Raw genomic sequence first — 288,358 nt, forward strand, 5'->3', positions numbered from 1 at the left:
GATTATGACAGGATATATTTTATTATATTGAAATGTCCCCCTTACTTTTTAAAAATCATGATCGTAACCTTGATGTGAGGTCAAAATCACTTCAGAAAATATATTTTCCTGTCAGAAACCCTCCTCTGAAAACAGATTCTGACAGGATATATTTTATTATATTGAAATGTCCCCCTTACTTTTTAAAAATCATGATTGTAACCTTGATTTGAGGTCAAAATAACTTCAGAAAGTAAATTAAACTGTCAGAAACCCTCCTCGGAAAAACAGATTATGACAGGATATATTTTATTATATTGAAATGTCCCCCTTACTTTTTAAAAATCATGATCGTAACCTTGATGTGAGGTCAAAATCACTTCAGAAAATATATTTTCCTGTCAGAAACCCTCCTCTGAAAACAGATTCTGACAGGATATATTTTATTATATTGAAATGTCCCCCTTACTTTTTAAAAATCATGAATGTAACCTTGATGTGAGGTCAAAATCACTTCAGAAAATAAATTTTGCTGTCAGAAACCCTCCTCTGAAAACAGATTCTGTCAGGATATATTTTATTATATTGAAATGTCCCCCTTATTTTTTAAAAATCATGAATGTAACCTTCATTTGAGGTCAAAATAACTTCAGAAAATAAATTTTACTGTCAGAAACCCTCCTCTGAAAACAGATTCTGACAGGATATATTTTATTATATTGAAATGTCCCCCTTATTTTTTTAAAAATCATGATCGTAACCCTGATATGAGGACAAAATCACTTCAGAAAATAAATTTTCCTGTCAGAAACCCTCCTCTGAAAACAGATTCTGACAGGATATATTTTATTATATTTTTAATGTCCCCCTTACTTTTTAGAAATCATGATCGTAACCTTGATGTGAGGTCAAAATAACTTCAGAAAATATATTAAACTGTCAGAAACCCTCCTCTGAAAACAGATTCTGTCAGGATATATTTTATTATATTGAAATGTCCCCCTTACTTTTTAAAAATCATGATCGTAACCTTGATTTGAGGTCAAAATAACTTCAGAAAATATATTTTCCTGTCAGAAACCCTCCTCTGAAAACAGATTCTGACAGGATATATTTTATTATATTGAAATGTCCCCCTTATTTTTAAAAAATCATGAATGTCACCTTGATTTGAGGTCAAAATAACTTCAGAAAGTAAATTAAACTGTCAGAAACCCTCCTCTGAAAACACATTCTGACAGGATATATTTTATTATATTGAAATGTCCCCCTTACTTTTTAAAAATCATGATCGTAACCTTGATGTGAGGTCAAAATCACTTCAGAAAATAAATTTTACTGTCAAAAACCCTCCTCTGAAAACAGATTCTGTCAGGATATATTTTATTATATTGAAATGTCCCCCTTATTTTTTATAAATCATGATCGTAACCTTCATTTGAGGTCAAAATCACTTCAGAAAATAAGTTTTCCTGTCAGAAACCCTCCTCTGAAAACACATTCTGACAGGATATATTTTATTATATTGAAATGTCCCCCTTACTTTTTAAAAATCATGAATATATGTTCTCAGAGGAGGGTTTCTGACAGGAAAATATATTTTCTGAAGTGATTTTGACCTCAAATCAAGGTTACGATCATGATTTTTAAAAAGTAAGGGGGACATTTTCCTGTCAGAAACCCTCCTGAGAACAGATTTTTTTCAGGATATATTTTATTATATTGAAATGTCCCCCTTACTTTTAAAAAATCTAAATTGTAACCTTGATTTGAGGTCAAAATCACTTCAGAAAATACATTTTACTGTCAGAAACCGTCGTCTGAGAACAGATTCTGGCAGTTTATATTTTAACTTTAAAAAACAACAACAATTAATACACCTTGATTTGAGGTCAAAATCACTTCAGAAAATATATTTTCCTGTCAGAAACCCTCCTCTGAGAACAGATTATGACAGGATATATTTTATTATATTGAAATGTCCCCCTAACTTTTTAAAAATCATGATCGTAACCTTGATGTGAGGTCAAAATCACTTCAGAAAATATATTTTCCTGTCAGAAACCCTCCTCTGAAAACACATTCTGTCAGGATATATTTTATTATATTGAAATGTCCCCCTTACTTTTTAAAAATCATGATCGTAACCTTGATTTGAGATCAAAATCACTTCAGAAAATAAATTAAACTGTCAGAAACCCTCCTCTGAAAACAGATTCTAACAGGATATATTTTAATATATTTTTAATGTCCCCCTTACTTTTTAAAAATCATGATCGTAACCTTGATGTGAGGTCAAAATCACTTCAGAAAATAAATTTTCCTGTCAGAAACCCTCCTCTGAAAACACATTCTGTCAGGATATATTTTATTATATTGAAATGTCCCCCTTACTTTTTAAAAATCATGATCGTAACCTTGATTTGAGATCAAAATCACTTCAGAAAATAAATTTTCCTGTCAGAAACCCTCCTCTGAAAACAGATTCTGACAGGATATATTTTATCATATTGAAATGTCCCCCTTATTTTTTAAAAATCATGATCGTAACCTTGATGTGAGGTCAAAATCACTTCAGAAAATAAGTTTTCCTGTCAGAAACCCTCCTCTGAAAACACATTCTGACAGGATATATTTTATTATGTTGAAATGTCCCCCTTACTTTTTAAAAATCATGATCGTAACCTTGATTTGAGATCAAAATCACTTCAGAAAATAAATTAAACTGTCAGAAACCCTCCTCTGAAAACACATTCTGACAGGATATATTTTAATATATTTTTAATGTCCCCCTTACTTTTTAAAAATCATGATCGTAACCTTGATGTGAGGTCAAAATCACTTCAGAAAATAAATTTTCCTGTCAGAAACCCTCCTCTGAAAACAGATTCTGACAGGATATATTTTATTATATTGAAATGTCCCCCTTACTTTTTAAAAATCATGATCGTAACCTTGATGTGAGGTCAAAATCACTTCAGAAAATATATATTTTCCTGTCAGAAACCCTCCTCTGAAAACAGATTCTGTCAGGATATGTTTTATTATATTGAAATGTCCCCCTTACTTTTTAAAAATCATGATCGTAACCTTGATGTGAGGTCAAAATAACTTCAGAAAATATATTAAACTGTCAGAAACCCTCCTCTGAAAACAGATTCTGACAGGATATATTTTATTATATTGAAATGTCCCCCTTATTTTTTTAAAAATCATGATCGTAACCTTGATGTGAGGACAAAATCACTTCAGAAAATAAATTTTCCTGTCAGAAACCCTCCTCTGAAAACACATTCTGACAGGATATATTTTATTATGTTGAAATGTCCCCCTTACTTTTTAAAAATCATGATCGTAACCTTGATTTGAGGTCAAAATCACTTCAGAAAATATATTTTCCTGTCAGAAACCCTCCTCTGAGAACAGATTATGACAGGATATATTTTATTATATTGAAATGTCCCCCTAACTTTTTAAAAATCATGATCGTAACCTTGATGTGAGGTCAAAATCACTTCAGAAAATATATTTTCCTGTCAGAAACCCTCCTCTGAAAACACATTCTGTCAGGATATATTTTATTATATTGAAATGTCCCCCTTACTTTTTAAAAATCATGATCGTAACCTTGATTTGAGATCAAAATCACTTCAGAAAATAAATTAAACTGTCAGAAACCCTCCTCTGAAAACAGATTCTAACAGGATATATTTTAATATATTTTTAATGTCCCCCTTACTTTTTAAAAATCATGATCGTAACCTTGATGTGAGGTCAAAATCACTTCAGAAAATAAATTTTCCTGTCAGAAACCCTCCTCTGAAAACACATTCTGTCAGGATATATTTTATTATATTGAAATGTCCCCCTTACTTTTTAAAAATCATGATCGTAACCTTGATTTGAGATCAAAATCACTTCAGAAAATAAATTTTCCTGTCAGAAACCCTCCTCTGAAAACAGATTCTGACAGGATATATTTTATCATATTGAAATGTCCCCCTTACTTTTTAAAAATCATGATCGTAACCTTGATTTGAGATCAAAATCACTTCAGAAAATAAATTTTCCTGTCAGAAACCCTCCTCTGAAAACAGATTCTGACAGGATATATTTTATCATATTGAAATGTCCCCCTTATTTTTTTAAAAATCATGATCGTAACCTTGATGTGAGGACAAAATCACTTCAGAAAATAAATTTTCCTGTCAGAAACCCTCCTCTGAAAACACATTCTGACAGGATATATTTTATTATATTGAAATGTCCCCCTTATTTTTTTAAAAATCATGATCGTAACCTTGATGTGAGGTCAAAATCACTTCAGAAAATAAATTTTACTGTCAGAAACCCTCCTCTGAAAACAGATTCTGTCAGGATATATTTTATTATATTGAAATGTCCCCCTTATTTTTTAAAAATCATGAATATAACCTTGATTTGAGGTCAAAATCACATCAGAAAATAAATTTTACTGTCAGAAACCCTCCTCTGAAAACAGATTCTGTCAGGATATATTTTATTATATTGAAATGTCCCCCTTATTTTTTATAAATCATGATCGTAACCTTCATTTGAGGTCAAAATCACTTCAGAAAATATGTTTTCCTGTCAGAAACCCTCCTCTGAAAACAGATTCTGTCAGGATATATTTTATTATATTGAAATGTCCCCCTTATTTTTTATAAATCATGATCGTAACCTTCATTTGAGGTCAAAATCACTTCAGAAAATATATTTTACTGTCAGAAACCCTCCTCTGAAAACAGATTCTGACAGGATATATTTTATTATATTGAAATGTCCCCCTTACTTTTTAAAAATCATGATCGTAACCTTGATTTGAGATCAAAATCACTTCAGAAAATAAATTAAACTGTCAGAAACCCTCCTCTGAAAACAGATTCTAACAGGATATATTTTAATATATTTTTAATGTCCCCCTTACTTTTTAAAAATCATGATCGTAACCTTGATGTGAGGTCAAAATCACTTCAGAAAATAAGTTTTCCTGTCAGAAACCCTCCTCTGAAAACACATTCTGACAGGATATATTTTATTATATTGAAATGTCCCCCTTATTTTATAAAAATCATGATCGTAACCTTGATGTGAGGTCAAAATCACTTCAGAAAATAAGTTTTCCTGTCAGAAACCCTCCTCTGAAAACACATTCTGACAGGATATATTTTATTATATTGAAATGTCCCCCTTACTTTTTAAAAATCATGATTGTAACCTTGATTTGAGGTCAAAATAACTTCAGAAAGTAAATTAAACTGTCAGAAACCCTCCTCGGAAAAACAGATTATGACAGGATATATTTTATTATATTGAAATGTCCCCCTTACTTTTTAAAAATCATGATCGTAACCTTGATGTGAGGTCAAAATCACTTCAGAAAATATATTTTCCTGTCAGAAACCCTCCTCTGAAAACAGATTCTGACAGGATATATTTTATTATATTGAAATGTCCCCCTTACTTTTTAAAAATCATGATTGTAACCTTGATTTGAGGTCAAAATAACTTCAGAAAGTAAATTAAACTGTCAGAAACCCTCCTCGGAAAAACAGATTATGACAGGATATATTTTATTATATTGAAATGTCCCCCTTACTTTTTAAAAATCATGATCGTAACCTTGATGTGAGGTCAAAATCACTTCAGAAAATATATTTTCCTGTCAGAAACCCTCCTCTGAAAACAGATTCTGACAGGATATATTTTATTATATTGAAATGTCCCCCTTACTTTTTAAAAATCATGAATGTAACCTTGATGTGAGGTCAAAATCACTTCAGAAAATAAATTTTGCTGTCAGAAACCCGCCTCTGAAAACAGATTCTGACAGGATATATTTTATCATATTGAAATGTCCCCCTTACTTTTTAAAAATCATGATCGTAACCTTGATTTGAGATCAAAATCACTTCAGAAAATAAATTTTCCTGTCAGAAACCCTCCTCTGAAAACATATTCTGACAGGATATATTTTATTATGTTGAAATGTCCCCCTTACTTTTTAAAAATCATGATCGTAACCTTGATTTGAGGTCAAAATCACTTCAGAAAATATATTTTCCTGTCAGAAACCCTCCTCTGAGAACAGATTATGACAGGATATATTTTATTATATTGAAATGTCCCCCTAACTTTTTAAAAATCATGATCGTAACCTTGATGTGAGGTCAAAATCACTTCAGAAAATATATTTTCCTGTCAGAAACCCTCCTCTGAAAACACATTCTGTCAGGATATATTTTATTATATTGAAATGTCCCCCTTACTTTTTAAAAATCATGATCGTAACCTTGATTTGAGATCAAAATCACTTCAGAAAATAAATTAAACTGTCAGAAACCCTCCTCTGAAAACAGATTCTAACAGGATATATTTTAATATATTTTTAATGTCCCCCTTACTTTTTAAAAATCATGATCGTAACCTTGATTTGAGATCAAAATCACTTCAGAAAATAAATTTTCCTGTCAGAAACCCTCCTCTGATCACAGATTCTGACAGGATATATTTTATCATATTGAAATGTCCCCCTTATTTTTTTAAAAATCATGATCGTAACCTTGATGTGAGGTCAAAATCACTTCAGAAAATAAGTTTTCCTGTCAGAAACCCTCCTCTGAAAACACATTCTGACAGGATATATTTTATTATGTTGAAATGTCCCCCTTACTTTTTAAAAATCATGATTGTAACCTTGATTTGAGGTCAAAATAACTTCAGAAAGTAAATTAAACTGTCAGAAACCCTCCTCTGAAAACAGATTCTGACAGGATATATTTTATTATATTGAAATGTCCCCCTTACTTTTTAAAAATCATGATCGTAACCTTGATGTGAGGTCAAAATCACTTCAGAAAATATATTTTCCTGTCAGAAACCCTCCTCTGAAAACAGATTCTGTCAGGATATATTTTATTATATTGAAATGTCCCCCTTACTTTTTAAAAATCATGATCGTAACCTTGATGTGAGGTCAAAATAACTTCAGAAAATATATTAAACTGTCAGAAACCCTCCTCTGAAAACAGATTCTGACAGGATATATTTTATTATATTGAAATGTCCCCCTTATTTTTTTAAAAATCATGATCGTAACCTTGATGTGAGGACAAAATCACTTCAGAAAATAAATTTTCCTGTCAGAAACCCTCCTCTGAAAACACATTCTGACAGGATATATTTTATTATATTGAAATGTCCCCCTTATTTTTTTAAAAATCATGATCGTAACCTTGATGTGAGGACAAAATCACTTCAGAAAATAAATTTTACTGTCAGAAACCCTCCTCTGAAAACAGATTCTGTCAGGATATATTTTATTATATTGAAATGTCCCCCTTACTTTTTAAAAATCATGATCGTAACCTTGATGTGAGGTCAAAATCACTTCAGAAAATAAATTAAACTGTCATAAACCCTCCTCTGAAAACACATTCTGACAGGATATATTTTATTATATTGAAATGTCCCCCTTACTTTTTAAAAATCATGATTGTAACCTTGATTTGAGGTCAAAATAACTTCAGAAAGTAAATTAAACTGTCAGAAACCCTCCTCTGAAAACAGATTCTGACAGGATATATTTTATTATATTGAAATGTCCCCCTTACTTTTTAAAAATCATGATCGTAACCTTGATGTGAGGTCAAAATCACTTCAGAAAATATATTTTCCTGTCAGAAACCCTCCTCTGAAAACACATTCTGACAGGATATATTTTATTATATTGAAATGTCCCCCTTACTTTTTAAAAATCATGATTGTAACCTTGATTTGAGGTCAAAATAACTTCAGAAAGTAAATTAAACTGTCAGAAACCCTCCTCTGAAAACAGATTCTGACAGGATATATTTTATTATATTGAAATGTCCCCCTTACTTTTTAAAAATCATGATCGTAACCTTGATTTGAGGTCAAAATAATTTCAGAAAATATATTTTCCTGTCAGAAACCCTCCTCTGAAAACACATTCTGACAGGATATATTTTATTATATTGAAATGTCCCCCTTACTTTTTAAAAATCATGAATGTAACCTTGATGTGAAGTCAAAATGACTTCAGAAAATAAATTAAACTGTCAGAAACCCTCCTCTGAAAACACATTCTGACAGGATATATTTTATTATATTGAAATGTCCCCCTTACTTTTTAAAAATCATGATTGTAACCTTGATTTGAGGTCAAAATAACTTCAGAAAGTAAATTAAACTGTCAGAAACCCTCCTCTGAAAACAGATTCTGACAGGATATATTTTATTATATTGAAATGTCCCCCTTACTTTTTAAAAATCATGAATGTAACCTTGATGTGAAGTCAAAATGACTTCAGAAAATATATTTTACTGTCAGAAACCCTCCTCTGAAAACACATTCTGACAGGATATATTTTATTATATTGAAATGTCCCCCTTACTTTTTAAAAATCATGATCGTAACCTTGATTTGAGATCAAAATCACTTCAGAAAATAAATTAAACTGTCAGAAACCCTCCTCTGAAAACAGATTCTAACAGGATATATTTTAATATATTTTTAATGTCCCCCTTACTTTTTAAAAATCATGATCGTAACCTTGATGTGAGGTCAAAATCACTTCAGAAAATAAATTTTCCTGTCAGAAACCCTCCTCTGAAAACAGATTCTGACAGGATATATTTTATCATATTGAAATGTCCCCCTTATTTTTTAAAAATCATGATCGTAACCTTGATGTGAGGTCAAAATCACTTCAGAAAATAAGTTTTCCTGTCAGAAACCCTCCTCTGAAAACACATTCTGACAGGATATATTTTATTATATTGAAATGTCCCCCTTATTTTATAAAAATCATGATCGTAACCTTGATGTGAGGTCAAAATCACTTCAGAAAATAAGTTTTCCTGTCAGAAACCCTCCTCTGAAAACACATTCTGACAGGATATATTTTATTATATTGAAATGTCCCCCTTACTTTTTAAAAATCATGATTGTAACCTTGATTTGAGGTCAAAATAACTTCAGAAAGTAAATTAAACTGTCAGAAACCCTCCTCGGAAAAACAGATTCTGTCAGGATATATTTTATTATATTGAAATGTCCCCCTTACTTTTTAAAAATCATGATTGTAACCTTGATTTGAGGTCAAAATAACTTCAGAAAGTAAATTAAACTGTCAGAAACCCTCCTCGGAAAAACAGATTATGACAGGATATATTTTATTATATTGAAATGTCCCCCTTACTTTTTAAAAATCATGATCGTAACCTTGATGTGAGGTCAAAATCACTTCAGAAAATATATTTTCCTGTCAGAAACCCTCCTCTGAAAACAGATTCTGACAGGATATATTTTATTATATTGAAATGTCCCCCTTACTTTTTAAAAATCATGATTGTAACCTTGATTTGAGGTCAAAATAACTTCAGAAAGTAAATTAAACTGTCAGAAACCCTCCTCGGAAAAACAGATTATGACAGGATATATTTTATTATATTGAAATGTCCCCCTTACTTTTTAAAAATCATGATCGTAACCTTGATGTGAGGTCAAAATCACTTCAGAAAATATATTTTCCTGTCAGAAACCCTCCTCTGAAAACAGATTCTGACAGGATATATTTTATTATATTGAAATGTCCCCCTTACTTTTTAAAAATCATGAATGTAACCTTGATGTGAGGTCAAAATCACTTCAGAAAATAAATTTTGCTGTCAGAAACCCTCCTCTGAAAACAGATTCTGTCAGGATATATTTTATTATATTGAAATGTCCCCCTTATTTTTTAAAAATCATGAATGTAACCTTCATTTGAGGTCAAAATAACTTCAGAAAATAAATTTTACTGTCAGAAACCCTCCTCTGAAAACAGATTCTGACAGGATATATTTTATTATATTGAAATGTCCCCCTTATTTTTTTAAAAATCATGATCGTAACCCTGATATGAGGACAAAATCACTTCAGAAAATAAATTTTCCTGTCAGAAACCCTCCTCTGAAAACAGATTCTGACAGGATATATTTTATTATATTTTTAATGTCCCCCTTACTTTTTAGAAATCATGATCGTAACCTTGATGTGAGGTCAAAATAACTTCAGAAAATATATTAAACTGTCAGAAACCCTCCTCTGAAAACAGATTCTGTCAGGATATATTTTATTATATTGAAATGTCCCCCTTACTTTTTAAAAATCATGATCGTAACCTTGATTTGAGGTCAAAATAACTTCAGAAAATATATTTTCCTGTCAGAAACCCTCCTCTGAAAACAGATTCTGACAGGATATATTTTATTATATTGAAATGTCCCCCTTATTTTTAAAAAATCATGAATGTCACCTTGATTTGAGGTCAAAATAACTTCAGAAAGTAAATTAAACTGTCAGAAACCCTCCTCTGAAAACACATTCTGACAGGATATATTTTATTATATTGAAATGTCCCCCTTACTTTTTAAAAATCATGATCGTAACCTTGATGTGAGGTCAAAATCACTTCAGAAAATAAATTTTACTGTCAAAAACCCTCCTCTGAAAACAGATTCTGTCAGGATATATTTTATTATATTGAAATGTCCCCCTTATTTTTTATAAATCATGATCGTAACCTTCATTTGAGGTCAAAATCACTTCAGAAAATAAGTTTTCCTGTCAGAAACCCTCCTCTGAAAACACATTCTGACAGGATATATTTTATTATATTGAAATGTCCCCCTTACTTTTTAAAAATCATGAATATATGTTCTCAGAGGAGGGTTTCTGACAGGAAAATATATTTTCTGAAGTGATTTTGACCTCAAATCAAGGTTACGATCATGATTTTTAAAAAGTAAGGGGGACATTTTCCTGTCAGAAACCCTCCTGAGAACAGATTTTTTTCAGGATATATTTTATTATATTGAAATGTCCCCCTTACTTTTAAAAAATCTAAATTGTAACCTTGATTTGAGGTCAAAATCACTTCAGAAAATACATTTTACTGTCAGAAACCGTCGTCTGAGAACAGATTCTGGCAGTTTATATTTTAACTTTAAAAAACAACAACAATTAATACACCTTGATTTGAGGTCAAAATCACTTCAGAAAATATATTTTCCTGTCAGAAACCCTCCTCTGAGAACAGATTATGACAGGATATATTTTATTATATTGAAATGTCCCCCTAACTTTTTAAAAATCATGATCGTAACCTTGATGTGAGGTCAAAATCACTTCAGAAAATATATTTTCCTGTCAGAAACCCTCCTCTGAAAACACATTCTGTCAGGATATATTTTATTATATTGAAATGTCCCCCTTACTTTTTAAAAATCATGATCGTAACCTTGATTTGAGATCAAAATCACTTCAGAAAATAAATTAAACTGTCAGAAACCCTCCTCTGAAAACAGATTCTAACAGGATATATTTTAATATATTTTTAATGTCCCCCTTACTTTTTAAAAATCATGATCGTAACCTTGATGTGAGGTCAAAATCACTTCAGAAAATAAATTTTCCTGTCAGAAACCCTCCTCTGAAAACACATTCTGTCAGGATATATTTTATTATATTGAAATGTCCCCCTTACTTTTTAAAAATCATGATCGTAACCTTGATTTGAGATCAAAATCACTTCAGAAAATAAATTTTCCTGTCAGAAACCCTCCTCTGAAAACAGATTCTGACAGGATATATTTTATCATATTGAAATGTCCCCCTTATTTTTTAAAAATCATGATCGTAACCTTGATGTGAGGTCAAAATCACTTCAGAAAATAAGTTTTCCTGTCAGAAACCCTCCTCTGAAAACACATTCTGACAGGATATATTTTATTATGTTGAAATGTCCCCCTTACTTTTTAAAAATCATGATCGTAACCTTGATTTGAGATCAAAATCACTTCAGAAAATAAATTAAACTGTCAGAAACCCTCCTCTGAAAACAGATTCTGACAGGATATATTTTAATATATTTTTAATGTCCCCCTTACTTTTTAAAAATCATGATCGTAACCTTGATGTGAGGTCAAAATCACTTCAGAAAATAAATTTTCCTGTCAGAAACCCTCCTCTGAAAACAGATTCTGACAGGATATATTTTATTATATTGAAATGTCCCCCTTACTTTTTAAAAATCATGATCGTAACCTTGATGTGAGGTCAAAATCACTTCAGAAAATATATATTTTCCTGTCAGAAACCCTCCTCTGAAAACAGATTCTGTCAGGATATGTTTTATTATATTGAAATGTCCCCCTTACTTTTTAAAAATCATGATCGTAACCTTGATGTGAGGTCAAAATAACTTCAGAAAATATATTAAACTGTCAGAAACCCTCCTCTGAAAACAGATTCTGACAGGATATATTTTATTATATTGAAATGTCCCCCTTATTTTTTTAAAAATCATGATCGTAACCTTGATGTGAGGACAAAATCACTTCAGAAAATAAATTTTCCTGTCAGAAACCCTCCTCTGAAAACACATTCTGACAGGATATATTTTATTATATTGAAATGTCCCCCTTATTTTTTTAAAAATCATGATCGTAACCTTGATGTGAGGTCAAAATCACTTCAGAAAATAAATTTTACTGTCAAAAACCCTCCTCTGAAAACAGATTCTGTCAGGATATATTTTATTATATTGAAATGTCCCCCTTATTTTTTAAAAATCATGAATATAACCTTGATTTGAGGTCAAAATCACATCAGAAAATAAATTTTACTGTCAGAAACCCTCCTCTGAAAACAGATTCTGTCAGGATATATTTTATTATATTGAAATGTCCCCCTTATTTTTTAAAAATCATGAATATAACCTTGATTTGAGGTCAAAATCACATCAGAAAATAAATTTTACTGTCAGAAACCCTCCTCTGAAAACAGATTCTGTCAGGATATATTTTATTATATTGAAATGTCCCCCTTATTTTTTAAAAATCATGAATATAACCTTGATTTGAGGTCAAAATCACATCAGAAAATAAATTAAACTGTCAGAAACCCTCCTCGGAAAAACAGATTATGACAGGATATATTTTATTATATTGAAATGTCCCCCTTACTTTTTAAAAATCATGATCGTAACCTTGATGTGAGGTCAAAATCACTTCAGAAAATATATTTTCCTGTCAGAAACCCTCCTCTGAAAACAGATTCTGACAGGATATATTTTATTATATTGAAATGTCCCCCTTACTTTTTAAAAATCATGATCGTAACCTTGATGTGAGGTCAAAATAACTTCAGAAAATATATTAAACTGTCAGAAACCCTCCTCTGAAAACAGATTCTGACAGGATATATTTTATTATATTGAAATGTCCCCCTTATTTTTTTAAAAATCATGATCGTAACCTTGATGTGAGGTCAAAATCACTTCAGAAAATATATTTTCCTGTCAGAAACCCTCCTCTGAAAACAGATTCTGACAGGATATATTTTATTATATTGAAATGTCCCCCTTACTTTTTAAAAATCATGATCGTAACCTTGATGTGAGGTCAAAATAACTTCAGAAAATATATTAAACTGTCAGAAACCCTCCTCTGAAAACAGATTCTGACAGGATATATTTTATTATATTGAAATGTCCCCCTTATTTTTTTAAAAATCATGATCGTAACCTTGATGTGAGGTCAAAATCACTTCAGAAAATATATTTTCCTGTCAGAAACCCTCCTCTGAAAACAGATTCTGACAGGATATATTTTATTATATTGAAATGTCCCCCTTACTTTTTAAAAATCATGATCGTAACCTTGATGTGAGGTCAAAATAACTTCAGAAAATATATTAAACTGTCAGAAACCCTCCTCTGAAAACAGATTCTGACAGGATATATTTTATTATATTGAAATGTCCCCCTTACTTTTTAAAAATCATGATCGTAACCTTGATGTGAGGTCAAAATCACTTCAGAAAATATATTTTCCTGTCAGAAACCCTCCTCTGAAAACAGATTCTGACAGGATATATTTTATTATATTGAAATGTCCCCCTTATTTTTAAAAAATCATGAATGTCACCTTGATTTGAGGTCAAAATAACTTCAGAAAATATATTTTCCTGTCAGAAACCCTCCTCTGAAAACAGATTCTGACAGGATATATTTTATTATATTGAAATGTCCCCCTTACTTTTTAAAAATCATGAATATATGTTCTCAGAGGAGGGTTTCTGACAGGAAAATATATTTTCTGAAGTGATTTTGACCTCAAATCAAGGTTACGATCATGATTTTTAAAAAGTAAGGGGGACATTTTCCTGTCAGAAACCCTCCTGAGAACAGATTTTTTTCAGGATATATTTTATTATATTGAAATGTCCCCCTTACTTTTAAAAAATCTAAATTGTAACCTTGATTTGAGGTCAAAATCACTTCAGAAAATACATTTTACTGTCAGAAACCGTCGTCTGAGAACAGATTCTGGCAGTTTATATTTTAACTTTAAAAAACAACAACAATTAATACACCTTGATTTGAGGTCAAAATCACTTCAGAAAATATATTTTCCTGTCAGAAACCCTCCTCTGAGAACAGATTATGACAGGATATATTTTATTATATTGAAATGTCCCCCTAACTTTTTAAAAATCATGATCGTAACCTTGATGTGAGGTCAAAATCACTTCAGAAAATATATTTTCCTGTCAGAAACCCTCCTCTGAAAACACATTCTGTCAGGATATATTTTATTATATTGAAATGTCCCCCTTACTTTTTAAAAATCATGATCGTAACCTTGATTTGAGATCAAAATCACTTCAGAAAATAAATTAAACTGTCAGAAACCCTCCTCTGAAAACAGATTCTAACAGGATATATTTTAATATATTTTTAATGTCCCCCTTACTTTTTAAAAATCATGATCGTAACCTTGATGTGAGGTCAAAATCACTTCCGAAAATAAATTTTCCTGTCAGAAACCCTCCTCTGAAAACACATTCTGTCAGGATATATTTTATTATATTGAAATGTCCCCCTTACTTTTTAAAAATCATGATCGTAACCTTGATTTGAGATCAAAATCACTTCAGAAAATAAATTTTGCTGTCAGAAACCCGCCTCTGAAAACAGATTCTGACAGGATATATTTTATCATATTGAAATGTCCCCCTTACTTTTTAAAAATCATGATCGTAACCTTGATTTGAGATCAAAATCACTTCAGAAAATAAATTTTCCTGTCAGAAACCCTCCTCTGAAAACATATTCTGACAGGATATATTTTATTATGTTGAAATGTCCCCCTTACTTTTTAAAAATCATGATCGTAACCTTGATTTGAGATCAAAATCACTTCAGAAAATAAATTTTGCTGTCAGAAACCCGCCTCTGAAAACAGATTATGACAGGATATATTTTATTATATTGAAATGTCCCCCTAACTTTTTAAAAATCATGATCGTAACCTTGATGTGAGGTCAAAATCACTTCAGAAAATATATTTTCCTGTCAGAAACCCTCCTCTGAAAACACATTCTGTCAGGATATATTTTATTATATTGAAATGTCCCCCTTACTTTTTAAAAATCATGATCGTAACCTTGATTTGAGATCAAAATCACTTCAGAAAATAAATTAAACTGTCAGAAACCCTCCTCTGAAAACAGATTCTGACAGGATATATTTTATCATATTGAAATGTCCCCCTTACTTTTTAAAAATCATGATCGTAACCTTGATTTGAGATCAAAATCACTTCAGAAAATAAATTTTCCTGTCAGAAACCCTCCTCTGAAAACAGATTCTGACAGGATATATTTTATCATATTGAAATGTCCCCCTTATTTTTTTAAAAATCATGATCGTAACCTTGATGTGAGGACAAAATCACTTCAGAAAATAAATTTTCCTGTCAGAAACCCTCCTCTGAAAACACATTCTGACAGGATATATTTTATTATATTGAAATGTCCCCCTTATTGTTTTAAAAATCATGATCGTAACCTTGATGTGAGGTCAAAATCACTTCAGAAAATAAATTTTACTGTCAGAAACCCTCCTCTGAAAACAGATTCTGTCAGGATATATTTTATTATATTGAAATGTCCCCCTTATTTTTTAAAAATCATGAATATAACCTTGATTTGAGGTCAAAATCACATCAGAAAATAAATTTTACTGTCAGAAACCCTCCTCTGAAAACAGATTCTGTCAGGATATATTTTATTATATTGAAATGTCCCCCTTATTTTTTATAAATCATGATCGTAACCTTCATTTGAGGTCAAAATCACTTCAGAAAATATGTTTTCCTGTCAGAAACCCTCCTCTGAAAACAGATTCTGTCAGGATATATTTTATTATATTGAAATGTCCCCCTTATTTTTTATAAATCATGATCGTAACCTTCATTTGAGGTCAAAATCACTTCAGAAAATATATTTTACTGTCAGAAACCCTCCTCTGAAAACAGATTCTGACAGGATATATTTTATTATATTGAAATGTCCCCCTTACTTTTTAAAAATCATGATCGTAACCTTGATTTGAGATCAAAATCACTTCAGAAAATAAATTAAACTGTCAGAAACCCTCCTCTGAAAACAGATTCTAACAGGATATATTTTAATATATTTTTAATGTCCCCCTTACTTTTTAAAAATCATGATCGTAACCTTGATGTGAGGTCAAAATCACTTCAGAAAATAAATTTTCCTGTCAGAAACCCTCCTCTGAAAACAGATTCTGACAGGATATATTTTATCATATTGAAATGTCCCCCTTATTTTTTAAAAATCATGATCGTAACCTTGATGTGAGGTCAAAATCACTTCAGAAAATAAGTTTTCCTGTCAGAAACCCTCCTCTGAAAACACATTCTGACAGGATATATTTTATTATATTGAAATGTCCCCCTTATTTTATAAAAATCATGATCGTAACCTTGATGTGAGGTCAAAATCACTTCAGAAAATAAGTTTTCCTGTCAGAAACCCTCCTCTGAAAACACATTCTGACAGGATATATTTTATTATATTGAAATGTCCCCCTTACTTTTTAAAAATCATGATTGTAACCTTGATTTGAGGTCAAAATAACTTCAGAAAGTAAATTAAACTGTCAGAAACCCTCCTCGGAAAAACAGATTCTGTCAGGACATATTTTATTATATTGAAATGTCCCCCTTACTTTTTAAAAATCATGATTGTAACCTTGATTTGAGGTCAAAATAACTTCAGAAAGTAAATTAAACTGTCAGAAACCCTCCTCGGAAAAACAGATTATGACAGGATATATTTTATTATATTGAAATGTCCCCCTTACTTTTTAAAAATCATGATCGTAACCTTGATGTGAGGTCAAAATCACTTCAGAAAATATATTTTCCTGTCAGAAACCCTCCTCTGAAAACACATTCTGACAGGATATATTTTATTATATTGAAATGTCCCCCTTACTTTTTAAAAATCATGAATGTAACCTTGATGTGAGGTCAAAATCACTTCAGAAAATAAATTTTGCTGTCAGAAACCCGCCTCTGAAAACAGATTCTGACAGGATATATTTTATCATATTGAAATGTCCCCCTTACTTTTTAAAAATCATGATCGTAACCTTGATTTGAGATCAAAATCACTTCAGAAAATAAATTTTCCTGTCAGAAACCCTCCTCTGAAAACATATTCTGACAGGATATATTTTATTATGTTGAAATGTCCCCCTTACTTTTTAAAAATCATGATCGTAACCTTGATTTGAGGTCAAAATCACTTCAGAAAATATATTTTCCTGTCAGAAACCCTCCTCTGAGAACAGATTATGACAGGATATATTTTATTATATTGAAATGTCCCCCTAACTTTTTAAAAATCATGATCGTAACCTTGATGTGAGGTCAAAATCACTTCAGAAAATATATTTTCCTGTCAGAAACCCTCCTCTGAAAACACATTCTGTCAGGATATATTTTATTATATTGAAATGTCCCCCTTACTTTTTAAAAATCATGATCGTAACCTTGATTTGAGATCAAAATCACTTCAGAAAATAAATTAAACTGTCAGAAACCCTCCTCTGAAAACAGATTCTAACAGGATATATTTTAATATATTTTTAATGTCCCCCTTACTTTTTAAAAATCATGATCGTAACCTTGATGTGAGGTCAAAATCACTTCAGAAAATAAATTTTCCTGTCAGAAACCCTCCTCTGAAAACACATTCTGTCAGGATATATTTTATTATATTGAAATGTCCCCCTTACTTTTTAAAAATCATGATCGTAACCTTGATTTGAGATCAAAATCACTTCAGAAAATAAATTTTCCTGTCAGAAACCCTCCTCTGAAAACAGATTCTGACAGGATATATTTTATCATATTGAAATGTCCCCCTTACTTTTTAAAAATCATGATCGTAACCTTGATTTGAGATCAAAATCACTTCAGAAAATAAATTTTCCTGTCAGAAACCCTCCTCTGAAAACAGATTCTGACAGGATATATTTTATCATATTGAAATGTCCCCCTTATTTTTTTAAAAATCATGATCGTAACCTTGATGTGAGGACAAAATCACTTCAGAAAATAAATTTTCCTGTCAGAAACCCTCCTCTGAAAACACATTCTGACAGGATATATTTTATTATATTGAAATGTCCCCCTTATTTTTTTAAAAATCATGATCGTAACCTTGATGTGAGGTCAAAATCACTTCAGAAAATAAATTTTACTGTCAGAAACCCTCCTCTGAAAACAGATTCTGTCAGGATATATTTTATTATATTGAAATGTCCCCCTTATTTTTTAAAAATCATGAATATAACCTTGATTTGAGGTCAAAATCACATCAGAAAATAAATTTTACTGTCAGAAACCCTCCTCTGAAAACAGATTCTGTCAGGATATATTTTATTATATTGAAATGTCCCCCTTATTTTTTATAAATCATGATCGTAACCTTCATTTGAGGTCAAAATCACTTCAGAAAATATGTTTTCCTGTCAGAAACCCTCCTCTGAAAACAGATTCTGTCAGGATATATTTTATTATATTGAAATGTCCCCCTTATTTTTTATAAATCATGATCGTAACCTTCATTTGAGGTCAAAATCACTTCAGAAAATATATTTTACTGTCAGAAACCCTCCTCTGAAAACAGATTCTGACAGGATATATTTTATTATATTGAAATGTCCCCCTTACTTTTTAAAAATCATGATCGTAACCTTGATTTGAGATCAAAATCACTTCAGAAAATAAATTAAACTGTCAGAAACCCTCCTCTGAAAACAGATTCTAACAGGATATATTTTAATATATTTTTAATGTCCCCCTTACTTTTTAAAAATCATGATCGTAACCTTGATGTGAGGTCAAAATCACTTCAGAAAATAAATTTTCCTGTCAGAAACCCTCCTCTGAAAACAGATTCTGACAGGATATATTTTATCATATTGAAATGTCCCCCTTATTTTTTAAAAATCATGATCGTAACCTTGATGTGAGGTCAAAATCACTTCAGAAAATAAGTTTTCCTGTCAGAAACCCTCCTCTGAAAACACATTCTGACAGGATATATTTTATTATATTGAAATGTCCCCCTTATTTTATAAAAATCATGATCGTAACCTTGATGTGAGGTCAAAATCACTTCAGAAAATAAGTTTTCCTGTCAGAAACCCTCCTCTGAAAACACATTCTGACAGGATATATTTTATTATATTGAAATGTCCCCCTTACTTTTTAAAAATCATGATTGTAACCTTGATTTGAGGTCAAAATAACTTCAGAAAGTAAATTAAACTGTCAGAAACCCTCCTCGGAAAAACAGATTCTGTCAGGACATATTTTATTATATTGAAATGTCCCCCTTACTTTTTAAAAATCATGATTGTAACCTTGATTTGAGGTCAAAATAACTTCAGAAAGTAAATTAAACTGTCAGAAACCCTCCTCGGAAAAACAGATTATGACAGGATATATTTTATTATATTGAAATGTCCCCCTTACTTTTTAAAAATCATGATCGTAACCTTGATGTGAGGTCAAAATCACTTCAGAAAATATATTTTCCTGTCAGAAACCCTCCTCTGAAAACAGATTCTGACAGGATATATTTTATTATATTGAAATGTCCCCCTTACTTTTTAAAAATCATGATTGTAACCTTGATTTGAGGTCAAAATAACTTCAGAAAGTAAATTAAACTGTCAGAAACCCTCCTCGGAAAAACAGATTATGACAGGATATATTTTATTATATTGAAATGTCCCCCTTACTTTTTAAAAATCATGATCGTAACCTTGATGTGAGGTCAAAATCACTTCAGAAAATATATTTTCCTGTCAGAAACCCTCCTCTGAAAACAGATTCTGACAGGATATATTTTATTATATTGAAATGTCCCCCTTACTTTTTAAAAATCATGAATGTAACCTTGATGTGAGGTCAAAATCACTTCAGAAAATAAATTTTGCTGTCAGAAACCCGCCTCTGAAAACAGATTCTGACAGGATATATTTTATCATATTAAAATGTCCCCCTTACTTTTTAAAAATCATGATCGTAACCTTGATTTGAGATCAAAATCACTTCAGAAAATAAATTTTCCTGTCAGAAACCCTCCTCTGAAAACATATTCTGACAGGATATATTTTATTATGTTGAAATGTCCCCCTTACTTTTTAAAAATCATGATCGTAACCTTGATTTGAGGTCAAAATCACTTCAGAAAATATATTTTCCTGTCAGAAACCCTCCTCTGAGAACAGATTATGACAGGATATATTTTATTATATTGAAATGTCCCCCTAACTTTTTAAAAATCATGATCGTAACCTTGATGTGAGGTCAAAATCACTTCAGAAAATATATTTTCCTGTCAGAAACCCTCCTCTGAAAACACATTCTGTCAGGATATATTTTATTATATTGAAATGTCCCCCTTACTTTTTAAAAATCATGATCGTAACCTTGATTTGAGATCAAAATCACTTCAGAAAATAAATTAAACTGTCAGAAACCCTCCTCTGAAAACAGATTCTAACAGGATATATTTTAATATATTTTTAATGTCCCCCTTACTTTTTAAAAATCATGATCGTAACCTTGATTTGAGATCAAAATCACTTCAGAAAATAAATTTTCCTGTCAGAAACCCTCCTCTGATCACAGATTCTGACAGGATATATTTTATCATATTGAAATGTCCCCCTTATTTTTTTAAAAATCATGATCGTAACCTTGATGTGAGGTCAAAATCACTTCAGAAAATAAGTTTTCCTGTCAGAAACCCTCCTCTGAAAACACATTCTGACAGGATATATTTTATTATGTTGAAATGTCCCCCTTACTTTTTAAAAATCATGATTGTAACCTTGATTTGAGGTCAAAATAACTTCAGAAAGTAAATTAAACTGTCAGAAACCCTCCTCTGAAAACAGATTCTGACAGGATATATTTTATTATATTGAAATGTCCCCCTTACTTTTTAAAAATCATGATCGTAACCTTGATGTGAGGTCAAAATCACTTCAGAAAATATATTTTCCTGTCAGAAACCCTCCTCTGAAAACAGATTCTGTCAGGATATATTTTATTATATTGAAATGTCCCCCTTACTTTTTAAAAATCATGATCGTAACCTTGATGTGAGGTCAAAATAACTTCAGAAAATATATTAAACTGTCAGAAACCCTCCTCTGAAAACAGATTCTGACAGGATATATTTTATTATATTGAAATGTCCCCCTTATTTTTTTTAAAAATCATGATCGTAACCTTGATGTGAGGACAAAATCACTTCAGAAAATAAATTTTCCTGTCAGAAACCCTCCTCTGAAAACAGATTCTGACAGGATATATTTTATCATATTGAAATGTCCCCCTTATTTTTTTAAAAATCATGATCGTAACCTTGATGTGAGGACAAAATCACTTCAGAAAATAAATTTTCCTGTCAGAAACCCTCCTCTGAAAACACATTCTGACAGGATATATTTTATTATATTGAAATGTCCCCCTTATTTTTTTAAAAATCATGATCGTAACCTTGATGTGAGGTCAAAATCACTTCAGAAAATAAATTTTACTGTCAGAAACCCTCCTCTGAAAACAGATTCTGTCAGGATATATTTTATTATATTGAAATGTCCCCCTTATTTTTTAAAAATCATGAATATAACCTTGATTTGAGGTCAAAATCACATCAGAAAATAAATTTTACTGTCAGAAACCCTCCTCTGAAAACAGATTCTGTCAGGATATATTTTATTATATTGAAATGTCCCCCTTATTTTTTATAAATCATGATCGTAACCTTCATTTGAGGTCAAAATCACTTCAGAAAATATGTTTTCCTGTCAGAAACCCTCCTCTGAAAACAGATTCTGTCAGGATATATTTTATTATATTGAAATGTCCCCCTTATTTTTTATAAATCATGATCGTAACCTTCATTTGAGGTCAAAATCACTTCAGAAAATATATTTTACTGTCAGAAACCCTCCTCTGAAAACAGATTCTGACAGGATATATTTTATTATATTGAAATGTCCCCCTTACTTTTTAAAAATCATGATCGTAACCTTGATTTGAGATCAAAATCACTTCAGAAAATAAATTAAACTGTCAGAAACCCTCCTCTGAAAACAGATTCTAACAGGATATATTTTAATATATTTTTAATGTCCCCCTTACTTTTTAAAAATCATGATCGTAACCTTGATGTGAGGTCAAAATCACTTCAGAAAATAAATTTTCCTGTCAGAAACCCTCCTCTGAAAACAGATTCTGACAGGATATATTTTATCATATTGAAATGTCCCCCTTATTTTTTAAAAATCATGATCGTAACCTTGATGTGAGGTCAAAATCACTTCAGAAAATAAGTTTTCCTGTCAGAAACCCTCCTCTGAAAACACATTCTGACAGGATATATTTTATTATATTGAAATGTCCCCCTTATTTTATAAAAATCATGATCGTAACCTTGATGTGAGGTCAAAATCACTTCAGAAAATAAGTTTTCCTGTCAGAAACCCTCCTCTGAAAACACATTCTGACAGGATATATTTTATTATATTGAAATGTCCCCCTTACTTTTTAAAAATCATGATTGTAACCTTGATTTGAGGTCAAAATAACTTCAGAAAGTAAATTAAACTGTCAGAAACCCTCCTCGGAAAAACAGATTCTGTCAGGACATATTTTATTATATTGAAATGTCCCCCTTACTTTTTAAAAATCATGATTGTAACCTTGATTTGAGGTCAAAATAACTTCAGAAAGTAAATTAAACTGTCAGAAACCCTCCTCGGAAAAACAGATTATGACAGGATATATTTTATTATATTGAAATGTCCCCCTTACTTTTTAAAAATCATGATCGTAACCTTGATGTGAGGTCAAAATCACTTCAGAAAATATATTTTCCTGTCAGAAACCCTCCTCTGAAAACAGATTCTGACAGGATATATTTTATTATATTGAAATGTCCCCCTTACTTTTTAAAAATCATGATTGTAACCTTGATTTGAGGTCAAAATAACTTCAGAAAGTAAATTAAACTGTCAGAAACCCTCCTCGGAAAAACAGATTATGACAGGATATATTTTATTATATTGAAATGTCCCCCTTACTTTTTAAAAATCATGATCGTAACCTTGATGTGAGGTCAAAATCACTTCAGAAAATATATTTTCCTGTCAGAAACCCTCCTCTGAAAACAGATTCTGACAGGATATATTTTATTATATTGAAATGTCCCCCTTACTTTTTAAAAATCATGAATGTAACCTTGATGTGAGGTCAAAATCACTTCAGAAAATAAATTTTGCTGTCAGAAACCCGCCTCTGAAAACAGATTCTGACAGGATATATTTTATCATATTAAAATGTCCCCCTTACTTTTTAAAAATCATGATCGTAACCTTGATTTGAGATCAAAATCACTTCAGAAAATAAATTTTCCTGTCAGAAACCCTCCTCTGAAAACATATTCTGACAGGATATATTTTATTATGTTGAAATGTCCCCCTTACTTTTTAAAAATCATGATCGTAACCTTGATTTGAGGTCAAAATCACTTCAGAAAATATATTTTCCTGTCAGAAACCCTCCTCTGAGAACAGATTATGACAGGATATATTTTATTATATTGAAATGTCCCCCTAACTTTTTAAAAATCATGATCGTAACCTTGATGTGAGGTCAAAATCACTTCAGAAAATATATTTTCCTGTCAGAAACCCTCCTCTGAAAACACATTCTGTCAGGATATATTTTATTATATTGAAATGTCCCCCTTACTTTTTAAAAATCATGATCGTAACCTTGATTTGAGATCAAAATCACTTCAGAAAATAAATTAAACTGTCAGAAACCCTCCTCTGAAAACAGATTCTAACAGGATATATTTTAATATATTTTTAATGTCCCCCTTACTTTTTAAAAATCATGATCGTAACCTTGATTTGAGATCAAAATCACTTCAGAAAATAAATTTTCCTGTCAGAAACCCTCCTCTGATCACAGATTCTGACAGGATATATTTTATCATATTGAAATGTCCCCCTTATTTTTTTAAAAATCATGATCGTAACCTTGATGTGAGGTCAAAATCACTTCAGAAAATAAGTTTTCCTGTCAGAAACCCTCCTCTGAAAACACATTCTGACAGGATATATTTTATTATGTTGAAATGTCCCCCTTACTTTTTAAAAATCATGATTGTAACCTTGATTTGAGGTCAAAATAACTTCAGAAAGTAAATTAAACTGTCAGAAACCCTCCTCTGAAAACAGATTCTGACAGGATATATTTTATTATATTGAAATGTCCCCCTTACTTTTTAAAAATCATGATCGTAACCTTGATGTGAGGTCAAAATCACTTCAGAAAATATATTTTCCTGTCAGAAACCCTCCTCTGAAAACAGATTCTGTCAGGATATATTTTATTATATTGAAATGTCCCCCTTACTTTTTAAAAATCATGATCGTAACCTTGATGTGAGGTCAAAATAACTTCAGAAAATATATTAAACTGTCAGAAACCCTCCTCTGAAAACAGATTCTGACAGGATATATTTTATTATATTGAAATGTCCCCCTTATTTTTTTTAAAAATCATGATCGTAACCTTGATGTGAGGACAAAATCACTTCAGAAAATAAATTTTCCTGTCAGAAACCCTCCTCTGAAAACACATTCTGACAGGATATATTTTATTATATTGAAATGTCCCCCTTATTTTTTTAAAAATCATGATCGTAACCTTGATGTGAGGACAAAATCACTTCAGAAAATAAATTTTACTGTCATAAACCCTCCTCTGAAAACACATTCTGACAGGATATATTTTATTATATTGAAATGTCCCCCTTACTTTTTAAAAATCATGATTGTAACCTTGATTTGAGGTCAAAATAACTTCAGAAAGTAAATTAAACTGTCAGAAACCCTCCTCTGAAAACAGATTCTGACAGGATATATTTTATTATATTGAAATGTCCCCCTTACTTTTTAAAAATCATGATCGTAACCTTGATGTGAGGTCAAAATCACTTCAGAAAATATATTTTCCTGTCAGAAACCCTCCTCTGAAAACACATTCTGACAGGATATATTTTATTATATTGAAATGTCCCCCTTACTTTTTAAAAATCATGATTGTAACCTTGATTTGAGGTCAAAATAACTTCAGAAAGTAAATTAAACTGTCAGAAACCCTCCTCTGAAAACAGATTCTGACAGGATATATTTTATTATATTGAAATGTCCCCCTTACTTTTTAAAAATCATGATCGTAACCTTGATTTGAGGTCAAAATAATTTCAGAAAATATATTTTCCTGTCAGAAACCCTCCTCTGAAAACACATTCTGACAGGATATATTTTATTATATTGAAATGTCCCCCTTACTTTTTAAAAATCATGAATGTAACCTTGATGTGAAGTCAAAATGACTTCAGAAAATAAATTAAACTGTCAGAAACCCTCCTCTGAAAACACATTCTGACAGGATATATTTTATTATATTGAAATGTCCCCCTTACTTTTTAAAAATCATGATTGTAACCTTGATTTGAGGTCAAAATAACTTCAGAAAGTAAATTAAACTGTCAGAAACCCTCCTCTGAAAACAGATTCTGACAGGATATATTTTATTATATTGAAATGTCCCCCTTACTTTTTAAAAATCATGAATGTAACCTTGATGTGAAGTCAAAATGACTTCAGAAAATAAATTAAACTGTCAGAAACCCTCCTCTGAAAACACATTCTGACAGGATATATTTTATTATATTGAAATGTCCCCCTTACTTTTTAAAAATCATGATTGTAACCTTGATTTGAGGTCAAAATAACTTCAGAAAGTAAATTAAACTGTCAGAAACCCTCCTCTGAAAACAGATTCTGACAGGATATATTTTATTATATTGAAATGTCCCCCTTACTTTTTAAAAATCATGATCGTAACCTTGATGTGAGGTCAAAATCACTTCAGAAAATAAATTTTACTGTCAAAAACCCTCCTCTGAAAACAGATTCTGTCAGGATATATTTTATTATATTGAAATGTCCCCCTTACTTTTTAAAAATCATGATCGTAACCTTGATTTGAGGTCAAAATCACTTCAGAAAATAAATTTTCCTGTCAGAAACCCTCCTCTGAAAACACATTCTGTCAGGATATATTTTATTATATTGAAATGTCCCCCTTATTTTTTTAAAAATCATGATCGTAACCTTGATGTGAGGTCAAAATCACTTCAGAAAATATATTTTCCTGTCAGAAACCCTCCTCTGAAAACAGATTCTGACAGGATATATTTTATTATATTGAAATGTCCCCCTTACTTTTTAAAAATCATGATCGTAACCTTGATGTGAGGTCAAAATAACTTCAGAAAATATATTAAACTGTCAGAAACCCTCCTCTGAAAACAGATTCTGACAGGATATATTTTATTATATTGAAATGTCCCCCTTACTTTTTAAAAATCATGATCGTAACCTTGATGTGAGGTCAAAATCACTTCAGAAAATATATTTTCCTGTCAGAAACCCTCCTCTGAAAACAGATTCTGACAGGATATATTTTATTATATTGAAATGTCCCCCTTATTTTTAAAAAATCATGAATGTCACCTTGATTTGAGGTCAAAATAACTTCAGAAAATATATTTTCCTGTCAGAAACCCTCCTCTGAAAACAGATTCTGACAGGATATATTTTATTATATTGAAATGTCCCCCTTACTTTTTAAAAATCATGAATATATGTTCTCAGAGGAGGGTTTCTGACAGGAAAATATATTTTCTGAAGTGATTTTGACCTCAAATCAAGGTTACGATCATGATTTTTAAAAAGTAAGGGGGACATTTTCCTGTCAGAAACCCTCCTGAGAACAGATTTTTTTCAGGATATATTTTATTATATTGAAATGTCCCCCTTACTTTTAAAAAATCTAAATTGTAACCTTGATTTGAGGTCAAAATCACTTCAGAAAATACATTTTACTGTCAGAAACCGTCGTCTGAGAACAGATTCTGGCAGTTTATATTTTAACTTTAAAAAACAACAACAATTAATACACCTTGATTTGAGGTCAAAATCACTTCAGAAAATATATTTTCCTGTCAGAAACCCTCCTCTGAGAACAGATTATGACAGGATATATTTTATTATATTGAAATGTCCCCCTAACTTTTTAAAAATCATGATCGTAACCTTGATGTGAGGTCAAAATCACTTCAGAAAATATATTTTCCTGTCAGAAACCCTCCTCTGAAAACACATTCTGTCAGGATATATTTTATTATATTGAAATGTCCCCCTTACTTTTTAAAAATCATGATCGTAACCTTGATTTGAGATCAAAATCACTTCAGAAAATAAATTAAACTGTCAGAAACCCTCCTCTGAAAACAGATTCTAACAGGATATATTTTAATATATTTTTAATGTCCCCCTTACTTTTTAAAAATCATGATCGTAACCTTGATGTGAGGTCAAAATCACTTCCGAAAATAAATTTTCCTGTCAGAAACCCTCCTCTGAAAACACATTCTGTCAGGATATATTTTATTATATTGAAATGTCCCCCTTACTTTTTAAAAATCATGATCGTAACCTTGATTTGAGATCAAAATCACTTCAGAAAATAAATTTTGCTGTCAGAAACCCGCCTCTGAAAACAGATTCTGACAGGATATATTTTATCATATTGAAATGTCCCCCTTATTTTTTAAAAATCATGAATATAACCTTGATTTGAGGTCAAAATCACATCAGAAAATAAATTTTACTGTCAGAAACCCTCCTCTGAAAACAGATTCTGTCAGGATATATTTTATTATATTGAAATGTCCCCCTTATTTTTTATAAATCATGATCGTAACCTTCATTTGAGGTCAAAATCACTTCAGAAAATATGTTTTCCTGTCAGAAACCCTCCTCTGAAAACAGATTCTGTCAGGATATATTTTATTATATTGAAATGTCCCCCTTATTTTTTATAAATCATGATCGTAACCTTCATTTGAGGTCAAAATCACTTCAGAAAATATATTTTACTGTCAGAAACCCTCCTCTGAAAACAGATTCTGACAGGATATATTTTATTATATTGAAATGTCCCCCTTACTTTTTAAAAATCATGATCGTAACCTTGATTTGAGATCAAAATCACTTCAGAAAATAAATTAAACTGTCAGAAACCCTCCTCTGAAAACAGATTCTAACAGGATATATTTTAATATATTTTTAATGTCCCCCTTACTTTTTAAAAATCATGATCGTAACCTTGATGTGAGGTCAAAATCACTTCAGAAAATAAATTTTCCTGTCAGAAACCCTCCTCTGAAAACAGATTCTGACAGGATATATTTTATCATATTGAAATGTCCCCCTTATTTTTTAAAAATCATGATCGTAACCTTGATGTGAGGTCAAAATCACTTCAGAAAATAAGTTTTCCTGTCAGAAACCCTCCTCTGAAAACACATTCTGACAGGATATATTTTATTATATTGAAATGTCCCCCTTATTTTATAAAAATCATGATCGTAACCTTGATGTGAGGTCAAAATCACTTCAGAAAATAAGTTTTCCTGTCAGAAACCCTCCTCTGAAAACACATTCTGACAGGATATATTTTATTATATTGAAATGTCCCCCTTACTTTTTAAAAATCATGATTGTAACCTTGATTTGAGGTCAAAATAACTTCAGAAAGTAAATTAAACTGTCAGAAACCCTCCTCGGAAAAACAGATTCTGTCAGGACATATTTTATTATATTGAAATGTCCCCCTTACTTTTTAAAAATCATGATTGTAACCTTGATTTGAGGTCAAAATAACTTCAGAAAGTAAATTAAACTGTCAGAAACCCTCCTCGGAAAAACAGATTATGACAGGATATATTTTATTATATTGAAATGTCCCCCTTACTTTTTAAAAATCATGATCGTAACCTTGATGTGAGGTCAAAATCACTTCAGAAAATATATTTTCCTGTCAGAAACCCTCCTCTGAAAACAGATTCTGACAGGATATATTTTATTATATTGAAATGTCCCCCTTACTTTTTAAAAATCATGATTGTAACCTTGATTTGAGGTCAAAATAACTTCAGAAAGTAAATTAAACTGTCAGAAACCCTCCTCGGAAAAACAGATTATGACAGGATATATTTTATTATATTGAAATGTCCCCCTTACTTTTTAAAAATCATGATCGTAACCTTGATGTGAGGTCAAAATCACTTCAGAAAATATATTTTCCTGTCAGAAACCCTCCTCTGAAAACAGATTCTGACAGGATATATTTTATTATATTGAAATGTCCCCCTTACTTTTTAAAAATCATGAATGTAACCTTGATGTGAGGTCAAAATCACTTCAGAAAATAAATTTTGCTGTCAGAAACCCGCCTCTGAAAACAGATTCTGACAGGATATATTTTATCATATTAAAATGTCCCCCTTACTTTTTAAAAATCATGATCGTAACCTTGATTTGAGATCAAAATCACTTCAGAAAATAAATTTTCCTGTCAGAAACCCTCCTCTGAAAACATATTCTGACAGGATATATTTTATTATGTTGAAATGTCCCCCTTACTTTTTAAAAATCATGATCGTAACCTTGATTTGAGGTCAAAATCACTTCAGAAAATATATTTTCCTGTCAGAAACCCTCCTCTGAGAACAGATTATGACAGGATATATTTTATTATATTGAAATGTCCCCCTAACTTTTTAAAAATCATGATCGTAACCTTGATGTGAGGTCAAAATCACTTCAGAAAATATATTTTCCTGTCAGAAACCCTCCTCTGAAAACACATTCTGTCAGGATATATTTTATTATATTGAAATGTCCCCCTTACTTTTTAAAAATCATGATCGTAACCTTGATTTGAGATCAAAATCACTTCAGAAAATAAATTAAACTGTCAGAAACCCTCCTCTGAAAACAGATTCTAACAGGATATATTTTAATATATTTTTAATGTCCCCCTTACTTTTTAAAAATCATGATCGTAACCTTGATTTGAGATCAAAATCACTTCAGAAAATAAATTTTCCTGTCAGAAACCCTCCTCTGATCACAGATTCTGACAGGATATATTTTATCATATTGAAATGTCCCCCTTATTTTTTTAAAAATCATGATCGTAACCTTGATGTGAGGTCAAAATCACTTCAGAAAATAAGTTTTCCTGTCAGAAACCCTCCTCTGAAAACACATTCTGACAGGATATATTTTATTATGTTGAAATGTCCCCCTTACTTTTTAAAAATCATGATTGTAACCTTGATTTGAGGTCAAAATAACTTCAGAAAGTAAATTAAACTGTCAGAAACCCTCCTCTGAAAACAGATTCTGACAGGATATATTTTATTATATTGAAATGTCCCCCTTACTTTTTAAAAATCATGATCGTAACCTTGATGTGAGGTCAAAATCACTTCAGAAAATATATTTTCCTGTCAGAAACCCTCCTCTGAAAACAGATTCTGTCAGGATATATTTTATTATATTGAAATGTCCCCCTTACTTTTTAAAAATCATGATCGTAACCTTGATGTGAGGTCAAAATAACTTCAGAAAATATATTAAACTGTCAGAAACCCTCCTCTGAAAACAGATTCTGACAGGATATATTTTATTATATTGAAATGTCCCCCTTATTTTTTTTAAAAATCATGATCGTAACCTTGATGTGAGGACAAAATCACTTCAGAAAATAAATTTTCCTGTCAGAAACCCTCCTCTGAAAACACATTCTGACAGGATATATTTTATTATATTGAAATGTCCCCCTTATTTTTTTAAAAATCATGATCGTAACCTTGATGTGAGGACAAAATCACTTCAGAAAATAAATTTTACTGTCATAAACCCTCCTCTGAAAACACATTCTGACAGGATATATTTTATTATATTGAAATGTCCCCCTTACTTTTTAAAAATCATGATTGTAACCTTGATTTGAGGTCAAAATAACTTCAGAAAGTAAATTAAACTGTCAGAAACCCTCCTCTGAAAACAGATTCTGACAGGATATATTTTATTATATTGAAATGTCCCCCTTACTTTTTAAAAATCATGATCGTAACCTTGATGTGAGGTCAAAATCACTTCAGAAAATATATTTTCCTGTCAGAAACCCTCCTCTGAAAACACATTCTGACAGGATATATTTTATTATATTGAAATGTCCCCCTTACTTTTTAAAAATCATGATTGTAACCTTGATTTGAGGTCAAAATAACTTCAGAAAGTAAATTAAACTGTCAGAAACCCTCCTCTGAAAACAGATTCTGACAGGATATATTTTATTATATTGAAATGTCCCCCTTACTTTTTAAAAATCATGATCGTAACCTTGATTTGAGGTCAAAATAATTTCAGAAAATATATTTTCCTGTCAGAAACCCTCCTCTGAAAACACATTCTGACAGGATATATTTTATTATATTGAAATGTCCCCCTTACTTTTTAAAAATCATGAATGTAACCTTGATGTGAAGTCAAAATGACTTCAGAAAATAAATTAAACTGTCAGAAACCCTCCTCTGAAAACACATTCTGACAGGATATATTTTATTATATTGAAATGTCCCCCTTACTTTTTAAAAATCATGATTGTAACCTTGATTTGAGGTCAAAATAACTTCAGAAAGTAAATTAAACTGTCAGAAACCCTCCTCTGAAAACAGATTCTGACAGGATATATTTTATTATATTGAAATGTCCCCCTTACTTTTTAAAAATCATGAATGTAACCTTGATGTGAAGTCAAAATGACTTCAGAAAATAAATTAAACTGTCAGAAACCCTCCTCTGAAAACACATTCTGACAGGATATATTTTATTATATTGAAATGTCCCCCTTACTTTTTAAAAATCATGATTGTAACCTTGATTTGAGGTCAAAATAACTTCAGAAAGTAAATTAAACTGTCAGAAACCCTCCTCTGAAAACAGATTCTGACAGGATATATTTTATTATATTGAAATGTCCCCCTTACTTTTTAAAAATCATGATCGTAACCTTGATGTGAGGTCAAAATCACTTCAGAAAATAAATTTTACTGTCAAAAACCCTCCTCTGAAAACAGATTCTGTCAGGATATATTTTATTATATTGAAATGTCCCCCTTACTTTTTAAAAATCATGATCGTAACCTTGATTTGAGGTCAAAATCACTTCAGAAAATAAATTTTCCTGTCAGAAACCCTCCTCTGAAAACACATTCTGTCAGGATATATTTTATTATATTGAAATGTCCCCCTTATTTTTTTAAAAATCATGATCGTAACCTTGATGTGAGGTCAAAATCACTTCAGAAAATATATTTTCCTGTCAGAAACCCTCCTCTGAAAACAGATTCTGACAGGATATATTTTATTATATTGAAATGTCCCCCTTACTTTTTAAAAATCATGATCGTAACCTTGATGTGAGGTCAAAATAACTTCAGAAAATATATTAAACTGTCAGAAACCCTCCTCTGAAAACAGATTCTGACAGGATATATTTTATTATATTGAAATGTCCCCCTTACTTTTTAAAAATCATGATCGTAACCTTGATGTGAGGTCAAAATCACTTCAGAAAATATATTTTCCTGTCAGAAACCCTCCTCTGAAAACAGATTCTGACAGGATATATTTTATTATATTGAAATGTCCCCCTTATTTTTAAAAAATCATGAATGTCACCTTGATTTGAGGTCAAAATAACTTCAGAAAATATATTTTCCTGTCAGAAACCCTCCTCTGAAAACAGATTCTGACAGGATATATTTTATTATATTGAAATGTCCCCCTTACTTTTTAAAAATCATGAATATATGTTCTCAGAGGAGGGTTTCTGACAGGAAAATATATTTTCTGAAGTGATTTTGACCTCAAATCAAGGTTACGATCATGATTTTTAAAAAGTAAGGGGGACATTTTCCTGTCAGAAACCCTCCTGAGAACAGATTTTTTTCAGGATATATTTTATTATATTGAAATGTCCCCCTTACTTTTAAAAAATCTAAATTGTAACCTTGATTTGAGGTCAAAATCACTTCAGAAAATACATTTTACTGTCAGAAACCGTCGTCTGAGAACAGATTCTGGCAGTTTATATTTTAACTTTAAAAAACAACAACAATTAATACACCTTGATTTGAGGTCAAAATCACTTCAGAAAATATATTTTCCTGTCAGAAACCCTCCTCTGAGAACAGATTATGACAGGATATATTTTATTATATTGAAATGTCCCCCTAACTTTTTAAAAATCATGATCGTAACCTTGATGTGAGGTCAAAATCACTTCAGAAAATATATTTTCCTGTCAGAAACCCTCCTCTGAAAACACATTCTGTCAGGATATATTTTATTATATTGAAATGTCCCCCTTACTTTTTAAAAATCATGATCGTAACCTTGATTTGAGATCAAAATCACTTCAGAAAATAAATTAAACTGTCAGAAACCCTCCTCTGAAAACAGATTCTAACAGGATATATTTTAATATATTTTTAATGTCCCCCTTACTTTTTAAAAATCATGATCGTAACCTTGATGTGAGGTCAAAATCACTTCCGAAAATAAATTTTCCTGTCAGAAACCCTCCTCTGAAAACACATTCTGTCAGGATATATTTTATTATATTGAAATGTCCCCCTTACTTTTTAAAAATCATGATCGTAACCTTGATTTGAGATCAAAATCACTTCAGAAAATAAATTTTGCTGTCAGAAACCCGCCTCTGAAAACAGATTCTGACAGGATATATTTTATCATATTGAAATGTCCCCCTTACTTTTTAAAAATCATGATCGTAACCTTGATTTGAGATCAAAATCACTTCAGAAAATAAATTTTCCTGTCAGAAACCCTCCTCTGAAAACATATTCTGACAGGATATATTTTATTATGTTGAAATGTCCCCCTTACTTTTTAAAAATCATGATCGTAACCTTGATTTGAGATCAAAATCACTTCAGAAAATAAATTTTGCTGTCAGAAACCCGCCTCTGAAAACAGATTATGACAGGATATATTTTATTATATTGAAATGTCCCCCTAACTTTTTAAAAATCATGATCGTAACCTTGATGTGAGGTCAAAATCACTTCAGAAAATATATTTTCCTGTCAGAAACCCTCCTCTGAAAACACATTCTGTCAGGATATATTTTATTATATTGAAATGTCCCCCTTACTTTTTAAAAATCATGATCGTAACCTTGATTTGAGATCAAAATCACTTCAGAAAATAAATTAAACTGTCAGAAACCCTCCTCTGAAAACAGATTCTGACAGGATATATTTTAATATATTTTTAATGTCCCCCTTACTTTTTAAAAATCATGATCGTAACCTTGATGTGAGGTCAAAATCACTTCAGAAAATAAATTTTCCTGTCAGAAACCCTCCTCTGAAAACACATTCTGTCAGGATATATTTTATTATATTGAAATGTCCCCCTTACTTTTTAAAAATCATGATCGTAACCTTGATTTGAGATCAAAATCACTTCAGAAAATAAATTTTCCTGTCAGAAACCCTCCTCTGAAAACAGATTCTGACAGGATATATTTTATCATATTGAAATGTCCCCCTTACTTTTTAAAAATCATGATCGTAACCTTGATTTGAGATCAAAATCACTTCAGAAAATAAATTTTCCTGTCAGAAACCCTCCTCTGAAAACAGATTCTGACAGGATATATTTTATCATATTGAAATGTCCCCCTTATTTTTTTAAAAATCATGATCGTAACCTTGATGTGAGGACAAAATCACTTCAGAAAATAAATTTTCCTGTCAGAAACCCTCCTCTGAAAACACATTCTGACAGGATATATTTTATTATATTGAAATGTCCCCCTTATTTTTTTTAAAAATCATGATCGTAACCTTGATGTGAGGTCAAAATCACTTCAGAAAATAAATTTTACTGTCAGAAACCCTCCTCTGAAAACAGATTCTGTCAGGATATATTTTATTATATTGAAATGTCCCCCTTATTTTTTAAAAATCATGAATATAACCTTGATTTGAGGTCAAAATCACATCAGAAAATAAATTTTACTGTCAGAAACCCTCCTCTGAAAACAGATTCTGTCAGGATATATTTTATTATATTGAAATGTCCCCCTTATTTTTTATAAATCATGATCGTAACCTTCATTTGAGGTCAAAATCACTTCAGAAAATATGTTTTCCTGTCAGAAACCCTCCTCTGAAAACAGATTCTGTCAGGATATATTTTATTATATTGAAATGTCCCCCTTATTTTTTATAAATCATGATCGTAACCTTCATTTGAGGTCAAAATCACTTCAGAAAATATATTTTACTGTCAGAAACCCTCCTCTGAAAACAGATTCTGACAGGATATATTTTATTATATTGAAATGTCCCCCTTACTTTTTAAAAATCATGATCGTAACCTTGATTTGAGATCAAAATCACTTCAGAAAATAAATTAAACTGTCAGAAACCCTCCTCTGAAAACAGATTCTAACAGGATATATTTTAATATATTTTTAATGTCCCCCTTACTTTTTAAAAATCATGATCGTAACCTTGATGTGAGGTCAAAATCACTTCAGAAAATAAATTTTCCTGTCAGAAACCCTCCTCTGAAAACAGATTCTGACAGGATATATTTTATCATATTGAAATGTCCCCCTTATTTTTTAAAAATCATGATCGTAACCTTGATGTGAGGTCAAAATCACTTCAGAAAATATATTTTCCTGTCAGAAACCCTCCTCTGAAAACACATTCTGTCAGGATATATTTTATTATATTGAAATGTCCCCCTTACTTTTTAAAAATCATGATCGTAACCTTGATTTGAGATCAAAATCACTTCAGAAAATAAATTAAACTGTCAGAAACCCTCCTCTGAAAACAGATTCTAACAGGATATATTTTAATATATTTTTAATGTCCCCCTTACTTTTTAAAAATCATGATCGTAACCTTGATGTGAGGTCAAAATCACTTCAGAAAATTAATTTTACTGTCAGAAACCCTCCTCTGAAAACAGATTCTGTCAGGATATATTTTATTATATTGAAATGTCCCCCTTACTTTTTAAAAATCATGATCGTAACCTTGATGTGAGGTCAAAATCACTTCAGAAAATAAATTTTACTGTCAAAAACCCTCCTCTGAAAACAGATTCTGTCAGGATATATTTTATTATATTGAAATGTCCCCCTTACTTTTTAAAAATCATGATCGTAACCTTGATTTGAGGTCAAAATCACTTCAGAAAATAAATTTTCCTGTCAGAAACCCTCCTCTGAAAACACATTCTGTCAGGATATATTTTATTATATTGAAATGTCCCCCTTATTTTTTTAAAAATCATGATCGTAACCTTGATGTGAGGTCAAAATCACTTCAGAAAATATATTTTCCTGTCAGAAACCCTCCTCTGAAAACAGATTCTGACAGGATATATTTTATTATATTGAAATGTCCCCCTTACTTTTTAAAAATCATGATCGTAACCTTGATGTGAGGTCAAAATAACTTCAGAAAATATATTAAACTGTCAGAAACCCTCCTCTGAAAACAGATTCTGACAGGATATATTTTATTATATTGAAATGTCCCCCTTACTTTTTAAAAATCATGATCGTAACCTTGATGTGAGGTCAAAATCACTTCAGAAAATATATTTTCCTGTCAGAAACCCTCCTCTGAAAACAGATTCTGACAGGATATATTTTATTATATTGAAATGTCCCCCTTATTTTTAAAAAATCATGAATGTCACCTTGATTTGAGGTCAAAATAACTTCAGAAAATATATTTTCCTGTCAGAAACCCTCCTCTGAAAACAGATTCTGACAGGATATATTTTATTATATTGAAATGTCCCCCTTACTTTTTAAAAATCATGAATATATGTTCTCAGAGGAGGGTTTCTGACAGGAAAATATATTTTCTGAAGTGATTTTGACCTCAAATCAAGGTTACGATCATGATTTTTAAAAAGTAAGGGGGACATTTTCCTGTCAGAAACCCTCCTGAGAACAGATTTTTTTCAGGATATATTTTATTATATTGAAATGTCCCCCTTACTTTTAAAAAATCTAAATTGTAACCTTGATTTGAGGTCAAAATCACTTCAGAAAATACATTTTACTGTCAGAAACCGTCGTCTGAGAACAGATTCTGGCAGTTTATATTTTAACTTTAAAAAACAACAACAATTAATACACCTTGATTTGAGGTCAAAATCACTTCAGAAAATATATTTTCCTGTCAGAAACCCTCCTCTGAGAACAGATTATGACAGGATATATTTTATTATATTGAAATGTCCCCCTAACTTTTTAAAAATCATGATCGTAACCTTGATGTGAGGTCAAAATCACTTCAGAAAATATATTTTCCTGTCAGAAACCCTCCTCTGAAAACACATTCTGTCAGGATATATTTTATTATATTGAAATGTCCCCCTTACTTTTTAAAAATCATGATCGTAACCTTGATTTGAGATCAAAATCACTTCAGAAAATAAATTAAACTGTCAGAAACCCTCCTCTGAAAACAGATTCTAACAGGATATATTTTAATATATTTTTAATGTCCCCCTTACTTTTTAAAAATCATGATCGTAACCTTGATGTGAGGTCAAAATCACTTCCGAAAATAAATTTTCCTGTCAGAAACCCTCCTCTGAAAACACATTCTGTCAGGATATATTTTATTATATTGAAATGTCCCCCTTACTTTTTAAAAATCATGATCGTAACCTTGATTTGAGATCAAAATCACTTCAGAAAATAAATTTTGCTGTCAGAAACCCGCCTCTGAAAACAGATTCTGACAGGATATATTTTATCATATTGAAATGTCCCCCTTACTTTTTAAAAATCATGATCGTAACCTTGATTTGAGATCAAAATCACTTCAGAAAATAAATTTTCCTGTCAGAAACCCTCCTCTGAAAACATATTCTGACAGGATATATTTTATTATGTTGAAATGTCCCCCTTACTTTTTAAAAATCATGATCGTAACCTTGATTTGAGATCAAAATCACTTCAGAAAATAAATTTTGCTGTCAGAAACCCGCCTCTGAAAACAGATTATGACAGGATATATTTTATTATATTGAAATGTCCCCCTAACTTTTTAAAAATCATGATCGTAACCTTGATGTGAGGTCAAAATCACTTCAGAAAATATATTTTCCTGTCAGAAACCCTCCTCTGAAAACAGATTCTGACAGGATATATTTTATTATATTGAAATGTCCCCCTTATTTTTAAAAAATCATGAATGTCACCTTGATTTGAGGTCAAAATAACTTCAGAAAATATATTTTCCTGTCAGAAACCCTCCTCTGAAAACAGATTCTGACAGGATATATTTTATTATATTGAAATGTCCCCCTTACTTTTTAAAAATCATGAATATATGTTCTCAGAGGAGGGTTTCTGACAGGAAAATATATTTTCTGAAGTGATTTTGACCTCAAATCAAGGTTACGATCATGATTTTTAAAAAGTAAGGGGGACATTTTCCTGTCAGAAACCCTCCTGAGAACAGATTTTTTTCAGGATATATTTTATTATATTGAAATGTCCCCCTTACTTTTAAAAAATCTAAATTGTAACCTTGATTTGAGGTCAAAATCACTTCAGAAAATACATTTTACTGTCAGAAACCGTCGTCTGAGAACAGATTCTGGCAGTTTATATTTTAACTTTAAAAAACAACAACAATTAATACACCTTGATTTGAGGTCAAAATCACTTCAGAAAATATATTTTCCTGTCAGAAACCCTCCTCTGAGAACAGATTATGACAGGATATATTTTATTATATTGAAATGTCCCCCTAACTTTTTAAAAATCATGATCGTAACCTTGATGTGAGGTCAAAATCACTTCAGAAAATATATTTTCCTGTCAGAAACCCTCCTCTGAAAACACATTCTGTCAGGATATATTTTATTATATTGAAATGTCCCCCTTACTTTTTAAAAATCATGATCGTAACCTTGATTTGAGATCAAAATCACTTCAGAAAATAAATTAAACTGTCAGAAACCCTCCTCTGAAAACAGATTCTAACAGGATATATTTTAATATATTTTTAATGTCCCCCTTACTTTTTAAAAATCATGATCGTAACCTTGATGTGAGGTCAAAATCACTTCCGAAAATAAATTTTCCTGTCAGAAACCCTCCTCTGAAAACACATTCTGTCAGGATATATTTTATTATATTGAAATGTCCCCCTTACTTTTTAAAAATCATGATCGTAACCTTGATTTGAGATCAAAATCACTTCAGAAAATAAATTTTGCTGTCAGAAACCCGCCTCTGAAAACAGATTCTGACAGGATATATTTTATCATATTGAAATGTCCCCCTTACTTTTTAAAAATCATGATCGTAACCTTGATTTGAGATCAAAATCACTTCAGAAAATAAATTTTCCTGTCAGAAACCCTCCTCTGAAAACATATTCTGACAGGATATATTTTATTATGTTGAAATGTCCCCCTTACTTTTTAAAAATCATGATCGTAACCTTGATTTGAGATCAAAATCACTTCAGAAAATAAATTTTGCTGTCAGAAACCCGCCTCTGAAAACAGATTATGACAGGATATATTTTATTATATTGAAATGTCCCCCTAACTTTTTAAAAATCATGATCGTAACCTTGATGTGAGGTCAAAATCACTTCAGAAAATATATTTTCCTGTCAGAAACCCTCCTCTGAAAACACATTCTGTCAGGATATATTTTATTATATTGAAATGTCCCCCTTACTTTTTAAAAATCATGATCGTAACCTTGATTTGAGATCAAAATCACTTCAGAAAATAAATTAAACTGTCAGAAACCCTCCTCTGAAAACAGATTCTGACAGGATATATTTTAATATATTTTTAATGTCCCCCTTACTTTTTAAAAATCATGATCGTAACCTTGATGTGAGGTCAAAATCACTTCAGAAAATAAATTTTCCTGTCAGAAACCCTCCTCTGAAAACACATTCTGTCAGGATATATTTTATTATATTGAAATGTCCCCCTTACTTTTTAAAAATCATGATCGTAACCTTGATTTGAGATCAAAATCACTTCAGAAAATAAATTTTCCTGTCAGAAACCCTCCTCTGAAAACAGATTCTGACAGGATATATTTTATCATATTGAAATGTCCCCCTTACTTTTTAAAAATCATGATCGTAACCTTGATTTGAGATCAAAATCACTTCAGAAAATAAATTTTCCTGTCAGAAACCCTCCTCTGAAAACAGATTCTGACAGGATATATTTTATCATATTGAAATGTCCCCCTTATTTTTTTAAAAATCATGATCGTAACCTTGATGTGAGGACAAAATCACTTCAGAAAATAAATTTTCCTGTCAGAAACCCTCCTCTGAAAACACATTCTGACAGGATATATTTTATTATATTGAAATGTCCCCCTTATTTTTTTTAAAAATCATGATCGTAACCTTGATGTGAGGTCAAAATCACTTCAGAAAATAAATTTTACTGTCAGAAACCCTCCTCTGAAAACAGATTCTGTCAGGATATATTTTATTATATTGAAATGTCCCCCTTATTTTTTAAAAATCATGAATATAACCTTGATTTGAGGTCAAAATCACATCAGAAAATAAATTTTACTGTCAGAAACCCTCCTCTGAAAACAGATTCTGTCAGGATATATTTTATTATATTGAAATGTCCCCCTTATTTTTTATAAATCATGATCGTAACCTTCATTTGAGGTCAAAATCACTTCAGAAAATATGTTTTCCTGTCAGAAACCCTCCTCTGAAAACAGATTCTGTCAGGATATATTTTATTATATTGAAATGTCCCCCTTATTTTTTATAAATCATGATCGTAACCTTCATTTGAGGTCAAAATCACTTCAGAAAATATATTTTACTGTCAGAAACCCTCCTCTGAAAACAGATTCTGACAGGATATATTTTATTATATTGAAATGTCCCCCTTACTTTTTAAAAATCATGATCGTAACCTTGATTTGAGATCAAAATCACTTCAGAAAATAAATTAAACTGTCAGAAACCCTCCTCTGAAAACAGATTCTAACAGGATATATTTTAATATATTTTTAATGTCCCCCTTACTTTTTAAAAATCATGATCGTAACCTTGATGTGAGGTCAAAATCACTTCAGAAAATAAATTTTCCTGTCAGAAACCCTCCTCTGAAAACAGATTCTGACAGGATATATTTTATCATATTGAAATGTCCCCCTTATTTTTTAAAAATCATGATCGTAACCTTGATGTGAGGTCAAAATCACTTCAGAAAATAAGTTTTCCTGTCAGAAACCCTCCTCTGAAAACACATTCTGACAGGATATATTTTATTATATTGAAATGTCCCCCTTATTTTATAAAAATCATGATCGTAACCTTGATGTGAGGTCAAAATCACTTCAGAAAATAAGTTTTCCTGTCAGAAACCCTCCTCTGAAAACACATTCTGACAGGATATATTTTATTATATTGAAATGTCCCCCTTACTTTTTAAAAATCATGATTGTAACCTTGATTTGAGGTCAAAATAACTTCAGAAAGTAAATTAAACTGTCAGAAACCCTCCTCGGAAAAACAGATTCTGTCAGGACATATTTTATTATATTGAAATGTCCCCCTTACTTTTTAAAAATCATGATTGTAACCTTGATTTGAGGTCAAAATAACTTCAGAAAGTAAATTAAACTGTCAGAAACCCTCCTCGGAAAAACAGATTATGACAGGATATATTTTATTATATTGAAATGTCCCCCTTACTTTTTAAAAATCATGATCGTAACCTTGATGTGAGGTCAAAATCACTTCAGAAAATATATTTTCCTGTCAGAAACCCTCCTCTGAAAACACATTCTGACAGGATATATTTTATTATATTGAAATGTCCCCCTTACTTTTTAAAAATCATGAATGTAACCTTGATGTGAGGTCAAAATCACTTCAGAAAATAAATTTTGCTGTCAGAAACCCGCCTCTGAAAACAGATTCTGACAGGATATATTTTATCATATTGAAATGTCCCCCTTACTTTTTAAAAATCATGATCGTAACCTTGATTTGAGATCAAAATCACTTCAGAAAATAAATTTTCCTGTCAGAAACCCTCCTCTGAAAACATATTCTGACAGGATATATTTTATTATGTTGAAATGTCCCCCTTACTTTTTAAAAATCATGATCGTAACCTTGATTTGAGGTCAAAATCACTTCAGAAAATATATTTTCCTGTCAGAAACCCTCCTCTGAGAACAGATTATGACAGGATATATTTTATTATATTGAAATGTCCCCCTAACTTTTTAAAAATCATGATCGTAACCTTGATGTGAGGTCAAAATCACTTCAGAAAATATATTTTCCTGTCAGAAACCCTCCTCTGAAAACACATTCTGTCAGGATATATTTTATTATATTGAAATGTCCCCCTTACTTTTTAAAAATCATGATCGTAACCTTGATGTGAGGTCAAAATCACTTCAGAAAATAAATTTTCCTGTCAGAAACCCTCCTCTGAAAACACATTCTGTCAGGATATATTTTATTATATTGAAATGTCCCCCTTACTTTTTAAAAATCATGATCGTAACCTTGATTTGAGATCAAAATCACTTCAGAAAATAAATTTTCCTGTCAGAAACCCTCCTCTGAAAACAGATTCTGTCAGGATATATTTTATTATATTGAAATGTCCCCCTTACTTTTTAAAAATCATGATCGTAACCTTGATGTGAGGTCAAAATCACTTCAGAAAATATATTTTCCTGTCAGAAACCCTCCTCTGAAAACACATTCTGACAGGATATATTTTATTATATTGAAATGTCCCCCTTACTTTTTAAAAATCATGAATGTAACCTTGATGTGAGGTCAAAATCACTTCAGAAAATAAATTTTGCTGTCAGAAACCCGCCTCTGAAAACAGATTCTGACAGGATATATTTTATCATATTGAAATGTCCCCCTTACTTTTTAAAAATCATGATCGTAACCTTGATTTGAGATCAAAATCACTTCAGAAAATAAATTTTCCTGTCAGAAACCCTCCTCTGAAAACATATTCTGACAGGATATATTTTATTATGTTGAAATGTCCCCCTTACTTTTTAAAAATCATGATCGTAACCTTGATTTGAGGTCAAAATCACTTCAGAAAATATATTTTCCTGTCAGAAACCCTCCTCTGAGAACAGATTATGACAGGATATATTTTATTATATTGAAATGTCCCCCTAACTTTTTAAAAATCATGATCGTAACCTTGATGTGAGGTCAAAATCACTTCAGAAAATATATTTTCCTGTCAGAAACCCTCCTCTGAAAACACATTCTGTCAGGATATATTTTATTATATTGAAATGTCCCCCTTACTTTTTAAAAATCATGATCGTAACCTTGATTTGAGATCAAAATCACTTCAGAAAATAAATTAAACTGTCAGAAACCCTCCTCTGAAAACAGATTCTAACAGGATATATTTTAATATATTTTTAATGTCCCCCTTACTTTTTAAAAATCATGATCGTAACCTTGATGTGAGGTCAAAATCACTTCAGAAAATAAATTTTCCTGTCAGAAACCCTCCTCTGAAAACACATTCTGTCAGGATATATTTTATTATATTGAAATGTCCCCCTTACTTTTTAAAAATCATGATCGTAACCTTGATTTGAGATCAAAATCACTTCAGAAAATAAATTTTCCTGTCAGAAACCCTCCTCTGAAAACAGATTCTGACAGGATATATTTTATCATATTGAAATGTCCCCCTTACTTTTTAAAAATCATGATCGTAACCTTGATTTGAGATCAAAATCACTTCAGAAAATAAATTTTCCTGTCAGAAACCCTCCTCTGAAAACAGATTCTGACAGGATATATTTTATCATATTGAAATGTCCCCCTTATTTTTTTAAAAATCATGATCGTAACCTTGATGTGAGGACAAAATCACTTCAGAAAATAAATTTTCCTGTCAGAAACCCTCCTCTGAAAACACATTCTGACAGGATATATTTTATTATATTGAAATGTCCCCCTTATTTTTTTAAAAATCATGATCGTAACCTTGATGTGAGGTCAAAATCACTTCAGAAAATAAATTTTACTGTCAGAAACCCTCCTCTGAAAACAGATTCTGTCAGGATATATTTTATTATATTGAAATGTCCCCCTTATTTTTTAAAAATCATGAATATAACCTTGATTTGAGGTCAAAATCACATCAGAAAATAAATTTTACTGTCAGAAACCCTCCTCTGAAAACAGATTCTGTCAGGATATATTTTATTATATTGAAATGTCCCCCTTATTTTTTATAAATCATGATCGTAACCTTCATTTGAGGTCAAAATCACTTCAGAAAATATGTTTTCCTGTCAGAAACCCTCCTCTGAAAACAGATTCTGTCAGGATATATTTTATTATATTGAAATGTCCCCCTTATTTTTTATAAATCATGATCGTAACCTTCATTTGAGGTCAAAATCACTTCAGAAAATATATTTTACTGTCAGAAACCCTCCTCTGAAAACAGATTCTGACAGGATATATTTTATTATATTGAAATGTCCCCCTTACTTTTTAAAAATCATGATCGTAACCTTGATTTGAGATCAAAATCACTTCAGAAAATAAATTAAACTGTCAGAAACCCTCCTCTGAAAACAGATTCTAACAGGATATATTTTAATATATTTTTAATGTCCCCCTTACTTTTTAAAAATCATGATCGTAACCTTGATGTGAGGTCAAAATCACTTCAGAAAATAAATTTTCCTGTCAGAAACCCTCCTCTGAAAACAGATTCTGACAGGATATATTTTATCATATTGAAATGTCCCCCTTATTTTTTAAAAATCATGATCGTAACCTTGATGTGAGGTCAAAATCACTTCAGAAAATAAGTTTTCCTGTCAGAAACCCTCCTCTGAAAACACATTCTGACAGGATATATTTTATTATATTGAAATGTCCCCCTTATTTTATAAAAATCATGATCGTAACCTTGATGTGAGGTCAAAATCACTTCAGAAAATAAGTTTTCCTGTCAGAAACCCTCCTCTGAAAACACATTCTGACAGGATATATTTTATTATATTGAAATGTCCCCCTTACTTTTTAAAAATCATGATTGTAACCTTGATTTGAGGTCAAAATAACTTCAGAAAGTAAATTAAACTGTCAGAAACCCTCCTCGGAAAAACAGATTCTGTCAGGACATATTTTATTATATTGAAATGTCCCCCTTACTTTTTAAAAATCATGATTGTAACCTTGATTTGAGGTCAAAATAACTTCAGAAAGTAAATTAAACTGTCAGAAACCCTCCTCGGAAAAACAGATTATGACAGGATATATTTTATTATATTGAAATGTCCCCCTTACTTTTTAAAAATCATGATCGTAACCTTGATGTGAGGTCAAAATCACTTCAGAAAATATATTTTCCTGTCAGAAACCCTCCTCTGAAAACAGATTCTGACAGGATATATTTTATTATATTGAAATGTCCCCCTTACTTTTTAAAAATCATGATTGTAACCTTGATTTGAGGTCAAAATAACTTCAGAAAGTAAATTAAACTGTCAGAAACCCTCCTCGGAAAAACAGATTATGACAGGATATATTTTATTATATTGAAATGTCCCCCTTACTTTTTAAAAATCATGATCGTAACCTTGATGTGAGGTCAAAATCACTTCAGAAAATATATTTTCCTGTCAGAAACCCTCCTCTGAAAACAGATTCTGACAGGATATATTTTATTATATTGAAATGTCCCCCTTACTTTTTAAAAATCATGAATGTAACCTTGATGTGAGGTCAAAATCACTTCAGAAAATAAATTTTGCTGTCAGAAACCCGCCTCTGAAAACAGATTCTGACAGGATATATTTTATCATATTAAAATGTCCCCCTTACTTTTTAAAAATCATGATCGTAACCTTGATTTGAGATCAAAATCACTTCAGAAAATAAATTTTCCTGTCAGAAACCCTCCTCTGAAAACATATTCTGACAGGATATATTTTATTATGTTGAAATGTCCCCCTTACTTTTTAAAAATCATGATCGTAACCTTGATTTGAGGTCAAAATCACTTCAGAAAATATATTTTCCTGTCAGAAACCCTCCTCTGAGAACAGATTATGACAGGATATATTTTATTATATTGAAATGTCCCCCTAACTTTTTAAAAATCATGATCGTAACCTTGATGTGAGGTCAAAATCACTTCAGAAAATATATTTTCCTGTCAGAAACCCTCCTCTGAAAACACATTCTGTCAGGATATATTTTATTATATTGAAATGTCCCCCTTACTTTTTAAAAATCATGATCGTAACCTTGATTTGAGATCAAAATCACTTCAGAAAATAAATTAAACTGTCAGAAACCCTCCTCTGAAAACAGATTCTAACAGGATATATTTTAATATATTTTTAATGTCCCCCTTACTTTTTAAAAATCATGATCGTAACCTTGATTTGAGATCAAAATCACTTCAGAAAATAAATTTTCCTGTCAGAAACCCTCCTCTGATCACAGATTCTGACAGGATATATTTTATCATATTGAAATGTCCCCCTTATTTTTTTAAAAATCATGATCGTAACCTTGATGTGAGGTCAAAATCACTTCAGAAAATAAGTTTTCCTGTCAGAAACCCTCCTCTGAAAACACATTCTGACAGGATATATTTTATTATGTTGAAATGTCCCCCTTACTTTTTAAAAATCATGATTGTAACCTTGATTTGAGGTCAAAATAACTTCAGAAAGTAAATTAAACTGTCAGAAACCCTCCTCTGAAAACAGATTCTGACAGGATATATTTTATTATATTGAAATGTCCCCCTTACTTTTTAAAAATCATGATCGTAACCTTGATGTGAGGTCAAAATCACTTCAGAAAATATATTTTCCTGTCAGAAACCCTCCTCTGAAAACAGATTCTGTCAGGATATATTTTATTATATTGAAATGTCCCCCTTACTTTTTAAAAATCATGATCGTAACCTTGATGTGAGGTCAAAATAACTTCAGAAAATATATTAAACTGTCAGAAACCCTCCTCTGAAAACAGATTCTGACAGGATATATTTTATTATATTGAAATGTCCCCCTTATTTTTTTTAAAAATCATGATCGTAACCTTGATGTGAGGACAAAATCACTTCAGAAAATAAATTTTCCTGTCAGAAACCCTCCTCTGAAAACAGATTCTGACAGGATATATTTTATCATATTGAAATGTCCCCCTTATTTTTTTAAAAATCATGATCGTAACCTTGATGTGAGGACAAAATCACTTCAGAAAATAAATTTTCCTGTCAGAAACCCTCCTCTGAAAACACATTCTGACAGGATATATTTTATTATATTGAAATGTCCCCCTTATTTTTTTAAAAATCATGATCGTAACCTTGATGTGAGGTCAAAATCACTTCAGAAAATAAATTTTACTGTCAGAAACCCTCCTCTGAAAACAGATTCTGTCAGGATATATTTTATTATATTGAAATGTCCCCCTTATTTTTTAAAAATCATGAATATAACCTTGATTTGAGGTCAAAATCACATCAGAAAATAAATTTTACTGTCAGAAACCCTCCTCTGAAAACAGATTCTGTCAGGATATATTTTATTATATTGAAATGTCCCCCTTATTTTTTATAAATCATGATCGTAACCTTCATTTGAGGTCAAAATCACTTCAGAAAATATATTTTACTGTCAGAAACCCTCCTCTGAAAACAGATTCTGACAGGATATATTTTATTATATTGAAATGTCCCCCTTACTTTTTAAAAATCATGATCGTAACCTTGATTTGAGATCAAAATCACTTCAGAAAATAAATTAAACTGTCAGAAACCCTCCTCTGAAAACAGATTCTAACAGGATATATTTTAATATATTTTTAATGTCCCCCTTACTTTTTAAAAATCATGATCGTAACCTTGATGTGAGGTCAAAATCACTTCAGAAAATAAATTTTCCTGTCAGAAACCCTCCTCTGAAAACAGATTCTGACAGGATATATTTTATCATATTGAAATGTCCCCCTTATTTTTTAAAAATCATGATCGTAACCTTGATGTGAGGTCAAAATCACTTCAGAAAATAAGTTTTCCTGTCAGAAACCCTCCTCTGAAAACACATTCTGACAGGATATATTTTATTATATTGAAATGTCCCCCTTATTTTATAAAAATCATGATCGTAACCTTGATGTGAGGTCAAAATCACTTCAGAAAATAAGTTTTCCTGTCAGAAACCCTCCTCTGAAAACACATTCTGACAGGATATATTTTATTATATTGAAATGTCCCCCTTACTTTTTAAAAATCATGATTGTAACCTTGATTTGAGGTCAAAATAACTTCAGAAAGTAAATTAAACTGTCAGAAACCCTCCTCGGAAAAACAGATTCTGTCAGGACATATTTTATTATATTGAAATGTCCCCCTTACTTTTTAAAAATCATGATTGTAACCTTGATTTGAGGTCAAAATAACTTCAGAAAGTAAATTAAACTGTCAGAAACCCTCCTCGGAAAAACAGATTATGACAGGATATATTTTATTATATTGAAATGTCCCCCTTACTTTTTAAAAATCATGATCGTAACCTTGATGTGAGGTCAAAATCACTTCAGAAAATATATTTTCCTGTCAGAAACCCTCCTCTGAAAACAGATTCTGACAGGATATATTTTATTATATTGAAATGTCCCCCTTACTTTTTAAAAATCATGATTGTAACCTTGATTTGAGGTCAAAATAACTTCAGAAAGTAAATTAAACTGTCAGAAACCCTCCTCGGAAAAACAGATTATGACAGGATATATTTTATTATATTGAAATGTCCCCCTTACTTTTTAAAAATCATGATCGTAACCTTGATGTGAGGTCAAAATCACTTCAGAAAATATATTTTCCTGTCAGAAACCCTCCTCTGAAAACAGATTCTGACAGGATATATTTTATTATATTGAAATGTCCCCCTTACTTTTTAAAAATCATGAATGTAACCTTGATGTGAGGTCAAAATCACTTCAGAAAATAAATTTTGCTGTCAGAAACCCGCCTCTGAAAACAGATTCTGACAGGATATATTTTATCATATTAAAATGTCCCCCTTACTTTTTAAAAATCATGATCGTAACCTTGATTTGAGATCAAAATCACTTCAGAAAATAAATTTTCCTGTCAGAAACCCTCCTCTGAAAACATATTCTGACAGGATATATTTTATTATGTTGAAATGTCCCCCTTACTTTTTAAAAATCATGATCGTAACCTTGATTTGAGGTCAAAATCACTTCAGAAAATATATTTTCCTGTCAGAAACCCTCCTCTGAGAACAGATTATGACAGGATATATTTTATTATATTGAAATGTCCCCCTAACTTTTTAAAAATCATGATCGTAACCTTGATGTGAGGTCAAAATCACTTCAGAAAATATATTTTCCTGTCAGAAACCCTCCTCTGAAAACACATTCTGTCAGGATATATTTTATTATATTGAAATGTCCCCCTTACTTTTTAAAAATCATGATCGTAACCTTGATTTGAGATCAAAATCACTTCAGAAAATAAATTAAACTGTCAGAAACCCTCCTCTGAAAACAGATTCTAACAGGATATATTTTAATATATTTTTAATGTCCCCCTTACTTTTTAAAAATCATGATCGTAACCTTGATTTGAGATCAAAATCACTTCAGAAAATAAATTTTCCTGTCAGAAACCCTCCTCTGATCACAGATTCTGACAGGATATATTTTATCATATTGAAATGTCCCCCTTATTTTTTTAAAAATCATGATCGTAACCTTGATGTGAGGTCAAAATCACTTCAGAAAATAAGTTTTCCTGTCAGAAACCCTCCTCTGAAAACACATTCTGACAGGATATATTTTATTATGTTGAAATGTCCCCCTTACTTTTTAAAAATCATGATTGTAACCTTGATTTGAGGTCAAAATAACTTCAGAAAGTAAATTAAACTGTCAGAAACCCTCCTCTGAAAACAGATTCTGACAGGATATATTTTATTATATTGAAATGTCCCCCTTACTTTTTAAAAATCATGATCGTAACCTTGATGTGAGGTCAAAATCACTTCAGAAAATATATTTTCCTGTCAGAAACCCTCCTCTGAAAACAGATTCTGTCAGGATATATTTTATTATATTGAAATGTCCCCCTTACTTTTTAAAAATCATGATCGTAACCTTGATGTGAGGTCAAAATAACTTCAGAAAATATATTAAACTGTCAGAAACCCTCCTCTGAAAACAGATTCTGACAGGATATATTTTATTATATTGAAATGTCCCCCTTATTTTTTTTAAAAATCATGATCGTAACCTTGATGTGAGGACAAAATCACTTCAGAAAATAAATTTTCCTGTCAGAAACCCTCCTCTGAAAACACATTCTGACAGGATATATTTTATTATATTGAAATGTCCCCCTTATTTTTTTAAAAATCATGATCGTAACCTTGATGTGAGGACAAAATCACTTCAGAAAATAAATTTTACTGTCATAAACCCTCCTCTGAAAACACATTCTGACAGGATATATTTTATTATATTGAAATGTCCCCCTTACTTTTTAAAAATCATGATTGTAACCTTGATTTGAGGTCAAAATAACTTCAGAAAGTAAATTAAACTGTCAGAAACCCTCCTCTGAAAACAGATTCTGACAGGATATATTTTATTATATTGAAATGTCCCCCTTACTTTTTAAAAATCATGATCGTAACCTTGATGTGAGGTCAAAATCACTTCAGAAAATATATTTTCCTGTCAGAAACCCTCCTCTGAAAACACATTCTGACAGGATATATTTTATTATATTGAAATGTCCCCCTTACTTTTTAAAAATCATGATTGTAACCTTGATTTGAGGTCAAAATAACTTCAGAAAGTAAATTAAACTGTCAGAAACCCTCCTCTGAAAACAGATTCTGACAGGATATATTTTATTATATTGAAATGTCCCCCTTACTTTTTAAAAATCATGATCGTAACCTTGATTTGAGGTCAAAATAATTTCAGAAAATATATTTTCCTGTCAGAAACCCTCCTCTGAAAACACATTCTGACAGGATATATTTTATTATATTGAAATGTCCCCCTTACTTTTTAAAAATCATGAATGTAACCTTGATGTGAAGTCAAAATGACTTCAGAAAATAAATTAAACTGTCAGAAACCCTCCTCTGAAAACACATTCTGACAGGATATATTTTATTATATTGAAATGTCCCCCTTACTTTTTAAAAATCATGATTGTAACCTTGATTTGAGGTCAAAATAACTTCAGAAAGTAAATTAAACTGTCAGAAACCCTCCTCTGAAAACAGATTCTGACAGGATATATTTTATTATATTGAAATGTCCCCCTTACTTTTTAAAAATCATGAATGTAACCTTGATGTGAAGTCAAAATGACTTCAGAAAATAAATTAAACTGTCAGAAACCCTCCTCTGAAAACACATTCTGACAGGATATATTTTATTATATTGAAATGTCCCCCTTACTTTTTAAAAATCATGATTGTAACCTTGATTTGAGGTCAAAATAACTTCAGAAAGTAAATTAAACTGTCAGAAACCCTCCTCTGAAAACAGATTCTGACAGGATATATTTTATTATATTGAAATGTCCCCCTTACTTTTTAAAAATCATGATCGTAACCTTGATGTGAGGTCAAAATCACTTCAGAAAATATATTTTCCTGTCAGAAACCCTCCTCTGAAAACACATTCTGTCAGGATATATTTTATTATATTGAAATGTCCCCCTTACTTTTTAAAAATCATGATCGTAACCTTGATGTGAGGTCAAAATAACTTCAGAAAATTAATTTTACTGTCAGAAACCCTCCTCTGAAAACAGATTCTGTCAGGATATATTTTATTATATTGAAATGTCCCCCTTACTTTTTAAAAATCATGATCGTAACCTTGATGTGAGGTCAAAATCACTTCAGAAAATAAATTTTACTGTCAAAAACCCTCCTCTGAAAACAGATTCTGTCAGGATATATTTTATTATATTGAAATGTCCCCCTTACTTTTTAAAAATCATGATCGTAACCTTGATTTGAGGTCAAAATCACTTCAGAAAATAAATTTTCCTGTCAGAAACCCTCCTCTGAAAACACATTCTGTCAGGATATATTTTATTATATTGAAATGTCCCCCTTATTTTTTTAAAAATCATGATCGTAACCTTGATGTGAGGTCAAAATCACTTCAGAAAATATATTTTCCTGTCAGAAACCCTCCTCTGAAAACAGATTCTGACAGGATATATTTTATTATATTGAAATGTCCCCCTTACTTTTTAAAAATCATGATCGTAACCTTGATGTGAGGTCAAAATAACTTCAGAAAATATATTAAACTGTCAGAAACCCTCCTCTGAAAACAGATTCTGACAGGATATATTTTATTATATTGAAATGTCCCCCTTACTTTTTAAAAATCATGATCGTAACCTTGATGTGAGGTCAAAATCACTTCAGAAAATATATTTTCCTGTCAGAAACCCTCCTCTGAAAACAGATTCTGACAGGATATATTTTATTATATTGAAATGTCCCCCTTATTTTTAAAAAATCATGAATGTCACCTTGATTTGAGGTCAAAATAACTTCAGAAAATATATTTTCCTGTCAGAAACCCTCCTCTGAAAACAGATTCTGACAGGATATATTTTATTATATTGAAATGTCCCCCTTACTTTTTAAAAATCATGAATATATGTTCTCAGAGGAGGGTTTCTGACAGGAAAATATATTTTCTGAAGTGATTTTGACCTCAAATCAAGGTTACGATCATGATTTTTAAAAAGTAAGGGGGACATTTTCCTGTCAGAAACCCTCCTGAGAACAGATTTTTTTCAGGATATATTTTATTATATTGAAATGTCCCCCTTACTTTTAAAAAATCTAAATTGTAACCTTGATTTGAGGTCAAAATCACTTCAGAAAATACATTTTACTGTCAGAAACCGTCGTCTGAGAACAGATTCTGGCAGTTTATATTTTAACTTTAAAAAACAACAACAATTAATACACCTTGATTTGAGGTCAAAATCACTTCAGAAAATATATTTTCCTGTCAGAAACCCTCCTCTGAGAACAGATTATGACAGGATATATTTTATTATATTGAAATGTCCCCCTAACTTTTTAAAAATCATGATCGTAACCTTGATGTGAGGTCAAAATCACTTCAGAAAATATATTTTCCTGTCAGAAACCCTCCTCTGAAAACACATTCTGTCAGGATATATTTTATTATATTGAAATGTCCCCCTTACTTTTTAAAAATCATGATCGTAACCTTGATTTGAGATCAAAATCACTTCAGAAAATAAATTAAACTGTCAGAAACCCTCCTCTGAAAACAGATTCTAACAGGATATATTTTAATATATTTTTAATGTCCCCCTTACTTTTTAAAAATCATGATCGTAACCTTGATGTGAGGTCAAAATCACTTCCGAAAATAAATTTTCCTGTCAGAAACCCTCCTCTGAAAACACATTCTGTCAGGATATATTTTATTATATTGAAATGTCCCCCTTACTTTTTAAAAATCATGATCGTAACCTTGATTTGAGATCAAAATCACTTCAGAAAATAAATTTTGCTGTCAGAAACCCGCCTCTGAAAACAGATTCTGACAGGATATATTTTATCATATTGAAATGTCCCCCTTACTTTTTAAAAATCATGATCGTAACCTTGATTTGAGATCAAAATCACTTCAGAAAATAAATTTTCCTGTCAGAAACCCTCCTCTGAAAACATATTCTGACAGGATATATTTTATTATGTTGAAATGTCCCCCTTACTTTTTAAAAATCATGATCGTAACCTTGATTTGAGATCAAAATCACTTCAGAAAATAAATTTTGCTGTCAGAAACCCGCCTCTGAAAACAGATTATGACAGGATATATTTTATTATATTGAAATGTCCCCCTAACTTTTTAAAAATCATGATCGTAACCTTGATGTGAGGTCAAAATCACTTCAGAAAATATATTTTCCTGTCAGAAACCCTCCTCTGAAAACACATTCTGTCAGGATATATTTTATTATATTGAAATGTCCCCCTTACTTTTTAAAAATCATGATCGTAACCTTGATTTGAGATCAAAATCACTTCAGAAAATAAATTAAACTGTCAGAAACCCTCCTCTGAAAACAGATTCTGACAGGATATATTTTAATATATTTTTAATGTCCCCCTTACTTTTTAAAAATCATGATCGTAACCTTGATGTGAGGTCAAAATCACTTCAGAAAATAAATTTTCCTGTCAGAAACCCTCCTCTGAAAACACATTCTGTCAGGATATATTTTATTATATTGAAATGTCCCCCTTACTTTTTAAAAATCATGATCGTAACCTTGATTTGAGATCAAAATCACTTCAGAAAATAAATTTTCCTGTCAGAAACCCTCCTCTGAAAACAGATTCTGACAGGATATATTTTATCATATTGAAATGTCCCCCTTACTTTTTAAAAATCATGATCGTAACCTTGATTTGAGATCAAAATCACTTCAGAAAATAAATTTTCCTGTCAGAAACCCTCCTCTGAAAACAGATTCTGACAGGATATATTTTATCATATTGAAATGTCCCCCTTATTTTTTTAAAAATCATGATCGTAACCTTGATGTGAGGACAAAATCACTTCAGAAAATAAATTTTCCTGTCAGAAACCCTCCTCTGAAAACACATTCTGACAGGATATATTTTATTATATTGAAATGTCCCCCTTATTTTTTTTAAAAATCATGATCGTAACCTTGATGTGAGGTCAAAATCACTTCAGAAAATAAATTTTACTGTCAGAAACCCTCCTCTGAAAACAGATTCTGTCAGGATATATTTTATTATATTGAAATGTCCCCCTTATTTTTTAAAAATCATGAATATAACCTTGATTTGAGGTCAAAATCACATCAGAAAATAAATTTTACTGTCAGAAACCCTCCTCTGAAAACAGATTCTGTCAGGATATATTTTATTATATTGAAATGTCCCCCTTATTTTTTATAAATCATGATCGTAACCTTCATTTGAGGTCAAAATCACTTCAGAAAATATGTTTTCCTGTCAGAAACCCTCCTCTGAAAACAGATTCTGTCAGGATATATTTTATTATATTGAAATGTCCCCCTTATTTTTTATAAATCATGATCGTAACCTTCATTTGAGGTCAAAATCACTTCAGAAAATATATTTTACTGTCAGAAACCCTCCTCTGAAAACAGATTCTGACAGGATATATTTTATTATATTGAAATGTCCCCCTTACTTTTTAAAAATCATGATCGTAACCTTGATTTGAGATCAAAATCACTTCAGAAAATAAATTAAACTGTCAGAAACCCTCCTCTGAAAACAGATTCTAACAGGATATATTTTAATATATTTTTAATGTCCCCCTTACTTTTTAAAAATCATGATCGTAACCTTGATGTGAGGTCAAAATCACTTCAGAAAATAAATTTTCCTGTCAGAAACCCTCCTCTGAAAACAGATTCTGACAGGATATATTTTATCATATTGAAATGTCCCCCTTATTTTTTAAAAATCATGATCGTAACCTTGATGTGAGGTCAAAATCACTTCAGAAAATATATTTTCCTGTCAGAAACCCTCCTCTGAAAACACATTCTGTCAGGATATATTTTATTATATTGAAATGTCCCCCTTACTTTTTAAAAATCATGATCGTAACCTTGATTTGAGATCAAAATCACTTCAGAAAATAAATTAAACTGTCAGAAACCCTCCTCTGAAAACAGATTCTAACAGGATATATTTTAATATATTTTTAATGTCCCCCTTACTTTTTAAAAATCATGATCGTAACCTTGATGTGAGGTCAAAATCACTTCAGAAAATATATTTTCCTGTCAGAAACCCTCCTCTGAAAACACATTCTGTCAGGATATATTTTATTATATTGAAATGTCCCCCTTACTTTTTAAAAATCATGATCGTAACCTTGATGTGAGGTCAAAATAACTTCAGAAAATTAATTTTACTGTCAGAAACCCTCCTCTGAAAACAGATTCTGTCAGGATATATTTTATTATATTGAAATGTCCCCCTTACTTTTTAAAAATCATGATCGTAACCTTGATGTGAGGTCAAAATCACTTCAGAAAATAAATTTTACTGTCAAAAACCCTCCTCTGAAAACAGATTCTGTCAGGATATATTTTATTATATTGAAATGTCCCCCTTACTTTTTAAAAATCATGATCGTAACCTTGATTTGAGGTCAAAATCACTTCAGAAAATAAATTTTCCTGTCAGAAACCCTCCTCTGAAAACACATTCTGTCAGGATATATTTTATTATATTGAAATGTCCCCCTTATTTTTTTAAAAATCATGATCGTAACCTTGATGTGAGGTCAAAATCACTTCAGAAAATATATTTTCCTGTCAGAAACCCTCCTCTGAAAACAGATTCTGACAGGATATATTTTATTATATTGAAATGTCCCCCTTACTTTTTAAAAATCATGATCGTAACCTTGATGTGAGGTCAAAATAACTTCAGAAAATATATTAAACTGTCAGAAACCCTCCTCTGAAAACAGATTCTGACAGGATATATTTTATTATATTGAAATGTCCCCCTTACTTTTTAAAAATCATGATCGTAACCTTGATGTGAGGTCAAAATCACTTCAGAAAATATATTTTCCTGTCAGAAACCCTCCTCTGAAAACAGATTCTGACAGGATATATTTTATTATATTGAAATGTCCCCCTTATTTTTAAAAAATCATGAATGTCACCTTGATTTGAGGTCAAAATAACTTCAGAAAATATATTTTCCTGTCAGAAACCCTCCTCTGAAAACAGATTCTGACAGGATATATTTTATTATATTGAAATGTCCCCCTTACTTTTTAAAAATCATGAATATATGTTCTCAGAGGAGGGTTTCTGACAGGAAAATATATTTTCTGAAGTGATTTTGACCTCAAATCAAGGTTACGATCATGATTTTTAAAAAGTAAGGGGGACATTTTCCTGTCAGAAACCCTCCTGAGAACAGATTTTTTTCAGGATATATTTTATTATATTGAAATGTCCCCCTTACTTTTAAAAAATCTAAATTGTAACCTTGATTTGAGGTCAAAATCACTTCAGAAAATACATTTTACTGTCAGAAACCGTCGTCTGAGAACAGATTCTGGCAGTTTATATTTTAACTTTAAAAAACAACAACAATTAATACACCTTGATTTGAGGTCAAAATCACTTCAGAAAATATATTTTCCTGTCAGAAACCCTCCTCTGAGAACAGATTATGACAGGATATATTTTATTATATTGAAATGTCCCCCTAACTTTTTAAAAATCATGATCGTAACCTTGATGTGAGGTCAAAATCACTTCAGAAAATATATTTTCCTGTCAGAAACCCTCCTCTGAAAACACATTCTGTCAGGATATATTTTATTATATTGAAATGTCCCCCTTACTTTTTAAAAATCATGATCGTAACCTTGATTTGAGATCAAAATCACTTCAGAAAATAAATTAAACTGTCAGAAACCCTCCTCTGAAAACAGATTCTAACAGGATATATTTTAATATATTTTTAATGTCCCCCTTACTTTTTAAAAATCATGATCGTAACCTTGATGTGAGGTCAAAATCACTTCCGAAAATAAATTTTCCTGTCAGAAACCCTCCTCTGAAAACACATTCTGTCAGGATATATTTTATTATATTGAAATGTCCCCCTTACTTTTTAAAAATCATGATCGTAACCTTGATTTGAGATCAAAATCACTTCAGAAAATAAATTTTGCTGTCAGAAACCCGCCTCTGAAAACAGATTCTGACAGGATATATTTTATCATATTGAAATGTCCCCCTTACTTTTTAAAAATCATGATCGTAACCTTGATTTGAGATCAAAATCACTTCAGAAAATAAATTTTCCTGTCAGAAACCCTCCTCTGAAAACATATTCTGACAGGATATATTTTATTATGTTGAAATGTCCCCCTTACTTTTTAAAAATCATGATCGTAACCTTGATTTGAGATCAAAATCACTTCAGAAAATAAATTTTGCTGTCAGAAACCCGCCTCTGAAAACAGATTATGACAGGATATATTTTATTATATTGAAATGTCCCCCTAACTTTTTAAAAATCATGATCGTAACCTTGATGTGAGGTCAAAATCACTTCAGAAAATATATTTTCCTGTCAGAAACCCTCCTCTGAAAACACATTCTGTCAGGATATATTTTATTATATTGAAATGTCCCCCTTACTTTTTAAAAATCATGATCGTAACCTTGATTTGAGATCAAAATCACTTCAGAAAATAAATTAAACTGTCAGAAACCCTCCTCTGAAAACAGATTCTGACAGGATATATTTTAATATATTTTTAATGTCCCCCTTACTTTTTAAAAATCATGATCGTAACCTTGATGTGAGGTCAAAATCACTTCAGAAAATAAATTTTCCTGTCAGAAACCCTCCTCTGAAAACACATTCTGTCAGGATATATTTTATTATATTGAAATGTCCCCCTTACTTTTTAAAAATCATGATCGTAACCTTGATTTGAGATCAAAATCACTTCAGAAAATAAATTTTCCTGTCAGAAACCCTCCTCTGAAAACAGATTCTGACAGGATATATTTTATCATATTGAAATGTCCCCCTTACTTTTTAAAAATCATGATCGTAACCTTGATTTGAGATCAAAATCACTTCAGAAAATAAATTTTCCTGTCAGAAACCCTCCTCTGAAAACAGATTCTGACAGGATATATTTTATCATATTGAAATGTCCCCCTTATTTTTTTAAAAATCATGATCGTAACCTTGATGTGAGGACAAAATCACTTCAGAAAATAAATTTTCCTGTCAGAAACCCTCCTCTGAAAACACATTCTGACAGGATATATTTTATTATATTGAAATGTCCCCCTTATTTTTTTTAAAAATCATGATCGTAACCTTGATGTGAGGTCAAAATCACTTCAGAAAATAAATTTTACTGTCAGAAACCCTCCTCTGAAAACAGATTCTGTCAGGATATATTTTATTATATTGAAATGTCCCCCTTATTTTTTAAAAATCATGAATATAACCTTGATTTGAGGTCAAAATCACATCAGAAAATAAATTTTACTGTCAGAAACCCTCCTCTGAAAACAGATTCTGTCAGGATATATTTTATTATATTGAAATGTCCCCCTTATTTTTTATAAATCATGATCGTAACCTTCATTTGAGGTCAAAATCACTTCAGAAAATATGTTTTCCTGTCAGAAACCCTCCTCTGAAAACAGATTCTGTCAGGATATATTTTATTATATTGAAATGTCCCCCTTATTTTTTATAAATCATGATCGTAACCTTCATTTGAGGTCAAAATCACTTCAGAAAATATATTTTACTGTCAGAAACCCTCCTCTGAAAACAGATTCTGACAGGATATATTTTATTATATTGAAATGTCCCCCTTACTTTTTAAAAATCATGATCGTAACCTTGATTTGAGATCAAAATCACTTCAGAAAATAAATTAAACTGTCAGAAACCCTCCTCTGAAAACAGATTCTAACAGGATATATTTTAATATATTTTTAATGTCCCCCTTACTTTTTAAAAATCATGATCGTAACCTTGATGTGAGGTCAAAATCACTTCAGAAAATAAATTTTCCTGTCAGAAACCCTCCTCTGAAAACAGATTCTGACAGGATATATTTTATCATATTGAAATGTCCCCCTTATTTTTTAAAAATCATGATCGTAACCTTGATGTGAGGTCAAAATCACTTCAGAAAATATATTTTCCTGTCAGAAACCCTCCTCTGAAAACACATTCTGTCAGGATATATTTTATTATATTGAAATGTCCCCCTTACTTTTTAAAAATCATGATCGTAACCTTGATTTGAGATCAAAATCACTTCAGAAAATAAATTAAACTGTCAGAAACCCTCCTCTGAAAACAGATTCTAACAGGATATATTTTAATATATTTTTAATGTCCCCCTTACTTTTTAAAAATCATGATCGTAACCTTGATGTGAGGTCAAAATCACTTCAGAAAATATATTTTCCTGTCAGAAACCCTCCTCTGAAAACACATTCTGTCAGGATATATTTTATTATATTGAAATGTCCCCCTTACTTTTTAAAAATCATGATCGTAACCTTGATGTGAGGTCAAAATAACTTCAGAAAATTAATTTTACTGTCAGAAACCCTCCTCTGAAAACAGATTCTGTCAGGATATATTTTATTATATTGAAATGTCCCCCTTACTTTTTAAAAATCATGATCGTAACCTTGATGTGAGGTCAAAATCACTTCAGAAAATAAATTTTACTGTCAAAAACCCTCCTCTGAAAACAGATTCTGTCAGGATATATTTTATTATATTGAAATGTCCCCCTTACTTTTTAAAAATCATGATCGTAACCTTGATTTGAGGTCAAAATCACTTCAGAAAATAAATTTTCCTGTCAGAAACCCTCCTCTGAAAACACATTCTGTCAGGATATATTTTATTATATTGAAATGTCCCCCTTATTTTTTTAAAAATCATGATCGTAACCTTGATGTGAGGTCAAAATCACTTCAGAAAATATATTTTCCTGTCAGAAACCCTCCTCTGAAAACAGATTCTGACAGGATATATTTTATTATATTGAAATGTCCCCCTTACTTTTTAAAAATCATGATCGTAACCTTGATGTGAGGTCAAAATAACTTCAGAAAATATATTAAACTGTCAGAAACCCTCCTCTGAAAACAGATTCTGACAGGATATATTTTATTATATTGAAATGTCCCCCTTACTTTTTAAAAATCATGATCGTAACCTTGATGTGAGGTCAAAATCACTTCAGAAAATATATTTTCCTGTCAGAAACCCTCCTCTGAAAACAGATTCTGACAGGATATATTTTATTATATTGAAATGTCCCCCTTATTTTTAAAAAATCATGAATGTCACCTTGATTTGAGGTCAAAATAACTTCAGAAAATATATTTTCCTGTCAGAAACCCTCCTCTGAAAACAGATTCTGACAGGATATATTTTATTATATTGAAATGTCCCCCTTACTTTTTAAAAATCATGAATATATGTTCTCAGAGGAGGGTTTCTGACAGGAAAATATATTTTCTGAAGTGATTTTGACCTCAAATCAAGGTTACGATCATGATTTTTAAAAAGTAAGGGGGACATTTTCCTGTCAGAAACCCTCCTGAGAACAGATTTTTTTCAGGATATATTTTATTATATTGAAATGTCCCCCTTACTTTTAAAAAATCTAAATTGTAACCTTGATTTGAGGTCAAAATCACTTCAGAAAATACATTTTACTGTCAGAAACCGTCGTCTGAGAACAGATTCTGGCAGTTTATATTTTAACTTTAAAAAACAACAACAATTAATACACCTTGATTTGAGGTCAAAATCACTTCAGAAAATATATTTTCCTGTCAGAAACCCTCCTCTGAGAACAGATTATGACAGGATATATTTTATTATATTGAAATGTCCCCCTAACTTTTTAAAAATCATGATCGTAACCTTGATGTGAGGTCAAAATCACTTCAGAAAATATATTTTCCTGTCAGAAACCCTCCTCTGAAAACACATTCTGTCAGGATATATTTTATTATATTGAAATGTCCCCCTTACTTTTTAAAAATCATGATCGTAACCTTGATTTGAGATCAAAATCACTTCAGAAAATAAATTAAACTGTCAGAAACCCTCCTCTGAAAACAGATTCTAACAGGATATATTTTAATATATTTTTAATGTCCCCCTTACTTTTTAAAAATCATGATCGTAACCTTGATGTGAGGTCAAAATCACTTCCGAAAATAAATTTTCCTGTCAGAAACCCTCCTCTGAAAACACATTCTGTCAGGATATATTTTATTATATTGAAATGTCCCCCTTACTTTTTAAAAATCATGATCGTAACCTTGATTTGAGATCAAAATCACTTCAGAAAATAAATTTTGCTGTCAGAAACCCGCCTCTGAAAACAGATTCTGACAGGATATATTTTATCATATTGAAATGTCCCCCTTACTTTTTAAAAATCATGATCGTAACCTTGATTTGAGATCAAAATCACTTCAGAAAATAAATTTTCCTGTCAGAAACCCTCCTCTGAAAACATATTCTGACAGGATATATTTTATTATGTTGAAATGTCCCCCTTACTTTTTAAAAATCATGATCGTAACCTTGATTTGAGATCAAAATCACTTCAGAAAATAAATTTTGCTGTCAGAAACCCGCCTCTGAAAACAGATTATGACAGGATATATTTTATTATATTGAAATGTCCCCCTAACTTTTTAAAAATCATGATCGTAACCTTGATGTGAGGTCAAAATCACTTCAGAAAATATATTTTCCTGTCAGAAACCCTCCTCTGAAAACAGATTCTGACAGGATATATTTTATTATATTGAAATGTCCCCCTTATTTTTAAAAAATCATGAATGTCACCTTGATTTGAGGTCAAAATAACTTCAGAAAATATATTTTCCTGTCAGAAACCCTCCTCTGAAAACAGATTCTGACAGGATATATTTTATTATATTGAAATGTCCCCCTTACTTTTTAAAAATCATGAATATATGTTCTCAGAGGAGGGTTTCTGACAGGAAAATATATTTTCTGAAGTGATTTTGACCTCAAATCAAGGTTACGATCATGATTTTTAAAAAGTAAGGGGGACATTTTCCTGTCAGAAACCCTCCTGAGAACAGATTTTTTTCAGGATATATTTTATTATATTGAAATGTCCCCCTTACTTTTAAAAAATCTAAATTGTAACCTTGATTTGAGGTCAAAATCACTTCAGAAAATACATTTTACTGTCAGAAACCGTCGTCTGAGAACAGATTCTGGCAGTTTATATTTTAACTTTAAAAAACAACAACAATTAATACACCTTGATTTGAGGTCAAAATCACTTCAGAAAATATATTTTCCTGTCAGAAACCCTCCTCTGAGAACAGATTATGACAGGATATATTTTATTATATTGAAATGTCCCCCTAACTTTTTAAAAATCATGATCGTAACCTTGATGTGAGGTCAAAATCACTTCAGAAAATATATTTTCCTGTCAGAAACCCTCCTCTGAAAACACATTCTGTCAGGATATATTTTATTATATTGAAATGTCCCCCTTACTTTTTAAAAATCATGATCGTAACCTTGATTTGAGATCAAAATCACTTCAGAAAATAAATTAAACTGTCAGAAACCCTCCTCTGAAAACAGATTCTAACAGGATATATTTTAATATATTTTTAATGTCCCCCTTACTTTTTAAAAATCATGATCGTAACCTTGATGTGAGGTCAAAATCACTTCCGAAAATAAATTTTCCTGTCAGAAACCCTCCTCTGAAAACACATTCTGTCAGGATATATTTTATTATATTGAAATGTCCCCCTTACTTTTTAAAAATCATGATCGTAACCTTGATTTGAGATCAAAATCACTTCAGAAAATAAATTTTGCTGTCAGAAACCCGCCTCTGAAAACAGATTCTGACAGGATATATTTTATCATATTGAAATGTCCCCCTTACTTTTTAAAAATCATGATCGTAACCTTGATTTGAGATCAAAATCACTTCAGAAAATAAATTTTCCTGTCAGAAACCCTCCTCTGAAAACATATTCTGACAGGATATATTTTATTATGTTGAAATGTCCCCCTTACTTTTTAAAAATCATGATCGTAACCTTGATTTGAGATCAAAATCACTTCAGAAAATAAATTTTGCTGTCAGAAACCCGCCTCTGAAAACAGATTATGACAGGATATATTTTATTATATTGAAATGTCCCCCTAACTTTTTAAAAATCATGATCGTAACCTTGATGTGAGGTCAAAATCACTTCAGAAAATATATTTTCCTGTCAGAAACCCTCCTCTGAAAACACATTCTGTCAGGATATATTTTATTATATTGAAATGTCCCCCTTACTTTTTAAAAATCATGATCGTAACCTTGATTTGAGATCAAAATCACTTCAGAAAATAAATTAAACTGTCAGAAACCCTCCTCTGAAAACAGATTCTGACAGGATATATTTTAATATATTTTTAATGTCCCCCTTACTTTTTAAAAATCATGATCGTAACCTTGATGTGAGGTCAAAATCACTTCAGAAAATAAATTTTCCTGTCAGAAACCCTCCTCTGAAAACACATTCTGTCAGGATATATTTTATTATATTGAAATGTCCCCCTTACTTTTTAAAAATCATGATCGTAACCTTGATTTGAGATCAAAATCACTTCAGAAAATAAATTTTCCTGTCAGAAACCCTCCTCTGAAAACAGATTCTGACAGGATATATTTTATCATATTGAAATGTCCCCCTTATTTTTTTAAAAATCATGATCGTAACCTTGATGTGAGGACAAAATCACTTCAGAAAATAAATTTTCCTGTCAGAAACCCTCCTCTGAAAACACATTCTGACAGGATATATTTTATTATATTGAAATGTCCCCCTTATTTTTTTTAAAAATCATGATCGTAACCTTGATGTGAGGTCAAAATCACTTCAGAAAATAAATTTTACTGTCAGAAACCCTCCTCTGAAAACAGATTCTGTCAGGATATATTTTATTATATTGAAATGTCCCCCTTATTTTTTAAAAATCATGAATATAACCTTGATTTGAGGTCAAAATCACATCAGAAAATAAATTTTACTGTCAGAAACCCTCCTCTGAAAACAGATTCTGTCAGGATATATTTTATTATATTGAAATGTCCCCCTTATTTTTTATAAATCATGATCGTAACCTTCATTTGAGGTCAAAATCACTTCAGAAAATATGTTTTCCTGTCAGAAACCCTCCTCTGAAAACAGATTCTGTCAGGATATATTTTATTATATTGAAATGTCCCCCTTATTTTTTATAAATCATGATCGTAACCTTCATTTGAGGTCAAAATCACTTCAGAAAATATATTTTACTGTCAGAAACCCTCCTCTGAAAACAGATTCTGACAGGATATATTTTATTATATTGAAATGTCCCCCTTACTTTTTAAAAATCATGATCGTAACCTTGATTTGAGATCAAAATCACTTCAGAAAATAAATTAAACTGTCAGAAACCCTCCTCTGAAAACAGATTCTAACAGGATATATTTTAATATATTTTTAATGTCCCCCTTACTTTTTAAAAATCATGATCGTAACCTTGATGTGAGGTCAAAATCACTTCAGAAAATAAATTTTCCTGTCAGAAACCCTCCTCTGAAAACAGATTCTGACAGGATATATTTTATCATATTGAAATGTCCCCCTTATTTTTTAAAAATCATGATCGTAACCTTGATGTGAGGTCAAAATCACTTCAGAAAATAAGTTTTCCTGTCAGAAACCCTCCTCTGAAAACACATTCTGACAGGATATATTTTATTATATTGAAATGTCCCCCTTATTTTATAAAAATCATGATCGTAACCTTGATGTGAGGTCAAAATCACTTCAGAAAATAAGTTTTCCTGTCAGAAACCCTCCTCTGAAAACACATTCTGACAGGATATATTTTATTATATTGAAATGTCCCCCTTACTTTTTAAAAATCATGATTGTAACCTTGATTTGAGGTCAAAATAACTTCAGAAAGTAAATTAAACTGTCAGAAACCCTCCTCGGAAAAACAGATTCTGTCAGGACATATTTTATTATATTGAAATGTCCCCCTTACTTTTTAAAAATCATGATTGTAACCTTGATTTGAGGTCAAAATAACTTCAGAAAGTAAATTAAACTGTCAGAAACCCTCCTCGGAAAAACAGATTATGACAGGATATATTTTATTATATTGAAATGTCCCCCTTACTTTTTAAAAATCATGATCGTAACCTTGATGTGAGGTCAAAATCACTTCAGAAAATATATTTTCCTGTCAGAAACCCTCCTCTGAAAACACATTCTGACAGGATATATTTTATTATATTGAAATGTCCCCCTTACTTTTTAAAAATCATGAATGTAACCTTGATGTGAGGTCAAAATCACTTCAGAAAATAAATTTTGCTGTCAGAAACCCGCCTCTGAAAACAGATTCTGACAGGATATATTTTATCATATTGAAATGTCCCCCTTACTTTTTAAAAATCATGATCGTAACCTTGATTTGAGATCAAAATCACTTCAGAAAATAAATTTTCCTGTCAGAAACCCTCCTCTGAAAACATATTCTGACAGGATATATTTTATTATGTTGAAATGTCCCCCTTACTTTTTAAAAATCATGATCGTAACCTTGATTTGAGGTCAAAATCACTTCAGAAAATATATTTTCCTGTCAGAAACCCTCCTCTGAGAACAGATTATGACAGGATATATTTTATTATATTGAAATGTCCCCCTAACTTTTTAAAAATCATGATCGTAACCTTGATGTGAGGTCAAAATCACTTCAGAAAATATATTTTCCTGTCAGAAACCCTCCTCTGAAAACACATTCTGTCAGGATATATTTTATTATATTGAAATGTCCCCCTTACTTTTTAAAAATCATGATCGTAACCTTGATGTGAGGTCAAAATCACTTCAGAAAATAAATTTTCCTGTCAGAAACCCTCCTCTGAAAACACATTCTGTCAGGATATATTTTATTATATTGAAATGTCCCCCTTACTTTTTAAAAATCATGATCGTAACCTTGATTTGAGATCAAAATCACTTCAGAAAATAAATTTTCCTGTCAGAAACCCTCCTCTGAAAACAGATTCTGTCAGGATATATTTTATTATATTGAAATGTCCCCCTTACTTTTTAAAAATCATGATCGTAACCTTGATGTGAGGTCAAAATCACTTCAGAAAATAAATTTTCCTGTCAGAAACCCTCCTCTGAAAACACATTCTGTCAGGATATATTTTATTATATTGAAATGTCCCCCTTATTTTTTTAAAAATCATGATCGTAACCTTGATGTGAGGTCAAAATCACTTCAGAAAATATATTTTCCTGTCAGAAACCCTCCTCTGAAAACAGATTCTGTCAGGATATATTTTATTATATTGAAATGTCCCCCTTATTTTTTAAAAATCATGATCGTAACCTTGATGTGAGGTCAAAATCACTTCAGAAAATATATTTTCCTGTCAGAAACCCTCCTCTGAAAACAGATTCTGACAGGATATATTTTATTATATTGAAATGTCCCCCTTACTTTTTAAAAATCATGATCGTAACCTTGATTTGAGGTCAAAATCACTTCAGAAAATAAATTTTCCTGTCAGAAACCCTCCTCTGAAAACACATTCTGTCAGGATATATTTTATTATATTGAAATGTCCCCCTTATTTTTTTAAAAATCATGATCGTAACCTTGATGTGAGGTCAAAATCACTTCAGAAAATATATTTTCCTGTCAGAAACCCTCCTCTGAAAACAGATTCTGACAGGATATATTTTATTATATTGAAATGTCCCCCTTACTTTTTAAAAATCATGATCGTAACCTTGATGTGAGGTCAAAATAACTTCAGAAAATATATTAAACTGTCAGAAACCCTCCTCTGAAAACAGATTCTGACAGGATATATTTTATTATATTGAAATGTCCCCCTTACTTTTTAAAAATCATGATCGTAACCTTGATGTGAGGTCAAAATCACTTCAGAAAATATATTTTCCTGTCAGAAACCCTCCTCTGAAAACAGATTCTGACAGGATATATTTTATTATATTGAAATGTCCCCCTTATTTTTAAAAAATCATGAATGTCACCTTGATTTGAGGTCAAAATAACTTCAGAAAATATATTTTCCTGTCAGAAACCCTCCTCTGAAAACAGATTCTGACAGGATATATTTTATTATATTGAAATGTCCCCCTTACTTTTTAAAAATCATGAATATATGTTCTCAGAGGAGGGTTTCTGACAGGAAAATATATTTTCTGAAGTGATTTTGACCTCAAATCAAGGTTACGATCATGATTTTTAAAAAGTAAGGGGGACATTTTCCTGTCAGAAACCCTCCTGAGAACAGATTTTTTTCAGGATATATTTTATTATATTGAAATGTCCCCCTTACTTTTAAAAAATCTAAATTGTAACCTTGATTTGAGGTCAAAATCACTTCAGAAAATACATTTTACTGTCAGAAACCGTCGTCTGAGAACAGATTCTGGCAGTTTATATTTTAACTTTAAAAAACAACAACAATTAATACACCTTGATTTGAGGTCAAAATCACTTCAGAAAATATATTTTCCTGTCAGAAACCCTCCTCTGAGAACAGATTATGACAGGATATATTTTATTATATTGAAATGTCCCCCTAACTTTTTAAAAATCATGATCGTAACCTTGATGTGAGGTCAAAATCACTTCAGAAAATATATTTTCCTGTCAGAAACCCTCCTCTGAAAACACATTCTGTCAGGATATATTTTATTATATTGAAATGTCCCCCTTACTTTTTAAAAATCATGATCGTAACCTTGATTTGAGATCAAAATCACTTCAGAAAATAAATTAAACTGTCAGAAACCCTCCTCTGAAAACAGATTCTAACAGGATATATTTTAATATATTTTTAATGTCCCCCTTACTTTTTAAAAATCATGATCGTAACCTTGATGTGAGGTCAAAATCACTTCCGAAAATAAATTTTCCTGTCAGAAACCCTCCTCTGAAAACACATTCTGTCAGGATATATTTTATTATATTGAAATGTCCCCCTTACTTTTTAAAAATCATGATCGTAACCTTGATGTGAGGTCAAAATCACTTCAGAAAATATATTTTCCTGTCAGAAACCCTCCTCTGAAAACAGATTCTGACAGGATATATTTTATTATATTGAAATGTCCCCCTTACTTTTTAAAAATCATGATTGTAACCTTGATTTGAGGTCAAAATAACTTCAGAAAGTAAATTAAACTGTCAGAAACCCTCCTCGGAAAAACAGATTATGACAGGATATATTTTATTATATTGAAATGTCCCCCTTACTTTTTAAAAATCATGATCGTAACCTTGATGTGAGGTCAAAATCACTTCAGAAAATATATTTTCCTGTCAGAAACCCTCCTCTGAAAACAGATTCTGACAGGATATATTTTATTATATTGAAATGTCCCCCTTACTTTTTAAAAATCATGAATGTAACCTTGATGTGAGGTCAAAATCACTTCAGAAAATAAATTTTGCTGTCAGAAACCCTCCTCTGAAAACAGATTCTGTCAGGATATATTTTATTATATTGAAATGTCCCCCTTATTTTTTAAAAATCATGAATGTAACCTTCATTTGAGGTCAAAATAACTTCAGAAAATAAATTTTACTGTCAGAAACCCTCCTCTGAAAACACATTCTGACAGGATATATTTTATTATATTGAAATGTCCCCCTTATTTTTTTAAAAATCATGATCGTAACCCTGATATGAGGACAAAATCACTTCAGAAAATAAATTTTCCTGTCAGAAACCCTCCTCTGAAAACAGATTCTGACAGGATATATTTTATTATATTGAAATGTCCCCCTTATTTTTAAAAAATCATGAATGTCACCTTGATTTGAGGTCAAAATAACTTCAGAAAGTAAATTAAACTGTCAGAAACCCTCCTCTGAAAACACATTCTGACAGGATATATTTTATTATATTGAAATGTCCCCCTTACTTTTTAAAAATCATGATCGTAACCTTGATGTGAGGTCAAAATCACTTCAGAAAATAAATTTTACTGTCAAAAACCCTCCTCTGAAAACAGATTCTGTCAGGATATATTTTATTATATTGAAATGTCCCCCTTATTTTTTATAAATCATGATCGTAACCTTCATTTGAGGTCAAAATCACTTCAGAAAATAAGTTTTCCTGTCAGAAACCCTCCTCTGAAAACACATTCTGACAGGATATATTTTATTATATTGAAATGTCCCCCTTACTTTTTAAAAATCATGAATATATGTTCTCAGAGGAGGGTTTCTGACAGGAAAATATATTTTCTGAAGTGATTTTGACCTCAAATCAAGGTTACGATCATGATTTTTAAAAAGTAAGGGGGACATTTTCCTGTCAGAAACCCTCCTGAGAACAGATTTTTTTCAGGATATATTTTATTATATTGAAATGTCCCCCTTACTTTTAAAAAATCTAAATTGTAACCTTGATTTGAGGTCAAAATCACTTCAGAAAATACATTTTACTGTCAGAAACCGTCGTCTGAGAACAGATTCTGGCAGTTTATATTTTAACTTTAAAAAACAACAACAATTAATACACCTTGATTTGAGGTCAAAATCACTTCAGAAAATATATTTTCCTGTCAGAAACCCTCCTCTGAGAACAGATTATGACAGGATATATTTTATTATATTGAAATGTCCCCCTAACTTTTTAAAAATCATGATCGTAACCTTGATTTGAGATCAAAATCACTTCAGAAAATAAATTTTCCTGTCAGAAACCCTCCTCTGAAAACAGATTCTGACAGGATATATTTTATCATATTGAAATGTCCCCCTTATTTTTTAAAAATCATGATCGTAACCTTGATGTGAGGTCAAAATCACTTCAGAAAATATATTTTCCTGTCAGAAACCCTCCTCTGAAAACAGATTCTGTCAGGATATATTTTATTATATTGAAATGTCCCCCTTACTTTTTAAAAATCATGATCGTAACCTTGATGTGAGGTCAAAATAACTTCAGAAAATATATTAAACTGTCAGAAACCCTCCTCTGAAAACAGATTCTGACAGGATATATTTTATTATATTGAAATGTCCCCCTTACTTTTTAAAAATCATGATCGTAACCTTGATGTGAGGTCAAAATCACTTCAGAAAATATATTTTCCTGTCAGAAACCCTCCTCTGAAAACAGATTCTGACAGGATATATTTTATTATATTGAAATGTCCCCCTTACTTTTTAAAAATCATGATCGTAACCTTGATGTGAGGTCAAAATAACTTCAGAAAATATATTAAACTGTCAGAAACCCTCCTCTGAAAACAGATTCTGACAGGATATATTTTATTATATTGAAATGTCCCCCTTATTTTTTTAAAAATCATGATCGTAACCTTGATGTGAGGACAAAATCACTTCAGAAAATAAATTTTCCTGTCAGAAACCCTCCTCTGAAAACACATTCTGACAGGATATATTTTATTATATTGAAATGTCCCCCTTATTTTTTTTAAAAAATCATGATCGTAACCTTGATGTGAGGACAAAATCACTTCAGAAAATAAATTTTCCTGTCAGAAACCCTCCTCTGAAAACACATTCTGACAGGATATATTTTATTATATTGAAATGTCCCCCTTATTTTTTTAAAAAAATCATGATCGTAACCTTGATGTGAGGACAAAATCACTTCAGAAAATAAATTTTCCTGTCAGAAACCCTCCTCTGAAAACACATTCTGACAGGATATATTTTATTATATTGAAATGTCCCCCTTATTTTTTTAAAAATCATGATCGTAACCTTGATGTGAGGACAAAATCACTTCAGAAAATAAATTTTACTGTCAGAAACCCTCCTCTGAAAACAGATTCTGTCAGGATATATTTTATTATATTGAAATGTCCCCCTTACTTTTTAAAAATCATGATCGTAACCTTGATGTGAGGTCAAAATCACTTCAGAAAATAAATTTTACTGTCAAAAACCCTCCTCTGAAAACAGATTCTGTCAGGATATATTTTATTATATTGAAATGTCCCCCTTACTTTTTAAAAATCATGAATATAACCTTGATTTGAGGTCAAAATCACATCAGAAAATAAATTTTACTGTCAGAAACCCTCCTCTGAAAACAGATTCTGTCAGGATATATTTTATTATATTGAAATGTCCCCCTTATTTTTTTATAAATCATGATCGTAACCTTCATTTGAGGTCAAAATCACTTCAAAAAATATGTTTTCCTGTCAGAAACCCTCCTCTGAAAACAGATTCTGTCAGGATATATTTTATTATATTGAAATGTCCCCCTTATTTTTTATAAATCATGATCGTAACCTTCATTTGAGGTCAAAATCACTTCAGAAAATATATTTTACTGTCAGAAACCCTCCTCTGAAAACAGATTCTGACAGGATATATTTTATTATATTGAAATGTCCCCCTTACTTTTTAAAAATCATGATCGTAACCTTGATTTGAGATCAAAATCACTTCAGAAAATAAATTAAACTGTCAGAAACCCTCCTCTGAAAACAGATTCTGACAGGATATATTTTATTATATTGAAATGTCCCCCTTATTTTTTTAAAAATCATGATCGTAACCTTGATGTGAGGTCAAAATCACTTCAGAAAATAAATTTTACTGTCAGAAACCCTCCTCTGAAAACAGATTCTGTCAGGATATATTTTATTATATTGAAATGTCCCCCTTATTTTTTAAAAATCATGAATATAACCTTGATTTGAGGTCAAAATCACATCAGAAAATAAATTTTACTGTCAGAAACCCTCCTCTGAAAACAGATTCTGTCAGGATATATTTTATTATATTGAAATGTCCCCCTTATTTTTTATAAATCATGATCGTAACCTTCATTTGAGGTCAAAATCACTTCAGAAAATATATTTGACTGTCAGAAACCCTCCTCTGAAAACAGATTCTGACAGGATATATTTTATTATATTGAAATGTCCCCCTTACTTTTTAAAAATCATGATCGTAACCTTGATGTGAGGTCAAAATCACTTCAGAAAATAAGTTTTCCTGTCAGAAACCCTCCTCTGAAAACACATTCTGACAGGATATATTTTATTATATTGAAATGTCCCCCTTACTTTTTAAAAATCATGATTGTAACCTTGATTTGAGGTCAAAATAACTTCAGAAAGTAAATTAAACTGTCAGAAACCCTCCTCGGAAAAACAGATTCTGACAGGATATATTTTATTGTATTGAAATGTCCCCCTTACTTTTTAAAAATCATGATCGTAACCTTGATGTGAGGTCAAAATCACTTCAGAAAATATATTTTCCTGTCAGAAACCCTCCTCTGAAAACAGATTCTGACAGGATATATTTTATTATATTGAAATGTCCCCCTTACTTTTTAAAAATCATGATCGTAACCTTGATGTGAGGTCAAAATCACTTCAGAAAATATATTAAACTGTCAGAAACCCTCCTCTGAAAACAGATTCTGTCAGGATATATTTTATTATATTGAAATGTCCCCCTTATTTTTTAAAAATCATGAATGTAACCTTCATTTGAGGTCAAAATAACTTCAGAAAATAAATTTTACTGTCAGAAACCCTCCTCTGAAAACAGATTCTGACAGGATATATTTTATTATATTGAAATGTCCCCCTTATTTTTTAAAAAATCATGATCGTAACCCTGATATGAGGACAAAATCACTTCAGAAAATAAATTTTCCTGTCAGAAACCCTCCTCTGAAAACAGATTCTGACAGGATATATTTTATTATATTTTTAATGTCCCCCTTACTTTTTAGAAATCATGATCGTAACCTTGATGTGAGGTCAAAATAACTTCAGAAAATATATTAAACTGTCAGAAACCCTCCTCTGAAAACACATTCTGTCAGGATATATTTTATTATATTGAAATGTCCCCCTTACTTTTTAAAAATCATGATCGTAACCTTGATTTGAGGTCAAAATAACTTCAGAAAATATATTTTCCTGTCAGAAACCCTCCTCTGAAAACAGATTCTGACAGGATATATTTTATTATATTGAAATGTCCCCCTTATTTTTAAAAAATCATGAATGTCACCTTGATTTGAGGTCAAAATAACTTCAGAAAATATATTTTCCTGTCAGAAACCCTCCTCTGAAAACAGATTCTGACAGGATATATTTTATTATATTGAAATGTCCCCCTTACTTTTTAAAAATCATGATCGTAACCTTGATGTGAGGTCAAAATCACTTCAGAAAATAAATTTTACTGTCAAAAACCCTCCTCTGAAAACAGATTCTGTCAGGATATATTTTATTATATTGAAATGTCCCCCTTATTTTTTATAAATCATGATCGTAACCTTCATTTGAGGTCAAAATCACTTCAGAAAATAAGTTTTCCTGTCAGAAACCCTCCTCTGAAAACACATTCTGACAGGATATATTTTATTATATTGAAATGTCCCCCTTACTTTTTAAAAATCATGAATATATGTTCTCAGAGGAGGGTTTCTGACAGGAAAATATATTTTCTGAAGTGATTTTGACCTCAAATCAAGGTTACGATCATGATTTTTAAAAAGTAAGGGGGACATTTTCCTGTCAGAAACCCTCCTGAGAACAGATTTTTTTCAGGATATATTTTATTATATTGAAATGTCCCCCTTACTTTTAAAAAATCTAAATTGTAACCTTGATTTGAGGTCAAAATCACTTCAGAAAATACATTTTACTGTCAGAAACCGTCGTCTGAGAACAGATTCTGGCAGTTTATATTTTAACTTTAAAAAACAACAACAATTAATACACCTTGATTTGAGGTCAAAATCACTTCAGAAAATATATTTTCCTGTCAGAAACCCTCCTCTGAGAACAGATTATGACAGGATATATTTTATTATATTGAAATGTCCCCCTAACTTTTTAAAAATCATGATCGTAACCTTGATGTGAGGTCAAAATCACTTCAGAAAATATATTTTCCTGTCAGAAACCCTCCTCTGAAAACACATTCTGTCAGGATATATTTTATTATATTGAAATGTCCCCCTTACTTTTTAAAAATCATGATCGTAACCTTGATTTGAGATCAAAATCACTTCAGAAAATAAATTAAACTGTCAGAAACCCTCCTCTGAAAACAGATTCTAACAGGATATATTTTAATATATTTTTAATGTCCCCCTTACTTTTTAAAAATCATGATCGTAACCTTGATGTGAGGTCAAAATCACTTCAGAAAATAAATTTTCCTGTCAGAAACCCTCCTCTGAAAACACATTCTGTCAGGATATATTTTATTATATTGAAATGTCCCCCTTACTTTTTAAAAATCATGATCGTAACCTTGATTTGAGATCAAAATCACTTCAGAAAATAAATTTTCCTGTCAGAAACCCTCCTCTGAAAACAGATTCTGACAGGATATATTTTATTATATTGAAATGTCCCCCTTATTTTTAAAAAATCATGAATGTCACCTTGATTTGAGGTCAAAATAACTTCAGAAAATATATTTTCCTGTCAGAAACCCTCCTCTGAAAACAGATTCTGACAGGATATATTTTATTATATTGAAATGTCCCCCTTACTTTTTAAAAATCATGAATATATGTTCTCAGAGGAGGGTTTCTGACAGGAAAATATATTTTCTGAAGTGATTTTGACCTCAAATCAAGGTTACGATCATGATTTTTAAAAAGTAAGGGGGACATTTTCCTGTCAGAAACCCTCCTGAGAACAGATTTTTTTCAGGATATATTTTATTATATTGAAATGTCCCCCTTACTTTTAAAAAATCTAAATTGTAACCTTGATTTGAGGTCAAAATCACTTCAGAAAATACATTTTACTGTCAGAAACCGTCGTCTGAGAACAGATTCTGGCAGTTTATATTTTAACTTTAAAAAACAACAACAATTAATACACCTTGATTTGAGGTCAAAATCACTTCAGAAAATATATTTTCCTGTCAGAAACCCTCCTCTGAGAACAGATTATGACAGGATATATTTTATTATATTGAAATGTCCCCCTAACTTTTTAAAAATCATGATCGTAACCTTGATGTGAGGTCAAAATCACTTCAGAAAATATATTTTCCTGTCAGAAACCCTCCTCTGAAAACACATTCTGTCAGGATATATTTTATTATATTGAAATGTCCCCCTTACTTTTTAAAAATCATGATCGTAACCTTGATTTGAGATCAAAATCACTTCAGAAAATAAATTAAACTGTCAGAAACCCTCCTCTGAAAACAGATTCTAACAGGATATATTTTAATATATTTTTAATGTCCCCCTTACTTTTTAAAAATCATGATCGTAACCTTGATGTGAGGTCAAAATCACTTCAGAAAATAAATTTTCCTGTCAGAAACCCTCCTCTGAAAACACATTCTGTCAGGATATATTTTATTATATTGAAATGTCCCCCTTACTTTTTAAAAATCATGATCGTAACCTTGATTTGAGATCAAAATCACTTCAGAAAATAAATTTTGCTGTCAGAAACCCGCCTCTGAAAACAGATTCTGACAGGATATATTTTATCATATTGAAATGTCCCCCTTACTTTTTAAAAATCATGATCGTAACCTTGATTTGAGATCAAAATCACTTCAGAAAATAAATTTTCCTGTCAGAAACCCTCCTCTGAAAACATATTCTGACAGGATATATTTTATTATGTTGAAATGTCCCCCTTACTTTTTAAAAATCATGATCGTAACCTTGATTTGAGGTCAAAATCACTTCAGAAAATATATTTTCCTGTCAGAAACCCTCCTCTGAGAACAGATTATGACAGGATATATTTTATTATATTGAAATGTCCCCCTAACTTTTTAAAAATCATGATCGTAACCTTGATGTGAGGTCAAAATCACTTCAGAAAATATATTTTCCTGTCAGAAACCCTCCTCTGAAAACACATTCTGTCAGGATATATTTTATTATATTGAAATGTCCCCCTTACTTTTTAAAAATCATGATCGTAACCTTGATTTGAGATCAAAATCACTTCAGAAAATAAATTTTCCTGTCAGAAACCCTCCTCTGAAAACAGATTCTGACAGGATATATTTTATTATATTGAAATGTCCCCCTTACTTTTTAAAAATCATGATCGTAACCTTGATTTGAGATCAAAATCACTTCAGAAAATAAATTTTCCTGTCAGAAACCCTCCTCTGAAAACAGATTCTGACAGGATATATTTTATCATATTGAAATGTCCCCCTTATTTTTTTAAAAATCATGATCGTAACCTTGATGTGAGGACAAAATCACTTCAGAAAATAAATTTTCCTGTCAGAAACCCTCCTCTGAAAACACATTCTGACAGGATATATTTTATTATATTGAAATGTCCCCCTTATTTTTTTAAAAATCATGATCGTAACCTTGATGTGAGGTCAAAATCACTTCAGAAAATAAATTTTACTGTCAGAAACCCTCCTCTGAAAACAGATTCTGTCAGGATATATTTTATTATATTGAAATGTCCCCCTTATTTTTTAAAAATCATGAATATAACCTTGATTTGAGGTCAAAATCACATCAGAAAATAAATTTTACTGTCAGAAACCCTCCTCTGAAAACAGATTCTGTCAGGATATATTTTATTATATTGAAATGTCCCCCTTATTTTTTATAAATCATGATCGTAACCTTCATTTGAGGTCAAAATCACTTCAGAAAATATGTTTTCCTGTCAGAAACCCTCCTCTGAAAACAGATTCTGTCAGGATATATTTTATTATATTGAAATGTCCCCCTTATTTTTTATAAATCATGATCGTAACCTTCATTTGAGGTCAAAATCACTTCAGAAAATATATTTTACTGTCAGAAACCCTCCTCTGAAAACAGATTCTGACAGGATATATTTTATTATATTGAAATGTCCCCCTTACTTTTTAAAAATCATGATCGTAACCTTGATTTGAGATCAAAATCACTTCAGAAAATAAATTAAACTGTCAGAAACCCTCCTCTGAAAACAGATTCTAACAGGATATATTTTAATATATTTTTAATGTCCCCCTTACTTTTTAAAAATCATGATCGTAACCTTGATGTGAGGTCAAAATCACTTCAGAAAATAAATTTTCCTGTCAGAAACCCTCCTCTGAAAACAGATTCTGACAGGATATATTTTATCATATTGAAATGTCCCCCTTATTTTTTAAAAATCATGATCGTAACCTTGATGTGAGGTCAAAATCACTTCAGAAAATAAGTTTTCCTGTCAGAAACCCTCCTCTGAAAACACATTCTGACAGGATATATTTTATTATATTGAAATGTCCCCCTTATTTTATAAAAATCATGATCGTAACCTTGATGTGAGGTCAAAATCACTTCAGAAAATAAGTTTTCCTGTCAGAAACCCTCCTCTGAAAACACATTCTGACAGGATATATTTTATTATATTGAAATGTCCCCCTTACTTTTTAAAAATCATGATTGTAACCTTGATTTGAGGTCAAAATAACTTCAGAAAGTAAATTAAACTGTCAGAAACCCTCCTCGGAAAAACAGATTCTGTCAGGATATATTTTATTATATTGAAATGTCCCCCTTACTTTTTAAAAATCATGATTGTAACCTTGATTTGAGGTCAAAATAACTTCAGAAAGTAAATTAAACTGTCAGAAACCCTCCTCGGAAAAACAGATTATGACAGGATATATTTTATTATATTGAAATGTCCCCCTTACTTTTTAAAAATCATGATCGTAACCTTGATGTGAGGTCAAAATCACTTCAGAAAATATATTTTCCTGTCAGAAACCCTCCTCTGAAAACAGATTCTGACAGGATATATTTTATTATATTGAAATGTCCCCCTTACTTTTTAAAAATCATGATTGTAACCTTGATTTGAGGTCAAAATAACTTCAGAAAGTAAATTAAACTGTCAGAAACCCTCCTCGGAAAAACAGATTATGACAGGATATATTTTATTATATTGAAATGTCCCCCTTACTTTTTAAAAATCATGATCGTAACCTTGATGTGAGGTCAAAATCACTTCAGAAAATATATTTTCCTGTCAGAAACCCTCCTCTGAAAACAGATTCTGACAGGATATATTTTATTATATTGAAATGTCCCCCTTACTTTTTAAAAATCATGAATGTAACCTTGATGTGAGGTCAAAATCACTTCAGAAAATAAATTTTGCTGTCAGAAACCCTCCTCTGAAAACAGATTCTGTCAGGATATATTTTATTATATTGAAATGTCCCCCTTATTTTTTAAAAATCATGAATGTAACCTTCATTTGAGGTCAAAATAACTTCAGAAAATAAATTTTACTGTCAGAAACCCTCCTCTGAAAACAGATTCTGACAGGATATATTTTATTATATTGAAATGTCCCCCTTATTTTTTTAAAAATCATGATCGTAACCCTGATATGAGGACAAAATCACTTCAGAAAATAAATTTTCCTGTCAGAAACCCTCCTCTGAAAACAGATTCTGACAGGATATATTTTATTATATTTTTAATGTCCCCCTTACTTTTTAGAAATCATGATCGTAACCTTGATGTGAGGTCAAAATAACTTCAGAAAATATATTAAACTGTCAGAAACCCTCCTCTGAAAACAGATTCTGTCAGGATATATTTTATTATATTGAAATGTCCCCCTTACTTTTTAAAAATCATGATCGTAACCTTGATTTGAGGTCAAAATAACTTCAGAAAATATATTTTCCTGTCAGAAACCCTCCTCTGAAAACAGATTCTGACAGGATATATTTTATTATATTGAAATGTCCCCCTTATTTTTAAAAAATCATGAATGTCACCTTGATTTGAGGTCAAAATAACTTCAGAAAGTAAATTAAACTGTCAGAAACCCTCCTCTGAAAACACATTCTGACAGGATATATTTTATTATATTGAAATGTCCCCCTTACTTTTTAAAAATCATGATCGTAACCTTGATGTGAGGTCAAAATCACTTCAGAAAATAAATTTTACTGTCAAAAACCCTCCTCTGAAAACAGATTCTGTCAGGATATATTTTATTATATTGAAATGTCCCCCTTATTTTTTATAAATCATGATCGTAACCTTCATTTGAGGTCAAAATCACTTCAGAAAATAAGTTTTCCTGTCAGAAACCCTCCTCTGAAAACACATTCTGACAGGATATATTTTATTATATTGAAATGTCCCCCTTACTTTTTAAAAATCATGAATATATGTTCTCAGAGGAGGGTTTCTGACAGGAAAATATATTTTCTGAAGTGATTTTGACCTCAAATCAAGGTTACGATCATGATTTTTAAAAAGTAAGGGGGACATTTTCCTGTCAGAAACCCTCCTGAGAACAGATTTTTTTCAGGATATATTTTATTATATTGAAATGTCCCCCTTACTTTTAAAAAATCTAAATTGTAACCTTGATTTGAGGTCAAAATCACTTCAGAAAATACATTTTACTGTCAGAAACCGTCGTCTGAGAACAGATTCTGGCAGTTTATATTTTAACTTTAAAAAACAACAACAATTAATACACCTTGATTTGAGGTCAAAATCACTTCAGAAAATATATTTTCCTGTCAGAAACCCTCCTCTGAGAACAGATTATGACAGGATATATTTTATTATATTGAAATGTCCCCCTAACTTTTTAAAAATCATGATCGTAACCTTGATGTGAGGTCAAAATCACTTCAGAAAATATATTTTCCTGTCAGAAACCCTCCTCTGAAAACACATTCTGTCAGGATATATTTTATTATATTGAAATGTCCCCCTTACTTTTTAAAAATCATGATCGTAACCTTGATTTGAGATCAAAATCACTTCAGAAAATAAATTAAACTGTCAGAAACCCTCCTCTGAAAACAGATTCTAACAGGATATATTTTAATATATTTTTAATGTCCCCCTTACTTTTTAAAAATCATGATCGTAACCTTGATGTGAGGTCAAAATCACTTCAGAAAATAAATTTTCCTGTCAGAAACCCTCCTCTGAAAACACATTCTGTCAGGATATATTTTATTATATTGAAATGTCCCCCTTACTTTTTAAAAATCATGATCGTAACCTTGATTTGAGATCAAAATCACTTCAGAAAATAAATTTTCCTGTCAGAAACCCTCCTCTGAAAACAGATTCTGACAGGATATATTTTATCATATTGAAATGTCCCCCTTATTTTTTAAAAATCATGATCGTAACCTTGATGTGAGGTCAAAATCACTTCAGAAAATAAGTTTTCCTGTCAGAAACCCTCCTCTGAAAACACATTCTGACAGGATATATTTTATTATGTTGAAATGTCCCCCTTACTTTTTAAAAATCATGATCGTAACCTTGATTTGAGATCAAAATCACTTCAGAAAATAAATTAAACTGTCAGAAACCCTCCTCTGAAAACAGATTCTGACAGGATATATTTTAATATATTTTTAATGTCCCCCTTACTTTTTAAAAATCATGATCGTAACCTTGATGTGAGGTCAAAATCACTTCAGAAAATAAATTTTCCTGTCAGAAACCCTCCTCTGAAAACAGATTCTGACAGGATATATTTTATTATATTGAAATGTCCCCCTTACTTTTTAAAAATCATGATCGTAACCTTGATGTGAGGTCAAAATAACTTCAGAAAATATATTAAACTGTCAGAAACCCTCCTCTGAAAACAGATTCTGACAGGATATATTTTATTATATTGAAATGTCCCCCTTATTTTTTTAAAAATCATGATCGTAACCTTGATGTGAGGACAAAATCACTTCAGAAAATAAATTTTCCTGTCAGAAACCCTCCTCTGAAAACACATTCTGACAGGATATATTTTATTATATTGAAATGTCCCCCTTATTTTTTTAAAAATCATGATCGTAACCTTGATGTGAGGTCAAAATCACTTCAGAAAATAAATTTTACTGTCAGAAACCCTCCTCTGAAAACAGATTCTGTCAGGATATATTTTATTATATTGAAATGTCCCCCTTATTTTTAAAAAATCATGAATATAACCTTGATTTGAGGTCAAAATCACATCAGAAAATAAATTTTACTGTCAGAAACCCTCCTCTGAAAACAGATTCTGTCAGGATATATTTTATTATATTGAAATGTCCCCCTTATTTTTTAAAAATCATGAATATAACCTTGATTTGAGGTCAAAATCACATCAGAAAATAAATTTTACTGTCAGAAACCCTCCTCTGAAAACAGATTCTGTCAGGATATATTTTATTATATTGAAATGTCCCCCTTACTTTTTAAAAATCATGAATGTAACCTTGATGTGAGGTCAAAATCACTTCAGAAAATAAATTTTGCTGTCAGAAACCCGCCTCTGAAAACAGATTCTGACAGGATATATTTTATCATATTGAAATGTCCCCCTTACTTTTTAAAAATCATGATCGTAACCTTGATTTGAGATCAAAATCACTTCAGAAAATAAATTTTCCTGTCAGAAACCCTCCTCTGAAAACATATTCTGACAGGATATATTTTATTATGTTGAAATGTCCCCCTTACTTTTTAAAAATCATGATCGTAACCTTGATTTGAGGTCAAAATCACTTCAGAAAATATATTTTCCTGTCAGAAACCCTCCTCTGAGAACAGATTATGACAGGATATATTTTATTATATTGAAATGTCCCCCTAACTTTTTAAAAATCATGATCGTAACCTTGATGTGAGGTCAAAATCACTTCAGAAAATATATTTTCCTGTCAGAAACCCTCCTCTGAAAACACATTCTGTCAGGATATATTTTATTATATTGAAATGTCCCCCTTACTTTTTAAAAATCATGATCGTAACCTTGATTTGAGATCAAAATCACTTCAGAAAATAAATTAAACTGTCAGAAACCCTCCTCTGAAAACAGATTCTAACAGGATATATTTTAATATATTTTTAATGTCCCCCTTACTTTTTAAAAATCATGATCGTAACCTTGATTTGAGATCAAAATCACTTCAGAAAATAAATTTTCCTGTCAGAAACCCTCCTCTGATCACAGATTCTGACAGGATATATTTTATCATATTGAAATGTCCCCCTTATTTTTTTAAAAATCATGATCGTAACCTTGATGTGAGGTCAAAATCACTTCAGAAAATAAGTTTTCCTGTCAGAAACCCTCCTCTGAAAACACATTCTGACAGGATATATTTTATTATGTTGAAATGTCCCCCTTACTTTTTAAAAATCATGATTGTAACCTTGATTTGAGGTCAAAATAACTTCAGAAAGTAAATTAAACTGTCAGAAACCCTCCTCTGAAAACAGATTCTGACAGGATATATTTTATTATATTGAAATGTCCCCCTTACTTTTTAAAAATCATGATCGTAACCTTGATGTGAGGTCAAAATCACTTCAGAAAATATATTTTCCTGTCAGAAACCCTCCTCTGAAAACAGATTCTGTCAGGATATATTTTATTATATTGAAATGTCCCCCTTACTTTTTAAAAATCATGATCGTAACCTTGATGTGAGGTCAAAATAACTTCAGAAAATATATTAAACTGTCAGAAACCCTCCTCTGAAAACAGATTCTGACAGGATATATTTTATTATATTGAAATGTCCCCCTTATTTTTTTAAAAATCATGATCGTAACCTTGATGTGAGGACAAAATCACTTCAGAAAATAAATTTTCCTGTCAGAAACCCTCCTCTGAAAACACATTCTGTCAGGATATATTTTATTATATTGAAATGTCCCCCTTACTTTTTAAAAATCATGATCGTAACCTTGATGTGAGGTCAAAATCACTTCAGAAAATAAATTAAACTGTCATAAACCCTCCTCTGAAAACACATTCTGACAGGATATATTTTATTATATTGAAATGTCCCCCTTACTTTTTAAAAATCATGATCGTAACCTTGATGTGAGGACAAAATCACTTCAGAAAATAAATTTTACTGTCAGAAACCCTCCTCTGAAAACAGATTCTGTCAGGATATATTTTATTATATTGAAATGTCCCCCTTACTTTTTAAAAATCATGATCGTAACCTTGATGTGAGGTCAAAATCACTTCAGAAAATAAATTAAACTGTCATAAACCCTCCTCTGAAAACACATTCTGACAGGATATATTTTATTATATTGAAATGTCCCCCTTACTTTTTAAAAATCATGATTGTAACCTTGATTTGAGGTCAAAATAACTTCAGAAAGTAAATTAAACTGTCAGAAACCCTCCTCTGAAAACAGATTCTGACAGGATATATTTTATTATATTGAAATGTCCCCCTTACTTTTTAAAAATCATGATCGTAACCTTGATGTGAGGTCAAAATCACTTCAGAAAATATATTTTCCTGTCAGAAACCCTCCTCTGAAAACACATTCTGACAGGATATATTTTATTATATTGAAATGTCCCCCTTACTTTTTAAAAATCATGATTGTAACCTTGATTTGAGGTCAAAATAACTTCAGAAAGTAAATTAAACTGTCAGAAACCCTCCTCTGAAAACAGATTCTGACAGGATATATTTTATTATATTGAAATGTCCCCCTTACTTTTTAAAAATCATGATCGTAACCTTGATTTGAGGTCAAAATAATTTCAGAAAATATATTTTCCTGTCAGAAACCCTCCTCTGAAAACACATTCTGACAGGATATATTTTATTATATTGAAATGTCCCCCTTACTTTTTAAAAATCATGAATGTAACCTTGATGTGAAGTCAAAATGACTTCAGAAAATAAATTAAACTGTCAGAAACCCTCCTCTGAAAACACATTCTGACAGGATATATTTTATTATATTGAAATGTCCCCCTTACTTTTTAAAAATCATGATTGTAACCTTGATTTGAGGTCAAAATAACTTCAGAAAGTAAATTAAACTGTCAGAAACCCTCCTCTGAAAACAGATTCTGACAGGATATATTTTATTATATTGAAATGTCCCCCTTACTTTTTAAAAATCATGAATGTAACCTTGATGTGAAGTCAAAATGACTTCAGAAAATAAATTAAACTGTCAGAAACCCTCCTCTGAAAACACATTCTGACAGGATATATTTTATTATATTGAAATGTCCCCCTTACTTTTTAAAAATCATGATCGTAACCTTGATTTGAGATCAAAATCACTTCAGAAAGTAAATTAAACTGTCAGAAACCCTCCTCTGAAAACACATTCTGACAGGATATATTTTATTATATTGAAATGTCCCCCTTACTTTTTAAAAATCATGATTGTAACCTTGATTTGAGGTCAAAATAACTTCAGAAAGTAAATTAAACTGTCAGAAACCCTCCTCTGAAAACAGATTCTGACAGGATATATTTTATTATATTGAAATGTCCCCCTTACTTTTTAAAAATCATGAATGTAACCTTGATGTGAAGTCAAAATGACTTCAGAAAATAAATTAAACTGTCAGAAACCCTCCTCTGAAAACACATTCTGACAGGATATATTTTATTATATTGAAATGTCCCCCTTACTTTTTAAAAATCATGATTGTAACCTTGATTTGAGGTCAAAATAACTTCAGAAAGTAAATTAAACTGTCAGAAACCCTCCTCTGAAAACAGATTCTGACAGGATATATTTTATTATATTGAAATGTCCCCCTTACTTTTTAAAAATCATGATCGTAACCTTGATGTGAGGTCAAAATAACTTCAGAAAATTAATTTTACTGTCAGAAACCCTCCTCTGAAAACAGATTCTGTCAGGATATATTTTATTATATTGAAATGTCCCCCTTATTTTTTTAAAAATCATGATCGTAACCTTGATGTGAGGTCAAAATCACTTCAGAAAATAAATTTTACTGTCAAAAACCCTCCTCTGAAAACAGATTCTGTCAGGATATATTTTATTATATTGAAATGTCCCCCTTACTTTTTAAAAATCATGATCGTAACCTTGATGTGAGGTCAAAATCACTTCAGAAAATAAATTTTACTGTCAAAAACCCTCCTCTGAAAACAGATTCTGTCAGGATATATTTTATTATATTGAAATGTCCCCCTTACTTTTTAAAAATCATGATCGTAACCTTGATTTGAGGTCAAAATCACTTCAGAAAATAAATTTTCCTGTCAGAAACCCTCCTCTGAAAACACATTCTGTCAGGATATATTTTATTATATTGAAATGTCCCCCTTATTTTTAAAAATCATGATCGTAACCTTGATGTGAGGTCAAAATCACTTCAGAAAATATATTTTCCTGTCAGAAACCCTCCTCTGAAAACAGATTCTGACAGGATATATTTTATTATATTGAAATGTCCCCCTTATTTTTAAAAAATCATGAATGTCACCTTGATTTGAGGTCAAAATAACTTCAGAAAATATATTAAACTGTCAGAAACCCTTCTCTGAAAACAGATTCTGACAGGATATATTTTATTATATTGAAATGTCCCCCTTATTTTTTTTAAAAATCATGATCGTAACCTTGATGTGAGGACAAAATCACTTCAGAAAATAAATTTTCCTGTCAGAAACCCTCCTCTGAAAACACATTCTGACAGGATATATTTTATTATATTGAAATGTCCCCCTTACTTTTTAAAAATCATGAATGTAACCTTGATTTGAGGTCAAAAGAACTTCAGAAAATATATTAAACTGTCAGAAACCCTCCTCTGAAAACAGATTCTGACAGGATATATTTTATTATATTGAAATGTCCCCCTTACTTTTTAAAAATCATGAATGTAACCTTGATTTGAGGTCAAAATAATTTCAGAAAATATATTTTCCTGTCAGAAACCCTCCTCTGAAAACAGATTCTGACAGGATATATTTTATTATATTGAAATGTCCCCCTTACTTTTTAAAAATCATGATCGTAACCTTGATGTGAGGTCAAAATCACTTCAGAAAATAAATTTTACTGTCAAAAACCCTCCTCTGAAAACAGATTCTGTCAGGATATATTTTATTATATTGAAATGTCCCCCTTACTTTTTAAAAATCATGAATATAACCTTGATTTGAGGTCAAAATCACATCAGAAAATAAATTTTACTGTCAGAAACCCTCCTCTGAAAACAGATTCTGTCAGGATATATTTTATTATATTGAAATGTCCCCCTTATTTTTTATAAATCATGATCGTAACCTTCATTTGAGGTCAAAATCACTTCAGAAAATATATTTTACTGTCAGAAACCCTCCTCTGAAAACAGATTCTGACAGGATATATTTTATTATATTGAAATGTCCCCCTTATTTTTTAAAAATCATGATCGTAACCTTGATGTGAGGTCAAAATCACTTCAGAAAATATGTTTTCCTGTCAGAAACCCTCCTCTGAAAACACATTCTGACAGGATATATTTTATTATATTGAAATGTCCCCCTTACTTTTTAAAAATCATGAATGTAACCTTGATTTGAGGTCAAAATCACATCAGAAAATAAATTTTACTGTCAGAAACCCTCCTCTGAAAACAGATTCTGTCAGGATATATTTTATTATATTGAAATGTCCCCCTTATTTTTTATAAATCATGATCGTAACCTTCATTTGAGGTCAAAATCACTTCAGAAAATATGTTTTCCTGTCAGAAACCCTCCTCTGAAAACAGATTCTGTCAGGATATATTTTATTATATTGAAATGTCCCCCTTACTTTTTAAAAATCATGAATATAACCTTGATTTGAGGTCAAAATCACATCAGAAAATAAATTTTACTGTCAGAAACCCTCCTCTGAAAACAGATTCTGTCAGGATATATTTTATTATATTGAAATGTCCCCCTTATTTTTTATAAATCATGATCGTAACCTTCATTTGAGGTCAAAATCACTTCAGAAAATATGTTTTCCTGTCAGAAACCCTCCTCTGAAAACAGATTCTGTCAGGATATATTTTATTATATTGAAATGTCCCCCTTATTTTTTATAAATCATGATCGTAACCTTCATTTGAGGTCAAAATCACTTCAGAAAATATATTTTACTGTCAGAAACCCTCCTCTGAAAACAGATTCTGACAGGATATATTTTATTATATTGAAATGTCCCCCTTACTTTTTAAAAATCATGAATGTAACCTTGATTTGAGGTCAAAAGAACTTCAGAAAATATATTAAACTGTCAGAAACCCTCCTCTGAAAACAGATTCTGACAGGATATATTTTATTATATTGAAATGTCCCCCTTATTTTTTAAAAATCATGATCGTAACCTTGATGTGAGGTCAAAATCACTTCAGAAAATATGTTTTCCTGTCAGAAACCCTCCTCTGAAAACACATTCTGACAGGATATATTTTATTATATTGAAATGTCCCCCTTATTTTTTAAAAATCATGATCGTAACCTTGATGTGAGGTCAAAATCACTTCAGAAAATATATTTTCCTGTCAGAAACCCTCCTCTGAAAACACATTCTGACAGGATATATTTTATTATATTGAAATGTCCCCCTTACTTTTAAAAAATCATTATCGTAACCTTGATGTGAGGTCAAAATAATTTCAGAAAATATATTTTCCTGTCAGAAACCCTCCTCTGAAAACACATTCTGACAGGATATATTTTATTATATTGAAATGTCCCCCTTACTTTTTAAAAATCATGATCGTAACCTTGATTTGAGATCAAAATCACTTCAGAAAATAAATTAAACTGTCAGAAACCCTCCTCTGAGAACAGATTCTGTCAGGATATATTTTATTATATTGAAATGTCCCCCTTACTTTTTAAAAATCATGATCGTAACCTTGATGTGAGGTCAAAATAATTTCAGAAAATATATTTTCCTGTCAGAAACCCTCCTCTGAAAACAGATTCTGTCAGGATATATTTTATTATATTGAAATGTCCCCCTTAATTTTTATAAATCATGATCGTAACCTTGATTTGAGGTCAAAATCACTTCAGAAAATATATTTTCGTGTAGGAAACCCTCCTCTGAGAACAGATTCTGACAGGATATATTTTATTATATTGAAATGTCCCCCTTATTTTTTAAAAATCATGAATGTAACCTTGATTTGAGGTCAAAATAACTTCAGAAAATAAATTAAACTGTCAGAAACCCTCCTCTGAGAACAGATTCTGTCAGGATATATTTTATTATATTGAAATGTCCCCCTGACTTTTTAAAAATCATGAATGTAACCTTGATTTGAGGTCAAAATAACTTCAGAAAATAAATTAAACTGTCAGAAACCCTCCTCTGAAAACAGATTCTGACAGGATATATTTTATTATATTGAAATGTCCCCCTTAATTTTTATAAATCATGATCGTAACCTTGATTTGAGGTCAAAATAATTTCAGAAAATATATTTTCCTGTCAGAAACCCTCCTCTGAAAACAGATTCTGACAGGATATATTTTATTATATTGAAATGTCCCCCTGACTTTTTAAAAATCATGATCGTAACCTTGATGTGAGGTCAAAATAATTTCAGAAAATAAATTTTCCTGTCAGAAACCCTCCTCTGAAAACAGATTCTGTCAGGATATATTTTATTATATTGAAATGTCCCCCTTACTTTTTAAAAATCATGATCGTAACCTTGATGTGAGGTCAAAATAATTTCAGAAAATATATTTTCCTGTCAGAAACCCTCCTCTGAAAACAGATTCTGACAGGATATATTTTATTATATTGAAATGTCCCCCTGACTTTTTAAAAATCATGATCGTAACCTTGATGTGAGGTCAAAATAATTTCAGAAAATAAATTTTCCTGTCAGAAACCCTCCTCTGAAAACAGATTCTGTCAGGATATATTTTATTATATTGAAATGTCCCCCTTACTTTTTAAAAATCATGATCGTAACCTTGATGTGAGGTCAAAATAATTTCAGAAAATATATTTTCCTGTCAGAAACCCTCCTCTGAAAACACATTCTGTCAGGATATATTTTATTATATTGAAATGTCCCCCTTACTTTTTAAAAATCATGATCGTAACCTTGATGTGAGGTCAAAATAATTTCGGAAAATATATTTTCCTGTCAGAAACCCTCCTCTGAAAACAGATTCTGTCAGGATATATTTTATTATATTGAAATGTCCCCCTTAATTTTTATAAATCATGATCGTAACCTTGATTTGAGGTCAAAATCACTTCAGAAAATAAATTAAACTGTCAGAAACCCTCCTCTGAAAACACATTCTGTCAGGATATATTTTATTATATTGAAATGTCCCCCTTATTTTTTAAAAATCATGATCGTAACCTTGATGTGAGGTCAAAATCACTTCAGAAAATACATTTTCCTGTCAGAAACCCTCCTCTGAAAACAGATTCTGACAGGATATATTTTATTATATTGAAATGTCCCCCTTACTTTTTAAAAATCATGATCGTAACCTTGATTTGAGGTCAAAATCACTTCAGAAAATAAATTTTCCTGTCAGAAACCCTCCTCTGAAAACACATTCTGTCAGGATATATTTTATTATATTGAAATGTCCCCCTTATTTTTTTAAAAATCATGATCGTAACCTTGATGTGAGGTCAAAATCACTTCAGAAAATATATTTTCCTGTCAGAAACCCTCCTCTGAAAACAGATTCTGACAGGATATATTTTATTATATTGAAATGTCCCCCTTACTTTTTAAAAATCATGATCGTAACCTTGATGTGAGGTCAAAATAACTTCAGAAAATATATTAAACTGTCAGAAACCCTCCTCTGAAAACAGATTCTGACAGGATATATTTTATTATATTGAAATGTCCCCCTTATTTTTTTAAAAATCATGATCGTAACCTTGATGTGAGGACAAAATCACTTCAGAAAATAAATTTTCCTGTCAGAAACCCTCCTCTGAAAACACATTCTGACAGGATATATTTTATTATATTGAAATGTCCCCCTTACTTTTTAAAAATCATGATCGTAACCTTGATGTGAGGTCAAAATAACTTCAGAAAATATATTAAACTGTCAGAAACCCTCCTCTGAAAACAGATTCTGACAGGATATATTTTATTATATTGAAATGTCCCCCTTATTTTTTAAAAATCATGATCGTAACCTTGATGTGAGGTCAAAATCACTTCAGAAAATACATTTTCCTGTCAGAAACCCTCCTCTGAAAACAGATTCTGACAGGATATATTTTATTATATTGAAATGTCCCCCTTACTTTTTAAAAATCATGATCGTAACCTTGATGTGAGGTCAAAATCACTTCAGAAAATACATTTTCCTGTCAGAAACCCTCCTCTGAAAACAGATTCTGACAGGATTGAAACACCTGTTCAATTTCTCATTGATGCAATTATCTAATCAACCAATCACATGGCAGTTGCTTCAATGCATTTAGGGGTGTGGTCCTGGTCAAGACAATCTCCTGAACTACAAACTGAAAGCCTATAAAAAAACCTTCTTCATGTATTTTACAACACTTCAGCTTGTGATTCTTATCTAGTGGGGGTCATTTTTTAGGATTCTTTACCTAACTGAAGTCTCTGAGATCCTGACACCTTGCACTTCTGGAGACTCCAGGTAGGTTGCAGCTCTGGAAAATGGTGGCGCTGGAGACTAAAGGGTTCCTGATGGTTTCACCCTTAATTCTTCACCTTAATTCTTAATTCTTTTGCAGTTAACAGGTGTCTTTTCTTCACCACCTGTTTTTGTCTGACCCTGCTGACCCAACGAGCATTTCACTGTCCAATGGTCATGCCTTAACTGCAATGTCTATTATTGCATTAGTATTGCATCCTTCTCATGGGCATTTAATACTTTTTGACTTTCAGTCTGAGTTAAATCTCTTTTTGGCTCAATTTATCTGTAAAAGAAAACATGCCTAATAATTCTGCACACCTGAATATAAGGTGATTTTCATTTCCAGCCTTCATGAACAATTATATATCACTTATACATTATTAAATACTAAATCAATAGTAGTTATTAGGATTACTGTGGTTTGGAATTGGTCAAATGTGCCTGGAAAAAAAATATGATCAGAAAATCAACGTGCCTAATAATTCTGCACTCCCTGTATGATGGCGTCAGCGTGCTTGGGCTATATGCATTTTGTACCTGTTAAGCTCTTGGTCTGTTCTTGGTGCTGTTTTGCCAAATGGTAACTCCATGTTCTGTTACGATTGTCAAACTCGTATTAGCATTCAGATGTCTTTATTGGCGTTGGGACCCAGGACTCTGGTCATGGCTTTGTTCATCCTGTGTCTAACGAGGAGTTTTGATTTAATCTAAGGCCATGTTTACACCTGGTATTAAAGGGATAGTTCACCCAAAAATGAAAATGTGATGTTTTTCTGCTTACCCCTAAGGCATCCAAGATGTAGGTGTCTTTGTTTCTTCAGTAGAACACAAATGAAGATTTTTAACTCCAACCGTTGCTGTGTGTCACTCATATAATGCTTGTCAATGGGGTCGAATTCTATTAGAGTAAAAAAAACATGGACAGACAACTTCAAATTAAACCCCGCGGCTCGTGACGACACATTGATGTCTTAAGACACGAAACGATCGGTTTCTGAGAGAAATCCAACGGTATTTATGCAAATATGGTAAATGGACTGCATTTATATAGCGCTTTTAACAGACCAATGGCCTTCCAAAGCGCTTTACATATTGCTTCACATTCACTCAATCACTCACCAACGGCGGTGTCAGCCATGCAAGGCGCCATCCAGCTCGTCGGGAGCAGCTGGGGTTAGGTGTCTTGCTCATGGACACCTCGACACTTGGTCAGGTGGAACCGGGGATCGAACCACCAACCTTCCGGTTTGTAGACAACCTACATGAACCACTGAGCCACTGCCGCCCAAATGTATCTATATATATACTCTAAAGCTGATCCCAAACATTTTTTTACACCTTCTTCATACTGGTACTATGAAAAAAACACAAACATTATAAAGGAACTTTTACTGAAACAATGTAATTGTTATAAAATGCACGATAAAACAACAATGCCCACAATTTAATAATAAACACCTTAAAATAAAATATGTTAAACACTATATTGAGCTATAAATAATGTATCTTCAAAAGTTTGTCATACTAAAAATCAGTGTCCTTCTAAACTTTTTTTTTTCCCCAAAAAAATCTGGACACATTGTCCATGTTAAACGCAAAACGTTTGCATAAAAAATAAAATAAAATTCACCTAAAAAAAGGAGGCATTACAATTACCACAAAATAAATATATTTTAACTTAATTGTAACCCATTTTAAACTAATTTGAAAACACCATTAACATCAAACCTTTAACTATTACTTAGGAAACGCTTTTATGAAAATAGACCGCATAAATAAAAAATAAATGGTTTAAAACATTGAACTTAAAATATCAATAATAGCTATAACTTAATAAATAATAAGTTATAAATCAGCATGTTCAAAATAAACTTTACAAATATTCCCCCCACCCCCCTAAAAAATAGTTGACCCAAAAAACTCATCTTTAAAATGTTCAACTGGGGAGTTGCTTTACCCAATATGCTTTCTCCCTGTTTTAATGCATTATACTTTCAGTTGGCAGGGTTATCATTCACACTGTCAGCTTCACTTGAAACAGGTTCATCCAACAAATTCTTATGTTCAGCTGGCAGAGTCTCAGCCAACAAAACCTCACTTCCTGTTTCAGCACATTCATCGGACCAACTATCCATCTCACCTTCTCCAAGCAGATCGTCATCTTTAGGTTCACCAGGCTTTTCATCAGGCTTCACCTTGCTGAATTCAATCACTGCACTCTTCTGCATTTTGAATGAACACATCCCCATTTCCAGCAAATACTCCTCAACATTCTGTGCATCCAGAAGCAAGATGCCCAGTCCCTCTTTCTGTACGTGGTTCTTTAAAACTGCATTGGACAGTTTAAGTTCCTCCTCTCCACAGTATGTACCTTTCGAAGGCAAAAACCTTTGCTGACTAAATTGTACTTTATAGTGCAATGGTACTATAATGTACCTTTAAATAAGGTACAAATTTGTCCTTTTAAGGGTACTGCCCCAGTGACAAGCATTGTGTACCTTGTGATGGCAAATTTGTACTCTATTTAGCACATTAAAAAGGCCAGAATAATGTTAATCACATTTATTAAACAATTAAATTCTCAAATTTTTCAGAGGATTTAAGCTATCACAATGTAATAACAGGATGCATATATTGCACACAAAAAAAGAAAAAAAATCTTTCCAACAGCACACATTTCATTAATTGCAACTTTATACCCTTAACATTTTATCACAAACGCACATTAAACATTCAAAACTATTACATTCTCACATTGTTTCTCAATTTCATAACAGGATATATATTGAGCCATTTTAATTTTTACAAAAACAGTTTGGTTTATACTAACTTTTGAATTGCAAAAAGCAAGAATATTAAGCTTTCAAAATCAGTACATACCATTTTAATAACCTTGTTTAACCATAATAAATAAACATACAACATTAACAAAGTAATTTCACTTTTTAAAACAGCACTAGATCTCATTTTAAGTAAATTTTTCTATTACAGTCTACATGTTCTAAAAAGTTTTGAACATCAAGAAATCACAAAGCAATTTTTTTCCAAAAGTAAATAATTAATTCATTGTAACTTTATACCCTTAAAACATTTTATCACAAACTCACATTTCACTAAATGCAGTACTACACATTTCATTTGAACTTAAACATTCTTGAGGATCACAAACAATTTATCATGAGCAGAGTACGTGTCAAGGGCCTGAAAGTCCACCTTTGTCCTGGTTTTATAACACTCCATTCAAAGTCAATTTTACAGCGTACGCATGGAAGTGTGAATCAAATGACACTGGTATTAAAATCTTGCCACACAGAAACCATACAGTATTGACATTTAAAATGTTTTTAATTTGGAAAAATAGAGAAATTTCCTCTGCGTGGACATAGTCAACGACGAATACATCTTTTAAAACTTTGTCAACAGTCACATTTGAAACACGCTGAATGTCAAAATCTTAATTTCCATGTATATCTGTAAGAATTTTCTGTAGGTCTAATGGAAGCGAAGACAACGGAGTCTCTATACTCCTACCTAATACCACCTTAAACTCATCAAGAATATTGGGCAGGGAAAATTCCCAGCATTGTTTCATCTGGTATCTCTCACTTTAAGTTTTGGCAATCTTAATGAAATTTCTACAGCTGCTAGCAACAGTCTTGAAATACTGATGCTTTGCCTCGAAACGCATGCACCAAAGTAAACAAAACGGTCCAAACATTAATGTTAGTCTTGAGTAGTGTGTCAAAAAAATGACACTTGGGTGTTATAACGTCCCCAAAAACATCACTTAGCTGTGTCAGAAACTCAAAAACAAGTGTATCTAACATTGATAGATTTTCCTTTTTCACTCTTGGAGCCATTACAATGTCAACGATGTCACGACAAAACGGGTAAACCTTCCAATGTTTGCTATTGGGAGGAATACGGTGTGCCACTAAAAACGGCAAAATCCGAAACAAAAAACACTTTTAATAAAAGTGTCGTAATTCTCTTTAAAATAACAAAATAAAAAATGTATGTCATTCACTATTTCCTGCTGGACAGTTTGTGGAATGTGATTTTTTCCTCTACATTTAAGAATGAAGCTGAAGAGATTTTTTCTTTAAAGTTTGTCAAAAGCTCATTCCTACTAGGTGGATGCATTTCGTCTGTCCTAGGCTGTAAGCTCATTGTAGGGCTGTAACGATTTGACCAAAAATAAAAACCTCGATTAATTGAACATTTGGCCTCGATTACGATTAATGAACGAATTTTTTTTTTTTTTTTTTTTTTTTTTTTTTTTTTTTGCCCTCATAAGGTTTTTGAGTAAGTTCCTGATAAGGTTTGTACTGTAAATATTTTCTTCTATTAAAAGGTGGAATTTTTTTTTCCTAATGAGAAAGTGCATTTCTTTGTGATTTTAAAATACTTGAAGGAAACGGTTCACTTTCAGCAGTTATTGTCTATGGGGCAGATTTCTGTTTGTTGTACATCAGATACAGATAAATTAACACTGTAGGCCTACATTACATTCATCTGAATGCATCAATGAGAGAGTGATTATGTGTGTGAATTACTCATACCGTCTCTATTCATTATGAAGCTGCGGTTTGTAGTTACTGCAAAGGTATTAAAATGTATGCCTATAAAGGTTGAGTTTCTAAGCTACTTTAGTGACTTTACTTTAGTCACAGGACAGCGTTTACACTGCATTTCTGCGCTCCTCTGTGCGCGATCTTCACGTGATGTGCAAGCTAGATCTGAGTGTTTGTTTGTCACAATATATCAGGCATTAGTTCAACATAATACACATCTGATGGTCGAAACTGGCTTTAATGTTCAAACTGGCAGGGCTTAAACCACATACAAATGACAAGCTTTGTGAGGACGCAGGTGAGAGAGAGGTCTGGCTTCAGGGCGCGCGTGTTGTCAGAGACGTGACACGGCTCGGCTCTCTGTGTCACAGAAAGAAGCTGAGCACTGAACGGATACGTATTGTTGTTTTTGAATAGTGCACAATCGCTTTAAATGTTGAAACTGGCAAGCCTTAAACGCATACTTGATAAACTTTATGAGCACGAAAGTGAAAGCGGCTTCGGGGCTTGCGCGCGCCGTCTGTGTGTGTCGGTGGCAGCGCGTATAGGCTATAAGAACAGCAATTAACTGACCTGTTGTATAAACTGTGTAAAACATGCAGTTACTATAGTGATTCTGGGCATCTATAAACACAGATAACTGCTCCTGCATCTCTCTGTGTACCTGCAAACTGCACTTGATGTGACTGACGGGGCGGAGTCACGTGAAAACCGAAATAACCGACATGGGAAAAATACGTCGGTTAGGGGTTCTGAATGTCGGTTTCGGGTATTTTTCGATTAATCGTACAGCCCTAGCTCATTGGTAGTCTCCATATCACTGTGACAGTCCATGTTATCAAAACCATTGTCCGTGTATTCAGTAGCATCCATATCATCATGAGGTAGAACAAGCTTCCTATGCTTTGTATAGACATGACACCTGAAAGACTGGTAAACTGTGAAAGATGACTTGCAGTTATTTAGTCCACAAGTGATGCTGAAATTGGGTTCATGGTTGTGAACCAGCCCAACATGTTAATAATAATAATAATAAATTACATTTATATAGCGCTTTTCTAGGCTCTCACTCAAAGCGCTTTTACATAGAAGGGGGGAATCTCCTCAACCACCACCAATGTGCAGCACCACCTGGATGATGCGACGGCAGCCATATTGCGCCAGTACGCCCACCACACACCAGCTGATTGGTGGAGAGGAGACTGAGGGATGATAACAATCATATATATATATGGGGATGATTAGGAGGCCATGATGGACAGGGGCCAATGGGCAAATTTGGCCAGGATGCCGGGGTTACACCCCTACTCTTTATTGAAGGACATCCTGGGATTTTTAATGACCACAGAGAGTCAGGACCTCGGTTTAACGTCTCATCCGAAGGAAGGTGCTTGTTACAGTATAGTGTCCCCATCACTATACTGGGGTGTTAGGACCCACACAGACCACTGCATGAAAAGTGAGATTTTCGACCCCGTAAACGCCTGTATACTCCCGGAAATCTCCCTAATTTTCGGCAGTTTTCGACAATTTAGAGGCAGCGAACGTCGCGTTTGTCTGTGCCACAAATTGTCGTAAACGAACCATGACGTAGGTGGAGAGCCCCCCGCTGAGAGACCGCGCGGAGGTGCGACGCCTCTAATTAGCATATGAATAGCAGCGAAACCAGAGAGTCAACGGCCAGACTTGAATTTACTCACTCACTATTGGCTGAAGCCACTACATTTAAAAAAGAAAAATCCCTCGTGATTGGTTGGCAGATCACTGCAAACCAATCATTATTGGTCCCCCTGGGTCATTATAAATGTAAACCCCAATAATATTAATATATAATTTATGTTGTAATAATTTGTTTTATATTATAATAATTTGTTTTATATTAATGTTATTGTGCTATGAAGTATTCATACCATCAAGGAATATATGGGAAAATTATACGGACCGTGCCGTTTATTCAAAGAAAGAGCATTTATAAGCATACAGCTGTTCATTCAAAGAAAGGGCTTCATTTATAAAACACAGCTGTGTATTCAAAGAAAGAGCTTTATTGTTAAACACACAACTATGTACAGTGCAGCAGTAATGTAATGTAAAGTTTGGCGTGCTCCAGGCTGCACAATCCATCCAGACACCCCGTCAACAATGCGTCCTCGTCAAACATGAGTTCAATGGTCGCGGACTTCCAATCCAAATGTCCTCCTCATCCAGCACACTCTCGCTTCCAGCAACTGTAATACAATCCATAAAGACAATAAGCAACCTGAAAAATACTCACATTGACAAAAAACGGATCTAATATAATAAATCTTACCCTTTTTCTTCTTGATCGACTCCGAGCTAAACTTCGCAGTTTCCGTCTGCTATGTAACTTAAGTTCAGGTTGTTTGTTTCTGAAGCTGCGGCGTGTCGACTCATAATACGTCTTACAGGCAGCTGGAAAACAATTACATGAGACTGGTATTAATAAAAACAGTCACGGTAAAATTAAACTAGGAATGAGAAACACATTAGAAGTTACTTACAGAAGTTCTGGACTCTTGGAAACCGCTCCAAGCAGAATCGCTCTCACGGCTTCATTATGAGGCGAGGATAGTCTGTGTAAACAAAATGTGCAGTTTTAAGCTCGGATCTATTAACGCACCCATTTCCTTATACAGCTGAATAAAAGCATATTCTTTAAATCGTAACGTTACATTACCCATGCTCTGGTTCTTAGCGCTTGCAGTTGTGAAGACGAAGACAGCCTCCTGAAAATTAGTCGAAAAAGTTGGTCGCGTCCAGGAGTTGAAGACGGCGTCCTGTCATTGTTGATCACGAAAAAGGAAAGCAGCAAAAAAAATAGGTTTAAAGCTCGTCTTCTACGCGTCATGGCCATGACCTCGACCTCACACGTCATTGGACAAGGGCTCTACTATGGAACGCGCCCGGGGCCAAATCTCTTTATACGAAACGCGTGACTTATGACTGTTTTAACACGCACTGTTTGTCCGCGTCAACACAGCAATTTTTTACGTGTTTCTTTTGTATGTGTAGACACGCACATTCTGGTCGTGTAACAGGCATACACACACAGTCGACGCACAGTTTTAACATGTTAAGAAGACACATTTGAACGTGTTTCTTAACGCGCACATTCTGTACATGTCGAAGTGTAATATATATATATATATTTTAAAGCAGACTTACCTTTAGATGTAGCCTAGGCTACATACATATTAATATAAGATATTAATTAATTGCTTAACTGACTACTGTGCTAGAGTAAAGTAGCCTAATGTTACAATGTATATTAAGTAAATGCTTAATATTATACAATTATTATAATTTATCTATATGGGTTATTGTTTGTTTTTTAAAGTTAGGCTATATATCATTTCTAAAAGTATATATAGGCTAATTTACACAGCACATATTTATAACTGAAAACACACACACACACACACACACAACTTTATTCACTTTCACATAATAATGTTTTTGTAATTTGGTGTTTAGTTTGTTTATACTGTTCTGTCTCTGTTTTGTTTCCAGGAACATCTGATGAGTGCTATAATAAAATGACTTCATTATATTTAAAATATGTTTTGATATACATTTTATTTATATTATTTATATTTTAATAGCCATTTAAAAAATCATTCACAGTGCAGGGTGGAAAAATTAATTTTGGTATGTAAACTGTATGCTTTACTTGATTTATTTGTGTGCTTTGGTTCATTGTCTTGTTGCATCACATAACCTCTCTAAAGGTTGAAGACATGAACTGCTGTCCTGTATATATATTTTTTTACATAACATTGGTTATTGCTAATGACATACAGAGTAATAAATCTACACTGTGAGCCCGGACAAGTTGAATCTACTTAAAAAATTGGAGCAAACTGGTTGCCCTAAAAATTTAGTAATGTGCACTAAAACGAGTACATTTAACTTAAATTTAAGTTAACATTTTAACTTAAACTTTAAACTTGTTTTAGTTAAAAAAATTCAGAACCTAGATAAAACTCCCCCTGCTGCTACTCTGATTTGCATTTGTGTAGCTCACAGCATGTTCATTTACATGATAAAGCCTCCCCTAGAATTAAGGGGAGGGGGGGGGTCATGGGGGGACAACTGCCAAGCAAGGCCCACGTCAACGGCAGTTTTCGGTGTTGCCTGCAAATTGCTGTGCACAGTCGTAAACCTGAAGTTCCACGGCAATCTACAGTGCCACATACTGACGAAAATCCCACTTTTCATGCAGTGGACCACAGGGTGAGCACCCCCTGCTGGCCTCACTAACACCTCTACCAGCAGCTACCTGGTTTTCCCAGTTTGGTCTCCCATCCAGGTACTAACCAGGCTCAGCCCTGCTTAGCTTCAGTGGGAAACCAGTCTTGGGCTGCAGGGTGATATGGCTGCTGGCCATGTTGAATTAGTTTCATTAAGGTGAAGGTTTTCCTTCTACACCTTGTGCATCAATATGTTTGTGACATTTTTAACACAGGATATTAATTATTCTAGTGACAGTTATTGGAAGGGGCTTGCCACCCACCTCACTAATCTTTGCTATGGCATTCTGCAGGAAGGTCAGTGTATTCTTCATGTAGGGTGGATAAGCCAAGTTGAAAACATAGTAGGCACTGAAGGCTGCAATTATCCCTTCTTTAACTCCTATTCCCCTGCACACCCCCACACCATCCACTTTGACAAGGACTTGAACCCTCTTGGAGAAAGCCATTTTCCAGTCAGTATCTACCAGATGTATGGTTGGGTATGGAGTATCAGCATCACACTGTGAGAATAAAAGAAAGTGTTAAACATCAGCTAAACAATGCAACAACTATTGTAACTGCATAAACGGACCTGTATCAGAGTATTACAAAGTGAGAGTTTAACAAATAGTTCCATACCTCTCCCAATGCGATTAGACGCTCAGCTTTCTATTTTTTTAGCAGAATCAGTGCTGCACGAAAGTCAGAATCTATAGTAAAAATAAATAGATAATGTAATATTATAAACTTCCTGCTTTCATATTCATTTATACCCTCCAAAAGTGGTTTCCTTTATTCATTGCAAGTCATATTTCAGAAATGTGATAAAAATCTCATTAACTGGAAATATCAACAAAAGTAACATTTAATACAGTTCACTTTTTTTTCTTTTTTTTACTAACCCTATAAAGTGATGGCAGCCTAATAATCCACAGCAATCACACTAGTGCTGGGCGGTATGACCAAAAATGTATATCACTGTATTTTTCAATTATAGCGTATAATGACGTATAATGGTATATGACGGTATTTTTCCCCCTATGCATGACTGGGTGTTAACCACATTTTCTACTAATTGAGTGATGCACCGAAATGAAAATTCTGGGCAGAAACCGAAACTTTATGATGCACTTGGCCGAAAACCAAAACAGTTTTTTTTATTTCGGCCCGAAACACCCGCTTCGAATGTTATCACTCGATTGAATGGGCGTTATCACCAAACGCTGCAGAGGTAGAGCTACTAAAATCATCAGAGACATTAATCACCCTGCAAACTCTCACTTCACCCTGCTGCCATCTGGTAAGCGCTTCCGTAGCCTGATGGCAAAGACTGAAAGACTCAGGAGGAGTTTCTTCCCCCAGGCCATCAGACTCCTGAACTCAGTCACGTGACTCACTTCACCCCCGCACACACATAAACATCCAGTCTTTTAACATTAACATCCACATACTGCAATTGCACTGCACTTTACGTCCCTATTGTTACTGCGTAACAACCTGTAATAAACCTTGCACATTATACTTCTTTATATATACATATTATATATTTTATGTTAACCACTTATTTTTAAGTCTACAGTTTATCTCACTTATCATATCCACATATTTTTTATATTTTTATTTTTATCTTATTTCCTATTTTTATCTTAACTTGATTTATTTATAATTCTACTTATGTTAATACTTTTTATTCTAATTTTATTCTATTTCTATTTAATTTCTTGTAACTGTTATTTGCACTGTCCATGGAGCGGACCTGTTTACATTTCACTGCCAGTTGTATATTGTGTATATAACTGTGTATGTGACAAATAAAACTCTTGAATCTTGAATCTTGAATCTTGAATCTATCAGTGGTTATCAGCCCATAGGAATGGGCTAGAACAGTGGTTCTCAAATGGGGGTACGCGTACCCCTGGGGGTACGTGAAGGCACTCCAGGGGGTACGTGAGATTTTAAAATATTCATATATTTAAAAAGTAGCATGCAAAAATCCTTTAAAATAATTTATTTATAAATATTTCAGGAAAATATAAGTATAAGTTCATAAAATGAATTTTATATTCAGTAGGCTATTCAATTTCATTATCCTAAAAACCCATGAGTCACCCCCATACCAGGATGGTTTGACCCAACCTGTCAAATGCCGCCTGGCATCACCTGTCAATCACTTGGATCAAACATGAAGTCGTGGTTGAAGCGTAGCAGCAATTCTTTTGAAAACACGGAGGGACAAGTGGCAAAGAAGGCCAAACCAGAGCCGTCAAAATTCCGGCTGTATCTTGAAGAATATGTTTTAATTGGATTTACGTCCACAAGTTGCATCCCACCCAAGGCACTGTGTTTTTTCTGTGGGGAGAAATTAGCTAACAGTAGCATGAAGCCAGCACATCTGCAGCGGCATCTTAAGACAAAACATGGATGTCACGTTGGTAAGCCACCTGACTTTTTTAAGAGGAAGCTGTCTGAATTCAGATCATCTCAAGACACGATGCTGAAGGCCTCCACAACATCAGCCAAAGCCCTGGAGGCCTCTTATGCAGTGTCTTTGCTCGTAGCTAAAGCCAAGAAGCCATTCACTATCGCTGAAGACCTGCTCCTTCCAGCGGCTGTAGTGCTGGCTGAGACTATGCTGGACAAAAACGCAGCGGAGAAATTAAAGACTGTGCCTTTGTCAAATGACACTATTTGCCGCAGAGTAGATACAATGGGAACAGACATTGTCGAGCAAGTTGTGGGAAAACTTAGCGACTCCTTTTCACTCCAGCTGGATGAATCCACAGATGTCAGCGGAAATGCACAACTTGTTGCTTTTGTGATGTATGTTGATACTGACGACATTTATGAGCACATACTATTCTGCAAAAGTTTGGAGGGGAAAACAACAGGAGAGGATATATTTAATGTTGTCAATGCCGCTTTCTGTGAAAGCGGTTTGAGCTGGAAATCCTGCAGCAGCATCTGTACAGACGCGGCAGCATCAATGACAGGCAGCGCGAAAGGACTAATAGCGCGCATTAAAAAAGAAAACCCCGACGTGATGTGGACTCACTGTGTCATACACAGAGAGGCATTGGCGTCCAAGAAAATGAGCCCTGTATTGCATGACGTATTGAACAGCAGCATCAAAGTGATCAACTTCATTAAGTCAAGGCCACTTAATGCACGCCTGTTTCGCCGCCTCTGTGAAAATATGGGAGCAGAACACACACAACTGCTGCTGCACACAGAAGTACGCTGGCTCTCTCGAGGGAGAATACTCAACCGGCTGTTGGAATTAAGATCCGAAGTACACACCTTTCTGATTGAGCACAGATCTCCCCATGCCACCTTGTTCCAGGACACAGACTGGCTTGCAAAGCTGTGCTATCTGGCAGATATATTCAGCAAACTGAACGAACTGAATATGTCTCTGCAGGGCAAGGACACCAGCATTTTAAACCTGTATGACAAGGTGGGTGGTTTCCTGAAGAAAACAGAGCTGTGGAGAATGGCCTGTGAACAGGAGGATTTTACCTGCTTTCCTCAGCTGGATGATTTTCTCTCTAGTGAGGATGTGGACAGAGCTCCAGTCAAGTTGGTCATAGTGGGACATTTGACCAAGTTGATTCAGGATTTTCATTCCTACTTTCCTGACATGGAGGAGAAATCTGCACAGCTGGATTGGGTGAGAAACCCATTTCTCTTGTCCGAAGCAAACCGAAGCAAGCTCCCGGTCACCTATCAGGAAAAACTCTTGGAAGTGTCATCTGATCGTGGCCTCCAGATGAAGTTTGCCATGTCCACAGCAGGAGCACCCTGACCTGGGACAGAAAGCTTTGGAGCAGCTACTACCCTTTGCCTCCACATATTTATGTGAGGCCTCCTTCTCTGCAATGACTGTGATCAAAACAAAGCAGAGAAACAGACTGTGCCTGGAGAAGAGCTTGATCACAGCAATTGCCTCCCTGCCACCAAGAATGAAAAAGATCCTCAGTGAAGCACAAGCCCAAGTGTCTCACTAAAAGTGCAAAAACACTCAGTTAAGATGTCAGTCTTCTTTTTGATTCTTAAAAAGATATTTTAAGATGGATATTTTATTTATTTTTTAGCAATTTCTGCTTTTATTAAAAAATTTAAATTAATTAATTAACATTAAGTTAATTAATTAATTTAAAATTTTATTTAAGTTAATAATTTATTTTTGAGAACAGATCTTTACTATGATACCAAAAGAGGACACTTTATGTTGATAATTATTTTTAGGTGCACAAATCTTTATTTATTTTAATTAAGTTAATTATTTCTTTCTTTTTTTTAGTTATATCTGTTTATTTTCAAATAGTTCAATTGAGACCACTACAAATGAGAAGTGTTTTGCACATTTATGGAGTTTTAAATGGTTATATGGTCACTGTTTTCACTACATTAGTTTGAATCACTACATTTTAGTGATGATACATTTTTGCAATAAATTTAGTCATGGATTATTATCATTTAAAATGTTCAAAATAGTTTTTTTTTTTTTAAATGTTTGAATTTTGTATGTGTTTATCTGTTCCAAAGTTGAATAAATCAGACACCGATGGCACAGTGCTCTGTTTTAAGTCTTTTTTTTAATTTGCGCTGGTTAGGGGGTACTTGGCTGAAAAAATATGTCACAGGGGGTACATCACTGAAAAAAGGTTGAGAACCACTGGGCTAGAAGGTGCCTACTGTGCCTACTGGTAGGCTCAGAAGGCTGTTATCATCCATCCACATGGTTAATCAGCGATACAAATACAAGCGAAGACTCCAGATCCAATCCTGGAGGATTCCAGCTCGCCGGTTGTTGGAAATCTATTGGATGACGCGGCAACTTTGCGATATTTCCCGCTTGATATTTTCAGGTAAGACCATTCATACAACCGAGCATTTATACTGTAAATAATTAAAACAATACATTAAGTTTCTTTACTTGAGAGAACCGTATTGCAATTGTATTTGTTAACGCGTACAATATCACAAACTCCATTCATAAAAGTGTAATATCACGGAATGAATGGGGCAGACGCGCCTGTACAATTAATTCACACAGAGACAAAACATGCAGGATTCATATTTAAATTGTATTTTTGCCATTTAATATTGCCAATATAATCCATATCGCGATTTGATTGAAGTGTGCTGACTTGCATTGGATTTATTCATCCAGAATTTGACAAATTCCGTGACATAGGCCTACCATAAACAGGAAATTCCATTTTCACTTTGAAAGTACAAAAATTAAAGGCTTGATATTTTCAGGTAAGACCATTCTTACAACCGAGCATTTATACTGTAAATAATTACACAATAAGGGAAAACAATTCATAAAAGTTGTTTTAGTGTTGCGTGACATGAGAGAACCGTATTGCAATTGTGTTTGTAAACGTTATTGCGTTATTAGCCTATAGTTGGCATTAACGTTGCTAATAAGCATGTTTTACGTCTGAAGCTAATGGGGAAATTTAGTTTACTAGTTAAACGCAAAGTTCTACACTGTAAGACTATCTATCTATCATCTGACTATATATATATATATATATATATATATATATATATATATATATATATATATATATATATATATATATATATATATATATATATATATATATATATATATATATATGATTCCGACCCTCATCTGCATCCCATGTTCACTGATGTGTTTCTGTCTTTTAGGCTGTGATAATAAGTACGGCTTGCACTTTGCTTTATTTAATAATTGCCAAATATTTTGATTTCAGATATGGGAAAAGCAGTTAAAACCACACGTTTCAGGAGCGTTAAGATTAAGGTGGTGAGGAGGTCTATCGCTGGCCCTGCAAAGGTTTCTTACCTTAGTCAAGGTCTTCCCCAGCCCGACTCCGAACAGACCCACCCTTCCGACCCTTACATGTCTATTACTGCTCAACAGTCTGAACCTGATGATGTGGCACCGAGCTGTAGTTCATGTTCTGAGACTGCATACAGTAAGGCAAAGAAGAGAGAGCTTCATGCTTGGGGTGCAGTCAAGGATGACATGCTTAAGGTGTCGTTTGAATGTTCAGCACCAGTCACTGCCCAGTGTGTTGTCTGCCTTAAACATGCTGATTATAGCTGCATTGAGTGCAGCACCACTGCAGTGTTTTGTGAGGCTTGTTTGAAGAGGACTCACAGAAATTCACTCCATCTTTCTGATAAGTGGAATGTAAGAACAATAGCATGCAGTCATATATATATATATATATATATATATATATATATATATATATATATATATATATATATATATATATATATATATATATATATATATATATATATATATATATATATATATATGTATATATATATATATAAACAGCAAATTTACAGTAATTTCAACAGATTCATTAGATACTTCAAATTGTTTTAGCATTATGTGATATCAACTGTCACTAAGTTAAAAACATGGTAAGAGCTATCAATATGTCTTACAGAATGACCACTATGAACCATCCTCCCTGGGGTTATTCCTATATTTACCCGAAGGCCATGGCACCCATGCTGTGTACATGAAGGACAAGGTCATTGTCAGCACAGGTTTGTCATTTTACATGATACAAAATCTTATAGTTTTTCTCAGAAACTTTGGTACATTTCTCGATTCATCCTTGACATTTGCAAAACAGTAAGTGCATTTCTCAAAACAATTCGTAAAAATAGCAAAACACAATTGATTACCTGCAAAAGCCAGTCTCTTGCTCAAAATCCTTAGTTCATCTCTCAAAAGTAAATATCTCTGTCAATGAACATGTCAGTGCCATCAGAATGACAAGTCCTTGTGTCATTGTGTACGGATAAGACAGTCAAATTGCTTAGTCATGTTGTCAATAACACAGTGTACTCTTATGTACAATTATTGTAAATTGTAGGTTACACCTTATTCATGGGTTTCAGTCACGTGACTTTTTTGTCGCCATCTTTAGGACCTGCTTGATGAGCGGAAAGATGTCACACACCAAAATAGCGCACCTCACCACCGTCGAAAAGCAACGATATGTAAATAAAATTGATACTTTAGGATTAGATCCTTATTTACTGCCAAGTGACTCCACTGAAGTCTAGTAAAACCTTGCCAAATTTGGCGTTTGCTGATATTTATATCTACCTCGTCCACAATCCCTCCCTGTACACCGGCGAAGCGCTCAAGGCATTTAAAAGCACTGAAGCCTACCACTACTTCACTTCAGGATGGGTTAACGATGCCAAAATGTATCATCTGGAGATGAAGAAAATGTTCTTGATCACTGAAAGGGTAAGTGGAAGTCTGTTATTCAAACGATTATAACATTACACAAATAGCATCAGCATCACTGAACTTAATTGCTCATTAATGATGGTAAAGCACATCGCTTGTATTATCACCTGTATAATGAAACGTAATTTAGCATACTAACTCTATTGAAGTAGGTAACGTTAGCAACATAATATAATTCAGCCATATAAATAAAGTTACTCATGTAAGTATAGTTAGCTAATGCTACTTAGATTTTTTTACTGAAAACAAGAGAACATTATTACGCAAGGTAAACCTTTTTTTCCAGTGTAAACTGCATGTTTTAATTTAGCTATTTTGCCTGTAGTTTGCTAACATTATCTTTATTGAAATTGCAGGTGAAGCATTCACAGAGCCTCAGTGTAACCCCAACTCACCCCTGGATAACAGTACAGGAAGATGGGACCGTTCTCATGGCTCATTGCACCTGTAAGGCAGGTTTGGGAGAGGTATGCTCTCATGCAGCAGCTCTAATGTACAGTGTTTTGGCGGCTGTTGATATCAAGAATGGGCAGGCTTGCACACAGAAGCCCTGTGCATGGGCCCAGCCAAGTATGGAGTCTGTCAGATGTCCAATATGCAGAGATTCGTAACATCAGTTTCTGTCATAAACAACACGAGCCCCGTCACGTTCAAGGCCCTGGCTTTCCTGACATTACACCATCAGATGAAGAGTGCCGGACGTTTTTTGAGATGCTTCATCACAGTGAAATGCAAGAGTGCAATCCAAAGAAAAGCGCCATCCTTTCTGTCATAGAGGGCCACTCTCACAGGTACACAGTGGTGAAATGTGCATCCAATAACATAATGTATATGATACTTTATACTTTATGAGACTACATCTTCTCCACTGCAGGTACACACCAAAGATGATGCAGCTGGACTTGCCCACTCCTTTGTCAACCTTGTATTCAAGCGCCTGGCTAGAGATGGACTTGCCCACGCTACTGGTTGAGAGTACCAAGGTCTTTGATAACCTACATCTGACACAGGAACAGGTAAGTGTTAAAACATTTTCAACTAATTACTACTAGTATTCCTACCTGTGCAGTTTAATTTCACAACAAATTAGCTGACATTTTTCAAGTATATACTTTATCATTGTTTTTCTTAGGAAAACGTTTTAATGTAATTAAGTATTGCATGCTATTTAATATGAACGTAGTGCAGTAAAAAGTACAGCTTTATGCTTTGGAATATTGTGAAGTTAAAGTTCAGAAGAAAAACACACAGATAGACACTTGAAAATGTACTTAAGCAGAGTAAAAAAATCCTCCACTACTGTCTGCCTTTGAGCACAATTAAACATGGTGAAGATTTTGGTATGTGTCGTTACTTGACATGAGGTTGTTTGGCCATTCAATACAAGTAAATCAAGAGAAGCAGATCACAAGCAAATTATAAACCAGGACATTTATGACAGTTTTGTGGTCAGAGTGCAGCACCTTAAGGTAAATGTTGATAGGTCGTGAATGTCATTCAGTCAAATACATTTTAATTAACAGTTTGTATTTTGATTGTCAGATGGGGACAGGTGAATGAGGAAAGAGCAAGGGCAAACTATTTATCTATTATGCAAGATCACCATGAAGACTTCAAGGTTTTAATAATTAATTGATCAATGAATATATATATATACAGTGATGCTGTATACTTAGTAACGCGTTACTCTAATTTGACCACTTTTTCCAGTAACGAGTAATCTAACGCGTTACTATTTCCAAACCAGTAATCAGATTAAAGTAACTTATCCAAGTCACTGTGAGTTACTTTTTTTGTCATTTTCCTTAGTAAAAATATATATTTTTGCTTTCTTGTTTAGTCTCAGCAGGGTTTTTCCTGCATAGAGAATTACGAGGCGGCCGCTCCGTCTGTCGACAAAACTCAAGACAGGCAGTCACTTGTTCAGATTAGGCATGTCGTGATAATTAAATAATCATCAGAAATATATATTGTCACATTATCCTTCAGCAATCATTATTAGTATATTATTATTTGCTAGTAGCCTACAAAGTCATCTAAAGCCATAGCTGAATGTCTTTCCTCCGCTGCTCTGTCATTCTCCGTTCAGCAAAACTGCGCGTCGCGTTCGGTTCCAGTCAGCAGCAGCACGGTAAAGCTCACTCCATATGATATATTCCCGTTATAATACTTGATATGTTGATAAAATGATGTATCTTCCTGGAGTTTATCTTGCGGTTTCTGAAAGATGTTGTGCGCTACTCAGGTGACAACACAAGGACTATTAATTAGCATCACACGCACAATAACTGGAATTTAAAACTGTGAAGAAACAAATAATCAGTGAATGTTTGGACCGATAGGCTACATAGTAGACTAGGATTTGTGGGCTCGACGCTCATCTTCTCTTTATGCCGTGGACTTTTCAATGTGCACTCGCGCTGCACTGCACACACTGACTCCATGTTGCTTTAAGCGCATCATTCTGCACCCGGGATGCGCATAAGCGCTTTGTTGCCGCTCTGTTTTGAAGCGTTTCATATATTTTCATAGTTTTGTGCACTTAAAGATTATTAAAAAATATATTGTTCTCACGGATCGATCATATATTTGTTGTCCCTTTACAGAGCTGCACATTACGTTTACAATAAAATATAAATCTTGTAATTTTATATTATTTGTGTAGGCCCATATAATTATTTACATTCATATATAAATATAAATTAAAAATTAAATATAAATTGTTTTTCATAAATGTATTTAATAAAAACAAAGTAATTTGTACCTTTTCATTAACATGTTTAGGGTTTTATGTTTAGTGTTTTATGTTTAGTATAGTGTAACATGTTTTATGTTTAGTGTTGGCAAAAACGGTTGTCATTTTTATGTTGAGGCTGCAGAGGTGTTGTCGGCAACTGATGAATGTAACTAATAAAGTAACTTGTAATCTAACTTAGTTACTTTTAAAATCAAGTAATCTGTAAAGTAACTTAGTTACTTTTAAAATCAAGTAATCTGTAAAGTAACTAAGTTACTTTTTCAAAGTAACTGTGGCAACACTGTATATATATTAATCACATCCAAAATAAAAGTTTGTGTTTACATAATATATTTGTGTGTACTCTGTATAATTATTATGTATATATATAAATACAAACACATTCATGTATATATTTAAGAAATATTTCCATGTATATACTGTATATACATTTATATAATTTATATTATATATAAATATAAATATTTTATATATAAATACATTTTTCTTAAATATATACATGCTTGTGTGTGTTTTTATATATAAATAATCTTTTGACAGCCCTAATATATATATATATATATATATAATACTGAATATACTTTCCAGGTTCATGCATCAGGGTTCATCATCAACTCAGACCTCCCCTGGATTGGAGCAACACCTGATGGAGTGGTAACATGCACTTGCCATGGTGACGGAGTACTGGAGATAAAATGCCCTTTCAACAGCAGGGACTGTTCACTCACTGAAAGCTGCAAAGGTCTGTCATTCTGTTTAGGCATAGGAGAGGATGGGACAATGGCACTTAAGACTGGTCACAAGTACATGTATCAAGTGCAAGCTCAAATGCATGTTGCCACAGTGAGTTACTGTGATTTTATTGTATGGACACCACAGGAGTTTTTCATCCAGCGGATCAAGTATGATCCTGTTTTTTTCCACAATGCATACCTCAAAGTGTCTGAATTTATCAAGACCGGAGTACTACCAGAGCTGCTGGGGAAATGGTATACAGCACCACGCCGTACTCTCACAGATACTGCAACCCCTGAACAGCCCCCTGAGATGGGATGCTACTGTGGTAAACCTTGCGACACAGATGACATCACCTGCACATCTGGACATTGTAGGAGGAAGTACTTTCACAAGTCTTGCCTTAAATTGAGCAGGGTACCGAAGACATGGAAAAAGTGTCCTTTCAACATAACTTCCATGGATCACGGATGCATTAGACTAAAATCATATTTTACTTTTACTATAAGTATATACAAAAAATCTAGGGATGGGCATTTTTGTCAATTTCTCATTTCGATCATCGATAGGTCTCAAAAACGAGTACTCAAGTTCTCGGGGGCGGGGCATGTGCAGGGGGCGGGGCTTGTCCGTCATTGAGATAATGAAAACTGTTATGAAAATGGTTGTTGACAAATACAAACGTGACATGAAAACAGGTATATGAAAACAAGAACATATAAAACAAAAAATAACTGCTAGATTATGATGCATAATTGTCTTTGAAAAAGAAACATCTTTATAAAATGACCGTCTCAAATAACCAAGTCAGTAATATCGAGCATTGCATTTGAGCTGAAACTGTGAAATAACACCACCCTGCAGAGCTTGCTAGCTGGTTAATAAACTCAACCAAACGCACCCTAATACAATATTAATATGAAGATTATTATGAACCTATTACGACATAAATCAACACAAACGGACGTGAATGCGCACGTGAACTTCAGCGTGCTAGATTTTACAGGCTATGGTTTGAAACGGAACATTTTGAATGCGCTCTTCCCTTAACAACGCTGATACACGGACAACGAAAGCACACAGACACAACATTTTATTAAAATCCTGTTCTCATTATAATGCTTTGACAGATTGACTCTGCACATCATGCACTTAATTTTATTATTCATGATCGTAGCGTTTACAGACATCACTGCGCGTTTTCGAACTCATAGCGAAAAACCAACTTTAAATAAACTAGGTCTACTGTTAAAAAATACGAGAACAGTATAGCACTGCTGCATTACTAATGCAAATGATTCTGAGAAAGAAATAGCCTATCTGAAAAGAATATGACTGTCTCTAAACCATGTCGAGCTCGAGCATTAATGCATATGAGCTGAAACTGAAGAGAATGAACAGCCGGTATAACGGCAGCGCTTTGCTAGCTTATTAAACTCAACCAAACGCGTTTTATATTAGATTAATCAGATATAGACAACATAAAAGTAATCGTACAACGTGCATCTGCAGAAAAGGACGCGAATGCGCACACGAACTTCACGCGCTAGTCTGAGTGTTCTCGCGAGTTTCTCTGTGGATCAGCTGATACACGGGGAACTAAGCACAGATCATTTACAGCATTCTAATTTCCATCGTGTTCTCATTATAATGCTATGTAGGCTATGACAGATTGGCGCTGCACATCTTGCACTAACATTTAATGATCAGTGATTCCAGACATCACTGCAGTGCACGCCTCAGTTTCACTTTATTTCGCCGCGGTCTGGAGACGTGCTGTATAACGCTAACCAATCAGACCTCTGGTACCGCACAAAATGACGCAATAACCAATAAAAAAGAGACAAATTTTTTTTTTTCAAGGCGATCATCGTTCTCATGATCGATGATTGCTGTCACGTTCGAGTACTCGATTACTCGACCACTGTTGCCCATCCCTATTTACAATGTAGTTTAAAATGCCTTCTTTGTGTTATTCAATTACTCTTGTTACATTCAGTTAAGTTGCTATATGTGAGCAGGATAGCAGGGCACAGTGGAAAAGCACATGGGTTTAATTTACACAACCTAAATACTCATGTGGTTTAGAATGTATATGGGTTTTTTTAATGGTCTATTATGATTTTTAAAAAATTAGCAGAATAAGAGCAATGCAGTTTACTGACACTTTTTTATTGCAAAAAGTTACAAAGTATTTACATTTATGCATTTGTCAGACGCTTTTATCCATTGCGACTTACATTACATTCAAGGTTCATATTTTCATTTAAAAAAAAAAAACTACACTAACTATAAGAAAGGACAATATGAACTTGTTACACTGGGAACACAATGCTACTTATAGTCTCTATTCTGAGGGCACAACAGATGGGCACATGTTACACAAAGCACAGCAAACTCTGACCATCTTGTCAGGAGTTGAGAGAGATGGGTATGGTGCTTTGTAGAATTGTGTACTTGTTCCTTTTTCGAATTGTGTGGATCCGAACAGCTGCTAGTCCCCTCGTAGATTCGAGTTCACTTGGATGCAGTTGCTGTTTCCCTTTGGTGAAGGCAGGTAATTTGAGATGTGCACTGTACAAGCCCACAGAATCTCCTATGGTAAACCCACGATCTGCCAAGACCACATCACCAGGTGACAGATTTTCCAGGTAGCCACAGTTTTTAGTCAGGTGCTTATTTATCACTTGCCAAACTAGGGCTAAATATACAGTACAACTGAGGGAAATACACAGCCGAACTAGGGCTAAATATACATGTACAGTACAACTGAGGGAAATATACAGCCAAACTAGGGCTAAATATACAGTACAACTGAGGGAAATATACAGCCGAACTAGGGCTAAATATACATGTACAGTACAACTGAGGGAAATATACAGCCAAACTAGGGCTAAATATACAGTACAACTGAGGGGAATATACAGCCAAACTAGGGCTAAATATACAGTACAACTGAGGGAAATATACAGCCGAACTAGGGCTAAATATACAGTACAACTGAGGGAAATATACAGCCGAACTAGGGCTAAATATACAGTACAACTGAGGGAAATACACAGCCGAACTAGGGCTAAATATACAGTACAACTGAGGGAAATACACAGCCGAACTAGGGCTAAATATACAGTACAACTGAGGGAAATACACAGTCGAACTAGGGCTAAATATACAGTACAACTGAGGGAAATATACAGCCGAACTAGGGCTAAATATACAGTACAACTGACGGAAATATACAGCCGAACTAGGGCTAAATATACAGTACAACTGAGGGAAATATACAGCCGAACTAGGGCTAAATATACAGTACAACTGAGGGAAATACACAGCCGAACTAGGGCTAAATATACAGTACAACTGAGGGAAATACACAGCCGAACTAGGGCTAAATATACAGTACAACTGAGGGAAATATACAGCCGAACTAGGGCTAAATATACAGTACAACTGAGGGAAATACACAGCCGAACTAGGGCTAAATATACATGTACAGTACAACTGAGGGAAATATACAGCCGAACTAGGGCTAAATATACATGTACAGTACAACTGAGGGAAATACACAGCCGAACTAGGGCTAAATATACATGTACAGTACAACTGAGGGAAATACACAGCCGAACTAGGGCTAAATATACATGTACAGTACAACTGAGGGAAATACACAGCCGAACTAGGGCTAAATATACATGTACAGTACAACTGAGGGAAATATACAGCCAAACTACATTTGTTTTATCTGTCTATCAAATTGTATACAGTAATGTGTTGTTGCTCAAGTCACTAACATCTGATCTTTGCAGGAGATGGCAGCAACAAGGCCACAGAGGGCTAAAAGAAATCCCAAACAAGATGCTTCTTATTATTGCTCCTTAGGTGATTCATTTAAAGGTGAGTTGCCAGAATATATTATGCAAAGGTTTCTTCTTCTTTTTTTTAACTGCACTTTAGGAACATAGATCATGTTCTATGACCATTATCATATATCATTTTATTGATCCCAAAGGTGCCCAAAATAGAAGCTGTTATGTTGGATCATTAATTTTTACAGGGAGGATAATTAATTGTATATCAAGCTAGATACTTTAATTATAATAGAAAATGTTCATGGATTAATCTATAGAAATAATTTTGTAGTGAAGAAACCATTCCACCACTCAAATGACAATTTTTTTTTAAATAACCACAAAAACGTCAAATCAAATTAATTAACAGATCCAAAAAAGTTAATAATTTCAATTTCTACTATTTGACAGCTCTGCATTGTTTAAAGTTTATTACACTCCTTTGCTTATCATGTGTGTCTTTAGGTCGGGTGTGTTCAGCTGCCGGCCCTTTGAAAAAAGAGATTTCCTCATTGAGTACAGAGGGGAAGTCATTTCTAAAAAGGAACAAGAAAACCGAGTGAAAGTTTACCATGACACACTCAAAGTTTTTATGTTTGATTTCCAGTTCAATGGACAACAGTTATGGTATGTAACTGTTTTAAGGTGTATTTATTTTCTAAATGTGTATTTAAACACAGAGATGCAGACTCTGCTACCTCATCCTCAGTTAAAGTAGTTTCAATCATGAAATACAGTGCCAGACAAGTATTGCAATTTTTACTGTTCGATTAATATTTTGAATTGTTGGAGGGATATTCTTCCGACATGCTAACACTAAATATGCTAAATCCGTTCCCTTACAGTACAAGGTATCATTGTTATTATGTACATAATAACAATGATAACCCCCCCCCCCCCTTCAACCCCAACCCCCCCTAAATATTTAAACATTCTTAAATCAAGATGCATAGATGCATTAGAAAATTACATTCTAATTTTCCTATGAAAGCCCTGAGCGTTATATGTTGTTTCTATTGAGCTCCATTTGTCTGTACCATAATTAACATTTGCCTATACCATAATTAACTTTAACCCTATTTACTTTCCTGTCATCATCATGCCAGACAGATGCTAGATGCTATTTTGTTGTTATGAAATAAGATGTGATAGTTTTTTTTTCTGCTGCTAAGAAGAAACATTTTAAGCCTAAATGTTTATCTCTGAAACATAACTCTTACCTGTGTGCACGGTGACCAGAGCACACCTTTAGGAGGCTTGGCACACACCGAAAAGCCTGGGTGTCCTCGGGGTCCTGGGGGTCTTCAGGGTCTTGTGCGCCCTGGGGATCTAGTTTGGGGTCTTGTGCAACCTGGGGATCTAGTTTGGAGTCTTGTGCAACCTGGAGATGTAGTTCGATGTATTGTGCGCCCTGGGGTTCTGGTTCGGGGTCTTGTGCAACCTGGGGATCTGGTTCAGGGTCTTGTGCGCCCTGGTTCGGGGTCTTGTGCAACCTGGGGATCTGGTTCGGGGTCTTGTGCAACCTGGGGATCTGGTTCAGGGTCTTGTGCGCCCTGGTTCGGGGTCTTGTGCGCCCTGGTTCGGGGTCTTGTGCAACCTGGAGATCTGGTTCGGGGTCTTGTGCGTCCTGGGGATCTAGTTTGGGGTCTTGTGCAACCTGAAGATGTAGTTCGATGTATTGTGCGTCCTGGGGTTCTGGTTCAGGTTCTTGTGCATCCTGGGGATCTGGTTCGGGGTCTTGTGCGTCCTGGGGATCTGGTTTAGGGTCTTGTGCGCCCTCGGAATCTAGTTTGGGGTCTACTAGATCCCGAGGGCGCACAAGAGCCTAAACCAGATCCCCAGGACGCACAATACATCGAACTACATCTTCAGGTTGCACAAGACCCCAAACTAGATTCCCCAGGGTGCACAAGACCCTGAAGACCCCCAGGACCCCGAGGACACCCAGGCTTTTCGGTGTGTGCCAAGCTCTTAAGTGAGGGGCTCTGTCATATATTTCCTGTGTGTTTGTGGACCCTTTTTGTTATTTCCTGTCTTGTGCCATGTTGTAGTCCTTTGTAGTTTTTCATGTAGTATTAGTTCTCCCAGGTGTTTTCCATTTAGCCACTCCCTCGTTATCTATTTATACCCCACTGCTTCAGTTGTTGTTTGTCAGCCATTGCTTCCGCATGTGTTCCTGGTCTTGTGCTCCTGCCTGTTTGCCTTCTTGGATTTCCTGTGTTTAAGCCTTTAATAAATGTTCAAGCTGCATTTGGATTCTCATCCCTGCCCCAACGTAACAGTATTACTCATGGTTAGTTCCATAGACCGTAAAAAAATATGGACGACGCGACTTCATTGACTTCCGCTGACCAGAGTTGAAACTTTCGTAGGCCGCACACGGCGCTGACATCTTGGGACCGAGTCTGCGCAGTAGCGATCTCGGGACCGGAGTTGCGCAGTAGAAGAGCAGGAAGTAGAGGCGCGATTATCAAAAGCCCGCCCACACTCTCGCAGATGAAGAACAATTAATTATGTTGGTGTGAAATAAACAGATAAAAATGTAGAAATTAAAGCTAAAGCTCCAATCTCCTCCCCAAAAAAGTCTGTTAGTGCCTCAGTGACAACTTCACTCATTCTCAATGTGACGTCAATCTCAGCTGTCAATCATGACGTCACACCCCCCGTTTTTATAGCATCAAATAACTCAAACTAAACTTCTTTAAAAAATGAACACTTGAAATTAAATCATCGTAATAAAAACTGCCTAAAATGACAGAAACCATCTTTAGGAAACAATTATTTGAAGTGTAATTGAATTGTTTAGTGTGTCTCGTGCCCATTCGAATACATGGAGGGTTGGGGTTTAGGAGCTATACTGGGACCGGCCACCAGGGGGCGATCGAGGCGCGGAAGCTTCAGTTTCTGACAGGAGTGTTGCAGGCTTGGTTAGTTCATGTTAGTTAATATGTTAAAGGTCCCGTTCTTCGTGTTTTTTTGAAGCTTTGATTGTGTTTACAGTGTGCAATATAACATGTGTTCATGTTTCGCGTGTAAAAAACCACAGTATTTTTCACACAATTTACTTATCTGTATACTGCTGTTCTCACCGTCCTAAAGACGGCTGGTGATTTCCTTGTGCTATGAAGTCCCTCCTTCAGAAATACGTAACGAGTTCTGATTGTGCAAGCGGTTCCCGTGCTGTGATTCGACCACAGCTTAGCGCACGTGAAAGCGGTTCCTGCGTTGTAATTCGACAGCAGCTTAGCGCACGTTGTAAAGGTCACGCCTCTTAACGGGGAGATGTATGCGTTCAATAATCTCTACAGCGTCCCTGGGAAAGCCAAACAAAGGTGATTTGACTCCTGGATGAAAATAACAGCGTCTCGATGACATGGCGATAAACACACTCAACGCAACAGTTCCTTTTCTCCACGCGACCGTCCGCTTCTCCACGTGGGACAGCAACAAGACCGCGCCCCCTTTTTCGCGTTTCTTTGTGGGCGGAGGTTAGTCTGTTCTACTGCTCTACTGACGTAATTAAAGAAGGAAGTACCAGGATGTAGTCCAAGCCGGCCGTTCGCTGTAGGCTTTGAAAGGGAACTTCTGTTAAATAAAATATCTCGCTTGGCATTGAACTTTGAGCTTTATAATTTTACAGGTATTATTTATGCTCTAACAGCAACATTACACACTAACTAAAGTTTGAACAATGGAATCGCGAAGAAGGGGACCTTTAACTAATGAACTGTATTATTAAGTCTGAAGAATCATTAATAACAATTAGTTAGTTTATATATATATATATATATATATATATATATATATATATATATATATATATATATATATATATATATATATAGAGAGAGAGAGAGAGAGAGAGAGAGAGAGAGAGAGAGAGAGAATCTGATATCAACTATACAATGAATAAATAGAAAATACAAACTGTAATAAATCAAATGTGATCATATACAGGGCCATCGCTAGTGGGGTGAAAGGTGGTGACAATTATAGGGGCCCCCACTAAATTCAGTAGATTTTTTTGTGATTTTAATATGCAAATTACACATTTCGGAGCGTGAAAGAGAATGACACATTTAATATTTTAATAATTATTTTATTTACAACACGGAAACGCCTGGAACTCAAGGAAGTGTTGTGACGCATTAAGTTAAACAAAGACAAAACTGAAATCACTACATTAGGAAACAAAGATGAAATTCTCAAGGTGAACGCATATCTTGAGGCTAAAGGTCTAAAATAAAAAAATCAGGAAAAGTCAGGAATCTTGGTGTGATTTTGGAGTCAGACCTGAGTTTCAGTAGCCATGTCAAAGCAATAACTAAATCAGCTTACTATCATCTGAAAAATATTGCAAGAATTAGAAGCTTTATTTCCAGGCAAGACTTAGAGAAACTCGTTCATGCTTTTATCACCAGCAGGGTGGACTATTGTAATGGTCTTCTCACTGGCCTTCCCAAAAAGACCATTAGACAGCTGCAGCTCATACAGAACGCTGCTGCCAGGATTCTGACCAGAACCAGAAAATATGACCATATCACACCAGTCCTCAGATCTTTACACTGGCTTCCAGTTACATTTAGGATCGATTTTAAAGTGCTATTACTTGTATATAAATCACTAAATGACCTAGGACCTCAATACATTGCAGATATGCTGATTAAATACAAACCCAACAGATCACTCAGATCATCAGGATCAAGTCCGTTAGAAATACCAAGGGTTCACTCAAAGCAAGGAGAGTCTGCTTTTAGCTATTTTGCCAGCCGTAGCTGGAACCAGCTTCCTGAACAGATCAGATGTGCTCCAACAGTAGCCACTTTCAAATCCAGACTCAAAACACATCTGTTTAGCTGTGCATTTACTGAATGAGCTGTGCCACTGTACGTCCGACTGATTGCACCTTATCTTATGCATTTACTCAATGAGCTCTGTGCTTTGTCCGAACTGCTTGCTCTTTAATTATGTGTTTCAATTTAACCCTGTTTTATTTTTAGTTTTTAATTATACTTTTTATTTTTTATTATTTTTTATTTTGTTAAGGCTGTCTGGGTGGAAGAGGTTGAGAGACGGGGGAGCGATAAATCGAAATCCCTTCGGTGCGAGGACGATCCGTTTAGATCTGCTCTGACGGATAGATCTGTATAGCCTTGGTGGTAAGAGGAAGGACCGTGTAGATCCGCTCTGACGGTTGAACAAAGTAGAGATAGCCCTGGTGTTCCTGTCCAGGAAGATTTGTCTGTAAGGGTAATGTTTAAATGCACAGTTACCTGACAAATATTTTTTGAGTACTCCCTCCGGTGCGAGTAAGACCCGTTTAGATCTGCTCTGGCGGGTAAAACATCTAGAGAACGCCCTCAAGTTAGGCCAAGAAGATTTGTCTGTAAGGGTACTGTCTAAACGCACAGTTACCTGACAAATATTTTTAAAGTAAACCATTTTCTTCCACCCCAGATAGGGGATTTCATCTTTATTTTTATTTCCTTTTAATTCCATATTATAATATCCTATTATACTATATATATTTTTATTTTATTCACTTATGACTATTTTAACTTCATTTCTGTGTAAAGCACTTTGAATTGCCACTGTGTATGAAATGTGCTATACAAATAAACTTGCCTTGCATGACACAAATAAAAAATAAAAGACTGATAGTAGGGGTGTAACGGTACAGAAAAATGGCGGTTCGGTATGTACCTCGGTTTTGAAATCACGGTTCGGTACAGCAGTTTTACAAAATTGCTTTTTATTTATTTTTATATTTAACAGTGGTTTACTGAAGAAGAAAAAAAGTGTCTGTCCTTGAATGAATTAAATTATATCTAAAAGTTTATTGAAGATATTTCTGTAAATTATATAGGGAGCCCTTACTTGCACATTAATATTAAAGGTTAACAACAGAGCCCAAACTATTAGCCCAAATTCAGTTGCTATTTCTTTTTAGGTATAATAATCAACACTCAAATAACACATTGTATGCAAACATGTAAACTTCACATAAGGCAGTTATTTGCATTAACTTCTAAATCTAATTATAAAATAGTTTTTACTCCAATTCATTGTTGAAATATAATAATTTATACACAGTGTCTGTCATTTTCATGACAGGTTTATTTAACATGCATGAAATAATCAAGACATCATCACTAACAGGTTCAGTAGAATATAATGAATATAACGGCTAATATAGAGCATATATTTAGTGAAAGAGTTGATTTCTCTAGTGAATATAATTCTGTGGACACTGAATGACTGCCTGAGGTAAATGTGATGCTAACGTTACATGACATTGTTTAGTTTACAAACGGTTATATTGACGTCTTTCTGCCGTTGAAACACTGATTTAGCGATTACACCACTTATACATGATAGTAAGTTGTAATGTATCCTCAGCATACCTTAAGATGGTCATTCATGTTTATTCTTTAAGAAGAGATGATCGATCGCCTTCACAGATGATCGCGTTCACGCGCGTGAACTGTGATCAGTGACCAGTCATGCCACATAGAGCGTCAAAACAGCATTTATCGTTTAAATTCCGTGATAAAATGGCCTGAATACTTAATATGTTTGTGTGGGATCTCGGATTGAAGTGTGTTCCGCGCTTAAAACAAGCCGAATGTGAACTGTTAAAGATTGCACTCGGAAACCGGTTCGGTAACGTTACACGCGTGCACCAAACCAAACCTACCCGTCCCCCCCACCCCCCCCTAAAAAACTCTCCGGTTCTACGTGATTCACGTAAATGACCCAATTGACCAAGAAAACGGCAATTGTCGCCGAAAAGCGACAAGTTTGCAGGTGTGAATATTATCATTGATTATTTTTGTGCATTTCAACATTGTTTCAACTGTAACTGAGGGTGATTCATCACTTTGCAACGTTAATTCAATGCAATTAGCCTTGACGCATCAACACTGACTCAACATTGTTTTAGAGATTACATGCTTTCTGGGTATAGCAGCAGATTTGAAGGCACAATATTTAAATTTGAAATCAATGTTACAAATGGCACTGAATGATTGAAATCGTTGTGGGGACATTGAAAACCTGACGTGATGCCTTAAGACAGTGTTTTTGAAAGACCAAACTTGGTAAAGTCAATATCAATAAAGCATACAATGTACAGAGAAGCGACTGAGTCTTGAATACGAACGCAACGCGTTTAATTATGCGTTAAGCATTTTTCTTCCTTTTTAGAAAACCATTAAAGGAAAGCGCTTAATGTGGCTCAATGACTTAAGACCATGTTTCTAAAATACCAAAGTTAGCAAAAAAACATTATTAATAAATCGTAGTAGGCAAACATATGAGCACATAATATGAGTGCAACGCGCTAAATGATGCTTTAAGCATTTTTCTCAGAAAGGTTGTGTATATGGAAGCAAAACACTTAATGCCTTATTATTAAATGTGTTGTATCTGTAATTTGGATTCAGCTGCCTGTCTGTACATTGTGTGCTTTATGTGTTTACCAATTAGTACGTTAGGTAATTTGTGAATGCACCTGGTTGGGGCACAGGCCAATCCATGATCTGCCCTTAATTGACATATCTGAGGTATAAATAGGTTTTCGAATATGTTGTCATTTGCTCAAGACAACCATCTTGAAGTGCCAAAAAAAGACTACATCTGCAGAAGAATGGCCAGTCCAGCCAAAGTGCAGAAAGAGGGCGAGGATGCGGTGGAAGGCTTTATCCATAATGTGTCAGCCAGAAAACAATCAAGGAACAACTCATCGTTTTTCACCGCCGTTCTACAAAGCACCAGACAGGAATACCACAGAGTGGTGGTGTTCTCGATGGACAAGCAAGCCACTTTCAGCCAGGCTAAAAAGAACGGCAATGCTGTTAAGCTGCTGAATGTCAGGCGCAGCTTAAGTAAGTAGTCTAAGTGATTTTAGAGCTCGGCCTTGTGTGTTGTGCTGTATCGTTGGTGGGCTTGGATTTAATTGGGGACTTTTGCTTGTTTCTTGTAGGCTTCTCTGATCCAGACGGCTACGATGTGCTATGCTCCTGTTCGACCAGAGTGGAGGTGACCAGGCTGCCGTTTCTACGTCACTCGCCACCGGGCTGCAAAACGATGAGTGTAGCGGAGGTGAAGGCTCTCGGTCCAAAGCAGAAGGTGCGAATTGCAGAGCTGACATTTCAGAGCCCAGCCTGGGTGCTGGCGTTCTTCTGTAGGTGACCGAACTGGATAGAAAAGTAACGTTTTCTTTGTGGTTGGTTTCTGTAGGTGGGAGAGGTCCGTGGGAAGGTTCGAGTACACGGATCCTTAAACAGAATGGTCACAGTCAACGGCTCGGACGTTGAGCTCAAAGAGGTGCTAATTTGTGATGGGACGGGCGAGATCAGCGTGACGTTGTGGGACTGCTACGTTAACCAGGCAGAGGGCGGCCACTCGTATGCTTTCAAAAACCTCTCTACGAGAGAGAGGGATGGGAGCATCCATCTGTGTACCGGTCCAGAAAGCCCCATTGAGCAGATAGCAGATTTGGAAGTGCCAGAGGGAGAAGGCAGCGAAGAGGACAGATCAAGGGCGCTTTTCAACGCTACTCTAAAGGGCATCGAAGTCACAATTCAGCGTAAGTGTTCCAGCTGCCAGTTTAAACAGACTGAGTTCGTGGAGAAGTCCATGACGCACAGGTGTGAGCGATGCAACCTGAAGCAGGCGTCACTAACTTTTTCGACCTGTTTTGGAGGGAAAGCCACCTTCTTGACTGCCGATGGCGATGAGAGAGTGCTGCTGACCAACTCTGCGCTGATGACCTACCTGCGCTGCCGGACTCAGCAGTGCGTTTAACGATGCGGAGGCCATCGAAGATCACCTTCTACTGTCAGCAGTTCTTAACGTAAAGGTTAACACTGATGGCTTCCTTCTATCGATCCAACCTGCTGATGCGTCTGGCGGGGGATAGCTATAATGTGGTAATGCTTTTCTGAAGAGCTTTTTCGAATTGAACATGTGGTTCATTATGAGGTTGAAAAGATCTACGGTGAACAACATTTCTTGTGCCCAGCTTGTTCCCCTCTAATGCTGGCAGTTGCTGTGGACGGCAACAGAAAACTCCATCGGTTCAAAAAGGCAGGGTGTTAAGTGTTTAGTTGGTGTTGTTATTGGTTGAATTTTACTTATTGTATGGCAATAAACATTTTTGTACTATGACTTAAAGTCTTATGTCAGTTATACACAGACCATGGAGAAGAATGTGTCATACTCTTAAGACTCTTTTTTTATTATTGTCACAACCATTAATTGAATGACCCTGAAATTGTAATGAGATGGTATGGAGAAGAGAGAGCGAGGACTCAAACGCAGGAGAAAGTGATTTATTGTTAATAATAAATAAACATAACCACAAAACAAAACCCACGAGGGGGAAAATCAAACTTGAAATAACATACTGACTGGAACAGAACATTAAAGGTCCCATTCCGCATGATCCCATTGTTCAAACTTTAGTTAGTGTGTAATGTTGCTGTTAGAGAATAAATAATACCTGTAAAATTATAAAGCTCAAAGTTCAATGCCAAGCGAGATATTTTATTTAACAGAAGTTCCCTTTCAAAGCCTACAGCGAACGGCCGGCTTGAACTACATCCTGGTACTTCCTTCTTTAATTACGTCAGTAGAGCAGTAGAACAGACTAACCTCCGCCCACAAAGAAACGCGAAAAAGGGGGCGCGGTCTTGTTGCTGTCCCACGTGGAGAAGCGGACGGTCGCGTGGAGAAAAGGAAGTGTTGTGTTGAGTGTGTTTATCGCCATGTCATCGAGACGCTGTTATTTTCATCCAGGAGTCAAATCACCTTTGTTTGGCTTTCCCAGGGACGCTGTAGAGATTATTGAACGCATACATCTCTCCGTTAAGAGGCGTGACCTTTCCAACGTGCGCTAAGCTGCTGTAGAATCACAACACAGGACCCGCTGGCACGTGCGCTAAGCTGCGGTCGAATCACAACACGGTAAACGCTGGCACAATCAGAACTCGTTACGTATTTCTGAAGGAGGGACTTCATAGAAAGAGGAAGTCACCAGCCGTTTTTAGGACAGTGGAAACAGCGGTACACAGATAAGTACATTGTGTGAAAAATACTGTGTTTTTTTACACGCGAAACATGAACACATGTTATATTGCACACTGTAAACACAATCAAAGCTTCAAAAAAACACGAAGAACGGGACCTTTAAGCACAACGGGGGAACAGGTGATACATGACAACGATCCGACACAAGACTGCAAACAAGAGGAGACTAGAAAGGGTAACAAATCAAGAGAGCAACAGGTGGGTCCAATCAAACAATTATCAGATAACAAGAGGGGTGGGGTCCAAACAGAGACAAGAGCACATGGCCCAGAAATAAACCAAAACACCACATGTGCTACACAAGAAAAGACAGAAATGTGACAGATATTGTTCTTTCTTAAGTTTGTGTTCATTGTTGCTTAAAAATCTGATTTAAAAAAAAATCCATCTAATTTGTTTTATTAGTTCAGAGGGCTCTGGCTACTTTGAAGGGTTGTTTCTTTGCAAAGATGATGAGAAAAAGTGCAACATGTAAGTTTACTACACTGCCTCAGATTGTGTGCATGTACACATTATGATTCATGATTTGTTTGTGAAAAGTTCTATACACTTATGCTGCCTTCACGTGCTATCGGAAATTTCCTAATTCCCACTTTAGAAGTCGTGATTACGAGCTTCTTGCATGCAAGTGCTTTGTTGTCGGAGTGAACAGGAATCATGGTGGACACCAGGTTATTCTTGCCTATTTATTGGGAAAATCTTATTAACACCAACATCATATGTAATCTCCCATGCACAGACAACCATATAAACATTCCAGATAGTCCGCTTTCTGCTGATTCTGTAATTTCAGTCAAATGCAGGCTATTTTCGCTGTGTACCAAACATACATTAATCTTCATATGATTACTCTTACATGTAAATATGTACTGCATTAATGTCAAGACAAGACGACCTAGCTGTTGGGGGGGGAGATAAAACCACACCTGCCACAGCAGTAGTTCTCCCCGCCACCATGTTTAAAGCTTATGACACGCCCATCTCGGAAATTGGGGTAAAAACATGACATCAGAGGGCGTTCATGTGCAGTTTTTACCTAGGAAACTCGTATTTACGATAATTCCGATAGCAAGTGAAGGCAGCATTATTTCACATACAAAGTCATATGTACACAGTTCATGAATCAGGCATATCGGCTTGTTTTTTCTGTCTATCCCAAATGCCAGATTTTCCTTTTATTATCTTGTATTTCATGTAGGTGGGAGGCAAAGGTGTGGAGCTGCAGAGTTTGCAGCTGTAAAAGAGTTTTCCAGAAAGACCAGCAGTAAACTGGATGAGGAATTGAAGTCGCTGTCTGTTGGCATGGTGTTCTTTTGAGGGAACTCAATATGTTCAGAGAGATCTATGCATATTCCTTGTACTTGCAGAAAGAGCGATGCACAGAAAATGCAACTTTCTTTTGTGATGACATCATGTGCAAATACTGGCCATACCTAATCAAGTTTGCCAGGCCTGCCCAGAACTGAGAAATCTTCTGAACATGAAGCCATTCCTCTCAGTAATGCATGCGCAAGTACATGGCATAAAATGTGAGGTATTTCACACCAATGTGTTCATATTGCCTCTTTTAAATGTTAATGTTATATATTCTGATAAAACCTGCATGTAATACACTTTCTCACTCAATTGATCAAATGGAGTGGAAGCTTTCAAACTGGTGCTGCATATACCATGGGGGAAGAAGTGGAACAAGCGAATAGATTTTTATCAAGGATTGGTATAAGCACACACACAAGTTCATGTCCAAAGCAGGTTAATATGCCTAACTTGTATTGTGGCCCTCAATTAACTATTTTCCAAATATTTAAATTTTCAAGTAACATTTACCAACAAAAAAAAAGTGAAACTTTGTTGTCAAGTGTACGTGTGAAATTAGTTTGCTTTGATTGACAGGACACACAGATTTGCTCACATTGCAGTGTAGGGGGTGGAGCAAAATTAAGGTTCAAAATATGTGCCCAAGTCTTTGCACATGATCAATCTTTATTTATATTATTCCTTATTACCTATTTCCCCTAGGAGTCTGAGCTGTTTTGAGGCCCTTGAGAAGTTTTGACATGCTCTGACATTTGTGCTTTTTTCAGTTGCTTATAAACACGTTAATGGCAAAAGTGTAATTACAGTGTATTCAGCACAAACGACCCGCTCGTTTCGAGTCGCAACATAAAAGGGGGATCGGACAACAAGGTCTAATCAAAGAAAAGTGTTTTATTAAACGGTGCATAAAGACACCACAAACAGAGAACAACAACAACCAAAAGTCTAGGGGTGAACAATGAATGAATGAACTTATACAAAATATACATATATGCTACATGACTAAAGAAATACAAACAAATGAGAAAGTAATCAGAAACTTACATCCAGCATGGATACGCCTCTGGGAATGTCTATCCCACAGAGAGCGCCACCTCTAATGAGACACACACACTTATATACACACTCAAGTTAATTGTCAATTAACAGGAGACCCAATCGGAAGCTCTCCCATTCTGCCCAATAGGAAGACTCAGGGTCGTCACACTGGGCTACCATAATATTTAAGCAACATGTATGTGTTTATGCATGGTTTTTGAAAAAACAAAAACAAAATTTTTTAAATTAAGGCCTCAAAACACACAATAGATACAGTCATGGCCAACAGTGTTGGCACCCCTGGTAAATATGACCAAAGATGGCTGTAAAAAAATAAATTAAAAAAATCAGCATGTTTATCCTTTTGATCTATCATTAAAAATTTTTCGCAAAAATCTAACCTTTCCTTGAAGTAAAATAATTGGAAGTGGGGGGTAAATCACATTACGAAATAAATGCTTTTCTCCAGAACACGTCGGCCATAATTATTGGCACCCTTTTATTAAATACATTTTGCAACCTCCTTTTCCCAAGATAACAGCTCTGAGTCTTCTCCTATAATGCCTGATGAGTTTGGAGAACACCTGACAAGAGATAACAGAGCCCATTCCTCCATTCATAATCTCTCCAGATCCTTCAGATTCCCAGCTCCATGTTGGTGCTTCTTCTCTTCAGTTCACCCCACTCATTTTCTATTGGGTTCATGTCAGAGAACAGGGATGACTATGGCAGAAGCTTCATTTTGTGCTTAGTGACACATTTTTGTGTTGATTTTGATGTTTGTTTTGGATCCTTGTCCTGAGGGAAGATTCAGCTACGGCCCATTATAAGATTTCTAGCAAAGGCCGTCAGGTTTAGATTTTTTATCTGTTGGTATTTGCTAAAATCCATGAAACCATGTATCTGAACAAGATGTCCAGGACCTCCAGCAAAAACATAGGCCCACAACATTAAAGATCCAGCTTTATTTTTAACCGTGGGCATGGGGTACTTTTTATCCCTGTTTACACAAAACCCCTCTGGTGTGTTTGCTGCTAAAAAGCTCTTTTTATAGTTTCATCTGACACAAGAACCAGGTCACGTTTTAATTTCCAGTCGTGTCTGACAACTGAAAATGCTGAAATCGTCTCAGGTTATGACTATAACCATAGTTGCCTGAGAAGGGAACGAAACACTGCGTCCACTAGGGACAGCTTTGGGAACGCCCACAGCGTGATAGCGTCTGATGCACGTATGTCAACTCAGCCAATGGCGAGAGTGAGCGTCACGGGCGGGTGACGTCACGTCCAGGAAAGGATAAATATACATCCGGTCCGATCGCACTTCAGCTAAACTGCCGAAGCAAGGGATCACAGGGATGCAGGGAGTATGGCAAAGGGACGCAGTGTTTCGTTCCCTTCTCAGGGAACTATGGTTATAGTCATAACCTGAGACGTTCCCTTTCGAGGGAACTTCACACTGCGTCCACTAGGGACAGCTTTGGGAACGAAATACCAAAACGCCATAATACCAAATGCCTGTCGTGTGAAACTGTGGCACATTCAAGACAGGAGCACTGAAGAACCTGGAGCACATTCCAGGTCAAGATCATAGTATCTCACGAACGTAAGAGGCGAGGACCAACCGGCCGCATCGCAGACTTCTTTGAGGGAAACCCCCGATACCAAGGCCTTAGAGGCTGCCATACTCCTAGTAGAGTGGGCTTTGACAGCTAAGGGACACTGCTGACCAGAAGAACCATAAGCCAGTGAGATAGCCTCGACTATCCACTTGCTCATTGTATGTTTGGACGCAGGGAGACCCCTGTTCTGAGGCCCAAAACAAACAAACAATTGATCCGCTTTCCTCCACAGGGCAGCTCTGTGGACGTAAGCATCCAGTGCTCGCACTGGACATATAAGGTTCAATCTTTCCTGGTCTGGATTAACAAATGGAGGAGGACAGAGAGCCTGCAGCACTATAGGCCGTGGAACATTGGTTAACACCTTCGGAACATACCCTAATCTGGGGTAAAGGAAAGCTTTAACCATCCCTGGTGCAAACTCCAAGCACGAAGGGGATATTGATAAGGCCTGAAGGTCTCCTACTCTCTTAATAGAAGAGATGGCAAGAAGGAAGATAGTTTTCAGAGTCAGAAACTTTTCTGAGATGATGTCAAGTGGCTCGAACGGAGCCACAGATAAACCTTCCAACACTATAGCCAAATCCCAAGTAGGAACTCTAATGCGCACCGCAGGCTTCAGCCTCTTAGTGCCACGAAGGAAACGAGTTACCAACGGGTCCCTCCCCACAGTAATATCATCCACATGGGCATGGTAAGCAGAAATAGATGAAACATACACCTTTAGTGTAGCAGGGGTCAACCCAGAAGAGAATCGCTCTTGTAAAAAATCTAGCACTGAACCAACAGGGAAGTTGACTGGATCTAACTGTCGTTCTTGACACCAAGAAGTGAACAACCTCCACTTCAGGGCATATAGTCTCCTCGTGGATGGAGCTCTGGAGCTAAGAATGGTCTCCACTACCTCGGGAGAGAGACCAGACTCTATGAGCTCGGCCCCCTCAGCAGCCAAACCCATAGGTTCCACATTTCTGGGTGGGGGTGAAATATTGAGCCCTCCGCCTGAGATAGAAGATCCCTCCTGATCGGAATCTTCCAAGGTGAGCCATCGAGCAGTGTTACAAGGTTCGAGAACCAAATCCGGCTCGGCCGGTAAGGAAGTAGACTTATCCCCTCCCGGCGAACTTTCTCCAGAACTCCCTGGAGCAGAACAACTGGGGGAAATGCGTACAGACGCCGCCTCGGCCACGTCTGTACCATGGCATCCAGTCCCAGAGGAGCTGGATGAGTCAAAGAGAACCAGAGTGGACAGTGAGTCGTATTCTGAGACGCAAACAGATCCACTTCCGCCTGGCCGTAAATCTCCCAAATGAGCTTCACCACCTCTGGGTGAAGTCTCCATTCCCCTGGCCTCAGCCCCTGTCTCGACAGGATGTCCGCTCCTATATTCTGGGCCCCCGGGATAAAGATTGCTCTCAAGGAGAGTAACTTCCCCAGAGACCACAGGAGGATCTGGTGCGCTAGCTTGCACAGTGGGCGCGAACGCAGACCCCCCTGACGATTTACATAGGCAACCACCGATGTGTTGTCCGTATGGACCAACACATGATGGCCCCTCAGGTCCGGGAGGAAGAACTTCAATGCATTGAAGACTGCCATCATCTCCAGGCAGTTGATGTGCCACGAAAGATGATGGTCCCCCCACAGACCCTGAGCTGAGCGGCCTTCCATTACCGCTCCCCAGCCCGTGAGAGAGGCATCTGTCGTCAGGGTGACTCGACGACATAGTGCCCCCAACACCGGACCCTGGGACAGGAACCAGGCTTTCTTCCATATGACCAAGGCACGGAGACACCGCCGCGTGATCTTGATCATACGAAAAGGGTTCCCCCTCGGGGAAAACCCTCTGGTCCTGAGCCACCACTGTAAGGGCCTCATGTACAGCAGGCCAAAAGGAATCACGTTGGACGCCGCTGCCATTAACCCCAGCAACTTTTGAAAGTGCTTGACAGTGAATGACTGGCCTAGTTTGACTCTCTTTACAGCTGACAGAATCGCAGCAATGCGCGTGGGTGAAAGCACTGCCCGCATTGCTTCGGAATCCCAAACCACGCCTAGAAAAGTGGTCCTCTGTACTGGAGAAAGCACACTCTTCTTCGCATTCAGCCTCAACCCCAACTTTTGAATATGCGCGAGGACGACATATCGATGCCGAACCGCCATCTCCTGCGACTGTGCCAGAATCAGCCAGTCGTCTATTTAGTTCAGAATGCTTATGCCCTGCAGCCTGAGCGGGGCCAGAGCTGCATCTACGCATTTCGTGAACGTGCGGGGTGAGAGAGCTAGACCAAATGGAAGAACCCGATACTGGTACGCTTTGCCCCCGAAAGCGAACCTCAGGAACTTCCTGTGTTGTGGAAGGATGGAGACATGGAAGTATGCGTCCTTCAGATCTATTGTGACAAACCAATCCTCGGATCTGATTTGGGTCACAATCTGACTTAGCGTCAGCATCTTGAATTTTAGTTTTCTGACTGTACAATTCAGACGACGAAGATCTAATATGGGGCGCAACCCTCCATCCTTTTTTGGAACTAAGAAGTACCGGCTGTAAAAACTCGACTCTCTGTTCTGTACAGGGACCTGTTCTATAGCCTCCTTTTTTAACAAGGTTTCTACTTCCTGTTCCATTATCAGAGCCTGCTCAGGACGTACTGATGTTACCAGCACGTTGAAACGAGGTGGGTGGAACCCAAACTGAATTCTGTACCCCTTTTCTACCGTCTGCAGGACCCATAGCGATATATCTGGTAGATGTTTCCATTCTGCCAGAAAATCTACTAAGGGAACCAGCCTCTCGAGGCTGGTCTCTGATATTTCCACTGCAACCATCTCGGCGGCCTGAAGCGTACTGGCAGCACCTAACTGATCTGGCTGCGTTTCTAACCTCCTTGGAGGCTGCGAGTGTGACACCTTGTCCTGTGGACGCCGAGTCACGAACTCGCTGGAAACCGCTGCGCCCCGAAGCACCAAGGGTGGTGGGGTTGGCAGAACGGTCCCCTGAGGGCAACGAAGTGGAGTGGGCACTGTATACTGAGGTGAACACCAATCCACCCCGCGGGGGGGGCGCCCTCGGAGACCTGACGCTGCTGGCGTCAGGACCTCTTTTGGCCTGAAGCCTTCTTCGCCTGAAGCACGACCCTCAGGTCGGTCTTCGGCTTAGAAGGCTTCGGCTGAGAGTGCTGACCTGGCCCACCGTATCTCTGAGGTGGAGCACGAGATGCAAAACTCTCTTTTTGCTGCTGCCTGTACGAAGAGCTAGACGGCTGGGGCTGCTCACGCCCAGCAGCCCCAGAGGGTTGGTGGCGGCGCGGGAGATATTTTTTAAAAGCCTCCGCTTGCTTTTTATTCTCCTGAAATCTGTCGACGACATCATTTACAGTGTCGCCGAACAGACCAGCGGGTTCAACTGGCGCATCAAGGAGAAAAGTCCTGTCTTTGTCTTTAATGTCAGACAAATTGAGCCACAGATGTCTCTCTGTCACCACCAAGACTGCCATAGACCGCCCAATAGCTCTAGCGGTCTCCTTGGTGGCTCTCAGAGATAAATCTGTGGCCCGACGCAGTTCGCGCACTGCCTCAGGGCTCACTGTTTCACCGCCATCCAAATCCCCCAGCAGTTCAGCCTGGTACGCTTGCAAAATACTCATTGTATGCAAACACGCACCAGCCTGCCCTGCTGCCGTGTACGCTTTCCCCACTAGCCCTAATGTTGTCTTTAATGGTTTAGTGGGGAGCATGGGGGCCTTCAGGGACGATGCTGACGCAGGGGACAGATAACTCGCAAGCGTCTGATCCACTTTAGGCATCGCCCCATAACCATATTCTTTCAGCCCCCTTATGTCACTGTATGTTTTTACTTGAGGGCTGAAAAGATGTTATGAATATGGTTTCTTCCATGATCTACACAGCTCACTGTGTAAATCAGGAAAGAAAGGAAGACTCCGTGGTGAAGGTGACACATTTGACGTCAAAAAGCGCTCGTCTAATTTGCTTTTCGGACCAGCGCCTTGTTTCTCGGCTGGCAAATCAATATTTAACTTCGCCACAGCGCGAGTAATCACCTCCACCAGCTCTTCGTGTGCGGGGGAAAGAGATGGCGAATCATCTTCCCCCAATCCGACGCTCAACACATCCACCTCCTCAGAGCTGGAGTGTTGAAGCGACGGGCTCTCACTCTGGGCGGAAGAAGCCGCAGCGCGGGCTTCCGACACCAGAGATTGAGTGACAGATCTCTCGGGTGAAGGCAGAGAAAGAGCGCTCGCGCTCGTCTCAAACCCCGCCGAGAGATCCATCTGCGATCCCCATGATGTCCTTCTCCGCAGTGCCTCGGCAGCAGCGGGTCCAGAACCAGAGGGAACGCGATCCTGATCACCCTTCTCAAAGAGTGACAGGCGGGAGCGGAGCATGCGAAGCGGCAGCTTCTCACAATGCTCACAGTCAGCCCCCTCGAAGGCTGACAGAGCATGCTCCACTCCCAAACACATCACACAAAAATCATGTGTATCCCCACCCGTAAGGAAACGGGGACACGGAGGAGTACACTGTTTGAATACTGATGCATTCGCCATTTTTAAACTGATAATTATTGTGCTTTTGACGGACAACAATAAATAGACAGAGACAGTTTTCACACAGATCGCTTAGCTGAGGCAAAAAAGCTGAAGTGCGATCTGACCGGATGTATATTTATCCTTTCCTGGACGTGACGTCACCCGCCCGTGACGCTCACTCTCGCCATTGGCTGAGTTGACATACGTGCATCAGACGCTATCACGCTGTGGGCGTTCCCAAAGCTGTCCCTAGTGGACGCAGTGTGAATTTCCCTCGAAAGGGAATTGTTTTTGGATGAGCGATTTTTCTTGAATCTCTCCCAAACAACATGTGGTGATATAGGGGTTGTTCTGACCCCAAGACTCAACTAATCTCTGCAATTCTCCATCTGTGATCCTTGAAGAGTCTTTGGCCACTGAAACTCTCCATCTCACCGTGTATTAGGACGATATAGACACACGTCCTATTCCAGGCAGAATCATAACATCTTTAGTTGTTTGGAACTTCTTAATTATTGTCCTGATGGTGGAAATGGGGATTTTCAATGCTTTAGCTATTTTCTTACAGCCACTTTCTCTTTTGTGAAGCTCAACAATCTTTTGCTGCACATCAGAACTATATTCTGTGGTTTTACTCATTGTGATGAATGATTAAGGGAATTTGGCCTTTGTGTTTCCTCATATTTATACTCCTTTGAAACAGGGGGTCATGGCTGGACAATTGTATATTCCTAGTTACCCTGGTGTGCTAAAAATGTAAATATTAATGGGAATATACTTCAGAGATAATTAACTCAAACAATTCTAGGGGTGCCAATAATAGTGATACAGGTAACACAAGAGAGTAATGCTCAGAATTGTAGCATTTGTGACAAGTATATTGCTTGTGTGTTCTGAAGTCACTGGTAATTAATTTGTAAAGAACTTATAACACAAATAAAGTGTACTTATAACACAAATAAGATATACTTATAACACAAATAAAGTATACTTATAACACAAATAAAGTATACTTATAACACAAAGTATACTTATAAAACAAATAAAATATACTTATAACACAAAATATACTTCTAGTACAAATAAAGCATATTTAACATCACTAATCAAGCATGTAATTAGTCCCTATACTTAAAGCGTACTAAGTATACTTAAAGTTGTTCCAATGTAGCACATAAAAGTACACTAAATACACTTAAAATTATGCTTTAATTCAACTTATTTACAACTAAAATATACTTAGTACAAAATTAGTACAAAATATCACTTCAAGTTAGCTAATCATTAACAAACTTCAAGTATACTGATAATTAGTCTTGCTGCAAGTATACTTAGCATACTTTTTTTCACTAGGGTTAATTCAGTGTTAATGCATGAATAATGTGCCGCACGTCAAAATAAATGCTTCTTTCAGTAGAAGGTGAAATGAAAGTAGAGATCTAAATGTTGGGGTGGCACCCAGTGTGGCCACTCAGATGCCCTGGGCACCCCTCTGGCTCCACCACTGTTCAGTGTTGAAGGTCGGTCATGTGCCGGGCGGTTCATAAGCTATAACGTTGGGTGCATGAGAACTAAATGACAATGCAATAAATTTGCCTTGCTGTTATTTTTATTATGTGAGAATTTTACTTCACTACTTTGAATAGCATAGTATCTAGTGTTATGGGTTGAAGGAAGATGGAAGACCAGGGAGGAGTGCAATACACAGTTCTTTATTTGACAACAGAAATAGTCCTCGGAAATAAACAGAACAGAAAAGTCCGGCGGTAAGCAGAGCCGGCGCCGAATCTTGCCAAACGGCTGGTTAAAGATCGCTTAGAGATCAGAGAGGACGGAGGCCAGGGTCCCAGACGCCAATTGCCGTCCAGGGAAAACCTCAGTGGTAGAGAAGGTAGACCGCCACAAGCAGGCTACGAACAGGTACTCTGCAAATAGGCACAGCTTGAACACACAGTCTTTAGGCAGAGGGTAACTCACTAGATCAACAGGCAACGATCAAGTAGACAGGCAGGACAGGACAGGACAGGACAACATGAAAGTACTAGCGTCTCTCTAGCAAAGTGAAGCAATAATCCGACAACAAGACAAGAAAGTAGAGGGAATAAGAAGCTGAGATAATCAAGGAAAAAGAGGGAGCAGGTGGGGGAATCAGAACGGGAAGGGGAAACAGCTGTAACAGATGATGAGCAATGAAGAGGCTGAGAGAGCGTAAAGTGAAAGTGAGAGCGTGAGTGCGTGAGTGGCCACAAGAGGGAGACAGAGAGAAAGGAAAGAGAAGCCTAGGATCATAACAGTACCCCTCTCTCAACGAGCGCCACCCGGCGCTCCAGAAGGGCCCTGGCGAGACCAGAGGAAATCCGCGATAAGCGAGGGATCCAGGACATCCCGGGAGGGAACCCAGCTTCTCTCCTCAGGACCGTAGCCCTCCCAGTCGACAAGATACTGATGACCGCGTCCCCGACGGCGCATGTCAAGAATGCGACGAACCCTGTAAATAGGGGAATCATTAACAAGACTAGGAGCGCGAACCGGGCGGGAGGGAGGGCGGGAGGGAGGGCGCAAGGCTGGTTTAACGCAGGAAACGTGAAATACGGGATGAATCCGGCGTAAATTAGGCGGAAGGTGAAGTCTCACGGCGGCGGGACTAATGACCTTAGCGATGCGAAATGGTCCAATAAAACGGGGCGACAATTTGCGTGACTCGGACTGGAGGGGTAAGTTGGACGTTGATAACCATACTCTCTGACCGCAAACGTAGCGAGGACTCTTAATTCTGCGTCTATTAGCAGAAACGGTCATACGTCTTCTAGCTCGACAGAGGGCGGACCGCACTCGTCTCCAGGTACGCTTGCAGCAACTAATAAAAGCCTGAACGGACGGAACGTTAGATTTAGAGTCCTGGGACGTAAACAGCGGTGGCTGATAACCAAGGCACCAATGGAAAGGGGAAAGCCCGGTGGCGGAATACGGGAGCGAATTATGGGCATACTCGGCCCAGGAAAAATGTTGAGACCAGGACGCGGGATTCTGGTGCGTAAAACTGGGCAGAATGCGGGCGATGATCTGATTGGTTCGCTCAGCTTGGCCGTTAGTCTGGGGATGATACCCGGACGAGAGACTGACGGAAGCCCCAATCAGGCGACAGAACTCTCCCCAAAACTGGGACGAGAATTGGGAACCCCTATCCGACACAACGTCAGAGGGTAACCCATGCAATCTAAAAACATGATCTATCATGATCTGGGCTGTCTCCTTGGCCAAGGGAAGTTTAGCAAGCGGGATAAAATGTGCCGATTTAGAGAAACGGTCAACTATGGTGAGAATAACGGTGTTACCAGCCGACGAAGGAAACCCAGTGATAAAATCTAAGGCTAAGTGAGACCACGGTCGTGATGGCACCGGTAGCGGCCGCAGCAGACCGGCAGGAGGAGAATTACCAGCCTTGGTCTGATTGCACGTCCCGTAGGACGAAACAAATCCTCGCACATCGCGCTCCAACGAGGGCCACCAGAAGCGCTGGCGGATAAAAGCGAGGGTGCCCCGGACGCCAGGATGGGCAGTTAATTTGGACGTATGGCCCCATTTAAGGACAGCTTGTCGCGTGGGTACAGGAACGAATAGAAGTCCCCTAGGGACCCCGCGCGGAATCATAACCTGGGCAAGAGAGCGCTTAACCAGCCTCTCTATACCCCAGACGGACGCGCCAACAACCCGACCCGAGGGAAAAATCTCCTCTGGTTCGGCGGGAGAGGAAGACTCATAGAAATGAGATAATGCGTCGGGCTTGACGTTCTTGGAGCCCGGGTGGTACGAGATGGTGAAATCGAACCGGGTAAAAAACAGAGCCCAGCGAGCCTGACGAGCGTTGAGTCTCTTAGTAACAGTAACCCAAAAGTAACAGTGCCATTCAGTAGCGATCACTATAGATCCGCAGTCTTTACTCTTGAGGACTGAACAGGTTCTGCTCGATCATCTTCACTAAAAATTTCTGGGTCTGATTTGGGCTCAGATTGGTATGGTTTTATTGACACCATTGTTTCTAATACTACCCAAAGCACAGTCTACCGGTAAAGGTAAGGGGCGTGACGTTTCCGACAAATGTGCACTAGGCGGTTAGCGAATCACAACACACTGGGCCAGCTAACCAATCTGAGTCCATTGCGTATTTTTGAGGGACCGGCTTCATAGAACCCGGAAACCATCAGACCGTTTTACAAGGAGGGACAGAGCAGTGTAGAATAAAGGTCAAATATATGAAAAATAAAAACAAAGCATGAACACGTTACAGTGCACCCCACAAACACAATCAAGCCTTCGAAAGAATGTGTTTTACCACCCCTTTAAACGATATTACTAAACGTCTGTACATTTTATCGTTGTTTATCATGAAACCGGTAATCGTTCCATCCCTAAGGGCTACACAGATGAGAGATTGTGCAAAGAGATTATAAAGTCCCTCATTTTTACAACTCTAGCATGAAAGAATAAAAAGATATTTGCATGGGTTGTAACTCATGGTGAGAGATTGATCAAAACTGCACAGAATGCCTGTTTATGCATACGAGTCAAAAGAAGTATACTTTGCAATGCTGTACGTTTGACTTAGGGGTGGGGGAAAATTTCGATTCTTAGATGCATCGCGATGCGGACGGGGACGATTCTGAATCGATTCTAAAAAAATTTAAAAAATCGATTTTCTAAATGTTGATAGCTCTGAAGCGCGCGGCCGGACCGCCTGTGGCGTCAGCGTGCACATAACAGAGACACATGATAACTGAGCGACATCAGACCAGCACCCTCTGCATTAAAAGCTAGCGTATATATATGGAAGCACATTGGCTAAGTCGAAGGGGAAAATAACCTGGACAAGAGCCACACTATATGCAAGTTGTGTCAAACTAAACTAAAATATTTTCGAAACACGCAAAACCATATCACACGTTTCCAACGTTTGGCTGAACCGGTAACGTTAGACGCTGCCAACCAAAGGACCACAAACTCGATCGCTAATTTGATGGTCAAGGATTTGAGTCCGTATTCTCTGCAGATATTAATTTAGTGTTCAGATGTTCGTTGCATAAAATATTTTTTTTATTGTGGTATAGAGCAAAAAATTGTCTGTGCTAGAATTTATTTGTGTATAAGAGCACCTGTATGTGTTAGTTATTCAGAATATGCTGAAGTCCACAAGCATTACTTTTGTATGAGAGTACAGATTTCTGGTACAGAATTCTATATTTTTTGTAGAAAAGCTGTGATTTTGGTACAGCAACATTTTTATTTTATTTTTATGTCTGAAGGATTATATTATTCATTGTACATAACAGGAGGGTATTGCTCATTACTTTATGTTAGTGATTTAGAATATGCTGAAGTCAGTATTAATTTACAAGTATGCAGCTACACGTTTCCTGTTGGTTCTTTGAATGTTGGGACATATTCTGGCAAATGTAACCTTTCTGTAACACTTCTATTTGTTTTATTAATCCAAAATATTGGAAGTAAATTCATTATGGGTCATTACAAATACTTTGCTTTAAAATTACCAATAGAGAAAAAAGAAAATCTGTATAGAGAAAAAGATGCATCGATAATCGTTTTATAATCGCATCGCAGCCCTCTGAATTGTAATCGAATCGTGAGGTGCCTAGAGATTCCCACCCCTAGTTTGACTGCACACATACTCGTAAAAAAAAACAAAGTATACTTTTGGCTTAAGGTTTATCTGTCCAAAACTCTTTCCAGACTGATGACATGTAAAACCGTTCTCTAATAAGTGAATGCTCATGTGGTGCTTAAAGGTTACTTTATATCTGAAACTCTCTCCACAGTGATCACATGTGAACGGCTTCTCTCCAGTGTGAACTCTCATGTGTGTTAAGACTTTCTTTTCTGCTGAAACTCTTTCCACACTGTTGGCAGATGTAAGGCTTTTCACCAGTGTGAATTCTCATGTGTCTTTTAAGGCCTACTTTTTCAGCAAAACTCTTTCCACATTGTTGGCAGGTGAACGGCTTCTCTCCAGTGTGAATTCTTAAGTGGCCTTTAAAGTGTCCTATTTGATTGAAACTCTTTCCACACTGAGGGCACGTGTAGAGTTTCTCTCCAGTGTGAACTCTCATGTGGACATTAAGGTTTCCATGTTGTTCAAAACCCTTTCCACACTGTCTGCAGGTGTAGGAGCTCTCACCAGTGTGAATGTTCATGTAATATTCAAGACTTCTTTTTTGGCTTAAACCTCTTCCACACACTTGGCAGGTGTAAGGCTTCTCTTCAGTGTGAGTTCTCATGTGACCATCAAGAGTTCCCTTTTGGTTGAAACTCTTTCCACACTGTTGGCAGGTGTAAGGCTTCTCTCCAGTGTGAATTATTATGTGTCTGTTAAGAAATCTTTTATTATTGAAACTCTTTCCACACTGTTGGCAGGTGTAAGGCTTGTCTCCAGTGTGAATTATTATGTGTCTGTTAAGAATTCTTTTATTATTGAAACTCTTTCCACACTGTTGGCAGGTGTAAAGGCCTGTACACACCGGGACGAATATCGCGCGCGCTTATCGCCAGCGTTTTTCGTGCCGTTTTTCGGCGCGTCTTGAGTGTTCACACCCAAGCGATTTTCACTGGCGCTGCGCCGAGTGAACGTGCACATTCAGTAGATGCGCTCGCGGTACACAAGGTGGTGCTGCGGCACTTTAAGCCTCTGACACTCGCTTGTCACACAGAAGGAGAAGAGAGACAGTATTTACGTGCTTGCCAAAACCATAGACATATGTATATGGACAAAACCATTCACACACTTTTTGCTAACTGGCAAGCAGCATTAGCAGTTCATCTTCTTCTTTGTCTACTTACTACTTCTTCGTCGTATCAATGTGTGCTAGGCAAGACCGTTTTGTGCTTGAGCGCCACCAAGTCGTGTTTTACTGTCACTTCAGCAGCTCCAGGCACGTGAACAAAAGCGCCGATCTCATTGGTCGGACAGTTTTTTACGCGCCGCGTCAAAATAAAAAAACGAACCCGAGGCGTTTTTTTAAAATTGACGCTTTTACGCCTGCCGTTTTGCGCGTCGGTGTGAACACTCACATTGGCACCCATTGTTTAGTCCCGAGGCGTTAAACGTCGGCGATAAACGCGTGCGAAAATCGTCCCGGTGTGAACAGGCCTTAAGGCTTCTCTCCAGTGTGAATTCTCATGTGCCTGTTAAGGCTTCCTTTTCGGTTGAAACCTTTTCCACACTGTTGGCAGGTGAACGGTTTCTCTCCAGTGTGAATTCTCATATGCGTCTTAAGGCTTCCTTTTCGGTTGAAACCTTTTCCACACTCTTGGCAGGTGAAAGGCTTCTCTCCAGTGTGAATCCTTATGTGGTCTTGAAAGTGTCCTTTATTATTGAAACTCTTTTCACAATGAGGGCACGTGTAGGGTTTCTCTCCAGTGTGACGTCTCATGTGGTCTGTAAGATTTCTTTGTCGATTGACTCTTTCTACCCTGAAAGCGGGTGAAATAACTTATAGTTTCTTTCTTTTCAGCTTTTTCTCTGGTCTTTTTTGAAGTCTTTTCAGTCTGTGAGCAACTAAAATATTTTTCTTCAGCTATGAAATCGTGATCATTCTCATATTGATCTTTTTCTTCCATTTCCTTTAGTACTTCACACTCCTCTTTCAACGGCATCAGGTCTAAGGCAAAAAAGACAAAAGTTAACCAATAGCGCAACACAACAGGCATCAAAACATTTGAACATGTAAAGCATTAACCCTCTGAAGTTTGAGCTGTTTTGGGGCCCTTTAGAAGTTTTGACATGCTCTGAGATTTGTGCATTTTTCAGTTGCTTATAAACACATTCATGGTAAAAGTGTAATTACTCTGTATTCAGCACAAACTGGGCTACCATAAAATCTGAGCAACATGTGTGTACATTTAAAATTAAGGCTTCAAAACACACAATAGATATGTGTTCACAAGCCCTTTGAATAATGTGTGTATTTGCCTAGAGTTTTAGCTTCAAAATGATTTGGGAATCATTGAGCCTACTCATTCACATAAAACAATATATTAATTTACAATTTGTAAAACACTTTTTCTTTACTCAGGCCGTATGCGAGTAGGCGTGAACGAACCATAAATAATAATGCAATCACTCCTGAGAAACAAAAGACCTGCATAATAATGAGCTGCATAATAAATGAGCTTCAGGTAGGCCTACTAGATTTTAGGTTTACTAGACAAGTACAGTAGCAGTAAAAAAAATAAACAGTTTTCTGTCAAATGTTTTTTACTTAAAGTTTTTACTTAAAGCAAGCTAAATTATCTGCCAAAAAAAGAAACAAGATTTCAATCAGAAATGTTTTTGAAAGAAGAGCTAAAAAAAAACAATACTATTGTGATACTGAACCCAATTCAATATTCAATAAATACAAATAACTGAATAATTGGTAATGATGAATGTTATAAGTAAAATATTTGGGATTTAAAACAACAATGCAATGCAATTAGGTTGATTGGGACACTTTTTCCCAGTCATTTCAGTAACACAAATTTTCTGAATCATTTGATTTTGTAAACTATCATACACACAATACTCAAATATCATTTTGAGCTTCAGTCAGAAACACGTGAAATGCATCAGCCAGCGCTAAGGCTATTGTCTGCTATATTGGTATCAAATATACCAATATTTTTATTATACCAGTCTGTTATATTATATCAAATATATTAAAAACATTGATTAAAATTAAGATACAATTTATACAAAACGAAATTCAGTTTAAAGAAAGCAATTAACTTTCTAAAACAAAAAAACACTTTCTACAATACGTCCCGTTTACTTATAGTAACCCTCGTTCCCTGAAGGAGGGTACGGAGACGTACGTCCGGGACCGACGAATTGGGATCACTTCAGGGAGCCCCTATCAGCTTCGAGATCTAGAGAACGGGCCAATGGCCATTGGCGTGCGGGATTTGCATCTCGCGCTCCGCCCCGCATCGCGGGTATAAACAGGAAGCGAGAGCAACCCGCAGTTGTTTTTCACTGAGGAGCCGAGCTCAGTGGCTCAGTACTGCAGTGATGGTACAGCAACTGTGGCGACGGGACGTACGTCTCCGTTCCCTCCTTCAGGGAACGAGGGTTACCATATGTAACCGAGACGTTCCCTTTCAATTGGTCACGTTAGACGTACGTCGGACGTAACCGACGAATTGGGACCCTTGGAAAACGCCACAGTTACTACCACTTCCAGCGCCCAGCGAAGAGCCCCTCAGACCCCGTCTGTATCGGGCTGGAAAACTCACGCAGGGAGAGTCACACTGCTATTCCGCAAGACCCATTCAGCAGACCTTTATTGGATAACGCTGGGAAAGTGTGCCCGGAGGGACGCTGCAGAAGCCACATCATGCCCGGAGGGAGTTACCATGTGGAGAATACACGTATGGACTGGCCTTGGGCAGTGCAACATACGGAGGTCCCAGGGGTGGCCCCAGCCAAGTTTACGGCGGGGGAACAACAATGTTCTGGGACGGCAGAGGAGCCTCTGCCGAGGGAAAGACACAAGCTCGCCGTAGGGAGCTGTACCGTGGAAGAATACACAAACGGGACCGCCGTGGGGGTCACAACATATGGAACCCAGTCTAACACAAGTTCCACCAATGCATACGAGTGTTAAACCTGGGTTGCGGAGGACTCGACAGGGTTCGCCTATTCGTAGGGGAACTCGACTGGAGCAGAATAAGCGCACATATCCGTTCCATGGGGAAGGGAATGGCCCAGCAAGCCGACACTAGAACGGGCACTCCAGTGTTACTGACTATGGGAAGCGAGCACACAGGAAGCTATCGGCTCTACACGCAGGCTATAAAACCTAGCGAACGTGTTGGGTGTCGCCCAGCCCGCAGCTCTACAAATATCTGTCAGGGAGGCGCCACGAGCCAGCGCCCAGGAAGAAGCTACACCCCAAGTGGAGTGGGCTCTTAACCCGAGCAGGCAGGGCACGTCTTGGGATTCATACGCCAAGACGATGGCATCCACTATCCAGTGGGCCATCCTCTGCTTGGAGACAGCCTTTCCCTTCTGCTGTCCTCCGTAACAGACGAAGAGCTGCTCTGAGGTCCTGAAGCTTTGCGTTCTGTCTACATAGGTCCGCAGGGTGCGGACCGGACAGAGAAAAGCTAGGGCTGGGTCTGCCTCCTCCGAAGGCAGCACTTGCAGGCTCACCACCTGGTCCCGGAAGGGAGTGGTGGGAACCTTGGGCACGTATCCAGGCTGGGGTCTCAGGATTACATGAGTTACCAGGCCCGAATTCCAGGCACGATTCGTCGACTGAAAATGCCTGCAGGTCCCCTACCCTCTTGATGGAGGCCAATGCAGTCAGGAGTACTGTCTTCAGTGACATAACTTTCAACTCAGCTGACAACAAAGGCTCAAAGGGCGCTCTCTGCAGTGCGGTAAGCACCAGACTTAAGTCCCAAGAGGGTATAGAGGGAGGGCGAGGCGGATTTAGTCTCCTCGCCCCCCCCCCCCCCCCCCCCCCCTCAGGAACCTGAAGATCAGGTTGTGCTTACCTAAGGACTTTCCGTCTACTAGGTCATGATTAGCGGCGATAGCGGCAACATATACCTTGAGGGTGGAGGGAGACAGCCTTCGCTCCAACCCGCTCTGTAGAAAGGAAAGCACCAAGCTGATCGTACACCTTCGGGTGTCTTCTCGGCGAGAAGAGCACCAGTCGACGAACAGGTTACACTTCAGCGCATAGAACCGTCTCGTAGAGGGAGCTCTAGCGGGAGAGATTGTGTCTACCACGTTCTGTGGTAGGCCACCTAGAACCTCCGCATCTCGTCCAGGGACCAGACATGGAGTCTCTAGAGGTCCGGACGCGGGTGCCAGAGGGTGCCCTGTCTCTGAGTCAGGAGGTCCTTCTTCAGAGGAATGGGCCAGGGAGGTGCTGTCGCGAGGAGCATTAGTTCCGGGAACCAAGTCCGGTTGGGCCAATACGGAGCCACCACCAGGACCTGCTCCTCGTCCTCCCTGACCAAGGCTCACTGGGGGAAACGCATATTTGCGTAGGTCCCGGGGCCAGCTGTGTGCCAGAGCATCCGAGCCGAGGGTCCCCTCGGTCAGGGAATAAAATAACTGGCAGTGGGTCGTGTCCAGGGCGGCAAACAGATCTACCTGAGCGGTCCCGAAGCAACTCCAGATCAGCTGGACCACCTGGGGATGGAGTGTCCACTCTCCGGGAAGCACCTGCTGACGTGAGAGCTCGTCGGCTGCATGATTGAGCAGGCCCGGGATGTGAGTGGCACGAAGCGACCTCAGATGCTTCTGACTTCACAAGAGGAGATGGCGGGCGAGTTGTGACATGCGACGGGAGCGTAGACCACCCTGTTTGTTGATGCAGCGGCCGCAGTGCTGTCCGTACGGACCAGAACGTGCTTGCCTCTGAGCGGCCCCTTGAGGCGGCTGAGTGCAAGACGAACTGCTAATAACTCCAGGCAATTGATATTCAGGTCGATCGCTGCAAACCAATCTTGGGGGACGGATGCACCTGAAGATGCGTTTCTGTGTGAGCATCTTGAATGGCAGCCTGTGAAGGGACCGGTTCAAGAACCGCAGATCCAAGATCGGCCGTAGCCCGCCGCCTTTCTTGGTTACAATGAAGTACGGGCTGTAGAAGCCGGTCTTCCTATCGGCTAGAGGGACCGGCTCTATCGCGTCCTTCGCCAGTAGGACCGCGATCTCCGCCTCGAGCACAGGCGTGTTCTCCTTTGACACGGAGGTGAAGTGAACGTCCCTGAACTTGGGGGGATGCAGGGCGAACTGAATCGCATAGCCGAGTCTGATGGTACAGATGAGCCAGCGAGACGGTCTGGGAAGCGCTAGCCAGGCTCCCAGGGACCATGCAAGCGGGGCCATCGGCACCACAGATGTACCCGCAGCGAGGCGGCATGCAGGGACCCGACTTGGACGGCCTGGTGGCGGCCCGAAGTGGGGTCTGAGTGTGCTGTGCAACACTTACCTGCTTCCGCTGAGGGGGTGTGCGAGTGTGGGAAGGCCTCTGGAGTGCGTCCCCACAGCCGGCACCCCCTGCTGGCGAACAGAGAGGCGTCTGAGAGTGACAAGGCATGGGAGCGTCGAACACTGACAGGCGCGCTATCTTGGCACCCAGAGATATTGGAAACTGCTCTTTTATTGAAAATTTGGGTACCACCTTTGGGTACCACCTTGGTTCTGAACAGAAAAAACAGAACCAAGGATTCTCCCCCGGCCCTCTTCCGGGGGAAGGAGTGGTGCTGCAGCCATCTCCTGAAGAGCAATTTCTTCCACCTCTGGGTGGCCTGTCTCAGGGTCGCTTACGACGGCGCTTGCCACCTGGCTTGGCAGCGGCCTGATGAAAAAAATAGGGATAGCTCACTTAACTGGAGTTAATGCAAACACGGAGGCGATTGATATTAAACAGCTCGCACTTTATTCTCCAAGAAACTCTCACAAGAGTGCGTCACAAACTCCATTCCGTCCACAGCGTTACTAAATAAAACAAAATAACTAAATGTGAGCAACAGAAAACAGAAAATAATCTGCACACATGGCAGTGCTCAAGGCGCAGTGCGCACACACACAAAACATAGGCAGTTCAACAGGGAGCGCACAGCTCTTAAAGGGGCCACACTATATTCCTACTCCTTACAACCTCCTCGAGGTATGGTGTGGTACCCTGGTGCTCCCAGGTCCGCATGACAGCTTTCCCATTACCGATTTTTCATGCAAATTTCTAATCTTAAAACGAGAGAAATCACTGCTTATTCTGAATGTTTAAGCCTAGTCTTAAAGTTCTTTGAAAAACATCTATGACCTTTGATACATGTCTAGTCATCATGCTCTGTTGAGTATGGTTTCACTATTAATAAACATACATCTGTATAAAGCATACATATTTGTCCATAACCATGTTGATTAGAGTATTAAAAACTTGAAACATATTCATTTAAGGTACATTTAGAACTGATAAAAATAAAAAATAAAAATTGAGCTGCGATTAATTGCAAGTTAACTCACGACAACCATGCGATTAATCACGATTAAATATTTTAATCGACTGATAGCCCTAATATATACACACACACACACACACACACACAGGTGCTGGTCATATAATTAGAATATCATCAAAAAGTTGATTTATTTCACTAATTCCATTCAAAAAGTGAAACTTGTATATTATATTCATTCATTTTTTTACACACTGATATATTTCAAATGTTTATTTCTTTTCATTTTGATGATTATAACTGACAACTAAGGAAAATCCCATATTCAGTATCTCAGAAAATTAGAATATTACTTAAGACCAATACAAAGAAAGGATTTTTAGAAATCTTGGCCAATTGAAAAGTATGAACTTGAAAAGTATGAGCATGTACAGCACTCAATACTTAGTTGGGGCTTCTTTTGCCTGGATTACTGCAGCAATGCGGTGTGGCATGAGGGCCCAGGTTGCTCTGATAGTGGCCTTCAGCTCTTCTGCATTGTTGAGTCTGGCATATCGCATCTTCCTCTTCACAATACCCCAGAGATTTTCTATGGAGTTAAGGTCAGGAGAGTTTTCTGGCCAATTTAGAACAGGAATACCATGGTCCTTAAACCAGGTACTGTTTGCTTTGGCACTGAGTGCAGGTGCCAATCCTGTTGGTCAGCAGCAGGAAGCATGAAGTGCTCTAAAACTTCCTGGTCTACGGCTGCATTGACCTTGGACCTCAGAAAACACAGTGGACCAACACCAGCAGATGACATGGCACCCCAAACCATCACTGACTCTGGAAACTTTACACTGGACCTCAAGCAACGTGAATTGTGTGCCTCTCCTCTCTTACTCTTTTGTGTCTTGCCCTCCTTGTGCAAGGTGTCAATGGTCGTCTTTTGGACAACTGTCAGGTCAGCAGTCTTCCCCATGATTGTGTAGCCTACAGAAGATTTAAAGGCCTTTGCAGGTGTTTTGAGTTAATTAGCTGATTAGAGTGTGGCACCAGGTGTCTTCAATATTGAACCTTTTCACAATATTCTAATTTTCTGAGATTCTGAATTTGGGATTTTCCTTAGTTGTCAGTTATAATTATCAAAATGAAAAGAAATAAACATTTGAAATATATCAGTCTGTGTGTAATGAATGAATATATTATACAAGTTTCACTTTTTGAATGGAATTAGTGAAATAAATCAACTTTTTGATGATATTTTAATTATATGACCAGAACCTGTATGTATATATATGTGTGTATGTGTGTGTATATATATATATATATATATATATATATATATATATATATATATATATATATATATATATATATACAGTGAGGAAAATAAGTATTTGAACACCCTGCTATTTTGCAAGTTATCCCACTTATAAATCATGGAGGGGTCTGAAATTGTCATCGTAGGTGCATGTCCACTGTGAGAGACATAATCTAAAATAAAAAAAATCCAGAAATCACAATGTATGATTTTTTAACTATTTATTGTATGATACAGCTTCAAATAAGTATTTGAACACCTGTCTATCAGCTAGAATTCTGACCCTCAAAGACCTGTTAGTCTGCCTTTGAACACCCTGCTATTTTGCAAGTTATCCCACTTATAAATCATGGAGGGGTCTGAAATTGTCATCGTAGGTGCATGTCCACTGTGAGAGACATAATCTAAAATAAAAAAAATCCAGAAATCACAATGTATGATTTTTTAACTATTTATTGTATGATACAGCTTCAAATAAGTATTTGAACACCTGTCTATCAGCTAGAATTCTGACCCTCAAAGACCTGTTAGTCTGCCTTTAAAATGTCCACCTCCACTTCATTTATTATCCTAAATTAGATGCACCTGTTTGAGGTCGTTAGCTGCATAAAGACACCGGTCCACCCCATACAATCAGTAAGAATCCAACTACTAACATGGCCAAGACCAAAGAGCTGTCCAAAGACACTAGAGAAAAAATTGTACACCTCCATAAGGCTGGAAAGGGCTACGGGGAAATTGCCAAGGAGCTTGGTGAAAAAAGGTCCACTGTTGGAGCAATCATTAGAAAATGGAAGAAGCTAAACATGACTGTCAATCTCCCTCGGACTGGGGCTCCATGCAAGATCTCACCTCGTGGGGTCTCAATGATCTTAAGAAAGGTGAGAAATCAGCCCAAAACTACACGGGAGGTGCTGGTCAATGACCTGAAAAGAGCTGAGACCACCGTTTCCAAGGTTACTGTTGGTAATACACTAAGACGTCATGATTTGAAATCATGCATGGCACGGAAGGTTCCCCTGCTTAAACCAGCACATGTCCAGGCCCGTCTTAAGTTTGCCAATGACCATTTGGATGATCCAGAGGAGTCATGGGAGAAAGTCATGTGGTCAGATGAGACCAAAATAGAACTTATTGGTCATAATTCCACTAAACGTGTTTGGAGGAAGAAGAATGATGAGTACCATCCCAAGAACACCATCCTACTGTGAAGCATGGGGGTGGTAGCATCATGCTTTGGGGGTGTTTTTCTGCACATGGGACAGGGCGACTGCACTGTATTAAGGAGAGGATGACCAGGGCCATGTATTGCGAGATTTTGGGGAACAACCTCCTTCCCTCAGTTAGAGCATTGAAGATGGGTTGAGGCTGGGTCTTCCAACATGATAATGACCCGAAGCACACAGCCAGGATAACCAAGGAGTGGCTCTGTAAGAAGCATATCAAGGTTCTGGCGTGGCCTAGCCAGTCTCCAGACCTAAACCCAATAGAGAATCTTTGGAGGGAGCTCAAACTCCGTGTTTCTCAGCGACAGGCCAGAAACCTGACTGATCTAGAGAAGATCTGTGTGGAGGAGTGGGCCAAAATCCCTCCTGCAGTGTGTGCAAACCTGGTGAAAAACTACAGGAAACGTTTGACCTCTGTAATTGCAAACATTATTAGCATTGATTTTCTCAGGTGTTCAAATACTTATTTGCAGCTGTATCATACAAATAAATAGTTAAAAAAATCATACATTGTGATTTCTGGATTTTTTTTTTTTAGATTATGTCTCTCACAGTGGACATGCACCTACGATGACCATTTCAGACCCCTCCAGATACTTTAGCGCGGATGTATACCTAGCCGAATTGCACTGTAGGGCAGAGAGAACGAGTCTTCGAACCTGTGTGTATGCCTACTAGTGTTGTCAAAAATATCCATATTTCGCTATGTATCGATACTGAAATATCTGAAACTATACAATACTCATTTTCTACAGTATCGATATCAGCTGCGCTCTCCTCTCCTCTCCGACCGCCAGGGAGTTGACACACACCCGCCTCCTCTCATTCAGTCCGTTTAATCCTCTGAACATTGCGAACGGGTGTTCTGCTGGACTTTTGTTAGTATTGGTGTGACTGGTCTGAATTTTGCGCGGGTTGCACATAACGTTTATTCTACTAATTCCCGAAGATTTCGCGCTCGCATCTGAAGCGCACACACACAAACCGCAATAAAGCCGCCTCTGACATACAAGTGCAAAAATGAGTTCCTTTTTCCAGCTTATTAATGGTCAAATACACTCAAAAATGTCTCAATGCCCATCTTGGTGAGTTTTAACGTAAACACAGTCGTAACCAGCTCACAGGAACAGTGGGATCCATGCGTGCGTCAGGTCTTAAAGGAACAGAAGTTATTTATTATTCAAACTTACGAGCACACATATTCTGAATACCTTCGGCAGAATTCAAATGAGTCATTTTAATCTAGATTAATTTTGGAATTAATCTAGATTAAAAAAAATGATCTATGCCCACCACTAATAGTATTGGGACACCCCTCCAAATCTTTGAATCAGGTGTTCAATCACTTCCATGGCCACAGGTGTATAAAATCAAGCACTAGGTTTAATAACTTTCTTATAACAAAATAACCGAACATTTAAATACAATAAAGCAATACACAAAATCTCACCAGTTAATGCTTTAACAAAGAGCAAATAGCTAAATTTTTTCATAAGTTATTATTCTTTGATAAAGTTAGTTTAAAAAAGCAACTGTTAGTGTTAGCGCAGGTCCATTAAATAATACAGTTACAACTTTTGATTTTAATAATGTTTTATTAAATGCTGAAATGTACATTTAACTAAGATTAATACATGCTTTAGAAGTATTTTTCATTGTCAGTTTGTTAATGAATGAACTAATGTTAAATAATAGAGCCTTACTGTAAAGTATGTGATTGAACAACAGTCAGAACATATTCAAACAATATCTAGGGCATGTAATTTAGTCAAGATTAAAATATAAAATGTAGTTTGAAAATGAATAGCCTTAAGTCTTTAAGTATTAGGTATTATTAGTAAAATTCATTCTAAAAATCGGAATAATTCGTAATAAATAATTATTCACGGTATTTTGAAGTGCCCACTATAACAATATTGTGCATGTTCATTATTGCGGTATATCGTATTACCGTTTACCTGCACAGGTCTAATCACAGTGCGCTGAAGTCGCCAACTTTCTTCAGGGTCAATAGCTACAGACCTCCAAACTTAGTGTGTCCTTCAGATGAGCTCAAGATTAGTGTGTAGAGCAGGGGTCACCAACATGGTGCCCGCGGGCACCAGGTCGCCCGCGAGGCCCACATGAGTCGCCCGCGGGCCTGTTCTAAAAATAGCTCACCATAGCCCCACTTACCAGTGAGCTGCATCAAATATTTTTTTTTTTTTTTTTTTGCTAATCTTTTTTAAATCACCATCGCATTGGTCTAAATTTGAAAATGACAATATTAAAAAAAAAAAAAAAACGTAACAAATTGTTTCATATTAGATTAGAGCTTGCTGGTCTCCACGGCAACCGTTGCCATGGCGTGGAGACTAGCTAGCGGGTGCAGTGCCGGTTCATGATTTACCCCCGAAGAACTGGCAGAAAAAAGAAAGAAAACATATAGTTTTTACAGTGAATGGGAGGAAGAGTTCTTTTTTACCATGGTGAAAGATTCCTGCGTGTGTCTCATTTGCGGGGCGACTGTGGCGACGGCAAAGCGGCACAATGTGGAGAGACATTTCTGAACGTGTCATGCTAACTACCCGCTGGGCAGCGCACTACGAGTGGAAAAAGCCCGCGAGTTAAAGGCAGGTTTGTGCAGACATCAGTCTTTTTTCACGAGACCAGTGAAAAACTCCCAAAAAGTAACCGAAGCCTCATTTAGAGCTACACATTTCTTGATTAAGAAAAAGAAGGCATTTTCAGACGGCATTTTCAGAACACGCCTCACTGATGCACATCTGCAAGACTCACTTAGGGTGCTTTCACACTAGCAGTTTTGGTGCGCACCCAGGTTCGATCGATGTCAGAGTTCGCTACGTTTGGATGATGTGAACGCGGTCTTCCGAACTCGGGTGCGCACCCGCGAACCTTACCAGAGTCCGCTTAAAAAGGGGTGGTTTGGGGTTCGGTTCATGTGAACTCCAGTACGGTTCGCTGCTGATGTGAACGCAATCGTACTAAATTGTGGAAGTGAACCGCTATTAATGACGTATGATTTGATAAAAATGTGTGTTTGTGTGTGTTTCACTCATTTTCCTGACGAGCACTGATGTACTGCAAGACGAGAGCTGTAAACCTCATTTCTGCTCGTCTTCAGCGTTTGCCATGTCATAAAGTATGATATCTAGCTTCCGCCAGACTGCCTTCTGTGTTCAACTTACGAACAAAGTGTGACTGACGCAATGTAGCTTAAGCATTTTGAACTGCAAGTTGACTATGGAAGGCGGTCTGGTGGAAGCTAGATATTTTACAAAAAGTTTTAAATTTGGATATTTTTCTTATTAAACTCTTTGCTTCAGGAGGCCTTTTATTAACCCCACCCCCTCCAGAGCGGTGTGGAGTACATTTATGGATGTTTTAAAAAATATATATAACTCATTGTATTTGTCAAAGAATGTCATACACTTAATATGGCTTGAGGGTGAGTAAATCATAGGTAATTTGAGTGAATTAAACCTTTTAAATCAAACCAAAAGTTCCTGAACTTTGAAAAAGTACTACCTTCTTACCTGGAACTTTATTTAGACCCTGGTCCCTGCGGTCAAAACACCATGAGTAGCACCCCAAAGTCCGTAGTTCCTGAGGTGGAAACGCAGCTTAAGACTGACTCTTAGGTGATAACTGTGGCAGCACTTAAGCTGTGCAAACTACTACAATGATGTCAACCCAAAAATGACTGCCCTCAACCTCTGAATCAGCCAATAGTGAGCCTAGAAGGGTAGTCAAGTCACCTTTATTTATGTAGCGCTTTTTACAATACGGATTGTTTCAAAGCAGCTTTACAGTGATAGGAAAATAATGCAACAAAGTTTGTAGAAATTGTGTCTCAGTCCAGCTTAAGTTAATTCAGTGATGGTTCATTTGTTATAAAACATTTTTTTATTAAGTTTTGTTAATTTGTCTATACTGCCGCCTTCACGGGGGAGAGTCTATTTGGTTCTAGTAATAACTCTAGCTGCTGCTTATTGGACCAGCTGGAGTTTGTTTATAAAGCGTGCAGGGCAACCACCCAGTAGAGTATTACAATAATCTAGCCTTGAGGTCATGAACGCATGAACTGTTCAGCATTTTGCAATGAGAGCATATTTTGTTTATATATGTAATTTATATTTTTGTCATCAACTGATCTGAGCACTATTGAATTGGGTTCTCTCACTCCATATCGATCTTCTGTTGCCAATAATCTGGGTTTTACACTGGATAGTGGCCTAAAACTGAACAAACAAATCTGTTGTCAGTTCCAGCTTTTACCGTCTTCGAAGACTTGCAAAAGTTAAACCCGTCCTAAGTAGGAAGAGTTTTGAGATTGTAATTCATGCTTTTATCACACGACCACTACAGCAGCGCAGATGAGGTTGAAGACCCCCACGGCGGAGCAGATGACCACACGACCACCACAGCAGCGCAGACGAGGTTGAAGACCCCCACGGTGGAGCAAATGACCACACGACCACCACAGCAGCGCAGACGAGGTTGAAGACCCCCACGGCGGAGCAGATGACAACACGACCACTACAGCAGCGCAGATGAGGTTGAAGACCCCCACGGCGGAGCAGACGACCACACCACCACTACAGCAGCGCAGATGAGGTTGAAGACCCCCACGGTGGAGCAGACGACCACCACAGCAGTGCAGATGAGGTTGAAGACCCCCAGGGCGGAGCAGACGACCACCACAGCAGCGCAGATGAGGTTGAAGACCCGCACGGTGGAGCAGACGACCACCACAGCAGCGCAGATGAGGTTGAAGACCCCCACGGCGGAGCAGATGACCACACGACCACTACAGCAGCGCAGATGAGGTTGAAGACCCCCATGGCGAAAGCAGATGACCACACGACCACCACAGCAGCGCAGATGAGGTTGAAGACCCCCACGGCGGAGCAGATGACCACACGACCACCACAGCAGCACAGACGAGGTTGAAGACCCCCACGGCGGAGCAGATGACCACACGACCACCACAGCAGCGCAGAAGAGGTTGAAGACCCCCACGGCGGAGCAAACGACCACCACAGCAGCGCAGAAGAGGTTGAAGACCCCCACGGCGGAGCAGACGACCACCACAGCAGCGCAGATGAGGTTGAAGACCCCCACGGCGGAGCAGATGACCACCACAGCAGCGCAGATGAGGTTGAAGACCCCCACGGCGGAGCAGATGACCACCACAGCAGCGCAGATGAGGTTGAAGACCCCCACGGCGGAGCAAACGACCACCACAGCAGCGCAGAAGAGGTTGAAGACCCCCACGGCGGAGCAGACGACCACACGACCACCACAGCAGTGCAGATGGTCTTGAAGAACCCCATAGCGGAGCAGGCTGAGCAGGAGTCCTCATAATAATTTTTTACAAATTATATGTAAAAAAAGAAGTCAGCTAAATCCTTCAACAGCAGAGCAAATTATATTTTTGATTAAAAATGTTATGTAACAAATTGTGGCTTTATTTATTTTATTAATGTTCCCTTTTCATGACCAAAAAACCTATAGTTATTCACAATGAGGAGGCTACAGGTTACAAAACCAAGATCATGTAGTTGTCAGACAGATGTTCAAATCTTTTCTTTTTTTTTTTTACATGGATTGTCAAGGTTATTTCAGATCAACACATGCAAGTCACCACTACGTGTCGCTGTAGAGACGGGTGTCGGATTGATTCGAAGCTTCAAAACAATATGGCACATTTACTTCAACTGTTTTGAGTGCTTCATGAAGCCTCGGTCTGCCCATCACTAGGTAATCCACGGAACGGGCAAGTAATCCAAGACCAAGAGACATGAACCCAGGGAAAACTGCAGTGTTACACAAAAACAAGACTTCACAATGAATGACTGAGATTACCATGTTTATATAGGGTGAGGTAAAACAGGGTAATGAGACACAGGGGCATGTAATAAGACATGATTCCAGGCAGAGAGCATAATGAGAAATGTAGTTTGTGATGGAGTGACAGTCCGGGGCCGAGTGCCCTCTGGTGGTAATCACGGGCACTCACACTGGTGAATTGTGATACTACCTATTCAGTATCGTATCGTATTGAATTTAAAATTGTGTTGTTTGTGTACAAAGCGTTAAACAGTCTCGCTCCTCAATACCTCTCTGTGTTGTTTACTGAACACAAACCGGTCAGATTGCTCAGATCACAGACCAGTCATCTACTACGAGTACCCAGATCTAAACTGCAATGCAGGGGTGACAAAGCATATGCTGTAGCTGGCCCTAGGTTGTGGAACAAATTGCCTTTATCTGTTGAGACAGCGACCACAGTATCTGAGTTTAAAAGTCTTCTGAAAACTCATTTGTACTCTTGTGCATTTAATGTCTTATGATTGTGTTTGTTAATGTTGGAGATGAATGAACCTAGATAATTTTGTACAGCACTTTGGTCAACCAAGGTTGTTTTTAATGTGCTTTATAAAAAAAATGTAACTTGAAATTTTAAACTAACAAATTAACAGTCCTCGAAACACTGCTCACCTGTCCTAGCAGAGTTGAGGCGGTTCCGCGTGCTACTTGTAAACAAAGAAGCTGGCGAATAGTGGTATTTCGAATCGGCTTTGGCCGCGACTCTGGAAGACGAAGCTTTTCTTTGAGAAAAGAACAAAGAACAGCACTGAAGTCATTCTTAAAAAAGGAAGATGTGTTCTGAGTTTTGCCAACCGGATACGGCAAAAGTTGAATCTATCAGTTTACCGATTTGAACGTCTGGAGGGTGACGTCACACAAACAAAAAGATAATGTTCAATATCTCAAACACTAAACAGCACAAACGTTCCTTTTTGTGGCAAAAATTGAATCGTTTTGGAGATTATTTTGTTTTATTGGGTGTTAATTTTTCTGACATCTCTGACGTGATGTACTACCTGACCACTGCAGATTAATTTTGGCATTGATAGTGTTGCCATAGAAACGCTCAATCATCTCCTAAATATTGTCATTATTCCCACATACTTCGTGAACGCAGCGCTCAGGTCCTCCAACCCTAATCAAACACACCTGAACAAGCTAATCAAGGTCTTCAAGATTAGACTAAAGCTACAGGCAGGTGTGTTTCATCAGGGTTGGAGTTACCCAGACCACCTTGGATCTTTAAAAGGGTGTTTTCAAAAATCCTTTAAACAGCGGTTTATGTTGTGGGATTCAGCAGTACGTTTTCAGTGTAGTTTTGTGAGTCTTACGGTTTCCAGAAGAGTTAACTGTGAGATCGCAGGTCGAGAGGATGACAGCCCGAGTGTTTTGCACGTTGAGTGCTGTTTTATTGTGTCTGTCTGCATATTTGAGCACAATAGACGCTGAAGTCGTAGGTGAGAAGATCTTTTAGCTTCATTACACCGCCTGCGGAAACGCATAAGTGCCTTACAAAATATAATTTTAACCTATACTGTGCATTTAGTAGCAATTTTCAATTTATGAACAACATATTGACTTTCCATGTCTTCTATCAGCATTGTACTTCTGCTACACACTCTACTATAGTGGGCTAGGTTGTAACCTCACTCTTTGTCTTTGAAACTGATTGGCACATTTTTAGTGATAAAAGGTATTTATACTTGATTTGAAGCAGATAAATATGAATATTACGTTTGAGATCACGTATATTACGTTTGTATCCATGCAGTGAAGCCTGCAGCCCAACCACCAAAGCATTTCGTGAAGCCTGCAGCCCAACCACCAAAGCATTTCGTGAAGCCTGCAGCCCAACCACCAAAGCATTTCGTGAAGCCTGCAGCCCAACCACCAAAGCATTTCGTGAAGCCTGCAGCCCAACCACCAAAGCATTTCGTGAAGCCTGCAGCCCAACCACCAAAGCATTTCGTGAAGCCTGCAGCCCAACCACCAAAGCATTTCGTGAAGCCTGCAGCCCAACCACCAAAGCATTTCGTGAAGCCTGCAGCCCAACCACCAAAGCATTTCGTGAAGCCTGCAGCCCAACCACCAAAGCATTTCGTGAAGCCTGCAGCCCAACCACCAAAGCATTTCGTGAAGCCTGCAGCCCAACCACCAAAAAATTTCGTGAAGCCTGCAGCCCAACCACCAAAGCATTTCGTGAAGCCTGCAGCCCAACCACCAAAGCATTTGTGACGCTCGCAGCCCAACCACCAGAGCATGCCGTGAAGCCTGCACCAAATAACACCATAAAAGCTTCATCACTTGACGCCAAATAAATGTTATGTTTAGTGAAATGTCTTGTGCTTTTGACTTATTTTCTTGATTTGAAGAGGGTTTTGATACCAATTTTTCCATTGCCATGTTTTTGCTGAAATAATAGTTAAAGGCCTTCTGAAGCTATGCTTTTGTGTATGGAAAAATATCCATATTTACCATGTCATAAAGTATGATATCTAGCTTCCGCCAGACTGCCTTCTGTGTTCAACTTGCGAACAAAGTGTGACTGACGCAATGTAGCTTAAGCATTTTGAACTGCAAGTTGACTATGGAAGGCGGTCTGGTGGAAGCTAGATATTTTACAAAAAGTTTTAAATTTGGATATTTTTCTTATTAAACTCTTTGCTTCAGGAGGCCTTTTATTAACCCCACCCCCTCCAGAGCGGTGTGGAGTACATTTATGGATGTTTTAAAAAATATATATAACTCATTGTATTTGTCAAAGAATGTCATACACTTAATATGGCTTGAGGGTGAGTAAATCATAGGTAATTTGAGTGAATTAAACCTTTTAAATCAAACCAAAAGTTCCTGAACTTTGAAAAAGTACTACCTTCTTACCTGGAACTTTATTTAGACCCTGGTCCCTGCGGTCAAAACACCATGAGTAGCACCCCAAAGTCCGTAGTTCCTGAGGTGGAAACGCAGCTAAAGACTGACTCTTAGGTGATAACTGTGGCAGCACTTAAGCTGTGCAAACTACTACAATGATGTCAACCCAAAAATGACTGCCCTCAACCTCTGAATCAGCCAATAGTGAGCCTAGAAGGGTAGTCAAGTCACCTTTATTTATGTAGCGCTTTTTACAATACGGATTGTTTCAAAGCAGCTTTACAGTGATAGGAAAATAATGCAACAAAGTTTGTAGAAATTGTGTCTCAGTCCAGCTTAAGTTAATTCAGTGATGGTTCATTTGTTATAAAAGATTTTTTTATTAAGTTTTGTTAATTTATCTATACTGCCGCCTTCACGGGGGAGAGTCTATTTGGTTCTAGTAATAACTCTAGCTGCTGCTTATTGGACCAGCTGGAGTTTGTTTATAAAGCGTGCAGGGCAACCACCCAGTAGAGTATTACAATAATCTAGCCTTGAGGTCATGAACGCATGAACTGTTCAGCATTTTGCAATGAGAGCATATTTTGTTTATATATGTAATTTATATTTTTGTCATCAACTGATCTGAGCACTATTGAATTGGGTTCTCTCACTCCATATCGATCTTCTGTTGCCAATAATCTGGGTTTTACACTGGATAGTGGCCTAAAACTGAACAAACAAATCTGTTGTCAGTTCCAGCTTTTACCGTCTTCGAAGACTTGCAAAAGTTAAACCCGTCCTAAGTAGGAAGAGTTTTGAGATTGTAATTCATGCTTTTATCACACGACCACTACAGCAGCGCAGACGAGGTTGAAGACCCCCACGGCGGAGCAGATGATCACACGACCACCACAGCAGCGCAGACGAGGTTGAAGACCCCCACGGCGGAGCAGATGATCACACGACCACCACAGCAGCGCAGACGAGGTTGAAGACCCCCACGGCGGAGCAGATGACCACCACAGCAGCGCAGACGAGGTTGAAGACCCCCACGGTGGAGCAGATGATCACACGACCACCACAGCAGCGCAGACGAGGTTGAAGACCCCCACGGCGGAGCAGATGACCACCACAGCAGCGCAGATGAGGTTGAAGACCCCCACTGTGGAGCAGATGACCACACGACCACCACAGCAGCGCAGATGAGGTTGAAGACCCCCACGGCGGACCAGATGACCACCACAGCAGCGCAGATGAGGTTAAAGACCCCCACGGCGGAGCAGATGAGGTTGAAGATCCCCACGGTGGAGCAGATGACCACACGACCACCACAGCAGCGCAGACGAGGTTGAAGACCCCCACGGCGGAGCAGATGACCACTACAGCAGCGCAGATGAGGTTGAAGACCCCCACGGCGGAGCAGATGACCACCACAGCAGCGCAGACGAGGTTGAAGACCCCCACGGTGGAGCAGATGACCACACAACCACCACAGCAGCGCAGATGAGGTTGAAGACCCCCACGGCGGAGCAGATGACCACACGACCACTACAGCAGCGCAGATGAGGTTGAAGACCCCCACGGCGGAGCAGATGACCACACGACCACCACAGCAGCCCAGACGAGGTTGAAGACCCCCACGGCGGAGCAGATGACCACCACAGCAGCGCAGATGAGGTTGAAGACCCCCACGGTGGAGCAGATGACCACACGACCACCACAGCAGCGCAGACGAGGTTGAAGACCCCCACGGCGGACCAGATGACCACCACAGCAGCGCAGATGAGGTTGAAGACCCCCACGGCGGAGCAGATGACCACTACAGCAGCACAGATGAGGTTGAAGACCCCCACGGCGGAGCAGATGACCACACGACCACCACAGCAGCGCAGATGAGGTTGAAGACCCCCACGGCGGAGCAGATGACCACCACAGCAGCGCAGACGAGGTTGAAGACCCCCACGGTGGAGCAGATGACCACACAACCACCACAGCAGCGCAGATGAGGTTGAAGACCCCCACGGCGGAGCAGATGACCACCACAGCAGCGCAGACGAGGTTGAAGACCCCTATGGCGGAGCAGATGACCACCACAGCGGCGCAGATGAGGTTGAAGACCCCCACGGCGGAGCAGATGACCACACGACCACTACAGCAGCGCAGATGAGGTTGAAGACCCCCACGGCGGAGCAGATGACCACACGACCACCACAGCAGCCCAGACGAGGTTGAAGACCCCCACGGCGGAGCAGATGACCACCACAGCAGCGCAGATGAGGTTGAAGACCCCCACGGTGGAGCAGATGACCACACGACCACCACAGCTGCGCAGACGAGGTTGAAGACCCCCACGGTGGAGCAGATGACCACCACAGCAGCGCAGATGAGGTTGAAGACCCCCACGGTGGAGCAGATGACCACACGACCACCACAGCTGCGCAGACGAGGTTGAAGACCCCCACGGTGGAGCAGATGACCACACGACCACCACAGCAGCGCAGACGAGGTTGAAGACCCCCACGGCGGAGCAGATGACCACACGACCACCACAGCAGAGCAGATGAGGTTGAAGACCCCCACGGCGGACCAGATGACCACCACAGCAGCGCAGATGAGGTTGAAGACCCCCACGGTGGAGCAGATGACCACACGACCACCACAGCAGCGCAGACGAGGTTGAAGACCCCCACGACGGAGCAGACGACCACACGACCACTACAGCAGCGCAGATGAGGTTGAAGACCCCCACGGCGGAGCAGACGACCACCACAGCAGCGCAGACGAGGTTGAAGACCCCCACGACGGAGCAGACGACCACACGACCACTACAGCAGCGCAGACGAGGTTGAAGACCCCCACGACGGAGCAGACGACCACACGACCACTACAGCAGCGCAGATGAGGTTGAAGACCCCCACGGTGGAGCAGACGACCACCACAGCAGCGCAGATGAGGTTGAAGACCCCCACGGCGGAGAAGACGACCACACGACCACCACAGCAGTGCAGATGAGGTTGAAGACCCCCACGGTGGAGCAGACGACCACACGACCACTACAGCAGCGCAGATGAGGTTGAAGACCCCCACGGCGGAGCAGATGACCACACGACCACTACAGCAGCGCAGATGAGGTTGAAGACCCCCACGGCGGAGCAGACGACCACCACAGCAGCGCAGACGAGGTTGAAGACCCCCACGGCGGAGCAGACGACCACCACAGCAGCGCAGATGAGGTTGAAGACCCCCACGGCGGAGCAGATGACCACATGACCACTACAGCAGCGCAGACGAGGTTGAAGACCCCCACGGCGGAGCAGATGACCACACGACCACCACAGCAGCGCAGACAAGTTTGAAGACCCCCACGGCGGAGCAGATGACCACACCACCACTACAGCAGCGCAGATGAGGTTGAAGACCCCCACGGTGGAGCAGACGACCACCACAGCAGCGCAGATGAGGTTGAAGACCCCCACGGCGGAGCAGACGACCACCACAGCAGCGCAGATGAGGTTGAAGACCCCCACGGTGGAGCAGATGACCACATGACCACTACAGCAGCGCAGACGAGGTTGAAGACCCCCACAGCGGAGCAGATGACCACACGACCACCACAGCAGCGCAGACGAGGTTGAAGACCCCCACGGCGGAGCAGATGACCACCACAGCAGCGCAGAAGAGGTTGAAGACCCCCACGGCGGAGCAGATGACCACACGACCACCACAGCAGCGCAGACGAGGTTGAAGACCCCCACGGCGGAGCAGATGATCACCACAGCAGCGCAGAAGAGGTTGAAGACCCCCACGGCGGAGCAGATGACCACACGACCACCACAGCAGCGCAGACGAGGTTGAAGACCCCCACGGCGGAGCAGATGACCACCACAGCAGCGCAGATGAGGTTGAAGACCCCCACGGCGGAGCAGATGACCACACGACCACCACAGCAGCGCAGACAAGTTTGAAGACCCCCACGGCGGAGCAGATGACCACACGACCACCACAGCAGCGCAGACGAGGTTGAAGACCCCCACGGCGGAGCAGATGACCACCACAGCAGCGCAGATGAGGTTGAAGACCCCCACGGCGGAGCAGATGACCACACGACCACCACAGCAGCGCAGACGAGGTTGAAGACCCCCACGGCGGAGCAGATGACCACCACAGCAGTGCAGAAGAGGTTGAAGACCCCCACGGCGGAGCAAACGACCACCACAGCAGCGCAGAAGAGGTTGAAGACCCCCACGGCGGAGCAGACGACCACCACAGCAGCGCAGATGAGGTTGAAGACCCCCACGGCGGAGCAGATGACCACCACAGCAGCGCAGAAGAGGTTGAAGACCCCCACGGCGGAGCAGATGACCACACGACCACTACAGCAGCGCAGATGAGGTTGAAGACCCCCACGGCGGAGCAAACGACCACCACAGCAGCGCAGAAGAGGTTGAAGACCCCCACGGCGGAGCAGACGACCACCACAGCAGCGCAGATGAGGTTGAAGACCCCCACGGTGGAGCAGATGACCACCACAGCAGCGCAGATGAGGTTGAAGACCCCCACGGCGGAGCAAACGACCACCACAGCAGCGCAGAAGAGGTTGAAGACCCCCACGGCGGAGCAGACGACCACACGACCACCACAGGAGTGCAGACGAGGTTGAAGACCCCCACGGCGGAGCAGATGACCACACGACCACTACAGCAGCGCAGATGAGGTTGAAGACCCCCACGGCGGAGCAGATGACCACACGACCACCACAGGAGTGCAGACGAGGTTGAAGACCCCCACGGCAGAGCAGATGACCACACGACCACTACAGCAGCGCAGATGAGGTTGAAGACCCCCACGGCGGAGCAGATGACCACACGACCACCACAGGAGTGCAGACGAGGTTGAAGACCCCCACGGCGGAGCAGATGACCACACGACCACTACAGCAGCGCAGACGAGGTTGAAGACCCCCACGACGGAGCAGACGACCACACGACCACCACAGCAGCGCAGACGAGGTTGAAGACCCCCACGACGGAGCAGACGACCACTACAGCAGCGCAGATGAGGTTGAAGACCCCCACGGCGGAGCAGACGACCACCACAGCAGCGCAGATGAGGTTGAAGACCCCCACGGCCGAGCAGACGACCACACGACCACCACAGCAGTGCAGATGAGGTTGAAGACCCCCACGGTGGAGCAGACGACCACACGACCACTACAGCAGCGCAGATGAGGTTGAAGACCCCCACGGCGGAGCAGATGACCACACGACCACTACAGCAGCGCAGATGAGGTTGAAGACCCCCACGGCGGAGCAGACGACCACCACAGCAGCGCAGACGAGGTTGAAGACCCCCACGACGGAGCAGACGACCACACGACCACCACAGCAGCGCAGACGAGGTTGAAGACCCCCACGACGGAGCAGACGACCACACGACCACTACAGCAGCGCAGACGAGGTTGAAGACCCCCACGGTGGAGCAGACGACCACCACAGCAGCGCAGATGAGGTTGAAGACCCCCACGACGGAGCAGACGACCACACGACAACTACAGCAGCGCAGACTAGGTTGAAGACCCCCACGACGGAGCAGACGACCACACGACCACTACAGCAGCGCAGACGAGGTTGAAGACCCCCACGACGGAGCAGACGACCACACGACAACTACAGCAGCGCAGACGAGGTTGAAGACCCCCACGACGGAGCAGACGACCACACGACCACTACAGCAGCGCAGACGAGGTTGAAGACCCCCACGACGGAGCAGACGACCACTACAGCAGCGCAGATGAGGTTGAAGACCCCCACGGCGGAGCAGACGACCACCACAGCAGCGCAGATGAGGTTGAAGACCCCCACGGCGGAGCAGATGACCACACCACCACTACAGCAGCGCAGATGAGGTTGAAGACCCCCACGGTGGAGCAGACGACCACCACAGCAGCGCAGATGAGGTTGAAGACCCCCAAGGCGGAGCAGACGACCACCACAGCAGCGCAGATGAGGTTGAAGACCCCCACGGCGGAGCAGATGACCACATGACCACTACAGCAGCACAGACGAGGTTGAAGACCCCCACAGCGGAGCAGATGACCACACGACCACCACAGCAGCGCAGACGAGGTTGAAGACCCCCACGGCGGAGCAGATGACCACACGACCACCACAGCAGCGCAGACGAGGTTGAAGACCCCCACGGCGGAGCAGATGACCACCACAGCAGCGCAGAAGAGGTTGAAGACCCCCACGGCGGAGCAGATGACCACACGACCACCACAGCAGCGCAGACGAGGTTGAAGACCCCCACGGCGGAGCAGATGACCACCACAGCAGCGCAGATGAGGTTGAAGACCCCCACGGCGGAGCAGATGACCACACGACCACCACAGCAGCGCAGACAAGTTTGAAGACCCCCACGGCGGAGCAGATGACCACACGACCACCACAGCAGCGCAGACGAGGTTGAAGACCCCCACGGCGGAGCAGATGACCACCACAGCAGCGCAGATGAGGTTGAAGACCCCCACGGCGGAGCAGATGACCACACGACCACCACAGCAGCGCAGACGAGGTTGAAGACCCCCACGGCGGAGCAGACGACCACCACAGCAGCGCAGACGAGGTTGAAGACCCCCACGACGGAGCAGACGACCACACGACCACTACAGCAGCGCAGACGAGGTTGAAGACCCCCACGACGGAGCAGACGACCACACGACCACTACAGCAGCGCAGATGAGGTTGAAGACCCCCACGGTGGAGCAGACGACCACCACAGCAGCGCAGATGAGGTTGAAGACCCCCACGGCCGAGCAGACGACCACACGACCACCACAGCAGTGCAGATGAGGTTGAAGACCCCCACGGTGGAGCAGACGACCACACGACCACTACAGCAGCGCAGATGAGGTTGAAGACCCCCACGGCGGAGCAGATGACCACACGACCACTACAGCAGCGCAGATGAGGTTGAAGACCCCCACGGCGGAGCAGACGACCACCACAGCAGCGCAGACGAGGTTGAAGACCCCCACGACGGAGCAGACGACCACACGACCACCACAGCAGCGCAGACGAGGTTGAAGACCCCCACGACGGAGCAGACGACCACACGACCACTACAGCAGCGCAGACGAGGTTGAAGACCCCCACGGTGGAGCAGACGACCACCACAGCAGCGCAGATGAGGTTGAAGACCCCCACGACGGAGCAGACGACCACACGACAACTACAGCAGCGCAGACTAGGTTGAAGACCCCCACGACGGAGCAGACGACCACACGACCACTACAGCAGCGCAGACGAGGTTGAAGACCCCCACGACGGAGCAGACGACCACACGACAACTACAGCAGCGCAGACGAGGTTGAAGACCCCCACGACGGAGCAGACGACCACACGACCACTACAGCAGCGCAGACGAGGTTGAAGACCCCCACGACGGAGCAGACGACCACTACAGCAGCGCAGATGAGGTTGAAGACCCCCACGGCGGAGCAGACGACCACCACAGCAGCGCAGATGAGGTTGAAGACCCCCACGGCGGAGCAGATGACCACACCACCACTACAGCAGCGCAGATGAGGTTGAAGACCCCCACGGTGGAGCAGACGACCACCACAGCAGCGCAGATGAGGTTGAAGACCCCCAAGGCGGAGCAGACGACCACCACAGCAGCGCAGATGAGGTTGAAGACCCCCACGGCGGAGCAGATGACCACATGACCACTACAGCAGCACAGACGAGGTTGAAGACCCCCACAGCGGAGCAGATGACCACACGACCACCACAGCAGCGCAGACGAGGTTGAAGACCCCCACGGCGGAGCAGATGACCACACGACCACCACAGCAGCGCAGACGAGGTTGAAGACCCCCACGGCGGAGCAGATGACCACCACAGCAGCGCAGAAGAGGTTGAAGACCCCCACGGCGGAGCAGATGACCACACGACCACCACAGCAGCGCAGACGAGGTTGAAGACCCCCACGGCGGAGCAGATGACCACCACAGCAGCGCAGATGAGGTTGAAGACCCCCACGGCGGAGCAGATGACCACACGACCACCACAGCAGCGCAGACAAGTTTGAAGACCCCCACGGCGGAGCAGATGACCACACGACCACCACAGCAGCGCAGACGAGGTTGAAGACCCCCACGGCGGAGCAGATGACCACCACAGCAGCGCAGATGAGGTTGAAGACCCCCACGGCGGAGCAGATGACCACACGACCACCACAGCAGCGCAGACGAGGTTGAAGACCCCCACGGCGGAGCAGACGACCACCACAGCAGCGCAGATGAGGTTGAAGACCCCCACGGCGGAGCAAACGACCACCACAGCAGCGCAGAAGAGGTTGAAGACCCCCACGGCGGAGCAGATGACCACACGACCACTACAGCAGCGCAGATGAGGTTGAAGACCCCCACGGTGGAGCAGACGACCACCACAGCAGCGCAGATGAGGTTGAAGACCCCCACGACGGAGCAGACGACCACACGACAACTACAGCAGCGCAGACTAGGTTGAAGACCCCCACGACGGAGCAGACGACCACACGACCACTACAGCAGCGCAGACGAGGTTGAAGACCCCCACGACGGAGCAGACGACCACACGACAACTACAGCAGCGCAGACGAGGTTGAAGACCCCCACGACGGAGCAGACGACCACACGACCACTACAGCAGCGCAGACGAGGTTGAAGACCCCCACGACGGAGCAGACGACCACTACAGCAGCGCAGATGAGGTTGAAGACCCCCACGGCGGAGCAGACGACCACCACAGCAGCGCAGATGAGGTTGAAGACCCCCACGGCGGAGCAGATGACCACACCACCACTACAGCAGCGCAGATGAGTTTGAAGACCCCCACGGTGGAGCAGACGACCACCACAGCAGCGCAGATGAGGTTGAAGACCCCCAAGGCGGAGCAGACGACCACCACAGCAGCGCAGATGAGGTTGAAGACCCCCACGGCGGAGCAGATGACCACATGACCACTACAGCAGCACAGACGAGGTTGAAGACCCCCACAGCGGAGCAGATGACCACACGACCACCACAGCAGCGCAGACGAGGTTGAAGACCCCCACGGCGGAGCAGATGACCACACGACCACCACAGCAGCGCAGACGAGGTTGAAGACCCCCACGGCGGAGCAGATGACCACCACAGCAGCGCAGAAGAGGTTGAAGACCCCCACGGCGGAGCAGATGACCACACGACCACCACAGCAGCGCAGACGAGGTTGAAGACCCCCACGGCGGAGCAGATGACCACCACAGCAGCGCAGATGAGGTTGAAGACCCCCACGGCGGAGCAGATGACCACACGACCACCACAGCAGCGCAGACAAGTTTGAAGACCCCCACGGCGGAGCAGATGACCACACGACCACCACAGCAGCGCAGACGAGGTTGAAGACCCCCACGGCGGAGCAGATGACCACCACAGCAGCGCAGATGAGGTTGAAGACCCCCACGGCGGAGCAGATGACCACACGACCACCACAGCAGCGCAGACGAGGTTGAAGACCCCCACGGCGGAGCAGACGACCACCACAGCAGCGCAGATGAGGTTGAAGACCCCCACGGCGGAGCAAACGACCACCACAGCAGCGCAGAAGAGGTTGAAGACCCCCACGGCGGAGCAGATGACCACACGACCACTACAGCAGCGCAGATGAGGTTGAAGACCCCCACGGCGGAGCAAACGACCACCACAGCAGTGCAGAAGAGGTTGAAGACCCCCACGGCGGAGCAAACGACCACCACAGCAGCGCAGAAGAGGTTGAAGACCCCCACGGCGGAGCAGACGACCACCACAGCAGCGCAGATGAGGTTGAAGACCCCCACGGCGGAGCAGATGACCACCACAGCAGCGCAGAAGAGGTTGAAGACCCCCACGGCGGAGCAGATGACCACACGACCACCACAGCAGCGCATATGAGGTTGAAGACCCCCACGGCGGAGCAGATGACCACCACAGCAGCGCAGAAGAGGTTGAAGACCCCCACGGCGGAGCAGATGACCACACGACCACTACAGCAGCGCAGATGAGGTTGAAGACCCCCACGGCGGAGCAAACGACCACCACAGCAGCGCAGAAGAGGTTGAAGACCCCCACGGCGGAGCAGACGACCACCACAGCAGCGCAGATGAGGTTGAAGACCCCCACGGCGGAGCAGATGACCACCACAGCAGCGCAGATGAGGTTGAAGACCCCCACGGCGGAGCAAACGACCACCACAGCAGCGCAGAAGAGGTTGAAGACCCCCACGGCGGAGCAGACGACCACACGACCACCACAGCAGTGCAGATGGTCTTGAAGAACCCCATAGCGGAGCAGGCTGAGCAGGAGTCCTCATAATAATTTTTTACAAATTATATGTAAAAAAAGAAGTCAGCTAAATCCTTCAACAGCAGAGCAAATTATATTTTTGATTAAAAATGTTATGTAACAAATTGTGGCTTTATTTATTTTATTAATGTTCCCTTTTCATGACCAAAAAACCTATAGTTATTCACAATGAGGAGGCTACAGGTTACAAAACCAAGATCATGTAGTTGTCAGACAGATGTTCAAATCTTTTCTTTTTTTTTTTTACATGGATTGTCAAGGTTATTTCAGATCAACACATGCAAGTCACCACTACGTGTCGCTGTAGAGACGGGTGTCGGATTGATTCGAAGCTTCAAAACAATATGGCACATTTACTTCAACTGTTTTGAGTGCTTCATGAAGCCTCGGTCTGCCCATCACTAGGTAATCCACGGAACGGGCAAGTAATCCAAGACCAAGAGACATGAACCCAGGGAAAACTGCAGTGTTACACAAAAACAAGACTTCACAATGAATGACTGAGATTACCATGTTTATATAGGGTGAGGTAAAACAGGGTAATGAGACACAGGGGCATGTAATAAGACATGATTCCAGGCAGAGAGCATAATGAGAAATGTAGTTTGTGATGGAGTGACAGTCCGGGGCCGAGTGCCCTCTGGTGGTAATCACGGGCACTCACACTGGTGAATTGTGATACTACCTATTCAGTATCGTATCGTATTGAATTTAAAATTGTGTTGTTTGTGTACAAAGCGTTAAACAGTCTCGCTCCTCAATACCTCTCTGTGTTGTTTACTGAACACAAACCGGTCAGATTGCTCAGATCACAGACCAGTCATCTACTACGAGTACCCAGATCTAAACTGCAATGCAGGGGTGACAAAGCATATGCTGTAGCTGGCCCTAGGTTGTGGAACAAATTGCCTTTATCTGTTGAGACAGCGACCACAGTATCTGAGTTTAAAAGTCTTCTGAAAACTCATTTGTACTCTTGTGCATTTAATGTCTTATGATTGTGTTTGTTAATGTTGGAGATGAATGAACCTAGATAATTTTGTACAGCACTTTGGTCAACCAAGGTTGTTTTTAATGTGCTTTATAAAAAAAATGTAACTTGAAATTTTAAACTAACAAATTAACAGTCCTCGAAACACTGCTCACCTGTCCTAGCAGAGTTGAGGCGGTTCCGCGTGCTACTTGTAAACAAAGAAGCTGGCGAATAGTGGTATTTCGAATCGGCCGCGACTCTGGAAGACGAAGCTTTTCTTTGAGAAAAAGAACAAAGAACAGCACTGAAGTCATTCTTAAAAAAGGAAGATGTGTTCTGAGTTTTGCCGACCGGATACGGCAAAAGTTTAATCTATCAGTTTACCGATTTGAACGTCTGGAGGGTGACGTCACACAAACAAAAAGATAATGTTCAATATCTCAAACACTAAACAGCACAAACGTTCCTTTTTGTGGCAAAAATTGAATCGTTTTGGAGATTATTTTGTTTTATTGGGTGTTAATTTTTCTGAGATCTCTGACGTGATGTACTACCTGACCACTGCAGATTAATTTTGGCATTGATAGTGTTGCCATAGAAACGCTCAATCATCTCCTAAATATAGTCATTATTCCCACATACTTCGTGAACGCAGCGCTCAGGTCCTCCAACCCTAATCAAACACACCTGAACAAGCTAATCAAGGTCTTCAAGATTAGACTAAAGCTACAGGCAGGTGCGTTTCATCAGGGTTGGAGTTACCCAGACCTCCTTTTATCTTTAAAAGGGTGTTTTCAAAGATCCTTTAAACAGCGGTTTATGTTGTGGGATTCAGCAGTACGTTTTCAGTGTAGTTTTGTGAGTCTTGCGGTTTCCAGAAGAGTTAACTGTGAGATCACAGGTCGAGAGGATGACAGCCCGAGTGTTTTGCACGTTGAGTGCTGTTTTATTGTGTCTGTCTGCATATTTGAGCACAATAGACGCTGAAGTCGTAGGTGAGAAGATCTTTTAGCTTCATTACACCGCCTGGGGAAACGCATAAGTGCCTTACAAAATATAATTTTAACCTATACTGTGCATTTGGTAGCAATTTTCAATTTATGAACAACATATTGACTTTCCATGTCTTCTATCAGCATTGTACTTCTGCTACACACTCTACTATAGTGGGCTAGGTTGTAACCTCACTCTTGTCTTTGAAACTGATTGGCACATTTTTAGTGATAAATGGTATTTATACTTGATTTGAAGCAGATAAATGTGAATATTACGTTTGAGATCACGTATATTACGTTTGTATCCATGCAGTGAAGCCTGCAGCCCAACCACCAAAGCATTTCGTGAAGCCTGCAGCCCAACCACCAAAGCATTTCGTGAAGCCTGCAGCCCAACCACCAAAGCATTTCGTGAAGCCTGCAGCCCAACCACCAAAGCATTTCGTGAAGCCTGCAGCCCAACCACCAAAGCATTTCGTGAAGCCTGCAGCCCAACCACCAAAGCATTTCGTGAAGCCTGCAGCCCAACCACCAAAGCATTTCGTGAAGCCTGCAGCCCAACCACCAAAGCATTTCGTGAAGCCTGCAGCCCAACCACCAAAGCATTTCGTGAAGCCTGCAGCCCAACCACCAAAGCATTTCGTGAAGCCTGCAGCCCAACCACCAAAGCATTTCGTGAAGCCTGCAGCCCAACCACCAAAGCATTTCGTGAAGCCTGCAGCCCAACCACCAAAGCATTTCGTGAAGCCTGCAGCCCAACCACCAAAGCATTTGTGACGCTCGCAGCCCAACCACCAAAGCATTTCGTGAAGCCTGCAGCCCAACCACCAGAGCATGCCGTGAAGCCTGCATCAAATAACACCATAAAAGCTTCATCACTTGACGCCAAATAAATGTTATGTTTAGTGAAATGTCTTGTGCTTTTGACTTATTTTCTTGATTTGAAGAGGGTTTTGATACCAATTTTTCCATTGCCATGTTTTTGCCGAAATAATAGTTAAAGGCCTTCTGAAGCTATGCTTTTGTGTATGGAAAAATATCCATATTTACCTTGTTAAAGTATGATATCTAGCTTCCGCCAGACTGCCTTCTGTGTTCAACTTGCGAACAAAGTGTGACTGACGCAATGTAGCTTAAGCATTTTGAACTGCAAGTTGACTATGGAAGGCGGTCTGGTGGAAGCTAGATATTTTACAAAAAGTTTTAAATTTGGATATTTTTCTTATTAAACTCTTTGCTTCAGGAGGCCTTTTATTAACCCCACCCCCTCCAGAGCGGTGTGGAGTACATTTATGGATGTTTTAAAAAATATATATAACTCATTGTATTTGTCAAAGAATGTCATACACTTAATATGGCTTGAGGGTGAGTAAATCATAGGTCATTTGAGTGAATTAAACCTTTTAAATCATACCAAAAGTTACTGAACTTTGAAAAAGTACTACCTTCTTACCTGGAACTTTATTTAGACCCTGGTCCCTGCGGTCAAAACACCATGAGTATCACCCCCAAAGTCCGTAGTTCCTGAGGTGGAAACGCAGCTAAAGACTGACTCTTAGGTGATAACTGTGGCAGCACTTAAGCTGTGCAAACTACTACAATGATGTCAACCCAAAAATGACTGCCCTCAACCTCTGAATCAGCCAATAGTGAGCCTAGAAGGGTAGTCAAGTCACCTTTATTTATGTAGCGCTTTTTACAATACGGATTGTTTCAAAGCAGCTTTACAGTGATAGGAAAATAATGCAACAAAGTTTGTAGAAATTGTGTCTCAGTCCAGCTTGAGTAAATTCAGTGATGGTTCATTTGTTATAAAAAATGTTTTTATTAAGTTTTGTTAATTTATCTATACTGCCGCCTTCACGGGGGAGAGTCTATTTGGTTCTAGTAATAACTCTAGCTGCCGCTTATTGGACCAGCTGGAGTTTGTTTATCAAGCGTGCAGGGCAACCACCCAGTAGAGTATTACAATAATCTAGCCTTGAGGTCATGAACGCATGAACTGTTCAGCATTTTGCAATGAGAGCATATTTTGTTTATATATGTAATTTATATTTTTGTAATTAACTGATCTGAGCACTATTGAATTGCGTTCTCTCACTCCATATCGATCTTCTTTTGCCAATAATCTGGGTTTTACACTGGATAGTGGCCTAAAACTGAACAAACAAATCTGTTGTCAGTTCCAGCTTTTACCATCTTCGAAGACTTGCAAAAGTTAAACCCGTCCTAAGTAGGAAGAGTTTTGAGATTGTAATTCATGCTTTTATTTAATCGCGGCTTGATTAATGTAATTCGCTGTATCAAGGGCTGCCAGTCTCATCTATTCATAGACTTCAATTGGTCCAAAATGCAGCCACCCGTTTGCTCACAGGCAGTCGCACGTGGGACCACATCACACCTGCACTGACTACCTGTAACGGACTGCTCTAAGACAGAAGGTAGAGGATCCAAACGCAGCTTTATTTTAGAATAATCCACAAATGTAGTCAAAAACAGACAAGAGGTCATAACAGGTAATCAGTCCAATCAGGCAAACAAAACAGGAGAGACAGGCAAAAGGCTAATCCACGGAACGGGCAAGTAATCCAAGACCTGAAGACAAAACAAGACTTTGCAATGAATGACTGAGATAACCATGTTTATATAGGGTGAGGTAAACAGGGTAATGAGACACAAGTTTATGTAATAAGGCATGATGAGTCCAGGCAGATGTGGCTCAGGCAGCCAAGGCGGAGCAGACGACCACCACAGCAGTGCAGATGAGGTTGAAGACCCCCACGGTGGAGCAGACAACCACCACAGCAGCGCAGATGAGGTTGAAGACCCCCACGGCGGAGCAGACGACCACCACAGCAGCGCAGATGAGGTTGAAGACCCCCACGGCGGAGCAGATGACCACACCACCACTACAGCAGCGCAGATGAGGTTGAAGACCCCCAAGGCGGAGCAGACGACCACCACAGCAGCGCAGATGAGGTTGAAGACCCCCACGGCGGAGCAGATGACCACATGACCACTACAGCAGCACAGACGAGGTTGAAGACCCCCACAGCGGAGCAGATGACCACACGACCACCACAGCAGCGCAGACGAGGTTGAAGACCCCCACGGCGGAGCAGATGACCACACGACCACCACAGCAGCGCAGACGAGGTTGAAGACCCCCACGGCGGAGCAGATGACCACCACAGCAGCGCAGAAGAGGTTGAAGACCCCCACGGCGGAGCAGATGACCACACGACCACCACAGCAGCGCAGACGAGGTTGAAGACCCCCACGGCGGAGCAGATGACCACCACAGCAGCGCAGATGAGGTTGAAGACCCCCACGGCGGAGCAGATGACCACACGACCACCACAGCAGCGCAGACAAGTTTGAAGACCCCCACGGCGGAGCAGATGACCACACGACCACCACAGCAGCGCAGACGAGGTTGAAGACCCCCACGGCGGAGCAGATGACCACCACAGCAGCGCAGATGAGGTTGAAGACCCCCACGGTGGAGCAGATGACCACACGACCACCACAGCAGCGCAGACGAGGTTGAAGACCCCCACGGCGGAGCAGACGACCACCACAGCAGCGCAGACGAGGTTGAAGACCCCCACGACGGAGCAGACGACCACACGACCACTACAGCAGCGCAGACGAGGTTGAAGACCCCCACGACGGAGCAGACGACCACACGACCACTACAGCAGCGCAGATGAGGTTGAAGACCCCCACGGTGGAGCAGACGACCACCACAGCAGCGCAGATGAGGTTGAAGACCCCCACGGCCGAGCAGACGACCACACGACCACCACAGCAGTGCAGATGAGGTTGAAGACCCCCACGGTGGAGCAGACGACCACACGACCACTACAGCAGCGCAGATGAGGTTGAAGACCCCCACGGCGGAGCAGATGACCACACGACCACTACAGCAGCGCAGATGAGGTTGAAGACCCCCACGGCGGAGCAGACGACCACCACAGCAGCGCAGACGAGGTTGAAGACCCCCACGACGGAGCAGACGACCACACGACCACCACAGCAGCGCAGACGAGGTTGAAGACCCCCACGACGGAGCAGACGACCACACGACCACTACAGCAGCGCAGACGAGGTTGAAGACCCCCACGGTGGAGCAGACGACCACCACAGCAGCGCAGATGAGGTTGAAGACCCCCACGACGGAGCAGACGACCACACGACAACTACAGCAGCGCAGACTAGGTTGAAGACCCCCACGACGGAGCAGACGACCACACGACCACTACAGCAGCGCAGACGAGGTTGAAGACCCCCACGACGGAGCAGACGACCACACGACAACTACAGCAGCGCAGACGAGGTTGAAGACCCCCACGACGGAGCAGACGACCACACGACCACTACAGCAGCGCAGACGAGGTTGAAGACCCCCACGACGGAGCAGACGACCACTACAGCAGCGCAGATGAGGTTGAAGACCCCCACGGCGGAGCAGACGACCACCACAGCAGCGCAGATGAGGTTGAAGACCCCCACGGCGGAGCAGATGACCACACCACCACTACAGCAGCGCAGATGAGGTTGAAGACCCCCACGGTGGAGCAGACGACCACCACAGCAGCGCAGATGAGGTTGAAGACCCCCAAGGCGGAGCAGACGACCACCACAGCAGCGCAGATGAGGTTGAAGACCCCCACGGCGGAGCAGATGACCACATGACCACTACAGCAGCACAGACGAGGTTGAAGACCCCCACAGCGGAGCAGATGACCACACGACCACCACAGCAGCGCAGACGAGGTTGAAGACCCCCACGGCGGAGCAGATGACCACACGACCACCACAGCAGCGCAGACGAGGTTGAAGACCCCCACGGCGGAGCAGATGACCACCACAGCAGCGCAGAAGAGGTTGAAGACCCCCACGGCGGAGCAGATGACCACACGACCACCACAGCAGCGCAGACGAGGTTGAAGACCCCCACGGCGGAGCAGATGACCACCACAGCAGCGCAGATGAGGTTGAAGACCCCCACGGCGGAGCAGATGACCACACGACCACCACAGCAGCGCAGACAAGTTTGAAGACCCCCACGGCGGAGCAGATGACCACACGACCACCACAGCAGCGCAGACGAGGTTGAAGACCCCCACGGCGGAGCAGATGACCACCACAGCAGCGCAGATGAGGTTGAAGACCCCCACGGCGGAGCAGATGACCACACGACCACCACAGCAGCGCAGACGAGGTTGAAGACCCCCACGGCGGAGCAGACGACCACCACAGCAGCGCAGATGAGGTTGAAGACCCCCACGGCGGAGCAAACGACCACCACAGCAGCGCAGAAGAGGTTGAAGACCCCCACGGCGGAGCAGATGACCACACGACCATTACAGCAGCGCAGATGAGGTTGAAGACCCCCACGGTGGAGCAGACGACCACCACAGCAGCGCAGATGAGGTTGAAGACCCCCACGACGGAGCAGACGACCACACGACAACTACAGCAGCGCAGACTAGGTTGAAGACCCCCACGACGGAGCAGACGACCACACGACCACTACAGCAGCGCAGACGAGGTTGAAGACCCCCACGACGGAGCAGACGACCACACGACAACTACAGCAGTGCAGATGAGGTTGAAGACCCCCACGGTGGAGCAGACGACCACACGACCACTACAGCAGCGCAGATGAGGTTGAAGACCCCCACGGCGGAGCAGATGACCACACGACCACTACAGCAGCGCAGATGAGGTTGAAGACCCCCACGGCGGAGCAGACGACCACCACAGCAGCGCAGACGAGGTTGAAGACCCCCACGACGGAGCAGACGACCACACGACCACCACAGCAGCGCAGACGAGGTTGAAGACCCCCACGACGGAGCAGACGACCACACGACCACTACAGCAGCGCAGACGAGGTTGAAGACCCCCACGGTGGAGCAGACGACCACCACAGCAGCGCAGATGAGGTTGAAGACCCCCACGACGGAGCAGACGACCACACGACAACTACAGCAGCGCAGACTAGGTTGAAGACCCCCACGACGGAGCAGACGACCACACGACCACTACAGCAGCGCAGACGAGGTTGAAGACCCCCACGACGGAGCAGACGACCACACGACAACTACAGCAGCGCAGACGAGGTTGAAGACCCCCACGACGGAGCAGACGACCACACGACCACTACAGCAGCGCAGACGAGGTTGAAGACCCCCACGACGGAGCAGACGACCACTACAGCAGCGCAGATGAGGTTGAAGACCCCCACGGCGGAGCAGACGACCACCACAGCAGCGCAGATGAGGTTGAAGACCCCCACGGCGGAGCAGATGACCACACCACCACTACAGCAGCGCAGATGAGGTTGAAGACCCCCACGGTGGAGCAGACGACCACCACAGCAGCGCAGATGAGGTTGAAGACCCCCAAGGCGGAGCAGACGACCACCACAGCAGCGCAGATGAGGTTGAAGACCCCCACGGCGGAGCAGATGACCACATGACCACTACAGCAGCACAGACGAGGTTGAAGACCCCCACAGCGGAGCAGATGACCACACGACCACCACAGCAGCGCAGACGAGGTTGAAGACCCCCACGGCGGAGCAGATGACCACACGACCACCACAGCAGCGCAGACGAGGTTGAAGACCCCCACGGCGGAGCAGATGACCACCACAGCAGCGCAGAAGAGGTTGAAGACCCCCACGGCGGAGCAGATGACCACACGACCACCACAGCAGCGCAGACGAGGTTGAAGACCCCCACGGCGGAGCAGATGACCACCACAGCAGCGCAGATGAGGTTGAAGACCCCCACGGCGGAGCAGATGACCACACGACCACCACAGCAGCGCAGACAAGTTTGAAGACCCCCACGGCGGAGCAGATGACCACACGACCACCACAGCAGCGCAGACGAGGTTGAAGACCCCCACGGCGGAGCAGATGACCACCACAGCAGCGCAGATGAGGTTGAAGACCCCCACGGCGGAGCAGATGACCACACGACCACCACAGCAGCGCAGACGAGGTTGAAGACCCCCACGGCGGAGCAGACGACCACCACAGCAGCGCAGATGAGGTTGAAGACCCCCACGGCGGAGCAAACGACCACCACAGCAGCGCAGAAGAGGTTGAAGACCCCCACGGCGGAGCAGATGACCACACGACCACTACAGCAGCGCAGATGAGGTTGAAGACCCCCACGGTGGAGCAGACGACCACCACAGCAGCGCAGATGAGGTTGAAGACCCCCACGACGGAGCAGACGACCACACGACAACTACAGCAGCGCAGACTAGGTTGAAGACCCCCACGACGGAGCAGACGACCACACGACCACTACAGCAGCGCAGACGAGGTTGAAGACCCCCACGACGGAGCAGACGACCACACGACAACTACAGCAGCGCAGACGAGGTTGAAGACCCCCACGACGGAGCAGACGACCACACGACCACTACAGCAGCGCAGACGAGGTTGAAGACCCCCACGACGGAGCAGACGACCACTACAGCAGCGCAGATGAGGTTGAAGACCCCCACGGCGGAGCAGACGACCACCACAGCAGCGCAGATGAGGTTGAAGACCCCCACGGCGGAGCAGATGACCACACCACCACTACAGCAGCGCAGATGAGGTTGAAGACCCCCACGGTGGAGCAGACGACCACCACAGCAGCGCAGATGAGGTTGAAGACCCCCAAGGCGGAGCAGACGACCACCACAGCAGCGCAGATGAGGTTGAAGACCCCCACGGCGGAGCAGATGACCACATGACCACTACAGCAGCACAGACGAGGTTGAAGACCCCCACAGCGGAGCAGATGACCACACGACCACCACAGCAGCGCAGAAGAGGTTGAAGACCCCCACGGCGGAGCAGATGACCACACGACCACCACAGCAGCGCAGACGAGGTTGAAGACCTCCACGGCGGAGCAGATGACCACCACAGCAGCGCAGATGAGGTTGAAGACCCCCACGGCGGAGCAGATGACCACACGACCACCACAGCAGCGCAGACAAGTTTGAAGACCCCCACGGCGGAGCAGATGACCACACGACCACCACAGCAGCGCAGACGAGGTTGAAGACCCCCACGGCGGAGCAGATGACCACCACAGCAGCGCAGATGAGGTTGAAGACCCCCACGGCGGAGCAGATGACCACACGACCACCACAGCAGCGCAGACGAGGTTGAAGACCCCCACGGCGGAGCAGACGACCACCACAGCAGCGCAGATGAGGTTGAAGACCCCCACGGCGGAGCAAACGACCACCACAGCAGCGCAGAAGAGGTTGAAGACCCCCACGGCGGAGCAGATGACCACACGACCACTACAGCAGCGCAGATGAGGTTGAAGACCCCCACGGTGGAGCAGACGACCACCACAGCAGCGCAGATGAGGTTGAAGACCCCCACGACGGAGCAGACGACCACACGACAACTACAGCAGCGCAGACTAGGTTGAAGACCCCCACGACGGAGCAGACGACCACACGACCACTACAGCAGCGCAGACGAGGTTGAAGACCCCCACGACGGAGCAGACGACCACACGACAACTACAGCAGCGCAGACGAGGTTGAAGACCCCCACGACGGAGCAGACGACCACACGACCACTACAGCAGCGCAGACGAGGTTGAAGACCCCCACGACGGAGCAGACGACCACTACAGCAGCGCAGATGAGGTTGAAGACCCCCACGGCGGAGCAGACGACCACCACAGCAGCGCAGATGAGGTTGAAGACCCCCACGGCGGAGCAGATGACCACACCACCACTACAGCAGCGCAGATGAGGTTGAAGACCCCCACGGTGGAGCAGACGACCACCACAGCAGCGCAGATGAGGTTGAAGACCCCCAAGGCGGAGCAGACGACCACCACAGCAGCGCAGATGAGGTTGAAGACCCCCACGGCGGAGCAGATGACCACATGACCACTACAGCAGCACAGACGAGGTTGAAGACCCCCACAGCGGAGCAGATGACCACACGACCACCACAGCAGCGCAGACGAGGTTGAAGACCCCCACGGCGGAGCAGATGACCACACGACCACCACAGCAGCGCAGACGAGGTTGAAGACCCCCACGGCGGAGCAGATGACCACCACAGCAGCGCAGAAGAGGTTGAAGACCCCCACGGCGGAGCAGATGACCACACGACCACCACAGCAGCGCAGACGAGGTTGAAGACCCCCACGGCGGAGCAGATGACCACCACAGCAGCGCAGATGAGGTTGAAGACCCCCACGGCGGAGCAGATGACCACACGACCACCACAGCAGCGCAGACAAGTTTGAAGACCCCCACGGCGGAGCAGATGACCACACGACCACCACAGCAGCGCAGACGAGGTTGAAGACCCCCACGGCGGAGCAGATGACCACCACAGCAGCGCAGATGAGGTTGAAGACCCCCACGGCGGAGCAGATGACCACACGACCACCACAGCAGCGCAGACGAGGTTGAAGACCCCCACGGCGGAGCAGACGACCACCACAGCAGCGCAGATGAGGTTGAAGACCCCCACGGCGGAGCAAACGACCACCACAGCAGCGCAGAAGAGGTTGAAGACCCCCACGGCGGAGCAGATGACCACACGACCACTACAGCAGCGCAGATGAGGTTGAAGACCCCCACGGCGGAGCAAACGACCACCACAGCAGTGCAGAAGAGGTTGAAGACCCCCACGGCGGAGCAAACGACCACCACAGCAGCGCAGAAGAGGTTGAAGACCCCCACGGCGGAGCAGACGACCACCACAGCAGCGCAGATGAGGTTGAAGACCCCCACGGCGGAGCAGATGACCACCACAGCAGCGCAGAAGAGGTTGAAGACCCCCACGGCGGAGCAGATGACCACACGACCACCACAGCAGCGCATATGAGGTTGAAGACCCCCACGGCGGAGCAGATGACCACCACAGCAGCGCAGAAGAGGTTGAAGACCCCCACGGCGGAGCAGATGACCACACGACCACTACAGCAGCGCAGATGAGGTTGAAGACCCCCACGGCGGAGCAAACGACCACCACAGCAGCGCAGAAGAGGTTGAAGACCCCCACGGCGGAGCAGACGACCACCACAGCAGCGCAGATGAGGTTGAAGACCCCCACGGCGGAGCAGATGACCACCACAGCAGCGCAGATGAGGTTGAAGACCCCCACGGCGGAGCAAACGACCACCACAGCAGCGCAGAAGAGGTTGAAGACCCCCACGGCGGAGCAGACGACCACACGACCACCACAGCAGTGCAGATGGTCTTGAAGAACCCCATAGCGGAGCAGGCTGAGCAGGAGTCCTCATAATAATTTTTTACAAATTATATGTAAAAAAAGAAGTCAGCTAAATCCTTCAACAGCAGAGCAAATTATATTTTTGATTAAAAATGTTATGTAACAAATTGTGGCTTTATTTATTTTATTAATGTTCCCTTTTCATGACCAAAAAACCTATAGTTATTCACAATGAGGAGGCTACAGGTTACAAAACCAAGATCATGTAGTTGTCAGACAGATGTTCAAATCTTTTCTTTTTTTTTTTTACATGGATTGTCAAGGTTATTTCAGATCAACACATGCAAGTCACCACTACGTGTCGCTGTAGAGACGGGTGTCGGATTGATTCGAAGCTTCAAAACAATATGGCACATTTACTTCAACTGTTTTGAGTGCTTCATGAAGCCTCGGTCTGCCCATCACTAGGTAATCCACGGAACGGGCAAGTAATCCAAGACCAAGAGACATGAACCCAGGGAAAACTGCAGTGTTACACAAAAACAAGACTTCACAATGAATGACTGAGATTACCATGTTTATATAGGGTGAGGTAAAACAGGGTAATGAGACACAGGGGCATGTAATAAGACATGATTCCAGGCAGAGAGCATAATGAGAAATGTAGTTTGTGATGGAGTGACAGTCCGGGGCCGAGTGCCCTCTGGTGGTAATCACGGGCACTCACACTGGTGAATTGTGATACTACCTATTCAGTATCGTATCGTATTGAATTTAAAATTGTGTTGTTTGTGTACAAAGCGTTAAACAGTCTCGCTCCTCAATACCTCTCTGTGTTGTTTACTGAACACAAACCGGTCAGATTGCTCAGATCACAGACCAGTCATCTACTACGAGTACCCAGATCTAAACTGCAATGCAGGGGTGACAAAGCATATGCTGTAGCTGGCCCTAGGTTGTGGAACAAATTGCCTTTATCTGTTGAGACAGCGACCACAGTATCTGAGTTTAAAAGTCTTCTGAAAACTCATTTGTACTCTTGTGCATTTAATGTCTTATGATTGTGTTTGTTAATGTTGGAGATGAATGAACCTAGATAATTTTGTACAGCACTTTGGTCAACCAAGGTTGTTTTTAATGTGCTTTATAAAAAAAATGTAACTTGAAATTTTAAACTAACAAATTAACAGTCCTCGAAACACTGCTCACCTGTCCTAGCAGAGTTGAGGCGGTTCCGCGTGCTACTTGTAAACAAAGAAGCTGGCGAATAGTGGTATTTCGAATCGGCCGCGACTCTGGAAGACGAAGCTTTTCTTTGAGAAAAGAACAAAGAACAGCACTGAAGTCATTCTTAAAAAAGGAAGATGTGTTCTGAGTTTTGCCGACCGGATACGGCAAAAGTTTAATCTATCAGTTTACCGATTTGAACGTCTGGAGGGTGACGTCACACAAACAAAAAGATAATGTTCAATATCTCAAACACTAAACAGCACAAACGTTCCTTTTTGTGGCAAAAATTGAATCGTTTTGGAGATTATTTTGTTTTATTGGGTGTTAATTTTTCTGAGATCTCTGACGTGATGTACTACCTGACCACTGCAGATTAATTTTGGCATTGATAGTGTTGCCATAGAAACGCTCAATCATCTCCTAAATATAGTCATTATTCCCACATACTTCGTGAACGCAGCGCTCAGGTCCTCCAACCCTAATCAAACACACCTGAACAAGCTAATCAAGGTCTTCAAGATTAGACTAAAGCTACAGGCAGGTGCGTTTCATCAGGGTTGGAGTTACCCAGACCTCCTTTTATCTTTAAAAGGGTGTTTTCAAAGATCCTTTAAACAGCGGTTTATGTTGTGGGATTCAGCAGTACGTTTTCAGTGTAGTTTTGTGAGTCTTGCGGTTTCCAGAAGAGTTAACTGTGAGATCACAGGTCGAGAGGATGACAGCCCGAGTGTTTTGCACGTTGAGTGCTGTTTTATTGTGTCTGTCTGCATATTTGAGCACAATAGACGCTGAAGTCGTAGGTGAGAAGATCTTTTAGCTTCATTACACCGCCTGCGGAAACGCATAAGTGCCTTACAAAATATAATTTTAACCTATACTGTGCATTTAGTAGCAATTTTCAATTTATGAACAACATATTGACTTTCCATGTCTTCTATCAGCATTGTACTTCTGCTACACACTCTACTATAGTGGGCTAGGTTGTAACCTCACTCTTGTCTTTGAAACTGATTGGCACATTTTTAGTGATAAATGGTATTTATACTTGATTTGAAGCAGATAAATGTGAATATTACGTTTGAGATCACGTATATTACGTTTGTATCCATGCAGTGAAGCCTGCAGCCCAACCACCAAAGCATTTCGTGAAGCCTGCAGCCCAACCACCAAAGCATTTCGTGAAGCCTGCAGCCCAACCACCAAAGCATTTCGTGAAGCCTGCAGCCCAACCACCAAAGCATTTCGTGAAGCCTGCAGCCCAACCACCAAAGCATTTCGTGAAGCCTGCAGCCCAACCACCAAAGCATTTCGTGAAGCCTGCAGCCCAACCACCAAAGCATTTCGTGAAGCCTGCAGCCCAACCACCAAAGCATTTCGTGAAGCCTGCAGCCCAACCACCAAAGCATTTCGTGAAGCCTGCAGCCCAACCACCAAAGCATTTCGTGAAGCCTGCAGCCCAACCACCAAAGCATTTCGTGAAGCCTGCAGCCCAACCACCAAAGCATTTCGTGAAGCCTGCAGCCCAACCACCAAAGCATTTGTGACGCTCGCAGCCCAACCACCAAAGCATTTCGTGAAGCCTGCAGCCCAACCACCAGAGCATGCCGTGAAGCCTGCATCAAATAACACCATAAAAGCTTCATCACTTGACGCCAAATAAATGTTATGTTTAGTGAAATGTCTTGTGCTTTTGACTTATTTTCTTGATTTGAAGAGGGTTTTGATACCAATTTTTCCATTGCCATGTTTTTGCCGAAATAATAGTTAAAGGCCTTCTGAAGCTATGCTTTTGTGTATGGAAAAATATCCATATTTACCTTGTTAAAGTATGATATCTAGCTTCCGCCAGACTGCCTTCTGTGTTCAACTTGCGAACAAAGTGTGACTGACGCAATGTAGCTTAAGCATTTTGAACTGCAAGTTGACTATGGAAGGCGGTCTGGTGGAAGCTAGATATTTTACAAAAAGTTTTAAATTTGGATATTTTTCTTATTAAACTCTTTGCTTCAGGAGGCCTTTTATTAACCCCACCCCCTCCAGAGCGGTGTGGAGTACATTTATGGATGTTTTAAAAAATATATATAACTCATTGTATTTGTCAAAGAATGTCATACACTTAATATGGCTTGAGGGTGAGTAAATCATAGGTCATTTGAGTGAATTAAACCTTTTAAATCATACCAAAAGTTACTGAACTTTGAAAAAGTACTACCTTCTTACCTGGAACTTTATTTAGACCCTGGTCCCTGCGGTCAAAACACCATGAGTATCACCCCCAAAGTCCGTAGTTCCTGAGGTGGAAACGCAGCTAAAGACTGACTCTTAGGTGATAACTGTGGCAGCACTTAAGCTGTGCAAACTACTACAATGATGTCAACCCAAAAATGACTGCCCTCAACCTCTGAATCAGCCAATAGTGAGCCTAGAAGGGTAGTCAAGTCACCTTTATTTATGTAGCGCTTTTTACAATACGGATTGTTTCAAAGCAGCTTTACAGTGATAGGAAAATAATGCAACAAAGTTTGTAGAAATTGTGTCTCAGTCCAGCTTGAGTAAATTCAGTGATGGTTCATTTGTTATAAAAAATGTTTTTATTAAGTTTTGTTAATTTATCTATACTGCCGCCTTCACGGGGGAGAGTCTATTTGGTTCTAGTAATAACTCTAGCTGCCGCTTATTGGACCAGCTGGAGTTTGTTTATCAAGCGTGCAGGGCAACCACCCAGTAGAGTATTACAATAATCTAGCCTTGAGGTCATGAACGCATGAACTGTTCAGCATTTTGCAATGAGAGCATATTTTGTTTATATATGTAATTTATATTTTTGTAATTAACTGATCTGAGCACTATTGAATTGCGTTCTCTCACTCCATATCGATCTTCTTTTGCCAATAATCTGGGTTTTACACTGGATAGTGGCCTAAAACTGAACAAACAAATCTGTTGTCAGTTCCAGCTTTTACCATCTTCGAAGACTTGCAAAAGTTAAACCCGTCCTAAGTAGGAAGAGTTTTGAGATTGTAATTCATGCTTTTATTTAATCGCGGCTTGATTAATGTAATTCGCTGTATCAAGGGCTGCCAGTCTCATCTATTCATAGACTTCAATTGGTCCAAAATGCAGCCACCCGTTTGCTCACAGGCAGTCGCACGTGGGACCACATCACACCTGCACTGACTACCTGTAACGGACTGCTCTAAGACAGAAGGTAGAGGATCCAAACGCAGCTTTATTTTAGAATAATCCACAAATGTAGTCAAAAACAGACAAGAGGTCATAACAGGTAATCAGTCCAATCAGGCAAACAAAACAGGAGAGACAGGCAAAAGGCTAATCCACGGAACGGGCAAGTAATCCAAGACCTGAAGACAAAACAAGACTTTGCAATGAATGACTGAGATAACCATGTTTATATAGGGTGAGGTAAACAGGGTAATGAGACACAGGTTTATGTAATAAGGCATGATGAGTCCAGGCAGATGTGGCTCAGGCAGCCAAGGCGGAGCAGACGACCACCACAGCAGTGCAGATGAGGTTGAAGACCCCCACGGTGGAGCAGACAACCACCACAGCAGCGCAGATGAGGTTGAAGACCCCCACGGCGGAGCAAACGACCACCACAGCAGCGCAGATGAGGTTGAAGACCCCCACGGCGGAGCAGATGACCACACGACCACCACAGGAGTGCAGACGAGGTTGAAGACCCCCACGGCGGAGCAGATGACCACACGACCACTACAGCAGCGCAGATGAGGTTGAAGACCCCCACGGCGGAGCAGATGACCACACGACCACCACAGGAGTGCAGACGAGGTTGAAGACCCCCACGGCGGAGCAGATGACCACACGACCACTACAGCAGCGCAGACGAGGTTGAAGACCCCCACGACGGAGCAGATGACCACACGACCACCACAGCAGCGCAGACGAGGTTGAAGACCCCCACGACGGAGCAGACGACCACACGACAACTACAGCAGCGCAGACGAGGTTGAAGACCCCCACGACGGAGCAGACGACCACACGACCACTACAGCAGCGCAGACGAGGTTGAAGACCCCCACGACGGAGCAGACGACCACTACAGCAGCGCAGATGAGGTTGAAGACCCCCACGGCGGAGCAGACGACCACCACAGCAGCGCAGATGAGGTTGAAGACCCCCACGACGGAGCAGACGACCACACGACAACTACAGCAGCGCAGACTAGGTTGAAGACCCCCACGACGGAGCAGACGACCACACGACCACTACAGCAGCGCAGACGAGGTTGAAGACCCCCGCGACGGAGCAGACGACCACACGACAACTACAGCAGCGCAGACGAGGTTGAAGACCCCCACGACGGAGCAGACGACCACACGACCACTACAGCAGCGCAGACGAGGTTGAAGACCCCCACGACGGAGCAGACGACCACTACAGCAGCGCAGATGAGGTTGAAGACCCCCACGGCGGAGCAGATGACCACACGACCACCACAGGAGTGCAGATGAGGTTGAAGACCCCCACGGCGGAGCAAGATTCAAGATTCAAGAGTTTTATTTGTCACATACACAGTTATATACACAATATACAACTGGCAGTGAAATGTAAACAGGTCCGCTCCATGGACAGTGCAAATAACAGTTACAAGAAATTAAAATAGAAATAGAATAAAATTAGAATAAAAAGTATTAACATAAGTAGAATTATAAATAAATCAAGTAAAAGATAAAAATAGGAAATAAGATAAAAATAAAAATATAAAAATTAAAATATAAAAATATAAAAAAATAAATAAAAAAATAAGTGGATATGATAAGTGAGATAAACTGTAGACTTAGAAATAAGTGGTTAACATAAATATATATATATGTATATATAAAGAAGTATAATGTGCAAGGTTTATTACAGGTTGTTACGCAGTAACAATAGGAAAGTAAAGTGCAGTGCAATGGCAGTATGTGGATGTTAATGTTTAAACTGGATGTTTATGCGTGTGCGGGGTGAAGTGAAGTCACGTGACTGAGTTCAGGAGTCTGATGGCCTGGGGGAAGAAACTCCTCCTGAGTCTTTCAGTCTTTGCCATCAGGCTACGGAAGCGCTTACCAGATGGCAGCAGGGTGAAGTGAGAGTTTGCAGGGTGATTAATGTCTCTGATGATTTTGGTAGCTCTACCTCTGCAGCGTTTGGTGTAGATGTCCTGCAGAGACGGGAGAGCTGAGCCTGAGATGCGCTCGGATAAGCGCACCACTCTTTGCAGGGCTTTGCAGTCGTGACTGGTGCTGTTCCCGTACCACGCTGTGATGCACTGAGTCAGGACACTTTCTATCGCCCCTCGATAGAAAGTTTTCAGGATGGCTGGTGAAACCCTGAATTTCCTCAGCTGGCGCAGGTGGTACAGTCTTTGCCTGGCTTTTTTCACCTGTGTCTGGATGTGTGTAGTCCAGGTCAGATCCTCGGAGATGTTCACACCCAGGTATTTGAAGCTGCTCACTCTCTCTACCGGTGTCCCGCTGATCATGAGAGGGGAGTATGACCGATGCTGTCTCTTCCTGAAGTCCACAATCAGTTCTTTGGTCTTGTTAACATTCAGAGAGAGACAGTTGTCCTGGCACCATGATGTCAGTTGCTCCACTTCGTCCAAGTATGCCGTCTCATTGTTGTTGGAGATGAGACCCAGGACAACAGTATCATCAGCAAACTTGATGATCGAGGTGGAGCTGTGTGTGGACAAACAGTCATGGGTGTAGAGAGAGTAGAGCAGGGGACTCAGCACACAGCCCTGTGGAGCTCCAACACTCAGGGTGATGGAGGTGGAGGTGAACTGGCCTACTCTCACCGCCTGGGGTCTGCCAGTGAGGAAATCTTCAATCCAGAGGCAGAGAGAAGAATTCAGGCCTAGATCCAGGAGTTTGTGTGTTAGCTTAATGGGAACTATGGTGTTAAAGGCTGAGCTATAGTCAATAAATAGCAGCCTGACATAGTTCCCACTTTTGCTGTCGATGTGAGTGAGGCAGGAGTGAAGGACGTGAGAAATGGCATCTTCAGTCGATCTATTGGGACGATAGGCAAACTGAAGAGGGTCCAAAGTGTCAGGAATGGAGGAGCAAATGTTGTTTTTAATGAGTCTCTCAAAGACCTTCATGACTAAAGATGTGAGAGCCACTGGACGATAGTCATTTAGGCAAGAGGGTTTACTGATCTTAGGTACAGGGATGATGGAGGATCGTTTGAAGGAGGTGGGGACAACAGATGTAGCAAGGGACTCGTTAAATATGGATGTAAAGAGCCCTGCGAGCTGATCAGCACAGGACCGCAGAACACGACCTGAAATACCATCCGGCCCAGCAGCTTTCCTGACATCCACACGTTTGAGTGCCCTCCGAACCTCGTCCTCCGAGACAGAGATCATGTGACCGTTGCTGCTCTGAGGGACTCTCTCTGACGCGTCACTCGCCGGAGTCGCGCTGCCGCGATTACCATCAAAGCGAGCGTAGAAAGAGTTTAACTCGTTCACCAGCAACGGATCAGCTCTCACCTCTGCAGAGGATTTAGTTCCAAAAGCACAGATGGTCCTCAGTCCCTGCCACATCCGCCGGGAGTCGTTGAGTTGGAAATGAGATTCCACTCGGTCTTTATAGCGGAGTTTTGCGGCTTTAACGGCGCGCCGGAGGGCGTAACATGAAGCTTTGTACTCCCTCATATCCCCCGTTTGGAGACCGGCATTGTACGCGATAGTGCGCGTGTTAACTGCAGTACGGATTGAACTGTCCACCCACGGTTTCTGATTAGGGAAGGACGTTATAGTTATTGTTTGTGTGGCTTGCTCTGTCAGTGTGTTGATAAAGCAGAGCGCCACTTCTGTGAACTCGCTGACGTCTTCAGAACTCGCGCGGAACATGTCCCAGTCGACGTCATCAAGAGCTGCCTGTAGCGTGATCTCTGAATGGGATGACCAGCGTTTGACTTCCCTCCTCACCGGGGGCTCTTGAACGAGCCTTTGTTTATATTCCGGTGTGAGGAAAATGGCGGCATGGTCCGATTTGCCAAAAGCTGGCTGTGAACGAGCTTTGTAGGCGTTCTTAAACGGAGAGTAGCAATGATCCAGTGTGTTTGCTCCTCGTGTGGGACAGGAGACATGCTGGTGAAAGTTTGGCAATACTTTCTTTAGGTTAGCTTTGTTAAAATCACCCGCGACGATGAAAGCAGCGTCGGGGTGTTTGTTTATGAAGCCGCTGGTCACATCATGGAGGGCAGATAAAGCCAGCCCCGTGTCTGCCTGTGGTGGAATATAAACGGCAGTGGCGATGACCGAGGAAAACTCCCTCGGCAGGTAGAAAGGCCGGCACATGAGAGTTAAATGTTCCAAGTGAGGCGAGCAGGATCGCGAAAGAATGGAGATGTTCCTAGGATCGCACCATTTCTTGTTTATCATGAAACACACTCCACCGCCTTTAGATTTCCCAGCCTCGGCTGTTCTGTCCATCCGAAAAACAGAGAAGTTCTCGGACGGCGTCACGGCTGTATCCGGGACCGCTGGCGTGAGCCATGTTTCGGACAGACAATAGATGTTGCAGTCTCTCATGTCCCGTTGAAAACTTATCCTGGCTCTAAGATCGTCCATCTTATTCTCCAAGGATTGGACATTTGCGAGCAAAATGCTTGGGAGAGGAGGACTGAATGCTCTTTTTCTCAGTCTGTTGCGGATCCCAGCGCGTTTCCCGCGGTGTTTTTTGAATCTTCGCCGTCGACTCGAGTGGCCATTGTTCAACTCGGCGTCCCGGCGAATATCAGATGGAAGATTGGAGAAAGTGTCCTGAAACAGGTCAGTGTAGCGGTAACCAATTTCCAGAAGTGTTTTGCTGTCGTAACAGATCAAAGCAGATGATCCGTTGGAAAAAATAGAGAGTAAAAGAGAGTAGAATAATAAATAAAAGCAAAGTCTTAGCGGAGCGACCTGAACGGCGACCGAGCACGGCGGCGCCATCTTAAAGAAGATGGCGCCCACACGACCACACGACCACACGACCACCACAGCAGTGCAGATGAGGTTGAAGACCCCCACGGTGGAGCAGACGACCACACGACCACTACAGCAGCGCAGATGAGGTTGAAGACCCCCACGGCGGAGCAGATGACCACACGACCACTACAGCAGCGCAGATGAGGTTGAAGACCCCCACGGCGGAGCAGACGACCACCACAGCAGCGCAGACGAGGTTGAAGACCCCCACGACGGAGCAGACGACCACACGACCACTACAGCAGCGCAGACGAGGTTGAAGACCCCCACGACGGAGCAGACGACCACACGACCACTACAGCAGCGCAGATGAGGTTGAAGACCCCCACGGTGGAGCAGACGACCACCACAGCAGCGCAGATGAGGTTGAAGACCCCCACGGCGGAGAAGACGACCACCACAGCAGTGCAGATGAGGTTGAAGACCCCCACGGTGGAGCAGACGACCACACGACCACTACAGCAGCGCAGATGAGGTTGAAGACCCCCACGGCGGAGCAGACGACCACCACAGCAGCGCAGACGAGGTTGAAGACCCCAACGACGGAGCAGACGACCACACGACCACTACAGCAGCGCAGATGAGGTTGAAGACCCCCACGGCGGAGCAGATGACCACACGACCACTACAGCAGCCCAGATGAGGTTGAAGACCCGCACGGCGGAGCAGACGACCACCACAGCAGTGCAGATGAGGTTGAAGACCCCCACGGCGGAGCAGATGACCACACCACCACTACAGCAGCGCAGATGAGGTTGAAGACCCCCACGGTGGAGCAGACGACCACCACAGCAGCGCAGATGAGGTTGAAGACCCCCACGGCGGAGCAGACGACCACCACAGCAGCGCAGATGAGGTTGAAGACCCCCACGGCGGAGCAGATGACCACATGACCACTACAGCAGCGCAGACGAGGTTGAAGACCCCCACAGCGGAGCAGATGACCACACGACCACCACAGCAGCGCAGACGAGGTTGAAGACCCCCACGGCGGAGCAGATGACCACCACAGCAGCGCAGAAGAGGTTGAAGACCCCCACGGCGGAGCAGATGACCACACGACCACCACAGCAGCGCAGACGAGGTTGAAGACCCCCACGGCGGAGCAGATGACCACCACAGCAGCGCAGAAGAGGTTGAAGACCCCCACGGCGGAGCAGATGACCACACGACCACCACAGCAGCGCAGACGAGGTTGAAGACCCCCACGGCGGAGCAGATGACCACCACAGCAGCGCAGATGAGGTTGAAGACCCCCACGGCGGAGCAGATGACCACACGACCACCACAGCAGCGCAGACAAGTTTGAAGACCCCCACGGCGGAGCAGATGACCACACGACCACCACAGCAGCGCAGACGAGGTTGAAGACCCCCACGGCGGAGCAGATGACCACCACAGCAGCGCAGATGAGGTTGAAGACCCCCACGGCGGAGCAGATGACCACACGACCACCACAGCAGCGCAGACGAGGTTGAAGACCCCCACGGCGGAGCAGATGACCACCACAGCAGCGCAGATGAGGTTGAAGACCCCCACGGCGGAGCAAACGACCACCACAGCAGCGCAGAAGAGGTTGAAGACCCCCACGGCGGAGCAGATGACCACACGACCACTACAGCAGCGCAGATGAGGTTGAAGACCCCCACGGCGGAGCAAACGACCACCACAGCAGTGCAGAAGAGGTTGAAGACCCCCACGGCGGAGCAAACGACCACCACAGCAGCGCAGATGAGGTTGAAGACCCCCACGGCGGAGCAGATGACCACCACAGCAGCGCAGAAGAGGTTGAAGACCCCCACGGCGGAGCAGATGACCACACGACCACTACAGCAGCGCAGATGAGGTTGAAGACCCCCACGGCGGAGCAAACGACCACCACAGCAGCGCAGAAGAGGTTGAAGACCCCCACGGCGGAGCAGACGACCACCACAGCAGCGCAGATGAGGTTGAAGACCCCCACGGCGGAGCAGATGACCACCACAGCAGCGCAGATGAGGTTGAAGACCCCCACGGCGGAGCAAACGACCACCACAGCAGCGCAGAAGAGGTTGAAGACCCCCACGGCGGAGCAGACGACCACACGACCACCACAGCAGTGCAGATGGTCTTGAAGAACCCCATAGCGGAGCAGGCTGAGCAGGAGTCCTCATAATAATTTTTTACAAATTATATGTAAAAAAAGAAGTCAGCTAAATCCTTCAACAGCAGAGCAAATTATATTTTTGATTAAAAATGTTATGTAACAAATTGTGGCTTTATTTATTTTATTAATGTTCCCTTTTCATGACCAAAAAACCTATAGTTATTCACAATGAGGAGGCTACAGGTTACAAAACCAAGATCATGTAGTTGTCAGACAGATGTTCAAATCTTTTCTTTTTTTTTTTTACATGGATTGTCAAGGTTATTTCAGATCAACACATGCAAGTCACCACTACGTGTCGCTGTAGAGACGGGTGTCGGATTGATTCGAAGCTTCAAAACAATATGGCACATTTACTTCAACTGTTTTGAGTGCTTCATGAAGCCTCGGTCTGCCCATCACTAGGTAATCCACGGAACGGGCAAGTAATCCAAGACCAAGAGACATGAACCCAGGGAAAACTGCAGTGTTACACAAAAACAAGACTTCACAATGAATGACTGAGATTACCATGTTTATATAGGGTGAGGTAAAACAGGGTAATGAGACACAGGGGCATGTAATAAGACATGATTCCAGGCAGAGAGCATAATGAGAAATGTAGTTTGTGATGGAGTGACAGTCCGGGGCCGAGTGCCCTCTGGTGGTAATCACGGGCACTCACACTGGTGAATTGTGATACTACCTATTCAGTATCGTATCGTATTGAATTTAAAATTGTGTTGTTTGTGTACAAAGCGTTAAACAGTCTCGCTCCTCAATACCTCTCTGTGTTGTTTACTGAACACAAACCGGTCAGATTGCTCAGATCACAGACCAGTCATCTACTACGAGTACCCAGATCTAAACTGCAATGCAGGGGTGACAAAGCATATGCTGTAGCTGGCCCTAGGTTGTGGAACAAATTGCCTTTATCTGTTGAGACAGCGACCACAGTATCTGAGTTTAAAAGTCTTCTGAAAACTCATTTGTACTCTTGTGCATTTAATGTCTTATGATTGTGTTTGTTAATGTTGGAGATGAATGAACCTAGATAATTTTGTACAGCACTTTGGTCAACCAAGGTTGTTTTTAATGTGCTTTATAAAAAAAATGTAACTTGAAATTTTAAACTAACAAATTAACAGTCCTCGAAACACTGCTCACCTGTCCTAGCAGAGTTGAGGCGGTTCCGCGTGCTACTTGTAAACAAAGAAGCTGGCGAATAGTGGTATTTCGAATCGGCCGCGACTCTGGAAGACGAAGCTTTTCTTTGAGAAAAGAACAAAGAACAGCACTGAAGTCATTCTTAAAAAAGGAAGATGTGTTCTGAGTTTTGCCGACCGGATACGGCAAAAGTTTAATCTATCAGTTTACCGATTTGAACGTCTGGAGGGTGACGTCACACAAACAAAAAGATAATGTTCAATATCTCAAACACTAAACAGCACAAACGTTCCTTTTTGTGGCAAAAATTGAATCGTTTTGGAGATTATTTTGTTTTATTGGGTGTTAATTTTTCTGAGATCTCTGACGTGATGTACTACCTGACCACTGCAGATTAATTTTGGCATTGATAGTGTTGCCATAGAAACGCTCAATCATCTCCTAAATATAGTCATTATTCCCACATACTTCGTGAACGCAGCGCTCAGGTCCTCCAACCCTAATCAAACACACCTGAACAAGCTAATCAAGGTCTTCAAGATTAGACTAAAGCTACAGGCAGGTGCGTTTCATCAGGGTTGGAGTTACCCAGACCTCCTTTTATCTTTAAAAGGGTGTTTTCAAAGATCCTTTAAACAGCGGTTTATGTTGTGGGATTCAGCAGTACGTTTTCAGTGTAGTTTTGTGAGTCTTGCGGTTTCCAGAAGAGTTAACTGTGAGATCGCAGGTCGAGAGGATGACAGCCCGAGTGTTTTGCACGTTGAGTGCTGTTTTATTGTGTCTGTCTGCATATTTGAGCACAATAGACGCTGAAGTCGTAGGTGAGAAGATCTTTTAGCTTCATTACACCGCCTGCGGAAACGCATAAGTGCCTTACAAAATATAATTTTAACCTATACTGTGCATTTAGTAGCAATTTTCAATTTATGAACAACATATTGACTTTCCATGTCTTCTATCAGCATTGTACTTCTGCTACACACTCTACTATAGTGGGCTAGGTTGTAACCTCACTCTTGTCTTTGAAACTGATTGGCACATTTTTAGTGATAAATGGTATTTATACTTGATTTGAAGCAGATAAATGTGAATATTACGTTTGAGATCACGTATATTATGTTTGTATCCATGCAGTGAAGCCTGCAGCCCAACCACCAAAGCATTTCGTGAAGCCTGCAGCCCAACCACCAAAGCATTTCGTGAAGCCTGCAGCCCAACCACCAAAGCATTTCGTGAAGCCTGCAGCCCAACCACCAAAGCATTTCGTGAAGCCTGCAGCCCAACCACCAAAGCATTTCGTGAAGCCTGCAGCCCAACCACCAAAGCATTTCGTGAAGCCTGCAGCCCAACCACCAAAGCATTTCGTGAAGCCTGCAGCCCAACCACCAAAGCATTTGTGACGCTCGCAGCCCAACCACCAAAGCATTTCGTGAAGCCTGCAGCCCAACCACCAAAGCATTTGTGACGCTCGCAGCCCAACCACCAGAGCATGCCGTGAAGCCTGCATCAAATAACACCATAAAAGCTTCATCACTTGACGCCAAATAAATGTTATGTTTAGTGAAATGTCTTGTGCTTTTGACTTATTTTCTTGATTTGAAGAGGGTTTTGATACCAATTTTTCCATTGCCATGTTTTTGCCGAAATAATAGTTAAAGGCCTTCTGAAGCTATGCTTTTGTGTATGGAAAAATATCCATATTTACCTTGTTAAAGTATGATATCTAGCTTCCGCCAGACTGCCTTCTGTGTTCAACTTGCGAACAAAGTGTGACTGACGCAATGTAGCTTAAGCATTTTGAACTGCAAGTTGACTATGGAAGGCGGTCTGGTGGAAGCTAGATATTTTACAAAAAGTTTTAAATTTGGATATTTTTCTTATTAAACTCTTTGCTTCAGGAGGCCTTTTATTAACCCCACCCCCTCCAGAGCGGTGTGGAGTACATTTATGGATGTTTTAAAAAATATATATAACTCATTGTATTTGTCAAAGAATGTCATACACTTAATATGGCTTGAGGGTGAGTAAATCATAGGTCATTTGAGTGAATTAAACCTTTTAAATCATACCAAAAGTTACTGAACTTTGAAAAAGTACTACCTTCTTACCTGGAACTTTATTTAGACCCTGGTCCCTGCGGTCAAAACACCATGAGTATCACCCCAAAGTCCGTAGTTCCTGAGGTGGAAACGCAGCTAAAGACTGACTCTTCGGTGATAACTGTGGCAGCACTTAAGCTGTGCAAACTACTACAATGATGTCAACCCAAAAATGACTGCCCTCAACCTCTGAATCAGCCAATAGTGAGCCTAGAAGGGTAGTCAAGTCACCTTTATTTATGTAGCGCTTTTTACAATACGGATTGTTTCAAAGCAGCTTTACAGTGATAGGAAAATAATGCAACAAAGTTTGTAGAAATTGTGTCTCAGTCCAGCTTGAGTAAATTCAGTGATGGTTCATTTGTTATAAAAAATGTTTTTATTAAGTTTTGTTAATTTATCTATACTGCCGCCTTCACGGGGGAGAGTCTATTTGGTTCTAGTAATAACTCTAGCTGCCGCTTATTGGACCAGCTGGAGTTTGTTTATCAAGCGTGCAGGGCAACCACCCAGTAGAGTATTACAATAATCTAGCCTTGAGGTCATGAACGCATGAACTGTTCAGCATTTTGCAATGAGAGCATATTTTGTTTATATATGTAATTTATATTTTTGTAATTAACTGATCTGAGCACTATTGAATTGGGTTCTCTCACTCCATATCGATCTTCTTTTGCCAATAATCTGGGTTTTACACTGGATAGTGGCCTAAAACTGAAGAAACAAATCTGTTGTCAGTTCCAGCTTTTACCGTCTTCGAAGACTTGCAAAAGTTAAACCCGTCCTAAGTAGGAAGAGTTTTGAGATTGTAATTCATGCTTTTATTTCATCGTGGCTTGATTACTGTAATTCGCTGTATCAAGGGCTGCCAGTCTCATCTATTCATAGCAGGGCCGGCTCTAGCTCTTTGGTTCTACTGTTTGGACGCTCTTGCTTACTGCTCCGCGCTTTGCTCTATCGCTTCTATATTTTACAACTTCAGCAAATCAGCACATTGCTCAAACGACAAAGCTTGACTCCAATGATAAAATTAGAAACTCTGGTGACTGAATTCCTAAACAAAAAGCGGAATATTTCAACCGACCAGCCTCCCACTGCCTTCAGCTTACATTCCGGAGAAGGGAAAACACAGCTGCCTACATTCAAAAGGATAAGAAAATGCCTCTTCTAGAATCTACTTGCTGCACAAACTGCCACAGACTTTTACAAAGGATTGCAGTTCTTGAAACAAAGTTATTTGCGGAACCATCCAACCTGACGAATCACACAGCAGAGCTTCATCATGATCGCCCTCTGCACACTGCCGGTGAGTCCCATAAATGTAGTGCTACTCAACATGTAGAGAAACAAGTAACTGATCAACACACTAATCAATGGAACAAACAGGGAGCAAGACCAAAAGGCACTCGAGACATCAGATTGTCACGAGCATCACATATTGCTGCAGTAGCATGCTCTACCCCAGACACAAGGATTGCAAACACTAGTTTTCTACCACCAAATATACATCTTGAAAACAGATTTGAAGTGCTAATGAATGTGGGTGAGGAATCCCCAAACGTGATAAATGTGACCGAACACAGATTGAATCAGCCCGCAGCTAACACTGATGCTAACAGGCGCTCAAGGTCAAGCAGACAGCGGCCCTCAGCTCAGAGCGCAGCCGAGCCCAGGACTCTGATAGTGGGGGACTCAACAATCAGAAACATTAGCAGCAGGGATACAACTACATGCTGCCTTCCACAAGCAACAGTTTCTGATGTAAACAGGGAACTTAAGAACATTCTGATGAAACATAAGACTGCAAATCGACTTATCATTCATGTGGGAAAGAACGATATTCAGAGAGAGGATTCAGAACTCCTAAAGAGGGATTTCAATGAACTTTTTGAAACACTTTGTTATTCGGTGTACAATCTATCTAGATCCCACACACCTTCTACCTAGTTTTAGTTTATATTCTCAGGCTAGGTAAAGCAGGTCAAATCCTTAACTAGATCATAAATATAAATTTATACTTACTCTCTAGAAGAACAGACCCCCTCCGTGTCTGGTTCAGATCAACTCGTTTAGAAAGCAGAGACGTGGCAAACGTTTTCTTTTATAAATCAATTATAAGTAGATTTATTTTTCCATTAACAAAAGTTTTACATACAATCAATAAAAGTAACAAAAAGAAAAGTTTTAAGTTTCAAAACGTCAGTACACAAAAGTCACCAGCAGATGTTAGGCTCGCATCATCAAGCAATGGAGAAGCAGCTTGTCGCTCTCAGCTTCTGATGGTCATACAGAGATCATGACCTTATATACTTTTTAATCATCACACCTCTTCATTACATATTCAATCACATAGGTACAGTTCATCCAATCCCAGATTTTGAACCATTGTCAACTCCCTGAATTCCTTCAACATTTTAGTATATAATGCTCTGTACTCTTTCATTCTTCTTCTTCTGGCTTGGATCCTTAATCTCCTCCTTCGTCTTGTCTGCAAGATATCATCCTGGGTAAAACCTATTTCTTCGTTTAATACTTTGTTACATGCTTGCATGCTTATACAGGTTACATTTCATTTGCTTGTTCTTTTTACATGAATAAATGACCTTCATACATATGGCTCACTGTCTTTCTTTATCTCTTCAATAAAACATATTTTACAAAACATGTCTTAGTGTGGTTTTTACACCAACCCTAATAAAATACTTTTTACCAAACAATGTCTCTTGAGCTTTTACTATAAAACCAAATAAAGCATTTTTAGAAAAAGTCTTTGCTTCCGTGTCTTTACTATAAAACCAAATAAAACATTTTTACAGAAAGTCTTTGCTTCCGTGTCTTTACTATAAAACCAAATAAAACATTTTTACAGAATCTTGTATCATGTATTCACTTGAACCAAAGCTAAACATTTGTACAACATTATGTTTCTGTGTTTTCCCATGCTTACAAAGTCATTTATGAAAGTTGTATAAGAAAAACCTTCTTTAGGCTTTTCGGCCTTATAAACAGCTTATACATAAAAGTTGTGAAAAATAAAAACTTCTTATAAAAGTTTCTCGGCCACATAAACAACTCTTTACTTCACTTTGCTATTTCTATTCTACTTGTGGCTCTTATAAAGTCCACGATAAAGGTTCTCTATAAAACCTCCACTATATTTTCTGTAAGACTCTTATAAAGTCTGACATAAAGGTTCTCTATAAAACCTCCACTATATTTTCTATATAGTTTCAACATCATAAAACGATACTCGGTTACTTAACGTAACCTCGGTTCTCTCTAGAAGAGGGAACGAGTATTGCGTAAGTTCCTTACGCTACGGGAAAGTATTCTTTCTTCGAGATTTCTGAAAAACCCAAAATTATCCTTAATTTTGTAACATTGTCAACGCAGTGCGGCAGCCTGGCAGACCATAGCAGGCTATTCCAGCGTGCTATTGGCTGCTCTGCTGGCAACTGCAGCAGCCTATCGGTGAGCCCGCGTGACGTGGCGACCAATGAGGGCGCTTCGCGCCCACCTGGCTTCATTTGCCTACAGGTGGGGCGTGGCCACGTGTATATAAGCAGGGCTCACGGGCTGCATATTCGGTTTTCGTAGTTCTGAAGCGTAAAAGCCCGCGGGGCGCACGGCAAGGAACGCAATACTCGTTCCCTCTTCTAGAGAGAACCGAGGTTACGTTAAGTAACCGAGTATCGTTCTCTTACGAGAGGTTCTCTCGTATTGCGTAAGTTCCTTACGCTACGGGAACATATTGTCAACGCCGTGCGCGCCTCGCATACAGCATATGTATCCCAAACTGGGGACCATAACACTGCTCGGGCAGGGTGGCCGGTAAAGGAAACGGGCCACCACATATACGGACACTTCGTTTGAACTGACGGGTGGTTACAACGGGTGGTTACAACACCCTGCCTTATGAATGAGGGAACGGCACCTGCCGGTCGCCTTCAAATTCACCACACCTTGTCTCATGAATGAGGGAACGGCAAGGCCGGTCGCCTTCAAATTCACAATATCTTGTCATATGAGTGAGGTAACGGCACCGCCGGTCACCTTCAAACTCACAACAGCTCTTTTCGTAAATGAGGGAACGGTACCGCCGGTCTCCTTCAAATTTACATAAGCCTTGTACCGAACTTACTACCAGTATGTGAGCTATGTCTGCGCAGAATCACCGGGCAGAACCAACAGCCTTATTGAACTGATAACACTTTCGCCTGTAAGGCAGGAACTTCCAGATTGTAAAATCTCACGAACGTAGACGGGGAGGCCCAGCCTGCCGCCACGCAAATATCGTGGATGGAAATCCCTCTGGCCCAAGCCCACGAAGAGGCCATGCCTCTGGTGGAGTGTGCTCTGACACCTAGCGGGCACTGCAGGTGTTTGGAAGCGTATGCAGTTGCAATCGCGTCCACTATCCACCTGGACAGGGTCTGTTTCGAGGAGGCGAGACCTTTAGCGCGCCCTCCGAACGAAACAAATAGCTGCTCAGAACGCCTGAAGGCGGCGGAGCGTGTGACATAAACCCTCAATGCCCTGACAGGGCAGAGGATATTGCCACCGTCCCCCTCGTCGGATGCTGGCAGAGCCGAGAGGGAGATAATCTGCGCCCTGAAAGGAGTGCCGATCGCTTTGGGGACATAACCATGCCTCGGTCTGAGAATGACCTTAGAGTCATTAGGACCGAACTCCATACACGTCGGGCTCACTGAGAGCGCGTGTAGATCCCCCACGCGTTTCACTGAAGCCAGAGCTATCAGGAACGCGGTTTTTAGCGAAAGGAACCTTGGTTCCACAGTCTCGAGCGGTTCAAAGGGATGAGCCTTCATGGCCTCTAGGACCAAGGCCAGATCCCAAATAGGAACCGATGGGAGCCGCGGGGGATTCATCCGTCTAGCTCCTCTGAGGAAACGGATGATGAGCTCGTTCCTTCCTAGCGTGCTGCCTAGCGTCGTCTGGGCGAACGCTGTTATAGCCGCTACATACACTTTGAGCGTGGAAGGGGACCTGCCCAGTTCCAAGAGCTCCTGGAGGAAGGAGAGCACCCGCTGGACCCCACATTGCTGCGGTTCCAATCCCTTGGAAGCACACCACTCAGTGAACACCGACCACTTAGAACTATATAACCGCCTCGTCGAGGGGGCTCTAGAGTGTGAGATCGTGTTCATAACCCCTTCGGGCAGGTCAACGGGTATCCGTTGGTCACCCATACATGCAGAGACCATCGCTCTGGATGGGGATGCCAAACTGACCCTCCTGCTTGAGAGAGGAGGTCTGCTCTCAGCGGAACTGGCCAGGGGGGTGAGTGCGACAGCTTCACCAGCTCTGGGTACCAAATCTGGTTCTCCCAGCGCGGCGCTATAAGGAGCACCGGGCGGCGCGTTTCCCTGATTTTCGCTATAACCTGGGTCAATAGGGAAATCGGCGGGAAAGCATACAGCGGGAGGCTGGGCCAAAGTTGGGACAGCGCATCCTCGCTTTTGGACAAGAACGTCGAGCAGCGGGCGTTCTCTTTTGTTGCAAAGAGGTCGAGCTCCGCTCTGCCGAATAGGCGCCATACCAGCTGGACTGTCTGGGGGTGCAGGGACCATTCTCCTGGGAGAATGAGGCCCCTGGACAGCTTGTCCGGGCCCACGTTGAGGTGGCCCGGAACGTGCGCCGCTCTCAGCGAGCGCAGCGAGCTGTGTGCCCACACGAGCAGGCGTTCCGTCAGATTGCCCAGACACCTGGACCTGACACCGCCCTGCCGGTTCACGTAGGACACCACCGTGGTATTGTCCGACCGGACCAACACATGGTGTCCCCGTATAAACGGGAGAAACTGCTTGAGCGCGTTCTCTACCGCTATCATCTCCAAACAGTTTATGTGTAGGAGTTTTTCTCCGCTCGACCAGAGGCCCGAGGCCGGTCTGCCCTCGAAAACGGCGCCCCAACCCGAGGTGGAGGCGTCCGTCGAGATGACTTTGCGGTGTGAGATGGCTCCCATTGTCACTCCCCGCTGGTACCAGTCGGCTACTAACCAGGGCTCTAGGGCTGCAACACAGCCCTGAGTCACTCTGATCCTGAAACCTCCGGCAGCCCAGGCTCTGTGAGGCACTCGGGCGTTTAACCAGCGTTGCAGCGGGCGCATGCGCATTAAGCCCAGCTGGAGCACAGCTGCAGCTGAGGCCATACGTCCCAGCATCCTCTGAAAAAGCTTGAGAGGTGCGATTTTGCCCGGCCGGAAGTACGCAGCCATGCGCCGAACTTGGCGTGTGCGTTGTGGTGACAGGCGGGCAGACATAGCCACAGTGTCCAGATTCAAACCCAGAAATGAGGTTGATTGCGTGGGCACTAATGAGCTCTTGGTCCAGTTGACCGTGAGCCCCAGGCTGTCCAAATGGCTGAGCAGCATTGCCCTGTGGGCGAGGAGCTCGGCCTCTGACTGCGCCAGGATGAGCCAGTCGTCCAAGTAGTTCAATATTCGCATCCCCCGGTTTCTCAGGGGAGCGAGGGCCGCGTCCATGCACTTCGTAAATGTACGGGGTGCTAGTGACAGGCCGAACGGAAGGACGGTGTATTGATAAGCCTGGCCGTCGAAGGCGAATCGTAAGAATGGCCTGTGACGCGGCGTTATCTTGATTTGAAAATATGCGTCTTTCAAATCTAGGGAAATTAGCCAGTCTCTCGGGCGAATATGCGCGAGGATCTGCTTGGTCGTAAGCATCTTGAACGATCTCCTCAAAAGAGCTTTGTTCAGACGCCTCAGATCCAGAATCGGTCTGAGCGACCCGTCCCTTTTTGGCACGAGAAAATATCGGCTGTAAAAGCCTGACTCGCTCATAGAATGGGGAACCGGTTCTATAGCCCCTTTGCACAGCAGCGTGGCTATCTCCGCTCGAAGTAGATGTGCTACTTCTTCGCTCACTCTCGTCTCTATACGCGCACAGAAGCGCGGAGGGCGGCGAGCGAACTGCAGAGTGTAGCCGTGCTTCACTGTTCTCAGCACCCATTCTGATACACCTGGAATGGCTTCCCACGCTTTCGCGTGTGCCAAACGGGACAGAACGGCCTCTGGGCTCGAAACGCCGCGTTTCGCGGGTTTGACGGCCCGTATAAGAGGGGCGGGCGCGGTGCGCGCGCTCTCTGTGCTGTGGGCCAGCCGCTCGCTTTCGGTGGCTGGCCGCCTTACACACTGTGTCTCTACCGCTTTGAGCGGGGAATGTCTTGTGTGTGGCCCTACACTCATCGCTTCGGCCACCTTGGGCGGAAAACAAATGGTGTGTGGCGCGGCGCGTAGCGCCTGGGGCATAATGTTCGCGAAAATGTGTGAGCGCGTTTGAGCGGGCACAACTCTTACGCGTGGAACATGACCGGTTAAGAGTGGCTGTGTGACAGCGCGTGTGGTGGCTAGGCGTGGACGCAGACAAGCGGACACGTGACCTAACTCTAGCACTCGAGCGGCCGGAGGCCGCTTTATGTGAGTGGGGGACACGGGGTTTATAGTGCTTATGTGCAGGGGTGAACACAGAAAAGTGGGCACATTTACTGCATTTGAAACACATACGGCGTGAGCCGTGCAACCAGAAATAATGCAACTTTTGTGATTTCTCTGGTTCGCCGTAAAAACGGCGGTGGTTGACAGGCGAGAGGGCGTTTTTGCCGGCTCGTTGGCTGCGTGAAATTCCTCTGCAGCAGCCACAGAGGTGGGGGCTGACAGGAAAAAGAGTTTTGACGGTGGTCCGGCCGCAGCGGGACTTAACCGTCGTTTCTTGCCTCTGGCTAGGAGGGCTTTGGAGGCTCGGACTTCAGCACGATCCTAGGCCGGGGGCCCCGAGGGGGAGGCGGCTTACCGTGGCTGGAGGAGCGCGATCTGGGGCGGCCGCTCGGTCTTCGCTGAGACGAAGGGGGCCGCGCTGGGCGCTGCGCGGAGCTCGGTGCTGGCTGGTCGCGAGGACGGCGAGCAACGGAGCTACCGCTGGCGCCTGGGCGTCGAGGCAGGAAGAGGTTCATGGCCTGCGTCGTCTTCTGTACTTCGGAGAAACGGTCGACGATCCCCTTGACCGCTGGTCCGAAGAGCCCAGATGGAGAGAGCGGGGCGTTTAAGAAGGCCGCGCGCTCTGTTTCTCGCATGTCCGCGAGCGTGAGCCAGAGGTGGCGCTCAGCTACCGTGAGGGAGGCCATAGAGCGTCCGAGGGCCTGTGCTGCGGTCTTGGTAGCGCGGAGGGAGAGATCCGTCGCGCTTCGCAAATCCGTGATCAGCTCAGCGTCACAGCTCCTCTCGTCCAGATCACGGAGGAGATTGGCTTGGAGGATTTGCAGCACGGCCATAGAGTGCAGAGCAGACGCAGCTTGACCGGAGGCAGCGAAAGCGCGGCCGATCAGCGATGACGTCACTCTGCAGGCCTTAGACGGGAGGGCAGCCTTTGAGCGCCAACCAGAAGGCGGGCAAAGGTGCGCTGCGACCGCCTCTTCCACCGGAGGGATAGCGTTGTAGCCTTTCTCAGCCGCGCCGTCAACTTGTGAGAGCGTCGAAGAAGCCTGAGACGAGACCCTCGCGGAGAATGGCGCGTTCCAGGACTTCGCGAGCTCCTCGTGAAGCTCTGGCAGAAAGGGTGCAGTCCTGGCGGTGGGCGCACGGCGGCGACTGTTCAGGAAGCATCCGTCGAGCCGATTCGGCGCTGCCACCTTAGGCGGGGCCCATTCGAGGCCTAGCTGCTCGACAGCCCGGGTGAGAAGGCGCAACAGTTCGGCGTCCTCACCCGCTCGAGAGCGTCCGGAGGCTCGGACTGAAGAGGTCGCGGAAGACCATTCCTCGCTGTCGGAAGCCATGATGGAGCAGCTGTCGGCGCGTTCCGCGGCCGCATCCGCCTCATCCCCAGAGGCGGCAACAGAAATGGCGGCCTGGGGTGGGGGCGGGGAAGGCGAGAGTGAAGCGGGCGGGAAGGGTTCCGGCGAGCTTCTCTCGGCCAACTCCGGAGTCCGCTGCGAGCGGCGCTTTTTCCTGCGCGGCTTAGCAGAGACTGGAGGGATGTCATCTTCGAACTGATCGAGTCGAGCCCGCAGGGTCGACATCGTTAGTTCTTCGCACTCCGGGCATCCGCCGGCGAGAAGTGCGGCGGCGGCGTGATCACGGCCCAGGCAGAGAGCGCAGATCACATGGCGGTCCCCGGAACTGAGCTGCGCGTGACACGAGCCGCAGGTGGAACGAGACATTTTTAGAAAAACGCTCGGCTCTTTTTGTGAAAGTGTGACGCAGCGGCGACAACACTGAGCAATAAAAGGATATAATGCTGCCGGATAGCAGAGCAGGCACGGATGGCTGAAGGTGGCGCGATGCTGCCGGCTTCTTCAGGCGCTGTCCTCTGCTTGCTCGTCTGCACGTTCAACGGCGGCGGGTTCCAGATCCAGCGATGCGAAGGGCTTCGCTGAAGAAAAGAAAATCGAATATGCAGCCCGTGAGCCCTGCTTATATACACGTGGCCACGCCCCACCTGTAGGCAAATGAAGCCAGGTGGGCGCGAAGCGCCCTCATTGGTCGCCACGTCACGCGGGCTCACCGATAGGCTGCTGCAGTTGCCAGCAGAGCAGCCAATAGCACGCTGGAATAGCCTGCTATGGTCTGCCAGGCTGCCGCACTGCGTTGACAATGTTACAAAATTAAGGATAATTTTGGGTTTTTCAGAAATCTCGAAGAAAGAATACTTTCCCGTAGCGTAAGGAACTTACGCAATACGAGAGAACCTCTCGTAAGAGAACCATGCATAACATACTTGTGTGGTTAACATAGGCCTCTTTACATTTGGCATTATTCTTGGTTACATATTGGGAGTAAGACCTCTTTATATTAGGCCTTATCCCTGGATATATATTGGGAATAAAAGAATCAATTTCATCATTATTCTAACAACTTAGAAAACTGAAAGTTCAGCCGTTCATCAGTGGACCACTTCCAGCAAGAGGAACAAATAGGTTCTCACGGTTACTTGGGCTTAATACATGGCTGCAAAAAACCTGCAACATGAAGGGAGTGAACTTTATCGACAATTTTAATCTCTTCTGGAGTCAGAGACAACTGTTTACATCAAATGGCCTCCACCCAAACAAACTCGGTGCAAGAGTGCTAAAGGACGATATTTATTTTTCCCTTCATCATCCTTCAGCTGTGTGTGCTAACCCACTCAACCTGGATGGCACACACACACCAGTAAAGTACGATCACAGGACTTCATTTCAGCATCTGAATGGACATGCGGTTGACACACCCCACAAGGACAATGATAACACCACGCAGCCACAACAACCACTTCTCATGGACACACTCCCAGCAGAGCCCCGCCCTCAGAGCTCACCACAGACACACTGTGACGGATTAGAACTGCTCCAAGTGACACAGATCGAGCCACTAAACAGTAACATTTCAGCCCATACTGTGGAGTCTTAGGAGGCACTGGTAAAAATGGGGACCTTCAGGGGTGAGACTGGTGAACTTTTACAACTTATATGTGATATAAGCAATAAGCTGGAAGAAATGTCACTCCTTCAACCGGACGATAACATATTGCAGCTTCCGGTAACACCAGAGAAACAGCCCCCCTCACCAAACATGTTATACCGCTCTACAGCATCCCCGCTTCTGAGCTTCACAGAGAAAATGGATTTTGTTTATACTGGAAACAGACAATCACACTTGATCACTGCGAGCCCCCAGATATCAACCAAAAGGCGTCAAGCCCCACAACAACCAAAGACTGTAGGCCCAGCTCGCTCTGCCCCTCCTCCTGTGAGATTTCTTCGGTCACAACGCCATGGCACACACCCTCCTCCATCTGCACCAAAAACAACTGATACCAGCTCTCAGTGACGTGTACTGGGTCCTCGCAACGTCAACAGCAACCTTATCAAATGTTTACAAAACATGCGTGAATCCAGTGTGCCTGCTTCTTTCTCTATTTCTGTTCTGTTACGTGATAGAAAGTCCAAGGCTTTCTCAGGCCGTATGGCAAACCCATCTAATCTGCTGCCTGTTACTTGTCAAACTAAGATTACTGTGGGGGAAAAAATTAAAATTAATACTGTTAAGTTAGCACTCTTAAACATCCGTTCACTTAAAAACAAATAATTTCTAGTCAACGACTTAATATCCACAAACAACCTAGATTTTTTGCTTCTAAATGAAACGTGGCTAGAAGACAGCTGCAGTGCAACAGTCCTCAATGAAACAGCCCCTCCTAACTTTACTTTTATGAGTGTCTGCAGACCAGTCAGAAGGGGTGGGGGGGTCGCTGCTCTATTTAAAGATGTTTATCAATGTAACCAAGTATCATTTGGTGATTATTTGTCTCTAGAATATCTGGGCATTGTGCTAAAAGGTGCACCACGCATCCTGCTTATCATTATTTATAGGCCTCCGAAATATTCTCCGGCCTTTATTGATGACTTTACAGAGCTGTTATCAGCAATCTCCTCTGAGTATGACTGTTTTGCTTTTGCTGGGGATTTTAACATTCACATTGACAATGCTGAATCCAGTACAACAAAAGATCTCATGACTGTTCTTAACACTTTTGATTTGACACATGTACACGGACCCACACATGATCGTGGACACACTCTAGATTTACTTATCAGTAAGGGGCTAAACATTTCATCAATAGTTATTAAGGATGTGGCACTGTCTGATAATTTCTGCATTTTCTTTGATATATCAATCTCTCCTGCAATTGAAACTAGATCTGTCTCTGTCAAAAAGAGATGCTTAAATGAGAACACTAGTGTGCTGTTTATGAAGGCTATATCTCTAACACCAAGCATATCTGCAGACTCTGTTGATTTTCTCTTTGACTCTTTTAACTCAAAAGTTAAGAGTGTAATTGATGATATTGCTCCTGTAAAAGTCAGAAAAAAGAGTGGCAAACAAAAAGCACCTTGGAGAAACTCAACAGCAGTGCAATTAATGAAAAGACAATGCAGGAAATCTGAACGCATGTGGCGAAAGATAAAACTTGTAGTCCATTACAACATCTATAAAAACAGTCTTCGTGCTTTCAATGTGGAACTAGGCAAAGCTAGACAGACCTTCTTTTCAAATATTATAAACAGAAACATAAACAACACGCGCACTCTTTTTGCTACTGTAGAGAGACTAACAAACCCCCCGAGTCACATTCCCAGTGAAATGCTCTCAGACAGCAAATGCAGTGAGTTTGCTTCCTTCTTCTCCGAGAAAATCATTAATATTAGAAATGCGATCAGCACATCGTTGAGTTGCTCTGAGGTGAGTCAGATCAGACCACAACCTCAGAAAGTTATTATGACTGATTTCGAAGCAATTGATGGTAAAATTTTAGAAGAAATGGTACAGCACCTTAAAACATCAACCTGCGCTCTTGACACACTCCCCACTTCTTTATTCAAAAGTGTGTTTAACTGTTTAGAAGCAGATCTCCTAGAAGTGGTAAACGCCTCACTTCTTTCTGGGACTTTTCCAAACTCCCTTAAAACTGCAGTAGTAAAGCCTCTCCTGAAAAAGAGAAATCTGGATAACTCCATATTGAGCAACTACAGACCAATCTCAAATCTCCCCTTTATAGGCAAGATCATTGAAAAAGTTGTTTTCAGTCAGCTGAACAAATTCTTGAACTCAAACGGATACTTTGACAATTTTCAATCTGGTTTCCGACCACATCACAGCACAGAGACAGCGCTCATTAAGATTATAAATGATATTCGCCTCAATACAGATACAGGCAAAACATCGATTCTGGTACTACTGGACCTCAGTGCTGCATTCGACACTGTTGACCACAACATACTTCTTGACAGGCTAGAAAATTGGGTTGGGTTTTCTGGAATGGTCCTCAAATGGTTCAGGTCATACTTAGAAGGGAGAGGTTATTATGTGAGTATAGGTGACCATAAGTCTGAGTGGACATCCATGACATGCGGAGTCCCACAAGGGTCAATTCTTGCACCACTCCTATTCAACCTGTACATGCTGCCACTGAGCCAAATAATGAAAAATAACAAAATGGCTTACCACAGCTATGCTGACGACACCCAGATTTACTTAGCCCTATCACCTAATGACTACAGCCCCATTGACTCTCTATGTAAATGCATTGATGAAGTTAACAGTTGGATGTGCCAAAACTTTCTTCAGTTAAACAAAGACAAAACTGAAATCACTACATTAGGAAACAAAGATGAAATTCTCAAGGTGAACGCATATCTTGAGGCTAAAGGTCTAAAATCAAAAAATCAAGTCAGGAATCTTGGTGTGATTTTGGAGTCAGACCTGAGTTTCAGTAGTCATGTCAAAGCAATAACTAAATCAGCTTACTATCATTTGAAAAATATTGCAAGAATTAGAAGCTTTATTTCCAGGCAAGACTTAGAGAAACTCGTTCATGCTTTTATACTATTGTAATGGTCTTCTCACTGGCCTTCCCAAAAGCGCTCATACAGAACGCTGCTGCTCGGATTCTGAGCAGAACCAGAAAATATGACCATATCACACCAGTCCTCAGATCTTTACACTGGCTTCCAGTTACATCTAGGATCGATTTTAAAGTACTATTACTTGTATATAAATCACTCAATGACCTAGGACCTCAATACATTGCAGATATGCTGATTAAATACAAACCCAACAGATCACTCAGATCATCAGGATCAAGTCAGTTAGAAATACCAAGGGTTCACTCAAAGCAAGGAGAGTCTGCTTTTAGCTATTATGCCAGCCGTAGCTGGAACCAGCTTCCTGAACAGATCAGATGTGCTCCAACAGTAGCCACTTTCAAATCCAGACTCAAAACACTTCTGTTTAGCTGTGCATTTACTGAATGAGCTATGCCACTGTACGTCTGACTGATTGCACCTTATCTTATACATTTACTCAATGAGCTCTGTGCTTTGTCCGAACTGCTTCCACTTTAATTATGTGTTTCAATTTAACCCTGTTTTATTTCTAGTTTTTAATTATACTTTTTATTTTTTATTATTTTTTATTTTGTTAAGGCTGTCTGGGTGGAAGAGGTTGAGAGACGGGGGAGCGATAAATCGAAATCCCTCCGGTGCGAGGACGATCCGTTTAGATCTGCTCTGACGGATAGATCTGTATAGCCTTGGTGGTAAGAGGAAGGACCGTGTAGATCCGCTCTGACGGTCGAACAAAGTAGAGATAGCCCTGGTGTTCCTGTCCAGGAAGATTTGTCTGTAAGGGTAATGTTTAAATGCACAGTTACCTGACAAATATTTTTTGAGTACTCCCTCCGGTGCGAGGAAGACCCGTTTAGATCTGCTCTGGCGGGTAAAACATCTAGAGAACGCCCTCAAGTTAGGCCAAGAAGATTTGTCTGGAAGTGTACTGTCTAAACGCACAGTTACCTGACAAATATTTTTTAAGTAAACCTGACTCTCCATTTTCTTCCACCCCAGATAGGGGATTTCATCTTTATTTTTATTTCCTTTTAATTCCTATTATAACTGTTATACTATATATATATATTTTTTATTTTTTTTCACTTATGACTATTTTAACTTCATTTCTGTGTAAAGCACTTTGAATTGCCACTGTGTATGAAATGTGCTATACAAATAAACTTGCCTTGCCTTGCCTTGCCTATAAAAAAAGATATTGGGATCAAAATCCAAAACATTACAGAACAGGGATCCAAAAATACTATCCTAGTACACAACAACCCTGTCCATCAGGCACAAGTCAAGAGGAACCACAGTCAGATAACTCCACATTAACTGAGGCGTCATTACACTCATTAAAATAGCGTTTGAGAAAAATGAACTGAATGAAAAAAATACATACATACACAAAAATACACACTGATGTCACTGTGGCACCTCTGTGTTCTGTTCTGATTACAGACTATTCATGTGTTCGACAGGAAATGGAGTCCAGTGAAATTTCACAAGAGATGTTTTTTCCCACAACTGCTTAGGTCAATAACTTTTTGTTTTTGTCATTTTCCCTCCAGATTCAGGAGGGTTTTTTTGTTTTTACGTGGTAGTGTAGCAAAAAGTGTGTGGTTACTATAATAACCATGTGGGGTTTTTTTTGTGGGTTTTTTTTGTAGTAAAATCAAGGTTGATTTTTGTAAGGGTCGAGATGTGTTACTCTGAATGGACATGTTCCAGGCGCATGAGTATTGAGTTATTTACAACTTCAGAATACCTCAAAACAAGCGATTTGACAAATAAACACAGAAATACAAATTAAATATACATAAAGGACATCAACATAAGCAACTAATCATAAACAAGCTAATGTATACAGCGCTGCATGTCTAAAGACACGATAATCTCCTTTCAATGGCCATAATAAACTAATGCACATTATAACAGCAAATTAAAATAAAGCATATCACACACACGATACTTTTAATTGACACACAACAGCTGTGAATTTAACAAAACTATAAGGCTGGCGTGATGTCACAGTGCTCATGATGTCACAGTGCTTACATTCCGAGCTGTTCCAGAATAAAAGACTTTCACACGATCAGCAGCCAAACTCTGGACATCTGCTTTCACCATGAACACTAGAGCACTGTCTCCTACTGTAGCAGCTATGGAGAACAGCTCAACAGGTGAATATATATCAGATTCATATTTTCACACATAAGGTTTTTAAACACAGGAAATATATAGTCAAATGAGGATCATGTTACATTGGGAAGAGGAAAACACCAAACTTGTTCAAAGTATTTAATTGACAAGCTGACAAACTTCAGCTTAGTATATAGGTTTTATTTCACTATGCAAAAAAGCTGACAGGAAATTAAATATACATTAACTACAGTATAAGCAGTTAATAATTCATTAGCCGTTTCTTTGCATTAAAACAAAACAATTTACACTCTCCAAGCACAGCATCACTTTTGGCCACTACTGTATGTGTGCATATGTTTATAATTACAAATGAAATATTGTTTGTGACCCGTGCTGGCAAAATGAGTTGGGATGTGCACTAATTTTAAGGCTAAGTGAAAAATATTGATTGATTGGAATATTGATCAATTTTGAGGTTTTAACAAAAATGAATTCATTAAGCCCTCGTCTAGAGATCCCAATGCTCCAAATAGCAATTCAACTGAGAGGAGTAGATTTTTTAATAGAGAATGTGAAATTAAAAAATGAAAATGTGCTCATTTTTCCAGCACAGGTCACATTTATCTTTTAATTTAACATTCTATGGAGTTACTTTTGCTGTGGCATTCGTGTTGAATGTCAAATGTTTAATTAATTAAAGTCAATGTAGTAACTAGAAATCCGTTTTTATTATTATTTTAGAAAACAATCGAAAAGCATGAAGTCACCTTTCTGCATTCTTCAGAAACTCATGGCTGGCTATAAAAAGTCGAGGGAAAGAAGAAGTCCCTTTACAGCCACCGTCTGACACAGTGCTCAAAAAGAACAGATGCACACACTTAAAACATTTCAACAAGTTTTATATTTGAAATTCAACAAACAACAAATAACTAAAACAGCTCTATGCACTTTTTTAAGCTAGATTCTGTGGGATTTCCTTCCTTTATGGCCATCGTCAATAGCAACGCATAACGCATAAATAATAATTTGTCGTAAATATAATCTCTAATATTATCTCTGTAAATATATTCTCAAGCAATATTCTCTAGTGTTCAGCAATGATGCATTTAAATCTAGCATATTTTGTGTTAGAGCCCAAACAGTATCCTAGTGAAATAATGCATATCCATATTTCCATATGATTTGACAGTTTACTTTATTAAATATCAAATGTGTGCATCATACCTGACACCTAGATGAACACTTTTAGAGTCAGTTTTATGACTGTCATTCTCTTCAAATGCTATTGAAGTTTGAAACATGTATAACGTTACCAATGTTGTATGTAACTTTAGAGACGGTCCCTAAATTTGCCAGCGTTATGCCAGTCATATCAGATGCGCTGTGGTTCTGCTGTGTTTTTTTAAACCATTTTCGCTGCTGAAATAGAACAAAAACAGTCAACCTCTGTATGATGAATGAATCTCCTGCATACATCCCACGTTTATCTCTGCTTTTAGTGTAGATTTGAGCGAGAGCGGCGCGCGCTCTGAACGAAACTCTTGCTAATCTGAACGCCTCTGATTATGAGACATTGCATTCATAAACTAAATAGAAACACGTGTGAGTGGTTATAATGCGCAATGCGATTAACAGATGGCTTTTGAGAAGACTATAATAAGTTAAACAGCCAGAGTGACTAGTGTGCAGCCGAAATAACGTTACACCCGCAAATGGCGGTTGTTAATGTCAAGCCCTGATTATTATCCCTTAAATGTCACCCTAGCGATCTCTGCGTGTACACAGCTCGGTTGAATTGACGCTGCTCACTAACTGTCTGCAGGAGGAAATATCCTTTCGATCAGCCTCCGCCAGGTGTGACAGTTTCTATTCCGCCAGATTTTCTGTGTCTGCCCACGCTCTCTCACGTTTTCCTGTCCCACGGCTGCCCGGCACGGATTTCTCTACATTTTTCGCCGGTATGTCGCTCTCTGTCCCTGCTTCCTCTGCCACCAGCTTGCCACCAGGCCGTGTGTGGTGCGCTTATCGCCGCTAAGGACCTTCACCCGTTCTGCGTGGTTTGCTTGGGCCTCAAGCACGCGGAAGAGGCCTTGGAGAATCCGGAGAACTGCAGCCACTGCCTCGTGCTGCCTAGGAAACTCCTGCGATGCCGCCTTAAAGTTGCTGCTACCCAGTGCGGCGAGCTCGACTTTTCAGATTCGGACGTGGGACACGGTGACGACAGCGCGCCACCGGGGGCCTCCCGGGACGCGACTTCTCTTGTTTGGGCTGACCAGCCTAACTCTGAGTTCCCCGAAGAGGACATCTTCGTGGGCAACCTCCCGCTCGTCGACGAACCGGCCGGATCCGGTGACGACGACAACGCGGGCCTTCTCTGGGTCTCCGAGGACGAGGATGCCATCCCGCCCTCTGGTATTCCCCAGGCCAGCGTCCCCGCGGCCTCCCAGTCTATTCTCCTGGATGTTTGTGAGCGAGCAGCCGCTCGTCTCAATATTGAGTGGCCGGCTCCACAGTGCGCCACCGACCAGGAGAGAGACATTTATGATGGGAAAGTGTTGAGAGCGCCTCCTGGCCCAAGGAAGCAACTCTTTCCCGTCGTTCCAGCATGTGCTAAGCACATGAAACATTACTGGAAGGATCTGCTCGACTTCAAACACGGTCTCGCGGGCCTGGAGGTTAAAGACATGGCGGCTCTTGGCATGGGTGAGCCGCCCGCTATAGAGCCCTCTATCGCCAGGCACCTCATTCCAGCCCAGGGAGGGCTGCTCGCCCCCCCTAAACCGGTTCTTCCTAGTAAGATGGACCGTTTTTCTGCCTCGGTGCACCAGGCCGCCTACAAATCATCGGCCTTGGCTGTTAGAGCCCTTAACGTCTCTTCGCTCCTTTCTGCCTACCAGGCAGAAATCCTAGAAGACCTGGGCCAACAGCTCGACAAGGGATCTCCCTCCCCTTCACTATGGAAGGAGATCATCACGGTGAACGATCTCTTCCTCCGCAACGCTCGTCAGGCCGTCCAAGCCTGCGGGCGCTCCATGGCGCTTTCTGTTGTAGGGGAGCGCGCGCTCTGGCTCAATCTGTCAGGCCTCCCGGACAGCGAGAAGAGGCGCATCGCAGGCACCCCAGTAGAGCCTGGCCGGGCTCTCTTTGGGCCCGCCGTCGCACTAATGCAACAGCGGTGCGACGACAAAAAGAAGGAGGACGAGGCTTTTAAGTTATGTCTTCCTAGGAAGGCGGCTCCACTCCAGGCGCCCCCTGCGCGTTTGCCTAACCCCCCGGCCCCGGCGCGTCACTTTCATCAGGGCAAGGAAAGGCCCTGCAACAAGCCCGGCCCGCAATGGCAGAGCAACCCACCCTCGACCAAGCCCTGGGGGATACCTACTGCTGTCGCCGCGGGAAAACCCCCAAGCTCTACCCCCAGCGACTCCAAACGCAAGCGGCCTGCCTGATGTTTGGCCGATGAGGGTTTGGGGTCCATGTTCTCGAGCGACAAGCTCTCTGGACTCGCTTCCCGCACTACAGCCCCGGTCCAAAAGACGACGGGTCACTTCTGGAGGGCCCCCCCCTCCCATGGCTGCCCAGCCCATGTGTTCAGTGGACGTTGTGTGTTCTCCCCCGTTCAAGGGGTCTGTTGTGAGGATTTGTTCAAAAGCAGTGTCACCACACCGCACATGTTGTGTTCCCCTCACTCAGCTAATAAAGGCTTCGGCCCCATTGTTTCCCCGAAAACAAAACACACAAAAAAACACAAACACATTAAATCAAACGAATCAAATGAATTTGTTACAGAGGGATGTCCTGCCTCTGCAGGGAAATCCCTTTTCTCTGCAAAGGGCGGACAGCTCTCTGAACCCACGCATGCAGTTCCTAGTTTCCCCACTAGAGGGCTCCATTGCATCACAAATAAGCCAGCTGGGCACACACGAAGCCGGCATTGCTCGGGTGGGTACGCTCGCGAGCCGTGCGTCAGTTTGGCGAGCTGCAGAGGCACCAGAATGGGTGATGCGCACAATAGTGCAGGGCTATCGTCTGCAGTTTGCTATGAAACCCCCGCGGTTCAGCAGTGTTCTCTTTTCACACACAGAAGAGAGCACTGCCCACGTTCTGAAGGAGGAAATCTCCTCCCTTCTGAGCAAAGGTGCGATTCAGGTGGTTCCCCCCAATCTGATAAACCAGGGTTTTTATTCTCGTTATTTCCTGGTCCCAAACAAGGACGGTTCTCTCCGTCCCATTCTGGACCTCAGAGTGTTGAACAAACATTTAAGGAAATACAATTTCAGAATGTTAACTCATGGTTCGCTCGCCCGCGCCATAAAACAGAACGACTGGTTCACATCGGTCGACCTGAAAGATGCTTTTTTTCACATTTATCCACCACACAGGAAGTTTCTTCGTTTCGCCTATCAAGGCGTTTGTTACGAATTCACGGTCCTGCCATTTGGTTTGAGTCTAAGCCCACGGTCCTTCTGTCTGAGTGGGGTTGACTCCCCTGAGAATGTCTGGTCTACGGATTTTGACATACATAGACGATTGGCTCATCATAGCCGACTCGAAGGAAAAGGTGTTGCAGGACACCTGCCGTGTGCTTGCGCACATCACATCCCTGGGCTTCAGGGTGAATGTGAACAAAAGCAATTTTGCACCCAGCCAGAATGTGATATTCCTGGGCATGGAGCTGAACTCAGTCTCCATGCGAGCACGTCTCTCTCAGGAGTGCGTTCTCTCTCTGATGAACTGTCTATCGCAGTTCAGGGAGGGGGCGAAGGTGCAATATCGCACATGCCTCAGACTACAGGGTCTTATGGCTTCATCTATCCAGGTTTTGCCACTAGGACTACTGAGGATGAGGGCGTTCATGAAATGGGTTTCGTCACTACATTTCAGCCTGTTACACGATCTCTGTCGCTCGGTAACAGTGACGCACACCTCCGCCGCAGCTCTGCGCCACTGGAGGAGCACAGACTTTTACGCACAAGGCACCGTCCTGGGGACGGTAATGTTGCGGAAAGTTGTGACGACGGATGCGTCCTTAACAGGCTGGGGTGCCACCCAAGAGGGCAGAACTGTGAACGGTTTGTGGCCGAAGAAACTACGTTCACAGCACATCAATTATTTAGAGCTTCTGACCATTTGGAATGCTCTGAATAATTTTCTGCCTCGTCTGCAGGGACATCATGTGCTCGTACGCTGCGACAATACCACGGCAGTGGCTTATATCAATCATCAAGGCGGCGTGCGCTCGTCGAAACTTCATGCCCTAGCTTACAAGCTGCTGGTATGGAGCAGACGTTTTTTCCTGTCGTTACGCGCGACTCATGTTCCGGGAATCCTGAACAGAGACGCGGATCTTCTATTGAGGGGGAACCTGCTCTTCGGAGATTGGCGCATTCACCCTCTGATAGTGAGCATGATATGGATGAGATTCGGACAGGCGTCCGTAGATCTATTCGCCTCGCGCGAAAACAGCCATTGTCCTATGTTCTTCTCGCTAAAGGACTTGGACGCGCCCCTCGGGGTGGATGCACTGGCCCACCCGTGGCCCAAAGTGCTGCTGTATGCCGTTCCTCCCCTGTGCTTGATAATTCCTACACTGGCCAGGGTGAGAGAGGGGGGGCTGTCTCTCATCCTGATAGCTCCCAGGTGGCCCAAAGCGCCATGGCTGGCGGAGATAATTCCTCTGTTACATGCTCAGCCGTGGCGCCTCCCCCTCCGCACGGACCTATTGTCTCAAGCGAACAGGGAAATTTATCACCCACACCCGGACAGGGTAGCTCTCTGGGCCTGGCCCTTGAAAGGACGAACCTGAGCGCGTTAGGGCTTCCCCCGCGCATGGTGGCTACTATACAGAATGCCAGGGCCGTTTCTACACGGTCCTTATATGGCTGTAAGTGGCAAGTGTTCGATGATTGGTGTGATGGGCGGGGTCTCACGTCATATCAGTGCTCAGTCTCTGATGTTTTGTGTTTCCTCCAAGACCTTATGGATAAAGGCAGGTCCCTTTCCACTATTAAGGTCTATCTGGCAGCTATCTCTGCTTGTCATGTGGGCATTGAGGGCTCAATGGTTGGGCAGCATCCTCTAATCCGCAGATTTATGAAGGGTGCCCGCCGCTTGTTGGCAGTCATTAAGGGAACGATCCCTGAATGGAACCTCTCCTTGGTGCTGGAAGCTCTGTCTCAATTCCCTTTTGAGCCACTGGGGGATATTTCCCTAAAGTTGCTGTCTTTTAAGACAGCTTTTTTCTTGGCCTTGGCATCAGCCAAACATGTCAGTGAGTTACATGCACTCTCGGTTCACCCCTCGTGCATTAAATTCTTTCTGGGCGGAAATAAGGTTTTCCTTAAACCTAATCCAGCCTTCATGCCGAAATGTTTTCCTGCGTTCACATCGGGGGTATTGGAGCTGTCCGCTTTTCACCCTCCGCCCTTTTCCTCCGCGGAGGATCAAAGGTTAAATGCTCTGTGTCCGGTCCGTGCGTTACAGACGTATTTGGCTAGGACCAGTGCATTCCGGAAGAGTGATCAACTCTTTGTTTCATGGGCCCCTCCCCACAAAGGGGATCCCCTGTCTAAACAACGCCTTTCGCATTGGCTTGTGGACGCTATCATTTTGGCTTACGAATCAAAGGGAGTGCAACCTCCAGGGGACATCAGAGCTCATTCCACGAGGGGCTTAGCCGCCTCTTGGGCTCTGTTCAGGGGAGTATCACTGCAGGATATCTGCTCTGCTGCCAGTTGGGCTTCTCCCCTTACGTTTGTGCGTTACTATAGGCTGGATGTTACCAAAACTCCGGTAGCACATTCGGTTTTGGAGGTGGGGTCTTCCTAACCCTGCCTTCTCTTGTGTGTGCCACACACATTTCATGCCCTGCTTGTACACCGCTGTTACGTGTGTGCGTCGGTGTGGCGGGTTCATGAGTATGAGACGTATTAAGCACCGCCCCCTTGGGGTGACCGTCTTTTTCTGGCTAACAGAACCTCACTGTGAGTATATTGGGCAATCGGGGAGCTGTCCATGTCTCTCCCATAGGTGGATCTCGAACACGAGATGATGAAAGAGAACAATAGGTTACTGTCCTAACCCCGGTTCTCTGAAACATCGAGTGGAGAGATCCACCAGCCTTGCCCCGCTTGCTGCACGAGAAGCGAATATTCTTACTGGAGTACAGTAGCGCGTGTAGGCTATATATGCCCGCAGGTAAGGGGCGGGGCCTTACCGGGCATTGGCTGCGCGCTCTTGTCTGTCTTGCCAGACTTGGTGCAATTGGATGCTTCTGCAGAGGTCAGGTACGGATGCCCTTCCCATTAGTGGATCTCTCCACTCGATGTTTCAGAGAACCGGGGTTACGACAGTAACCTATTGTTTTAATGATAATACAATTTTATACGATATTACTAACCGTCACTAAATTTTATCGTGGTTTATCGTGAAACCGGTAATCGTTTCATCCCTAGACTTACTGTTTGCTGCCATCAGATTTGCACAACTCTGGGTGGTCCTTGTGATAATTATAGTCCCTTGCTGCAAGGAGCATCCTGGCCTCAAAGACTTGCTTTATGACTTGCTTAATGTACGCGCTTGCTAGCGTACATTAAAATATGGTTCTGGAAGAACCCTGTGGGGGGTGGTGAGATATTTTGTTGGATTTTGAAAAGCACTTTCTAGCTACAGTCTGTGTACATATACTCATTAAATTACCTAAAGTTGAGATATTTGTGGACCTCATTAAGCCACCGCTTGTTTCTAACAATGCTCTTCAGGGGCCGGTTGCACCAGCTGTGCGTAAGTTACAACGTAGCCTAGTTTCGACGTAAATGGGCACTAAGTTACAACTTACGCACTACTAAATATTTTTGCGTTGCACCATTAAACTTAGTTTAAACATAACTATACATTCTAACTAAATATTTACAGAAGCCCCTGTCCATGAATAAAGGTAGGAATAAGATGTCAGCCAGATTAGATCACATCGATGAGCTCCGCAAGTTCGTCGACGAGTTTTACGAGACAGACATCATCCATTGGATATTTATGATGATGTCGACATATATGCTTGTTTTTCGCTTTAAAAGAGAGGGAATAATGCGGATAACGGGCTTAATAGCGTCTGATATTCAGCACGAAACAGACAGAAACGGCGCTCTCTCTCCAAGCCTTCAAGTGTGTGTCGCCTTGCAAAATGTAGTAGGCAGATTCATAAATCTACAGTATGTAGAGTGATCCGCAGGGTGTCACTTGCCTTGTGTCGCCACATGAATAACTACATGTGCATGCCAAGCATAAACGCACAAAATACCAACAGGCAAAAATTCCATGCCATTTCCAGTTTCCCTGATGTACTTGGCTGCATTGATGGGACACAAATCAGGATAAAAGCACCCACAGTAGATGACAATGCGTTCGTGAATAGGAAGGGCTTCCATTCACTAAACACCCAAGTCATCTGTGACCCAAGTTTATGTTTTTTAAACTGTGTTGCGAGATGGCCAGGTTCAAAGCACGACAGCTTCATTCTAAGAAGATCAAACATCTTTGAAACATTTGATTCTGGGGAGTATCGTGGCATTCTGCTGGGCGATTCTGCCTACCCACTTAAAAAGTGGCTGATGACACCATACTTAAACCCTTCCACACAGGCAGAAGAAAAATTCAATTCTGCACATACCAAAACACGGGTAACAGAGGAAAGAAGTATCGGTGTATTTAAAAGGAGGTGGTCATGTCTTCATAGGGGTATGTGACAGCAGATTTTAATTTGTTTGATTATTTTTATCAGTTTAGAATGGCAATATAAATATTTCAGATAAAGTACAAGTTTTGAATACTCTGTGCTCGTTAGGAATTGCAATGGAGCCAGAGAGAGCAGCAAAGGTGATAGGAGCATGCATTGTATTGCATAATTTGGCCACAGGAAGACCACTGCAGACAATTTCAAGACCCAGAAATGCAAGAGGGTGTAACTGTCAGGCGATTCATCACACAGAATCATTTCACTTAAAATATACTATAACACATAATTGTTTTATGTATATAAATATATAGTATAAATATATATATTTTTATATATAGTCAATATTAAGTCCATACACAAATTATTATACAATAACTAATCTTTTTTTTAAAGCTGTATTATTTTCATAGACTATTTTTAATTAATTAAACTTTAACCTTCCATTCATTGTAGTAGATATTCCTCATCTCACCTCATTCTTCATCAACACAATGTGTAATCAAATATCTCAGTTGTGAATTAATAATAATAATAATACATTTTATTTGTAACGCACTTTACATTAAACAAAATCTCAAAGCATTCAATGACATATCCGAAAATATATTTCTAGTAAAATATTTCTTCTTGTCAAATTTATTTCATGGTGTCTGCACACACATATTCAATAACAATACAAGTTGTATTAAAGTACTCTAATAAATACTACAACAAATGTTTTGGTGCAAACAAGTTATTAAATATACTAACAATACTAATAATGAACAGTAGCCTAGGTCTCAACAATTACACACTTTAAACATTAGCCTTAAACAATTGGTGATTAAACTATCAATATGAGTACATTTCAACGATGTTGAAGGAGTAGCCAAGAGGCTTTAACTCCTCTTGTAATTTAATGATTTCTAGGTTTAGTTTCACATTTTCTAGTTCGAGCTTTTTCCGTTCACTTTTTATTTTCAAGATCTCTTCTACTTTCGCACAGTAAAGTTTGATAAGCTTACAGCGGCTATAGTTTATGTCTTCATCTAGCTCATTTGGACATTAACTTTTCTTTGCATTTTCGACTAGCGGTTCTTTGTCTTGTGTGCTCTCTGGACAGTCTGTACGAAGGACAGGCAGATCTCCCGCTGATGCTGGCGCTACAATGTTTTCAGCGCAAGTTTCTGTAGCGAGTTGGCTGACTTGATGCAACACCTGCCGATGAATAAACAAGAACTTGCTTTTGTAACTTTACAGAATTGTGTCCTAATTCACTTTGCATTAAATAACGAATCCCGCCACAGAGTGTATAATAATAATAATAATAATGTTACTCTGACTTTTTTCTCTCACAACTGCGAGTCAGAAAATACAGATTAGTTTTTTTTCCCGTTCCATGGCTTTCATATTTGCTCATATGACTTGCACAATGTATTTTTAGGAAACATTATAAGCTATGAATACTTTTAGCTATGTCGTCTGTGACTTCACTTCCACTTTCAACTCCAGTGATTCCACAGACGGTGGGTGAGTTGTCGCCAATTATTTCCAGGATAACGGTTGAATATGGGCTAGGCTCAGGTCTCGGACCACCTCCAGTGGGCACATGTTTTGTGTGAGGAAAATCCTTGATTGCTTGTGTCTTAAGGTCACTCCACTTCTTTCTAACTTCCAGCTCCCTCTGCTCACAGCCTTTTGCATTTATTTTGTTTGTTATGTCCTGCCAAATCTCACCTTCTTTTCGGTTTGTGACAGATGAGTTAAATTTGCTTTCAAGGACTGTTTTGTTTTCTTTGTATCCATCAATTAAAATGAACATTTCTTCATGACTGAAATTTTTCTTCCCGTTTCTTTTCTTTTCAATTAAAAGTGTAATGTTTTGAGTTCGATAACATTTGCTTTAACATCTTTTTTTTTTCAGTTTAGGCCAGTCAAGAATAAGTTTGAAATTGCGCGCTGTTCAGACTATTTCCTGTTTACCTATTAGAAGGCTTGTGATTGAGTTAAGAAAAATAGACGTCATTCAATGTGACAACGCGTTCATTTACGGAGAGCATACGACCTACTAGCTAAGTTCTTCCTTAAGAACAAATGGTGCAACCGAATAAAGTACGGAGTTAGTTTTAAACTAGCTAGTAGTTACTAAGCCTCTAGTTTGGACTTTACGTTCCAGTTTAAGTAAGAACTTAGGAACGGCTGGTGCAACCCTACCCAGGTACGCTTCTGTCATGGGGTCAGTGAATGTCTGTACAAGCCTCTTGAACCTGGCCTAATTTTCATCTTGAATCAATCAGTCAATAAATAACACAAAACAAGAGGTTGTCATTAATACAAGTATGTGACCAACAATCCATGTAGTTGCTGCATAATGAAAATAAAAATTGATGATCATACTAGCAGATTTGTAGTAGCTGGCCAGAGGTTCATACAGCCTCAGGATCCTGGTCACACAACGTTCAAGGCTTAGCCAACGAACCGAGATATGCATGAGGACCTCCATGTACTCCGCTTCATGGAGCTCACAAAACTCTGTTTCAGACATTTAATTCCATATCATATATTTTCTACACCTCAGCATTTCAATATTACACTTAATAGTATCAAACACCGATTTGTGCTATCCTTGAACCAGTAGCCGATGTCCACTACCATATCCTACAAATCAAAACCAGACACCTGTAATGCATTTATCAAATCATAACACATTTAGTCAATGCACGTAATTAGGATACAAATAAAAAGTTACATGTAAAGATAAATCAGGCCTTAACTCACTTTAAAAAATCCCACTCCTGCAGCTTTGGCAGTGTTATGTGCCACATGACAAAGACAACCATGAATATAGGTGTTGGGATGCTTCTGGAGGACCCTAGAGGCAATGGAATTACATGATCCAATGTTCACAGCTGCATTGTCGACTGAGAGACCAATGCAGTTCTCCCAAGGGATGCCATGCTCCTCTAAGGTGGAGTTAATTTTGGTGACGATCTCACTAGCTCTCCCACTTGTTGTGCACATACTTAAAAACTGGTGGACAACTTTGCTGCCCATGAAGACCCGGACAGTAAGCGGGTTCATCTTTTGCACTCCTATAATAATGACAAGTTAGAATCATACAGATGTTCATGTTGTTAAATGTTTAAAAATACACAAAGGAAATGTTTTGCTGAGGTGAAAAATCTCAAATAGTTTGGGAAATACCAGTGTCATTCGACCCATCCGTAACAAGGGTATACGGGGCTTTTTTCATCTCCTTCACAAGCTGCTGTGTGAAATATGGTGCGAGTGCTTCATTGATAATGCAGGATGACTTAGTCCTGGCACACCTGTACTCATGCGCTGTCTTCGAATCTCCAAAACATTCTTTTAGGAGTGGCCCCAGGTGGTCCGCAAAGGCTAGGGGGACGTTGTGAACTACCAACCCAGCTGTCACTTTGACCTCAGCCCTTCTTGTCTGTAAAAAAATTTAAAATGATTAATCCTCCCAAAAGACCATAGTTTATTTAAAATAGACACCTGCGATAATAGGGCACAGGTGAAAAACACATTCAGCAACTAAGATCTCAAATTAAGAAAACTGGACTGTCCTACACTGAAATACAAACCACAAATTAGTCAACCATGAATTACCGTGATCAACTATAACACACAACTTTTGACGGAACCATTACACATATCATACCTTAACCTCTTGTGCAGACATCCCGCCAACAGAGGGAACGGGCATTGCATTTTGGGATATTGTGGCTGTGGACTGGAGAGCCTGTTGCTTTTCTTGGTGGCCTTTGCTTTTTATGTGGCGCACTACATCTGCCACACCCTGGTGGCAACATGAATTTTCAATACGGCAGACTGCACACCAGTAGTGCGTGTTAAGGCTCCCTCTGGTAATAAATGGCCATGAAGAGGACCACTCATTTTTGAAAATGGATCTATATGTTGCTGCTCCAGCCATAGCACGACCTTTCTGTCCCTGCTGTTGGATTGGGGGGGTCTCTTCTGTCTGTCCCTCTGCGTCTTCTTCCATCTGCCCTGTTGGTCGTTCTATTTGTCCTGTCTGTTGCTCCTCTGGATGTGCATCTATTTGTCCTGTCTGTTGCTCTCTCTGTCCTGTTTCCTGCTCTCTCTGTCCTGTGTGTTGCTCCTCTGTCTGTCCTCTCATTTCTAGCAGTTGTCCTGGCTGTTCTGCCAGTGTGTATGTCGTCTTTTCTTACTTGGCTGGTTCTTTAAATAAAATAAAATGTCTTACTTTTGTCCTGGCAAAGGTCTCTTACGGGACATCTTTTCAACCTTAAAGGGTTAGTTCACCCAAAAATGAAAATTCTGTCATTAATTACTTACCCTCATGTTGTTCGACACCCGTAAGACCTCTGTTGATCTTCGGAACAGAAATGAAGATATTTTAGTTGAAATCTGATGGCTCTGAAAGGCCTCCATTGGCACAATGGCACTTTACATTCTCAAGACCCTTAAAAGGTACTAAAGACATCTCACTACAGTGGTTCTAAAATAACTTTATGAATCGGCAAGAATAGTTTTTGTGCGCAAAAAAACTCTAAATAACGACTTATATAGTGATGACGATTTCAAAACACGGAATCATGAAGCTTCGAAGCGTTATGAATCAGTGAGTCGATTCAGCAGTTTGGATCGCCAAATTTCAGCAGTTTGGCGGTTTGACACGCGATCCGAATCATGATTCGACTCACTGATTCATAACGCTTCGAAGCTTCATGATTCCGTGTTTTGAAATCGTCATCACTATATAAGTCGTTATTTAGGTTTTTTTTGCGCACAAAAACTATTCTCGCCGATTCATAAAGTTATTGTAGAACCACTGTAGTGAGATGGACTTTCTAACGACGTCTTTAGTACCTTTTAAGGGTCTTGAGAGTGAACCGTGCCATTGTGTCAATGGAGGCCTTTCAGAGCCATCAGATTTCAACTAAAATATCTTAATTTCTGTTCCGAAGATGAACGGAGGTCTGACGGGTGTCCAACCACATGAGGGTAAGTAATTAATGACAGAATTTTCATTTTTGGGTGAACTAACCCTTTAAAGAATTCATGGTCATGTTGGTTTAATAACTCTACTCTGAGGCCCCGTCCACACGAAGCCAGAACTTTCCAGGCCAGGCCAGTATGTGCCGCTGTAATTCTGCCACAGAAATACACTAAAAACGGAGAAGAAGAGTTGTGGCTAGAAGGGGTACGGCAACAGTCGGAGGTGAGGTCAAATCTCACAATAAAATAACAATAAATAAATTTGCTACTTACCAGATACCAGATACTTACCAGTGTTTTATTAACGCTAACAATTTGAGTGATATGATCAGTAATTTGATTAGTCGGTATAAAGATTGTAAGATGAACAAGAGCAAATGCTGTAAGCAGCTCCGCTCTGAAACCGTGACTTCAAAGAAATTTGCTGGACTGATGAAGATAATGGGCAGAAATGTTTTTATTGTAATTGGAAGTTGACTAGCTACAAACAAAGAGAGAACAAGAGAATTCAAATTTGTAAATGTTTGTGCGTATTCATTAATTTATAAAATGGGGGAGGTGCCATACCCGAAGGGAGATATACAATTTGAGTAACTAAAAATAATGTTGGTAAAAAAGCAGATAAACTTTGATAAAGCACCATAAATTGCAAGCCATTGTCTGTTTTATTGGACCTCGAGCGAGCTCTGTTCTCAAACAGACTGCCACTTTTGGAGCACACAGGTTGCTGAACGTTGCTCCATAAGTTAAAGATGAGAGCGTTTTAAGTGTGCTCAGCTGGGCCATTGATTTTGCGCGTAACTATGTCTGAACACCCATAAGGTGTAAAAAGTGTGGCAAATCAGGCCACCAGACTAAATTCTGTAAATGAAATCAGTAAAAAAAAAAAAAAAAAAAAAAAAAAAGAATATGAGAAAATAATAAGCTTGATAAATTCTTTAGTGATTATTTTTGAACGAAGGATTTGAGATAATTTTAATATGAGGTTAAAATTAAAGTTAAAGATGATAAAACATGTTGTAAAAGATATATAAAATATATAAATCCTGATTAACCGAGTTAAATGAAAAAGATATAATAAATATGTTCTTGCTCTTCTCACCTTTGCAAAACTCTGATAATGATCATTTGACTGAATATTGGGTTGTTGAAATAACTATAGGTGTTAAAATGTTGAAAACCCTAGAAATTGATGTTTTGGTTTCAAAAGATAAACCTGCGCTGAGCTGAAATAAACAATTTGTAATCTCAATCCGGCCACCACGTGGCCTAATTTGAGTAACAGAGACTCAATCTGAGTGGAAATTATAGCTTCTGAATTTATTTTGGGGGCAAAAGACAAATATAAAGTTATGATCACTTGAAAATGTGATTTCTGTCTAAGGATAGAGTTAAAAGGAAAATGTCTTATATTTATTTGAAAACAAAGCCAGATCTTACACTGAGCTAGTGTGAGGAGTGAAAGGTTTATGAAAATGCAGTGTAGCAACCCTGAAGGCCTCAGAGTCTCTCTCTCATCCCAGACCAGCTCAAAGCTGATATATGAGCCTGTGCCACAGATGATAGAAGATATTGATGAGTAAAAGCACAGGGCATTATGTGAACACAATAGACAGTTATTTGTTAAGATATAAAAAAGGTGCCATCAAGAGGGCAATAAGACGGAAATTGAACTGAAATTTTGATTAATGTATGATATGACCAGTAACTTCTGTCTACTCTTAGCCTTCACCATGTACAGAACTGATGGCCTTAGTCACAGATGTAGCAGAACATTAAATGGAATGGAGAGTTGTTTTGGCTAAATTCACTGAGTGTAATCCACGCACTGTTAGGTTGCGTCTTTGAAGAAGTATGATGGATTTTAGTGATTAAGTTGTGTTATAATTAACCTGTCTCCATGTTTTTGCTAATTTGAAAGCAGACCAGATGGCTCTGATGACTCTTGAATGCACTTTCCAAAAGGCTCCAGAAAATATCGGATCCTGTTTAGGGTCAAAGATCTCAAAGCGATGACGAGGTTGAGCACGATGTGGTTGTTCCCGATGACGGGTAAGACTTCCTACGGCCTGACAGGTGGCAACCCAAGCCAGGGAAATCACGATAAGTCGCCTTGGACCCCCTACCAAAAAAAAAATAAATAAATAAAAAAAAAGGAGGAGGGGGTTTTATGTGAGGTGTTTATGAGAGGTGAGGCAGATGTCTGTGAGGCCAGCAGCATCTCTGTTGGGGGGGGAAGCTGTGTTTCGTAAGGGCCAAGGTCAAGACTGGACACAGCAGCCCCTGCCCTAATATTGGCCCCTCTATACCGCTCACCAAATACCGCATAAATTGAGAGCCAGGAAACATCTTGAAGAAAAAAAAGAGCTATGAATGAGATTGGCATTCAAGAGCCAGCTGAGACCATGCTGTGATTGTGATTGATAACCTTGTGGAACAGAACAAAATGTATTTGGATCAGTAAAACTGTATGATATTGAACTAATATGTCTCTATCATAGTCTTAATCCTGCAGGTCATTAGGATCGCAGAGGATAATTTGGAGACATGGTGATGGCTTTAAGATGAGGACGGCTTTTGAAGTTTAAAGAGAAGGTCTGAATAACAAAGGTATCTAAACTAAAGATAACTTGAAACAATAAGTTAGACTATGAAATTTCTAAACTTTGTAAAGGGTTAATGACTTAAGGGTTAATGAATTTAACATTATAGTTAAGGGTTAATGAATTTAACATTATAGTTAAAGTCTTAGAAGACTGCTGAAAAGATTAACTGGTTAAGAGAGAGACAGAGAGAGGCTGGAAACAGGGATTGTACTCTATCTGTTATTGCTCAGTTAAAGCTGAGACTACACAAAAACAATGATATCAGAACAAAACAACCCAGCTGACTTTTCTCAAAATAAATAACTAATGAACAGACATATTTGAAACTGGTTAAGAGACCATGTAAAAGCACATTTTGAGAATGAGCAGTTCATATTTATGTGTCCTGATTGAGTGTAGTGTGTCAATAGCCTCTGGAATTAGTGTCTTTATCATTACAGATGGGTTAAGTTAAACAAAAACAAAAAACTTTAGAGGAAGTTGATTATTCCGAGTGAATCTGATAAAAAGATGATCAGGACATGGGACGAGCTTTAAGTGGATTGGACATCCAGCTCTGTCTGTCACTAGTAATTATGACCAAATTTGTCATGGATGAAGACTATTTTAATTTATCTTTGGATTAATTAAGAGACAAAGTGACAATTTAACCGAAGTCACTATCCAAATGATCTAGAGACTCACTCATATTTACGAAAGGCCGGAGGGCGAACCAAAAAGATAACTTCTAAAAGAATATCTAGATAACTTCTAGACATATTTTGATTCATACAGGAAACAAAAATAAATAGAAAATAAAAATAAAAAATTTGGGTTTCTGACAGGGATTATGAACAACTAAAGTCAAATTAGGCTAAAATGGATATTGAAATATGAATGCTTTTTAAAATAGAGACTGGTTTTAACCAGCGTTAAAGAAATTGATGTGGCAAGTTTGATGATAAGAATAAGTTTTAATAAAGATAAGAGGAGTTTTAATGGACAGGGCTGGAGAAAAGGGTACTTTAAAAGAAATCCTAATTGATTAATTAATTAATTTTGTTTATTGATAACAGGAGCTGAAAAGATTTTGATAAAGAATTGGGTATTGAGTATGATTAAGTATGATGTCACGAGATAAAGATGAGTGAACGAGCTGATTGAACGTAATACAAATTGATAATTTTGTCATTTTGATGAAGTATATTTAACATTAACAAATTTAGATTTATATTTGTAATGGTTAAATATGAGGTAGGCTATGATGAGTGAAAATGGGTCTGTTGGAAATAGTAAGTAGTGTAGTTTGTGAAGAATGTTGAAACGACTGACTGAAGGAAGGTTGATAAGAATGTGATGCACAGTGAGAAACTGTGGGCAAGGATGTTTTATGTAGAGATTTAAGGCGCTAAGATGGATTATTATCTATCTTACTTATTTGTATTGTTTAGTTTGAGTTTGAGTGAATGCCAAAAAGGTCTGTTATGATTTTGATTAATCAAAAGAACCACTGATTGTTTGTTTTTCATTTATGTTTTCTAAAGTGTTTAGTCTCTGAGGAGTGACTGTGGGTCTGACCTAGGGATGTGTGTGTCGTCAAACGGTTGATAGCAGAAAGTTGGCATGTTTGGATTTTGGAGGTATCACACACCCCTAACATGATGGGAGAGCAGTGACAGTGATTACTGACTTAGCCTGGCTTACAGAGATGAAATACGGATTTGTCTTTCATTTTATTGGATATTTTCAGTATGTTTATGGGAAACTTTCAAGTTAAGACTTAAATGCGCAGCGTAACTAACAACAAAGAGTTTATTTCAACAGGAAACCGTGAGAGCAGATGCGGCTGCGAAGGCCGCGGCAGCACAGCAGTCAAAGGAACCAGAATGCATTTTATTATCTGAAACTAACACAAATGCTTTGATTTCCTTACAGAGTATGCAGGCATTTGCCACAGCAGCGGAGAAGCACCTGTGGAGACGTGGCTGGAAACTTACGAATGATGTGTGAATGTACAAAATGGCGTCTAGACAAGAAGTGATGGCAAGCCTTGTTTACCCCAACAATATTTTCAATGATTATGATAAATGGCTGCATGGGCGAGCCTGCAGCCAAAGGGGGAATGGTAATGGTAATGGTACTCAAATGAATGAAGTTTATAAGGGGGTTACAATATTTGCTGAAGATTTCGCATTTTGATGCATATTGAAATACATGAAAACGAGAAAAGGCCTTGAGTAAATCTGAGCCCGTTTGAGACATTTTTTTCTTGGAAGACCACCATTCATGGGAATGGAAGGGGGTAAACAATAGCTTGCATCATTAGAATTGTGAATTATTGCAAAGAAATGTCTTCTCTGTTGTCTGATATCTGTGTGCAGGTGAAAGCTGCTTGCACAAAATCGAGCCAGGAGATTACGTGGTAAAACAGGACCTGAGTACGAAGAGCTGGAAGGCGGAAAGGTGGCTAGGGCCTTTTGTCAGGCTTCTGACGACACTGCCGTCATGGTAGCGGAGAGAGCGACGTGGGTGCATGCGAGCCATTGTAGAAAGGTCCCACCAGTGATCGGGGAGGAGGAGCCGAGAGGAGAGAGAGAAGCAGGAGGCAAACGTCTGTGCGAGCAGATATATAAACATCATTTGCCGTTATCATCTCAGGAGCAGAGACACTGGCACAACGTGGTGCTGAGCCAACCAGTTTTCAAGTTAAACCCTATTTCAAGCCTACAGAATCCAGTAGGTGGTGCTTAGAGCTGCAGCGGACATCGAGCAAGGGAAGATTCCAACAAAACATCCAACGTCTGCTACGCAAGAGAACGCAGCGGTACAACCACACAGACATGTTGATTACACCATTGAGAGTAATGCATGTTCAAGGAGATGTGTGCGTGTGCTCACGAGACTGAAGCTGAATGTGAAAGCAGGGTGATCTGACTGCAGAGTCAGAATTGACATCAAGAATTCAACAACAGGGAACTGCACAGCGGTGATAGGCGGTATCACAAAAGATTTTACCTGTACGTTTAGCAAACCAAGTGACACTTCGCATGCGGTAATTTGGGTTTGTAGTGACAGAAACCATTTCATGCCACAGAAAGACTCGACAGGTTGCTGTTACCCAGCTTTAATGAATGTGATGAGTGACTATTATTACTACTTCTATGTTTATTATATACACATTTTAAATTTTTCTTTTTTTGCAAGTTATCAAAGAATGATAAAAGGGGGAAATTGTTGGGGAAAAATTTAATCACAGAAGATTTAATCTTCCATACCTGTTTTCTCTATTGTGTTTTAAATGAGTCAGATCAAAGAGGCCCCACCTGTGGAAGCCATACATTGCCTCTTTTATCTTTTATGGCTCTTGGAATTGGAGTTCCTGACTAGCATCTATGCATTTGAATAGTTATGCTGATTAGGAGTAGGTGATACTCTGTCTGTTGTTACAGATGAAGGACCATTGTGTTTCTTGCTTTTAATTGCTCAAGGCAAAACCTTCAGTGGGTTTCGCCAGATGTATGGGAAATTACTGAGGGGGTTATTTAGACATTGGGGGTATAAGAAGCTTGTGGCTTCTTTGTGTCTCCAGTTCACACTCAACGCAGCCTCGAGCGGCTGTGTTTGACCGTGGCTCTTTTCTTGCAAGGAAATAAATCTTTATAAAGACAATTGGATCATGGTTTGTCTCTTATTAGTGATGTCAACGAATTAATTTTTGCCATTACATACATTTATAGACAAGTACAATACAAAAAGTACAATGAGAGAAAAATAAAAATAAAGCATTGTGGTACAGTTCCGAATATGTAGAACAAAGAATAACAACAAATGTAACAATGTATATAAAATAAATAATAAAAATAAGAATTCTGAGATAGAAAATACTTTATTATATTAAGGCAGTCACATGAAATTGAAAAGCTTTCAGGTTTCTGTTTTTGTAAGCTTTTTGTTTTGCGACCTCATGTTTGAAAGGGTTTCAAAGTATATTGTAAAAATCAGCTTTATAAAAGGTAATATTAGAGGGCTTCTTTTGAGTTATTCTTGTCTTATGAATGTAGAATTTTTCCTAAATAATTAATAATATATTTTTGTTTTTCAGAAAAATATGGGTTTTGAAAACAAAGTAAAATGTCATGAAGTTCTAAGTTCTAATTTTTTGTCATGTCTATTTTAAAGTCAGTCCAAAAAGAAATAGAAAAAGGGCAATACAAAAATAAAAGTGTTCAATCTCCTAAAATGAACTTTCAAACTTTCTTAACCCTCCTATTATGCTAAAAAAAAAGTATTACATCCATTATGGGTCAAATTGACCAAAACTGTTTAAACACACACGACATGCAAATAATCAAGTGAAAATTTAAATGTAATTTCCTAAACCTAACCTTATCATGGAATCAAGAGTCAAGAATCTGTTATAAACCCTAATGGCTTTGGAGCAAAAAAAACTAATATTTGATATAATTCACATATAGGCTATTATGATTTTATAATTGCTTCAAATGTGAGAACTAGTTAAAATGCTGTCAGTTCCACTCTATTTCCCAACAAGCCAAACATAGCCAACGTGGCTGGTCGAATTTGAGAGTAGAAATCCTTGTATTTCACAGCGGCTTGCCGCCAGCCGGCCGCGGTCCATTAGGCGGAGGCAACCATCCATCCATCCATCCATCTTCTTCCGCTTATCCGGGGCCGGGTCGCGGGGGCAGCAGTCTAAGCAGAGATGCCCAGACTTCCCTCTCCCTAGACACTTCCTCTAGCTCTTCCGGGGGGACACCGAGGCGTTCCAAGGCCAGCCGGGAGACATAGTCCCTCCAGCGTGTCCTCGGTCTTCCCCGGGGCCTCCTCCCGGTTGGACATGCCCGAAACACCGTCCCGGGAAGGCGTTCAGGAGGCATCCGGAACAGATGCCCGAGCCACCTCAGCTGTCCCCTCTCGATGTGGAGGAGCAGCGGCTCTACTCCGAGTTCCTCCCGAGTGACTGAGCTTCTCACCCTATCTCTAAGGGAGCGCCCAGCCACCCTGCGGAGAAAGCTCATTTCGGCCGCCTGTATCCGGGATCTTGTCCTTTCGGTCATGACCCAAAGCTCATGACCATAGGTGAGAGTAGGAACGTAGATTGACCGGTAAATCGAGAGCTTCGCCTTACGGCTTAGCTCTTTCTTCACCACGACAGACCGGTACATCGACCGCATTACTGCAGAAGCTGCACCGATCCGTCTGTCAATCTCCCGTTCCATCCTCCCCTCACTCGTGAACAAGACCCCTAGATACTTAAACTCCTCCACTTGGGGCAGGAACTCTCCACCAACCTGGAGTGGGCAAGCCACCCTTTTCCGACTGAGGACCATGGCCTCGGATTTGGAGGTGCTGATCCCCATCCCAGCCGCTTCACACTCGGCTGCAAACCGTCCCAATGCATGCTGAAGGTCCTGGTTAGAAGGGGCCAACACGACAACGTCATCTGCAAAGAGCAGAGACGAAACCGTGTGGTCCCCAAACCTGACACCCTCCGGCCCATGGCTGCGCCTAGAAATTCTGTCCATAAAAATTATGAACAGAACCGGCGACAAAGGGCAGCCCTGCCGGAGTCCAACATGCACCGGGAACAAGTCTGACTTACTGCCGGCAATGCGGACCAAACTCCTGCTTCGGTCATACAGGGACCGGACAGCCCTCAGCAAAGGACCCCGGACCCCATATTCCCCCAGCACCCTCCACAGGACGCCGCGAGGGACACAGTCGAATGCCTTCTCCAAATCCACAAAACAAATGTGGACTGGTTGGGCAAACTCCCATGAACCCTCCAGCACCCTGTAGAGGGTATAGAGCTGGTCCAGTGTTCCGCGACCAGGACGAAAACCACACTGTTCCTCCTGAATCCGAGGTTCCACTATCGGCCGGATTCTCCTCTCCAGTACCCTGGCATAGACTTTCCCGGGGAGGCTGAGAAGTGTGATCCCCCTATAGTTGGAACACACCCTCCGGTCCCCCTTCTTAAAAAGAGGGACCACCACCCCGGACTGCCATCCCAGAGGCACTGTCCCTGACCGCCACGCGATGCTGCAGAGGCGTGTCAGCCAAGACAGCCCCACAACATCCAGAGACTTGAGGTACTCAGGGCGGATCTCATCCACCCCCGGTGCCTTGCCACCGAGGAGTTTCTTGACCACCTCGGTGACTTCAGCCCGGGTGATGGACGAGTCCTCCTCTGAGCCCCCAGCCTCTGCTTCCTCAATGGAAGACGTGACGGCGGGATTGAGGAGATCCTCGAAGTATTCCTTCCACCGTCCGACAACATCCCCAGTCGAGGTCAACAACTGCCCATCGCCACTGTAAACAGCGTTGGTAGGGCACTGCTTCCCCCTCCTGAGGCGCCGGACGGTTTGCCAGAATCTCTTCGAGGCTAGCCGATAGTCTTTTTCCATGGCCTCACCGAACTCCTCCCAGGCCCGAGTTTTTGCCTCCACGACCACCCGGGCTGCAGTCCGTTTAGCCTGTCGGTACCTGTCAGCTGCCTCAGGAGTCCCACAAGCCAGCCAGGCCCGATAGAACTCCTTCTTCAGCTTGACGGCATCCCTTACTTCCGGTGTCCACCACCGGGTTCGGGGATTGCCGCCTCGACAGGCACCGGAGACCTTGCGTCCACAGCTCCGAGCAGCCGCTTTGACAATGGAGGTGGAGAACATGGTCCACTCTGACTCAATATCTCCAGCCGGTCGAAGCTCTGCCGGAGGCAGGAGTTGAAGATCTCTCTGACAGGAGACTCGGCCAAACGTTCCCAGCAGACCCTCACAGTACGTTTGGGTCTACCGAGTCTATCCAGCTTCCTCCCCCGCCATCGGATCCAACTCACCACCAGGTGGTGATCAGTTGACAGCTCCACCCCTCTCTTCACCCGAGTGTCCAAGACATACGGCCGCAGATCAGATGAAACGACCACAAAGTCGATCATTGACCTACGACCTAGGGTGTCCTGGCGCCATGTGCACTGATGGACACCCTTATGCTTGAACATGGTGTTCGTTATGGACAAACTGTAACTAGCACAGAAGTCCAATAACTGAACACCACTCGGGTTCAGATCAGGGGGGCCGTTCCTCCCAATCACGCCCCTCCAGGTTTCACTGTCATTGCCCACGTGGGCGTTGAAGTCCCCCAGTAGAATGACGGAGTCCCCAGTCGGAGCACTCTCCAGCACCCCTCCCAGAGACTCCAAGAAGGTCGGGTACTCTGCACTGCCGTTCGGCCCGTAGGCACAAACGACAGTAAGAGACCTATCCCCGAGCCGAAGCCGCAGGGAAACGACCCTCTCGTTCACCGGGGTAAACTCCAACACATGGCAGCAGAGCTGGGGGGCTATAAGCAAACCCACACCAGCCCGCCGCCTCTCACCATGGGCAACTCCAGAGTGGTAAAGAGTCCATCCCCTCTCGAGGAGTGTGGTTCCAGAGCCCAAGCCATGCGTGGAGGTGATTCCGACTATCTCTAGTCGGAACCTCTCAACCTCACGCACAAGCTCAGGCTCTTTCCCCGCCAGCGAGGTGACATTCCATGTCCCAAGAGCCAGTTTCCGTGTCCAGGGATCGGGTCGTCTAGGCCCCCGCCTTCGACTGCTGCCCGATTCGCTTTGCACCGGCCCCTTACAGTCCCTCCCGTGAGTGGTGGGCCCACGGGAAGGTGTCCCCACGTCGCTCCTTCGGGCTGAGCCCGGCCGGACCCCGTGGGGGAAGGCCCGGCCACCAGGCGCTCGCATACGAGCCCCAACCCCAGGCCTGGCTCCAGGGTGGGGCCCCGGCTGCGCCATACCGGGCGACGTCACGGTCCTCCTTCTTTTTGTCATCATAAGGGTTTTTGAACTGCTCTTAGTCTGACCCGTCACCTAGGACCTGTTTGCCTTGGGAGACCCTACCAGGGGCATATAGCCCCGGACAACATAGCTCCTAGGGTCATTCGGGTACTCAAACCCCTCCACCACGTTAAGGTGGCAGTCCATGGAGGCAACCGCCAGAGAAAATGAAGCAGGCGGCAAAAAGAAGCCGTGCCGATATTTTTTGCTATCTGGGATAGTCCATTACTCAAATTAGGGGGTTCAGGGGTTTTGAAACCAAAACTGAAATATTAATCATTTCTGGTTTTAAATTAGTTTTTTTGTATAATTGTATTATTTATTAATATTATTACACTTTTTAATTAGTAATTAGTAGTGAGAAATACTTCATTCAGACACAAAAAAATGAAGTGACTGCATTGTGTTATTGCTTAAATGTTCTTTTAACTCTCAATGTGAACTGTATTATTAACTTACCATTGTGTCTTTAAATGTATTACAATAATACATTAAACCTTGAATTTGGCCATCTTTTTAATAGATTTTTCCTAGGTAAATTTCTATGCACGTCTGTGATTTTAGACAACAGTTTATGATCGGGACTTTTATTTTGGCATCTACGTGTGACGTCATAAGGCCGCGCCGCGCTCCTGCATCTGCTGAAGAAAGGTTTGTGTTTTAAGCGTTTAAAGTAAAATAATGAATGTTGTATTATTAAGTGTAACACTGCATTGCTTTCTCTAACATTTATCAGCGTTGTGTGAGTAAAGTAACAGAATAAACTCATGAGTAACAGAAGGAGCGTCTCATTTCTCTCTTTATTGTGAATCAGTTCAAACATGAGTTCAGTCTCTGGAGAGAGAACCGGAGCTTTAGACTCTCCGAGTCAATTGAACCGATTGATTCACAACTAATGATTCAGTGATTTATCTATCATTTATCAGCGTTGTGTGAGTAAAGTAACAGAATAAACTCATGAGTAACAGAGGGAGCGGCTCATTTCTCTCTTTATCATGAATCAGTTCAAACATGAGTTCAGTCTCTGGAGAGAGAACCGGAGCTTTAGACTCTCCGAGTCAATTGAACCGATTGATTCACAACAAATGATTCAGTGACTCGAAGCGCTCCATTTCTATCTCGATTTCATTATGAAATCTGCTATAAAGAACATAAAGTCATTATTTGAATCAAGACGGGAGAACAAGTGAAATAAATAATTAAATAAATAGCTACAAATCATTAAATAGCTACAATGATTGATAGATTGATTCACAACAAATGATCAAGTTCTCTGCATCTCATGCGCTGCATCAAGCCATCCCATAATCATTATTGCCCCTGGTTCAGTAAGGAACTCTTTTAATAACCGAGTTAGCGATGTATGAAGAGCAGACCCCAGGTCAATTAGTTCCATTAACTGGACGACTGAACTAGAGCTCATTGAGACACTCAGAGATTAAGCGATTTATTTTTCTTTATGTTAATTATTCTCATCTTAAACAGGACAGAGTGTTCAAACACAGAAAAACTCCCGGTGAAGCGACTGAGATCCACGTCTACATAAAGATGGAGTTCATTAAAGAGGAGAGTGAAGACATAAAGATTGAAGAAACATTGAGAGTGAAACATGAAGAAACTGAGGAACAAACAGAGAAAGAGGAGAGAGAAGACATGAAGATTGAAGAAACATTGAGAGTGAAACATGAAGAAACTGAGGAACAAACAGAGAAAGAGGAGAGTGAAGACGTGAAGATTGAAGAAACATTGAGAGTGAAACATGAAGAAACTGAGGAACAAACAGGTTGGTTTCATTCTCAAAGCTGAACTCAATCAGTTGATCCTTATTAAAATCTCCAGCTCTACAGAAATTAATTATATTTTTGAAGTGTCTTGATTTAAAGGGTTCGTTCACCCAAAAATGTTAAATCTGTCATCATTTACTCCCCCTCAAGTTGTTCCAAACCTGTATGAGTTTCTTTGTTTTGCTGAACACAAAAGAAGATATTTTGAAGAACGTTTGTAACCAAGCAGAGAGAGCAACCATTGACTACCATAGTAGGGGAAACAATACTATCAATGGTCAATGGTTGCTCTCTCTGCTTTGTTACAAACGTTCTTCAAAATATCTTCTTTTGTGCTCAGCAGAACAAAGAAACTCATTCAGGTTTGGAACCTGATGACAGATTTTTCATTTTTGGGTGAACTATGCCTTTAAAGCAGTTTTATTTGACATGGAGTGGGTCACCTCATGTTTATAGACATGTTGAGATCACATGACTTGACAAACGCTAATGCTGCCTTCAAACTGAGAAGATCCAATATTATGAGACAATATTAACCCCAATATCTACTTTCTACTAAGTTTACATTAACAATCCTCACACCATCTAGTGGATGAGAAGCGTTGAAGAAATGGCCGAATCTTCCATGGTAGCTTGTGCGCATCTATTGGTGACTATTTTGTACTTTTCTGTTTATTGTGAGTGAGTTATTGGATTTGAATAATTATGTCAGGTGTGATGGATCATGCTGATATAAATTGTCCCTTAACTTGTTGTTTGCCTGACGAAGACCTTCAGGTTGAAATGTTGCTTATTTTATCAAATGTAATTTTAGGAGTAACAGTGGCAGTGTGTCCTCTTTGTTTATTCTTTATTGAAGTGCTTTATCTGATCGTGCACCTGCCTAAACAGGGTATCCGCGGGGCATTTAAAAGCATTAAAAGTCATTAAATGGATTCTGCGAAAATTAAGGCCTTAAATGGCATTACAAATGTTTTGATAAGTTTTTGAAAGCTGTGATATAGTTAATTTTAGGCAAACATTTAAAACAAAACAAATTTTTAATCTTTTCAGAAAACTGAAACTTTCTAAGTGTGCACTTCAAGAGTCATTACCGATAGGCTGTCTGCAAAAACGACTTTCGACTTCGAGGACCTTGATAGAAATGTAGTGAAGTGAAAAGTACGATATTTGTCTTTCAAATGAAGTGAAGTTAAAGTCATAAGTTTCCACAAAATATAATACTTACTTAAAGTACAGATACTCAAAAAGTGTACTTAAGTACAGTACTCAAGTAAATGTACTTTGTTACTGTCCACCTCTGGTATTGTGATTTTGTCAGACAACTTCTTTTAGTCTCTTGTCAATTAGTCCAGGATAAGTGGATTTTTTTTTGAAGGGGCGAGTGAAGGGTAATTGTACTTGCCCGGCCGGACAAGGACCTGATTAAAACGTCAATACAAAAAAAACAAAAAAACAACTGCGAGAATGACTGATTTTATTAGATTTAGTGTAAGTGGCGATCGATAGTAGATAATAATAGACTGTATAATGCAGTGTTGCTCATTCCTGCGGCTTGCCCAGCTTAATTTGCGGCTCGCATGGCAGTGAATACGGTGAAATGATCAAGCAGTCAATACATATATTTCATAAAAAAGCAGGGCTATAACATAACCCATTAAAACCTCAAAGTGTCTGCTCTATTACAAATCATTTATATTAAAAATAATATCCCAACACTGTGGCATTACAAGATGGAAATATAGACTAGAAAGGATATCTAAACATGCTCTGCCCTTACGTCCATGACTCGCTGCAGAGTTGTTAGTTTTGGCTGTCTTTCCAGTTTTTAATGCCAGTTTTATAATAGATCAACACGTTCTCATGAAATGCGATCTATAACACGAATTGTATTTATTGTGCGATTTATACGCCAAAATGACTTTTTACTTGCATATGATACGCATTGTCAACTAGGTTGAGTGGTGTGAGTTACGTGCCAGCATCATGAGCACAGACAGAATCCAGTTCTCTTTTGCTCTTGAACAAACTATAACACAGAATTATGGCTAAATTTTGTCGAGTATCCTCATAAGAACTGTTTTAAATGAGTTAAATAAAGTCTTAAATGAACTTAAAAGAGTTGTGAGGAAAGGGGACGTGTGACAGCGTGTCAGATCCGTGTAATGTGTGACAGCGTGTCAGATCCGTGTAATGTTCGGCAGCGGCAGATCTTAAAGGTCCCATGGCATGAAATTTTAATTTTATGAGGTTTTTTAACATGAATACAAGTTCTCCTAGCCTGTATATGGTCCCCAAGTGGCTAGTAATTTCGATAGGTGTAAACCGAGTTCTGGGTGTCTCTTAGTGTTTTGGATTTCTTGCCTGACCGTTTTGCTCGTGTCCCCTGCCTTGTTTGCTTGTTTGGATTGCCTGCCTGGATTGTCCCTCTAATAAAAGCTGCATTTGGATCTCCAACCTTTTAAAGTCTTGGAATGGTTTCTAACAACAGCGAACTGAAAAACATAGAATGAAAAAAAAAGCTTCAGTCAGAAGTTTCCAAATTAAATATGTATATATATTATATTTTAATATAAAAACGAGAAAACAATATTTAATAGCAAACTAAAACACTACAATTATGGACTATTATAACTAACTGTCACTATAATGCACTAGCCTTCGAATGAGGTTCCCAAACAAAATAAATAATACCGCCTATACATTAAATAAAGCAAGTAAATCAAATATATAGGCTAACAAGCACAAATATGGTCAATTATAACTAAGGCTGCACGATTTGGGGAAAATATCTAATTGAGATTATTCTGGTTAAAATTGCGATTGCGATTTAAAATGTGATTATTATTATTATTTTTTACAAATGAAAAGTGTATATAACATTTTGTGTTTATATGTTAAATAGTGGTGGGCCGTTATCGGCGTTAACATGCTGCGTTAACGTGAGACTCTTATCGGGCGATAAAAAAATATCGTCGTTAATCTATTCTCAAAGTTGGGTGGGGAGCTGGGTCTATACTACGCAAGCTATGATGACTTTCACCTTGATATTTTAGCGCGGATGTACACCTAGCCGAATTGCACTGTAGAGGGCGAGAGAACGAGTCTTCGAACCTGTGTGTATGCCTACTAGTGTTGACAAAAATATAGATATTTTGCTATGTATCGATACTGAAATAGCTGAAACGATACGATACTCATTTTTTACAGTATCGATATCAGCTGCGCTCTCCTTTCCTCTCCGACCGACAGTGAGTTGACACGCACCCACCTCCTCTCATTCAGTCTGGTTAACCCTCTGAACATTGCGAACGGGTGTTCTGCTGGACTTTTGTTAGTATTGGTGTGACCGGTCTAGGCATTTGCCGGTATCAAATTTTCATGTTGCGATTAATTGCTGAAGCTTTTATCAATGTATACGGTATTATCACGATATTGAAATAAGTTGCAAAAAAAGTGTTGTCATACTATAACAGGTTTAATAACTTTCTAATAACAAAAGAACCAAACATTTAAAAAACAATAAAGCAATACACAAAAATGTATAAAGTAAACAAATATTTAAAACAGAAGTGCAAAAGTATTATAAAGAACAATAGGTAACACATTACAATAATGTCTCACCAGTTAATGCATTAACATTAACAAAGAATGAATAGCTACATTTTTACAGAAGTACCGGGGAAACGGCTGCATTTCTGCTGCTCTGTCAGCGCCCTCTGCTGTCAGAGAGTGAACGTGCACTTCAGCGTCACTCGTTCCGCCATGTGCTCGGCTCATGCACGGTTTGTTTACATCAGTGCGCTTCTCTTTGACGTGTTGTTTATTTTAAACGGTTGATGGGTAAAGTATTCTTAAAATGCATTCTAAAAATCGGAATAATTCGTAATAAATAATTATTCACGGTATTTTGAAGTGCCCACGATAACAATATTGTGCATGTTCTTTATTGCGGAATATCGTATTACCGTTTATCGGCACATGTCTAGACCGGTCTGAATTTCGCGCGGGGTTGCACATAACGTTAATTCTACTAATTCCCGCAGATTTCACGCTCGCATCTGAAGCGCACACATACATACCGTAATATAGCCGCCTCTGACATACAAGTGCAAAAATGAGCTCCTTTTTCGAGCTTATTAATGGTCAAATACACACAAAAATGTCTCAATGCCCATCTTGGTGAGTTTTAACGTAAACACAGTCGTAACCAGCTCACAGGAACAGTGTTTGAGCACACATATTCTGAATACCTTCGGCAGAATTCAAATGAGCCATTTTAATCTAGATAAAAAAAATGTATCTATGCCCACCACTAATATTAATATGACTAATAATAATTTTGATTATTATTATTGCTAATCAGAAAGAATCAGAAAGAGCTTTATTGCCAAGTGTGCTTGCACGCACAAGGAATTTTTCTTGGTCCTGAAGCTTCCAGTGTATTTTAACTGTTCATGAGGGAAATGGCCTGTGGGAAGAAACTGCTCCTGTGCCTAAATGTTTTAGTGGCCAGTGATCGGAGTCGCCGTCCTGATGGTAACAGTTCAAACAAGAGGTGTCCAGGGTGAGTGGAGTCTATGATGATTTTTTCCTGCTCTCTTCCTCACTCTGGAAGAGTAAAGGTCCTGGAGGGTTAGCAGGGAGGCACCAATAATCCTCTCCGCAGTCCGGATTGTACGTTGTAGTCTCCTGATGTCAGTTTTGGTAGCTGAACCAAACCAGACAGTGATGGAAGTGCATAAGCCTTGAGTCAATGTGATTGTCCCACTTCAGGTCCTGAGAGATGGTAGTGCCCAGGAACCTGAATGACTCCACTGCTTCCACAGTGCTGTTCATGATGGTGAGTGGGGGGAGAGCTGGGCTGTTCCTCCTGAAGTCCATTATCATCTCCACTGTTTTGAGCGTGTTGAGCTCAAGGTTGTTATAACTGCACCAGACGGCCAGCTGTTTAACCTCCAGTCTGGAAGCAGACTCGTCACCGTTTTGGATGAGGCCGATGACAGTGGTGTCGTCTGCAAATTTCAGGAGCTTCACAGAGGGGTCTTTAGAAGAGCAGTCATTGGTGTACAGGGAGAAGAGCAGTGGGGAGAGAACAGACCTCTGGGGCGCCAGTGCTGGTAGTGAGAGTCCTGGATGTGAGTTTCCCCAGTCTCACAAGCTGTTGTCGGTCTGTCAGGAAGCTGGAGATCCACTGACAGATTGAGGATGGCATGGAGAGCTGGGTCAGTTTAGCTGAGAGAAGATCAGGCATGATGGTATTGAAGGCTGAACTGAAGTCCACAAATAAGATCCTTGCATAAGTCCCAGGTCTGTGGAGATGTTGCAGGATATAATGGAGTTGACTTGTAGTTGGTAATGTTCCTCAGGCCTGTCCAGACTAAAGCCGGGTCGTTTGCTGAAAACTGGTTTCCAGCTTTTCAGAGTAGCTTCTTTTAGCAACTCTGATCTCCTTTGTCAGTCTGTTTCTTGCCTGGTTATACAAGACTTTATCCTCTTTGGCATGACGGAGCTGTTTGAGTTTCCCAGTAAACCATGGTTTATCACTAGTGAATGATAAGAATGTCCTGGTAGGAATGCATGTATCCTCACAGAAACTGATGTACGATGTTACAGAATCTGTGAGCTCATCCAGATCAGTGGTAGCAGCTTCAAAAACAGTCCAATCAGTGCAATCGAAGCAGGCTTGGAAGTCCATCTTTTTACAGTCCTTATTACCGGTTTAGCTGATTTCAGTTTCTGTCTGTATGTCGGTATAAGATGAACCACACAGTGATCAGAGAGCCCCAAAGCTGCCCGTGGGACGGAGTGATATGCATTCCTTATTGTTGTGTAACAGTGGTCCAGTATTTTACTGTCTCTGGTGGGACATGTAACTTGCTGTCTGTTTTTTGGCAGTTCACGGGAGAAATTTGCTCTGTTAGTATCCAACCAACCCTAAAAACCTCATGAGCTCTTTCTTTGTTGTCGGAGAAGGAAAGTTCTGAATGGCTTGCACTTTAGCCTGAATCGGCCGCACTTTGCCATTCCCCACCACCTTACCGAGATATGTCACGGTGGCCTTTGAAAACTCGCATTTGGCCAAGTTCACTGTAAGCTGCGCTTCTGACAAACATTTTAACACTGAATAAAGGCGCTTTAAGTGAGTCTCCCAACTATCACAAAAACAACCAAATCATCTAAATAGACAGCACAACCCTCAAGACCCGAAATTACTTGGTTTATGAGGCGTTGAAAGGTCGCCGGAGCATTTCGCAGGCCAAAACTCATGACCTGGTTAGAATATAGCCCTGATGGGGTAACAAAAGATGAGATTTCTTGTGCTCTCTTGGTTAAAGGCACTTGCCAGTAACCATTCAGCAAGTCAAACTTACTGATGAACTTAGCTGACCCGACCATGTCTACGCAGTCTTCAATGTGGGGCAAAGGAAAACAATCTGGTTTTGTTAAGCTATTAACTTTACGAAAATCTGTACAAAATCTCATAACTTTCCAACTAAAATACATGGAGAAGCCCAATCCGAGAACGAAGGTACTACAATATTGTGATCCTGCATATACTCAATTTCCTTCCTCATCACTTCTCTTTTCTCAGGCGCAACACGATTAAAACGTTGTTTAATAGGTTTCGTGTCCCCCACATCAATGTCATGTTCCACCCAATCAGTATGAGACGGCGTGTCACCAAACAATTCAGGAAAACTATGCAACAAATCACATAAGTCCTGGCATCTTACAGGAGATAAATGACGGAGACTAAACTCTAAGTTCTGCAATGACTCTGAATTATTCAATCGACCACGAGACACCCAATCATCAGGCGACATGGTCTCCTCTTCCTCATCCACTAAACTCACATTACTCACATGCTCAACTGTACGATCATACAATCGCTTCATGTTTTTCTGATGTTTTTCGAGATTTACTTTTGCTATTTCTCTAGCCTGAATCAGTCTGTTTTTAAAACCCAAAATGTATGACGGCAAATTCTTAGGAGGCTCTGGAGCTTTACCAAACTCCTGAAACACCGACAAAAGTCCACAAACTTTATGGCCAAAGACCAAGTCATTAGGGCTAAAACACATACTTTCCTGTACTACTTTGCGTGCGGCTAGCATCATTCATGGTAAACCCTCTTCCCAATCTCTATCCAACTGCATACAGTACGCACGGAGAAGACTGATGGAACCTCTCCAACGCACCTTCACTTTGTGCATGATACGAATTAGATTGATTATGGTTAATTTGCAGCTGCTAACACTTGCTGGAAGAGATGAGAAGGGTTGAACCCTGATCACTTTGGACGATTTTTGGAATTCCAAAAACCAATATAAATTGGTTTAAAGCTTTCACAACAGAACGAGACGTAATAGTACGCAGTGGATATGACGCAGGAACTCGTGTGTTCAAACACATCACTGTGAACAAATAAGTGCTACCGGACTTCGAGCGAGGAAGTGGCCCAACACAATCAACAATAAGATGTTCAAAAGGTTCACCAGTGGCTGCAATTGGTTTCAAAGGAGCAGGTTTCAATTGGTTTCAAATACTCGTTAATTGCCAGGTTTTACATGTCTTAATGTAAGCAGAGATGTCTCGTTTTAAGCGTGGCCAAAAAAAATATCGCAACAACCCATCGTAAGTCTTACGCACTCCCTGGTGACCTGATTGATCATACGCAATTTCAATCATCATCTGTCGAAACTTAGATGGAACCACTACTTGAAAAACAGGCTCTCCAATGAAATCCTTGTGAGTAATCCACTTTCTCAACAACACATCATTGTGAACAAAATATCCACGGGCAATGTTACACTCTTCTGCTGGAAGAACAGCACTCTGGAAGAGTTCATCTAATGATGAGTCCCTTCGCTGCTCTTTTCCCAATTCCTCTGCAAAGACAAGGCAGACAAATGAGGCAAAAAAAAATTAGTACAGACTTTATCAGATTGGCTCTCTTTTTGATCCCACAGTTCATCATTTGCACGTGTCATTGCACGAGTCACTACACATACTGTGTCCTGACACAAAGAACGTCTCGGTTACGGATGTAACCCTCGTTCCCTGAGGAGGGAACGGAGACGTACGTTAGTGACTAACGAATGGGGGTTTCGCCTAGAAGCCTATCATCTTCGAGCATAGAGAAAACGCCCAATGGCGTGCCAATGCCAGAGGGCATGCGGAATTTGCATACGTAACTCCGCCTCACCGCGTGAGTATATAAGGAAGTACGTGGCAATATCGCATTATGTTACCTGCTTGAGGAGCCAAGACTGAACTCCCGTGTTCCAGGTAGCACAGCTGAAGTAGCAACGGAACGTACGTTTTAACCCTAGGGGTGGCAGGGACTTGCCAAGGGAAAGACACCTGCTCGCTGAGGAGGCTGACGGTGGAAATACTCGTGTGGGGGTCGCCGGAGGGGAACCATGCACACGGGGCACCTGGCCGGACACGAGGGTCTGGGCTCGTAAGAGGGCAGACACACAGGTATCGGCGTAAGCGGTGCTGGAGGAACTCAGGGCTCTCGGGGAAACTCACCTGAGGAAAAATATCGCAAGTATCCAGTCTGAGGAGTGGAATGGCGAGCAAGCGATGACACCTGAGCCTGGCCCTTTACCGGCCCCTCGGGGGGGCGAGTACATAGCTGGACACTGGCTCCACTCGGAGATTGTAGAATCTGGCGAATGTGTTTGGTGTCGCCCAGCCTGCAGCTCTGCAGATGTCTGTTAGCGAGGCGCCATGCGCTAAAGCCCAAGAGGAGGCCACACTCCGAGTGGAGTGTGCCCTGACCCCAAGGGGACATGGTTGACCTTGCTGCTGGTTAGCCAAAACAATGGTGTCCACTATCCAGTGAGACAGCCTTTGCTTTGAGAGAGCTCTTCCCTTCCGCTCTCCACCATAACAGACAAAGAGCTGGTCTGAGGTCCTGAAACACTGCGTGCTGTCTACATAGGCGCGGAGGGCGCGTACTGGACAGAGCAATGCCAAGGCTGGGTCTGCCTCCTCCAAAGGCACTGCTTGCAGGTTCACCACCTGGTCCTTGAACGGAGTGGTGGGAACCTTGGGCACATACCCAGGCCGGGGTCTCAGGATCACGTGAGAGTTAGCCGGCCCGAATTCCAGGCACGCTTCGTCAACCGAAAAAGCCTGCAGGTCCCCGACCCTCTTGAACGAGGCCAATGCGGTCAGCAGAGCCGTCTTCATTGACAGAAACTTAATATCAACCGACCGCAAAGGCTCAACGGGAGGCCCCTGCAGAGCGTTTAGAACTCTTGCAAGGTCCCAAGAGGGTACAAGAGGAGAGCGAGGAGGATTCAGTCTCCTCGCCCCCCTCAGGAACCTGATGAACAGGTCGTGCTGACTTACCTTTTTGTCCCCCAAGAGACCGTGGTAGGCAGATATTGCGGCCACATAGACCTTAAGGGTGGAGGGAGACAGCCTACGCTCCAACCCCTCTTGGAGGAACGAAAGCACTGACCCGATCGGGCAATTCCAGGGGTCTTCTTGGCGAGAAGAGCACCAGGTGACGAAGAGGTTCCACTTCAACGCATAGGCATGCCGAGTGGACTCTGCCCTGGCGGAAGTGATGGTGGCGACCACCGGAGGTGGCAGGCCACTCAAACCTGCCATGTCCCATCCAGGAGCCACACGTGGAGGTTCCAAAGATCGGGACGCGGGTGCCAAAGGGTGCCCCGTCTCTGAGTGAGGAGGTCCGGTCTCAGAGGGATTGGCCAGGGAGAGGCTGTCGCAAGGAGTAAGAGTTCGGGGAACCAGGTCCGGCCGTGCCAGTACGGAGCGACCAAAAGGACCTGCTCCTTGTCCTCCCTGATCCTGCACAGGAGCTGTGCGAGTAGGCTCACTGGGGGAAACGCATATTTGCGTAGGCCCCGCGGCCAGCTGTGCGCCAGTGCATCAAACACACAAACTCCTGGATCTAGGCCTGAATTCTTCTCTCTGCCTCTGGATTGAAGATTTCCTCACTGGCAGACCCCAGGCGGTGAGAGTAGGCCAGTTCACCTCCACCTCCATCACCCTGAGTGTTGGAGCTCCACAGGGCTGTGTGCTGAGTCCCCTGCTCTACTCTCTCTACACCCATGACTGTTTGTCCACACACAGCTCCACCTCGATCATCAAGTTTGCTGATGATACTGTTGTCCTGGGTCTCATCTCCAACAACAATGAGACGGCATACTTGGACGAAGTGGAGCAACTGACATCATGGTGCCAGGACAACTGTCTCTCTCTGAATGTTAACAAGACCAAAGAACTGATTGTGGACTTCAGGAAGAGACAGCATCGGTCATACTCCCCTCTCATGATCAGCGGGACACCGGTAGAGAGAGTGAGCAGCTTCAAATACCTGGGTGTGAACATCTCCGAGGATCTGACCTGGACTACACACATCCAGACACAGGTGAAAAAAGCCAGGCAAAGACTGTACCACCTGCGCCAGCTGAGGAAATTCAGGGTTTCACCAACCATCCTGAAAACTTTCTATCGAGGGGCGATAGAAAGTGTCCTGACTCAGTGCATCACAGCGTGGTACGGGAACAGCACCAGTCACGACTGCAAAGCCCTGCAAAGAGTGGTGCGCTTATCCGAGCGCATCTCAGGCTCAGCTCTCCCGTCTCTGCAGGACATCTTCACCAAACGCTGCAGAGGTAGAGCTACTAAAATCATCAGAGACATTAATCACCCTGCAAACTCTCACTTCACCCTGCTGCCATCTGGTAAGCGCTTCCGTAGCCTGATGGCAAAGACTGAAAGACTCAGGAGGAGTTTCTTCCCCCAGGCCATCAGACTCCTGAACTCAGTCACGTGACTCACTTCACCCCCGCACACGCATAAACATACGGTCTTTCAACATTAACATCCACATACTGCAATTGCACTGCACTTTACTTTACGTCCCTATTGTTACTGCGTAACAACCTGTAATAAACCTTGCACATTATACTTCTTTATATATACATATTATATATTTTATGTTAACCACTTATTTTTAAGTCTACAGTTTATCTCACTTATCATCCACATATTTTTTATATTTTTATTTTTATCTTATTTCCTATTTTTATCTTTTACTTGATTTATTTATAATTCTACTTATGTTAATACTTTTTATTCTAACTTTATTCTATTTCTATTTAATTTCTTGTAACTGTTATTTGCACTGTCCATGGAGCGGACCTGTTTACATTTCACTGCCAGTTGTATATTGTGTATATAACTGTGTATGTGACAAATAAAACTCTTGAATCTTGAATCTTGAATCTTGAATCCGTGCCGAGCGTGCCCTCGGTCAGGGAATAGAACAGGCTGCTGTGGGAAGAGTCGTGGGAGGCAAACAGATCTACCTGCGCGTCCCCGAACTGTTCCCAAATCAGCTGGACCGTCTGGGGATGGAGTCTCCATTCTCCCGGGAGTGGCTGAAGCCGTGAGAGCTCGTCGGCTGCACGGTTCAGGACCCCCGGAATATGGACAGCACGAAGGGACCTCAGGCGCTTCTGACTCCATAAAACGAGGTGGCGGGCGAGTTGAGACATACGGCGGGAGCGTAGACCGCCCTGGTGGTTGATGTATGCTACTACGGCCGTGTTGTCTGTCCTGACAAGCACATGTTGACCCCTCAGCAACGCTCGGAAGCGGTGCAGGGCGAACCGTACTGCCAGTAACTCGAGGCAATTGACATGCAGAAGGCGCTGGGGTCCTGTCCAGGAGCCCGCGGCTGCTTGTCCATTGCACATGGCACCCCAACCCGTGGCAGAGGCATCCGTCGATACGACAACATGCCTGGAAACTCGTTCTAAGGGCACACCGGCCCGTAGAAAACTGAGGTTCGACCAGGGGGTGAGCGTCTGTAAGCAGGCCCGAGTCACTTGTACCCGGAGCGTGCCAGACTGCCATGCCCACCTCGGGACTCGATCGCAAAGCCAGTGCTGAAGCGGTCTCATATGTAGCAATCCGAGCGGCGTCACCACGGCTGCAGATGCCATATGCCCCAGGAGCCTCTGAAATAGTTTCAGTGGAACCGCACTCTTGCTCTCGATTTGACGGAGGCAAGTCAGCAGGGACTGCGCGCGCTCGCTCGAAAGCTGCGCCCACATGGCGACCGAGTCGATGTCCATACCGAGAAAAGAGATCCTCTGCGCTGGGCAGAGTTTGCTCTTCTCCCAGTTGACCCGAAGGCCCAGACGGGCTAGGTGATGGAGCACCCGATCTCTGTGTCCGCAAACCTGCTCCCGAGAGTGGCCCAGTATGAGCCAGTCGTCGAGGTAATTCAGGATGCGGACCCCGTGCTGCCGAAGGGGCGCAAGGGCGGCCTCGGCAATCTTCGTAAAGACGCGAGGGGACAGAGACAGCCCGAATGGGAGGACCGCGTACTGATATGCCCGCCCCTCGAAAGCAAACCGTAGGAACGGTCTGTGTCGAGGAAGGATGGAGACATGGAAGTAGGCGTCCTTCAGGTCGATCGCTGCAAACCAATCGTCCGGACGAACGCATTCGAAAAGGCGTTTCGCAGTCAACATCTTGAACGGAAGCCTGTGTAGGGTTCGGGTCAAGATGCGAAGGTCCAGGATTGGCCGTAACCCACCGGTTTTCTTGGGAACAATGAAGTAGGGGCTGTAGAACCCCGACTTCATTGCGGCTGGAGGGACAGGCTCGATCGCACCCTTCGCCAGCAGGGTGGCAATCTCCGCACGCATGACGGGGGCGTTGGCCCCGATCTCGGTATAGCGGACTCCCCTGAAACGGGGAGGAGCCTGCGCGAACTGAATCGCGTAGCCGAGCCTGATGGTCTGCGCGACCCAGCGGGACAGCCCCGGAAGCTGAAGCCAGGCTTTCAGAGACTGCACCAATGGGGTCATGCGGAGCACAGACGTACCCAGGGTGGGGCAGCGAGGCAGCGTTCCCGGCCCGGACAAGGGAGGCTGTTGGGCGTCCCGGTGTGGGGGCACGGTTAACTGCTGCGTCCCGACAAAGGAGACCAGGGAAGGACGCACGTTCCACTGGGGTCTGCTCTGAGGGGAGGCTGGCGACAGAGAGGGATGCGAGTGGCGGGACCCGAGGGTGGCGCGCACTGTCATCACCGATCTCTGGGTGCTCAGGGATGGGATTGTCAGTTCTTTCTTTAACCACATTAGGGTGCTGCTGACCCGGGGGCAAGCAGCTGAACAAAAGATTCTCCCCCGGCCCTCCAACGGGGGAAGGAGCGGCCCTGCTGCCGTCTCCCGGAAAGAACTGCCCATCCCTGAGCTGTCCGTGTCAGGAGCGCCGCTTAGCCTGGCGTTTCTTCGCGGGCTGCGGGGCTGCAACGGACGGGGACGCTTTCCTACGGCCACCTCTGCGCGGCCCGGGTGGAGGCTGCTGCTTGGGTGGCGCAGTGGTTGAGGGAACCGCAGGAGGGCGTCCGCGGCGGCGAGCAGGCTGAGGCAACTGCGCAGGCGGTTGGGTGGAGGCAGCAGCGGACCGCCGGGGCAGGATGTGTTTGATTGCCTCAGTCTGCTTCTGAGCGGCCGAGAACTGTTGGGCGAAGTCCTAGGAAACGTGTTCGCTCGGCGTCCCGCATATCGGCCAGGGTGAGCCATAGGTGTCGCTCCTGGACCACATTAGTGGACATCACCTGACCCAGGGAGCGCGCGGTCACCTTCGTCGCCCGGAGAGCGAGGTCGGTGGCGGCACGCAACTCATTGCTGAGTCCTGGGTCAGCTCCTCCCTCGTGCATGTCACACAGCAACTTGGCCTGGTAGGTCTGAAGAGTTGCCATGGCATGCAGAGAAGCTGCAGCCAGCCCCGCGGCTCTATAGGTCTTCACCACCAGGGATGACGAAAACCTACGGGCTTTGGAGGGGTGCTTAGGATCACCGCGCCAGGAAGAAGCGCTCTGTGGACACAGTTGCATCGCAACAGAGCGCTCAACCGGGGGGACCCCAGTGTACCCATTGGCCACAGCCCCATCGAGGGTGGAGAAGGCGGAAGAGCTCGCCAAACGGTCACGGGAAGACAACGGGTTCTTCCAGGACCGCGCGACCTCTTCATGCACCTCGGGGAAGAAAGGAATTGGAGGAGTGGCCAAACGGGTGTCCGGACGCTCCCCCAAAAACCAATCATCCAACCGCGAACGCTCAGGTCGGGGCGGAGGGTTCCACTCCAACCCAAGCGCAGCGGCGGCCCGAGATGGCATGGCTGTCAATTCCGGGTCAGACTCGGACAATGCTGGAACGCCCAAAGGCGGCAGCACAGCCGAATCTTCATCCTCGGATGACTCCAGCCCACCTTGTGATGCGGCGATGGACATTTCCTCGTCCTCCGCCGCGCCAAACGCCACAGTCGGGACAGCAGGAGCCAGCCCCGATGTGGACGCCTGAGCACGGAGCGGGTCAGGTGCATGAGAGGGGGGTGTGGGCCGAGGCATGAGCGTCGGCGCATCATTCCACACCATCACCCTCAGATCACCCTGGCCACCAGCCAAAGTGTAGCCTCGCTTGGAGACTCGCTTGCAGATTGGGGTGTGGCAGAGGGGACTCTCGCTCCGGCATCAGCACGAAGCTCACGGAGTCTCGATTGTAACACCGAGATGGCCATGTTCCTGCAGTGGGAACATGAGTGGGGTGGCCCAGGGGTGGCCCCGGCCAATTCGTGGAGGGGGAACAACACGTACCTGGGACGGCAGAGGAACTCTGCCGAGGGAAAGACACGGGCTCGCCGTAGGGAGCCGTACCGTGGAAGAATACACATATGGGACCGCCGTGGGGGTCACTACATACGGAACCCAGCCTAACACAAGTTCCACCAATGCATACGAGTGTTAGACCTGCCGTCGAACGCTCCGCCACGTCCGACTGCCGCGGGTTGCGGAGGACTCAACAGGGTTCGCCGATCCGGGGAACTCGACTGGAGCAGAATAAGCGCACGCATCCGTCTACCATAGGGGAGGGAATGGCGCAGCAAGCCGACACTAGAACGGGCACTTCGGTGTTACTGACTATGGGAAGTGAGCACACAGGAAGAAACCGGCTCTACACGGAGGCTATAGAATCTAGCGAACGTGTTAGGTGTCGCCCAGCCCGCAGCTCTACGAATATCTGTCAGCGAGGCGCCACGAGCCAGCGCCCAGGAAGAGGCAACAGTGAGTGTGGAGTGGGCTCTTAACCCGAGCGGGCAGGGCACGTCTTGGGACTGATAAGCCAAGACGACGGCATCCACTATCCAGTGGGCCATCCTCTGCTTGGAGACAGCCTTTCCCTTCTGCTGTCCTCCGTAACAGACGAAGAGCTGCTCTGAGGTCCTGAAGCTTTGCGTTCTATCCACGTAAGTCCGGAGAGCACGGACGGGACAGAGAAAAAGCTAGGGCTGGGTCTGCCTCCTCCGAAGGCAGCGCTTGCAGGCTCACCACTTGGTCCCGGAAGGGAGTAGTGGGAACCTTGGGCACATATCCAGGCCGGGGTCTCATGATCACATGAGAGTTACCGGGCCCGAATTCCAGGCACGATTCGTCGACCGAAAATGCCTGCAGGTCCCCTACCCTCTTGATGGAGGCCAACGCAGTCAGGAGTATTGTCTTTAACGACAGAACTTTCAACTCAGCTGACTGCAGAGGCTCAAAAGGTTCTCTCTGTAGCGCAGTTAGCACCAGAGTTAAGTCCCAAGAGGGTATGGAGGGAGGACGAGGTTGGTTTAACCTCCTCGCTCCCCAAAGGAACCTGACGATCAGATCGTGCTTACCTAGAGATTTTGCATCTACGAGCTCATGATTAGCGGCTATAGCGGCGACATAGACTTTGAGGGTGGAGGGAGACAGCCTTCGCTCCAACCCATCCTGTAGAAAGGTAAGCACAGATGCGACCGAACATCTTCGGGGGTCTTCTCGGCGAGAAGAGCACCAGTCGACGAACAGGTTCCACTTCAACGCATAGAGGCGCCTCGTAGAGGGGGCTCTAGCGGAAGTGATGGTGTCAACTACCGCTTGCGGTAGGTCACCTAGAACCTCCGCGTCCCGTCCAGGGACCAAACATGGAGTTTCCAGAGGTCCGGACGCGGGTGCCATAGGGTGCCCCGTCTCTGAGTCAGGAGGTCCTGCCTCAGAGGAATGGGCCAGGGAGGTGCTGTCGCAAGGAGCACTAGTTCCGGGAACCAAGTCCGGTTGGGCCAATACGGAGCGACCAACAGGACCTGCTCCTCGTCCTCCCTGACTTTGCACAGAGTCTGCGCAAGAAGGCTCACTGGGGGAAACGCATACTTGCGTTCTTCCCGGGGCCAGCTGTGGGCCAGGGCATCCGACCCGAGGGTTCCCTCGGTCAAGGAATAATACCACTGACAGTGGGTCGTCTCTGGGGAGGCAAACAGGTCTACCTGTGCGGCCCCGAAACGACTCCAGATTAGCTGGACCGCCTGGGGATGGAGTCGCCATTCTCCCGGAAGCACCGGCTGACGTGACAGCTCGTCGGCTGCACGATTGAGCAGGCCCGGAATGTGAATGGCACGAAGCGACCTCAGATGCTTCTGACTCCATAAGGGGAGATGGCGGGCGAGTTGTGATATGCGACGAGAGCGTAGACCACCCTGTTTTTTGACGTATGCAACGGTCGCAGTGTTGTCCGTACGGACCAGAACGTGCTTGCCTCGGAGCGGAACTTTGAAGCGGCTGAGTGCAAGACGAACTGCTAACAACTCGAGGCAATTGATATGCCATTGCAGTTGAGGCCCCGTCCACAGACCCGAACTGCAAGCCCGTTGTACGTGGCACCCCAACCCGTGGATGAGGCATCCGTGGAGACAACGGAGTGCCTGGACACTTGTTCTAGGGGAACTTCCGCCCGGAGAAACAGAGGGTCCAACCACGGGCCGAAGGTTTGGCGGCACCTCTGAGTCACTTGGACGCGGAGGGAACCGCTGTGCCACGCCCATCTCGGGACTCGATCGTGTAGCCAGCGTTGAAGCGGTCTCATATGAAGCAATCCGAGCGGCGTTACTGCGGCTGCGGATGCCATATGCCCCAGGAGCCTCTGAAAATGTTTCAGTGGAACCGCTGTCCTGCCTTTTGAACGAATTCAGGCAGTTCAACACCGACTGGACGCGCTCCTCGGTGAGGCGCGCAGTCATGGCGACCGAGTCTATCTCCATACCGAGAAAAGAGATCCTCTGCGTGGGGCAGAGTTTGCTCTTCTCCCAGTTGACCCGAAGTCCCAACTGGCTGAGGTGACTGAGCACCTTGTCCCTGTGTTCGCACAACTGCTCTCGCGACTGGGCAAGAATCAGCCAGTCGTCGAGGTAGTTGAGGATGCGAACGCCATGCTCTCTCATTGGAGCAATGGCCGCCTCCGCAACCTTCGTAAAGACGCGGGGCGACAGGGACAGGCCGAAGGGCAAGACGCGGTACTGACATGCCCGTCCCTCGAACGCGAAGCGCAGAAAGGGCCGGTCGAAGGGAAACGAGAATGAAAGTACACGTCCTTCAGGTCGATCGCTGCAAACCAATCTTGGGGACGGACGCACCTGAAGATGTGCTTCTGCGTTAGCATTCTGAACGGCAGCCTGTGAAGGGACCGGTTCAAGAACCGCAGGTCCAAGACCGGCCATAACCCGCCGCCTTTCTTGGGTACAATGAAGTACGGGCTGTAGAATCCGGACCTCATATCGGCTGGAGGGACCGGCTCCATCGCGTCCTTCGCCAGTAGGACTGCGATCTCCGCCCGGAGCACGGGGGCGCTCTCCTTCGCTACTGGGAAGTGAACGCCCCCAAACTTAGGGGGACGCCTGGCGAACTGAATCGCATAGCCGAGTCTGATGGTACGGCCCCGAGACGGGCTGGGAAGCTCTAGCCAGGCTTCCAGACACCGAGCAAGGGGATTAACCACAGACGTACCCGCAGCGGGGCAGCGACGCAGAATGCAGGGATCCGACTCGGACGGCATGGAGCGGCCCGGAGTGGGATCTGAGTGTGCTGTGCAACACTTACCTGCGTCCGCGGAGGGGGCGTGCGAGTGTGGGGAGGCCGCTTGAGTGCGTTCCCACAGCCGGCGCCCCCTGCTGGCGAAGGGAGAGGCGTCTGAGGGTGGCGAGGCATGGGAGCGTCGACCACCGCCAAGCGCGCTCCCAAATGAAGGAGGGGCTGAGCGTGGCAAGGCTTTGTGGCGTTGCACACGGTCTGCCTCACCTCCTTCCTCAGCGGGGAACAAGAGTGGCGAGGCATAGCGTCGCGCACTGTTGTCCATGCACCGCTGAGAAGAGGGGAATGAGAGTGGCGAGGCTTTGTAGCGTCACACACACTGCCATTCTCGCCCTCTTGTGGGGAGGGGAATGAAAGCGGCGAGGCTCTGTAGCGTCACACGCTGCCATTCCTGAACTCCCGAGACCCAGAGGTATTGGAACTGCTCTTTTTTTTTTTTTTTTTTTTGGTACCACTGGCTGTTTTTAACATCAGTGGCGGAACAGAATTACTAATGGTTTTCCACCCGGCCCTCCTCCGGGGAAGAACAGTTCCAGACCAAATCCGGGTCAATTGTGCTTCTGGACCAGGGTGGACATCGTCTAGCCAAGGGCCAGCGCTGTGCGCAGCTCAACCTCAGCTCAGAACTACCCTTGTGCACTAAGCAGGGCGGAGGTGGCCTGCCAGTGGCACTGCCACCCCACCGATGAGGGTAGTGAGAGAGAGGAAAACTTTATACAGATTATGGCCCTATTGGTGTTCCATATTTTGGCACCAATAGTTCCACAATGCCAAAGCCTTCCAATGCACATCCGAAAAAAAGGCAAGGGGCAGGCAAGGCGATTTACGCGTTGCACTATGCCTCAGCCATCCGGGAAAGCATGGCTGTCAAGTATGAATCTGATTCAGCACGAGCGCCCACTATTACGGTGGGAATCTCAGCATCATCTTCATTTTCAACACATAACAGCCCTCTCTCCGATGCAGCGATTGACATCTGTCCTCTGCTAGAGCCCCAAATGAAATGCTAGGTCCCCTTTCAAGGACCAGCAATCCCATCTGTAAGCTACCAGCAGACACGTGAGACAGTGGGCGTGGCCGTGAGACGGCACACGGCGCGCTGAACACTCAAGCCCCTATGAAAAAGGCAAGACGAACAGCGCGCCGACGTGGCCATGCTCTCGTGAGAGAGCATAGACCACCCACGAACACAGTCTCAACATGCTTGCGATGCGATAGAGGAGTGAGGGGCCCACAGAGATGTACGCGGCGGGGAAGCCTCACTGTAATCCTCAGGCCACCCAGGCTTATCAGCCAAAATAGTCCCCCCTCTGGTGCACCAGAAAAGAGACTAGATCGGGGTATAAGCGAAGGGACTCAACCCCGTTTGAGGCATCATAGTCTCGACCGCGCATCGGAGGCGCCGAGTGACGCGCGCAGAGTTGCCGTGGCAACCCGCGCTGTCACCCGGCAGCCAGACGGCACACGGCGCGCTGAACACTCAAACCCTCACGCGGAAGGTGAGATGACCAGCGCGTCGACGTGATCCCGTTCCCTTGGGAGAACATGGATCACCCACGACACAGTCTCAACATGTTTATGCGAGATGGATCATGGCCGTCAGGACAGGAAACAACCGCATCCAGAAATGCACGAGTGGTAAGACATCTTGAAAAAGACGGCACGTCACCCGTGAAGCTCTTTTGTGAGGAAAACGCTCTGTGCTGAAGCACTCAGGGGGAAACGCGACAGCGCACGGGATTGTTAGTGCAGCCCGTGCCTGTACTCAGCAGGAAAACGCTCTACCCAGACCAACAGGTTGCTGTGATAACAGCAGTTTTTCTGCACTCAGAGGCAGCTCGATGAGTTCAGCGCGATCCCACTGAAAGGTGCCGTTTCTCCAACACGCGTCCTCCTCTGGCTTTCCGGTGTCTGTAGACAGTCTTGCTGATAGCAGCGAAAAATACTCGTCTTGATTGAAGAGAGTGAGTCCTTCATATGCCTGTGTGGCTCCGAAGTGAATGACAGCGTGCATTCGCTCTCGCTTCCTGTTTATACCCGCGGCGCGGGGCGGAGCGCGAGATGCAAATCTCGCACGCCAATTGTTCATTGGCCGGTTCTAGATAGCTCGAAGCTGATAGGGGCTCCCAGAAGTGATCCCAATTCGTCGGTACGTCCGACGTACGTCGAACGTGACCGACTGAATGGGAACCCAAAATTCCTATCTCAAAAAATTAGCATATTTCATCCGACCAATAAAAGAAAAGTATTTTTAATTAAAAAAAAAGTCAACCTTCAAATAATTATGTTCAGTTATGCACTCAATACTTGGTGGGGAATCCTTTTGCAGAAATGACTGCTTCAATGCGGCGTGGCATGGAGGCAATCAGCCTGTGGCACTGCTGAGGTGTTATGGAGGCCCAGGATGCTTCGATAGCGGCCTTAAGCTCATCCAGAGTGTTGGGTCTTGCGTCTCTCAACTTTCACTTCACAATATCCCACAGATTCTCTATGGGGTTCAGGTCAGGAGAGTTGGCAGGCCAATTGAGCACAGTAATACCATGGTCAGTAAACCATTTACCAGTGGTTTTGGCACTGTAAGCAGGTGCCAGGTCGTGCTGAAAAACGAAATCTTCATCTCCATAAAGCTTTTCAGCAGATGGAAGCATGAAGTGCTCCAAAATCTCCTGATAGCTAGCTGCATTGACCCTGCCCTTGATAAAACACAGTGGACCAACACCAGCAGCTGACATGGCACCCCAGACCATCACTGACTGTGGGTACTTGACACTGGACTTCAGGCATTTTGGCATTTCCTTCTCCCCAGTCTTCCTCCAGACTCTGACACCTTGATTTCCGAATGACATGCAAAATTTGCTTTCATCCGAAAAAAAGTACTTTGGACCACTGAGCAACAGTCCACTGCTGCTTCTCTGTAGCCCAGGTCAGGCGCTTCCGCCGCTGTTTCTGGTTCAAAAGTGGCTTGACCTGGGGAATGCGGCACCTGTAGCCCATTTCCTTCACACGCCTGTGCACGGTGGCTCTGGATGTTTCTACTCCAGACTCAGTCCACTGCTTCCGCAGGTCCCCCAAGGTCTGGAATCGGTCCATCTCCACAATCTTCCTCAGGGTCCGGTCACCTCTTCTCGTTGTGCAGCGTTTTTTGCCACACTTTTGCCTTCCCACAGAGGTGCCTTGATACAGCACTCTGGGAACAGCCTATTCGTTCAGAAATGTCTTTCTGTGTCTTACCCTCTTGCTTGAGGGTGTCAATGATGGCCTTCTGGACAGCAGTCAGCTCGGCAGTCTTACCCATGATTGCGGTTTTGAGTAATGAACCAGGCTGGGAGTTTTTAAAAGCCTCAGGAATCTTTTGCAGGTGTAATTAGTTGATTCAGATGATTAGGTTAATAGCTCGTTTAGAGAACCTTTTCATGATATGCTAATTTTTTGAGATAGGAATTTTGGGTTTTCATGAGCTGTATGCCAAAATCATCAGTATTAAAACAATAAAAGACCTGAAATATTTCAGTTGGTGTGCAATGAATCTAAAATATATGAAAGTTTAATTTTGATCATTACATTATGGAAAATAATGAACTTTATCACAATATGCTAATTTTTTTAGAAGGACCTGTTTGTGTATATATATATATATATATATATATATATATATATATATATATATATATATATATATATATATATATATATATATATATATATATATATATATATATATATATACACAAACATGTTGTAATGTATCCTCAACATACCTTAAGATGTATTAATTTATGTTTATTCTTTAGGAAGAGATGATCGCATTGACTCGCGCGCTGCCACTTTAAGTTGTACAGATACGCGTCTATCAGTCACGTCACCCCTAGTAAACACAGATGGAACGATCACACGACATATGATACATTTCAGTAAGTTGTAATGTATCCTCAACATACTTTAAGATGTATTAATTTATGTTTATTCTTTAGGAAGAGATGATCGCATTGACTCGCGCGCTGCCGCTTTAAGTTGAACAGATACGCGTCTATCAGTCACGTCACATTAAAGAGCGTTAAAGCGGCATTTATCGTTTGAATTTCGTGATAAAATGGACTGAATACTTAATATGTTCGTGTGGGAACTCGGATTGAAGTGTGTTCCGCACTTACAACAAGCCGACTGTTAACTGTTAAAGATTACATTCATAACCGTTCGGTACACGCGTGCACCATACCGAAAGCCCTGTACCAAAACGGTTCAATACGAATACGTGTACCGTTACACCCCTAATATATATATATATAGTGGAGATGGTGGTCCAGTGGGTTAAACCACTGAACTCATATGCAGAAGGTTGCTGGTTCAATCCCAGCGGTCCCCACCAGTGTGTCCTTGAGCAAGGCACTTAACTCCACGTTGCTTGTCCCTGGGGGGATTGTCCCTGTAATAAGTGCTCTGTAAGTCGCTTTGGATAAAAGCGTCTGCCAAATGCATACATGTAAATGTAAATAAATAAATAAATATATATATATATATATACAGGGAGTGCAGAATTATTAGGCACGTTGATTTTCTGATCATATTTTTTTTCCAGGCACATTTGACCAATTCCAAACCACAGTAATCCTAATAACTACTATTGATTTAGTATTTAATAATGTATAAGTGATATATAATTGTTCATGAAGGCTGGAAATGAAAATCACCTTATATTCAGGTGTGCAGAATTATTAGGCATGTTTTCTTTTACAGATAAATTGAGCCAAAAAAGAGATTTAACTCAGACTGAAAAGTCAAAAATTATTAAATGCCCATGAGAAGGATGCAATACTAATGCAATACTAGACATTGCAGTTAAGGCATGACCATTGGACAGTGAAATGCTCGTTGGGTCAGCAGGATCTGACAAAAACAGGTGGTGAAGAAAAGACACCTGTTAACTGCAAAAGAATTAAGAATTAAGGTGAAGAATTAAGGGTGAAACCATCAGGAACCCTTTAGTCTCCAGCGCCACCATTTTCCAAAGCTGCAACCTACCTGGAGTCTCCAGAAGTGCAAGGTGTCAGGATCTCAGAGACTTCAGTTAGGTAAAGAATCCTAAAAAATGACCCCCACTAGATAAGAATCACAAGCTGAAGTGTTGTAAAATACATGGCTTTATAGGTTTTATAGGTTGAGAATGACTCTTGAAGGACCAGCACCACATCCTCTAGTACCACTGTTTGAAGAATTCATCTTCCAGAATCTGGCAGTACGTTTTGGGAGTTCATTTTTAGTCCATCTCTGCAAAACGGACTTCAGGATGGACTAAAATGAACTCCCAAAACGTACTGCCAGATTCTGGAAGATGAATTCTTCAAACAGTGGTACTAGAGGATGTGGTGCTGGTCCTTCAAGAGTCATTCTCAACCTATCTGTCCATAAAGCCTATAAAAAAACCTTCTTCATGTATTTTACAACACTTCAGCTTATGATTCTTATTTAGTGGGGGTCATTTTTTAGGATTCTTTACCTAACTGAAGTCTCTGAGATCCTGACACCTTGCACTTCTGGAGACTCCAGGTAGGTTGCAGCTTTGGAAAATGGTGGCGCTGGAGACTAAAGGGTTCCTGATGGTTTCATCCTTAATTCTTCACCTTAATTCTTAATTCTTTTGCAGTTAACAGGTGTCTTTTCTCCGCGACATGTTTTTGTCTGACCCTGCTGACCCAACGAGCATTTCACTGTCCAATGGTCATGCCTTAACTGCAGTGTCTAGTATTGCATTAGTATTGCATCCTTCTCATGGGCATTTAATACTTTTTGACTTTTCAGTCTGAGTTAAATCTCTTTTTTGGCTCAATTTATCTGTAAAAGAAAACATGCCTAATAATTCTGCACACCTGAATATAAGGTGTTTTACATTTCCAGCCTTCATGAACAATTATATATCACTTATACATTATTAAATACTAAATCAATAGTAGTTATTAGGATTACTGTGGTTTGGAATTGGTCAAATGTGCCTGGAAAAAAAATATGATCAGAAAATCAACGTGCCTAATAATTCTGCACTCCCTGTATATATATATATATATATATATATATATATATATATATACACACACACACACACACACACACACACACACACACACACACACACACACACACACACACACACACACACACACACACACACACACACACACACACACACACACACACACACACACACACACACACACACACACACACACACACACACAAGCACTTTTTAATTTGCTTTGATGTCAGGCACTCTGGCTCCCGGTAAATATTTGACTATGGTGTCTAGTGTCTCTAATTTCACGTTATCAGTGGGTGCGTCACTGAATGGGGAGAACTTGTTTGATGTTCTAATAATCAGAACGGAAGAGCAGTGGTTTGATCCGCGACTGTGCCGTCTCTTCACTGCCTGGCTGCACAAACAGTTTTTGCCAGAACTGAACAATGTACAGAGTTCACTAAGCTGGTTGCATCTAAAGCGATTGCATTCTTACTATTCTGATTTAAAGGGTTACTTAAGCGATTTAGCATTAAAAAACAACTCCGGTGAAAAATGAACCTAGGGGTAATTAACACATGGTTACCGAGTAGATCGTTCTCTGGGATGCGTTTTCATGAAAATCGAATATAAAGAGTTTTATCTCTAAAAACAGATTAGCTTATAACGCTAGTATATGGGGCACAGAATAAGTAAAAATAAATTGCTCGTTAATACCACTAACAAGGCTCAAAATATCCTCACACTAACATGGTAGCATAATGAAGGTCCCTACATGCAAACCGAAGCATTGAGAACTTTGTAAGTGTACAGTTTTATAAGAAGATACTTTATAAAGACAGAACATTACGCGTATACAGACAGGAGACATCTTCGAAAACAGTCTTGACAAGTCGAGCCACGAACACTGTGCTAAGCTGAACTTAATTCCTATCGACCAGCTCACTTAGCACAGCGTTCGTGGCTCGACTCGTCGTTTTCCAAGATGGCTCCTGTCTGTATACACGTAATGTACTGTCTTTATAAAGTATCTTCTTATTAAACTGTTATATATAACTGATAAAACTCTTTACATTCGATTTTCATGAAAACGCATTTTTCCTTTAGTTGTCCTTTAGCTTTGTATCAGTAGAAACCCGGTAGTATATTCGAATGATCGTACTTTCCCCCCCTCATATCCCCCTGAGTTGAGAGAATTATGCATTATATTTCTGGAAATTATAATTATATCATCATTTTGCGTTATCAGGGTTTTTTGGCCAGAGGCTAGAAACTATAGCTAGTAGCAGGCGCTAGTTCCGCATGTTTTCAACCCGCCCACAGGGGTGGGTCTCACTCACAGAATGTAAATGCGCACGGCCACTGCCACTCAGCTCTGGCATTAATAACAGAGTGGTGCAGAGCAAAGGGAGTGTTTCAACTTTTCAATTCATTACTATGAAATTTAAGCTTCCATAGGCATGATCTGAAACGTGCCAGACTGGACACGCGTCGTGAATGACTGCTGCGCTTACCTCAGCTCTGCTCAGCTTTTCACTCTCTGATGAATGAAGTTTGACTCCTGCTGTGTTTGAGCCGACCTTTGTTCGACTCACTCACACTTTATTGAAAAGACGCATTCAGTTTTTAATTGTAGTGTCTATTCTCTAACTGAACGAAATTATTTTATTACTATGAAAATCACAACGATGGTGGGGTGGTGCCGCGGTGGGCAATTGATAACCCAGTAGCCGTGGCTTTGGGAGTGGCCTCGTATGGCAGTGAAGCAAGTGCATTCTGGGAGTTGTTGTCTTTCATCCACATGAGACAACATTTTCTAAATTTTCTGTCTTTTCTCATTCTAGAAGGCACCAAATTCCAAAATAATTTCACATTTCTACTACATAAATGACCCAGTTTAAATACACATTCATCTTCCCAGCGCTTAAGTACCCCTTTAAAGTTTGGGTCATTGATCATTGTGCCTCAAGATCATTCACATCATCAGAGGCTTTTGTAATGGGACGGGCATTAAGGATTGCTTCAATCTCAGAGAGAAGAGTTTGAAAGCTTTCATCATCGATAGATTGTCGTCTAATGGTTGAATTCAACACCTTTTTCACAAGCCAAATAATCCTCTCACAAACTCCACCCATGTGAGACCCAGCAGGAAGTTTGAATATCCACTTAAGTCCTCTTGATGACAATGCACGTTTGATCTTATGGTCTAACCCATTTGCTGCTTCCCTCAGCTCACACCATTATCTTATCTCAGCTGAGAAACTTGACCACGACAACACATAAACCGTCGTATGGTATTAATACAGGAGTCTGCATTTAAAGGTCCCATTCTTCGTGTCTTTTTGAAGCTTTGATTGTGTTTACAGTGTGCAATATAACGTGTTCATGTTTCGCGTGTAAAAAAACACAGTATTTTTAACACAATTGACTTATCTGTATACCGCTGTTCTCACTGTCCTGAAAACGGCTGGTGACTTCCTTTATTCTATGAAGTCCCTCCTTCAGAAATACGTAACGAGTTCTGATTGTGCCAGCGCTTCCCGTGTTGTGATTTGACAGCAGCTTAGCGAACGTAGCACGGTCCTGTGTTGTGATTCGACAGCAGCTTAGCGCACGTGGAAAGGTCACGCCTCTTAACGGGAGATATATGCGCACTTAATGATCTCTACAGCCCCTGGGAAAGCCAAACAAAGGTGATTTGACTCCAGGATGAAAATAACAGCGTCTCGACGACATGGCGACAAACACAGTCAAACGCAACACTTCCTTTTCTCCACGCGACACGTCCTCTTCTCCACGTGGGGCAGCAACAAGACCACGCCCCCTTTTTCCGCGTATTCTTGTGGGCGGAGGTTAGTCTGTTCTACTGTTCTATACTGACGTAATTATAGAAGGAAGTACCAGGATGTAGTTCAAGCCGGCCGTTCGCTGTAGGCTTTGAAAGGGAACTTCTGTTAAATAAAATATCTCGCTTGGCATTGAACTTTGAGCTTTATAATTTTACAGGTATTATTTATGCTCTAACAGCAACATTACACACTAACTAAAGTTTGAACAATGGGATCATGCGGAATGGGACCTTTAAAGCATAAGCCATCTCAAGATGTACAGCCCTGCTTGCCATGCAGGTGTAAATTACCCCGCAGCGTTTAACAGTTCCTTGACCTCTCTTGATTTCAATGGGCCCAAAGTAGTCAACTCCAATATTTGTAAATCGCCAAAAAGTCAATTGTGAAATTTCAATGCACCAGTACAGACCAAGTACTTTCCATTGGCAGATCATCTTTATCCAAGTCAAGCTCTTTGATTTGCCTTTGACCTCTGTTCTTCTGGAATGCTGGACATGATCACTTCTATTACTCAGCCATTGTGCCAGTTGAAACCTTAGCACATGCAGCAATGAGACTCTGAACCATGTGGAGTGCTTCAGCTGTTGTAGGCAAAGAGGTTAGGGCTCCTGTCTAAGAACTCCCAACAGAGAGTTGGTGAGATGGGGACCCTGCAGCAGCTGAACATTCAGAAAGGTTCCGCAATTAAACACTACTGTTACGCCCCGTCTGGGGGAAAAGGGTTCAAAATGAAAACTCTGAAAAGCAGTGTAATATGAACAAAAATATTTTATTGATTTAATTTGGGACCTTAGATTCAAGAGTTGACTGGGCCAAAATAACAAACAAAACTTCCTTGTTTTAAAACCTCTTTCTTAAACCCTAAGCCGAAAAGAAAAGAAAAGGAAAATACAATATACAAACCTAACTCCCTAACCAAAAACAGAGATCAAAAGCAGTTTACAATAAACAAAAATGGCGTCAGACTCCCTACTTACTCAATTATACAAATAATCAGTATTTACAATATATGTACAACCAGGCAAACAAACTGAAAAGCGCAGTCCAAATCAATGTCAGAAAACAGGCAAAGGGTCAAATATTCCAACACAGTTCCTCTGATACAAACAGGGTTCAATCTACACAAACCAGAAATACTCATAGTCTCTAATATTCTTAACACATTCAAACTCTCTTAACACACAAACACACTCTGCACTATACAGGTCACAAAACTCTCTCAAAACAGAAGGTCTCTGGGTGTTTGTTTTTCTTTCTCTCTCTCTCTCTCTCTCTCTCTCTCTCTCTCTCTCTCTCTCTCTCTCTCTCTCTCTCTCTCTCTCTCTCTCTCTCTCTCTCTCTCTCACTTCCGGTGTGATTGTTGGGAGTGTGTGTGGGAGCTGAGTGGTTGCTGAGAGCGCTTGTGGAAACTTTGTTTTTTCCTATTTTTTCCCTTTTACGTTTCTTTTCCCCTCGGTTTTTCTTTTAACACAGAATAGAGAAAAGGTTTTTTTCTCTTAGTGTGTGTGCGTCTTGAGACGCCAGCATGGCGTCTGTTCCCACGCCAGGAACGCCAACACTGTCACTGCGTAACGGGTGCAGGTGTGTGCCAGAGCCCGGAGTGACAGTGGAGGATCTGCTGCTGGTGATAGGAGAACAGGTGGACTTTGAGAATGTCGTCTCGGCCTCTCGAATGAATAAAGCAGTTGTTGTGTTTTTAAAGTCTGAGGCGTTAGTCAATCAGTTAACTGTTAGTGGTATATGGGTGAAGGAAACATATGTCCCGGTAACCCCGCTATCCGCTCCAGCAACAAAAGTTACCATTTCAAATGTTCCGCCTTTTGTATCTAACGATGTTATCACAAAAGAGTTGCAACGATTTGGTAAGATCGCGGGTCCCGTCCGATTGATTCCCTTAGGGTGTAAAAACACCGCGTTGAAGCACGTCCTTTCATTTAGACGTCAGGTGTATATGTTTTTAAATTCACCGGAGCGAACCTTGGAAGTCTCCTTCCGTGTCATTCAAGGGGGGAATTCTTTCATGGTTTATGCCACTACGGATAGTCTACGCTGTTTTGATTGTGGAGATCTGGGACATAAGCGCTTCGCGTGTCCACACAGAGACGAACCGCGCGCGTCCACATCTGACGAGAATAACACCGATAAATCAGCAAATAACAAAGGAACACGTAACGCAGAGGAGCATGATACAGTCACTACTGAGGAAGAGCAGGGACAGCAGGAGGTGAGTGAAAATAATGCAGGCCTTAACATTGTAAGTAAGGAACAACCTGGCTACAGTTATGTTCCTGAAAAATCAGTGTGTGAATTGTCTGATGTTGATAAGAGAGAGACTCAAGGTGATGGTGTGGATGTGTGTAAGAGTAATGATACAGTACAGGTAGAAGGTGAAATGGAAAACACGACTGATGAGATGGAGGTTTTATCTCAGTATAGTAATGATGGAATGAGAGATGATGAGCAGTGGTCAGAGGTTGAAAAAGATATGTATACTGTCGAACAAATCAATTATTTTCTTGACAAAACAAAAGGAAAATCAGGTGTTGAAATAAGTGATTATTTCCCGGATGTGGAAAAGTTTATTTCTTCTGTAATGTGGGCTAGAAAAAAGAGCAACTATGAAGAGCTTACACAACAAAAGAGGTTTCGGTTAAAGAAACATATAACTGCAATAAGATTAGGAAAGAAAGCAGGAAAAGCGAGGGGAAAAACTAAATAGATATGATGGCTGTTGACTTCTCTTTTCTATATTTTTTTCTTTTTCTCTCTCTCTTCCTTATGGAGACCTTACGGGTAGGATCCCTTAATGTAAATGGGATGAGGGATGGGAAGAAAAATTGGTTACTTTCAGAAACCATACGCTTGAAAGATCTCAGCGTTGTTTTTTTGCAGGAGACTCATAGTGACCAAAGAAATGAGGTAGACTGGGGTTTGTGGTGGGAAGGAGAGAAGGTTCTAAGTCATGGGAGTAATCTTAGTGCTGGAGTGGCTGTGCTTTTTTCCCCTAGTCTTCAAGCTAAAATTTTATTAAAAAATGAGATAGAACCAGGGAGATTATTACTTATTAGGGCTGAAATTAGAAATCTTGTTTTTGTGTTCATAAACATTTATGCTCCCAATTTAGGATCTGACAGGTTGCAGTTTTTTTCCAAACTGGAAAAAGTTTTAAGCCAACAGCAGGATGGGGATTTAATAATTTTAGGAGGAGATTGGAATTGCACTTTAGATTTCACAAAAGACAGGAATGGAGAAGAACCTCATGCACAGTCAGCTGCAGTTTTAGCAAATGTGATAAAAAAACTAAATTTATCAGATGTATGGAGGGAACACAATCCAGCAGCACAACAATATACATGGGTGCATTTTAGTAATGGTAGAATTTCTGGGGCACGTTTGGACAGGTTCTACACATCACACAATATGAGGAATAGAGTAAAACATACAGCTATCATTCCTACATCTTTTTCTGATCACAAACTCATTACAATAGAGTGTTCGTTGGTGAACAGAGTTCAGAAGAGTTACTACTGGCATTTTAACATTAAACTTCTGGATGATAAGAATTTCTGTGAGAACTTTGGAGTTTTTTGGGAAACCTGTAAAAATGAAAAAGTTTTATATGAAAATATAATTCAGTGGTGGGAAATCAGTAAGGTTCATATAAAAGGGTTCTGTCAGCAATATGCAACCCATTCTTCTTTGGTTTTAAAAAAGACACTAGAGTTGCTAGAAAAGGAGATCATTGATATTGAGAAGACAATGACTGTTAATGATACTGCAGATTTACAAGAACTGTGGACAGGAAAGAAAAACCAGCTGAGCTTCATTCTAAATGAAAAAGTTAAAGGGGCTCTTGTAAGGAGCCGTTTTTTAACAACGAGGGACATGGATGGTCCCACATCTTATTTCTTTAATTTGGAGAGAAAAGCTGGACAGGAAAAGCAGATGTACTGTTTAAAAGAAAACAATGGAAAAGAAACCTCTGACCCAGTCTCAATGCGGAGAATCGCTGTGGATTTTTATTCAGATTTATTTACTGCTGAAACCTCGGATGAACAGTGCACAAATGAACTGCTTCAGGAACTTCCTGTTTTAACTCCAGAGCATAAACATTTGTTAGAAACTGAACTCACCTTTGAGGAGGTTACTGCTGCAGTAATGGGACTCTCTTCAGGACGTGCACCTGGCTTGGATGGATTACCTGCAGAGTTTTATAAGAACTTTTGGACTGTTTTAGGACATGACTACTTTGAGGTTTTGCAAAACTGCATTACAGAAGAAATTCTTCCCACAAGCTGTCGGCGGGCTGTTTTAACTTTGCTCCCAAAAAAGGGAGATTTAACGTTATTAAAGAATTGGAGGCCTGTAGCAATTTTATGCTCAGAATATAAAATATTTTCTAAATGTCTGGCAAACAGGCTAAATACTGTATTGTATGAAATCATTCACAAAGACCAGTCTTACTGTATAAAAGATCGATCCATCACAGATAATTTACATTTGGTACGGGACATGCTTGATTTTGCTTTTCAAAACAATATTAATATTGGGTTTCTGTCATTAGATCAGGAAAAGGCTTTTGACAGAGTAGACCACATTTTTCTTTTTAAAACGTTAAAGGCTTTTGGATTTGGGGATGGTTTTATCTCTAAGATTAAATTGTTGTATACTGAGGCTACGTGTATGGTTAAAATGGCTGGTGGCCTCAGTACTCCTGTGAAGCTCCACAGAGGTATTAGGCAAGGGTGTCCTCTCTCGGGTCAGCTATACAGCATAGCTATTGAGCCATTGTTATGTAGATTAAGACAGCAGCTCGCGGGATTAAAAGTTAGTACACTGGTTTTTAAAGAACCTACTAAACTCTCTGCATATGCAGATGATATTACAGTGTTAATTAGTGGTCAGAGTGAGGTTGATTCTTTAAAAGGAGCTCTAGCATGTTACGGGAAGGCATCTTCGGCTAAAGTTAACTGGGGTAAAAGTGAGGCTATTTGGTGTGGTACTGGTCTAAATAGTCCATCACTTCCTGGTGGATTACAGTGGGGGAGAACAGGCTTTAAATATCTTGGGGTGTTTTTAGGAGTAGATGAATTTAAAAGGAAAAACTGGGAGGGCCTAGTGGAGAAAGTGTGTGTTCGGTTGTCTCACTGGAAATGGTTGCTGCCTCGGCTGTCCTACAGGGGGAGGGTCCTGGTATGTAATAATCTGGTGGCTTCATCGTTATGGCACAGGATGATGATTCTAGAGCCTCCAGAAGAGCTAGTAAAGAAAATCCAGAAAAACCTGGTGGACTTCTTCTGGTCGGGACAGCACTGGCTGAGGGCGTCAGTGCTGTATCTGCCTATTCAGGAAGGAGGACAGGGGCTGGTCGACATCAGTTCCAGAATCCAAGCCTTCAGACTTCAGGCAGCTCGGAGACTACTCTACGGGGAGCACGTGAGCTGGGCCGAGGTGGCCTGTGCCCTTATGAGGAGAGCAGGAAACATGGGATTAGACCGACACCTGTTTCTCATGGACATCGACAAGCTGGACTTAACAGGACTGACACCTTTCTACAGGTCAGTACTGAGAGCATGGACACTTTTAAAAATATCTCGGGAGCCAAATGGTGTGCTGGACCTGTGGATGAGGGAAGAACCTCTGCTCTTGAACCCGGCACTGGCTTTGGACATTTTCAACTCAGTCTCCCTCAGAAGAGCTTTATGGACTGCAAACATTACTAAAGTTGGACTTTTGATTTCTGAGAATGGGTGGATATCTGCTGAAGTTTTGGCTCAAATGCTGGACATTAGATCAGTTCGAGTGGTGGAGAGAATGCTGACTCAAATACGTGAGTTTTTGCCCCAGGACTATAGACTGGTTTTAGAGTCGTCTGGTGGAGAGGAGGAAACATCTATTTTCCCAGAACTGACTTTTTCAGCAGACACTGGAGAATGGCAAGAAGCTGAGGGAAGCCTGCTTTCTTTTAAGACCCCTCAATTGGAGTTTTTTAGCAACACAGAGAAAAAAGCTTTTTATGTACTGTGTGTGAAAGTGGCACATCTTAAATCGCTTGAGAGTGTAAGAGAGTCCAAGTGGCAGGAGGTTTTTGGGCCAGGAGCTTCCCCTAAAGGCTGCTGGAGGTCCCTGTACAAGACTCCTATAGAGAAAAGGTCTGGAGACCTTCAGTGGAGAATTGTGCATGGGATAATAGCTACAAACAGACACAGAGCACACATTGACCCACAGGTAGGGGAGGGCTGTCTGTTCTGTGGGATGCAGGAAACAGTTTTTCATCTGTTTTTTGACTGTTTTAGATTAAAGCCATTATTTAACAAATTAGAAGAGTGGTGTCAGACCCTGGGGGAAGTTTTTATGCCTATGTTTTTTATTTATGGGCCTAAGTACAGCAGGAAAAAAAAAGAAGTTCATGTTTTATTAAATTTTTTATTTGGGCAAGCAAAAATGTCAATTTGGTTGTCACGAAAGAGAAAATTGAATAATGGTGGATTAACTGATGTGGTTGCAGTGTTACAGGGGTTAATAAAATCCCGTATAAATATAGAATTTAACTATTATAAGTTGGTTAATGACTTGGATGGTTTCAGATGTAAATGGGGCATAAAGAATGTTATTTGTGATGTTGACATTGATGGCTGTCTCAAATTTTATGCATGAGTGAGTTTTGATCATAAAAGGGGAATTTTATTTTTTTATTAATATTATGTTTTACTAAAAATGTTATATCTTTAACATTTTTGTAAATAAAGTGATCTTAAAGTCAAGTCTCTCTCTCTCTCTCTCTCTCTCTCTCTCTCTCTCTCTCTCTCTCTCTCTCTCTCTCTCTCTCTCTCTCTCTCTCTCTCTCTCTCTCTCTCTCTCTCTCTCTCTCTCTCTCTCTCTCTGGGTAGAGGTACTGGGGACCAATCAGGACAAAGCATCAATCAGCCTGCAGGAACCAATCAAATGAACTTCCTGGACAGACACACACAGAGACTCACAAAACAATACGGATGTCACAAAACACAAACGATAGAGTTGTAACACCCCCACACATAAGACTAAACATGGTTACAAGTTTACAAATGACATCTAGATAAAGAGTCTGCAATAATATTGTCAACACATGTTATTTAAATTTTTCGGATGATATACACCGTGGTGCGGTAATCTTCTTGTATCAACTCGTGTGGTGGTACTTCCTCTGCATATCCCTTATCAATTACATCAGACCGAAAGGATGTATACTCTTGCTGATATGCTCGATTTCTTTTAAACTTCCAAGGACACGCTGTTCCGCGAAACTGCGGTTGTTTGGCGTGATGATATCAGGAGACTTAAAAGGTAAGTCTATATAATAATGACCCTTTTCAAACTTTCATTATTTCCATGAACTTTTGGTCGTTTCTGGGCATGGTAACATCACCATCTGACAGTTTCTCATTAAAATGATGATTATATTGAGCAATCAACAGATCCTTCAGCCTAGCAACTGAGATCCAATTGGCAGTGACTACAGGCCAGTCTTTCCTTTTTCACTATTACCACCTCTTAGTGGCCATTCACGACCCACCTCAGTAGGGGGTCCTCTGACTTGACTGTTAATGACTTCCACGGAAATCCACAAAAGTCTCTCCATAATGAGCTTGAAATTTGAAGACCGGAGAGCATGTCTACAGACCTTTCTTGGGCTAAAGTATGGAGCAATATAGAGCTTCTTGTTCCTGTAAAATTCAGTTTTCTCATAAGATGTTCTATACAGAAACTGGCTGAACTTACAGGATCCAAAAACGCATAGGTGTTGACAATCTTGGTACCTGACTTTGCCTTGACTTGTATTGGAATGATAGAGAGAACACACTCCTCGTTCCTGGCCCCAGTTTGACCACAAGCCTGCAAAGTGGCAAGAGCATTTTTTACTGTCAATGGTGATGGTTTGCTTTTGGTTTCTATGTGAAACAAGAAGGGTTGCCTTTGATTGCAGACTTCACAGATTAATGGGATTCTGCAATCTTTACTTGCATGCCCAGTCTTTAAGCAGCCAAAACGTCTCGGTTCCGTATGTAACCCTCGTTCCCTAAAGAGGGAACGGAGACGTACGTAAGTGACTAACGAATGGGGGGGTTTCGCGTTGAACTGATGTGGGCGTCGACAGTGCTGGAGGAGCTCAGGGCTCTCGGGGAGCTCACCTGAGGAAAATATCGCACGTATCCAGTCCGTGGAGTGGAATGATGAGCAAGCGAAGACACCTGAGCCTGGTCCATTACCGGCCACCCGTAGGGGCGAGTACATAGTCGGACACTGGCTCCACTCGGAGATTGTAGAATCTGGCGAATGTGTTAGGTGTCGCCCAGCCTGCAGCTCTGCAGATGTCTGTTAGCGAGGCGCCATGCACAGAGCCCAAGAGGAGGCCACACTCCAGGTGGAGTGGGCCCGAACCCCAAGGGGACATGGTCGACCTTGCTGCTGGTAAGCCAAAACAATGGTGTCCACTATCCAGTGAGACAGCCTTTGCTTTGAGAGAGCTCTTCCCTTCCGCTCTCCACCATAACAGACAAAGACCTGGTCTGAGGTCCTGAAACACTGCGTGCTGTCTACGTAAGCGTGGAGGGTGCGTACTGGACAGAGCAATGCCAAGGCTGGGTCTGCCTCCTCCAAAGGCAGCGCTTGCAGGTTCACCACCTGGTCTCGGAACGGAGTGGTGGGAACCTTGGGCAAATATCCAGGCCGGGGTCTCAGGATCACGTGAGGGTTACCCGGTCCGAACTCCAGGAACGCTTCGTCAACTGAAAATGCCTGCAGGTCCCCTACCCTCTTAAGAGAGGCCAATGCGGTCAGCAGAGCCGTCTTCATCGACAGAAACTTAATAACGACCGACCGCAAAGGCTCAAAGGGAGGCCTCTGCAGAGCACTTAGGACTACTGCGAGGTCCCAAGAGGGAACGAGAGGAGAGCGAGGAAGACTCAGTCTCCTCGCTCCCCTCAGGAACCTGATGATCAGGTCATGCTGTACTTACCTTTTTGTCCCCCCAAGAGATCGAGGTGGGCAGACGTACACTTTAAGGGTGGAGGGAGACGGCCTTCGCTCCAACCCCTCCTGGAGGAACAATAGCACTGACCAGATCGGGCATTTCCAGGGGTCTTCTTGGCGGTAAGAACAGCAGGTGATGAAGAGGTTCCACTTCAACGCATAGGCGTGCCGAGTAGACTCTGCCCTAGCGGAAGTGATGGTAGCGACCACCGCAGGTGGAAGACTACTCAAACCTGCCGCGTCCCGTCCAGAAGCCACACGTGGAGCTTCCAGAGCGCTGGACGCGGGTGCCAAAGGGTGCCCCGTCTCTGAGTGAGAAGGTCTCGGCCAGTGCATCCGTGCCGACCATCGGTCAGGGAATAATACAGGGAGCAATGGGAAGAGTCCTGGGAGGCAAACAGGTCTACCTGTGCGTCGCCGAACCGTTCCCATATCAGCTGGACCGACTGGGGATGGCGTCTCCATTCTCCAGGAAGTGGCTGAAGCCGTGAGCTCGTCGGCTGCACGGTTCAGTTCTCCCGGGATGTGGACAGCACGAAGGGACCTCAGGTGCTTCTGACCCCATAAGACGAGATGGTGGGCGAGTTGAGACATACGGCGGGAGCGTAGACCGCCCTGGTGGTTGATGTACGCTACAGTGGCAGTGTTGTCTGTCCTGACTAGTACATGTTGACCCCTCAGCAACGCTCGGAAGCGGTGCAGGGCGAACCGTACTGCCAGTAACTCGAGGCAATTGACATGCAGAAGGCGCTGAGGTCCTGTCCAGGAGCCCGCGGCTGCTTGTCCATTGCACATGGCACCCCAGCCCGTGGATGAGGCATCTGTTGATACAACAACATGCCTGGAAACTCGTTCTAAGGACACTCCGGTCCGTAGAAAACTGAGGTTCGACCACGGGGTGAGAGTCTGTAAGCAGGCCCGAGTCACTTGTCCCCATAGCGTGCCAGACCGCCATGCCCATCTCGGGACTCGATCGCGTAGCCAGTGCTGAAGCGGTCTCGTATGTAGCAATCCGAGTGGCGTCACCGCGGCTGCAGATGCCATATGCCCCAGGAGCCTCTGAAATAGTCAGTGGGACCGCACTCTCGCCCTCGAAGGCAAGTCAGCAGAGACTGCGTGCGTGCTTGCTGGTAAGCAGCACGCAACTGCGACCGAGTTGGAAACCACACTGAGAAAGGAGATCCTCTGCACGGGGCAGAGTCGCTCTTCTCCCAGTCGACACGAAGGCCCAGACGGGCTAAGTGCCCGCAGACCTGATTACGAGAGTGACCCAGTATGAGCCAGTCAGCGAAGTAGTTCAGGATGCGAACCCCGTGCTGCCTGAGTGGCGCAAGGGCTGCCTCGATAGACTACATAGAGTCACGAGGGGACAGAGCTGCCCGAATGGGAGGACTGCGTACTGAATGTCCGCCCCTCGAAGAAAAAACGTAGGAACGGTCCGCGTCGAGGAAGGAGACATGAAAGTAAGCGTCCTTCAGGTCGACCACTGCAACCAATCTACTGGACGAACGCGTCCAAGGAGGACCCTTCGCCAGTAGTAGAGGGACGAGAGCGGCAAGGGCTGCCTCGATAGACCGCCCGAGGTACAGTCGCCTCAGTCCACTTGCCGCCGAGGGCGCCCTCCCACCCGGCCCCAGCAGCAGCCTTCCCTGGGCCGCGCTGTGGAGGTGGTTGCAGGATGACGCCCAGTCCCGGAAGGGCAGTACGTTTTACGGCCTCAGTCTGCTTTCGGGCGGCCGAGAACCGCTGGGCGCAGTTCTCAGCCGCACCACCAAAGAGGCCAGCCTAGGATATGGGCTAGTTGAGGAGGCGGGCCTGCTCAACATCCTCCACATCAACAGGTAAGGCCAGGTGTTTCTCCCGGGCCACAGCAGTGGACATCGCCCGACCCAGGGAGCGTGTGGCCACCTTCACCGCCCGGGGGGCGGGACCAGTGGCGGCACGCAACTCATTGAAGAGCCCTGGGTCGGCTCCACCCTCGTGCATATGTAAAGGGCGGCGGCCTGCCCCAAGCTCTGCAGGACCACGCCACCGAAGTAGACGAGCCCACAGGCTTGGGGGGTGCTTAGGGTCCACTCCACGTCAAACCCTCTGTGGACACCGTAGTGCGCAACAGAGTGTTCAACAGTGGGGAACCCCAGAGCACCGTCGGCCGCGACCCCATCGAGGGCAGAGAAGGCGGAGGAGGCCACCAAACGGTCACGGGAAGCACGGGGAATTCCAGAGCCGTGTGATCTCCTCATGCATCTCGGGAGCAAAAGGCATTGGGGGCGGGGCCCAACAGCTGTCAGGTGCCGCTCCCAAAACCAATCGCGCAGACACAAGCGCTTGTGACAGGGCGGAGTTCCACACCAGCCCGAGGCTCGCGGCTGCCCGAGATAACATGGCTGTCAACTCTAGGTCAGATCAGGCAGTGCTGACACACCCGAAGGCGGAGCACAACCTAATCGTCATCCCGAAAGGACTCTAGCCCACATTGGGATGCGGCGATCAACATCTCGCCGCTATCTGGAGTGTGAACGAAACGAACGAGGCGTCAGAGACGGGCCGCTGTTTCAGTCCAGCACTCGCGGGAAGCGATGTGCGAGAGGGGGGCGTGGTCCGAGGAATGATCGTCGGGGTTCTAAATACCACAGCACCTCCCTCAGGTCACCCTGCCCACCAGCCAAAGTACCACCTCTCTCAGAGACGGTAGATTGGGGTGTGGCAAAGGGGACTCTCTCCTCGCGGAGATCATTGAGTCTCGACCGCGACATCGCGATGGTCACGTTCCCGCAGTGGGAACATGACACACCCACAATCACTGCCTGAACATGCTGAAGCCCAAACACGTTGAGCAGTGAATGTGCCCATAGACAGCAACGGAGATCGATCGCACCCGTAAGTGCACGGGCGAACCGTCTTGAAAAAGACGTGCCGCGCGCAAGCTCTTTTGTGAGAGGAAGCTCCGCAGAGAACGCTGGAGCGCCCAGGGACCACACACCAGCTGTCTAGCAGACCACTGCGCAGATCAGCAGGCAGGCAGTATGCGATCGCTGGAATGCACCGTAAACACCAACGCCTCTGGAAAGCTGATCGTCTCGAAGGCTGATAAAGACTCAGTTTATCAGGCTTGAAGGAGTGAAGAGATCCTCTTGGCTCCAAAGCAGAAACATAATGCGATGTTGCCAGTGTACTTCCTTATATACCCACGAGGTGGGGCGGAGTTACGCATGCAAATTACGCATGCCCATGGCTTTGGCATTGCCATTGGGCACTGTTAAATTCTCGAAGGTAATTGGCTTCTAAGCGAAACCCCCCCATTCTAGTGACTGAACGAAAGCGAACAGGAGGGCTGCTGCTTGTAAGGCAGCTTCATCACAATGAGCTGAGATTAGATGGAACCATTCATTTCATCCATATGCTTTAAATCTTCCATTACATTACAACAGCTTCTCAGAAAACATACACAGGCCAGTTCATGACCCTCTCCATATATGCTGCTGTTACTTTAATTTCACTACCAAAATGTTCTTTGAGCAGATTCTTAGCACAAGCATATCCTTGATCAGCTCTCGTATTGCCACAACTACGGACCAACTCTCTCGACTGTCCTCTTGTATATTGCTAGAGATATTAAGGACATTCTTGCTTGTCACCTGTTTTCTTGTCAACGGCTTGTTCAAAAGTTAATAAATGAGCCATACTGCAATGGATCTCTATCAAACTCTTGTTTCTTTCAATTACAGCATGGCCATGCACTGAATTGCACTCCGTATCACCGGCATCATCCTTTGAACTCGTGAATTCATCATTATTCATGACATCATCATTCATGTTGTCCAATGACTCTCATTGGGCACATAAGTGCTTTCCCTTTAAAAGTGTTTTCAATAAGGAAGCCACAACGCAATAATAATAATACTGAACAGAGTGAGATCCACTTCAAAACCACAGAATTTAGCAAACTGGAATCATTGTTGATTGCAGAGCTACATAATCATTCAAACTTCGTCCCGTATCATCTCATCATGCGTTAAATATCACTCAAAGAAGTTCACTCAAAGCGTTTCGTAGTGCTTCAAAGATTTCTCCGCATTCAAGATTGTTCAGTGCAAGACGGCAAGACTCTGCAACACATCAGGTAGGCAATCCACACTCCAGTAGTAGTCACTCACTCTGCCATATCCCAGAGCCGAAACCCTTTCCAATTACAGAATTCCTCCCTGCTTTCCAATGCACAAGAAAATTATTCCAAACAAAATCCTCTTAAGAAGGTTTTTACTTTTGTAATAGCTTTCCTATAAGCCACGGACAGGTGGTAAGGAATTTGCAATAAGCTATGTCCACACAGCGAAATCTGTTTCTTTGCACTTGTTGTCAATTTAGATGTATAGGCTGTTGTTAGAGTTGCAAAGCTGTGATTCTATGGTAAGAACCATATGTTCCTGCCACCTGTTACAACCTGCAGGAAGTTTAAATATCATGTGATATTACTGGGGACCCCACCTACACTACTGGTGCACACTGATATCTAGTGGTTGAAACAATTCTACATTTGGCTCCTACAGCATGTTGTACTCCTTTAACTTAAGGGTCCTGCACACTGTGCGATTTTTCTAAATCCTCTGTGAATGTTGCTTGTCAGACTGTACGAACATGATCCCCATTGTAATACATGTCACACTGTAGGATCTCAGTTGTCATTATGTCAGACTGTACGACAGTCAGACGCGAAAAACAGACGCAAAGCAAGAGACTCGTACGGACTTTACAGTTTTACGTCATCAATCCGTGACACGTTCAGTAACGGTGAGCCGCATTCACAGACACAATGGTAGCGTTCAGCAAACAACAAAAACAAGCAGTGGCATTTTTCATTCACCTGACTCTTTTCGACATGTTCCCTGTTGTGATTTGATGTTGTCACACGAAATGCGCCATCAGGTTCTGCGCTCCGATTGGTTCTTGATTTGACGGTCGTCCTAGGAGAAGTCACAATGCAGGAATGCACCTCAAATCTTCTGACACTGCCAGAATTTTGTCCGAGGTAAAATTTGATCGCAACGGTCATTAATTGGTTGTCGGTACACATGTCAAACTAAGGATCAAAGACTTCAGATTTTAGCCTAGGACCAGAGAAATCTTTTATGATTTCTAAATTTGTCTCAGATGGCCAAATCGTGGCCAAAATCGCACAGTGTGCACCCGGCTTTAGAGGGTGTGCAGCTGAAGCTTGACCTAACAGAATTAAAGGGGTGGGAAAACACATTCTTTCGAAGGCTTGATTGTGTTTGTGGGGTGCACTGTAACGTGTTCATGCTTCGTTTAAAAAAAATTGCATTATTTTTCATAAATTTTACCTTTATTCTACACTGCTCTGTCCCTCCTTGTAAAAAATGGTTTGATGGTTTCCGGGTTGTATGAAGCCAGTCCCTCAAAAATATGCAATGGGCTCAGATTGGTTAGCTGGCCCAGTGTGTTGTGATTCGCTAACCGCCTAGTGCACGTTTGTCGGAAACGTCACGCCCTTTACCTTTACCGGTAGACTGTGCTTTGGGTAGTATTTAGAAACAATGGCATCAATAAAACCATAACAATTTGAGCCCGAATCGGACCCAGACAATTTGAGTGAAGGCACTGCAACGCACCCCCGTCCCTAGGAAGGCTGAACAAAGTGGACCTGCAACTTTGTTGATGAAAATAACAGCGTTTCGTTGGCATTGCGGCAACAACACTCAAACCCCTCCTCCGAGAATATTAAATAAGGGGGGGCGAGGCCATTTTGTATCGCCGCGGCAAACGTTTTTGTGGTTAGTAGGCTGATGTAAATATTGGGGCTGGTGATGTCAGAGACCCTGGAGGAATGTCTAGTAGTCCCTGCTGGCCGTTTGCTGTAGTCCTTAGAAATTGATTTCTTTAAAAGCAAATATCTCCCTTTGCTTTAAACTTTGAACATTGTAACTTTGCAGATGTTGTTTATGCTCAAACAGCAACATTACACATTGGCTAAAGTTAGAAAAGTCAAATCGTGGTTTACCACCCCTTTAAATAGCAAATAGAATCATAATATCTGTCAGAAAAATCGCAATTAGATATTTTCCCCAAATCGCAAATCCCTATATTCCAAACCACTTCAATAACAACTGTGGCAGTGTCCTGAACACATAGAATCCAAACATGATGAAAAGTGAGTTTGTAAATTTTCCTAAAGAAATGTAACCCCTCTTTCTGTAGCTTACTGGGTATAGGATGTCACATACATGTTTCTGGTTTAATGTCTTTGTCTGTTGTTTTGTGCCATAGAACTGGGGTTAACTTGTTTTTTGTCTCTTTTAGATCTGATGGCACTAAAAGTGGAGAGCCAAGAACGAAATAAAATGGAAGAGAAAGATCCGTATGGGCAACATCATGATTTCATAGCTGGAGAAAAATCTTTTAGTTGCTCACAGACTGAAAAGATTTCCTCACAAAAAAAGTCTGGAAAGAGTTTAATTGAAAAACAGCACCTTAAAGTCCACATGAGATTTCACACTGGAGAGAAGCCTTACACCTGCCAACAGTGTGGAAAGAGCTTCACTCAAAAAGGGAATCTTAAAGGCCACATGAGAGTTCACACTGGAGAGAAGCCTTACATCTGCCAACAGTGTGGAAAGAGTTTCACTGAAAAAGGAACCCTTGGGAACCACATGAGAATTCACACTGGAGAGAAGTCTTACAGCTGCCCTCAGTGTGGAAAGAGCTTCACTCAAAGAGGGCATCTTAAAGGCCACATGAGAGTTCACACTGGAGAGAAGCCTTACAGCTGCCCTCAGTGTGGAAAGAGCTTCACTGAAAAAGTGAATCTTAAAGGCCACATGAGAGTTCACACTGGAGAGAAGCCTTACACCTGCCAACAGTGTGGAAAGAGTTTCACTGATAATGGAACCCTTGGGAACCACATGAGAATTCACACTGGAGAGAAGCCTTACAGCTGCCAACAGTGTGGAAAGAGTTTCACTCAAAAAGGGAATCTTAAAGGCCACATGAGAGTTCACACTGGAGAGAAGCCTTACATCTGCCAACAGTGTGGAAAGAGTTTCACTGAAAAAGGAACCCTTGGGAACCACATGAGAATTCACACTGGAGAGAAGCCTCACAGCTGCCCTCAGTGTGGAAAGAGCTTCACTCAAAGAGGGCATCTTAAAGGCCACATGAGACTTCACACTGGAGAGAAGCCTTACAGCTGCCCTCAGTGTGGAAAGAGCTTCACTGAAAAAGGAACCCTTGGGAACCACATGAGAATTCACACTGGAGAGAAGTCTTACAGCTGCCCTCAGTGTGGAAAGAGCTTCACTCAAAGAGGGCATCTTAAAGGCCACATGAGACTTCACACTGGAGAGAAGCCTTACAGCTGCCCTCAGTGTGGAAAGAGCTTCACTGAAAAAGGGAATCTTAAAGGCCACATGAGAGTTCACACTGGAGAGAAGCCTTACACCTGCCAACAGTGTGGAAAGTGTTTCACTGATAATGGAACCCTTGGGAACCACATGAGAATTCACACTGGAGAGAAGCCTTACACCTGCCAACAGTGTGGAAAGAGTTTCACTCATAAAGAGTCTCTTAAAGTCCACATGAGAATTCACACTGGAGAGAAGCCTTACACCTGCCAACAGTGTGGAAAGAGTTTCACTCATAAAGACTCTCTTAAAGTCCACATGAGAATTCACACTGGAGAGAAGCCTTACACCTGCCCACAGTGTGGAAAGAGTTTCACTCATAAAGGGCATCTTAAAGTCCACATAAGAATTCACACTGGAGAGAAGCCTTACACCTGCCCACAGTGTGGAAAGAGTTTCACTCGTAAAGCAAGCCTTGAGAAACACATGAGAATTCACACAGGAGAGAAGCCTTACACCTGCCAAGAGGTAATGACCCCTTCCTCTCAAAACATGACTCTGCACCAGTGCACAAAGCAAGATCCATAAAGACATGGATGAGTGAGTTTGGTGTGGAGGAACTTGACTGGCCTGCACAGAGTCCTGACCTCAACCCCGATAGAACACCTTTGAGATGAATTGGAGCAGAGACCGAGAGCCAGGCCTTCTCTTCCAACAAATGTGCTTCTAGAGGAATGATAAAATAAAATAAAATCCCATAAACACACTCCTAAACCTTTTGGAAAGCCTTCCCAGAAGAGTTGAAGCTGTTATATCCGCAAAGGGCTGGCCAGGGTTAGTTCACCCAAAAATGAAATGTTATTTATTACTCACCCTCATGCCGTTCCCTCCGTTCACCTTAGGAACACAAATGAAGATATTTTTGTTGAAGTCTGAAGGCTCCATAGGGAGCACAGAAATATACACTCTCAAGATCCATTAATGTACTAAACGCAATTTAAATCAGGCCATGTGAGTACAGTGGTTCAATATTAATATCATAAAGCAACGAGATATATATATATATATATATATATATATATATATATATATATATATATATATATATATATATATATATATATATATATATATATATATAATTTTTTTTTTTTTTTTTTTTTTTTTTTAAGAATCTTAAACATAAATAGCCACACAAATGTGGTCCAGGCAAAGCGTACTTTGATTATCTTCACTGCATGCATATTTAAAACAAAATGAAATATAACATTCAACCTATAAATATGTGGTTCAGGCAATATGTGAATATGTACTCTGATTATAGTCACTGTAATAAAATTAAATATGACAAACCCAACTCTCTTTTCTGTTAAACGTCAGTTTTAATAATCAATAATGGCCATTATAAAAGTATACGTAAAAGGTATAGGAAGCTCTCCAATAAGAAATAAAGCAAACCATTCAGTACAAAGTCAGCACTTTAGTAGGCTATTGATAGGTTTTTATGTACATCTCAGCATTAAACCTTTAGTTAATCACCCACATTATCCTCATTATTTTAATCTTCATCACATACATATAAGTTTGGCCTTTGTTCCTTTGTCTTAGCTCTCTCTCTCTCTCTCTCTCTCTCTCTCTCTCTCTCTCTCTCTCTCTCTCTCTCTCTCTCTCTCTCTCTCTCTCTCCCTCTCTCTCCCTCTCTCTCCCTCTCTCTCTCTCTCTCTCTCTCTCCCTCTCTCTCCCTCTCTCTCTCTCTCTCTCTCTCTCTTTGTTGAGCATTATCCTGAACATGTGTTTTCAATATAAGAAGGCTCTGTAGGCCCTCGTGGTGAAGCTGCGTCTATTCTATGCATTAGAAAGGAACTGCAGGAGCTCAATGTTCTCATGGTAGAAATAATGATTACCAGATGTGTTGTATACATTATACTGAAATCACGTGGCTCACGTTCTTATACCATGAGACTTATATGATGTAATTCTTTTCCATTGGTTGAAGTCATAAGACGCCTCTTTTCTTTTGACTATATATCTAATATCCTTTGTTCAATAAATTGGAGATTTTCCTTCCCTCAGATCTGAGCAGTCATTGTCTTTGAATCACTGAGATATGCTGAGAAGGGCGCAGAGCGGGACAGGGTTTTATTGATACCTATCAATAATGGTGGCTCGTACTGGGATTCACAACAAACAGGTGAGAAAGCTATTGTAATGACTTCTGACCTGTTTGTTGAGAAATTGAACCTTGTATTCGTGCCGTATTTTTGTTTTTTTTGTGAATATCCTCGTATTTTCTTTTTTTTTATATATATACGGGAAGAGTGAGAGAAGTTGCTCTCGCTGGACAGCCTCGTTTTTTTTATAAAGACGGGAAGAGTGAGAGAAGTTGCTTTCACTGGATTATCCTCGTATTTATCTATATAAGTACGGGAAGACTGATTATCCTCACGGTCTTTGTGCGTGGGAAGAAAATAGATGGGCTTCAGGTGAAGTTAGAAGGACAAAGGAATGAGGTTTTCGCACCTTTGATACAATGGGGGAAGTTTTGCCTGATTGGTTATTTTCAAATGTCTCACGGCTTGGTCTGATTGGTCAGTTTTACAAGAGTCAGATTTGAATTTGGTAACATCAGGGAAGAGTATAAAAGAGGATTTCATCTGTAGCTCGCGCTCTTTGGATTCTCTGGCTTTCTCTGGAGAGAGCTGTTCTTTAGCTCTCTCCCTTTTTCTCTCTCTCTCTCTTTCTCTCTCTCTCTCTCTCTCTCTCTCTCTCTCTCTCTCTCTCTCTCTCACAGGTAACATTCTAGGCAGAGGCCTACAGAGCATAATTAAGGGTTTATGTTTTACATTTATTTGAAACTATTAAACTAACTAGGTAGAGATGGTGGGAGAGGGTGGGTTAAACCACTTAACTGACATGCAGAAGGTTGCTGGTTCGATCCCAGCGGTCACCACCAGTGTGTCCTTGAGCAAGGCACTGTACTCCACGTTGCTCCAGGGGGATTGTCCCTGTAATTAGTGCACTGTAAGTCGCTTTGGATAAAAGCGTCTGCCAAATGCATAAATGTAATGCAAATGCCAAATGCCAAATGCATAAATGTAAAATGTAAATTTTAAGTGTAACCATAACCAGTATTTGTGTTTTCCTTTTAGAAGAGAATTATGTCTATGATTTAATTGACATTTTACATTTACTTGATTGTTAATAAATTGTTACATTTTGATCCTTTCTGAATTAATCTGTAATTATTAACTATCTCCAATGTGGAACGGTATAATTGCAACAAAGGGTTAAAACGGAACGATCAGATGTATGATTAACTATCAAATATAGATGACCAAACAACCGGTTGGGATTCTCTTCTAAATGCGACAACTTTGATAAATGGAGTCAGATAAAGAATATTATAATCAAATCCATTCTTCCAGCTGAAACACTGAACGCGTGCGGCCTTCACCGCGGTTCGCTGCCGATCCTTGGAGCGAATTCATGCGGTCTTACAGCTTGAGTCGAAGATTTTTTTTTCTTCTTTCAAAACACTATTTTAAATCCTCAGCTGTTTGTCGGTGATTGAAGGATAATACTGAATTTCATTTTTTCTTTCTTTCTCCCTCTTAATTAGGCAAAAATAAAAAAAAATAAAAAGTTAATATAAGACTGCAGTCTCTTTTATTTTCATTCTATTCGGACATTTCCTAATTGTTGTAAAGGGTTGCATTTAAAACAAAGGAGAGATCTTTGTTGACTGTTACAAATGGGTGAAACAATTAGTCGGCCCGCTAGGGGCGAAACCCCTAAAGACTTTATGAACCGCAATAATAGAGCATTTTATACGGAACCCTATCTCTCCAACCTTGCGGGTTGGTCTGAAGGGAAAACACAATTAGATCCATTTCCCCGCGATGGTTCGTTTAAAGATGAACATTTTCGTTTGGCAAAAGATATGATTTTTTCTGGCAGGGGTGACCCATTATGGGATGAAAAATATATGAAGGATTCTTTTAAAATGTGGAAACGCATGAAAAAAAAAGGGTCCAGATAAAAATAGCTTTGTTTCTGTGACTGCATCTGCCTCTCCGTTGAAGCTGAAATCTGACACCACAGAGCAGTCTGAAATTGAGGCCCCCACTCTTTCCACAGAGAAAAAAAGTCTGGCAGTGCTGGTATCAGACTGTACCAAGCCTTTTTCACATACAGATCGGCAATCTGAAATTCCTTTGCCATCATACGATGCTATTGCTGCGGCAGCCCCACAGCCTGCCATTAATCGCTTATACCTGCAGTTACCAAATACAGAGACGTTCCCTTTCATACAGGTCCCTGATGGATTTTAAATAACCCCCCTGAGCGCAACTGAGGCAATTGCAATTTGCAAAGACTTGCCAGACCCATCTAAATCTCTGCATAAATTTGTCACAATGATGAAACGGCTAACTTCGTACAGTCAATTGACAGGGCGAGATTATCGCCTTATTTTGACTAAAACATTCCCTGCTGAAATTAAGGAGGATGAAATGATCAAAGAAATTGAGTACTTAAACCCAATCTATGATACACCACCTGTTCGACGAGTTCATAAACCCGCAGATTCAAAGCCAATTGATCTGTCTAAACAATCATGAGCGCTTATATTTGCTGATTCTGATGATGACAATGTTGATGATAATGAATGGGTGTGGGCAAACAATTGACAGCATTTTTGCTCAAAGTGTCTTCTGCGAAACAAGATTTGTCTTTTGTTGCAAACACAATGCAAAACGTTGTCGCGTTTTTTAATCGTTTTAGGCATGCATGGGTTGAAGAATCTGCGATCCCTGTTGATCAAAATTGCCCGTTGTTCTTGAACACGTTCCTGAATAACATGAACAAAGACACTGCGCAGTTAATAAGGATAACAACCCCAAATATTACCACAATTTCTGTTGATGAATTGGGACGACGCTTGCGTAAGCTCTCTTCAGCTGGAGCATTTGAAAACTCCAGGGGAAACCCTGCAATACTTCAAATGAACGCTGCAGGTGACCCGAACGCTCACCAAGCTGGTGAAAACAAATGTTGTTTTTATTGTGGCAAACCTGGACATTTTGAGCGACAATGTAGGAAAAAATTCTATGACTTACAGAAATCAGGAAAGCAGAGGAGGGGCTATAGTGCCAAGCAGGGACCAATGGCGCCCTTTTCTGCTAAAACTGACAAACAGAATCCAGCCTGCCCGACCTCTTGGAGAAGTAATTGACTAAATCATAGTGCAGTTACATCAGCTTGTGAGAATTTTTCACAGATTTCCTTGCATTATCCAAATGTATCAACCGTTTTGCCCTTTTTTGAGTTAAATGTTGACCATAAATCTTATGCCTTTCTCCTTGATACAGGTGCAACAATCTCATCGCTATCATCACTCGTTTATGAAGGCCCGATTACAGGAAAACATGTAAATTCGGTGGGAATAACTGGTACAGCTGTGAAGTGTGAAATGACGCCAAGTCTTCCGGTTACTTCTAATGATGTACCATCATTGTTTAAAATGCATGCTTTTGCAATAATACCCGATTCCCCCTTTTGTCTTATGGGAAGAGATTTGATGCATAAATTGGGTATTCAGCTCCACTTTCATAATGATTCTTTGCAACTTCTGTTTCCTGCAGCCTACTCTCTCACTGTTGATACAGGAAGTGTTCTCCTCGAAGACCAGTCTGCAACTGAGCTCAAACAGGAAATTGAGGGAGTCAACCCTAAGCTGTGGGCGGAGCATAAGGAGGAAGCAGGATTCATTGATGTCCAGCCCTATTTGGCTAGGCTAAAAACACACAGGCCTGTGTATCAAACAGTATCCCCTTTCCAAAGAAAAGGTGGATGGTATTCTTCCTGTTATTGATAAATTATTGGCTCAAGGCATTTTGATCCGAACTCATTCACCTTATAATACTCCAATTAATCCAATTAAGAAAGCAAATGGTTATTGGCGTTTAACTCAAGATTTGAGAAAAATTAATGAGTTAGTAACACCATTGGCTCCAATAGTACCTGATGTGCAAACTATAATTAATTATATTTCTTTTTACTGTTGTGGATCTTTGCAGTGCCTTCTTCAGCATTCCTGTTGATCGCCGAACGCAGCCACTGTTCGCCTTTACCTTGGAAAATTCGCAACTGACGTGGACACGGCTCCCTCAAGGGTTCAGTGATTCTCCGGCTGTTTTCTCTGCTGTGGTGCACTCAACGCTAAAAGATGCCCAACTTCCGCCAGACACCTGTTTGCTTCAATATGCGGACGATATCCTCATTACTGGGGCATCAAAAGACATGTGTGCTGCTGCTTCCAAGATTGTCTGCAACATTTTAGCAGAAGCTGGTTTCAAGGCATCTAGAGAGAAACTGCAGTGGGTTCAGAGGAGGGTCAATTACCTCGGCCATGAACTGTCGCAGGGCCAGGTGCCACTGTCTGTGGACAGAGTGAAAGCTATCGCAACCTTCAAGCACCCAAAGACACGGAAGCAAATGCAAAGCTTCCTAGGGCTTGTTAATTACTGCCGTAACTGGGTGCTTAATTATTCCCTGTATGACAAGGTCCTACGAACTGCTACTCTGGGAGACACAGAGAACATCACATGGATATCTGAGATGGACCAAGCATTCAGACACTTGAAATCCTCCTTGACGAGACCTCCTGCACTCTGACTCCCAAACTACAAACAAGCGTTCCATCTCTATGTGCACCAAGGTGGGGAGACAGCCGCAGCAATCTTGGCCCAAGAACACAACAAAAATGTCTATCGTCCTATTGCCTATTTTGCCAAAACTCTCGACCCAGTAGCCAGGGGACTCCCGGCTTGTTTGCGTGAGGTGAATTCGAGAGTGACGACCATGAGTGCCTGACCAGAATTCAGACATCAACGTCCTGCAGGCCAGATGTTTCTACATCTGTCCTGGAGGAGGGGCTACATTGGTATATTGATGGGTCCTGCTTCAAACCAAATGATAATACATACTTGACTGGCTATGCTATTGTTGAATTACCTGATCGTGTAATTGAAGCATACTCTTTGCCATACAAATCAGCACAAGTAGCAGAATTAATTGCATTAACAAGAGCTTGTCAACTGGCAAAAGATCAGTGTGTTAATATATACACTGATTCTAAATATGCATATGGCATAGTCCATGATCTTGCTAAATTGTGGGAAGAAAGAGATTTTAAGACTTCAGATGGAAAACCAATAGCTCATCATAGCATTGTAGCGGAGCTCATTCGTGCAGCACAACAGCCATCAAAACTCGCTGTTATCAAAGTAGCAGGACATGCTGCAGGAGAAACAGATGAAGCCAAAGGAAACAGATTTGCAGACGAAATAGCGAAATGGGCAGCTAAAGAGGTAATATTAAGTCCACATGTAAGCGAAGGGGGCACAGAGGTGCCTATGATGAATTCATCATTAACTAATGATTTGGACATCAAAATATTACAAGCTAATCCTGCGCAAGCTGATTTAACTCATTGGACAGACAATGAAGTAAAACCAGATCAAGCTGGAATTTTAAGAGACAAACAAGGTAGACTTGCGCTCCCTGCATCTGCAATTGTGATGCTATGTCGACACTATCATGGTGTATCACATGTATCAAAAAAGAAAGTGATACAAATGTTGAATCGATCTTACTGTATAGCAAATGCGTGAAGAAATACTCTGTTGATATTGGATGCTTGTTTGGTGTGTGCTCAAACCAACAGACACAAGCCAACCAAATATGATGCTTTACCACACCCTGAGTTACCATTCCAACATTTGCAAATTGATTTTACACATATGCCTCCTTGTGGAAATAATAAATATTTGCTTGTAATTGTTGACAGGTTCTCAAAGTGGCCAGAAGCCTTTCTGTGTGGAAGAGAAAATGCACAGACTGTGGTGAAAGCTTTGGCCAAGGACATCATACCGCGTTTTGGTATACCGTCGGTCATAGACAGTGATAATGGGACACCGTTCGTTTCCAAAGTCACGCAATTATTAACCAAAGAACTTAATATTACCTGGAAGTTCCATATTCCCTACGCACCGACATCGAGCGGGCAGGTGGAATGTGCCAATAGAATTATCAAAGAACGAATTAATAAAGCGTGTATAGACACAGGCAAAAATTGGGTCAACCTGTTGCCTGCCGTATTGACCGAAATTAGAATGTCACCATTAGCAACAACAAAGATGTCCCCGTTTGAAGTTCTTATGGGTAGACCTTTCCCGACCCCATGGGTCAAAGGTCGCGCTGGCAATCTCTCCACAGGTGACACGGAGGTGATCGTCAGGGATTACGTGGATTCCCTAGTCAAAACTTTGAATAGCATCAATGGTGATGTCTCTCTCTCTCTCCCTCTTCCTGTAGAAAACCCCACTCATCCGTTCGTTCCAGGACAACAGGTGTTGATAAGGAGTTTGAAGCCCACC

The 288,358-nt window shown here is 41.0% G+C and overlaps 1 protein-coding gene across 1 annotated transcript; it reads left to right on the forward strand.

Annotated features, from left to right (window-relative positions):
- Positions 1–103,088: 103,088 nt before the first annotated feature.
- On the forward strand, positions 103,089–104,399 carry LOC307119523 (SCAN domain-containing protein 3-like; the record flags this gene model as incomplete). Its single annotated transcript, XM_079805852.1, has 1 exon — positions 103,089–104,399. The coding sequence occupies one exon, from the start codon at positions 103,089–103,091 to the stop codon at positions 104,397–104,399; it is 1,311 nt and encodes a 436-aa protein (XP_079661978.1).
- Between the last annotated feature and the right edge of the window lie 183,959 nt (positions 104,400–288,358).

The sequence above is a fragment of the Gobio gobio genome (assembly GCF_949357685.1).
Source record: "Gobio gobio genome assembly, chromosome: 1".
NCBI classification, from domain to species: domain Eukaryota; kingdom Metazoa; phylum Chordata; class Actinopteri; order Cypriniformes; family Gobionidae; genus Gobio; species Gobio gobio.